Source organism: Mixophyes fleayi, chromosome 7 (assembly GCF_038048845.1).
Source record: "Mixophyes fleayi isolate aMixFle1 chromosome 7, aMixFle1.hap1, whole genome shotgun sequence".
NCBI lineage: Eukaryota > Metazoa > Chordata > Amphibia > Anura > Limnodynastidae > Mixophyes > Mixophyes fleayi.
The window spans coordinates 17,204,169-17,492,526 of record NC_134408.1 but is presented as its reverse complement, the minus strand read 5'-3'; the positions used below and the strand labels follow the sequence as shown (position 1 = coordinate 17,492,526).

Sequence of the window (288,358 nt, the reverse complement as noted above, 5' to 3'; positions counted from 1 at the left end):
GGACATAGTGGACTGTAAAACTAGTTAGTACATGTCATTTTCAGTACAGTCAAAAGATCTGTCATCCGGAAACCCATTATCCAGGAAGTTTCGAAAACCAAGAAAGGGAAAAAGTAAATTAATGCTGCTGCTGTGTTACTGTCAGGATCACTAAATCCTTCAGCGTCAGTCACTGTGAAGAGCGCTGCTAAATAGATTAAGGAGGACTGGAGTAGCAAAGCAGATAATTCCTAAATTTTAATTAGTATTATTTTAGCCGTGGTGTTCCAGATTCTGGAAGTGAATGAGGGGGCCCAAGCTTTCTGGACAAGAGAAGCGCTCTCAAGGCTGTATACAACAACCATCTTAAAGTTGCAGGGTTTGGGCTTTTCAAACAAAGTGCTACTTTTTGGGGATTGGTTTCATTTCAATAATATTTCACAAATATTTTGGATACATTTGGCAGGTAAAGTAAAGGTCGAGCGAGATACCTGGATTACAAGAGCTTTTGTCACCTACACGCAAAGCAAATTAAGAGAATGCAGCCTTTCCATTCACCAAGTCTTATGATTAATTACGCATCGTAATTATCGGTCGTTCAAATGCCGCAGTGAGATCTCTGGCTACCGGTGAACCTTCAGGCTGCATTTACTTGTATATGGAATCATCCAACAAAAACGACTGGTTCCCTGTGAGCAAGTGACTGGTGCCTCTTTAAAACCAGGAGAGATGCTCAGAATAGATCATTGACATAGAAAAGAAAAATCATCCTCTTGTTGTAGGCCTCACAGACAACCCTACTCCCTACTCTGAATTTAACCCACTGGCATATTATCACTTCCAGCGGCAAACAAACCCCAGGACAAGACTTCTCTCCACAATAACCTTCCCCCCACCCACGCTCATCGTTGTCATCCGATTTACCCGTCTTACTTAAGGATCCTATATTTTTACGTCACACTTTCTATTGCACAGAAAAACAATTATATGGAACCAGGTGTATTAGCAGTAGGAAACATATAAGAAGATAAACAATCCAATTTAAAGATTTTCTGTAAAAAAGAAAACAAAAAAACAAAACAAAAACAGGACAGTCCATCATTTGGCAGACGGGACTGTCAACCTTTTATAGGAGGTGGCTTAAAACATCAGGCATTAATTCAGTCCTCTTGGACCTTTCCAGCAGCAAAGGAGTTAAACATTAAAAGGCACTTAACCCATTGCGGCTGAACAAACCGCCCAGCGTGGAGCCAAGAGCCAACATTCCCTAAGTGAGTCACTTGGCAGGGAACCATCAAAGCATCCAGATTACTGGTTACATCACTAGAGTGGATTACGTTAGGTCACAAGCCTGGGCCCACACAGGAACCCAGAGAAGTTTGAGAAGACCGTCAACGCGCAACTGTACGGCCCACTCGTCTCCTCTCCTGCGTAGGTTCCAGAGATTTCAGTGAGCACAGTTGCAAAACGGAGTCTCCTACACAAACTTCTCAACTCCAAAAAAGGTCAAAGAAAAGCAGAGAGACGCTTCTCTAGACTTCTGAGCATATTGGATCTATTCCGTTGCTTTTAAATATGGTAAGGGCTTATAGACTGGCTGCGGCATCCGTGTGAATTGACAGCGGGTTGTTCCAACACTGTGCAGAATTTCTTGGCCCTTCATAAAGGATAATAATGCACAGGATTAATTGTGCTGCTCTGTATAGTATTTCATGTTTTGGCAGGGCTCTGCGGGAGCTCAATGACACGTTATGTGTACCGTGGCCTCTTCCATTGTGCCGATTACATATTGGCCTTCTAAATCCTGCAGCAAACACAGCAAGATGGTCTCATATACAATGTGTATTAACAGGACCAGATTTATAGAACGGGAGTTTTCGTCCCGTTTCATTCCAAACCCCCTCAAACATTCCTCAAAAATAAATCTTATGTCCACTTTTACAATTTATGCTCTAAATCTACAATACAAAAAAAGCTGCTAGTTACGCCCGAAAAAATACACTTGACAACAGTTTTATGTAAAAACTGGGAACCGAGAGGAAGAATTATACAGGCCAAAGCCTAAACATTCTTCTCCATTTATTCTCCCCCTATGGAATTACCAGCCCTCAGTCCCCAACCAATATAGTATCCAGCTTCGCCTCCTCCTCCATGCTGAGACATGTAGTTCTACAACAGCTGGAAAGCCACCATATTCCAAACAGTATCAAAGTCACTTCAAAACATAAACATGAACGCTATGCATCCTCCCACATAGCATAAAGAGGCAGCAACAACACAGGCGTTCCCAAAATAATTGTGGAGATCAAAGACTGGTAACGAGATTCCGCAGGAAAAAGGAAAGAAAAACAAAGCGGATCGTGTAAGAAGATTCCATTGAAATTAAGGTCTAGATCCTGGTTGTTGACCCTAACGAAGTCTTAAAGACACATTTGATTATTATTTTTTTTTAAACTCAAGGTTTGTGTTAAAATTAACGAGAATATATTTTATTTTTTAAAATTAATGTACCGATAGGTCTTAAATCAAAAGTGAGGTTTACAGTACAAACATTTTGGACAGCATATTAGTGGCACAGTGTGGTGACTTACAGCAAAGTACTATTACTGGTAAAGGAAGTATTTTAATAAAAAATGATTTTCAAAGTCAGAAACTGCCTTCACCGATGTCAAAATTTGTTGGCGAATGGACAGGCTGCATTTTAATGTTAAACTCTCAAAATGGCTGCCTCCACTGTATTCAGGCAATGGGTAGACATTATCGAGGGACATTCAACAATTAATTCTGCCAGGACGGTTTGCCATAACATCATGTCATTTATTAAATCTATAAAACATTGCCATTGTTAAAAAAGATATTATAAAAGGATTGGAGACCAACAAAAACAGCTTTCCACACACGACGTAAAGGGGGTCGAACGCTCTTCTTGTGCTTATTACAGATCCCCAAGGCAGTTCAGGTGCGAGAATTCAGGATGAAACTTGTGGGGGCACATTACGCCTCAGGAAAGAGCTGTCAGTCAGGGCAGGAGGTGCAAAGTGTGATAGAGACACGTCTCAATTACATTTACCTCACACTAATCGATGATGGGATAAAAAAAATAAAAAAATTATTTTCTGGGGAAAGCATAACTCAAGAACTCTAGGGGGTATATTTACTAAACTGCGGGTTTGAAAAAGTGGAGATGTTGTCTATAGCAACCAATCAGATTCCATCTGTCATTTTGTAGAATGCACTAAATCAGTCCTGTCCAACCTGCGGCCCTCCAGGTGTTGTGAAACTACAAGTCCCAGCATGCCCTTAGAGCTATCAACTGGTTGTCTACCGGGAAAGCATGCTGGGGCTTGTAGTTTCACAAGACCTGGAGGGCCGCAAGTTGGACACTAAATAAATGACAGACAGAATCTGATTGGTTGCTATAGGCAACATCTCCATTTTTTCAAACCAGAGTTTAGTAAATATACCCCCTAGGGGTGTAATGCTATAAGAACTGATTACTAACCCATATATAAATCAAAACTGTCATTGTTAATTATTTCCTGACTTTTTTTTGTTTTTTTAAATCATATGCCATCAACTTTAAAAAAAAACTACAGAATACTTTTGCGCTAAACAGGCTTCTTAGATGCTTTGTATACTAAACTACGGAAAATGCAACTTTGCATGTGAAACTTTATAATACTGGCCTTGTAAGGCATTTTTCCCCTGCAGTCAAGCTGTCTACCGGCAATGAACTCGCGTGTGTTGAATAATTCCTGTCTTGCTACATATATTTATTTGGTTTTTTTTTAAAGAAATGCTTGATTAAGAATATACAGTATGAAGCAAAACATAATTGTAGTCGAAGCACGCTCCATTTGACCGTGCCGTCACCCTCTCCCTAAAGCCGGTGGCCTTTACGCAAATGAGGCAACGGCGACAGGTTTAGCAGCCATTGTAGCAGCTAGAGGAGAAAGATGGCGACCCGTCACCGTAGTTCTGGGCAAATTAATAATTCTGGTCAAGAGCAAAGTCAACCCTGTTTCAAAGATTACTCTTGCTTTTAATAATGTAAGAATTAAACAAAATTGTGTTTTTGTTTGTTAAACTGCTACATGTGGATCTAACAAATGCTGCCCATTTTTAGAGATATTGTTAAGTCAACACTGTTATAAAGAAATATGGCAGCCTCCAGTGAGATACTAATGTATTTCCTGTGTAAACAAAGCTAATCTGACAATCAAGGAATGCTGGCACGTTACGATTCACAATATATCAAGGACACTATACACTTCATGAGAGTCAGGCCTATAATTCAGCATCAAATATACCAGCAGAGGCCATGTAAATTATTGGCTGGAACGGATGAGGCATCTCTAATGAATTGGGGGCATTCGCTGCTGGCTGGGAAGGGGAGCTTGGTGCAGCCGTCTTTATTCCCTTCATACAGGGAGCGAGCAGTGGAAATGTTGAGGAATCTTCCCATTACACTTCCAGTCTCCACGGCAGCTCCGAGGCTCCGGAATTCTGCTTCAAGTACAGCACATTCAGGAAATATGCAATTTCCACTGCTAAGTGCTATCCATAAACCGTGAGAGAGCTGCTGTCCAAACCGAACGCTGGCCGATTAACCCCTCCACCGCTGCAGGCGGGAGGGCAACAGCGTCCACGGACGAGGGGCAAAACAAAACAGGCCTATAACACAGGCCCACTTGCGTTTACAACCTTCTTGAGCGCAGGGCCCAGCAACCAAAATAGTAAGTGTGTGCCAAATCTATACCAATAATGTTGGGAAAAATAATTTAATAGCACAATGAGAATATTAAATAAAAAGAAAACACATTCTATCAGAATATATAGTATCCTTTGAAAGGGAATTGTAAGTATTGAGTATCCCATCTGCCAGAAGAGCCATGTATTAGGGTAAACAAACAATGTTATGAGAGGAATAGAAATAAACAAAATACCTATTATGTTACAAGTTATATGTAAATCTATATATGAAAACGATGAGGTTTCCTCGGCGGGGCTGTTATAGGAGCGCTCATTCACTATAAAGCATGCAAGATCATGAATATTTAATACAATTAAGCACACAGTTGCAGATGGAGAAAGGAGCTGAGGGGATGGATTTGACCTGAATGCCACAGATGGTATTACAGGGCACCTGTAACCCTGGGTACAGGTGGGTGCTCGTGTCTATAAGTGCAGCCAGCGAAGTTAATAAAGACAATGTTACCCTATACCTACACCCAAGTGGACTCAGTAAGGGCTGGGAGATCCAACGTCACCCCCATAACTAAACTCTAGTGCAGCCAGTAAGGGTTAGAAGAGGACTTGTCATCTCCATACCCAATCCAGACTGCAGCCCATAGTGATAAGGGGGACATGTCACCCCCAAATCTTAAACCCTGTGCAGTATGGGGTAGAAGAGGTCAGGTCTTCCCCCATGTAGAGGAGGGGGTATGACCCCCATATAGCAGCACATAGTGATGGGTATAGGAGGGGATATGACCCCCATATAGCAGCAGATAGTGATGGGTACAGGAGGGGGGAATGACCCCCATATAGCAGCAGATAGTGATGGGTACAGGAGGGGGGTATAACCCCCATATAGCAGCAGATAGTGATGGGGTATGACCCCCATATAGCAGCACATAGTGGGAGGTAGAGGAGGGGTATGACCCCCATATACCAGCACATATTGAGGGGTAGAGGAGGGGGGTATGACCCCCATATAGCAGCAGATAGTGATGGGTACAGGAGGGGGGTATAATCCCCATATAGCAGCAGATAGTGATGGGGTATGACCCCCATATAGCAGCACATAGTGGGAGGTAGAGGAGGGGTATGACCCCCATATACCAGCACATATTGAGGGGTAGAGGAGGGGATATGACCCCCATATAGCACATATTGAGGGGTAGAGGAGGGGGTATGACCCCCATATAGCAGCAGATAGTGATGGGTACAGGAGGGGGGTATGACCCCCATATAGCAGCAGATAGTGATGGGTACAGGAGGGGGGTATAACCCCCATATAGCAGCAGATAGTGATGGGGTATGACCCCCATATAGCAGCACATAGTGGGAGGTAGAGGAGGGGTATGACCCCCATATACCAGCACATATTGAGGGGTAGAGGAGGGGGGTATGACCCCCATATAGCAGCAGATAGTGATGGGTACAGGAGGGGGGTATAATCCCCATATAGCAGCAGATAGTGATGGGGTATGACCCCCATATAGCAGCACATAGTGGGAGGTAGAGGAGGGGTATGACCCCCATATACCAGCACATATTGAGGGGTAGAGGAGGGGATATGACCCCCATATAGCACATATTGAGGGGTAGAGGAGGGGGTATGACCCCCATATACCAGCAGGTAGTGAGGGGTAGAGGAGGGGGTATGATCCCCATATAACAGCACATAGTGAGGGGTAGAGGAGGAGTATGACCCCCATATAGTACCAGGGGGTAGAGGAGGGGTTATGACCCCCATATAGTACCAGGGGGTAGAGGAGGGGGTATGACCCCCATATAGTACCAGGGGGTAGAGGAGGGGGTATGACCCCCATATACCAGCAGTAGTGAGGAGTAGAGGAGGGCCCCCATATAGCAGCACATAGTAACCAGTGTAACGGACCATCTCACCCCCTCCATAGACAGGACATGCGCACTGCGGCCACTAGGGGGCGCCCTGGAGCTGGGGGGCGCTGGGAGCTCTCTCACCTGGTTGAGGTCCTCGTCGGACAGCAGATGGGACTCCCGGGGCTTGAAGCAGTTCTGACATTTGCTCTTGTTGAAGATATTGGCCTGGAACTTCTTACACGGGTTCTCCTTCCCCGACATGATGGGGGCGGGGTGAGGCGGCGCAGTGCGGCGGGTCAGACTAGGGGTCCTCCCCCATGGCTCGGGGCCACACTCACATCCCGGAGCGGAGCCGCTGTGGTGATCCCGGTCAGCTCCCCGCTCTGTCTCCGCCGCTCACTGAGACATTGGAACGAGCCGGGCGAGAGGCTCCGGGCGGGGCCAACGGGAAAGTGACGGGCGGCCGGCTCAGCCAATCACAGCGCAGCGCTCCCTCCCCCATCCGCTGCTCCCGCAGGATAACAAAAGAAAGCCGAGCTCTGGCGGCCAGCAGGGTAGGCTGTGACTGGGGGCGGCGTCACAGCGCAGGTTAGGTGGACGCGCAGCATTCCCCAGGGATCCTGTGACAGCTGCTGGGGAGGGGTCTGTGTACAGTGCACCAATGTGTGTGTGTGTACTGTACTGTGCTATACTGTACTGTACTGCAATGTGTGTGTGTACTGTACTGTGCTGTACTGCAATGTGTGTGTGTGTACTATACTGTAATATGTATACTGTACTTTACTGCTGGGGAGGGGTCTGTGTACAGTGCACCAGTGTGTACTGTGCTGTACTGTGTATACTGTACTGTAATATGTATACTGTACTTTACTGCTGGGGAGGGGTCTGTGTACAGTGCACCAATGTGTGTGTACTGTACTATACTATACTGTACTGCAATGTGTGTGTACTGTACTGCAATGTGTGTGTACTGTACTATACTGTACTGCAATGTGTGTGTACTGTACTGTACTGTACTGCAATGTGTGTGTACTGTACTGCAATGTGTGTGTACTGTACTATACTGTACTGCAATGTGTGTACTGTACTGCAATGTGTGTGTGTGTGTACTGTACTGCAGTGTGTGTACTGTACTGTGTGTGTACTGTACTGCAATGTGTGTGTGTGTGCTGTACTGCAATGTGTGTGTGTAGTGTACTGTGCTGTGCTGTACTGCAATGTGTGTGTGTATACTGTACTGTAATATGTATACTGTACTTTACTGCTGGGGAGGGGTCTGTGTACAGTGCACCAGTGTGTACTGTGCTGTACTGTGTATACTGTACTGTAATATGTATACTGTACTGTACTGCTGGAGAGGGATCTGTGTACAGTGCACCAATGTGTGTGTGTACTGTACTGTACTGTGTGTGTACTGTACTGTAATATGTATACTGTACTCTACTGCTGGGGAGGGGTCTGTGTACAGTGCACCAGTGTGTACTGTACTGTGTATACTGTACTGTAATATGTATACTGTACTGCTGGGGAGGGGTCTGTGTACAGTGCACCAATGTGTGTGTGTACTGTACTGTACTGCAATGTGTATGTGTGTACTGTATTGTACTGCAATGTGTGTACTGTACTGTAATATGTATACTGTACTCTACTGCTGGGGAGGGGTCTGTGTACAGTGCACCAATGTATGTGTGTGTGTACTGTATGTATACTACTATACTGCAATGTATATACTACTGTACTGCTGGGGAGGGGTCTGTGTACAGTGCACCAATGTGTGTGTGTGTGTACTGTATGTATACTACTATACTGCAATGTATATACTACTGTACTGCTGGGGAGGGGTCTGTGTACAGTGCACCAATGTGTGTGTGTGTACTGTGCTGTACTGTAATATGTATACTGTACTCTACTGCTGGGGAAGGGGTCTGTGTACAGTGCACCAGTGTGTGTGTGTGTACTGTACTATACTGTACTGCAATGTGTGTACTGTACTATACTGTACTGCAATGTGTGTGTGTGTGTGTGTGTGTGTGTGTGTGTACTGTGCTGTACTGTAATATGTATACTGTACTCTACTGCTGGGGAGGGGTCTGTGTACAGTGCACCAGTGAGTGTGTGTGTGTGTGTATACTGTACTGCAATGTGTGTGTGTATACTGTACTGTAATATGTATACTGTACTCTACTGCTGGGGAGGGTTCTGTGTACAGTGCACCAGTGTGTGTGTGTGTGTGTACTGTACTGCTGGGGAGGGGTCTGTGTACAGTGCACCAGTGTGTGTACTGTACTGCACTGCTGGGGAGGGGTCTGTGTACAGTGCACCAATGTGTGTGTGTGTGTGTGTGTGTACTGTACTGCACTGCAGTGTGTGTGTGTGTATACTGTACTGCAATGTGTGTGTGTATACTGCAATGTGTGTGTACTGTACTGAAATGTGTCTATACTGTACTGTAATATGTATACTGTACTCTACTGCTGGGGACGGGTCTGTGTACAGCGTGCACCAATGTCTGTGTGTACTGTACTGCAGTGTGTGTGTACTGTAATACGTATACTGTACTCTACTGCAGTATGTATACTGTACTGCTGGGGAGGGGTCTGTGTACAGTGTACCAATGTGTGTGTGTGTGTGTGTGTGTGTGTGTGTGTACTGCACTGTACTGTGTATACTGCAATGTGTATACACTACTGCAATGTGTATACTGCGCTACCCTGTAATGAGTACACTGCACTGCAATGTGTATACACTACTGCACTGCAATGTGTAGACACTACTGCACTGCAATGTGTATGCTGTACTGCACTGTAATGTGTATACACTACTGTACTGCAATGTATCTATACTATTGCACTGATATGTGTATACTACTGTACTGCACTACAATATGTATACAGTACTGCAATGTATATACACTACTGTACTGCACTAAAATGTGCATACTATTGTACTACACTGCAATATGTATACTACTGTACTTCAATGTGTATATATACTACTGTACTACACTGCAATGTGTATACAGTACTGTACTACACTGCAATGTGTATACAGTACTGTACTACACTGCAGTTTGTATACAGTACTGTATTTCACTGCAATGTATATATACTACTGTACTGCACTACAATATGTATACTGCAATGTATATACACTACTGTACTGCACTACAATGTATATACACTACTGTACTGCACTAAAATGTGCATACTATTGTATTACACTGCAATATGTATACTGCACTGCAATGTATATATACTACTTTACTACACTGCAATGTGTATACAGTGCTGTACTACACTGCAATGTGTATACAGTACTGCAATGTATATATATTACTGTGCTACGCTGCAATTTGTATACAGTACTACACTGCAATGTATATATACTACTGTACTGCACTACAATATGTATACAGTACTGCACTGCAATGTATATACACTACTGTACTGCACTACAATGTATATACACTACTGTACTGCAGTAAAATGTGCATACTATTGTACTACACTGCAATATGTATACTGCACTGCAATGTACATATACTGCTGTACTTCAATGTATATGTACTACACTGCAATGTGTATACAGTACTGTTCTACACTGCAATGTGTATACAGTACTGTGCTACACTGCAATGTATATATACTACTGTGCTACACTGCAATTTGTATACAGTACTGTGCTACACTGCAATGTGCATACAGTACTGTATTGTACTGCGATGTGTATACACTACTGCACTGCAATGTATATACATTACTGCACTTCAATGTATATACATTGCTGCACTGCAATGTATACACACTGCTGCATTGTAATGTTTATATACTACTGTACGGCACTTCAATGTATGTGTGTATATATATATACTGCACTGCATTGTATGTATACTACAATGTATATACTACTGCACTGCACTGCCATGTATAAACACTACTGTACTGCACTTAAATGTATATGTAATACTGCACTGCAATGTGTATATACTAATGTACTGCATTTTGTGTGTGTGTGTGTGTGTGTGTGTGTGTGTGTGTATATATATATATATATATATATATATATATATATATATATATATACTACTCTACTGTACTGCAATTTGTATACTACTGTACTGCAATGTATATATACCACTCTACTGCACTGCAATGCAATGTGTATATACTACTGCACTGCAATGTGTATACGACTGTACTCAATCTATATATACCACTCTACTGCACTGCAATGTGTATATACTAATGTACTGCAATGTGTGTACTACTGTACTGCACTGCTATATATATATATATATATATATATATATATATATATATATATATATATATATAATACTGCACTGCAATGTGTGTGTGTGTGTATGTGTATATATATATATATATATATATATATATATATATATATACATACACACACACACACTACTGAACTGCACTGCAATATATATAATACGGCACTGCAATGTGTATACTACAGCACTGCAATTCATATATACTACTGCACTGCAATGTGTGTGTGTGTGTGTATATATATATATATATATATATATATATATATATATATATATATATATATATATATTTATTACTGCACTTCAATATATACGCATTACGGCACTGCAATGTGTATAGTACTGCACCGCAATGTATATACACTACTGCACTGTATAGTTGATACTATGTACTATGCTGTAATACGTGTGAAGGCGTCTTTACTTTCCTCACGTTAAGTACCCCATAAACTGCAGCCAACTGCTGTGACCACTCTTGGAGATTTATGCTAAGCAGTGCTCACACAGCTTAGGGGTGTGTAACCACATGGAGCCCTGGGTCCAGGTGTGACATATTGTACATGTATAACATCTGTACTTCTGGATGATCACTAGCACATCTAACTATTGTTTATCGGTCCTTGTGGCTGGAACACTTAGAAATAACTTATTGTATACATTTATTTTACTTAGTGGCGCAGTGGGCCCAGCTATATCATTGCAAATGCATTCATTTCTGTATTGGAAATGTATTGACTTCTGAGGACATATGTCGTGTTGGAGGAAATTTGTTTTTGAACCTTCTGAAGAACTGAAATCCCATCCTAATGTGCTCGTGGGTGACAAGCACATCGTTTTAGCCTGAATACACAGCAGGGGGTTATCACTTTTTTATCCTGTGTATCCTGTCCTGTTAAAAAGATAGGTGAACTACATGAATAATGCAACAGCAAGTAATTTGGGAAATCACAGATTGATGTAACTTTTGTTAACTTGAAATTGCGTTAAATCTAATCTAGAGAATATATTAAATCCTGATGCTTAACATCGGATATAATATCTCAGACTTTGTGGTGCCAGCTAGGATCAGGGGGCTGGGTTACCCCCTGCTAATGTGTGAGTAAGAATAAGTAAGTATCTCAGACTTTGTGGTGCCAGCTAGGATCAGGGGGCTGGGTTACCCCCTGCTAATGTGTGAGTAAAAATCAGTAAATAAAGAGCTTTATTTTGTATTTTAACTGTATTATGCCATCTGTACTTCTGAATCTAGTACCTCCAACTAGTGTGTAAGGTCCTTTATAAGGACCCCTTGAGCAATAGACATCACTGCTTAAACCATTCCCCGGCTGCCCTGCTTTGAACCCAGCATCTCTGTGTTTAAACACTTACAGAGAAAAAATAATCTCGCGCTCGGTATATCCAGTACTATATATGGTACCAGCTGCTTGGCAATAAGCCAGCGCTCGGGCTTAATGCCAAGCAGCTGGTACCATATATAATATTGGATATACCGAGTGCGGGCTTGTTTTTTCTCTGGTTTTGTTTTAAAATATTGCCTTATTGTCATTGCAGCTGTCCATCAAGCCTATTTAAGGCACATTTGGGTGTGGCTCACAAGCCAGCCCTTGCTAGATGTTAAACCCCTATACCTGGGAGGTAAGTGCTTTTTATTTTTAACTGCATTTTAATGTTGTTTAAAGCATATAGGTCACTGTAGGACCTGCATATAATGAGGTGCCCTTGGCGCTGGGATGCAGGCTTAAATGTTTTGATCAGAATATGAACTAATTCCTCATGTTTTCCTTTTGCTAGATACACACAGATATGCAGTTTATAGGATAAGGAACTGTCTTTTTGTTTTGTTTAAGCACTTAACCTGCGGGGTCCTCTTTAAATGAACATTAATAGTAGTCGTGATAACGTCAAAGTGTAGTGCCGGAGAGCTCTTCATTCGAAAAAATTTGCGGTCAGCATGTTGGTGCATCGGACATGTGCAGCGTCGGTTTTCAGGTAAGTCTATTTAGATTTAAATAGTTTTTTCCTAAATTCGTTTTTTATTGGTAGGTGTCCTCACTGTCGGAATTGTGGTTTTAACGATTACCACCAGAAAGATTCTCATTTCAGTTTCCAAGGGGAAAACAACAGATATTTGTATTTAACTTAATTTGATTTAATTTAACTTCATATTTGTATTTTACAGATGCGTTTGTATGTAATTATATTTTATATAGAAAATGCAAGATTTGTATTTATTAATATCTGCCGATGCACTATTCTATCTTGTGTGTATGACCCTTCATTAAATTTTTATATTGTATACATATAGGGTAATGAATCCAGGGCCATAAATAGGGTTTTGCAAGAGGGGGCGCCCGTTTGGGGCACAATGCTGAAGGGGGGCGCAGTTTATGAATATTTTAGGTTCATTTGGTTGAAAATGAGGGCTAGGGGGCAGCAGTTTTTTTTTCTCGTCCCAGATGCTACATTTTTAATGGCTCTGAATGCAACTTTATTATAAGCACGATCAAGTGACTTCTCTACGCTATCGCAGGAGGTACGGATACACACTTATTGCACCTTATAAAAGACTGGCGCAAATGGTACTGTTTTTGGGCTGAAAGAATATTGAGATGTATCCAACCCAACATATGCACATAAATACGCTTCTTTATTTAACGTGCGTCTTTTCCCTACGTATAGATGAGCCCATAAGGATATATGGATTACAAGGTTATATGATGAGACAATGAGGTCATATGTTGGTTCAATGTTCCTGTTTAGTGGTATGATGTGGCTGTATATTCTGGTTTATGGCTAGTATACTTGCCTACTTCATACCTCCCAACATGTCTGTCCCTGGCTGTCGGACAGAGGGTGGGGCCACGATGCAAGGGGGCGTGGCCATGTCAGAATGGGGGCGAGTTCCCACATTCTCACAGTTGGTAGGTATGTTACTTTTAGATTCTCCTCTCCGGAGGGGAGGTCAGGTGGCAAGAGCGAGAGGGGTGGGTGGCCCTCCCCCTGCTCTGCCATGTCGCCATGTGGGGCATAGTGTCACGGTTCACAGGGGCTGGATCCTATGGTTTGCCTAGATTTGCACTACTCAAGCAAGCGCGGAGTCTAACAATGAGACGTGTTCACCAGGGACCAGCCGCAAGGCGGTTTGGCCTTTGCTGCGTCTATCTCGCAGGTTGCGGCCCTCACTGAGAGTACCAGGCGAAACCCCTTAGAGGAACTTAGATGGTCAGCGATGGCAGCCAACACGTGGAGAAGTGTAGAAGGCAGGTGCCGCTGGGATAGCGGAGAGAGAACGGAGTGTCAGTTCTGCAGACCACAAGTTACCACTGGGATGGCGGAAGGAACACTAGGAAGTGTTAGTTCTGAAGTCAGCAGGTTACCACTAGAACGGAGGTGAAGTACAGAGGTTGAGTGTCAGCTCTGCGGACGACAGGTTACAACTGGGATGGCGGAAGGAACAATAGGAAGTGTTAGTTCTGAAGTCAGCAGGTTACCACTGGAACGGAGGTGAAGTACAGAGGTTGAGTGTCAGCTCTGCGGACGACAGGTTACCACTGGGATGGCGGCAGGAACACTAGGAAGTGTTAGTTCTGAAGTCAGCAGGTTACCACTAGAACGGAGGTGAAGTACAGAGGTTGAGTGTCAGCTCTGCGGACAGCAGGTTACCACTGGGATGGCGGCAGGAACACTAGGAAGTGTCAGTTCTGAAGTCAGCAGGTTCCACTGGAACGGAGGTGAAGTACAGAGGTTGAGTGTCAGCTCTGCGGACAGCAGGTTACCACTGGGATGGCGGCAGGAACAATAGGAAGTGTCAGTTCTGAAGTCAGCAGGTTACCACTGGAACGGAGGTGAAGTACAGAGGCTGAGTGTCAGCTCTGCGGACGACGGGTTACAACTGGGATGGCGGCAGGAACAATAGGAAGTGTTAGTTCTGAAGTCAGCATGTTACCAGTGGGACGGAGGTGAAGTACAGAGGCTGAGTGTCAGCTCTGCGGACGACAGGTTACAACTGGGATGGTGGCAGGAACAATAGGAAGTGTTAGTTCTGAAGTCAGCAGGTTACCACTGGAACGGAGGTGAAGTACAGAGGTTGAGTGTCAGCTCTGCGGACGACAGGTTACAACTGGGATGGCAGCAGGAACAATAGGAAGTGTCAGTTCTGAAGTCAGCAGGTTCCACCAGAGTGTAGGTGAAGCACAGGAATAGAGTGTTAGCTCTGTGGTCAACAAGTACAGGGAGCCAAAATTAGCACCAAGAAGATAACTAAAAGAACAGGCATCAAACATCCAGGGGGAGGTGTCTTTTAAACTTTGGAGCTAAAATTATCAACCAATAGGAGAGGAGCAGAGAAAATGAATAGGACGGGTCTGTGCAGACCCGAAACGAAGATGGCGGGGGTCAGGACGGAGCAGATGGACCAGAGAGACAGACAAGAGTGCCGGGGATCGGGTATGCAGCCTGATCGCCCGGCGTGTGACACAGAGTACAGGAGGGGATGGGGCTTAATGACGTGAAATTCGGGTGCCTCCCGGACATATTAGGCAAGTATGGCTGAACATATTGTCCCATTTGCATATGAGTATATGTTAAATTTCCACATCTGTATTTGAGTTGCATGAATCTTCATATATGTGCAATCTTAAACCTAGTGTATAGGTGCATACAGGCCAAACTGCAAAACCTCCATCCGGTTTAAGCAGGTGCACAATTTATGTCTCTTAGTTAATGTACTTCAAATTTTCGCGATGTGTGTAGCTCAAAATAAGATGTGTCTCAAAGGGACGTGCTTAATTTAGGTCTGCATGCCCTCGCTTGCACGCAGCGCGTGGGGCCATAAGTGCAAGTTACGCGCAACTCCGAAAGTTGTGCGCACGCTCAGTGCACCAATTCTGCATCAGAATTTAGAATGTTTACATTGCGCAAATGCTCCTACGTACAACTCTGAATCAGTCTTTTCAGCTTTGTACCAGGCAGCAGCTCTATGACCTATTACATAGTCTTTGTTGCATGAAATAACGGAATGTGCTCAGAAACACTGTGTCTTTTAGAACGTTGAGTCATCTCACCAGTGAAAGAAATGTGTTTATATTTCTAGCTGTGAAATATTGTTCTCTCGGCAGCCGGTTAATGTTGCTCGTCTATTATGTGGATATCTGGTACATACGCAACTAGTTGTGATTCACACGGTCACATGGCCCAGACACCAGAAACATAATAAACAAGTTATATGTCTTCTGAGTGAGATGACGGAAATGGGTAATGGAGCGCTACAGAGGGTCGACCGGCTTCGGATCATTTGTGTTGGGATCCGTATGGCCTCATCATGCCACAGGAATCTCCATAACTGGTTACAAAGTGGTGCCTGGATTATCTCTCAGGCTTAACACACACTTGTATTCTTAGCAGCAGACCAGCTAAGTGTAAACAGGTTCATCTTAGCTCTTACCAGACATGACCATTCAGCAACAAGAGCTACAGAAGATTGCCCAGTATCTTGTACAATACTGCATATACTACATGTAGTATATGGAGAGCCCAAGGATGACCCATGAAGATGTGACTATGAATATGGCACTTATCGGCATTTACGTTCCTTAATGAATCTGGCCCTGTATGCAGTGTACGCATTGAAGTTATTAATTACATTACTTGAAAATAAATATAATAGATGAAATAAAAAAATCTTAAATATATGGAAAAAAAATATAGCTACTTTTGTTTTAGTTGGTATGTTATGATATTGTTGTTTGAATTTACGATGATATAAAAGTTTATTAGAGACAATCCACATATGCATGCGCTGAATTTATTGTAAATACAAATGTAGTAAACATAGTGCAATTCCTCCAAAATACTACTTACGCCTGTATGTGTGTCTACGTTTATGGAAAGTATACACTGTTTCTACAGAACGTATTTCCATCCCTAGTCACATCGTAATGTCTTTTAAGAAACGTTTGGATTGGAATACGAGGCGGAACTACATAAAAGCTGCGTACAGTTTTTAGAACGTGTACACGCACATTTTGCGTTCCGACTTGACTCAGGCCCATTGTGTTTATCTGAAATCTCCAAACAGGAAGTGGACTAGGGTCAAACACAAATACAGCACTCACCAACACACAGTTTAGTTTCTGCTTTTCAAAGCCCTTTTAAATCTATTCCAGTCTTTAAGAACCCACCAATTAGTAAAGCATGGCATTGCAACATTACTAGCAGAGATGCACTGAATTTAGCATGTACGTTGGCATTTTGGATCGTACAGATATGACACTTCTTACTGATATGTCATACAGGAATATAATAAACAAAATAGTAGAGACAAGAATAAAGGTAAGCATAATAACACGTACATGGATGGTTATGAGCTAGCAATTACAGGTAGCACAGATGTCCGGTACATAAACTATACTTGCCTACTTTGGGCAAGTTCTTTCCGTGAGGGGGGGTGGCAGGAGGGGCCGCGGCCAAACGCGGCATTTTGGCTCCGCCCTCCGTAGCAAAAATGCAGTTTTGTTGCGGCACTAGCAGGATGCGGGAGATTTGCCAGCTCTCCCGGGAGTCGGTGAGACTGACCCGAATTTCAGGAGTCTCCCGGACATTCCGGGAGAGTTGGCAAGTATAACATAAACCCGTCATTAATGCCCCTTCAGTTTAATTGTATTGTGCAATTTACGGTTTATATTTATTTTGCATTTGACAGAAATCTGTGTAATGGCATTCACTATTGAGCTGAGTCCTAAAATGTGAATTTGTTGCATGACAACATTATGGGGATGATGAGGCACAATCGTTGTCAAAAAGCAAAACAGTGTTTGGCCTTAGTAAAAAGAAGGCGTGGCCAAGGTAATTATGGATGTGCCCAATTTTGTCCTGATTATTTTTTTATTTTTTTTTACACACGTAAAAAAAAAATAATGATTTTAAAATGGGACATCCAATTGTATCTTTTCCTATAAAATTCAGGAAAATGTCTTTGGGGAATGAAGCAATGGTTGGTAATCAACCCCCAGAGTGATGTATGATTAATCATCACCATCAGTTATTTATATAGCGCCACTATTTCCGCAGCGCTGTACAGAGAACTCACATCAGTCCCTGCCCCATTGGGGCTTACAGTCTAAATTACCTAACACACCCACACACAGACAGACAGAGAGAGAGAGAGTAGGGTCAATTTTGATAGCAGCCAATTAACCTACTAGTATGTTTTTGGAGTGTGGGAGGAAACCGGAGCACCCGGAGGAAACCCACGCAAACACGGGGAGAACATACTAACTCCACACAGATAAGGCTGTACCGTGGTGCCGTGCCCAGGAGACCCAATATAAATGTATGGCGTGTCCCATCGTCAGCAGATTCCGATTAGCTTTATAAAAACAAGGACAACGTCTGCAGAAATATTTATTGTTTTATTAAATGTTATTTATTCTTCATAGACTTTCCTGTAGCTGTATTTCTGGGCAGAGCGTGTCAGTTTGTCTTGCTATACCTGGCATGGTGCTATTACACCTAAGGTATAATTATAACTATGTGTCAGGTACCAAGATAACACCCACAGAGACAGTAATTGTTCTACCCGGGGTGATGTGTAGGCTGGGAACAAGGATTAGTTGTTGACAATGAAATACTATATTCTTGTTGCGTGTTTTTTCTGTGCTCGTTTACAAATAGGGACTGTAAACAGTTAAAGGATATGTCTATTTGTATTTTAAATAAATAAATGTTATAGACTCATCTTGTCTGATTTCTAGATATACAAACCCCTGCCTATCATTAATCGTCTGTTAGATACACTCTTAAATAGGGTCTATCTAGCACAGTGTTGGCTAACATGTGACACTCCAGATGTTGTGAAACTACAAGTCCCAGCATACACTTCCAGCAATAAGCTGCTATATATTGGTAAAGCATGCTGGGACTTGTAGTTTCACAACACCTGGAGTGTCACAGGTTAGCCAACACTGATCTAGCATATACTTGGAACCAAAGAAATTCTGCAGCCTGCAGCCTGCTCTGTCTTTGGGGCGGACACTCTCTACCGACTTGCCTGCTACTGCCTCCCCATTGTCTTACCGACATCAGTCCGAAACGTACAGAACGAATAGCTTGCCAACTTGCATGTGACCTCCTCACCAGACACCTTCATTAGTATAGTTCTAAACAGCAAAAATTGGTGCTCAGTATACCCGTAACTTCTATATAGGGTTAGCTGCATCTGCCGCTACAGCTTTCTGACTCGTCAAAACCGTAACCATCATCATTTATTTATATAGCGCCACTGATTCCGCAGCGCTTTACAGACAACTCAATCACATTAGTCCCTGCCCCATTGGAGCTTACAGTCTATATTTCCTAACATACACACAGACTAGGGTCAATTTTTGATAGCAGCTAGTTAACCTACCAGTATGTTTTTGGAGTGTGGGAAGAAACCGGAGCACCTGGAGGAAACCCACGCAAACACGGGGAGAACATACAAACTCCACACAGATAAGGCCATGGTCGGGAATCAAACTCATGACCCCAGTGCTGTGAGGCAGAGGTGCTAACCACTGAGCCACCGTGCTACCCCACCTCACCAAGTACGTGGTGAACCTCTACATAGCAGGCGAGGACATTCCGTTTAGTAGATAAAATACACTGTGCCATCCAGATGTGATATTTATAACTATTGTACCCACAAAACATAAAGTGCTGATATTAAAATCCCTGAATACTCCATAGGTTCACGCCTAGGGTCCAGTGAGTACAGATTACTGTTTTTATGTGTGTTTTGTTTTGTTTTTTTACAAAAAATTGTGTGGGGGTCCAAACTAGTATCTTGCCTTGGGCCACATCGCATCTTCATTAGGGTCTGCTAAGGCGCAATATACTTCTTTGTATACATGTATGCTAAAAGGAGCGTTCCAAAAGTAGATGGACCATGGATTTCACTTTTCCATTATATTTCTATTGAGCATTGTCATGTTGTTTGATCCTTCAGTATTTCCATTAACATTGAATTTCCCATGAATGGAGAGCCAGAACGTGTCCCTGATCTTTAAGGTTGACTAATGCAACTCCTGTTCTCAATACCTAGTCTGGGCAATCTCTTACGGCCATGGACTGTCTTAGGATCATGAAAGTCGGGACTCAGGATTCTCCTGCCCAACTCTTTCCTTGGTGCAGTTTTTATTTCAGTCTCTTGCCAATGCCCTAGGATCTTTCAAGCCCTGAACCTCATAAGTTACAGGGTTTTATCCTGCTCTCCACTAAAACAACATTAATCGGTTTCCCCAGATATGGTGATACCAGTCCTTGAAACTCTCTGCCCCCAAATAAGTATTCTCTAAAAAAAAAGAAGGTTACTTAAGTTAAACTTAATAAACGTGTTCATAAAGACTCTTAAATGGAGAGAAATTGGCAAAATACACATAAAGCTGACATGCAACATAAAGATCAAAAATATTTTGGCCAAATCAACCCTTTCTCTGAAGTATAAACTCTTACACTTGAGCTCCAAAATTCTGCTCCCATTGTCCTTGGCATAATCACCATTGCCACATATGATTCCTAACACTCTGATATTTGATTTGACAAAACCGTTATCCTTATCTCTTATCTAGAATCCCTTGTCTTGTAATTTATCTTGATTTCATCTTGATTTATTATGATGATCTGATGTTTACCTGAGACCTCAATGCTTCTGAGTACACAGTTACAGAAACTGAATTCGTCCCATTAGACACTCCAGCTGAAACATCATCCGTGTGGACAACCACCCTCTGGGTTTTCTTGGAGCTGAGATATACCCCTGCCAATGGTCCACCTTTAAGCCTCCTTATCAGGGGATTGAAGGCAAACACATATAGCATAGGTCTCAAGGGGCAACCTTGATCATCCATTGGTACAACCGGCAATCTTCCCACATCCAATCATTGATCAGAAGGAAACTCTTTGTCCGGCTATACAAAAGTTTAAACCAATAAAGAATTTTCCCCAACATCTACCAAGGACAGAACTGAACTCTATAATAACATTTGACTGGTCAGCAGTCTGGTCATGCCGGTTTTATCTTAGACAAACTTTCTATAGCCATCCTGACTTCATCTATAGTTATTCAACCATCCCAACCATCAAGAGAAAAGTTCCAGATTACTTTTGCCAGGGTTTTTCCAGGAAATGTGACCACCTTAGCTGAGTTCATTTAAGAATCTTTTAAAAGATCAGCGTAAAATCTCTTAACATTTGGGATGCCTGCTTACAAGCACCCTAGAGTCATTCTGCAAGCCACTTAACGACTTACAGGCTACTGACGTCTTATAGTTTTAGAAGCAATCCGAGAGTGGTAGGTCATCTAATCCCTCTCCAGATCCATGGAGGTCTACCTATCACAATGCCATCCACTCTAAAGAGCCTGTGCTCATCATCTGTCCACCTTGAGTATTAGCTAAACACAGCTCTCTCTCCCCAACATGACTTGACCACTAACATGGTCCTAACGGGTGGCTGGCAACTTCTATTTTTTTTCTTCTGTTTCTAAATGTTCGTTCCACATGAAACACAAAATTCTGTTATGTTTACGAGATTTTGCAGCGCTTAGTGAAAATCTGCTATAACCGTATCGGTTCGGGGGGACATATGTGGCCAGCTGGCGTTGTATGTCTTCTGTGAGAATTGTTCGCTTCAGCACAATATCCAGTTCAAGAGACTGGCAGAAAGCCTGGTGTGAACTTATCCTTAATGTACAGCTTGAAGCAGCACCTGTTATCTGTGGTTATGTGATGCCCCCCCTTCACCCTATGCCACCCATGGAGCCACCCATTAAATTATTATCTTATATTGTGGGAGGCAAACCTGATATCCATTCCAAATCTCAAGATTGAGGGATTGGGAATTCCTACATTGCTTTTACCATCACAACATGCTGTTTTATTATCAGCTGCTTTGCTCTGTTGAAAAATGTTAATAGTACATGGGAAAAACACTTTAAAAGGTCTAAATGTCTCTTCTCATAAAACTAAATGGCACAAAGAAAACATTTAATATTTGAAGTTGTGTGTTTTGTTTTTTTTGTGCTCACTAATTAGCAGTAGCCGTTTCCATGTAAAGTTCGGATGTGCTTAATGTTATAGCAACCAATCAGATATTTGCTTTCAGCGTCTAATTTGCATCGATGTGCTGATTGGTTACTTTGGGTTACTGTACATTTGTGCTCCAGTTATATGTAAGGTGTAGATAGAAAAGGGTCAATGTTCTGTAGAACTGTTGTCTACTTACCTACAAAACCACATCTTGGTCATCAAATAAAGAAACTGTGAGGTGGGAAAAAGGAGCTATTGGCCATTCTGCTCAGGAAGAGTGGAGACATCTCCTGGACGAAGCCGGCCACCCCATCTTAGTCTATACCATGGTCGCCATCAGTGGGGTACGGGAGGTATAGCTATATGTGGCCGGTAATGATGAGTGGAATGTGGGTAGGTCTGGTTGGCATGTTGCGAGGTCTGATGGGCATGGGAGGAGCATGTAGGGAGGTCTGATTGGCATGTAAGGAGGCCTGATGGGTATGTGTGGAGGCTTGATAGGTATGTGTGGAGCCTTGATGGACATGTCAGGAGGTCTAAAGGACGTGTCAGGAGGTCTGATGGGCATGTAAGGTTCATGTGGGTTCTGATCACTTGTGATCTGAGCCTATCTGGGTGAATTTTGTTGCAAGTCTGAGGGCATGTGGTGGAATTTTGGAGCACATGCGACTCTAGAAGTATATCAGGTTACCCATCACTGGTCTATACTGATCGTAAAAAACCTAGAGTACTTATTATTAGCCAAAAGTCTCTGAATCAGCTTGTTGTTTTCAGCTCCATATCACATAAAGGCTTGGTATCCAGAACATTAAATCAGATGCTCACTCTAGGATCTTCCCACTTATCACAAAACTGGATCCCCTTCCTAGTACTTTTCTATGGGAATGGAATTTCCAGGCAACCCACGCTGACCTCACGGAAGCACTTCCCATAAGTTCTAAGGAGTTTCAGGATTCCACTCCACTAATAAGACAAGAATTGCAGAATTCTAATGATCCCAAACTATCCAGCCACAATGGGGTCTAAAAAAACTATAGACCTTGAAGGCCCGGACTAATTATGGAGTTCAAAATGTTTGCCAATTCTTGTATGATTTGTGTCCATGCCAAGACTAGGTATACTAGATCCTCCTGACTATGATGGCTTCAAATCTCTTCCATCCAGTGTGCACGCCATGTCATCCAATCAGAAGTGACTCAGAGAATACAAAGTGTCTCCTTTGATTGGCCTGCATGATGTAGTAGACTGTCCAACCACACATCATGTCTGTAATAGCAAACAATAAATTCCTGCGCTACTTCCGCCCGAGAACGCTACTTCCGGTTCTCAGGTGGAAGTTTGAGATCATGCGCCTGAACATCACATCTCTATTGCTAGGCAACGGAGACGCCATCGGCGCTTCCTGACGTCGGTCAGCTGTTCTGACCGCCGATCTCACGTCCACCAATGACAGGCCACTGCCATGTATTTAAACCTGACAATTTATGTTATATTATTTTGTAATATGTGTCATATAAACTGTCAACTACATATTAGACCTCAATGAAAATTGCATTTATGTGAGAGACTTAATTATGAACATGCTCGTCAGGTCTATCGAACAGTTATGGGCCATTCCATCAAGAATGATCCAATCAGAGGAAATAAGGACATATAAATAGGAGACTCCATCCTCATTAACATTCTCCTTGAGAAAGTCTCCAATTGGAGACAAAATGCGTTGGGTCACACCTCTGGAACTGACTTCATAAGAATAGGAAGCGGCCAATGGCACGTGCGTTCCAGGGTGGCACTCATGCCACAATATTGCAGTTAAGCTGTCAGAATTCATCTGGGTACCCGGCAACTATCCGGATCATTCCATACAGCAAGTATTGACTCTCTACAAGACCTAGATGGTCATACATCTATGCTTAACATCATTGCAGTCTATGTATTTGGACTTTTACTACAGCGGTTTATTCTGATTCATTATCATCATTAGGATAGTGACCACACAGGAGATTATTTCACCCTATCACCAAGGTTTTATTTTTCGCTTTTTGATAGGTACCTGGATTTTCTTCTCAATGTTTTTACTTTGTATGCTGCATCGGTTGATATTTTCATTAAGTTTGAGTTTTCCATTCATTGGATTGGTATATGTATTTGGACCACTGAGTTCCAGTTTTAATTTTCAATTGCGTTTTTATATCTTTTTGCATTTTTATGGTGATTTTATGTTGTGGCTTTTCCATTAAATTATTTATCACTTTTATCCACTGTTGTTTCCTGCGCATATATTTTCGGCTATCACATTGCTTCATTTACTAGGATGTAACACTATATATTCAAGTTTGACCATCCTGTCAATAGTGTTATTTTTACACGGTATTATCTGGTATGAGTGCAGGAATTTATTGTTTGCTAGTACATGTTTATGTCAGGGGGGGGGGGGGTCCCTTTAATAATTACCATGCAGCTCTATCAGATTGGGTGATCTTTAGAATTTAGAGCACAGTGTTTTTTTATCGTTGAACTTCATGTCTGGGACAAACTGGCTGCTCGGTGGCACAATGCTGGTAGAAATAAAGAAAATTAATATTGAACTAGCAGGCCCCTGATTGGTGGATCACGTGATTGAAGCATTGGGGGGGGGGGGTTATTGGGCAATCAAAACCCCTCTTAAGTGTGTGACAGTCAGGGCCGCCGAGAGGGGGGGGGGGGGCGCAGGTACTAATAACCCGGGCCCGGGTATGTCAGGGGGCCCGGGCCCTAGCTCCGCCAATTTTTTTTCAAAAAAACAACATTTCTTTCTTTTTTCTTTTGCGGGGGGGGGGGGGGGGGGGAGCAGGCTAGTTAAAATAAAAAAAGAAACCATACTCACGTGATCGCGGCGCTGGCCTTCCTCCTCTCTGCTCCTCTGTGCTCCATTGCTCCAGACTGACTGAATGCCGGGTGTGACATCATCATGTCACACCCAGCATTCAGTCAGTCTGGAGCAATGGAGCACAGAGCAGCAGAGAAGACCAAGGAAGAAGAGAGAACAAAAGGTAAGTGAAGGGAGGAAAACGGGGGGGGGGGGTGGACAGAGGGGTTAAAAATGAGGGGGGCTCAGAGGGGTTAAAAAACGAGGGGGGCTCAGAGGGGTTAAAAAAACGAGGGGGGCTCTGATGGGTTAAAAAACGAGGGGGGCTCAGATGGGTTAAAAAACAAGGGGGGCACAGAGGGGTTAAAAAACAAGGGGGGCACAGAGGGGTTAAAAATGAGGGGGGCTCAGAGGGGTTAAAAAAACGAGGGGGGCTCTGATGGGTTAAAAAACGAGGGGGGCTCAGATGGGTTAAAAAACAAGGGGGGCACAGAGGGGTTAAAAAACGAGGGGGGCTCAGAGGGGTTAAAAAAACGAGGGGGGCTCAGATGGGTTAAAAAACAAGGGGGGCACAGAGGGGTTAAAAAACAAGGGGGGCACAGAGGGGTTAAAAAACGAGGGTGGCTCAGATGGTTTAAAAAACGAGGGGGGGCTCAGATGGGTTAAAGAACGAGGGGGGCACGGAGGGGTTAAAAAATGGGTGCTCAGATTGGTTAAAAAACGAGGAGGGCACAGAGGGGTTAAAAAACAAGGGTGGCTCAGATGGCTTAAAAAATGAGGGGCTCAGAGGGGTTAAAAAACGAGGGGGGGCTAAGATGGGTTAAAAAACGGGGGCACAGGGGTAAAAAACTAGGGGGGGGCTCAGAGGGGTTAAAAACGAGGGACAAGCAGCATGGCACGGGGTTTAAGAAAAGAGGGACAAGCAGCATGGCACAGGGGGGTTAAAGAAAAGAGGGACAAGCAGCATGGCACAGGGGGATAAAGAAAAGAGGGACAAAGACAGCATGGCACAGGAGGATGAAGAAAGGGGCAAAGGCAGCATGGAGGGCGCAGTGTGATCATAAGGGGGCATAGCGTGGTGATGATAAAGGGGCACAGTAATGTGTGTGTGATGGCACGGAGCTTTTGGCAATGTAGTGTGTGTGAGGTAGATGGTGGCTAATTAATGGCTGCTATTTTGTTTGCGGGGTAATGGGAATACTATTTTAATGTTGGGGCTGGAGGAAGGCCTAATTATTAATCATGGATGCTATTGATTTAACGGTGGGGCTGACTGTAATTTTCTAAATGTAGCCATTTTTTCCCCAAATAGGTTCTCCAACATTCCAGGATCCAGACAAGCCGCAACTAAAGAAACCTGCAGCCACATGTGGTAAAAGTGAGAAGAACAGGTAGGACAGAGCAGCATAGTGTGTGAAATGTTGTGATTCTAGTAGGGACAATGCCAGTGTTTGGTGAGCCCAGTGGGTGCAGGCCAAGACTAAACTCTTTCTGTACACACTGCATTCTTCCTATACTACACAAGGGTGCTAGATGTCCTGAAAGTCAGGAGTGCTTGGACAAATGTCACGCTCCGCGGAATTCAGGACCTAGTGATTTTGTGGTGCTAGCTATGCCCCAATGGCGCATTGCCACGCCCCCAATTGTGTGACCACACCCCTGAAAATTCTTGCCCCGCCGTAAGGCGGCGCAATTTTTTTTTGCTTACTCAACTATAAGGGGGGCCCCATCAATTTGTTGTACCGGGGCCCTGAATTCCTCTTGGCAGCCCTGGTGACAGTACGTTACCCATGACCTTACAGTCCTATCGTCTATGATGTGTTACTGATGTTACATTACTATCCAATCATCTGCTACCTGCACTTGGCTTTGTGCTTACTGCGACATAAGACTCACGAGGAAGCGGGATAAAGAGGGGTAATTATTCTGATAAGGAGGGCTGCATGTGACCCCCCTGTTGGACACATTTGGACCTCAGGACATTTGACTTGTTGGATTAAAGAATAAAGAGGAAATAGGGGGTTATGAATGATAACATCTTTTACAGTGAATGGGCACTTTCACTTCCCACTACAAAATAAGCCGTTCTCACACTGCAGTACAGGGGATAGATACGGAGATTGGACGTCTCGTGGTTGGGCTGCTGAGTCAGCATTTTCCAGCAGAGTTCCTGAAGAGCACTATTTCATTTGCATGTCACAATGCTTATAGTGAGCACCTTTTTTTTTTTTTTTTAACATTTCTTGGTTCTCATTCAGAAATATGTCATGTTCGGACGTAGGACCATTTGCGCTGCGTGACTCTGCACTGCCCATTCCCAGTAACGGACTTAACGCCAATGACTACAGTTGCAGCTAATTCATATCCGCATGCACCTAACGTTACCCATTCCGACTTGATACTCGGAAGGGGGAGACTACCGTAGGCCTTACTTAATGAAAAATAAATAATGAAAATAAAGTAAAATTTGGAATATATGTGATTATTTATTATATTGTTAACAGTTGTTATTTTAATTTATGATCAAATAAAAGTTTTGTGCTGATTATTGTACAGACGCACGTGCGTATACTTCAGTCTGTTATGTGTGTCTACGTATGGCCTTTTCTAATCAAAGCGTACCTTAAGATACTCACTAGGAATGAGGCTGCACTTTGAAGAATACATTCCAGAAAATACAATGGATAATATGAAAGTGAATCCTACTAAACTCATACGGAGAAAGCAGAACATCATTAATATGTTATATTTTTGCATTAAATGTCCCTCTGCCTTGGCATGGTCTGATATAGCATGGATTTACTGATGGTGACTGCTGTTAAACAAACATGCGATATCTTGACTAACAGAGATATTACATCAGGGTGGAGACGGAGTAGAAACAGATTATCTAGATTATTGAGAGAACTTTGACACTTCTCAAGGAATGACGAAGTTTGGCACAGATCTCGTCAATCGCAACCAGCTGGCCCTGATTTCCAAAGACAGTGCCAAGTTTTTAAAAATGTGTCCCTTTAAATGTCCCTATATTGAGTAACTACACGATAAAATTATTTTTTGGCAAATTAGATGCAATTGTTACCATTTATTTATTATTCTCTTGGGTATTATCAGTTAATATTTATTGAGGCGAACTATTGAAAATGTTACAATGAAAAAACAATATTGATGACATGATGGTGATTGTAGTTCTCCAAGATCCGTGCACGATGTGATCATAGACGCACAGGTTCAGCGGCAAAGTGTCCCTGGAAACCATTTTAAAATGCCAGCCTTTACGGTTCATGTTTGGTAGCTTTGTCGAAGGCAGTTATTCAGGAAAAAGAGGGACAAATAAGTCCCACCCCCTCTACAAACCACTCCCCAACTCACCCAAGCCCCGCCCAATATGGGCATTTAAGCCCACACCCACTTTCTGGCAGTGGAGTGTGTTTGCCATTAATAGCAGGGGCAAACGCAGGATTTGTAGAGGGGGGTTTCCACATCACGCCGCCAGTGGGCGTGACCAGCATGCATGGGGGCATGACTATAATTTTAGACAGTGCTTGGCTGCTCTCCAACTCTTCCCATCCCCATAATATACATGGGCAATGCTGCGTGCACTACTGTTTGGTGCACGCAGCTCTCCCTTTTCAAGCAGAGCTGTGTAAATCGGGAGCAGGGTCCAGCCACCTCAATTATACAGTGCCCCAGGCTTGGAGGGGGGTTTCCAGGCACTAGGAACCCCCTCCCCCCTCGCTTTGCCTATGAAAAGAACTACAAACGCTGCAGGGAAATGTGCTATGGAAATCCACTTCTCTGCCAGAAGCCTAGGCTTTAATTGGGGCCCATTCAGCGGAAAAGCACATCCACAATCACACTCACCACTTGTAATAAAACAGTGCAAAGGTTCCAAAATATGCTATTGTTTTATTTTGAATTTTAACAAATAAAAATGTAGCACTAACATATTAGTAAAGATACCTGCACATAACAAGTCCATGCTATGGACCAGTAATCGGAGATGAGCAACAGGAAGGAGAGTCTGTGTTCCTCCATGCCTTCTATAATGCTGTCCAGGTCTCTGGGTAATGTCAAATGTGTTACAAACCTCGTAGGTTTATCAAACCTTCTAAAAAGCAAATGTGGAGGTGTTGCCTATAGCAACCAATCAGATTCTAGCTATCGTTTAAGTCATACATTGAAGAAAATGATAACTAGAATCTGATTGGTTGCTATGGGCAACACCTCCACTCTTCCTTTTTTGAAGGATTGATAAATCTGGTACTTTCTCAATGTCAAAATCTACAACTTTAATAGGACTTGGCAAATTTGATTAGTTAACAGGAGCATTCTTATAACGACTATAACATTTATTTTAAAATATAATTTATTATGAAATGTGTACAATACATTAACATAAAAAAATATCACGTACTTTAGTTATATTCATTTTAAATTATTTTAATCATTTATAGCTTTTTCTTAATATACAACAAAAGTTTATTTAAAAACATATATTCCACTTTCTTTACAAAATCCAAACAATTTTATTAAACTAACAGTCATGGGCATGCTTATAACGAAGGTATAATTAATTTTTAAACACTGTAACGCTGTCCATGAAAAGCCATGCCCTCACTTTAACCATCCAGAATTCTCAGTGAGACACCTGGGGTCTAGGGAACAAGGAAATAAAATTATTCCTAGTGAAACAGTCTCATGGACAAAGTTTGGAAACTGATTTTATTATATTTTATTATTTACCACACATCAGCTACAGATTTCCAAATTGTATGAATGTTTGGTGCTAATTTGTACACTATAAACACTGGTGTCAAGAAATTAGAGAATAGCGGGGCATTCATGGGGAACTTTACAAATGCAGAAAAATGTAGAAGACTTTTGTTTACGCTTTGTGACATCACCGGCTCATTGCTGACGTAATGCATTTGTTTCTACAGAATCTCACCATACCTCAGAAGAGGCTGTTTCAGACATTGTCCACTATTTACAATGATCTACCTAAGTGCATTTCATAGTGGAAGTTACAAACTTGTTGAGGTTCGAAATGAGTTCACCAAGTTCAACCGTTCACCCTCATAAACTATAGTTCAATTTACCTTGAGCGGGGAGAATGTCCTCCTTGGGCTCATAACGGCCTTTGGAGAATTCCATGAATCAATGTACTATATTGTGTTATTAATGCCAGTTGCCTAGTATATTAGGTTCATGTTCTATGCTTATTTTAATTATTCTACAGTGTAAGTATGCAACTATCTTAAGGACAGTGTCCTAAAGGGATCTCACATCGGAGAGTGTTGTCATGTGAGATGCTGTTAAACCACTGGCCCTACCCTTGTGTATAGATCAACCAATCCACACAGGGCATTCCTGCAAACCAAGTTCACCAAGCTGTCAGTCATTCTCTGTCTGCCCAGTTAGAGAAGCTCCTCCCTCCTAACATGGCAACCAGTTGCAAGAGAGCAGGATGGACATATATAATAAATCAATAAAGGGATATACCATAATTAAGGGGTAATTCAAATGTGTTAGTAAGCAGAAATGTGAGATGACATATTTACTAATACAGATGTGTTATTCTCCTCACGAACGAAAAATCTGCTAGAGTGATATGGCTTCTTGGGTACAGCGCATGCGGCCAGTGATGGTGAGTGAGGGTCTCGGGAGGGGGGCCCCTTCACCTCTGAGCCACATAAATTATGTCCAACAGAGTACATGGCCTCAAATGACATAGGTTTATAGTGGATAGATATGTTAATCCTGTGTGATCTCTGTATTGGCTAACAATAGATTACAGATCAGGGTGGAGATTTAGGATGAGATAATATAGATAACATACATTTAACTTTGACACTTGTTTTGGACATGCAATAAAAGGCTAGGTCAGGTGTACCAGCTATATTCTCTGTAATATAGTGAGGAGCTATGAAAGAGTTAGACTCACCAACCTATAGATTTTTATTTAACTCTGAAACAATATTCAACCTATTAATTCGACGGGGTGCTCGTGAAATCATCGAGGCCTGTGCATTAATAGGCTAAATAGTGGTCCAGGTTGCAATATGGCTGTCTTACCTGTCTCACCTGAGAACAGGTACACTTTAAGAGTCCCCAGTTAAGCACTAATACAGTTGTATCATTGATCGGAAGGTGGGGTAACTTCTGGAACAGCTACTGTGCGTTAATCCTTAACAGAGTTTGTTTAATCTGTGAGAGATTTGTTGTCCCGGAGTCATTTTTACTGTTGCTCAAACACTAAGCTGGTCAACATAGCAACTCAATTAACAGATGTTTCTCCGCATAATAATCATGTTTCGGAATCTTCGTGTTAACATAGAACAGTCCCCTTCTGGCAGAGTCAGTTCTTAGAATATCAGTTTAAGGTGCACCTGTTGTCTACGTTCTGGGCTGAACCCTTATAGGTGATAACAATACAGCCATATCAATTCACTAGGAAACAGGAGTACAGTTGAAATGGGTAACGCCTATGAATGTTGGGTATATATGGTCACCCTACGTGGAGAAAGACTCCCGAGAGTCATGGTCAGCAGGTCCTGTCGCTTTCAGGAAGAATAGATATGGTATTTAGGGAGAAAGGATAGATTTTAGGAGGTTGGAAAGAATAATCGGGGGTCAGAATTGTTTCATGGTTCTACAGAGGACCTTTGCTCCACAACAGTCAGTCTTCTCCACAACTACCTATCTGTAGAAGTAAAGTCTTGCTCCTAAGACACCTTCAGCTACAGTACTAGGAGCACTTATCTTGCTTAAATTTACACTTCATTAATAAACATGCATAAATTCGATGTATAAATCATTACTGTAGCATCAATAGTCCTTGAACCTGGAGGTTGATCTGAGTGGCACCCAATCCTTTTTTTATTATTATTATTATTATTATTATTAATATTTTAAGGTATTTGAACAAGATGGGAGGAGGGCAACGATGATAATTTTTCCTACACCTTTGCGTCCTCCAAAATGTCACAATTTAGATTGTAAGCTCCAACGGAGCAGGGATTAATGTGACCGGCTATATATTCTCTGCAAAGCGTTGTGTAATATGATTGACGCTATATAAATAAACGATAATAAGTAGTAAATAACATGGTATAGGTAATCCTAGGTGTAATTTGCTAAATAATTTTGCTCATATCTCTATTGTGAAGAAGAAATAAGAGAACCCTCTTTTCTTGATTTTCGTGGCTTAAAGATGGAACTGTCATTCGAGGTGCTGTCTCCTTGGTACATCTGTACTATCATCTTCTTGGTACTACTGTACTATAATTTGTTTGTTATCTGTCACTTCCTCTATTTTTCCCTCCTTTCATCTAGGGTTACAATTAGAGATGGGCGGGTCCGGTTCTCCGAGAACCGAACCCACCCGAACTTTGGGTATCCGAGTACCGAGCTGAGCAGCTCGGTACTCTCCCGCCCATTCCGAATCCAAATCGAGGCCGAACGTCATTGTGACGTCGTCGGATCTCGGGACTCGGTTCTCGCGATACTTCAACTTTATAAATACACGCCTCCACAGCAATCCATCGCCATTTGACAGAGGGAGAGAGCAGGGTGTAGTCATAGGCTAATTAGAGCAGGGACAGAGAATACCATATTGTTCTTGCAATTGCTCTAACCAAAATCGCTAGTGCAGAGAGGAGGATAGAGGTTTATTATTTTTTCTTCATATTTGGCACTCCCCAGCGCTTTTGGGGTGTCCCCCATAATTGTGCATTAATATTTCTGGCTGTCAAAAGTCATATCTGTCAGCAGTATCTACTAAATAATTTGTAGCACACCTCAGTGTTTTTGGGGTGTCCTCCCTAATTGTGCATTAATATTTCTGGCTGTCAAAAGTCATATCTGTCAGCAGTATCTACTCAATAATTTTTAGCACTCCTCAGTGTTTTTGGGGTGTCCTCCCTAATTGTGCATTAATATTTCTGGCTGTCAAAAGTCATATCTGTCAGCAGTATCTACTCAATAATTTTTAGCACTCCTCAGTGTTTTTGGGGTGTCCTCCCTAATTGTGCATTAATATTTCTGGCTGTCAAAAGTCATATCTGTCAGCAGTATCTACTCAATAATTTGTAGCACACCTCAGTGTTTTTGGGGTGTCCTCCCTAATTGTGCATTAATATTTCTGGCTGTCAAAAGTCATATCTGTCAGCAGTATCTACTCAATAATTTTTAGCACTCCTCAGTGTTTTTGGGGTGTCCTCCCTAATTGTGCATTAATATTTCTGGCTGTCAAAAGTCATATCTGTCAGCAGTATCTACTCAATAATTTTTAGCACTCCTCAGTGTTTTTGGGGTGTCCTCCCTAATTGTGCATTAATATTTCTGGCTGTCAAAAGTCATATCTGTCAGCAGTATCTACTCAATAATTTTTAGCACTCCTCAGTGTTTTTGGGGTGTCCTCCCTAATTGTGCATTAATATTTCTGGCTGTCAAAAGTCATATCTGTCAGCAGTATCTACTCAATAATTTTTAGCACTCCTCAGTGTTTTTGGGGTGTCCTCCCTAATTGTGCATTAATATTTCTGGCTGTCAAAAGTCATATCTGTCAGCAGTATCTACTCAATAATTTTTAGCACTCCTCAGTGTTTTTGGGGTGTCCTCCCTAATTGTGCATTAATATTTCTGGCTGTCAAAAGTCATATCTGTCAGCAGTATCTACTCAATAATTTTTAGCACTCCTCAGTGTTTTTGGGGTGTCCTCCCTAATTGTGCATTAATATTTCTGGCTGTCAAAAGTCATATCTGTCAGCAGTATCTACTCAATAATTTTTAGCACTCCTCAGTGTTTTTGGGGTGTCCTCCCTAATTGTGCATTAATATTTCTGGCTGTCAAAAGTCATATCTGTCAGCAGTATCTACTCAATAATTTGTAGCACACCTCAGTGTTTTTGGGGTGTCCTCCCTAATTGTGCATTAATATTTCTGGCTGTCAAAAGTCATATCTGTCAGCAGTATCTACTCAATAATTTTTAGCACTCCTCAGTGTTTTTGGGGTGTCCTCCCTAATTGTGCATTAATATTTCTGGCTGTCAAAAGTCATATCTGTCAGCAGTATCTACTCAATAATTTTTAGCACTCCTCAGTGGTTTGCGCTCAGAATGGATTCAAAGCAGTCCACATATGATCTAAATGAGCAACCAGGTTCTGTCACCAGTCCTGATGTTAGTGTTCCCAGTACGTCATCTGGCCAAGGCGATGTCAAACAACAGAGTGTTTTCAAATTAGTGCAAAAAACAAAAACCAAAAAAAAATTTACTGTATTGAAGCGAAAAAGAAGTGTAACTGAGCAAAAGTTAAGTGACGATAAAAAAAAAATTGCAAGCATGCCATTCTACACACGCAGTGGCAAAGAGAGAATGAGGCCTTCACCTTTGGCTATTAGTGGCAGATCCCAAAAAGTTACCCAGGCTACAATTGGTGCACAACTACTGTTACGCGTCAAAGCTGAGCTGCAAGATACCAGTGAGGCATTACAGGAGAATATTTGCTCTGATTCACAAATGACAACAATCCCTGTGGAGAGTCCATCCAACAGTGGGATGTCTAATCGTGAGCATTCTGCTGATGTGTGCCTTAATAGCCCGAGTGTAGCCGGTGATACCCAAATTGAGGATGCCACTTTGGAATTAGAAGAGGATGAGGGGGAGATTTGTGTAGGCGACGAGGGCGCTAATGAGGATGTTGATGAGGATGAGGTTGTTTGTGTAAGTCCTGCACCAGTGGCAGCAGTTCTGGCACGTGACAAGAAAAAGGCCATTGTCATGCCTGGGCATAAAACAAAAAAATCCACTTCTTATGTGTGGAATTATTTCTACCCAAATCCAGACAACAATTGTATAGCCATTTGTAGTGTATGTGAAGCCACAGTCAGTCGAGGGAGGGACCTTAACCATCTTGGAACCTCGTCTATGTTACGCCATCTAACGAGAGTTCATGGCAAAGTGTTGGGAAAAGCTGAAAGTTCTTCCCAAAAGAATACAAGCACTCCCTCATCAGCTAAGACCCTCCGCTCACCGACATACCGACGGCTACAAAATACACCCACCACACCATCCTCATCAATATCCTCAGTAGCGCTCGGAGTTAGCCCGGCATCCCACTTAAGGCTGGATGACTCCGGCACTATTATTGATTCCTCTGAAGAAAGCGTTAGTCCTGCTGCTGCTGTTGCTGCTGCTGGGGGTGAATCGTCATCCCAGAGGCAGGTGAATAAAATGAGCAGTCCTACATTTCAGCAATTAACTGTGAAACAATCATTTGCGAGGGGAAGCAAATATGACAGCAGTCACCCAGTCGCCAAGCGAATCACAGACGCCATGGCTGCAATGTTAGTGTTAGATCTGCGTCCAATCTCCACAATAAACGCAGCTGGTTTTTCACAGTTAATTGAGGTTTTGTGTCCGCGTTACAGAATTCCATCGCGACACCATTTCTCCCGTAAAGCTATTCCACAACTATACCAAAAAGTGTGTAAAAATGTAGAGATTGCGCTGAAAAATGCCATTCTGCCCACTGTTCACTTAACCACAGATATGTGGACAAGTGGAAGTGGCCAAACCAAAGACTATATGACTGTGACAGCCCACTGGGTTGGTCATTCACCTTCACCAGCAGGAACAGCAGCAGCATGTACACCACTACGTAACATTTGTCACAGGCAGGCCACTCTTTGTATCACCGGCTTCACTAACAGGCATACGGCTGACAATTTGTTACGCAAACTGAGAGATGTGATTGATGCATGGCTTATACCACTCGGACTCTCCCCAGGGTATGTCATTTCAGATAACGCCAACAATATAGTGCGAGCATTACAGCTGGGTGATTTCCAACATATTCCCTGTTTTGCTCACACCATCAACTTGGTGGTGCAGAGCTTCCTACGAAATAACCGTGAGGTGCAGGAGATGCTTTCGGTGGCCCGTAAAATTTCAGGCCATTTCAGGCATTCAGCCACAGCATGTAGGAGATTACAGCAGCTCCAAGAGCAGTTTAACTTGCCCTGCCACCAACTTAAGCAAGAGGTGGTAACTCGGTGGAATTCCACCCTGTACATGCTTCAGAGGATGGAGGAACAGCGCAAAGCCATCCAAGCATATTGCACAAGTCATGACATTGGGAAAGGAGGGGGGATGTATTTCACTCTTGCACAGTGGGGAATCCTTTCAGTGCTGTGCAAGGTGCTGAAACCATTTGAAGTTGTGACATGTGAGGTCAGTGCAGACTCTGCTAGTTTGAGCCAAGTCATTCCTTTAATTAGACTATTGGAAAAGCAGCTTGAGAAAATGAAGGAGGAGCTGAAAGCAAGCAATTCAGCAAAGTATGTTGGCCTTGTCGATCAAGTACTTAATTCGCTTCACAATGATCCTCGAGTTATTAAGATCTTGAACTCGGATCAGTACGTTTTGGCCACTGTGCTTGATCCAAGGTTTAAAACCTACATTGAGTCTTTACTTGTAAATGAGCGAGATGTGAACTTTTGCAAGGAGCTATTGCTCAGCAAGTTGGCCGCTGAACTGGGCCTCGGCTTGACGACGTGTCCTCCTTCACTTTCTCAAGCTGTTGCTCGTAAAAAATTAAATTTCCAAAAAAGAAGCAGGGAAGACACAGGGGGCAGACGAGAACAATTTAACATCTGGGCTGGTTTGAAGGATTTTTCAAAAAAATGTGTCACTTTGCCCATAAGTCCATCCAATATGAGTATAAACATGCAAAGGATGGTGGAGGATTACTTTCAAGAGGTAGTTGATATGGAAATGTCAGACAGTCCCTTTCCTTACTGGGAAGAAAAGCAGGCCATTTGGAAACCCATGTACAAACTTGCTTTGCAATACCTAAGCTGCCCACCCTCCAGTGTGTACTCTGAACGAGTGTTCAGCACAGCAGGGAACTTAGTCAGTGATCGCCGTAGAAGGTTACTTCCCAAAAATGTGGAGAAAATGATGTTTATAAAAATGAACTACATCTTCCACGAGGAAGGCCTTCACCATCCAAGACATCCAAGCACTGACTGTTCTCTAATGGCGGATTCAAGCGGCGATGAATTGATAGTCTGTGATGATGACGTACACACTGATGAGGGTGAGGATGAAGCTGAAGATGATGCCGATAACATCTTTTTAAAACTTTCTATGTAAGTGTAGGGTGCAATCTACCCCCAAAGAGGAAAGGGACTTGTGGCATTTCCATATCACATACCATCTTGAAAGGCTGCTGTTAGGGCAATTTATCCTTAAGGGTAGGGTGTTATAGACAGAGTGACCCTAAACTGGCTTTGTCCATTTTTCATAATATTGTACAGTCTATAATGGCTGAATTTTTTAGTATTTTATACAAGTGGAGGGGGGCCTAGAGAGACAGAAACCAAACTGGCTTTCTCCATGTCAATTAATATTGTACAGTCTATAATGGCTGAATTTTTTGGTATTTTATACAAGTGGAGGGGGGCCTAGAGAGACAGAGTGACCCCAAACTGTCTTTCTCCATGTCAATTAATATTGTACAGTCTATAATGGCTGAATTTTTTAGTATTTTATACAAGTGGAGGGGGGCCTAGAGAGACAGAAACCAAACTGGCTTTCTCCATGTCAATTAATATTGTACAGTCTATAATGGCTGAATTTTTTGGTATTTTATACAAGTGGAGGGGGGCCTAGAGAGACAGAGTGACCCCAAACTGTCTTTCTCCATGTCAATTAATATTGTACAGTCTATAATGGCTGAATTTTTTAGTATTTTATACAAGTGGAGGGGGGCCTAGAGAGACAGAAACCAAACTGGCTTTCTCCATGTCAATTAATATTGTACAGTCTATAATGGCTGAATTTTTTGGTATTTTATACAAGTGGAGGGGGGCCTAGAGAGACAGAGTGACCCCAAACTGTCTTTCTCCATGTCAATTAATATTGTACAGTCTATAATGGCTGAATTTTTTAGTATTTTATACAAGTGGAGGGGGGCCTAGAGAGACAGAAACCAAACTGGCTTTCTCCATGTCAATTAATATTGTACAGTCTATAATGGCTGAATTTTTTGGTATTTTATACAAGTGGAGGGGGGCCTAGAGAGACAGAGTGACCCCAAACTGTCTTTCTCCATGTCAATTAATATTGTACAGTCTATAATGGCTGAATTTTTTAGTATTTTATACAAGTGGAGGGGGGCCTAGAGAGACAGAAACCAAACTGGCTTTCTCCATGTCAATTAATATTGTACAGTCTATAATGGCTGAATTTTTTGCTATTTTATACAAGTGGAGGGGGGCCTTGAGAGACAGAAACCAAACTGGCTTTTTCCATTTCTTTACATATTTAACTATAAGTGTAGGGTGTAATATACATTCAAAGACGATGGCTGCATTGCCAATATGCATAGATGGAGAGGAAGACAATCTGTTTTGTGTGTAGAATAGGCCTACCAACGAAGAATTAAACTGTTTTTTTGGATGATTTATTACCTCAACAATTAGATTACTTGTCTCTAAAACAGTTGGAGCACTAAATTGGGTTAATTTAGGCCCAAAAACATGGATTTTCCCAAAAAATAGCAAAACAAAACCAAACAAAACCAAAACCAAAACCAAAACACGCAATGGCGGTTTTGCAAAACCAAAACCAAAACACGACGGTAATCCAGATCCAAAACCGAATCCAAAACCAAAACACGGGGGTCAGTGACCATCTCTAGTTACAATAGATACAGACTGCTTCCCAGAGGGTCAGCTCAGAGTGGGCATCTGCCACTGGCCCCTTCATAGAGACACTTTATCTCCTTAATGTCTTCCTTGGCTCTCATCTATAGACAGTAAATTAGTATGTTGGTTGTGAAATACAAGCCCCAGCATGCTTTGCCAGTAGATAACTAGCTGATAGCTGGCAAAGCATGCTGGGGCTTGTAGGTTCACAACACCTGGAGTGTCACAGTTTAGCCATCACTGGTGTAGACTCACAGCTAGATATTAAGAGTCTTCTTTAGAGAACTGAGTGACCAATTGACTGTCAGAATGCATCATTGTATAACAGAAAGGGAGGGTGATTTTAATTCTGTTTTACACAAAAACACTTGACAGGTCTAGACCATACTTGCCAACTTTTCTTTGTTGGTTTCAGGGAGATCCCGGGGAGGTGGGGGTGTGGGGGCGGGGCTTGAAGAATTGCATCATTTGGCTAAGACGATGCAATATTTGTGTCATTAAGCCCCACCCCCGCCACTTATCTATTGCGGGGGAGAGAACCGGGAGGTTGCCCTGTTCTCCCGGGAGCAATGCGGGAGTCTCCCGGACATTCCGGGAGAGTAGGCAACTATGCGTTAAAGAAAAGTAGCTTTATGAATCTCTAGCGACTGAAGTGTCTTTTACATTACTGTCTCCATTACTGAAGTCATGTTGTCTTACCTGTCAGTCTTTGATTACATCTTGGTCTCCATGAAAATGGCCACCTCCATAGGCATCAATACATGGACAGAGGACACAATTTCTGAACTGTGTCATCATGCCACAGATGGCGAAGCCAACCACGTCTTGTACTGGCTCAGCATTATGGAGAATGCCAGACTCTTCTAGGAGTGAGGGAGATCACCCCTATTTCAGGGAGTCTCCCTGACATTCAGGGAGAGTTGGCAAGTATGGTCTAGAGTGACCTCCTCAACACTCAGTCCATACTGATATTAGTAAACATCTTTAGCGTTTCATGCATATTTTCAGTTTATGGGACATCCGGCACATGAAATATCCAAGGGACAAACAGTATGAGTCTGATTTATTAATGAGAGCAAAGCAAAAAGAGGAGTAACTTTCATATCCTAGACAAAACCATGTTACAATGCAAGGGCTGCAAATTAGTTTATTATTTTGCACATAAGGAAAATACTGACTATTTTTTCATGTAGCACATAAATAACTGATAGCTTTATTTGTACACTGAATTGTAATCTGATCTAGGACATGCCCTACCCCAACTATAAACCTGTCCCCACGTTTTAAATGTACCTCCCCCTCCAATGTAACATGGTTTTGCCAAGGTGCAAAGTTACTCATTTTTTGCTTGTTTGACTTCAGTGGGAGATCAACAAAACCCTGTTGCTTTGTAATATGGTTGAGGAAGCCCTGATCTTTAATAAAAATTAAGCGATAAGGATACGTTGTTGGCCGGTAAATTGATGTATTGGTTAGTTTACACCCCTTTAGAGATAAGATCAGGTTTTTTTGATACGTAATCATGTTGCAATTGTAACGCCCAACTGTGGTGTAAGACTGGAGGTGATGGCAAAAAAGGTTGTTCAAAGATTTTCTAATTCATATACAGAGCTAATTTTCACAGGCTAAGAAATGTCCGAACTGACATAAACCTTGGGGTGATGGACTGTAACATAGTGATTTATACCTCTCAGGTCTCTTGGAATTCCAAGAGAATGTTGGAGCAAGAATGAGAGATGTGAGAGTTCCAAGCAGGGAAGATATGGAGATTGAGATCATATACCAAGTGAGTTGAGAATAATGAGAGGAGAGAAAGTTCTGGGAGACCACGGAAGAGTGAGCAAGGAGAAACTGAGCGTCATGGGTGGAACCTATCTCAAACTGAATATGGAGGACTTGAATACCATTGTCAATGGGATCGCCCTATACAGTATACATACTAGAATGATGAGTTTGGGTTATGGTAACCCAAACAGCCACAAAGAAGAAGGAAACAAGAGAAGCAGGGAGTAGCTATCATTTAACCTACCTGATATTCCTTACACCTGTGTCTTCTTTATCATACCTACAGAACATGTGTGGGTACTCTTGTTTGCCTATATTAGCCCATATACCCTGGGGTAAGAAAGACTGCGCTACAGTTAGGTGGCTGACCTTGACTCCTCTCTCTCTTTTGCCCAAGCCTGTTGCTTCCAACTATGCAACATTGCCCGCATCCGGCCCTTCCTTCCTCAAGATGCCACCAAAACTATCATCCACGCACTCATCATCTCCCGCCTCGATTATTGAAACCTCCTCCCCACTGGCCTCCCCCACTCCCGTCTCTCCCCCTCCGCTCTATACTCAATGCGGCTGCAAGACTCATCTTCCTTTCTCGCCGCTCCTCTGCCTCCCCTCTGTGCCTTGCCTTACACTGGCTCCCCTTCCCCTACAGAATCCTTTTGAAACTACTGACCACCACTTACAAGGCTCTCTCCCAGTCTACTGCCGGCTATATCTCTAACCTCCTCACCATTCACACTCCTGCCCGCTCCTTGTGCCGGGCCAATGACCGTCGCCTCTCCTCCACTCTGATCACCTCTTCCCACTTCAGAATCCAAGACTTCTCCCGAGCTGCCTCCCTTCACTGGAACAACCTCCCTCACTCCATCCGTCTCTCTCCTAGTCTGTGCTCCTTCAAACGGGCACTTAAAACTCACCTGTTCCTCAAAGCCTACCAACCTTCCACCTAACCCCTCATCTCCTCCGCTCGTTCTCCCTTCTCTCCTCCCGGCCCCCCCTGTTCTCTCCCCACTTACTTCAACTGGCTTCCTTTGTGCCTGAGTTTTGATTACCCTCTCTTAGGATGTAAGCTCGTATGAGCAGGGCCCTCTTCCCTCCTATGAGCAGGGCCCTTTTCCCTACTGTCTTCATACCTGTTCTTCTGCTCCGTCTTTACTGTATTAGCCTGCCTGGAGTTTCTGAAGTATTTATATTTTTTGTTTATTGTTCAGTAATGTTTCACCCTTTATAGTCTACTGTTTGTGCTGTGTACACGCTGCGGAACTCTTGTGGCCTAAAAAAATAATAATAATAATAATAATCACCAGTTAGGTGTCATGAAGGACAAGCTACCACCTCACATCCATGCAACCAGGGGTTATCAAATCTTACCAGAGTTTGACAAATTCTGCACCAAGTTATATAATGGCACTGCTGTGGACAGGAGAATGGTTACATGTTCAAAGATTTTCAAATTCATATACAGAGCTAATTTACAGAGGCTAAGAAATGTGTGAACTGCTATAAACCTTGAGGGGATGGACTATATCTTAGTGATTTATGCTGACAACACGTTGTTCACCTTATCTAACTCTTTGATCTCTCTCTGCCCAATCTTTATGCTCTTATTAGGAATTTTGTAGCCTCTCAGGTTTCAAGGTCAACAATTTTCAATTCCTCAGCTATGTAATACCTGGGGATACAAACGAACCCTGACAGAAGAGCATCTTCGGTCTCCATCCCTTGGTAGATTCTTACAGATTGCTGATGTTGGAGAAATGTACATCTTATATTAATTTGCCTCCTTCAAAGGGGTTCAGACATATTCAGGTATCAAACTTCATAGGTAGCAACTTAAGGAGCCAATTTTGAGCTTTATGAATCATTTATAAGAATGATTCAGCAGGACCAGTTCTGATATCGACCATCTATTTGATTCTTTGGCACAGGAGATTACTCTTAGGTGACCCTAGAGTTAAGAAATGGGGGAGTCCTTGGAGGATGAACAATGGCATCTGATCTGTCAAAACTTGGCTAAGTGATCTTTAAATTCTATTATCAGAGAGAAGTTCTCCATGAGTGGCACTTGACTCAAACAAGACTGAAGAACGTTCTTCACCTTTCTGTTCAATGCTGGTGTAGGCGCTCAGAAGTATGAAGGGTATGGAAAATGTGTTTTAGAATTATGACTCAGATTTTGGGTGGTTCATATTCTGGTGAATATCTGGGGTAGCTTTATCTTGCAAATGTATTGGAGGGGCAAACAAACACCAGAATAAATGGATTAGGATTATCTGTGTGGCCACGTGATGTGTTTTGGTAGCCGCATGGACAAACATGTTGTGATATGGTGGATCTTCCTGAATTAAACAATTTTTAGTGCTTGAGGGTGGGGGGGGGGTATTCAATTGTTAGCGAGATTTTTTTTTTGAGCGTGTTAAGTCATTTTAACTCTGTTTTTAATAATTTTCGAGCGGGTTAACTTTACCCGCGATTCAATTCCATTTATATCGCTACGTTTTTTTTCATGAAACGGTCCTCTCGCGCTCCAGTAGAAGGTCTATTGAAAGTATAGGGTGTGTGAGAGGCAGCCGCGTTAAAAGCTATTCAATTGTTTTGTAATGCGGCGCATTAAACAGGCAAATATGCTGTTTTATCTCGCACCTCCTTGGGGTGTGTTAAAAATAAAAAACCTCTGAAAAGTATTTGAAATCATGTAAAAATGTTGAAAAAAGTTAAACTTATGTTTACCACTAATGCCTAACTTGTGTAAGTTGATTTTCTTGTGAAAAAATATTGAAATAAAAAAGCATAAAAAATAAAATCACTAATTAATTATATTTATATATGTTTTTGGTACAAATATATATGTAGTAATGTGTTTTGACATGGTATAGATGATTTTATGGTAAAAAATAGTTCAGTAAAAAAATATGCTAAAAGAAAGTACTGTAATGTAGATATTATAAATGTGTATCAATGTGTAATGCAATGTAATGTATGGAAATATATGCAAAACCTTTTTTTTGTGTTATATATGACAGCGTTAAAACTCCACTCCCCTAAAATCTCGCAAACACAATGTTTAACGCGCTGGGGCAGAGTTCCTTCTTTTTCAATTGAATTGCACGAGTTTTCCCGCTGCGCTAACCAGGGGCGGACCCAGACATTTGCCCTACCCGGGGCGATTTTAGGGGGGGCGATTTAGGCCCCGCCCCCTTTCTGTGTTCTAAGGCTGCCGGCGGCTGCACAGTATGTGCAGGTCCGTTCAGCAGTGAAAGTGTGCTGTTCCGCTGCTCTGATTGTGTTTAAAACACAATCAGAGCAGCCGGGCAGCACACTGTCACTGCTGAACGGACCTGCACAGTGTGCATTTGTCGGCAGCAAGCCCCTGGTAGGGAGGGCGATCGCGCTCCCCCCCCCTGGATCCGCCACTGGCGCTAACTCAAAGCGGTCGCAGATTCCGTAGCGCTTTATAATTGGTATCCTAGGTATCTAGTTGTATCCTGCTTTAATGTTATGATGCAAATACTTGAGAAATGTTAACCTTATGTATAACTCTCTATATTAGGTTTACTATCTGTTTGGAGAAGTACAGTGCGTTTGTAGTCAGCGCGGCACACTGGTATTCGTATCGCAATTGGACAATGAAAACTGTAGAGTGAAAAAAAGAAACAGATAATGGAATGAGATTTTGTTCCTATGAGATGCTGGAATTCTTTGCAGTGTTGTATACGGTTCTTTAGGGCACTGTATCCATGGTTACCGGCTGTCAGTGATTGCTGCACAGTTCAATCAATGTCAGCTGTTACAGCATTGATGTTTCCACCCGGGGATGATGAATGGACAGCATTGCTTACAAGTGAAAGAATCTAACTTCCTGACTATCTAATGTCAGAAAATCCTGTGGGTTGCTTTACTTCACTTGCCCTCCAAGGCTTATATCACAGCCCACCTCCACAATTTTAAAAGGACCAGACCAATCAAACCTAGTTGTCACCCACCCCTCTTTATTTGGCCACGTTAGTCTAGGATTAATGTGGCGTTAGTACTATTAACTTTAATATGGTAATTTTAACCCAGATTTTTACTCGTGACCACAAAAGGCGCAAGCAAAAATCAGCGTTAAAATTACCGTACTATCGGTAATACTGCGCACTTTTACCTTAGAATAATGCGGTCAAAGTGAATTGGCTTCATAGGGTGACAGTGCCAAAAGCAGGATTTTTAGAGGGGGGGTTTCGAAATGCGTGATTGTGAAGGGGTGTGACCAACCATAGAGAGGACGTGACCATCCAATGAAAGGGGTGGTCTGTCACTTTTGTAATACCGCGTGCACCACTGTTTATAGCGTGTGGTTCGGCCCTTGTGCCACTTTGTGGTTCACCTCTCACTAGAACCGCGGGCTGTGCTCAGGTAGTGGCAGGGTCCTTGGCACCTGGAGAATGGGGTTCATCTATGAGTACCCGGCTGGGTTCAAATTAATCATCAAAGTTAGGGTCCACAGCTCGGCGGCCAGCTGGCTTAAGGTTGGCGGCCTTTCCATTAATCAGTCCAACATCCTGAAATTGAGGACAGCAAATCCGGTCCTCTTGGTACAAAAATGGAGTCTCCTTATGTTTTTCGTCAAAGCCTCGATTACCGTTTTGCATATATTGTAAAGACAAAAATATTCATTCACTTCATGAGTCCTTCATGACTGGAGACCCTTCAGGGAGGCCTTTGCGTTAGTTCATATTAACAGTTATTTTCCCGTTCAGATGTCAATCACATCCCACAAAATCTCAGAGTCAGCAAGTGTGTGGTGACGCAAATGCGGAATGATACCCTTTGCCCCGCCCTTTTAATGACGCAAATGACATCATCAAGCCCCGCCCACTCCACTTAAAAAGAAGGTATGAAAAGTAGTAAGTGTGATTTAAACGAGTTTCAAGGGGTACAACACAAATTTAGGGTATGGTTCCCTGGTCGCAGTAGGTTGCAGAGCATTTTTACACCAGTTAAAGGTAGGGTGTGAGGCAGTGAAGGGCAATAAGACTTGGTTTTTCTGTTTCCTCATAGGTGTAAGAACCAGGACTCGGCCTGTGCTTTTAATGTGACTTTTGTACTTTACAGTTAGACTTTATACAGGGAAATAGATCTCTAGGTGGTTTCCAACTTATGTAATACAAACAAGGTTAATATTCCATATTGTCTCCTAGGTATCACAGCAGAATATATGAATGGGGTCGGTAAACCAGTAAGATACCAATTCAGATTTTACTTGTAATGCCCGTATTAATAGTGAGACTCCCCAAACCTCTGCAGGGTACTGGCCACCCAGAATAGGGACTTCGTATAGCTGGATGTGGGATTCTCAGCCCTTAACTGCTGAGCATAAAGATTTTACAATTAAGCGTAAAAGTTCATCCGAGATAAACAGCTGCTTACAATCTTAAGGCGTGAAATTGTCTGTCTGTACGATAATGCCTGGCTGCTCTGCCTATGGAGGAATGTGGGGAGCTTGCATGTTAGGGGTTGAACACAAGGGGGTATATTTACTAAACTGCGGCTTTGAAAAAGTGGAGATGTTGCCTATAGCAACCAATCAGATTCTAGCTGTCAATTATTTAGTGCATTGTACAAAATTACAGCTAGAATCTGATTGGTTGCTATAGGCAACATCTCCACTTTTGCAAACCCACAGTTCAGTAAATATACCCCAAGGGGTAAGTTTTTCCTCTGGCATGCGGTTGCAGGGGCTCTGGGGCTGTCTACTTTGCACCTCGGACCCTGCGACTGTCCTTCTCGCACTCCACTGTTGTGTGGCAGTCCTTCCACCCCAACTGCTGCCTCGCTATACTACTTTCACCCCACTCAGGTCCTGATTATCCAATAGGCTGCAGCCTAGGGCTCAAGGCTTTTGGGAAAGTGGGCAGCAAGCTCTCTGGGGGTACAAAATTATGACAGGTAGAGGTATAAACTGAAATTCAATCTAAAATATAAGGGAAAATAGTTTCTCTCCAAAGTAAAATGAAAACTTGAAAGTAAAGTGTAGTAAGGTTTTTAATCTTGACATATTCCCATGGTAAAGGCTGAAGACAATAGGTCATCCTCGCACTGGCGCTTAAGGAGAAGCGAGTAGGAGAGACAAGCAAAGCCGTAACAGCCCACCTTCATGGTTACCCTCAGTAGCGGTCGTTCCTGCCCCCGTTCCGCTACACGGTTCTGATTTTAATGAAAACAAAACAAGTGACAAAGATTGCTGTGACCCATTTAAAAAGCCAAGTGGAGCAGAGTTTTGCAAAAACGGTAAATATTGGTGGTTGGGTGCAGGGAGGAGAAGATGGGTTTTAAATAAAAGATGAGCTTGTTTTTACTTTTTAGCTTGTCGGAAGACGAGGAGGTGCAGCAAGCGTATTAGCCTAGGGCGGCCTGAACCTGAAATCAGGCCTTTACCCCACTGCTGTCTGTCCTTCTTGCACCCCACTGCTGTAGCTTTGGCTCTGCGGTTCTCCTCCTTGTACCCTACAGTCAGCCTGTCAAAGGTGGCCATTAATCCTACACAAGAAATTGTAGGACCCCCTGGATCGGTAGGAAAAACTGACCCCATGTAAGAAATATTCGGTGCTATTGTTATTCTTATTAAACTCCATCCAGAATAGGTTTTTTGTTTTAGGTGGTATCATGCTTGAATTTTTAGCTGCAATTACTTGGGCTGAACCATTTAACTACATTTAAAAACATTTCTTTAATTAATTAATACAGCCCAAGTTATTGCATTTGGATGGCATGTGGGAAAAGCAGAAACAGAGAATTATCACACCAAGAAAAGGATCCAGATTGGCAGATACAAAGTATATTTTAATTTTAAACTACAAATAACTTTTGCAATTCTTTTAAATCTTTTGGCGCCATCTGCTGCGCTAGATATGGATTGCAGGTAGTATGAATAACATTGGTCAACGAATGCTTGCGCAGTGTCAAGGATTCATAGGAGCACTTAAAAAGACATGTCTATGTTCGATAAATATTTGTGGGCATGTCGCTCTCATTTTCTCAAATAGAGCTGCCTAATAATTTACACCCTGTGCTGGTTACAGCTAACTTTCAGTAGCTGTAACGGCTCCCAGTCTGTGACAAGTTATGATATAATATCTACAGTTATAAGAGGGTTACTAGTTAGTTCTTTGTCATGTAGCACACAAATGCTTGATAACTTTATTTTTACACTGAAATTTAAAGTTGATCTAGGACCGAACTTTAAATCTGTCCCTACATTTTAAATTTACCCCCCACCCCTCCAGTGCAACATAGTTTTGCCAAGGTGCAAAGTTACTTCTTTTTTTATTTTTCTTTGCTCTCCTTAATGACTCAGGTCCCATATATCTATTCCTATAATCATCTGCCACTACCAAGTTGTACTCTGACCCCCAAGATGAGTGTACCCATGTAGACCAGGGGAAAGTGCCAAATTACTGTTCTTTGTGGTACTCTACTACGGCTCTTATCTCCAGCAATAAATTCCTACTTTATGGCGATTCCCGACCATGGCCTTATCTGTGTGGAGTTTGTATGTTCTCCCCGTGTTTGCGTGGGTTTCCTCCGGATGCTCTGCTTTCCTCCCACATTCCAAAAACATATTAGTAGGTTAACTGCCTGCTATCAAATTGACCCTAGTCTCTTCTTCTCTCTCTGTGTCTCTGTCTGTGTGTGTGTGTGGGTGTGTTAGGGAATTTAGACTGTAAACTCCAATGGGGCAGGGACTGATGTGAGTGAGTTCTCTGTACAGCGCTGCGGAATTAGTGGCGCTATATAAATAGCTGCTGATGATGATCTTAAAAGTTCTACAATCCTTCACTGGGTCAGAAGTATCAATACTCGGCGTTAAGATCATACTTGCCAACATTTCATTTTTTTTTCCCGGGAGCTGCTAGTAGGAGGTAAGCGTGCGGGTGGCGGGGGCCCGAAAATCGCGTCATTTTAGCCCCGCCCCGTTACGTAATGACGCAAATCGCGTCATTTTACAGTGGGGGCGGGGCCAAATGCCGCAATTCCCGGTGAATCGCGGCGTTTGAACCGTATTCTGCCCACTTCTGGGCAGATCAGGGAGATTGCCACACTCTCTCCTTGAGTCCGGGAGACTCACGCAAAATGCGGGAGTCTCCCGGACGTTACAGGAGAGTTGGCAAGTATGGTTAAGATGTCTCCAGGAGATACTGACAGCTATGATTTGAATAACAAATTAAAGTCGCTATAGGACAGCGCAAGCCCTGGGGGATCCCACACTCGGAAGTGGCGCCTCCCGACTTTCGGCCGAAGCAGATAACGTTCAAGGTAAAGTGTTGCTTACAGCAAATGAGAAATGATAATTACTTTCTGGATGATCCCAAACTCAGTGACCGTCGTTTATGATGAGCAGCCCAAAACGCTTTCAATTCACTTCACCATCTTTGCTCGGTAATCCTTTGAGTTTTGGTGAAATCCTGAGTGCACTTGTGCAGACTTAGTAACTGTCAGAAAAGACCATTCATAATAATATTTTTTTAATGAAATAAAGCAATAGAAAAAATGTTAAATCTCAGCGTTAAGCAATTGTTTATTGCCTCAGCAAGCTTAGTGCGCCTTTTTTTGAAACCGTGAAGAGCCTAAAGTCCGGCAAATAGAAGAGGAAAAATGCTCCTCCACTGTTTTCTCCTAATTAACCTACCTCCAGCTGTTTAGCACCACTCTCTATGGGTCAGCAAACTGAATCTATTCATCAAGCGATGAGAAGTGTTACTTACCTTTACCAATAGAGCGCAGTGCCGCTGGAAAGGATCTTCTTCTCATGCTCCCGGCTCCTCCCCTCCTTAGGCCAGAGAAGACTTTACAGCGCATGTGCGGCAAAACGCTGGCGCATGCACAGTAAGTCTACTGAGCCAGATCTATGAAGCCCTGTCCCTGAGGGATTTTGCAGAGGATTGCCAGTCGGGTAAATATTCTTTAATATGGGCGGTACAACTTTCTGAATTGCCCACCAATGTTAAAGGGAACCCTCAGTCTTGGATGGCGTTAATGTATATATGAGCTCAGATACTTAGGTCTGGTTATGCACTGCTTGTATTGTTGCATAACTCCCAATTGTCTCGAACTTTTTGTTTGTAACGCGGGTGTGAAAAAAATTTTTTGTGTGCAAATATGGTTGCAAAATTGCAGTCCTATGCATTTATTTTAAGTTGCACATATCTCAATATACCTTCAACACAAGATACAGCAGTATTTCTACGTCAGCCGTAGAGATGTGTCTGATGTATGCTAACGCACAAATCCAACCGTCTTCTTATCTCAGATGTGCTGCTGGTGCTGCATGACCTCCCTGCATTTTACAGAGGAGATCACATGATGCAAAGTCACGTGATGTAGAGAAAGTCACGTGATGTAGAGAAAGTCACGTGATGTAGAGAAAGTCACGTGATGCAGTGAAAGTCACGTGATGCAGAATTCAGCTACTTTGGGCAAAGAATAAGATCAAGTTCAGTCTAAAGCTTTGCTTTATGACCGTCCGAGCTTCATCCAGGGCCCCAGCTCTTATGCAATGGGTCCCATTAATAAAAGTACCACTGATAAGTGTAATTTTTTAATATCATCACCATCATCATCATTTTTAATATCTGGGGGGCGAGGCAATGGCTGCATTAATTTTCAAAAAAATAGAGACTGTAAAAAATGATTTAATCAATAAATTATTTTTTTTAGTTCTTTCTTTCCGTTAACAAAATCTTGAGATGTCGATAACAGAACAGATATCGAGGCGGTACTTGATAAATAAGCTTCCACATAATTGATGCCAGCGGGGTTTTCAACAATGAAATGTTATTGACGACTGTATCTCCTTAACAAAAGCCACTCACGTTCACTGGCAAAGTGCTTTTTGCATTAGACTGTTTAACTCCTCTATGCCTCATTGGACCATAAATGTGAAAAGTCACCCAACAAAAGCATTAGAACCGGGAATAATCCAACAACATATATTCCGTCACCTAGTTTCTGAATAACAGCTCAACAGTTATCATCCACCTTGAAGGCTAGTGTACTACATCACTCATTTTTGGATTTGGGTAACGTCCTAGATACGTTATTTGTACATTATTGGAATCCACGGATCAGTACCCAATACCAGAAAACCATTCATGGACAATTCTCTGCTGTTTGGGGCTGACCTGCGGTTTGTACTGCTATTTGTCTGAAAAGCACAGGCCTGCAGGCAGCGAGATCAATGATCCCAACGCCTGCACCATTTTCAGAGCAGTCTGAATCACATTGCTTTCCTTTTGGAGTGCTGTGGGACAGAAAATATTAACAAAAAATAGTAACACCCCCCCCCTTCCCTACATTTGCTGAATGGAGTATGGGCATACTTGTCTACTCTCCCGGAATTTCCAGGAGGCTCCCGAATTTTAGGGAGTAGGCAAACCTCCCGGTTCCTATAAAATGCCAGAATTCACGGCATTGAGTAGCACGGGGCGGAGCTTAACCATGTCATGTGGGGCAATATTGATGCAACAACGTCACCACGCCCCCTCCTACCCTTTGTCACATGACCTGTACTCCGGGATCCCCCGGATAACAGATTTAAAAAGTAGGCATGTATGAGTAGAGGGGTGGGATTGAGGTTTGTCCAAAGTTGGACAAACTTTAATTTAGGTGTTTCTGTAGAGGTGTGCCCAGCCGCCGAGGTGCCCATCAAGAGGGTGAAGCTGGCATTAAATAAAGAAGACTACACACCATCCCTGCGTTCCAGTGCTGGTAAGTGTTCATTTTCTTCCGCAGATCCCGACAGCAGAGGGCGAGTGAGCAACTCAGGACTCATCTTCCCCTGCTGGACAATCGGCGGCCGGATAGATGAGCCACTCCTGGCTCACCTCCGGCCGTTTGAACTATTTTCACTGCGGAAAGCCATTTTCGGTTCAGTTCGTCGGCAGAGGAGAAGGAAGAGGACGTCCAGACTTCAGTGGCGGATCCAGGGGGGGCTTTTGGAGTGATCGCCCTCCCCTACCAGGGGTTTGCTGCCGGCGGCGGCACACTATGTGCAGGTCCGTTCGGCAGAGGCAGGTTGGGAGAGTGTGCTGCCTGGCCGCTCTGATTGTGTCTTAAAAACAATCAGAGCGGCCGTGCAGCACACACTGTCTCTGCTGAACGGACCTGCACATAGCGTGCAGCCGTAGGCAGCCTTAGCTGTAAAAAAGGGGTCGGGGACTAAATCGCCCTAGTAAAATTATTTTCTAGATCTGCCCCTGCGTCCAGTGAAGAATAAGCAGAAGAAGGCGGTGGAAGTGACAGGGAGCCCTGATAGGGGCTAGGAGCTACCCTGCCACAAGAAGACATCGGAGAAGACAGCGCGGCAAGAGGAAAAGCCGGCGCGGAAGTCAGAAGACGCCGAGATCAAGAAGAAGAACAGATCATCGGCGGGGAGCCCTTGTAGGGGCTAGAAGCGCCCTTGCTCAGTAGACAGCAGATAGCTGCGCGCCGAAGAGGAGAAGAGGCGCCGCCAGCTGGAGGGTCTGGAGACGAAGACGTCGGGGCAAGTTGAGAATCCTGAGAAGAGCAGGTGAGTATAAAAGAATAAACTATTTGTATTACACTTGCAGTCCATTAGGCTGAGAAGTTGTCAACGTGACAGACGGGTTTGACCCTTATAAAACCCGACCTGCATGTTTGATGATTCTCACATTACCTGTTGGTCGCCCTTGAACTTTTTTTTTCGTCTCTAATACTCAGAGTAACTTTTTCTACACTTCAATGTGCCCTATTGTTTGACCCACAGCAGCTGTGAGGAGTCTTGTTTTCTGCCTCCTTTGACTACTGTTCTCTGTCAAGTCTAATAACTATTAGATGAAAGAATGTATCATCAGTGTTGTTAATAAGATTTTACATTCAACCCCATGTGGTCGTCTGATGTCTGTTATTAGAAATCTCGTTTATAATGATCAGATTGCTTTTATTCCCCGGAAAATTGTCTGCAAAGAAATGTCCGACAGGCGTTGACAGCTGTACATTAGTTTTAAGGAGGATGTGGTAGGGAAGCCATGGGGAAAAATAAGATCTCTGCTTTGTCATTTACACTGACCCATGAAGGTTTGTGATTCTAACACATGGAATGTTATTGGGATTGAAACGCTGAATAAACACCATTGCGGACTTCAGTTATGAAAAACCTTCAGTGTGTTAACGTATTATTCAATGAAATGAACGGCATATGAGCAAGGTCCGGGAATTTAAATGAGAAGATTTTTAATTTAACACTTTAAAACGTCTAAATCTGTGTGTAAGAAAGGATCCTTAGTTCCACTCAATGCAATATATTTTAATATGAGATAGGGTAGTTCCACATATATGACCTTTATTGTCTGATGTGCAAGAATCCAACAGCAACAGGTGCAAAGTCATCAGGAACCAGATTTCATACAGCTTCAACTTCAACAATTTCCTCCTAATAAATCATGTTTGCTGGGTGATCGGGCCTTATAAAGGACATAACCCCACCCAGTTATGTGAGGAAGGGGTGGAGCTATCAGAGTCATGAGGATTTTTCTCCACCTTTGGAACTGGGGCTCGGCCATTTTGTGCTTTGCAAATGAGGCCCACTGTGTATTTTACAATGAATGCCTTATACACGGGTGAAAGGTCTTTTTTAATAAATAAGGAACGTATTCTTTGCCCCCGACCTCTGTGGCACCCCCTAATGAGCTCTTACTTGCAGCGCAGAGCGTTCTCTCATCCCGCGCCTCTTCAGTAATTGTATCATCTGTGTATCTAACTTGAGGCTGCCTGTCGGGTACGTGCCTACTGAAACCAGCGAGCACCAGGTGCAGCGAGTTTAGGAGGCAGGTAAGTTTTCCTCTCTGGTGACAGCGAATCGATAACGATTTATAGCCACCAATCATTGGCCTGGGACAGTGAGCCAATCAGGGCTCACCTCCAGGCCATTTGAATTTTTATTGCCAATCAGTGCTCGCCGCGTCACCGCTTGGCAGCCATAGCGATGGCTATTATATAGCAGTCCTGTGCGGCGTGAAGTCAATGCAATGCCGGACTCTCTGGAGGAACGGCGCCGTGATCAAGAAAGAAGACATCGGCGTAAATAGAAGAAAGGAAGATCCGCTCCCAAATTTGCTGGTGGACACCAGAGCCTCCGCCCCATCCGTCCCAGGTCCCTGACTGTCCCCTCAGCTCATACCAATCTTGCGTTACTACAGTTCCTGGAGTCTCCTCTGGGTCCTAGTGCCTGGGCTCACATTCAGTCACCTGGAGGTGTGTTTAACAACATCAGAGGGGGTGTTACACATATTATTAAGCAGGTATTTTACAATGAGAAATACGTGGGGGGGGGGGGGGAAATAATCCACATATTTAATCCATCCTAGTGGGCTCCAATCAGAGAGTGGTCAAGGGCATTTACTTATCAGACCCGATGATAACATGTAGATGAAAGCACTAATATATGCCTTTTAAATCAGATTCCTCAGGTCATTTGTGTTGCATGAGTATTGATTCAACCAGCCCATTCCTTTTAAAGCTATATTCATTCTTATAGATATCTCCGAAAAGGGTATATATACCTTCAAATGACTTTGAATTAGCTTTTGCATGTTCTTCTGCAACTTTTACTAATTACTTTGTTGTACCTTTTTAACGTCCTTCTGTGCTTTTCAGCCACGTGTTTATATAATCAGGATGTTTCTTGCCATTACCCCGAGGGTCTGGCACAAAGGAGCCATTGGACATGCAATGTGATGGTGTGAATGGCAAATATTTTCTGTACAGCGCAGCGGAATTGGTGGCGCTATATAAATAAATGATGATGATGAAGAGCACAGAAGAGCTTTGTTGTATCTCAGAGCAATGAAAACAAACAATGCTGCCTGATTATAATCAATGCACTTAGTAAAGGTTCTAGGAAGTCACGTAGAAGCCAATAAGTTCAAGTCATCTGAAAGTGTACAATCCTTTTAAAATGGAATATTATTATTATTATTATTTTCTTTGACTTATAAGGCGCCACAAAGGGTCCGCAGCGCCGTACATTACATATACAGAAAACAGAACCAAGACACAACATGATACAAAAATATATACAAACACAGGTGACAGGGTAAAGCAAATCAGATTATTTCTGGGACAGATAGTGAAAGGGATGGTAGAAATCAGCAAGAAGAAGGCCGAAGCTTAATAAAACAGGGAAAACAGGGCTAGCGAAGCAGGCCAAGAGGTACAGAGGGTGAAGGAACAGTAGAAGGAGCACACAAGGAAAGAGGGCCCCTCATATGAGAGCTTACATCCTAAAGGGAAGGGGGAATATTGATTTTATAAAAAAAAAAAGTTTGATTCAAACAATAAATTAAGAACAGAAAAATTGCAATTTTTTTTGTTTATTATGTTTGGTACTCATCCATCCCCATTAGTCATCCTCTAATTCAGAAGAATGCTTTAAAAAGATGAGCTTTGCTGTATATATTTAAAAACAGTGATGAAATAGATCTCCATTGTGAGTTTCTATGTTCTGCCACATGGTGGCGCTGTAACATTATTTTCAGTCAAGCTGTATCATAACATGAATCCACTGACTGTAATGACTCCTATCTTTAATTGTTTAGCTCAGCAAGGTTCAGATTAGAATTTATTAAAAAGCACCTATATTTCAGTAGGCTTTTCTACGGTAAATGGATATGGATTGTTCTTCTTAGCAGCCTATTCAAGTTCTTTTAATTTAACAATCAAAGCAATTGCTTTCAATACCCTCTGTCTTGTTTCCATATTCATTCCACAGACTGCCTGGCCAGCGAAATAAACATTGTGGTCAATACTATAGTGTTATTTATAGTCTGTCTAAATGCCTGACTTCTACAAACTACATACAGACCAATAATACGTCTCTGGTGACACTTTCTCAAAACGTAAACGTCATTTGTTTATAGATATCCTATTAGGTTTTTGTCTACCGGTTACAAAGTAAATTTCCCTAAAGATTTTACAATCTTGTTTTCATAGCTGCAGAATAATTAAGAAAATACTAGATTTCTGGAAGGCTGTAGATTAGATGTTATCAGGGCCATCTCAACAACATTATGGGCCCCCAGGCAAAGCAGTGCACCGGGGCCCCTAGATATAGATATAGATGTATACAGATACAGATATAGATATATATATATATATATATATATATATATATATATATAGATAGAGATAGATAGATGTACTTGCTCAGTCACCCTTGTAGGTTTTTTTTTGCAAGTTTTTTTCTTTCGCAGGATTATTTATTCTCATTAAGAGCCGTGCCTATGGGGCCCCCTTGCCCGTGGGGCCCCTGGGCAGCTGCCCATCGTGCCCAATGGAAAAGATGGCCCTGGATGTTATACCTTCCAATTTCACCCACTTCACCCCTTAACAATAACCCTCCAGATTCACTCACAAGTACAATATGTGTTAGGAACCCCCACAGCCAGCAACACAAAACCCGGAGTCTGCTCAGAAGTCTGGTTTTCGCTGGAGCCCCTAGTGGTGGGGACAGACTTGGCCGCAGACAGCTGAGGGTCGTGAATTGTGCGCAGACTGGGGAGAACCCAGCGATAGAAGGTGGGAGCAATAGCAGAGTGAGGTCAGGCAAGGGTCAAGGCCGGCAGCAAACAGAATATCCAGTACACGAACCGGGGTCAGGGGTCACAGGGTAGGAGTCCAGGCAAGAAGGTCAAAAGGGTACAGGCAATCAATCGTAGTCAGTAACAAGGCAAAGGTCAGCAACAGTAGTCAGAATCCAAAAAGTAGTCAGAGAGCAGAGGAACACTGCAGGCTAGTATGCACAAGCAGGAACTATAACCGGCAGGGGAGGATTGCCCCTCCCTGCCTTAAATACTAGCACTGGCCAATGGGAGGAAGGCAGCCCCGGGGAGCATAATTAGCCAGCTGGCTTCTTTACTATTTGCGCATGCGCCCAGCTGTCCTGAATGCCGGAGCGCAGCGCAGCACACTGAATGCGTTGCCTTGGCAACGGCCGGGACAACCCGGAAGTGACGTCCCGGTCGTCATGACGATGACCGGGACGTGAGGGCAGAGAGTCGCGGCGGTGCCAGGAGCCGCCGCGGCTCATGACAATATGCTGATCTGATCTGTGTACATTGTAGCTGAAGGGAGGATCCAGTGATGTGCAGATATCAGACATACCAAGGGTGCAATATTCTTGTGGTATTAGTCAGCAACATGTAATACGCCAATGGTAATGCCCAGTGAGATGTAATATACCAGTGGTAATGCCCAGCGAGATGTAATATGTCAGTGGTATTGCCCAGTGAGATGTAATATACCAATGGTATTACCCAGTGAGATGTAATATACCAGTGGTATTAGCCAGTGAGATGTAATATACCAGTGGTATTGCCCAGTGAGATGTAATATACCAGTGGTAATGCCCAGCGAGATGTAATATGTTAGTGGTATTGACCAGTGAGATGTAATATACCAGTGGTATTACCCAGTGAGATGTAATATACCAGTGGTATTGCCCAGTGAGATGTAATATACCAGTGGTATTACCCAGTGAGATGTAATATACCAGTGGTAATGCCCAGTGAGATGTAATATACCAGTGATATTACCCAGTGAGATGTAATATACCAGTGGTATTGCCCAGTGAGATGTAATATACCAGTGGTAATGCCCAGTGAGATGTAATATGCCAGTGGTATTACCCAGTGAGATGTAATATACCAGTGGTAATGCCCAGTGAGATGTAATATACCAGTGGTATTACCCAGTGAGATGTAATATACCAGTGGTATTACCCAGTGAGATGTAATATGCCAGTGGTATTGCCCAGTGAGATGTAATATACCAGTGGTAATGCCCAGTGAGATGTAATATGCCAGTGGTATTACCCAGTGAGATGTAATATACCAGTGGTAATGCCCAGTGAGATGTAATATACCAGTGGTATTACCCAGTGAGATGTAATATACCAGCGGTAATGCCCAGCGAGATGTAATATGTCAGTGGTATTGCCCAGTGAGATGTAATATACCAATGGTATTGCCCAGTGAGATGTAATATGCCAGTGGTATTGCCCAGTGAGATGTAATATGCCAGTGGTATTGCCCAGTGAGATGTAATATGCCAGTGGTATTGCCCAGCGAGTTGTAATATGCCAGTGGTATTACCCAGTGAAATGTAATATGCCAGTGGTATTGCCAAGTGAGATAAACAAGGGGGTGGGTTGCGCTATCTTGATATGTGTAAAGCAGCCAAAGATTAGAACCTGCAAATGGACAGGAGGGAATCCCTACCCTCCCAAAAAAGGGTTATTACGTGGTATATCGGGTTCTGGGCGCTAGAAGTAAACTTGTGTGGCGAAAAGAAGAGTTATTGTTATTTATTAGACATTATAAAAAGTGATTGCTCCGGCCGGAGCCAATGTTGTTGCAGCAAAGACAATATGATACCAGTACAGAGATCAAAGAGGTACATACATGTATGGATAAATGGTGAAATGAAATCAGTCCATGCACATAAATGTCCGCTCGGTTTGTGAACCAGTGTTGCAGATTCTCCAATTTATCAGTAAACAGATGTCCTTTCAGCCCTGTTAGAGGTGATATTGAGTCAATTGTCCCAAAAAGGTACTCACATTAATGGAGTGCACTGAGCGGACCTGGAGGTCATATCCATGAAGGTTTGAATGAAAAGGTAAAAAGAAAAAAAGAAAAAAGAGGAAAAAAGAAAAATGTCCCAAAAACAATATATATGTGTAAATCCAGGGTAACTTACTTGATGTCGCTCGGTGGAAGGTGAACGCTGAGCGGGGGTCCCTCCTATGGACTTGAAGTGTCTCCTGTCTAGAGTATGTACAGCAGTACAAAGTGCAGACACAAGCCCTGTGTTTGTCCGGAGGTAGCGTATACCCGCTGGATGTGTCCCTCGTAGACAGCTGTTCTGCGGGTTGGGGTTGATGTTACTTGGTAGTCGATGTGCGCTGAGCGGGGGTCCCTCCTGCAGACTGATAGCGTCTCCTGCCTTAAGTTTGTATGATGATGCAGGGCACAAGCACACAGCCTGTGTGTAACGGAGGTGGCGTGTAAACGCTCTATATATCCCTCGCGAGCAGCAATTCGGCAAAGTGAAATAAGCAGTCCAGGGTGCTGGAATGTGAAGATTGAAAAGGTAGGCACTTAACAGTGCTATGTGGTTCCGTGTGAGTGTAAATACCAACGCGTTTCGCTCGTAGCCAGAAAGGCAGTGAGCTTCCTCAGGGTTTGCCTTTCTGGCTACGAGCGAAACGCGTTGGTATTTACACTCACACGGAACCACATAGCACTGTTAAGTGCCTACCTTTTCAATCTTCACATTCCAGCACCCTGGACTGCTTATTTCACTTTGCCGAATTGCTGCTCGCGAGGGATATATAGAGCGTTTACACGCCACCTCCGTTACACACAGGCTGTGTGCTTGTGCCCTGCATCATCATACAAACTTAAGGCAGGAGACGCTATCAGTCTGCAGGAGGGACCCCCGCTCAGCGCACATCGACTACCAAGTAACATCAACCCCAACCCGCAGAACAGCTGTCTACGAGGGACACATCCAGCGGGTATACGCTACCTCCGGACAAACACAGGGCTTGTGTCTGCACTTTGTACTGCTGTACATACTCTAGACAGGAGACACTTCAAGTCCATAGGAGGGACCCCCGCTCAGCGTTCACCTTCCACCGAGCGACATCAAGTAAGTTACCCTGGATTTACACATATATATTGTTTTTGGGACATTTTTCTTTTTTCCTCTTTTTTCTTTTTTTCTTTTTTCCTTTTCATTCAAACCTTCATGGATATGACCTCCAGGTCCGCTCAGTGCACTCCATTAATGTGAGTACCTTTTTGGGACAATTGACTCAATATCACCTCTAACAGGGCTGAAAGGACATCTGTTTACTGATAAATTGGAGAATCTGCAACACTGGTTCACAAACCGAGCGGACATTTATGTGCATGGACTGATTTCATTTCACCATTTATCCATACATGTATGTACCTCTTTGATCTCTGTACTGGTATCATATTGTCTTTGCTGCAACAACATTGGCTCCGGCCGGAGCAATCACTTTTTATAATGTCTAATAAATAACAATAACTCTTCTTTTCGCCACACAAGTTTACTTCTAGCGCCCAGAACCTGATATACCACGTATTGCCAAGTGAGATGTGATAATGCCAAGCAAGATATATTATGCTAATGATAGTTCCAAGGTAGATATGTAATATCTATATATAGTAATATGACGGTTTTGTTCAATATTACACCTGTTTTTCCAGTAAGACATGCCGCTCACAGCACCCTCGCTTTTCCTTTTTTAAACCGTACAAAAAAGAAATATTCTGCTTAATTAAAATGAATATGCTGGGTAATACAAATTATTGCTATCCTGGAACTTGATATAAGACCTCTGCCCATTGAATCATCAACACTGTGCTGCAATTTGACCTTTCTTAGCAACATCTGTGACCATGGAAGCAATTACTGCAGTGCATGATTTGTTTCCAGAGTTACAGATGTTGCTGATGAAAACAATCCCTAATAACTTATCCTTCAAATGGCAGCATCAGTGTGTTTCTAAATTTTTAACAGGCAATTTCAGGCAGGAGTCTCATTTCAAGAATTAGGAGTTATTCCATTACATTGTAATAGCCAGATAAATGCTCTATTAAGGCAAACTCATTTTTACTGGTTATTTACATGAATTCAAGTGCTATCCCAGCATTTAATTCCTGGTCCTTTAGATTATTTTTCCATCACTGAACCAGTTATATTGCTAAAGAGAGCAGTTGCTATTGCCAGATGATTAGGGAATGTTTAAGGCTGTGAATTGTGTTGGTCCAGTCAATTAGATAAATTTCCCTCTGCTGTCAGAGCAGAAAAGTCACGCAGGGGATTTGTCGTTCACAAAAATATTCATATTATATGGTTATATATTCTATATATATTATAATCGGATTAGGGGAACAGGTGCCATTTCCTCGGGGTAGATGGTAGTGTACACAAGTCCAAGGTTTTGGTACAACTGGCCTCAACCAGTTTTATTAAACTGAAAAAATAAAGAAAACTTTAATATAAATACCTTGCGTGTCCATCACTAACTAAATATATGTTGTTCCTGACTATCAAACTAAACAGAACATAAGAAGTTCCAGCACATATAGTTTTACACACAACATGATATCAGGCTTTCTCTTTACCCAGGCAGAAGAGAGACTGAGACTGATCTGACATCTTTAAACACACCTCACAGGTGCAACTATTAATCAGTCGGCCACCAGACTGGCAGAAAAGGAGATGCAGACTGGGCCATGTAAATGGAGCCCACCCTTCTCTTTCCAGTTCCACCCCAGGGACCTTTACCAGCTTTTCCCTAAAACAAAAACAATCTCCCCATGGTTTTTAGAAAATGCATGTCAGAAACTATTCCAGTGATTGAGATATATATATATATATATATATATACATATATATACTCTGATATGTATATGTACACTCTGAAATATATATATATATGCACAGTTAAAGGATAACTAAGTTGCAGGTCTGAAGACTGAACTATAGAAAAAGAATGACCTATAGAAAAAAATGGACCATAGGACAAATAACAAAAATGAACTACAGAAAAAAAGCATACTTCCCTTAGTGGCACCATTCAATGGCTCTGTCCTTGACACTAATTTTTCTTACAGTCCCCTTCTGGATACCTTATTCCTCTTAACACTTGGACTGCATAAAGCAGGCCAAACAATTGTCGAAAGAGGCCCAGGAGATAGCTTAACCAGTAGCATGGAGTGTGTCTATTACAGCAGTTGGGGACATTGGGAGATTCATCAATTCCACATCCCAGGCAACTGTTTTGTTTTCTGTAATAACTACTTCACCTCCACCCAAACCAATATTTTTGGTTTTGGGTTAGGACCTTCTTTAAGGAGTTCCTGAAATCGTGGCCTGTTGGAGGCATTGGAGGAGAGAGATGAGTGTGTTGGGCTCGACCATAAGGATAGTGTGACAACAGCAGAGTTGTGCTGAATTTTGTTGTACAATCGAAATCCACCATGGTCTCATCAAGCTGTTAAACGGAATCACTTCTATAAAATCTAAGCTTTGTTTGTGAATGGGAATTCTAAGTGAAAATCAAATTGAAAAAATGTTGTGTTTCTATAATATAAAATTCTATATAAGAAATCCCATAGACGGTAGCTAACGGCCAGTAGTTGCTTTCTCTGTATTCTGCAAATCAATCTGGTCAATGAACATTGTTTTTGTTACTTCGTTCAAATGTATCAAGATCAGGTATAAGTACAACATTATAACTGTATCATGTTTCCTACAAATTGTTGCCTACTTAGAAAATTGTTGTAAGACTTAGGGTTAATTTTTATTGGGGCAGCACAGTGGCTAAGTGGTTAGCACTTCTGCCTCACAGCGCTGGGGTCTTGAGTTCAATTCCTGACCATGGCCTTATCTGTGTGGAGTTTGTATGTTCTCCCCGTGTTTGCGTGGGTTTCCTCCGGGTGCTCCGGTTTCCTCCCACACTCTAAAAATATACTAGTAGGTTAATTGGCTGCTGTTAAAATTAACCCTAGTCTCTCTCTGTCTGTCTCTGTCTGTGTGTGTATGTTAGGGAATTTAGACTGTGATTTCCAATGGGACAGGGACTGATGTGAGTGAGTTCTCTGTACAGCGCTGCGGAATTAGTGGTGCTATATAAATAAACGGTGATGATGATGATAATTGCAGCTTTCATTAGGTGCTTGTGCTTCGAACACAAATTTTTTTAATGAGTTGGGAGGTACTGTGATTTACTTTTTTTTAATAAAATGTATATTTTATCACTTTTTAGAATATGAATGAACCTTTTTTATGTGTGTATGTATCTGGGCGGCATATAAAGTGGGCAAAATCCAAAAATATACCAATAATTGATACCAGTCTAACGAGTAAAGGAAGTGGCACTGTGCGGTGGTACACAGTTAAACAACACAATAAGAGATTATATAGAGAATTGCATCCACCATATAGAACAAGAGAAATGGTTGCCAAACATACAGAAAAAGTACAGAGAATTGCAGATGGAGCAAGAGGAGTGGAACTGTGTAAATCAGTGATATGCAACAAGGCAGACCTAGGATCGCATGTGGACCTCTGATCTTCACCTGTGGCCCCCAGGTCATTCTTGATTCATATTCAGATGTGTTAGTAAGCTGGGTACACACTCCAGTGTTTTCAGCAGATTAACGGGCCAATGAAACAAAAAATGACTGTCCGATATCGCATTAATGTGTAGGCTGCAACGATGAACGATTATCGTTCCAAAGCTCATCGTATCGTTCCATTTGATTCTTAAACTGATCTAAAAATCTTGTTCAACAATGGAACGATGTCGTTCCAATTCTGCAGAGTGTACGCACTCAGGATCGGCTGTGTCCATAGATCTCTATGGAGTGTGCAGAGTCACCATCTGGTCATCCGATGGTTAGGACAGATGAAGAGCACAGATCTGAAGGTAAATCTTGTAAAACGTGTTTAGTGTGTCAACAGAAATCAGCATGCTGATCGGGACTTGTTTATTTTTTAATCGTTGGTGAAATCTTTAGGGATAGCGCATCGGGAGAAATTTTGTATGGTGTGTACCCAGCCTTATAGCTGTAACACTTACTGTATATATAATACCTGCTGATATGTTATTACAAATAGGTGTCTCTTTGTTCAATTAATGTATTTTAACTAACTATTAATATTTTTTTAATTAATAACTTATTACTGAGACTAGGGGTAATATCTGGCCCTTTTGAAGTTTTGGGTGGATGACTCCAACCAAAACTATGGGAGAGCAATAAAAGAAGGAAATCTCAGTTCGTCTTCCAATCAGGGGGGTCCCACAAATTCTCTAACTGTCAGACGAGAAGATTGTTTCGGCTACTGGGGACAGGTTTTTGCAAACAACTTACTGCATTGTCAATGTCATTCCCCAGCGAGCTTCCCAGGGGGGTCCTCAACAAAAAAATCACAGCCGCCGAGCAGGCATGAGGACTGTTATAGGCAATGCAGGACCAGGGCAATGTGTGCGCCCTGGGACCCCTAGGAGAACCCCCACAAGAGCTGCCACCCCCCACCTTGTATGGAGCAGGATGAGGCAGCATCTTTGCCTTTAATAACATTTCTGGTTCAAATAATGACAGCAAACCACAGAGAATGGGCAATAATAACAAACCGCCTATTGATACATATTACCCCATTACATCACTCATTTGGGGTGTTTGGCGCCTCCTAATGGTATCTCTGGCCCTACACGGGACTCAAGGGTCAAGGGAGCACAGGTAAATAATATTTCCTTCTTTGATTGATCTCACATAATTCCAGTTTTGGATGAAGGTATTCTTTAGTGCATACAAGCAAGAGGTTTGTTACTAAATAACAATCATTTGAATTGGATTCATAGGCATGATCACATGACACACCTTCTTGGTTAATGTCATCAGGGGCAAATCTGAAAATGTAGTTTTAAAAACTAAAAACTAAATAAATAATTGCTTTAAAGAGACCTTATGAACAAAGATCATAAGTTACCTTATTTGTAATTATAGTAATAACATCCATGGATATACATGTAAATTTCTCAGAAACTTATCACAATTGAAGATATTTGAGATAAGGTGATTGTTTAAAGAGGTATTTACCAAGATGGAGCAGACTTGCTACCACCTACACTAAACTACACTGTGCCGCACACAGTACAGGCATTCACACTAACACCCACTCTATGCAACCATCTACACAGTACTAACACTCACACTAAGCTTACACTACTGTTGTAAAGGTTCCTAACAATCTATGTTGCTAGTTCATCATTGGCAAACTGAGAGTTATTTATGGTCCAAAATGTACACTCCATATGTGGTAGTTTTCCATTTTGTCCATGTCACTATCTTGTGTCATGTGCATTTAAAGGTGTGCTCCCCTAGGTATTTTTAAGGGTGACGCCTTAATTCCACATTAGTCTGTGATCTTTTCAAAGAGTGTAACTTCTTAAATGTTACAATATGTTTATCAGAGACTAAGCTCGTTATACGTTACCCACTGCTTATCAGGTTACAGGCCTTTAGGTTACATTGCTTTTTAATAAACGTAACAGTTTTGCCCTTGGCACCTCCCCTTTGCAGTACCGCTGGACTGGAAAGCATCAACTATCTTTCCGGGAACATCCCACTTCTAACACCACGTGTAGTACGGCATTCCAAAAACAGCTCCTAATGCTTCTTACACAGTAATACTTGCACTTTATTTTACCTCAGTGACATTTACACTCAGTTTAATCACAATACATTTCACATTGGGGAACCTAGCTCCACACAAATACCTTTCTATACGTTAGAAGAGCCAAGCTGGGTACACACCAATGCAACCTTACTTCAGTTGCAATTTCTGTAACGATTTTACCAAAGACTAAAAGTACCGATGAGCATGAGGATTCATGCGTAAACACCTACACAGTTTACCGCCAGATCTTAGATCAGCATCTCTCATAACCATGTGCTGAAAAGATCATGACTCTGTATACACTCTACAGATATCTGCCTGTGGGGAGGAAGCCTCAAATGAGGGCATGGGACGGCATATAGAGATTTGGTGCATGGCTTGGTGGGAACACTATCAACCCCATGTACTGGGTGAGATCCCCGCTGTTAGTCTTATAAATGTCCATAATCAAATGTTCGGCCTCAGCCCTGTTTTCAAGCATTTCTGTATTTTTGCTATGGCCGCACACATTAGGTCGTTTTCTTTTTCCATCAGCCAGGATACCGCTCCGAGGACAGTGGTGTTTGACTGGGACAGTACACCTGTATAACCATAACACAGGTGTCCTAAGGCAAGCTCAGGGAGGACAGAAACCTTCCATGGCGCAGAAGGGCTGTATGCAACGAGTCATGACCTCTCTGTTGTCCGCCTCCCGTGGCCTTCTCTTTACCCACCTGCCAGGTTGTTGACCGTGTTGGCTAGGTGGCTTCTGGGTGGTTTCAGGCATCTCAACAATATCTTCCCCAACATCGGAACACCCCTCCTCACTGAACGCAGAGGGTTGTTTAATAAAAATATAAAGCAAAATAGTTTGTATGATAACTATAGATGCATGTATTGATTTACCATTACACCAATCTTTCTTTTTAGTTCCCATCAAAGGTTGAGGAATGGCAAGTTAAGAAGAATGTGAAAAAGCTGCGGTGGGGCCAACATAGGTGGGAAACATGTCAGAATTATTCCACCCTCTAAAACTGGTTCCTCTTTCTACAATGGGATTCTTCAGTATTTTCCTGATGGCCATAGTGAATGCAAAATATGAATTCATCTTTGTGGACATTGGAAAAAATGAAACAGAAGCCCTTCCATGACAAGTTTAGAGACTTTATTTGTCTACATGTACCCAAACAAAATTAGGAATTAATTTGTATTTGTGGCTAACGAAGTGTTTCCAATTTCATATTTTAAACCCTTTCCCCCAAAAAGAACTCACACCAGAAAGAAGTTTCTCTTCTCTCCCTATCTCTCTCGTTCTCTTCTCTCTCTCTCTTTTCTCTCTTCTCTCTCTCTTCTCTGTCTTCTCGCTTTCTCTTCTCTTCTCTCTCTCTTCTTGCTTTCTCTTCTGTCTGTCCCTTTCTCTTCTCTGCCTTTCTCTTTTCTCTCTTTTTCTCTTCTGTCTCTCTCTTCTGTTATTATCTCTCTTCTCTCTGTCTCTTCTCTCTCCTGTCTCTCTTTATCTCTCTTTTCTCTTTTGCTCTGTCTCTCTTCTCTCTCTTTTCTGTCTCTCTCTACTGTCTTTCTCTCTCTCTTCTCTCTCTCTCTTCTCTCTCTCTTTCTTTTTTCTCTCTCTCTCTCTCTCTTTCTTTGTATCTTTTCTCTGTTTCTTTCTTTCTTTATTTCTTTCTCTTTTCCCTCTTTTTCTCTTCTGTCTCTCTCTTCTCTCTGTCTCTTTCTCTTCTCTCTGTCTTTCTCTCTCTCTTCTCTCTGTCTCTCTCTTCCATCTTTATCTCTCTCTTTCTCTCCTTGTCTCTCTCTAAGAATGTGTACATGATGCATTTAATTTACCCATCAACTTGAACGTATTCCATTTCATTACTAGATATAACTAGTTTTACTTATGTCTTCTACTAAAATGTTTATATGTCATTTTTCGAAGTTTTATACTTTGAGTTCCAGAAATGAACATTTACTTTTCCGATCTATGTAAAACATCTCACTGGCTAATAAAACATTGTCATATGAATTACCCTATATTTGACAAAGAAAAAGTAATAAAACCAGAAAATTACAATTATGTAAAACAAAAAAAAAAAAAAGGTTAATATTTTGTTCCAACAAATGGGGAACAGATTCCATCGGAAAAGACAGAGTGACTTTCCCGAGAGCAAATTGGAATATGTCAAAAAACAACTTTCGTTATTTTTTTTTTTTTTCTCTCTGCAGGTTTCTCGTTTTGTAAACAGAAAATATGGAAACTAATTAGTGGAGTTAATTGCGGTTTAAATGGCAGCACAAACAGATGAGGTTTTAAGGTCACATTTGCCTAATGACTGTTTTTAACAATGCAGCTCCTGACATTTTTAGGTCTTAACATGAAATCCACAATTTCAGCTGTTCCTCCAACTTCTCCCTGGTGGATGTGACATCTTGCCCTCATTAGCGCTAATGACATGTGGAGCTCCGTCTTCTGGGCTGCCTTGTCCATCACCAGGTGACTGCAGGGTTCATACATTTTAATGCAAAGAGGCATTTCGCTGAAGGTACCAGACCTGGACAACGCCACAGAAATATATGATGAATGAAGGGTGATGAGCGCAGTTCTGACCTTACCCAGGCTGGGGCAACTGGTGGCTCTCCAGGTGCTGGAAATCCAGTACGCTCGGACTTTCGGCTTGATAGCCACAGGTTGCCTTCCTATACCCTACGCGGACATCTCTTGGTGTACAACTCAGGTCTAACTGTCCTCAAATACCAAGATGCTGAATGTATTGGTTTATTTATGATGGTAAATTATATGATATATACTTCATAGCAGAAATTTAGATTTATAAATAATTGAAAGGAGGAATAATGCTATTTTTTTTATTATCAGACTTCCCAAACGGTTCTGTGCCACTTTCGTTAGTTCTGTGATGTCCCGTGCCGCTATATAATGTTTTGTACCTTGTGTACTGTCCCGTGTCACTATGTACTGCACTGTGATATCTTTACTCCCTTTGTGAACTGTCTAGTGCCCCTATATATACCTATATATGTCATTTACTCCTCGTGGGAAGTCTCGTACCACAATATACCTTCCAACATTCCGGATTATTGGGACAAATTAGGCCTCACCTACCTATGCCTCGATCCGCCCTATGTAGCAACCATTTCTAGTTAGGCCACGCCCATTTTGGTCGCTAGAACTTGAGACTGTCTTGTGAAAATCAAAGCTGTTGGTTGGTATTTAATTTACCTTAACCAAATATGTACTGCTGTGTAACACCATTTACTTGTCTATGTAGTTCTCTGCTTTTCATATTATACTGTATATTTCTCATTGACGCTATTATTCTCTTGTGATGGTATATATTGTTCTTTTGTTTGGTGATGCCATTTGCTTCCCAATATTTTCCCTCTGCAAAAGTAATTGATTTTTTAGTTGTGAGCTTAGCTGAAGTTGTCTCCTATCTATAATTTTAACGTGACACTTTTTTTTTTTTTTTACCTTTATCAAAGTAAAAGAATGTTTAAACACACAAAGTGCCTCAAGGCATATATATATATATTATATATATTTAAGCCGCATATATTTGGCTTTACAGGGTTAGCAGTAAACACTAAAGTGACGTTACCCTATTTGTTTACACTATAATTATGTAACACGCCCTTAATGTACTCAGACTACGCCTGCGAGCACCTACCTGACCACTACTCCCCTCCCCCAAAGTAAGAAAATGCAAGTCAACATTATGCAAAAATCTATCGACTTATTTGTACGCATTCATTAAGCACATGCACAGTACGTAAATGAGTACCTTACGCAAAAAATATGGGGTACAGTCGACTCTAAATAGGCAGCTTGTAAATGAGTTCCGCTCACTGCTACAGGGATAAACATTGACAGACAAGTGGGCGGGGCTTGTATGCCGAGTACATATAGACAGACCAGTCTGGTCTTTCTCGGAACACACAAAAACAGTGCTAGTTTCACTTAAATACTGAACTCTATCATGATACATGAAAGCATAAGACTAAATCGTACAAACGGCTTTTTAAAGTAAAAAAAATGAAAGTTAAAAAGAACCCCAACAACAAATAAACATTTGTTAGACAGTAGGTTGAAGAAAATGACTTTTAGAGTAAACCCTTTGTGGGCATTTATAATTAATAGATTTAAGAATGTCATAGTAAACACCACCTGTCGTCTTAAGACCTATAATAGTGGGAGGTCTATGTAAGTCACTAATTCCATTGCTGATTTTGTAGGCATAATTTAACCTATAACATAAGCTGTAAAAATATAACGAGCTAAGGAACATAAAAGAAAAACAAAAATAATGATTGACTCTACTAGTAGAACAAGTGAAACCCACTTAATCACCCTTAATCTGTATCCACCATATTTCCCGATGTTAATGATGAATTGATCTACGAAGGAATTTACACGTCAAAGTTCTAAATGACCAGCAAAATTCATGTTCCTATGGTCCTTATGTTTCTGCAACAATCATTACTAATTAGCGATGCAATGCAGCGTGCTGGCCTTACTGAGACAAATAAAATAAGTGACAACGTCCAAAAATCAAAAGCAAATAATTGGATATTTTTATTTATCACTTAAAGAGGTCCTGCCTCCAAACTTGATAAACCACATTACATCTGCTCATGTTTCGGGGTGCCCCTTGCTGTCTTCAAGTGTTTGCACCAATTATTAATGTAATTCCGGCCACCTGCCCTTCACAGTCGCTGTAGTCCTACATATGCCCACTGAGCTAATTTAGGCCTCATATTGGGGCAGCACAGTGGCTCAGTGGTTAGCACTTCTGCCTCACAGCACTGGGGTCATGAGTTCAATTCCCGACCATGGCCTTATCTGTGCGGAGTTTCTATGTTCTCCCTGTGTTTGCGTGGGTTTGCTCCGAGTGCTCGGGTTTCCTCACACAATCCAAAAACATACTAGTAGGTTAATTGGCTGCAATCAAATTAATCCTAGTCTCTCTCTCTCTGTCTGTGTGTGTGTGTCTGTGTGTGTGTGTGTTAGGGAATTTAGACTGTAAGCTCCAATGGGGCAGGGACTGATGTGAGTGAGTTCTCTGTACAGCGTTACGGAATTAGTACTATATAAATAAATGATGATGATGATACCTACTTGCATTTGTTCTGCATAAAAATACACAAACTCCAGTAAAAACACCGTCTGTCATCACTTGTGGAGGTCATGGAAGTTCGCCTAGATTTTTCCACGGGATCACCTGCGGCAAGTTCAAGCAGTGTGTGGAAAAGGAACCGCAACACTCTGGAACACAAGAAAAAACGCAGGTGGGTATAGGGTAATCGAGAGCAATGGTTTCCATTTTCATACCTGTTGGCATGCTAGGTACCAGTGCTAGCACAACATTGATGGCAGCGGGTATGAGCTTTACTGCGCAAATAAAAACAAAATAAAAGTATATATTGTATTATATATATATATATATATATATATATATACAATATAGATATATATATGTCTGTCTTCATCTGTTTTGTCAATCCTTTCTTCCATGGTGAGCTTTTCGTGATGATAGATTCCATGGTCACTAAAATTGTGCACTTATTCAATAAATCCAACAAAAATCTTATCTGCAACAATTCCCTGCATCCTATATTCTAGTAATAGCAGTTGTAAACCAATGCATCGAGAATGCTGGAAAATGCCAGAAGTGAGCTTCATTTTTATCGGGCTACTAACATCTATGACAGACTGACTGCGGTGAAGAGAAGCCAGGAATCAGCTAATTACATAACTGCCACCACCAATGCTTCATATTAAAATAATAATTGTCTATGGCACCTACATTGCTTGCAAGAGATATAGGCGCAAGGTAGGACAAGAAGAGGTGGGCTTGATAATGTCATTCACATCATCAAGTGGGTGGAGCAATTGAGTCATCAAGCCCCACCCACTTAAGGTGGTCTGTGAGTAACAAGGAGATTTAATGTACCAATGACTGTTGTTAAATAATTTAACAAACACAATAAGCAAGATTTTTATTATATATACAGTATCAAGTTACTATGAATTGGTCTTTTGTTATACAGTATTTCGTGTAGTGAAATTGGACAACATTATGCCTGCTGAATATCATTGCAATAGGCAATTTATGCATGTCTGCATGTTAAACTTCATGAGATTGTTTGGAAAGAGCTATAACAGAATGTGATTCATTAATGTATGTATAATTATTACTAAAATATGAATTTCATATTGTGTATAAATTTGTTTTTTTTTTAATATTGAGAAATTAATTAGTTATATTAGCTTATAATATATTTATTTTATATAGTAAAATTCCTATTTTATGATTTTATTAGTGATTGAGTTTGTAATCCAGACACTCCCTTTATTAAACTTAATGTTGAATTACAGATTTAGATAATGACAGTTAACAATAATTTTTCTTGACAAGGGTTTTCATACTACATTATGCAAGATTGTTGTGGGTTTAGAGTGAGGATATATTAATATCTGACATCTAAATGCAATGTCAGTACCTGAGGTCTAATGTCTGATTGATTATGTATTGGTACTTTAATCCTTTATTAGCAAATAGCTTTTTGTGCCATCAATGAATTTTCAATAAAACTAAAATAAATGCATACTAAGTATCATAATTATATTATATATTATACTTACTGTATATTACTTTAAAATATGTAGTTTTTTAAAGTCCTTATTATACTTAAGCATGATCTGTTTATCACATATAGCATTTTATACTATTGGTATTTTTAATCTGCTATGTATGCAATGTTACAATTTATCAATATAATTAAATTTGACTTTCTGTACATTAGCTACGTTTCTATATAACAAGAAAACTAGCTGCCTTTATAGCTGGTCATTATATCTGGTGTATGTGTGTTTTATATTTGTTGAGAGAACACTTTTAAAAAAATTGATGCAACACAATGAGCTGGACATTTTCATTGAGTACATAATGATATTCAGATGTATAGTTGAGCACAACAGTTGGGTCTTAACTTTGTCAAAACACATGAAGTAAACTATCTGCAAAGGAGACGAGTGAAGTCATTGTTGGAAACTTGAATGATGAATATAGTGAGATCTTTTCTGAGGCACATCAACAACAACAGCAGAGTATAACAATCAATTAAATCAGCATGATGTCATCATACAAGTTAGTTGATGGAATACAGATAACAGCGTCCTACTAGCTTCTTATACTTTTTTTTTTCCAAATAGACTCGTTGTTGCATAATATAATTGGTTAAGCTATGTACGTCTTCTTAGCTTTATCCACCAATCTACAAATATATGTCTTCCTGGCCTTGTGCTTATCTTCACAGTTCAATGTACTATCTGTTTCCCTTGCATAACTATCTCAGATAATTTTTCAGGAGGTCTCCTACCACAAACTCCTAACACAAAATGGACTTCTATCCTCTATCAGTCGTTAAATTAGCAATGCAGTAACTGGCTTTAGAAGCATTACAGGAAAGGAAGGATTCTTCTGTACAAGTCATAGAGGGTAACCACATTCAACCCGTAAGGGTCAAGTCCTAGAGTTAGCCACACTCTAACCATAGAGGCTAAGCCCTAAAGTTAATCATCCACTACACATCGGGCTCAAACCCAGGAGGTAACTACACACTACCCATAGAGCAAAGCCCTATAAGTAACTATCCACTACCCACAGGGAACAAGCCCTAGAGACAATCATATAGTAGCCTAGAAGCCTGGTCCCATAGTTGACCATCCACTTTTTATAAAGGCTGAGCTCAATAGGTAACCATCCACTACCTGTAGGACTAAGCCTAAAAATAACCACTCACTGCCCATAGGGACCAGTCACTAACTGTAGGGTCCAAGCTATGGAGCCAACTATCCACTACCTATAGGGTACAAGCTCTAGAGATAATTACCCACTAGAGCAGTGACTGGCACTGTAAGTAGGAGGCAGGCAGGAGAGGAAGGATTCTTGTCTACAAGTCCAAGGGGTAACCATATACAATTAATTGGAAAGAGGCCCTAGAGTTTACCACACACTACTCATTGTGACCCAGCCCTAAAGGCAGCCATCCACGACCCATAGTGACCAAACATTAGAGATACCCATATACTACCCATAAAGGCCCAGCCCTAAAAAATTCCTTCTACTACCTGTAAGGACCAAGCTGTAGAGGCAAACTACTACTACTCATAAAGGCCCAGCCCTAAAGATGTTCATCCACTACCTAAACAGACCAAACCCTAGATCTGAACACCACCCATAGAAGCCCAGCCATAAAGATCTATCTCCACTACCTGTAAGGACCAAGCTGTAGAGGTAATCACATTCTACTCATAGCGGCTCAGTCCTAAGTATCTTCATCCGCTACCCATAGGGACCAAACTCTAGAGCTAGCCATACACTAGCTGTAAGGACCAAGCTACCCCACACTACCCCCGGAGATCAAGCCCTAAAGGTAGCCGCACAGTACCCATAGAGGTTAAGCCATAAACGTAACCATCCACTATCTGTAGGAGCCAAACACAGGTAACACACCTGTTACGCACAATATCCAGCTTTGACCTGAGGAAAATTCATGCTATTATCTAGATCACGTCTGCTGTTAGTGTAAATTCTAGACTACTATATTAATGGAGTTTTGCCCAAAGAGAAGTATTTGTAATGACAGTTAATGACCACTTTTTCTCAGTACACAACAAACAAGCCTTTAGTATTTATTCCCGGGATCAGTGAAAACATGAGTATACTGTTAGAATTTGAATGGCAACTGAAAGAAGTAAAACATCAGAAATTCACATGGTATAAAGGATGGAGTTCTTAGCCTGCATATAATTTCCAGGTGGCAGTTTAACCTCACTAATAAACTCACTAATAGACTTAAACAGTATATACTCCCATCCAGTATCTCTAGATACATCATATACATATTTTACCCAGGTTATATATGATATTTAAATTCTATCCTGCAGCCTGTCTGTTTTATGTGAACCAGCAGAAAGGGAAGATAAAAGACAACATGCAATACTTTAAATACAGAAGAAGTCCATGTTGCATCACGTGACCGTAATAAAGTGGTCGGCTTACGTATGATGCAGGACCTGCATTCTCATGTGGCACTCGATGATGTAATCATCGCTATCATTGTTGTATTGATCATAAATTTTACAAAGTGGTAGTGGACCTAACTAACTAATTGAGTTTTCCTCTAAATGATTTATTATTTTGAGGAGCTCCTTGGATTCTGTAACAGGGGCTGGTTTATTGTCATCCCTTGATGTTTGGAGTACTGTACTTCCAAGGTTAGATCAGAGTGAGATCAGAGTAGTCAATTTTGACTCCGTAGTGTGATCTTTGCATTTACATCAATTCTCTTTTACGCAGAGCTCTTGTGGACACGGCTTGAAGTCCATTCTCTAGCACATGGATTTTGAAGGCATTTACTTCCTTAGGTCTATACAATTTATCTATCTTCTTCCACTACTATCCAGCCTAGGTCAAGTCTTTGGGCATAGGGTGCTTTGTTGGGAACATTGCATTATTGGATACCTTATATACTCTCTAGATGTCTCTATCACGTAGACCCATGATCTTGCGGTATGTGGTGAGATATGTGCTTCATATGGGGATGTCAAGGAGCAGCCTGTGGTGTTAGAGTCTCATCCCTGTTATTTGGTCACTTGTTGCATTCCATAAGCATAGACAGGGGTATTTGTGTACTTCCTTCAATTGTGGATAAAATGTTTCCGTCAGTTGTTTGCCCCATTGTCTCTATTCATACCCCACATCTACGTAGTGTATAGGATGGTGTGTTCCCTTTTATGTAGAACACGTCGAAGAAAACAGAACGTGGAAGCGACCTGTTACATTGGTTGTCCAAATAGCATGCATTATCAGTTCTATACTAACCTGTTCCTTAGGATACACCTAGACAAGGCATACTTAACGTTGGAATTTTTGCTCAGGTCATCTCTACAAACTTCAGTCCACTTCCAGGTAACTGAAGATACCATATTCTTCCAAGATTTTTTTTCCGTTCTTACAAGGGTTTGGCACTAAGCTCAAAACATTTTTTTAAGAGGCTGATGTGTCTCGAAAAAAGGACACTGTTGGTTTTGGATTCTGTATCTTCATGCTTTGCATGCTCCTTAGAAATAACTGGAGACCTCTGTTCTGGGGAGGGAATTAGCCCATGTGTTGTAGTGCATGGTGAACTGACCACTATCGTGAAATTAAATACCTGTTCTGCATGGCTGCTGTGTCTTGTGTTCGCATCTGGATCCTTCACCCTCTTGACTTGACCTGGAGTCCACAAGGCTTTCTGCAGTCCTTATCACCAACTTCTTGGAATGCTTCTTCATAGACCTTTAACCTTGTGACACCAAATTTTTTTTTGCCTTCTCTGAGCAGAAATTCCAATTCTGATTCCTGTTTTGCTTTCTGTATGCTCAGGGTGCTTCTGTTGGTAATGCTTGATCTCTGCAAATCCTGCTCCCGTAGGTGCTTTGAATGCATTAGCTGATGAGAAACCAATAAGTGCAGATATGTTGGATATATAGCTTTCTTTCTTTCCTTCTTTCTTTTTTCTTACCTATGGAATGCTTTCTCCCTTGGAATACATCAAGTACCTTCCCCCCTCACCTGTAACTCCTAAAGACATCTCTTGAATGAAGCATTTTAAAAGTCAGGACCAATCATACAATATAACTACTGTGACCAAGCACAAGCATCTACTGCACTTACTTATCCACCTTCTGTCTCAGTATCTATCGCAAGACAATTCTTAAGAGGGTGAGGTTTCTTTTGATGAGGGCACTGTTGGTTTGGGTTCCACATCCTCAAGCTTTGCATACTCTCACCTGAGGCTACTGTTTTTTGGACATAAATTGGCTGATAGTTAAGATCCTTGAATGCAAAATTTGGACAGTTCATGGTCCTAGGTGTCTGGTTGAAACTAGCATTGCCCCCTTATCCTGCATAATACTTATGCCTACTTATCCTATATAGTAGGTTTGACAATATGGGATTCACATCAAGTGATGTGTATCTCACCTGGTCGGTGTAGATCTCTCTTTGCCAATTCCCTTTCCAGCAGAAGATCATTCAACCTTTGTGACTCACAGCTATATTTGTTGAAGTTCTTGGGAACGCTTTAAGAAGAGCAATTTTGATATCTTCTGTGCTCCCATAGATTTGTTGTAGCCTTTCCCATGTAACAATGAGAGATGCAGGAGAATTGTCTGTGTTGATTCACAGTGGCCTAGTGGTTAACACTTCTGTCTCACAGCACTGGACTCATGAGTTTGATTCCCGACCATGGCCTTATCTGTGTGGAGTTTGTATGTTCTCTCCGTGTTTGCGTGGGTTTCCTCCGGGTGCTCCGGTTTCCTCCCACACTCCAAAAACATACTGGTAGGTTAATTGGTTGCTATCAAAATTGACCCTAGTCTCTCCCTCTCTGTCTGTCTGTCTCCCTCTCTGTCTGTCTGTGTATGTCTATATTAGGGAAATTAGACTGTAAGCCCCAATGGGGCAGGGACTGATGTGCATGAGTTCTCTGTACAGCGCTGCGGAATTAGTGCCGCTGTATAAATAAATGATGATGATGACGATGATTACTCTGAGTCTTGACACATTTTGATTTGGTTCCCAACCACCTGAAACCACTTAGAATTAAAGTTTTCTGGCTCTCGGAGCTCTGACGATTTTTTTTTTGCTATCCTGGACCCAGACTGGTGAAGTGTGAATACCACATTACTATAGTAACTGAGCTTTGTCCGAAGAGAAGTATCTGTACTTACAGCTGATGGTTACTTTTAGAGATAGTTTACGCAACAAAGAAATGCACAACAATAAAGAATCCTATAGTATTTATTACAGGGAGCTGCCTTGAAAATATGTAGTTTTCTTACAAATAAATAAAAGATCATTCTCCTAGTAAAACAAACCTCCCAACATTTAAAATTAAGATATCGGGACAGTTAAAAGGCCCCACCCACCTAAGCCATCATTGAATAGGCAGGGGAGTGATGGCGCTCTTTTTTCTTTAAAATCTATTTGTTTTAGTGTTTCCTTAAATAATAAATGGTGGAGGAATCAGTCATGTATTGGTTTCATAGTGGTAAAGCCAGGGACTCCACACAGCGTTAAATTTAACAAGACGATCCTTTATAATGCTTATGATATAGTCACATCTGTAAGTCTGCCAGATTCCGTTGATCACCGTCTGTAAGGCCGGAGGGTCAGGCTGCTCCCAAAAAGCTGCAATCGCACTGATGAAGGCCGCATTAAGAATGTGGCCCACTAGCATCATCGTTTACTTATCGGCGTCTGCACTGGGACGTTGTAAGAGGTAATGGGACGAGAAGAGCGGGAACGTCAGGGGGAAATGATACGTATTAGATCATGAACACTTCACAAGAATCTCACTATCTTGGCACAGGACCAACAAATATGTGAAAAAGAACCGTTCTGACCACAAAGTCTCTAACAAGACTTTAAATAGATATCGCATGTACCATCTATAGAGTAATCTGTGAGCGTTTTCTACAGCGCACAGATGGAGCTCTTAGAAACATTCACTCTGATCTTGGCCCATTATTCTTTAGCAAGAGTCTCCCCTATGTCCTCTTCCCAATTAAGTTCTTATCGATCCCTATCAGGTTGATAATGAACTATAAAAAGCCAATAAAAAGTGAAGACTACTGGGAGGGGACCACAGAATAATTCAGGAGGGGTAAGTTGAGGGTGTTGTTTAAATTCCATCTCTTCTTTTCATGCATAACTTTTATTATCTCCACAATGGGAGCAGGGCCGGATTAAGGGAATGGGCTAAGGGGGCCTCCATTCCCCCGTGAGGGCCCCCCCCAGTGATCCGAGCTGCCTGCGCCCCCCCCCCCCCCCGGCACTTACCTCCTTCTCCGGCGCGCTGTGCTCTCTTTACTGAGGAGATCTCGTGAGAGTGAGACTCATGAGATCTCCTCAGTAAGGAGAATACAGCGCGCCAGGGAAGTACTGCAGGGAAAGTGCTCAGCAGCACTGATCGCGCCGGGGGCGCCCCCGCCCCCGACCGATCAATACTGCTGCTGAGCACTTTCAAGGGCCCCCTGGATGCCATAGGCCCCTGGGCTGTAGCCCAGTTAGCCCTATGGTTAATCCGGCCCTGAATGGGAGGTATGGAAAGTATGCATGTATGAATTTCCTGCTAGCTTGCTTACACACCTGACGCCCCTCCTCGCCCATTACCACAGCAAGTGTAAAACAAGGAAAAAGACAGGGCAGAAATCGCACTAATTACTGACAAAACCAAGTTTCATTATTAACAGTATATCTCCCCCCACGTTCCTCATAGAACGTGAAGATGTAAACACAATTAAAGAGATTTATCAAGACATTTTCTTTAATGAGCATCCCATGGTGATAGGGGATAAATATTGTGAACATTTTTAGCTGCCTCACCCTCCTCTTTATGTATAATTAATCGTTACCAGGAAGGCACAGCGGGCGCCCATGACATTTTCGCTGATGCGTTGAGTCTACAGTGAGATGTGCAATGAGGGAGATCCTGGGGCTCGTTAGCATGCTAATGAAATCTGTGTGCTGCAGTTATTATAAATCTAGACGAACACTCTGCAATCGTAGATCAGCATTTGTTGGGAACCTGGATTTTTGCTGACAAACTGCAAAATGGAAACAGTTAAAGGGTAACAGTAGATACAAATTAATAATTACTTAATCTAGGTTTCAGAGGGCCGCCCCCCCCCCCCCAAAAAAAACCCCTAAAAGTCTTTAGCTCACAGTACTTATTATTTTATCATGTAAACTCCCGAAAACCCAAATCAGAGGATAATTCCACCCAAAACTGAAAACATAAATGCAGTATCATCATCATCATCATCTATTTATTTAGCGCCACTAATTCCGCAGCGCTGTACAGAGAACTCATTCACATCAGTCCCTGCCCCATTGGAACTTACAATCTAAATCCCCTGACATACACACAAACAAGGAGAGACTAAGGGCAATTTAATAGCAGCCAATTAACCAACCAGAATGTTTTTGGAGTGTGGGAGGAAACCAGAGCACCGGGACGAAACCCACGCAAACACGGGGAGAACATAGAAACTCCACACAGATAAGGCCATGGTCGGGAATTGAATTGAACTCATGACCCCAGTGCTGTGAGGCATAAATGCTAACCACTGAGCCACCATGCTGCCCAATATGTAGACTCAGTATTTACTTAGCTAGGGTCCGGATTTCCACCCAATCTGGGTGACCCCCAGCTGTCTGCCTCAGTCCGGCTATATTCTCCTCACTGTCAAACCCAATCAGACATCTGGGGGATGTCTACCTGTAAGCAAAAGCCTGTGTCAGTGGGAGTCAAGAGATCATCCCCAGACCATGGCAGACATGGGAGACCATCGCCAATTGGTATGTTGGACCCCAGGTATTTAATATTTTGGATTAAAGCTTTACTTATGTAATACTAATTTTGTTTTGGGTGGAATTAGCCTTTAACAGGACAGGGGTGAATATGGTCCAATTATTCCTCTCCATTACTTGGGATCTACTTATTTTTCCATAATTTAATCTCCTGATGTTCCCATATTAACAGGTGGGAATAGGTCCCTATAACTCTTTCACCTAATTAAAGACCTTAACGTAAGTATGGGTTGGATTTTAGGGCGTAAGCTTCAGGTTACATAGATATCCTGGTTATTGGTTAATTTAGGAAGCCCTAACCGAACCCCCTACCTCCCTTCAAACAGGTGAATCATGGGGGTTCAGTGCCAGGCAGCTTGGAAGCACTCACCCTGCCAGTACTGTTGACATCTCTTTTCCCAGTATTAATATCTGGGAGAAGTGGACACACGGACAGCGCTGTGTTAGATCCTAGCCACGTGTATTAGCCGTGAACGGCACAGCGATGTTTGCATTTAAACAGCTCCTGTTTGGCAAGAAACTTCACCAGGACTGGTGGGGGTGAGTTCTCCCGAACTGCAGGGGTATCTGTCACGGTATACCCACAGTCCTAGCTGGGGCTGGAGGCCGCCATGCTGTAGGTGGAACCAATATTTATCAACCTATCAATTCATTAGGAACTAGCTGCTTGTCGCAACAATCATCATCATCATCACCATTTATTTATATAGCGCCACTGATTCAGCAGCGCTGAAAGACAGAGAACTCACTCACATCAATCCCTGCCCCATTGGAGCTTACAGTCTAAGTTCCCTAACAAACAGAATGACAGAGAGAGAGATGGACCAGATGCGAACACAAGACACAGCAGCCATGCAGAACAGGTATTTAATTTCACAACAGTGGTCAGCCCACCATGCACTACAACACACGTGCCAATTCCATCCCCAGAACAGAGGTCTCCGATTATTTCCAAAGAGCATGCAAGGCATGAAGATACAGAACCTAAAACCAACAGTGTCCTTTTTTTCGAGACACATCATCCTCTTTAAAAATGTGTTGAGTTTAGTGCCAAACCCTTGCAAGAGCGTAAAAAAAATCTTGAAGATATTTTCAGTTACCTGGAAGTGTACTGAAGTTTTTGGAGATGACCTGAGAGAACTCATTCACATCTGTCCCTGCCCCATTGGGACTTAGTCTAAATTCCCTAACACACACAGACAGACACACAGACTAGGGTCAATTTGTTAGCAGCCAATTAACCTACCAGTATGTTTTGAAATGTGGGAGAAAACCGGAGCACCCCGAGGAAACCCACGCAAACACGGGGAGAACATACAAACTCCACACAGATAAGGCCATGGTCGGGAATTGAACTCATGACCCCAGCGCTGTGAGGTAGAAGTGCTAACCACTGAGCCACCGTGCTGCCCAACAATTGGCGCATTGCACAAGAGGTCCGCTTTTTCTTGGCGCGACAGTAATGTGTTAATTTATTGCCTCTCGGTGGAAAAATAATGTAGCAATACACGTATTCCAGTTCAGTTTGACCTACTCTCCCCAATTATTTATCTGCATTAGTTACACACAGTGAATGCATGCTCTATTAACCTATCATGAATATGGAAAAAAAAACACATTAATTTGTTTTTTTGGAATCTGCTCGTTATGTTGCACTGTCAATTTCTGGGGAAAACATACAGCAGGTAGCAAGCAGAATACATTAGACATAAGCTGTATTCATGTATTCATTCCTCAAGGCAAGTAAGCGGGAAGGAATAATCCCGTGAGCTGAGCATTTTCTTACGGTACGTTTTTAATAACAATCCAGTCTTGAAGATTCCTAATTTATTTTTATTTAAAAAAAAATGAACAATTATTCTTAAAGGAAAACATTAGAAAAGTCAATGTAATATTAACCCATTGCACTCCAGGGAGATGGGGGCTCTGACTTGGAGATGTCCATTTTACCTGCAACCCTACAATATGTCTTTAACGCTTCTGTAGAGTTCTAGAGCCTCCTGGCCCTGAGAGCTTTCTTTCTGATGCCGGTAAACAGGAACAGTACATTGCTATTTGTTATATCTGGGGGGCTGAATTGATTTATGCTGCGTTTGCCAAGGTGGACAGTCTGCTTCTTTTGTTTTAGCTGTGCTTATGGGAATGATATTTGCTTTTCCCTGTATCCAAGATCATCTGCTTGGTTTCACAGCTGCTACTAACAGTTGTTGATTTAAATTTGTTTTTTAAGCATTGAAGCTGCTAGTCAGGCAACATCAGAAAAGTATATTAATCAGCCTGAGAATTTAACTACAAAGAAAAGAAAAGAAAAAGGAATATTAACTGGGCAAGGTACACCTCATATATGTGGTAAAAGTGCCAGCAACAAAGGATTATCTGAGAATTTATGGGGGTATATTTACTAAACTGCGGGTTTGAAAAGGTGGAGATGTTGCCTATAGCAACCAATCAGATTCTAGCTTTCATTTATTTAGTGCATTCTACAAAATGACAGCTAGAATCTGATTGGTTGCTATAGGCAACATCTCCACCTTTTCACTCCCGCAGTTTAGTAAATAGACCTCATGGTCTCATATCTACCCCATAGACATGAGACCACATAGACAAGGATATTATTTTCCTTCCAAACAGATCTGCTCTGACAATTACTTAAATATTTGCTAAAGGATAATTAAATACAAAAAATGTAATCCTTCATATAGGAACTGACAATGGAAAATGCTGAGTTCAATGTTCTCCCAAATTTCCACATTGCCAGTGCTAAAATGTAGAATGTTGGGGAGTTGATCTGGTTCAAAAAGCTCAAGCAGTAAAGCATATCAGCTGCTCTAACTGTAACATTTCTGACCATGTCCCTGTGGGGGAAAAGGCTAATCTGTGTGGTGTATTTTTGCCACTTATGAGATTGCTAGACCAATTTTAAGATTCTGTTTTCTGCACTGCCAACACTGTCCTGCGCTGCGGAATCTGTGACACCTTACAAATAAACTAACGATGATGATGATGATGAATATTTGTCAGAAATGTTTCCTTGGCAAGTTTTTTCAATAGCACCCACCATATGAAGACAATTTCCAGGGACACCTTGTTGCTAGGCTGGTAGATAAGAACATACCTGAAGTCTTAATATAGGTAAACACACATAGCAATATGAATGAACCACTGCACAAATTCACAATGTAATTTCAAGTGAAGGCTGGACCAATATTCATGGTAATGCAGCCGTGCCATTCACTAGGAACCAGTGACATCACTGAGACAGTATTGGAACTCTGTTAAGAACATCTATATAGAGTTACAGCCACAAACGGGCAATATTGAAGGGAAGTCTCTTCTAAAGAGGAACAGTAGGCAGATATACAAGAGAAGTGATACTAAGCAGTTAGTCTGTATTACAAAAAAGAACTATGGACATCGCAAAACATTCCAGGGGCAAAAATCTAAAACTTAGGTATAGCAGCAATGAAGCAGTTACGATAGGGGCAACTGCATATATTACTGTCCTTTAATTTCTCTTTTCTACCTAAATACAGTTGTGTTCACACCAGAGCATACCATCCAAGTGTCCCGATTTAGGCCGGACAGTCCCAATTTGAGGGGACGAAAATACAGGGCACTTCAAAAGCACTAGGCCAGCCCTCAGGGATGTAACCACACCCCCAGTTAAGTAGCCACGCCCCCATCGTGATGTGTCATACCGCCTATCACGATTAAAGAAGATGGAAGGTCGGGAGCTGTGTCAGAGTTTTAACTCAACTCCAGGTCCCAACACCACCCCACTCCATTTTTGGCTACACTATCAAAAGCAGTCTCCGAACGGCCAGAGTGACTTCCCATGGTTACACCTTTAAATTCCATGTTTTTATCCAGATAAATTCCCCAAAAACTGTAAAGTGTAAAAGGCCCATAAGAACCTGTAGTCGATAACAATCACTTTACTATAGACTATTCGCCCTATCGGAGACACTGTCCTGGATGAAGAATTTTATTAAATAGGACATCAAATAATTTATTATTATTGCAATTATAAATGATAATAAACTTGTAAGAAAAGACGATTTGGTATTAAATAGACCATTAACACTCTTGCCAATTGCAGTATCATGTGCCTCCCTCTATATCCCAAAACCTCCCACTCAGAACTTAGACACTCCCGAGTATTAGCAGTATTTATTTGAGCAGCAGTAGGCTGGACTCGGACCCATATGGTAATCATGTTCAATTGGCGTCACTTGAGTCGATGGGCTATGAAGGTTGGAGTAGAAATTGAATCACTCCACTCCTGAACAATTCTCATTTTGAAGTACCCCAAGTCATATTTGCTCCTTTCAGGTCCTGTTCTCCCTTAGACTGGCACCCTCCTCACACGTCTTAAGAGGTATGATACCCACTTGTCTCTCGTTCACTATTACACCAAGTATTGTACCTAGAAATCATGGAATTATTGGTGTTATGATCTATGTTTATTTTGACGTTATATTACAGCCCTGGTACACATCCCAATATTTTTTATCAGAACTGTGAAGCTTCCATATAATGCAATGACATGTACGAAATGTTTGTTTTGTTAATAAACCCAGCAATCTACCATTGCTGTCACACTGGCTATAAAACAACACTCCTTCCTTATTCCAGAGTGATGCAAGATAGAGACACCCTGCTGTCCTACACAGCTTTATAAAGGTGTCAGCTTTTAACAAAGTGATGGGACAGACAGCATGTTACACGTTAAACTAAGTTTAAACACATCAAGCACCTGTGGGCTGTAATATACAGACTTAGCGATATATTAATGCCCAATAGTAGCTCTCTATTTAAGTGGAACTAAACTTTCTAAACTCTAAAACCTGCCATTCTCTCCCAAGGTATACTCTGTATACTCAGAGAATAGGGAAAACATAATGGTAATTTAATTACGTTAATTCTGTTACATGTAAATGTTTGGGTGTATGCCTCACTGACTGTATAAGACGAAGCAATGGAGGCTCTAAAGGGGGGAGGTTTGATGGGGCTCAAAAGGGGGAAGCTCAGATGGCAAATGGAGTAGGAACTTTCCTACATATATACATTTGTATTGCATAGTTCAAAAATGAAATAAATGAAATGAAGTATAGAAAAAACATGTGCCAATACTAAACATATTTTTTAGTAATGTATTGCATGTTTGATTTTTTTTTTTTTTTTTTTACATATCCCAATATACAATAGTCCTCCAACACAAATTCAGCTCAGATGTGTAATTTCTGGAAACAATTGTCTAAATGGTTTTGTATTGTGCAGAAGCACTTCACCAGCCATCTGTTTCAAGTTAAGCTGTGCCCTGATAGCGAGCAGCAACTGAGAGCTGGCCGGTGGCTCCCAGCATTCCGAGCAGAGGGGAAGAATCCGTCCCAGAATCCTCTTTGGCGGAGTTTCCTACATAACTCACAAGACATGCTTGGCATATTCTCACGTATCTTGACTATTTTAATAAGTCCAGCAACAGATTTCCCTTTCTAAATAATGCTGCACTATATGCCAAGCATTAACAGCGCATACCTCAGCTGAGACCTTAAAGGGCAAGTACTACAACCACAGATATAACAATATATATATATATATATATATATATATATATATATATATATATATATATATAATTAATAGAAAATAAAAATAGAAACATAAAATTTGACTGCAGAAAATAGAATTCAGGTGTACCTTATCTGCACATACTTATACCTATCTCACTCTTCATACTAACAAAATATTCCTGTTTGTGGGACTAAAGTAAAAAAAAAAAGGGAGAAGGAGGCGATGTTATAAAGCAGATGTGCTCACGACCCACCAGTTTCCAACCATGGTCCAAAGACATACTGGTAGATATTTTGGCTTCTGACTGTTGTGTGTGTGTCTAGGTGGTAGGAAATTAGATTGTAAGCTCTACAGGTGCAGAGAGACGGATGTATCTGGATATCAGCACTGTGCAGTATGTTGATGCTATATAAACGATGCCTAATAGTCTTGGTTGGATAGAGGGCCACATGACTGGATTTGCCTTGTAAATCCCCCTCGGCCACATTAACTGTGCCGGCCCACCACATCCCATAGACCATGTGGAGGAAAACCTACGCAAACATGGGAAAAACATACAAACTGCACACAGATAAGACCATGGCCGGGAATTGAACTCATGACCCCAGCACTGTGAGGCAGAAGTGCTAACCACTTAGTCCCAGTGATCTGATGTGTCTATCGCTCCTGAAGTCCCAGGAAAACACATACCAAGGGGCCAATTAATTTTGGCCGTGTTACTCTACCGTTAATTTACCGTACCGTTAGTACTGTAATTTTAATGCTGATTTTTTCAGTAAAAATCCAGATTAAAATGACCGTATTAAAGGTAGTCGTATTAACACCGCTTTAATCCTAGACTAACGTGGCCAAATTGAATCTGCCCCCATAGGTATGAGGGATTTTCATATATCCGGAGTGAATGATGGGATATTCACTCACAACTCCTTCCCCCTTCTTACACTAGGGCATGTTGGATGTTGTATTTCAATAGGTTGTCAGGTCATGCATTAATACAGGCCATATAATAAATTATCTGATTTCCAGTCACTTACTGCATAGTAAATCTGCTTCTATGTGTCACAGAAGAATCTACCCATCTCTCGTTATCCTGAATGATCTTACAGTCCCCATAAGACCAGATAAAGTAACACAGGAAGTTTTAGAAGATAATAACATGTGTTGTGACCACACGGCTGTTTTTAGACTGGAATCTCTCTGGAAATTCAATCAGGACAGATACATGGAGGAAGGATCAACTTCCGTATTAGAAGGACTCAGGGTATTTACGTGCTCCCTGTAATAATTTTTTCAGGATTGGGAAGTGGCCATCAAAAGAATATACAACCGTTTATGGAACGAGGTCTCAGAATTCACAACGGGCTAAATCTGTAAACTATGGTAACAGAATAACGGTCCTCAACTAGCCTCGAGTAGGTCTTGTCACTAGATACTGATTATTGTTATATTATTACTATTATACTTTATTTATATAGCATTGGAATATTGAGCAATGCTTTACAATCAGGGGAAATTCAATCACATTAGTACCTGCTCCAGTGAAGCTTGCACTCTAATTTTCCTGCCTTGGCACATGAACACAAACACACCAGGACCAGTTTGGTCAGAAGCCGATGGACCTACCTGTGTGTCTTATGAACCCACGCATTTTCCAAAGGCTCACGATCTTTGCAGGGCAGTATACAAAATAAATGAGGTCCATCTGAAAAGAAGGAGTGACTTCGGTAAAAGTCCTAGCCCCTTAAGGCATCAATGCTAAGACATTGTCCCCTGAGAAATAAGAGGGATAGGAGAGGCTGCAGTGGTGGATTATAATCCTACTTGCCTATTTTATATAACTCCCCCTCCTGGGAGATCTGGATGGAAGGTATGAGAAGAAGAGGTGGGCACGGTTTAATGACATCAGTCGCCTTTTTAAGTGGTCCAGCAAGGGATGTGATATAATTGTGATACACTTGGGTGGACAGGGCTTAGTGATGCGATTTGCAGAGCGGGGGCATCTGGGAATTCACGGGGTGAGGGCGAGCGGTAGTTGCAGTAACACCTCTTCCGCTCATGTGCAACGGAGTGCCATATACCAAGGGCAGGCAAGCGCTGGAGAACTCAGCAGCGACCTTGATGGCTCGGGAGATCTCTCAATACCCTGATGTTACTTTATCCTGACAATGGCAAACATGGACAACTATTGACCACCCTGAGCTACAGTAAAACTCTTTTGCGCCACAATGCCCATCCCAGGGGCTGGCTGGCAAATTTTAGTCCAGTGTCACGGTTCAATGCAGGAATACAGCAAGGAGCCACGAATATGGTGAAAAACACTCAATGTTTATTTGCTGAAGAGTACAAACAGAAGGTAATTATGAGCTTGCAGTAAATACCAGGTACATGGCTGATGCAGGTAGGTAGGAGGTAATATGAGCTTGCAGTAAATACCAGGTACACGGCTAATGCAGGAACGCAGGGGGTATGTAGAGATCCCAAGCAGCAAGTAAACCAGAAGGAAGCAACAACAAAGTAACAACAATAACCAGCAATGAGTGCTGGGAGTGACAGGTATAAAAAGGGACACACACAGCTGCAAGGGAATAATTAATGACCAGGATAACCAGGCAAAGCAGCATGCAATGCAAGGCTTGCAGGCAGATCCTGACACCCAGGGAGCAAGACTCGACTCAGCAGCCAATTAGGAACATTTTAAAGGAAAATAAATGCAGGCAGCCCAGTGTCCCAACCAAGGTAGCCCACTATGGGACCTGCCCTGGGGGACGGTGCCCCCCTGCCCAATCACCCCCGGGCCCCTCCCCCTTTTAGCTAGGTGCCATGAATAGAAATACTGAGGGAAGTGACTGGGTATTTTCAGGAAATAATACTCACTTAACAGTAGAGATGGGCGGGTCCGGTTCCCCGAGAACCGAACCCAACCAAACTTTGCCTATCCGAGTACCGAGCTGAGTAGCTCGGTACTCTCCCGCCCGCTCCGAATCCAAATCGAGGCCGAACGTCATTGTGACGTCGTCGGGGCTCGGTTCTCGCGATACTTCAACATTATAAATACACACCTCCACAGCAATCCATCGCCATTTGACAGAGGGAGAGAGCAGGGTGTAGTCACAGGCTGATTAGAGCAGGGACAGAGAATCCAATATTCTTCTTGCAATTGCTCTAACAAAAATTGCTAGAGAAGAGAGGATTTTTTTTTTTTTTTTTTTTTTTTATATTTGGCACTCCCCAGTGCTTTTGGGGTGTCCCCCATAATTGTGCATAAATATTTCTGGCTGTCAAAAGTCATATCTGTTAGCAGTATCTACCAACTAATTTTTAGCACTCCTCAGTGCTTTTGGGGTGTCCCCCATAATTGTGCATAAATATTTCTGGCTGTCAAAAGTCATATCTGTCAGCAGTATCTACCAAATAATTTTTAGCACTCCTCAGTGCTTTTGTGGTGTCCCCCACAATTGTGTATAAATATTTCTGGCTGTCAAAAGTCATAATTGTCAGCAGTATCTTACCAAATAATTTTTACCACTACAAGTGCTTTGCACTCAGAATGGATTCAAAGCAGTCCACATATGATCAGAATGAGCAACCAGGTTCTGTCACCAGTCCTGATGTTAGTGTTCCCAGTACGTCATCTGGGCAAGTCGATGTCAAACTACACAGTGTTTCGAAATCAGTCCAAAAAACCAAAACCCCCCAAAAATTTACTGTGTTGAAGCGAAAAAGAAGTGTTACTGAGCAAAAGTTAAGTGCCGATAAAAAAAAAAATGCCAACATGCCATTCTACACACGCAGTGGCAAAGAGAGAATGAGGCCTTCACCTTTGGCTATTAGTGGCAGATCCAAAAATGTTACCGAGCCTACAAGTGGTGCACAACTACTGTTACGCGTCAAAGCCGAGCTGCAAGATAACAGTAAGGCATTAGAGGATAATGTTTGCTCTGAATCAGAAATGACACCAATCCCTGTGGAGAGTCCATCCAACAGTGGGATGTCTAATCGTGAGCATTCTGTTAGTGTACCCATAAAGAAGGGCCCTTTCAGCAGTTCTGCTGACGTGTGCCTGAGCAGCCCGAGTGTAGCCGGTGATACACCAAGTGAGGATGATGACACTTTGTCTTTAGAAGAGGATGTGGGGGAGATTTGGGTATCCGACGATGAGGATGCGGTTGATTGTGTAAGTCCTGCAGCAGTGTAGCACCAGTGGGAGCAGTTCTGGCACGTGAGGTTCTGGCACCAATATGCACTTTCCAAACACAAGCAGGGATGACGCAGGTGGCAGACCACAACAGTTTGACATCTGGGCTGGTTTGAAGGATTTGTCAAAAAAATGTGTGACCTTGACCATAACTCCAACCAATCCTACTATTAACATGCAAAGGATGGTGGAGGGCCTATCGGGGATTAAACTGTATTTTTCCTAATTTTCACTAATAATGTTTGGGTGTAATATACACCTAAAGACGAGTGCTCAATTGCTAAAAGTCATTGATGAAGAGAAAGACAAGCAGGTTTGTCTGTAGAATTTGCAGGCAAATTGTGCTGCGTTATATAGGTAACACCCAAAGAGAAGAGCTCCATTGCTAATTGTAATTGCTGAAATAGAAATAATAGGGCTGACAGTCTTGGTCTAAATCTGCAGTTACATTTTATTGTACCATAGCTCACTGCGAAACAGGAGAGGTGGCAGGGTTTAGTGATAATCTTCCTCAAACAATACTAATTCATCCCACCATCATATAAGTCTGTGTAGTATGATGTAATTGCTGATAATGGCCTTCCAAAGGGAATGACTAGTTGATTTTAGGGCAGAGCTGTCACGATTTTTGGGCAATTCTTTTACAGCACAGCAAATATCAAAATGTTGAGTGGACTCATCTGCATCACCACTGGGTGTCTTGGGAAAGCAATTTCTTTTACAACAAGCAGTTGCCAGAGAAACTGAAGGAGAAGACGTCCCAACAAGATGTTGATAAGTCTGGGATCCTTGCAAAGAAAATGAAGTATTTAATCTACAATCAAAATATAGTTAGCACATTTACTTTGTTTTATTGCACACTATAATTTTCTGTAGCACCTTTTCAAAATGTATTATTAAGGCAATCACTTGACTCAAGCTAACCGTGTCTGCAGTTTCTTCACAGGTAACTACTTCGCTGGACTAAAGTATATTCCCCTCAAATGCAAGTCTTCTTGCAGCTGCTGCATTCTCCTACATGCTGTTGCAGAAACCAGAAATTGACCCTAAATGTTTCTGGACACAAACAGCATCTCCTGCATGTCATTTTTAAAAAGTTCTGTAACACCAAGTTGATAGTGTGTGCAGTGCAAAACAGGAAATGATGGAATTCAACCCCGCTGTAATGCTTGACCAATATTGGGGTCGTAATCAGAAATGACATATCCTCAGGAGAGTCCAAGCAGGATTAGCCATCTTTCAATGACATCCCTTAGTTTTTGGAACAGTTTGTCAGCTGTATGCCTCTTACTGAAGCCGCTGATAAACAGAGTAGCCTACTTCTCAAAAATGTGACGTACCTGGGTACATGCTGCTGCTGTCCATGCTGGGGAAGGCGAATGACAAACCCAGTGGGCTTTCACAGTCATATAATCTTTAGTTTGCCCAGTTCCGCTTGTACACATATCTGTGGTTAAGCGTACAGTATGCCATTTTGTCGCCCAATAATTAAATTTTTAGGAACTTTCCGGTACAGGAAAGAATTAGCTTTTCTAGTAAAATGGTATAGTGATGACATTTGCTTACAGGGACAAAACACCTCAATTAAATGTCTTAAACCAACTGTATTAATAGTGGACATTGGACGCAGATCTAACACTAGCATAGTACCCAGGGCGTCTGTCATCCGCTTTGCGACTGGGTGACAGGTTTCATTCTTGCTTCCTCTTGCAGAGGATTGTTTAACTGCCAATTGTTGGTTCAGGGGATATTGATTATGAAGGTGTTGGGGGGGAAGATTGCAGGTGCTGGGATGTAGATGAGAGAAGGGAGGTAGATTATGCTGGACTGCTTGTTGTTATTTTTTTTAACCAAAGTTTCTGATTTTCCCAACAGTTTTACAAGAATTCGCTGAAAAATGACGAAACATGGATGAGGATCCCAGATGGTTAAGGTCCCTACCTCTACTGAGTGTGGCTTTAAAAAGGCTACAAATGGATAGACAACTCTTGCCAGGATTTGTGTAAAAATAATTCCACACTTAAGAGGTGGATTTTTGGTCTTATGCCCAGGCATGACAATGGCCTTTTTGTTATCACTGGCAAGAACTGCAGCAATTTTTCTTTTCAAGTGTATGAAAATCATATTGTGACATAGGATGTGTTCAAAATTGAATAAAAAAAAGACTGGAAATTAGTGTTACTGAGGTTTATAATAATGTAGCTACAAAATAATACCTAAATTATGTTATTTTAGCACCAATAAATGTAATTTTTTTAACAAATTGCAAAACAAAACCAAACAAAACCAAAACCAAAACCAAAACACGCAAGGGCGGTTTTGCAAAACCAAAACCAAAACCAAAACACGACGGTAATCCAGATCCAAAACCAAATCCAAATCCAAAACACGGGGCTCAGAGACCGTCTCTATTTAACAGTTAGATTTATAACAATATGCTGGACACTTTTTCTTTGTCGGTCTTAAAATAAAGTTTCATACAGCAGCCAATTTGCTGTTTCTAATGACATTATTTTAGGCAGCTTTCTAATTTACTATTAATGCTTGCTTTAAAGCTGTTGACCTTTTATTGCGACCCCCTTCTCTTTTCTCTGAAGCCCCCTTCTGTCAAGCTGACTTTGATTGACAGGTAGGCTCCGATCAATATTTACTATAAAGGCTGGCTTATCTGGTTAATGGAAGCCAATTAAGCGATATAGAAATGTTTTAAAACATAAGTAGATTAATAAGGCGGCTGTGGATAATTTTACTTAACAGTATTGTGAATTCCTAAACACTTCTTGTAGATTTTTGTAGGTGTGAGGGAGAATTTATATATATATTTTTTTTACTTCCTCGTTGAAAAAGAAAAAAAAGATTACTATAGAGAAATAATATATATATCTATCTATATATAAATGTATATATATATATATATATATATATATATATATATATATATAGATAGATAGATATAGATATATATATATATATATATATATATATATATATATAAATATATACACACATATATATATACAGCTATAGTCAAAATGTTTTTACATTACAAATACTTCATTCAAATTATAGTTGTTTTTTTTTTTTATGATTTTCATCTGTTATCGCCACCTGAGATGGTGATAATAGCACAGGTATTACAGTGGTACAGATCCTGCCGTGATATTAGTTACACGGGGGAGCCATTGCTGGTGAAAGCTGGCAAATCATACTTTGTATCCATAGGGGGAAACGATGAAATGTCCCCAACACTTGCAAAAAGACTCATTTCAGTGCTAATAGGGCTTTTGGACCGTTGCTATATCTGCGCCAATGTCATTATTCATAACCGATCCCAATGAAACACTCAGAAATGCTCTGGAAGTGCAATGGTTAACACTATAGTGAAGGTGTGATACCTGGGGGTGGGAAACCAAGTAAGAGGTCTCAGAATCTCTTTTGGAGATATGCAATGCATTCTGGGCCTGATGAATACTGTTAAATGCTTACTCCGCTCACTCCCTATCTACGGCGCTGCGGACCATTTCTGCCGCCTTATGAATAAAAGATAGCCTTGGCTGCCCATTGCAGAACAGTGGAATGTGACAGAACATTAAGGCTTTAGGCTAGCCAGCGCCATTACATGACTGCTGTACAAAGCTTTCAGAGAGCCACAGTAATCCTGCCCACAAAGTGTGTCTAAACAAATCAGAAAGAAAAACGTTTATATTTTGTTTAACAATGGTGACAGGACACAGTGGTTAGCATTGCTCCCTCACACCACTGGGTTCATGAGTTTCATTCCGACCAGGGTCCTGTCTGTGTGACGTTTGTATGTTCTCTCCATTTCTGCGTGGGTTTCCTCCAACACTCCAAAGACATACTGGTAAGTGGCTTCTGACAAAACTAACCCTAGTCTGTGGATGGGAATGTAGAATGCAAGCTCTACTGGGGTAGGGACCGATGTGACTGAGGAAATATTCTCTGCAAAGTGCTGTGTTATATGTAGGTGCTATATAAAACAGACTGTTTGTAATAAAATGAATTACCCTAGGGTTAAAAACACAACAAAATAAACTCTTTGGGGTATATTTACTAAACTGCGGGTTTGAAAAAGTGGAGATGTTGCCGATAGCAACCAATCAGATTCTAGCTGTCATTTTGTAGAATGCACTAAATAAATGAAAGCTAGAATCTGATTTGTTGCTATAGGCAACATCTCCACTTTTCAAACCAGCAGTTTAGTAAATATACCCCTTCATCTTTTTGAATGACTGGAATGCTTCCTAAATCTGTATCCTCCTTTTCATCTGTTTTTACCACTATTATTTATGTGTTTTTTTTTTGTATTATTATTATTTTTATTTTTATTATTTTTTAATTATTATTATATATTTCTTGTATTACATATTTTTATTTTACTTATTTGTTTTTCCTAAGCTTTTTGCATTTTAAGGCTTTTGCTTAGTTTGTCAGGAATATTGGTAGGACCATGAGATTTATAACAAGGGGGTATATTTACTAAACTGTGGGTTTGAAAAAGTGGAGATGTTGCCTATAGCAACCAATCAGATTCTAACTGTCATTTATTTAGTACATTCTACAAAATGACAGCTAGAATCTGGTTGTTATAGGCAACATTTCCACTTTTGCAAACCCGCAGTTTAGTAAATATACCCCAAGGATAAAGGATTCATCTCAGGAATCATCTCATCAAGTTGTATCAAGTCCCTTTAATATGGTAAATAGATATTAACAGAGAGCACTGTCGTAACGTCAAAAAACAATCACAGGATAACTGTCTGCGCTGACACGTAAAATAAATTCAATAAAAATTCTATCTCAGGATCATGTAAAAACATTAAATTTATTATAAAAATTCATATATCCAGAAATGATTAAACCAGCTGATGCTAAAAACAAAATTTGACTACAATAGATTGGTGTACACTTTACACAGCGGGAATAAACTGTAAACAATCATTAGATGTATTAAACCAGTAGGAACAGAGGTTATTTTACATGTAAGGGGTTTTTACTTTAGTCATATGAAGTCTTAATGAGAGCGATTGTAGAAGGCTATCGGTGGTTTGTATTGCAGGTGCAAACCTCAGCACTACATGTCTCACCACAGTATTCACCAGTCTCCTAAATATTAACTTGCCAGAGGTTGAATTTCAATTTGATTTTTATCTGAGAAAGTCCCTTTGAATAGCCCCAGCTGGTTAGGAAAGTGTAGTGAATATCAACGCGTTTCACTGCTCCCGTGCACTGTCTTCTGCATGAATAATCACTTTAATTGTGTCCAGCATTTAAAACTAGAATGGATCAACAGGAGTCATGTTTTAATTAGCTGACACTTTAGACCAGGCGGTAAATGTATCAAGCTGCGAGTTTCCTGGCGGGTTTGAAAAAGTGGTGATGTTGTTTATAGCAACCAATCAGATTCTAGTTATCATTTATTTAGAACATTCTACAAAATGACAGCTAGAATCTGATTGGTTGCTATAGGCAACATCTCCACTTTTCAAAACTCTCAGCTTGATACATTTACCCCCAGGTTTCTATATGATTCTGCCATAGTCTTACAGCACGATCAGTACAGAATTATACTGCACAGTGACGGCTTAGTTGACATAATAGCCTCTAGCCATAAAACAATATAACAAATGCAAACCATGAATTATTGTTCATTTGTAACTACATGAATTTCACATTCAAAAAGATACAGAAATTCATGATCTCATTTAGACAAAATGTATTTCATTCAAACAGAGTGGACATATTTAGTATCTAGAATCATAATAAACTACATTTCCAATAAATCACAAACAACTATTTATTTTTATCTGTAGCGAGTAACAATAAAATTCAGTCAAAATCTAGCTCTAAAGATCCATTGAGGCTGTCCGGATATACAGATTGTAATTGTTGAATCCAGTATGAGTCTATGAAACAAAGTCAGTCACATGTACCCCCTCCTCCTCTTGCTGTTGGTATGATAACCAATAATAAGGCAGTCATTGGCCACTGGCGTTTCTATACAGGTACCGGCAGTGTGGCACTGTTGAAATGAGTAGAGCCACGAAACAAGAGATCGCCAAAGGGTATTATAACAACCCTTCCAGATTACCTATCCTATTTCTAGGATTATTAATTCCTGGCTGCCCCAGGGGATGCTTGGACAAGGTGACTGTCTTCACCAGGGAGATTTGCCCCACCGCAGTTTTTTAGGTTGTGTAGATACAGAGAACCCTTGAATGGTTTTTGGGGCATAGGCAAACCGAGGGGGGGGGGCCTAGTGCCTGGAAACCCCCCTCCAAGCCTAGGGTACTGTATAATTGAGGTGGCCAGACCCTGCCCCCGCTTCACACGGCTCTGCTTGAAAAGGGAGAGCTGTGTGCACCTAACAGTAGTGCACGCAGCATTGCCCATGTATATTATAGGGATAGGAAGAGTTGGAGAGCAGCCAAGCACTAATATTATAGCCACGCCCCCATGCATGCTGGTCACGCCCACTGGTGGCATGGTGTGGAAACCCCCCTCTACAAATCCTGCGTTTGCCCCTGTGGGCGTCACAATTAGTTCATATTCAGGTACCTTTCTTTTGGACATGAAGACTGTCAGTCCCCATTTTGACAGGTCCATTAGAATAAACCTACAGTATCTGTAATTTACATTGTAATTTAAATGGTCAATGCAATGGAACTTCTGTTACCAGCTGATTGGGAAAACAGGGGATTTTGAAACTGAGAGGCAGCACGGTGGCTCAGTGGTTAGCACTTCTGCCTCACAGCGCTGGGGTCAATTCCCGACCATGGCCTTATCTGTGTGGAGTTTCTATGTTCTCCCCGTGTTTTCGTGGGTTTCCTCTGGGTGCTCCGGTTTCCTCCCACACTCCCAAAAAATATACTAGCAGGATAATTGGCTGCTATCAAACTGTCCCTAGTCTCTCTTAGTGTGTGTGTGTATGTTAGGGAATTTAGACTGTAAGCTCCTATGGGGCAGGGACTGATGTGAGTGAGTTCTCTGTACAGCGCTGCGGAATTAGTGGCGCTATATAAATAGATGATGATGAGCATAGCTTCATATAATTGATTATATATTTTTGACATTGTTATGAGCTGTAAACACGATAAGCTTATTTATATAAAATATTTTAGTTTCTATAACAAAACACCAAACTTCACGAAACGGTCTAAGAATACAGCATAAGGGGTATATTAAACCATTACATTTTTATGTTATTTTATGTTGTAATGATAGTTAGTGACCTTGTAAACAGCACATGATTTTACTAGCTCCATTACCCCATTGAAAACAGCCTCTAGGGTATCTTCTGCTAGAGTCCTGCCTGTCAATCAAGTTATCTGATAGGAGCAGAATTTTAATCAACAGCACTATTTTAGAAAACACAGAAAAAAGGGGAGAGAGACAAACCTGTGCAATGCCATAAAGGCAAACATTTAAAATGAACAATAACTATATATATATATATATATATATATATATATATATTGTGGCAGAGAGGCATATTTACCACAGTTCCCCTATAAGGGAGCTGATAAAAACATAGCTAGTAGCACAGGTGTTCCACATGGGTGTGATTGGTTATGCTTTGCTGTTATGTGTTTTTAGTTTGTAGTGCTTGGGTGGAGGATAAAAACACTCTCTGTATGTGTGGGGGGAACCACCGATGCCAGTAAGTGGCCGGCTTGCAGACAGGGAAGTAATGTATAGCCAGGTGTAGGTAGTGGGGATATATATATATATATATATATATATAGAGATATGTTCTTTAAAGTAAAAGAAAGCATAAAATAAAAGTGTAGTAAGGTTTTAATCTTGACGTATTTCCATTTTAGAGGCCGAAGACAACGAGTCATCCTTGCGTGGGCGCTAGAGGATAAGAGAGTAGGAGGGACAAGGATGGTGAAAGGCGCAGGCGTAACAGCTATCACCCTCGGTAGCGCTCTCTCAAGCCTCCGTTGTACTATAGAGCTCATATTTGACCTGAGTGACAAATATTGCTGTGATCCTTTTAGAAAAAGCCACTTGGAGCTGAGTTTTCAAAAACACGGGATTATAAACATAGGTGGTGGTTGTGGAGAAGCCGGATTTTAAATTAAGGACAAGTTTGTTTTTACGTAAGAGTCTGGGGTAACTCCTAAGTGTGTTTATGAACCAGTGACCAATTGGACCGTAACTTAGGTCAGGACCATCAAATGTGTGTTGAGGATAGTTGCACCTTCAGTAATTAGGTGCTTTTTTTGTGGCCATATAGAATGCAACAACAGAGAGGCCGCCTACACTATTGTGCCATCAGTTCGCAGACAGAGATACAGTTGGGAGGGGTAGCACACTTTACATTGCAGTTTAAAAAGAAAGTTGCGGAGTATTTGTGCGCTTCAGGTAAAGCACTCAGTATTCTCCCTGCATCCCGAAAAGAACAGAACTGCATTAGCGCTCATTGGGGCATATTTAACAAACAGTGATGGTGCACTATTGGGCACTTACCGTACAATCCATGGCGCTCTGTCTGTCCCACATATTTAAGAGAGGTGCATCGCAGCAGATATCGTGGATATCTGCTGCTTTGCATTTCTTTTCGTTTTTGGGAGCAGTCACCATTCTACAATATGGTGACTGCTCCCAGCCACAATCTAACAAGTTCCGGAATATTTTTTTCCCCCGGAAACTTGTCATGTTAATGGCTGACGTACATTATCATAAATGAAAAATGTCAGTGCTGTGAGCTCCGAAGGGCAGAGCTGGACAGCGCATGTGTGGAGGGATCACATGATCCCTCCCTGTCACTCACCGCTCGCTCTCTGCAACTATAGTTGCAGAGACAGAGCGGAGATGTTTGTGCGCATGTGCAGTTCTTCAAACTGCACATGCGCAATTGATGTATGAAGAGGAGCGAAGAACACCTGAAGAGATCCGGCGACAGCGCATTCCGAAGAGGTGGGGTAAGTATGATTTTTTTATTGCAGAAACAGCAGTTTATCGGAACTGCTGTTTCTGTGATCTGTTTTTCATAAATTTGAGAAATAGTTCAATCCTTATCCATGCGATAAGGATTGAAAACTATTTTTCACTTTATGAGAAGATTGATAAATGTGCCCCATTGTATCACAACATGGTTGGTCCAGGTGGAAACATGGACCCTCTAGCCAGATTTGCTTTAATCTCTCAATCAGGCCGTCTGTGTGTAAGAATAGTTTCAAAATCTGTTAGCTTCCTTGTTTTACGGTAAGTACAGTTCATTATAAAGGCTCGCTGCAAGATTACATTTTCACTCGCTGACCAGGAACTCTTAGATCCTAAACGCCGGCAAAATCTATTTCACTGCTTTTGGCTATTGCAGGAAACGTTAACACCGGAGAAATCAGAGATCTCCAGCACTTCCCACTGTCCCCATAGACCTCTCTCAGTACAGCAGCATTAGATAGCCCTGGTACGGTAAACCACAGCGGTGTTTCATTGTGCGGTTTGCAGCGATGCCTATGGCCACCACAGTGTATCATAAAATAGACCTCTTAAGACCAAACTCTGCATGCAACATTTTGCATACCAATTGTAAAACAAGGCGAATATTTTACAGAATACCTCAGCCGTCAGCCGAAATTTTACTGAGGTCAGCAGAGACGAACTGGGGTTGGATTTTGGTTGACAACAGAAATAATTACTCTGTCATTCATGATGAATATGTAACCTACACTATTGACCCAAAGCTAATTATTCCCACAAATATAATGTGATACCCGTAAGTGGGGATTCATGCACTGTACTTGCAAACATTATAGAGTAGAGCAAAATCCACCTCTCAGTACAATATCCCTATTTTTGATAGTCTGAGAAACCTATATTTGCCTTTTGTCTCCATTTCTTCCTATGAGTATTTCTGAGGTACACGATGATGTCATGCAAGTGGGTGTGGCCTGTTTCGTGAGATCAGACAGGCAGATCTCAATGAGTTACCATTGAATCCCATAATCCCTATTTTTAAAGATTTGACTTGGAAAATGTCGTCCCTGACAATTATCAACCAGCTGTATATTAACACTTCTCTTGTTTTGTTTTTTTGTACAAAATACCGGGGCCCTGTCTTGTTTGTGTAGTGGGAGGAGCCACCAAATGGGTGTGGTCATGCCCACTTTCACAACTATGGAAGGGGCTCAGCGAAGTTGGCACAAAATTTCTCTTTTGGCGGCACTGGTTATACCTTTGCAGGTCATCATCATCATCACCACCATTTATTTATATAGCGCCACTGATTCCACAGCGCTGTACAGAGAACTCATTCACATCAGTCCCTGCCCCATTGGAGCTTACAGTCTAAATTCCCTAACATACACACAGAGAGACAGACAGACAGACTAGCGTCTGTTTGATAGCAGCCAATTAACCTACTAGTATGTTTTTGGAGTATGGGAGGAAACCGGAGCACCCGGAGGAAACTCACACAAACACGGGGAGAACATACAAACTCCACACAGATAAGGCCATGGTTGGGAATTGAACTCATGACCCCAGCGCTGTGAGGCAGAAGTGCTAACCACTGAGCCACTGTGCTGCCCTAGGTCCCACAACATCTTCCACTGCTGCTTCCCTTGCGCCCCGCTGCACACTGCTTGCTGGAAAAAGATTTGGATGGCAGGAGTGAGGAGTGCCTGGCGATTCCTGATGCATTCTGCTTGTTGCTGTAGGCCCATTGTTTTTGTCGCTGAATGAGATGCTATCCAAGGGAGCGTGCAGAAATAAGTACAGCAACTGCGGATGCATGGAAGACGCCAGTCAGCAGCCAGACATGCTGAACACTGGACCCCCAGTGACTTCGCGACTGAGTTACACAGTCCTAATTTGAGGGGTCGATCCTGCCATCCCCATTGGGACAGCTTTGTCCCGCAGGCGGGAAAGTTGGGAGAGATTCAGTCCACTGCTGCTCTGCATGGCACGGCAATGAAGGGGTTTGGAAGGGAGGAGAGAACGGGGCAGCCTATCGCTTGCAAGCCTCCGGGGTGTGACCATGCCCCAACATGCCGTGGCCACGTCTCCATCCCACTGACGGAGAGAGAGAAACGGGAGGTTTGCGGTAGGTTGCTGCAAGATATGTAATAAAAACACACACATAACAATCTATTGTTCACTCATGTTGTTGTCAGATTATAATAAGAAAAAATGGGGCTAAGATTGCAGGAGACCTGGAGCTGCCCCATTCGTATTGTGATAACATCTGCCCGCAGAGCAGCCCGCACCACTATGATTGACTAAATCAGCCTCCCTGATGAACTCCCACAGTCAGATCTAACACGAAGGCCGGGACCTTGACAATTAAACATAATACCTGACATACCTCACACAAATAAAACAAGGCAAAACGTGGCTGGTCATTATTTATTTACAGTGTAAAATGTTGGTGCTACAGGTTGAAATCAGCAGTGGGCTTCTGAACGTAGATTTCCTGGTGGGCCCTTCATCCTGGAGGTGGTACTTAGATTTGTCACTTTTCATTCTGCCTATATGGAAAACATAGCCCAGTTCCTAATGAAATTCTGGCACCGCCAAGATGTATTTCTATTTAGGGTCGCTGCAGTTCATAGAAAATTAAAGAAAGCAGAAAAGAATAATGTACAGAGTGTAAATGCTGCGGATCTCCCATTAGCACAGAGGAGAGGATGAACACAAATGTACCGCTGGCATCAGACAAAGGCTGGGCATTAACTGGAGCGTTAAGTGATCCCCTAGAAATATACTTTGCAGGAGTCAGTAGGGACCCTACATTTACAGTCCTAATTTAGCATTCTCCAGTACAGCTAGCGCTCCTGAGGGGCTTATTTATTGGAAGCACCAACATTGTTCAACTTTTATCATTTTTTGCTTCACTTGTGTGGGCTGCTTAAAATTCTACCCCATCGAGGCCTTTCTGATGCTGCCAGCGATCTCCAGGCAATATCTGTCATTCCAGCATGACACATCTGAAGCTCTAATACTGATATGCACGTGGGATTGTGATATCTGTCTAGGTACGCTTAGGAAACAGATAGGCAACATGTAACTCCCCGGCTGTTGTGGAATTACATGGTATGGCATGCTGGGACTTTTAGTTCCACAGCAGTTGGAAAAATATGGGTTACCTAAACATGATCTAGGGTAGACCCATGCTTTTCTCTCATTTCTATTCACTTTCCAATGATGAAGCAGCCCACTTCGACCACTGAATAAATATATATATCTTTATCTGTGTGGAGTTTGTATGTTCTCCCCGCATTTGCGTGGGTTTCCTCCGGGTGCTCCGGTTTCCTCCCGCACTCCAAAAACATACTGGTTGGTTATTTGGCTGCTAACAAATTGACCCTAGTCTTTGTGTGTCTGTGTGTGTATGTAGGTAACTTAGAATGTAAGGGACTGATGTGAGTGAGTTCTCTGTACAGCGCTGCGGAATTAGTGGCGCTATATAAATAAATGGTGAGAATGATTTTATATATATATATATATATATATATATATACATACAGTATATATTCTATATTGTGCAGAGTAACCTATCGTCTTTTTCTGGCACCTCCAAATAGTTCTGTCATTTATAAACTGCTCACTGCTCCTTGCCATATTTTTATGATAATCTGTCCTGCAGTCCTGTGACAGGGATTAGGTGGGAGTAACAGTTCCCGTCAGCCGGCTATATATTGATTCATTCAAGCAGCCGCGGAAGAGAAGCTGAATGCAGATGCATGTTGTATAATTACAGTGCTGGGTAATGTTTTGAGATGGAACAGATCTCAGTGGGTTAGGTATGCTTTAGAACTCAGCTTGAAAAATGTTTGCTCTTGGGTCCAGTTACAGCCCTTGGATATTGAACCACTGAAAACATGTTAAATTAGGTTCTTTTTTTCTCCTTTCAGGTTACGGATTTATACTGTCTAGTACATGCCACTGCGCAACTTTTACTAACTGCATCGCTTTCCCTTTCTGTGTTTTTCCGCCATGGAAAAATAGGTATAAAATATTCTGCATAATTGCATTTACTAACATGGTAGCGGGAGCTTCCGTTTTTGTTGAGGTGAAAAATAAACATTGTTCATTGACTGCAATGGAACAATGCCCCTTATTGCCAGATTACTATGAACAAAAAATCAAGCAAAAACAAAATGTACATGACTGTAAACCTCACACTTGCCAACTTTCAAAGCTCTCCTCTAGAGAAAAAATTGTGTCATTAAGCTCCGCCTCCATCACCTCTGGGAGGATGCTTACTTTTACGGGAGTCTGGGTGGACTCCCCAAAATTTGGGTGCCTCCCAGTAAATCCAGGAGAGTAGGCAAGTATGGTATACCTTGTTGTGTTAAAATAAACACCATGGGGTATAATTAATAAACTGCGGGTTTGAAAAAGTTGACATGTTGTCTATAGCAACCAATTAGACAGCTAGAATCTAATTTTTTGCTATAGGCAACATCTCCACTTTTTCAAACCCGCAGCTTGATAAATTCACCCCATAGTGTTAAAACGCATTGTATGTACAGTACTCATTGAAATAATCTTTATGTAATTAATATAAAGAAAATATTATAGTTGAAAATGAATATTTATGTAAATGATTTGTCAGATGTTATTTTATTTCATCATCAAATAAAACTTTTATTCGTACTGATGTGACCTCATATTGTACATACGCACGTGCTTATACTGCAGTCTGTTCTGTGCTTATGTAAAGCAAGTGCTGTGTAGGCAGGGCCCAGATTGAAATGGAAACGTATCTTGAGATCCACTTGGATGTAAATACAGTCGAAACTACACACGAGTTCTGTGCTGTTTTTAAACATGCAACTTATGTGCAAAGTTGAGCTATGACATGAATCGGGCACTATACGATTTATGGAAGTCATAAAGTTAGTGGCTTGTTTGTATCCATGAATACCAGGAGCCTGATTCATTGAAGAAAGTAAAGCAAAAAAATGAGTAACTTTGAACCTTGGCAAAACCATGTTGAAATGCAAGGGGTGTAAATGAGTTTATTATTTTGCACATAAGGAAAATACTGGCTGTTTTTTCATGTAGCACACGAATACTTTTATTTTCTCACTGACATTAAGGGGTAAATGTATCATGCTGAGAGTTTTCTGGCGGGTTTGAAAAACCAATCAGATTCTAGCTATCATTTATTTAGTGCATTCTACAAAATGACAGCTTGAATCTGATTGGTTGCTATAGGCAACATCTCCACTTTTCAAACCCGCCGGAAAACTCTCAGCTTGATACATTTACCCCTAAAAGTTGATCTAGGACATGCCCTTCTCCAACTATAAATCTATCCTCACATTTTAAATTTACTCCCCCTCCAATGCAGCATAGTTTTGCCAAGGTTTAAAGTTACTCATTTATTTTGCTTTTCTTTCCTTAATGAATCAGGCCCCAGGTTGTCAGCTTTTCAACCTAAGATTTATTATTCTTATATTAAGTCATTTTGGTTAGTTGCATATCCTTTTATGTATTCCCTTAACTTTCATTGGTGTCTGCAATTTTTACTTGATCCAAAAAACATAACCAAGCAACGCAACGTAGAGAAGATGTAAGGAGAATGAATGTGTTTAAGTTACCTGCAGTGGTCAATACGCGATTAGCTAATCAGGTCGAAGGACCCGCAGGCTGTAGAATGTACGAGCCTTCCTAAAACCATTCTACAGCCAGCGGGTTCTTCCATTGCCCCCATAACAGCAGTAATGTAACTTTCACCCTTGTACATCTGTGTGCCGGTATGTTCATGTATCACAATTGTTTCTGTATTTCTGTATATTGTGGCGATTACCATGTCAGGGTAAGTGTTGTCGGAAATAACTACTTCACACTATCGTATTCTACCCGCACTACTACCTGCCATCTAAATTTCCTAATCTGCCGATTCCCTTAGCTGAGCCCGGGGGCGGTTTCTCACAAATCTATTTTGTTTGCAAGGTTAAAGTGGTGGGAATGGGGCTATGGGAGGGTCTGAGCAGGAAGTCTTCTGAAGGTGGAAAATACCATTAAAGGGAATGCCCATTGAGACAGGAGTGGATGTGGTAGATCTAGGAAGTAAAGGTAGTGGACATAGGAGAAGGTAGGGTAGGCATGCATAAAAAGGTGGATTTTGAGAGGTTTGAAGGATTGTAGATTGAAGGAGAGTCTGGTAGGGCGAGGAGAGTAGTTCCATAGGTGGAGAGCAGCACAGAAGAAGTCTGAAGACAAGAGTAGGAGGAAGTTATAAGAGAGGAACAGAGCTGAAGGTCAGAATGAGAGTGGAGTGGTCTAGCTGGGGTGTATCTTGTGATGAGGTCAGAGATGTATGGATGGGAAGCGTTAGCAATAGAGATGCTCACTGACCCCTGTGTTTTGGTTTTGGTTATGAATCTGGATTACCGTTGTGTTTTGGTTTTTTTTGGTCTAAAATAACAAAAACACAATTTTTTGGTCTAAGATAACCTAATTTAGTGCTCCACCAGTTTCTTGGATAAGTGAGGTAAATCTAAAGCTAATAAATTATGAAAAAACAGTTTAATCCCTGGTAGGCCATCCTTAATTCTAACACTTGCCTGCAAATTATACAGACAAACCTGGTTGTCTTCCCCCTCCATCTTTGATTATTGGCAATGTAGCCATCGTCTTTGGGTGTATATTACACCCTCCACTTGTAGTTAAATAGAAAAAAATCAGCCTGCATAGACTGAACAATATAAAAAATAAATGGACCAAGGTAGTTTGGTGGCTGTCTATGAACCCCCCCTCCACTTGTAGTTAAATAGAAAAAAAGCAGCCTGCATAGACTGTAGAATATGAATATAAAAGTAAATGGACCAAGGCAGTTTGGTATCTGTCTGCATCAGACCTCCTCTCCACTAGGAGTAAAACAGAAAACTATTCAGCCGTTATAGAGTCTAGAATATAAATAGAAATTGAGAAAGGCAATTTGGTATCTGTCTGCATCATAATCATCAACATCATCATTAGTGCCCTCGTTGCCTACACAAATCCCTCCTCATCCTCTTCTAATTCCAAAGTGGCATCTTCAATTGGTGTATCAGCGGCTACACTCGGGCTGTTAAGGCACACATCAGCAGAACTGCTGAAAGGACCCTTCTTTATGGGTACACTGTCACTAACAGAATGCTCACGATTAAACATACCACTGGTGGATGGACTCTCCACAGGGATTGGTGTCATTTCTGATTCAGAGCATACATTATCCTCTAATGCCTTACTGTTTTCTTGCAGCTCGGCTTTCACGCATAACAGTAGTTCTGCACCACTTTAAGACTCCAAATTACTTGGTCTTGCTTGGTCACGAGTGACCGTACAAGAAGAAGGCTCGGTAACATTTTTGGATCTGCAACTAATAGAGAAAGGCGAAGGCCTCATTCTTTCTTTGCCATTGCATGTGTAGAATGGCATGTTGGCAATATTTTTTTTATCGGCAGTTAACTTTTCCTCAGTTACACTTCTTTTTCGCTTCAACGCGGTAAATTTATTTTGGTGTGTGTTTTTTTCCCTGATTTAAAAAGACTATTTACTTTGACATCGCCTTTCCCAGATGACGTACTGGGAACACTATCATCAGGACTGGTGACAGAACTGGGTTGCTGATTCTGCTCATATGTGGACTGCTTTGAATCCATTTTAATGAGGCCAAAGCACCTGTAGTGCCAAAAATTGTATTAGATAGATACTGCTGACAAATATGACTTTTGACAGCCAGAAAAATTAGTGTTTCCCACTGGGGAATATGGGAGACCCCAAAAGCACATGTACTGCTAAATATTGTTTTAGATACTGCTGACAAATATTACTTTTGACAGCCAGAAAAATTACTGCAAAAGAATGAGGAATAAGGGACACGCCAAAAGCACTTGGAGTGCAAAATATTTTTTTACCTACTGCTGACAAATATGACTTTTGACAGCCAGAAAAATTACTGCAAAAGAATGGGGAATAAGGAACACCCCAAAAGCACTTGGAGTGCCAAAAATTGAAAAAAAAAACCTCCTCTATCCTCCTCTTACTGCTGTAACAATTGGTATTAATATTAGCATTGTATAGAATAGAAACAATAATGTGTCCAATTATGGCCCTGCGCTGATATAGCCTGTGACCTAACCCTGCTCTCTCCCTTTGTCAAATGGCGATGGATTGCTGTGGAAGCTGGTATTTATGCTTTTCAAATCTCGCGAGAACCGAGCTCAAAAATACGAATACGTCACAATGACGTTTTCCATCGATTTCGATTCCAAATGGGTGTGAGAGTACCAAGCCTGCTCGACTCGGTACTCGGATAGACGAAATTCGGATGGATTCGGATCTCGGGGAACCGATCCCGCCCATCTCTAGTTAGCAACGGATTAAATCAAGATAGGTTAAGCTGGATACACACTACAGGGTTTCAGCTGATTATCGGGACAATCACATGATAAACGAGCTTTCAGCCTGATATCGCAATAGTGTGTACGCTCCAACAATGAACAATTATCGTTGCAAAGAACATCGTATCATTTGATTTTATAAACGGACTAAAAATCTCGCTCAACGATGGAACGATGTCCTTCCAATCCTGCAGTGTGTATGCGCTCAGGACCGGCAGTGTCCATAGATCTCTATGGACTGTGCAGAATCACCCTCTGTTCAGCCGATGGTGTAAGTATTCTTACCTGTCCACGATCCAGCGCTGTCAGCTGCAGTTCCATGTTTACGGTGAGGAGTGTCACATGACTCATCGTCGGAGATCATCACGTGATCTCACGACAGGGAATTTGAAATAAAAGGAGTATCTGACGTTTTACCTGTGTCAGATCAACAGGTTAGCCTCCTTCTGACTCAGTGTTAGTTTGTTCCTGTGAACCTGCTGCTGCTTGTCCTGTGTACCAGACCCAGCTTCCTTGCTTGTTGTTTCCTTGGATTCTCCTGTGTGCTGTCTGCCATCTGACCAGGGTACCGAACCGGCTTGTATCCCGATTCCTCCTGTGGGACTAATCCCCGGCGGGGTGCCAGCCGCATCCAGTATCTCTGCACAGCACCCCTCAAGGTACCATCTGATTTATATATTGTGTTGCCATTTTCACCTATCCCTCTCACGTCTAGGGGCCAACTCAAGGGCCGCGACCTGCAGACCCTTTGCAGCCAAACTCATCCCATCTTGCGGTGGTTCTTGGTGAAGACCAGGGGGCTGTTAGACTCCGCGCCTTGCTAGGCCTGTGTAAATCTAGACTGAGTGTACCCCTGAGCGTAACTGATGGTTATGAAGGATGAAGAGCACAGATTTGAAGGTAAAATTTATAAAATGTGTACACATGAATCAGCATGCTGATCGGGACTTTCAGTCTTTAGTAAAATCACATTGGGAGAAATTTTCTGTAGTGTGTACCCAGCCTTAGGATCTACTGTTGACAGTAGTACTTCAAAGTGTTTTGCTTCCTATCCTGCTGCCTCTCTGTGCTACATGAACTACTAGTGACACCAAACCCTTCTTGCTGTTTGCACCAGATAACCTATTTTGGAACCTACCTCCATTCTTCTATTCTGTATTCATAGTATGTGACCGAACATCAAAAATATTATAAAAAAAACTAAATATTCAAGGATCTAAGCAAATCTAAGTAAACCACCCTAGAATATGCCTATAAGCAATTATCAGACTGTCTCAAACGTATGAGACGGAAACACATCTTTCTTCAATGAAGTCCACTCTTCCAAAACTTCTTACCGGAAGTTTTATTTTAAATCCATTTGACAGGCATTTTATGAGATGTGTAATGTGGTACAATGTGTTTTGTTTCATGATCTATGCGTTCAACATCTATTAGCAAACGAAAGCACTAGCACCCTGCACACCTTTTGTCAGCGGCCAAAATGCTGATTCAATTCTTTACAAAAAAAACCCAAAAAAGCTGATTAAACACAGGAAGTACATCGCAGTGGGTCTAAGCTGTAAATCCCATTAAGTCAACAGCTCAGCAATCAGACTGGGTTTATAAGCAGTAGCCAGGATGTCTGGTGAACTTCTGCAAAAAAAAGTAATATTTACTTCTTAGATTTTGTAACTGCTGTTTGATAACATTGATGACTGCAAGATGTGAAACGTGGAAGGTAATTCACAATATGAAGCAATGACAAGAGCAGATAAAACGGCAGCTTGGATCATTTGCACTGTAAATTCCTGTGGCACTGAGTCACACTGGTAATTCGTTCAACCTCTGCCACCAATCCCAGGTATATTGTGTCCTGCCTACGTGGGGGACAAGCCCAATGTACTGGGGGTATGGTAGCTGCACTTAAACATATGGTTAGTTTGGTGTTTTTCCTGTGGCCATAGAAGGGCCAATCAAAAAGGCCAGCTCAGCTTTCAATGTGGATTAGGAACCTTTTTAGCAGTCAAACTGAAAATTTAGTTTTGGGTTGAGTTCCAAAAGTTATACAGGATCACAAAATATTACATCAATGAGGGTCGGAGTTCCACCCGATCTGGTAGTTCCCCCAGGGTCTGCCACAATCCGGTAATGCAATGCTTGTTCTTTTTTTTATCAAACAGGCATTGTGTAATCAACGGACTACACAAAGGAGCAAAAAGAGCATATTTGGAGAGTATCATATATTGGGGACTGGATGGGTGGAACGCTATGCACCACATTAATGTGCTTTAATGTGGTGTGATCTATGATGTGAATTAAGAGTAGGGATTTCCATGGGCAATCGCTTACATGTAACCGAACCCTAACTACTTTTATATGCACCCAGAGTTTTGTGTTTAATAATGTAATCATCTGTAGGGTATATTTAATATAAGACTTGTCATTTCACTATTGCACACCTGTCCACGCAGATAGGGGTCCTCCTGAACCAGAATCACCAAGCTCCCCCCATCAGTCGGTATAAGCCCCAGCCATTAAATGTTACACCTCTAATTTGGAATGTTTTTCATTTTCTTGAAGGATAATTCCACATTTCAGCAGGAGGCTTCCACTAAATAGTCTAGACGTAAAATATAAAATTTGCTAATACAACATGGAACCCATAAACTTTAGATTAAAACATCCAACACTGTCTGGCTTGCTGCAGAGTATAATTGTTTGATTTCCCTGGATATGCAGCCTTAGAACCGTCTGGCCCACCCTTTCCCCCATCAAAGTCCATTTTGTGTTACCTTCTCTGCAGGTGTTAACTTTCATGAAGCAAACACTAGCAGATGAAGCCATGCTGCAGGCAGCTATGTGATGATGTTACTGGAGAGAGAGGTAGATACATCATAGAAGTCAACCTGGAATCATGCTAATTGGGGAGATAACACATGTGACCAAAAACTCATGGGCTTGCTTTGTCTTACATAGGTGTGTCTTTACACAGTTAATGAAATTTATGAAAATTAAAAATTATTATTTCAGAGATCCATATTCAAATAAAATGCGGTCCCAACTGATCAGTCGTCAATACAGAGTTTAATCTAGGGACCAATACCATACTGGTATCAATCTATATACCTATATACAGAGCAGAGAGCATTCTAGTGACTCACATACAATACAGGCAGCATTCTAATGAGTGGTATACAATACAGATAACATTCTAGTTACTCACATAATATATAGAAATAATTACATAAATAGGTGTGGAATGCAGTAAACATTCTAAAGATTAAGTGCTGGTGACATAAAATACTTATGTTCCACAGCTCCCATCTCATTGGTGAATGGTTCGGAGTTAGCTCCCATCACATTGGTGAGTTATACACCACATATACAGTGGCGGGAGAAGTCTTGTCGATTTCAGGCCCAATCAAAGCAAGAGTGGTTGTGAGAAATGTGACTCTCTGTTAAACCTATGTCATGAAATCCTGGAGCAAAAAATTGGTAGAATGGGAGTCAAATTAACAGTAATTATGCGCACTATTACCGCAAGATCGGTAATAGTGCGCAGATCGCGATACTTTTGACAGTAATGCAGCCCATTGAATTCCCCCCTAAAAGTCTGTAAGGGCAAAAATTGCCAAAATTAATGCAATACTCAAAAGAAGATATGAGTTTCTGAAGCATATTTGTTTATGCAGAAATGAAACAGTGTCACATTACTCAATTCCCTAGATAGCGTTTTGCAAACTTTCTCCGCTCAACACGGTTTGGATAATTAAAATATAAAATTTACAGAAGAAAAAAATAAATAAAAACCTCTGTATTAGTTTATGTCAAATAAGTGTAATAGTTACATCCCCAATACAACACAATGGGCCTGAGTCATTAAGGGGAGCAAAGCAAAAAAAAAAGGAGTAAATTTGCACCTTGACAAAACCATGTCACATTGGAGGGGGAGGTAAATTTAAAATGTGGGGACAGATTTATAGTTGGGGTAGGACATGTCCTAGATCATAATTTCAGTGTAAAAATAAATCTATCGCATATTTGTGTGCTACATGAAAAAACAGCCAGTATTTAACTTATGTGCAAAATAATAAACTAATTTGCACCCCTTGCATTGTGTAACAAGGTTTGTCTAGGGGCAAACTTACTCCTTTTTTTTTTTTTTTTTTTTTGCTTTTTGTTAATGACTCAGGCCCAATAGCTTTATGAGAACTAGATGTTTTTGCATAGAGCTTTTCCGAAACTACTCGGATATTCGTTGTCAGGTGAAATGGTCTCTTTAAGAAAAAAAGAAAAAAAAGTTAGATAAAAAGAGCAAATTTATATATTCATTCACAAAGGGGCTTTGTATAACTGTTTCCACGGCAATTATAAAGTGTATTGCCTGAGGGGTTTTGTTGCCATGGTTACAATCTGATTCTACGGGCCGTCATCTGGTTCCTCCCGTAGCCAATCCGGATGTAGAACCATTTCTGCAATATGTAGTAGAGGATCGCATCTTCAGCCTCATCGTAGAACCCACATAAGAAAGAGAATAGGTCTGAAGAGTGTAGTGGAACTGCTCAGAACAGCTGACAATGGCTGTGCCCAAACATGGCGGACTGCGAAAAACGAAGCTGGAAGCTAACGCAGCAGAAGCAGGTGAGGGATGTAATCCTAACCACGGCGTATCGCCATTTATTGTGCATTAATAAATGTATTTTCCCCTTTGTATATTATTTTTTTTTTGTTCCTCCCGCGCTGGCTTCCTCGCCATTGCCTTTCAAAACAAAAGCACCGTGATAGATGACAGCGTAGATTTCGCAAAAGAGCGTTCATCTCGGATCAGACAAAAAAAACAAACCATTTCTTTGTAGGCCCTTCAGATCGAATTTTTCAAAACAGCATTAGCAAAGCTATCCAGCTGGGCTGTTATATAGTTTGATATTTTCTTCCATTCTTTCTGAATCCAACCCCCCAACACCCCCCCCCCCTCCCCCTTTTTTTTTTTTCCTTTGGGTTTTTGGAATACTGCGACAATACAACAGAAAGTCAATGTGTATTTAAAGGAGGCCATTGGACCCGCCATGGTATTTCAAATCTCATTATTTGGAACATCTGAAGAGAGATATTTACAAAGGGCCTCTATGATATTTAAATAAAAATCTGTCTCAGATGAAAGAGAGGAGAAATAGCTGTTGTTTGTTTCTTTCTCTTTCTTTTTTTGTACCGTGGTTTTACTCGTTAGGGAGAAAATAGAGTGTCAGAAACACTGAGGCAGCAGATCTGCAGGAAGCTGCAGAGGTTCTTCTGTTGTCCTTCATATAATATGGAGTTCCTGCTGCGTGACCCAATTCTCCAGAAAATGTTATTCAAGAAGAAAGACCGGGATTGCGTCACCGTCCGTACAGACCGTAAAAAAGAAAGATTCGAAACCAAAATAACTTATTTTCCTTTTCTGAAGTTAGAGAAAAGACTTTTTCATCAGCGATTTAATAAAAAAAAAACACGTCAGTTTGGGGGAAGGGACGTGCCGTTGTTTCTCCCCACGACAACGAGACAGAGGCCTCTCCGAGCTTACTTTCCCCATCACAAGCCGTAGAGATTACGCTTAGATCTAAGTTCTTGTTTGAATTTTCTGAGCTATAGAAAAAGTTTTCATGTCTCGTTCTCTCTTTTCCTTTTTATTTCTTGTCTACGTATTTCTTTCCTTTGTGAACCGTTTTTTCGACTATTCTCAAGCTTTGGGGCCTTGGGGTGTTTTTTTTTTTTACATATAATTTTAGTTTTCAAAAAGCCGCAGACAACAGAGAAATCCTACTAGCAACAGTAAAATACACTCTCAAAAGATAGAAAAATCAATCCCGTTGTAGCATTTCAATAGGCTGGGCTACACCGATTGTCACATCCTTCAGTAAACCCAAAGAGACAAATCTTTTAATCCACTGTGGCTAATCCAGTCTACTTTTGTTCAACTTCATATATTCAACGTCAATAAAGCAGCTTCGGCTGGACTGTGGCATACATAATGAATTTATAACCTTAGAGATGGCGATTAATAGACATTTCAAGGTAGACTTTGATGGACGGAAGCGCTACCAGTTGCATTGCCAGCCAGCCACTCTTTATTTTTTGGAACTAGGTGCATACCAATTCGGTTGAGTGTATCATATAATGGATTGCAATGAGAAGTGTGTACAAGATAAACACTAAGGGGTAGACTTATCAAACTATCGAAAAAGGAAGAGTAGTAGTGTTGCCCATAGCAACCAATCAGATTCTAGCTATCACTTATCTATGACATTCTAGAACATGATAGCTATAATGTGATTGGTTGCTATGGGCAACACCTCCACTTTTCCTTTTTATAACGTTTGATAAATCCACCCCTAATTCTTTACTCTGTGTGTTACTAAGGAGTAATAAGTACATTCTGTACATACCTAGTTAGGCATTTTCTGGCAATGACTACAAATGACAAAATTCCTGCAGAGCTGAGCAATGGAGAGCATTAATCAACCTTTTCCCTACAGGCGCCATGTAAGCCTTACTAGTGTAAGCATCTTCCCATGTTTTGGTATAAATAGAAATTATGTACTATAAAGAAAATATTTTTCTTTCAAGCAAGATCCAATTTTAAGTGATATAAAGAACAACTAGCGCCCCAATATTTATGTCAGATACAAAGAAAACGGAATTGTTTTCTTGTATGTGACTTTTTGGCAATAAAAGTATTTTGGGTTTAAGTCGCCCCAAAATAAAATCATTCAGTAAAGCAAACATGCAGAGCTACAAGTAATCTTTCTCACTGTTTTTGCTGTATTCATATTTACTGACCTATAAATTTGTACCGTCCAGTCCAAATCCCCATAGTTCCTGTTTGCAGATAACACGGAAATACTTTTGTATTACAGATTTGCGGATTATTCATTCAGTTAGCCCTCTAGAGATGTGCAGTGGGCATAGCTGCAAAACTGGATGTGTTGCGCTCTATTTATTAATACAGTAATTCACTCCAGCCAATCATCAACCAGATTTGGTCAATCAAGTGCAAGTCACAAAATGAAAGCAAAAGTCTGGTTGGTTGTTGTGAATTATTTTCCCTTTGCTAGTAAACAACCTCCACTGTGAACATCACTCTGAACCATTTACAGTCATTAACGGAACGTAAGTCCAACAAATATTGTCCGATAGGTTCTTTGTTCCCGCCCTGTCCTTTCTCATTTTCTTACTGATAGCTTTCATCGTTTGTTTTAATTCGATTGGTAATTACAATAACCCATCATAGACTGTTTATTTCCTCGTGGTGCTTGGAAAACTTATACAAGCACCTGGGTTGTGTCTGGGAGATGGGAACATCTGATTGGATGGCTGCAGCATCTCTCAAAGCAGCTCCAATCAGGGACTGTTATCCTGCCAAAACAGCCCGTCCCTTTTGAAAATTGAGACTGTAGAAGTACATTAAGGTAAATAGCTGAGGGTGGCGACTCCATTTCCAAGTAGAAGAAATAAATGGTTTATACTGCTATATAGTATTATACAGCTGTCATTCCATCCAAACTCCATCAACTGCTTTAACATTCTGCAATGAATTCCCCCCCTTGTCTAAATTGTGGGGTTCCCTCCCATGGGAAGTAGAAAAACAGAATTGTATGGTGAGAGCAAGGCCGTTTCCATGACAACTTTGGAACTTTGCAACGACTTGTTATTTTAAAATGGGATTTGTAAGTCAAGTCAGACTATACCTGATATAGGTCTAGCAAATAGTAAGGCAGGCACTATAATAGTGATTTTTTTTTACATTTTATTATATGTAATTGTTTATGTCGTTATAAAATATTTTTAAGTCTTGTTAAAGCATATTTTATGTAATGGAAATAACAAATGGATTGAACTTTATCCAGTATAGCTGGAATATGTAAACGAGGGGCCTTTTTTTAAATTATTGTATTTATTTATTAAATTGTACAGCTCTGTAGGTTTACCTACATGATATCATTTTGATTATTATATCATTTTTATCATATATATTTGATTTTCCTATTATCATTAGAGATGGACAAATCTTCCAAGGATAGGTTTGCTGAATGTTTTTGTCTTACTAATCAACATAAGTTTTTCTGGTTGTTGCATATTGTGATGGCTACAAAATTTAGAGACATGACCTTTTCAAACCAGTGTGATATAGATTCCCGGGAAGTTCATCCACTGTCTCTCAGCATATGTTTGGTGATGGAAGAGGGTTTTAATCCAGGCATTATGAATTCAAGAACTCCTATAGAGGAGAAAACGGATAAAGGAAATTTAGGATAAGTACCCTATACAGGAGTTGTATTAGTAGATGATTATGTGCGAACGAGACCATATGGAGCAAATCTTCCCAGGCATCTTGTTGCGTTTAGACAAAAGCCAAAATCTGTTGAAGGATCTGTTTAACTCTTTCAGTTTGCCCGCTAGACTAGAGGTGGTAAGCAAAAAGAAGTCTAGTTTCATACCTAGTACTTTTACAAAAGGCTCTGCAAAACCCAGAAACAAACTGTACTCTTTGATTTAAGACAATATAAAGCAGCAGCTCGTGAAATTGAAAGATATCTTTGATGAAGTCTTGACAGGAAAGGAAAGGTCTTCACAGGAATAAATTGAGACATGTTAGAGGAACATTCTCTTAGCATTAAAATTAAATCATTAGAAGGTGGTAGATGAGTAGCAAAGTCCATAAAGATGTGAGACCAGGGCTGGAAGAAGCTGAGACACAATCAATCATATCCATCTTGAAAACAAGGTCACTGACTTGTTCTGACGATCAAGTCCATGGTTTTCAGAATACCAGGAGTGACTGTAAACACCCAGCATAGGTGTTTGTGGCATCGGCTGATATCTACAAAGGTTTTCCCAGGAGGAATCTTGGAGGTGTAGGTAGAGAACGCAGCCTGGATGGGAGAAAGACCTATAACACGCAAGGGGTTTTGAAAAACCACTTGGTCCAACAGCGTCAAAAGAGAAAGATCATCAGCTTCCACAATTTTGGATCTTGGTCAACAAGTAAGAATAAAATCAGGAGAAAATAATGCTCATCAAGCTTGACAAGGATCTCAGTGAGACTGAAGGTAATAGAGGTCTTTATAATCCTTATAGGTTGTTATTGGATGGGTGCCCTTTCTCAGTACTACCCAATTTCACAGCTAGCTGTTTCAGTAAACATGGAATAATTATTATCAGCAGAAGATCATTTTTTAACAAAGAACCTACACAGGTGATACTTGACCAATTTGTTTTGCAGGGTCAAAACCACACCCACTGCAGTTGGTGAAGCATAAGATACCAAAAGAAAAATTGGCATGTGTTCACTCTAGAAAAAGCCAGAAACTGAAATGTGGACACTGCTTAGGGTGATCATATTGTAATGCGATTCTAATGTGTACAGTAATATTAGCAACGATGGAGGAATAATGGTTAGTAACCTATCGGTATTAGTTTGGGAATCCTAGAGGGAGCTGCACAACTTTCAGGCCGGTGCGTTTATGGCCAGTTTGGAACAGCAAACATGGCATATAAGCCGTGTTCAAGAAGGCCTTGAAGAACTGATTTAATGTTGGAGATATATGTAGTCAGAGGTACATCAGAAAGTAGTCTAGATAAAAGACAACAAACTGGTACAAAAAACTAAATTGATGAAAATGTCTTACTGAAATGCTGAAGGACTGATGGAGCATTACATAATCTGAGTAGCATAACAAGACATTCACAGTGACCGCTGTGAGTTTGGAAAGTCATCTTCTATTTGTCTTCCTCCTTAATTCGGACATCTGCATCATTTTAATAGTGTTTTGAAAGGATGGTAGCAAAAATGATTTAAAAAAATCAAGGGGAAAGGGTATCAGTGTTATGCAACCCTTTGTAATCAATGCAACGTAGAGAATTACAGATGGCTTGGTTTCTGATACAGACATCTAGGAGTAGTGAACCCTAGATCTGGGGCTTGCAAAAAACGTCTGAGAATGTGCAGGATTCAGGGAAAAGGAACTGAAGGTCAGAGATAGCCAAAGGGAAAACAGGCATGACTCCATAAAGGACCAAAATACAAGGATCCCAAGTAGAGAATTTAGCTCCAACTCCTAAAGATGACAAGGTGATGTTGTTGGAACGGGAGAAGAATTGGATCCAGGAATATTAGAACAATATTAAACAAAATTTTGTTACTGGTGTAAGACACCTAACTTGATTGAAATAGTCATTAGTCAAATTGAGCTTCCTGGAATTGGGCTTTTATCAACACCAGAGATTTAGGATGGGTATACACTGCAAAAATTTTTGACCAATGTGTTATCGACACCGATTGTACTAACGACTGGAAAAAAAAAGTCCAGATCAGCATGCTGATTCATGCGTACATACTATACATGTTTTAAAAGACTTAGGGGTATATTTACTAAACTGCGTGTTTGAAAAAGTGGAGATGTTGCCTATAGCAACCAATCAGATTCTAGCTGTCATTTTGTAGAATGCACTAAATAAATAAAAGCTAGAATCCATTCGTTGCTATAGGCAACATCTCCACTTTTTGAAACCCGAAGTTTATTAAATATACCCCTTAGGCTTGGTACACACTACAGGTTTTTCAGCCAATCATCGGGCCAAACACCAGAAAATCGACCGTTTGGCCAGATATCACAGTAGTGTGTACACTTACACGATGACTGATAGCCGCTCCAAAGCGCCGATTGCCGGTTCATTTGGTTGGTCGGTAAAACGAATAATCTGTTCCAATCACCTTCTGATCCTGCAGTGTGTATGCACTCACGTTCGTGATCTCCATAGAGTTTACAGAGTCATAATCTTTTCAGCCGGCAAAGAACATCAGCTGCTGTGAAAAAATGTAGAGTGCGGTAGGTGGAATAATTTATCCATTCGCTCTGAGACTGAATATTTAATTTCAGAGTTACAAAAGTTAATGAAATTTATAATGACATTGTGGAAAAGTCAAAGTTTATTTCAGCAGTGAATTAATGAATGAATATTTTTCTACCATTCTCTAAACGACTATAGGACCAGATGAAGAGCACAGATCTGAAGGTAAATCGTGTCAGTGTGTATGCATGAATCGCCAGACAGAGTGGACCTTCAGTCGTAGGTATAATCGTTGTAGACAACAGATTGGTTGGAAAATTCTGTGTGTACCTGGCCTTACCGTCAGATCTGTGCACTTCATCTGTCATAACTGTCGGCTGTAAAGATCAGGACTCTGTAAACTCTATGGAGATCCTGACCGTGAGTGCGTACACACTGCAGGATTGGAAGGACATCGTTCCATAGCCGGACGAGATTTTATGTTCTGCTGAACAATCTAATGAAACAATGATCGGTACTTTGAAATGACTTCCATTCATCGTGGTAGTATACACACTAATGCGATCGAGACGAACGGTAGTTTATCGGGTGATTGACCCGATAATTGGGTGAAAACCCTGTAGCGTGTACCCAATGTTATATTTTGGCATTTCCCAGTACTTGCTGCCTAAGAGGGCTGGGGTGATGAGCTTGATTCTGATCAGGGGTAAATGTATTAATCTGCGATTCTAGCACATCTACGATAATGTGTTTCAAAGCAAAACTTGCCTAGAATCGCAGATTAATACATTTACCCCCAGATCGCTATCTGTATGAAGTTTGTTTTTCTTCCTGTATTTATTTACCTGGGTTTCATCCTCCAGTCCAAAAAACATACTGGTAGGTTAATTGGCTTCTGACAAAGGGGACCTTCCTGTGTGAGTGATAGGGATTTTAAATTGTAAGCTCCACTGCGGCAAGGACCAATGTGAATGACTCTATATCCCTATACAGCAGTGCATTATATGATTGGCGCTATGTGAAAGAACGATCATAAGAATAAATATTAATAATAACTACTACTCACCACCTGGACATTCCAAGAGCAGCTTCTAAGGACATTGTGTGAGGCCAAGCCATTATTAAAGGAGGAGGTATCCTACAAGGCTACATGTATGCACACGCAAACAATTGAAGCAATAGTTTTCCATCATTTACAGTGTGTCATTAGCTCCAAGCGGATTATAGGTGCACTTTTACCTCCAGTGTCCTTCATATGTATGTATTAAAGGAGGCCAAGAATGAAGTCTGAACAGAAGTGTTTGATTGCCTTCAGCAACGCGTCCATTTATCTAGTCTTGGAAGCAGTGATTAGCAATACCGCTTTCCTCATCGTATCATCCAGTAGAAGGAGAGATGCTCTCTGGCTATGGCTTTTTTTTACTATGATAATATTAGTAATAAAGTAATAATACTATTAATAGAATAATCATCATGGAAAACACTGTAAAAATGTAATAATGATTACTGAGAAAAATAAATGGATATACCAGGGCTGAAGCAGGAATGATACGCCAGCTGTGTGTGAGAATACCAAGGGAAGTGATCCTAATTGACATAGACTGTAGAGCGAGGTGTGAGTGCCATAATAGGACCCTCGTGGCAACACCGTGCTGCCACCTCCAGGTAATGATACATCATTAGCATGTCATGAATTGTGCATTTTTCTAGCGGCGCTGTAAGAAAAACACAGATGATGTTCCTGTATTAATATTCATACCCAGGGCATACAGAGAGGGGTTCACCAAGTGTTGTTTTCTTTTTCCTGGTTCTATGACAACATGGCTCCTCTAATCACTTAGAAAACCTTGGTATTTGTAACAACCACACTTCAGGCAACTTAATGGTCTTCAGCCAAATAGATGTACTATAAAAAAATTATATATAAATTATATACGCCCCACCATCCCCTACCCACCCACATCGTGCAATTGCAAATGGATCATACATACGCTTGAGAAAGCCGTATTATTGGCGGGCAGGCGCAAAGAACACATGATAATTATGACGGCTCTGGCAATGGCGCACCGCTTGCTATTGGCTGTTTGTAATCGCACCGCTGATGCCGATTGGTGCTTTCTTAGTCGTTTGGGCATATGTCATGCTTTTGTGTGCGTCTTTATGCAAAACTTTATTTTGTACACGCGATGGGTATTAGAGAGGTTTCTTTAGGTTTTATTGATGCCTAATAGTGAATATGTTTGTTGAAAATAAAAACAAATGGACGTAAAATGGACCAAAGTGTCTGTGACGTGTCCCTGGCGTAAAGCGGGCGTCTGTGCTACTGGTGCCAACTTCATTGCTCTTAAGATACGCATGACTCTGCATCAGGAGCAGTGTGTGATGCACAGGACACTAGGCTGGCATAGCAGGTACAGGGCTGGAATAATGTATAGTGTCACTGCTGATAATATATGTGTGGGCACTGGTGGGTATATAATGTGTAGGGGGAACTGCTGTTATAATGCGTGACAACATTTTTGAGGAGCAACGCAGAAACGAAAGCATCCAGTGCGTGGTGTAGATTAGGTCCTGTAAAAGCAGCCATTTATTTTGTGGACCAACGTTGGTGAGAAGGTAGCCTATCAATTCCCAGAACAGTCACGTCCCTGGGACACATTATGGTTGCATTCTCACGATTATATTTCCAACAAAAATGGCAGCCTCCACTGTGCGCAGGAATGTGCCTCTCATGAGGTAATCTGAGGCGGCTTTGTCAGACTTGTGAGCAGCAAAATTAGGGGAATTTATTTAGAAAGTTCCAATTTCCTTGATTCAAAAATCTAATTTTGCGTTTAGAGCTAATAATGCTTAGAAATTGCAATATTTGCCATTTTGCATGCATACAACTCATATACAAAGGTTTATTGTGTAAGGGATTACAAGGGTATAATTTCAGTTACTCCCTCAGGCAGTACAATGGCATGACACACCTCTGACTGTGTAAGTAATAATAATTTAGCATGCATGAGAACTGGGGTACAGCTTGCTAGTCAAGCAAAAACTAAACATAATCTATAAATTTAAATGCAATAATTCCCCCGAAAGCTGTAGAATATTTTCCTGGATTTGCCAAGAAATACAAAATTTTTTTTTTGCAGTAATCTTGTTTTCTTCCGAATAAGTGACCTATAAACACATTGTAAGGAATATTATAGTACAAAATCATTTTAATGCTTTAATACATATTAATAATCATTAATATTTGTGTAACTGAGATGGGAAAAAGTTTTTTGCCGTTCTATTAATTTCACTTATAAATTGTTTGATTATCTTTGCAGTTTTCGGGTAATTATTCCTCACCTCCGACCTCACTTTGCAAACAATGTGTACAACGGAGAAAGAAAGAAGGGAAGAAGAGAAAACTAAAAAATGAACGGAAAAAATTCAGAAGGAAATGTCCGCAAGGCTCAAAGCGCGTTTCACCACGTCACACAGTGACAAATGGGAATTACAAATAGCGGCTGAAACACTTTCCATGGGATTTATATAACAATGGAGGGGGGCAACATCAGCCTTCAGGTAAAATGCATTTTATCTTTGTCCCATTGAGAGGCATGTTGGCGTTTCTTACATGACAGGTTGGTCCTCTCTATAAATCACTACTGCAAATGAAACCGAAAGAGAAAAGTGACCTCACGCATTTCTGTGCTCAAATGAATTTGAGCAAATGGTTAAGTTCTATTTTAAACAATGCATTCGTTTTAATTGTTTAATTGTGTCTGAGTTGTTGAAACAATGAATTTGGGGCCCGCAACTTAAAATTGTTTATGTTGTTCCAATTTATGTGTTCTCACTTAGCATATATCCCCTAAGTTTGGAAGAAGGGAGAATCAAAAATAAAGAGGTTGTAGACCCTTCAAAGTTAGTGGCTTTAGTTGTAGGGCTCTGGGGAAAGTTTATTGGGCACTCTGGATTTACCAGAGGCCCTGCCACGAGTTTTGGCCTTCAAGTTTGCGGTCCTCTTTAGGATTAGACTGTATGCTCCAATGGGGCAGGGACTGATGTGAATGAGTTCTATGTACAGCGCTGTGGAATCAGTGGCGCTATATAAATAAATGATGATGATGATGATGAGGCTGACAAGAGATATGGTCAGCTGAATGTCCAAGGGTTAGGGGCAGATGGCAAAGGACAAAGGGCTATATTTACTAAACTGCGAGTTTGAAAAAGTGGAAATGTTGATTATAGCAACCAATCAGATTCTAGTTATAATTTATTTAGCACAATCTACAAAATGACAGCTAGAATCTGATTGGTTGCTATAGGCAACATCTAAACTTTTTCAAACCCACAGTTTAGTAAATATATCCCAAAGTCTTAAATAGTCAGACAAGATCACAGCAAGTGGAAAACAAACAAGATAAGAAAGAATAGCAAAGGCCAAAATGAAGGAAGCCCGACAGAATAATGTTTAGCTTTTTAGCGTAGCAAACACACCTGATGTGCTGGCAAATATTAGGCACACATATAAAGAGTTAAAGATTCATGGCCATTGGCGTGTAACAGGAGTGAATAAATTGCATCTAGATGGGAGTGCCTATAGAGGAACATGGTCTTGACCATACATAAAGAAAGGAGGAGGGAAACAACAACTAAGAGGATGGTAGCAAAGTTGGTATGTAGAAAAAATATTTTTACCATAGAGAATTATGGGCCTGATTCATGCTTGGATGTTCATCCATTTGCATAGCGTATCTCACGTGAAATAGCTCTGCGTATGCTCAGAAACAGACTTTAGGCCAATGAATACAAATGCATGCAATTCATGTTAGTACGTAAATGACACTTACGACAGCCTACGACTAGGGTTCAAAACGGGGGAGGGAAGAGTTGGCCTAACATAGGCAATGTACAGTAAGCATGTGCTGGGTGCACTCTGATGCAGCTAATTCACATCCTGGGTTTATCATAAGTACACTTAGTTTCAGCTGTATCACTTGCACCAGCTACAGGTGTAAGTGCCAACTGACAGTGATGACCGTCATGGCATAGTATTTGTTTTAAAAACTACACATATGCGTGCCACTATCTATCACAGAACATATATATGCAAGTAAAATAGACTATAAAAACGCATTACATGTGCAAATAGCATTGAAAACATTTTGATTTATGCATTGAATGTATACATAAATAAAACATTATTTTTCAAAATCCATATTCATATTAATGATTATACTGTTTATAGTTGTTCAATTATTTCATAATAGAATATTTTTTGTATAAATTCTGTGACTTTATATTGCACATACGCTTGTGTGTATAATGAACTCTGCTCTGTCTACATAAAGCAACTACCGTTTAGTACACAAGATTCAAATCAAAACACATTTTGAGATCTGCTTCAGTTTTAATATAGATGAAGCTACGCTCAAGTTCTGTGCTCTTCTTTAAAACGCAACTTGAGAGCAAGTAGCGTCCGATCATGAATCAGGCCCAATGAGAGTACTTCATGTTTCTGGATGTGCAAATTAATTTGACACCCAAAATCCATCAAATTACAAACACAAATAAAATATTAGGATCATCTCTTGACCTAAGTATTGTTGGCCTACAGAACTGAGCTGGAGTACCTAAGTGCAAATAGACCATTGACTACTGAAGTTTTTGTTAGGTCGCAGAGTTCCAAAGACTTGGGGCGAACACATGAAGCCTCCAGTAAACGGCCTTTGCCAAGGACTTTTAAAGTAATTTTTTCAATTTTGCTGCTCCATGGTTTAGAGAGGTTGTAGGGAGCTCACATTATACTTAATTTATAGTAGCGGAAGTTACCCTGTTATGGCCAAGTATAAAATTGTTTTTCAAAACGCTTGTCCCTTCATGCATTACACTGCATAGTAATATAACGAATAACTAGCACACAATTGTCGGACATATTATATAATCTACAGCCAAATTTATCAGTTTACTATACCCAGCCTTATAACAACCTGTACCCAAACACAACATACCAGCCTGTGCCTTCACACTATACACCAAACTTTGTCCCCATACACCATACCAGCCTGTGCCCCCAACACGTTATACCATCTGTGATACTGACACCCGGCAGATAACAGACACAGACAACATCTTACTTGGGAAAAAAACGGTGCTTTTCATTGTTCACGTCACAAATACCAAAGCAGACTATTATCAGGATAACACCAGGAGACCCTCTCTCTAGCTAGACACAGTTCATCTGCCTAGTCACCGGCCAACTTGCGGGCATCAGTCTCCCCGACTACAGGAACAGACACTGTTTTATCCTCCACCCAAGTACTAGAAACCAATGAAAGAAAATAACCAACCAATTACACCCCTGTTGTGCACCTGTGTGTTTGTGTGCTGGAGACCAAGAGGAAATTTAACCTTGTCTGCAGCCTGTACCTGCAGACTCCTTGGGTTGTTACCTATTCCTCTGTAGGAGAGGTTGGGCAAATAAGCCCATTTGTCACACATCATGCTTGGGGCTAAGATAAGGGGTTGGTAAAAGAGGCAGCTACTTTGGGATTATGAAAGCTCTTTTTTGGGGAGGGGGCAGTTTAAACCCTTAACTTACTTTTTACTGCCTAAGAGTAACAAAAAGAACTGTGCTTTCAATATGACATATTCACCCGACCACCATAAACAAGGTTTCCATATACAAGCTTGGCAATCAAGCATCGCTATCTCTTTGTGCCTGGAAGCCCCAGATGTTGAGAACCAATTCTTCCAGGTCTGAGTAGATACATTGCAGAAAGGGCTGTCATTGCATTATTATAGTGCAGGTGGGTGAGCAGAAGGCAGGCAGTGTGCGGGAGATAACGTGAGAATATGCTGCGATTAAATAAACTGTATAGCTAAATAGTTCTCATGATTCCTCTAAAGAAAAATCAATACAAGAAACTCATAACAATAATGACATGATTTGGTACACATTTAGGAAACCAGACATAGTTTTTTATAAATATTGTATTGTTATAGTACGTCTCATTTAAACTGATAGAATGTGGATGATAACTGAATTGTATGTTGTAGTAAAATAGCTACAGAGGCTACATAAGGCTACAGGAAAATACAAATGCTACAAAATAAATATAATTGAAGTTGGATAAAATGATAAAGTGATCTTGTTGAATATATATATACATATATATATTTATACATATGTCCAGAGAATTGCACCCACATATAGTCATTTGAAATTACATTTAGCTTATAACAACCAGGCAGACTGTTAGCTTAATTGTCTATCAGGCACCAGACTGAAGCCTATTAGATGATACACAGATTAGTTTAGTATTGTGCAGTGTATTTTTTGTTCTGAGCAGTTGCATTTATTGCGCTCTTACCATGTTTTAATTATCTACCAATTAAATTTTTTCCCACTGCTAAAATGCATATATTGTAGAAGAAAGGATCACATTTCATCACGTTCTATTCTCCCTGTACTCTGAGACTACAGGAAAATAGAACACTCCATATGTAAATGAGGCGAATCGTCTTGTCCACCCACATCGCTCAATTCTCATTTCCAGACGTTGCCTTCGCTCACAAGTCATGGGAACTGTCACGTTAATAGGCAGATGTGCCGGGAGTGGCTCTAGAATTCTACACAGAACACACAATGCTTTGTGATTCTGGTATTTAATCTAATGTATCTCAGCAACCAGCAATGACTAGAGCATTTTTGTCTACACCACGTATATAATATCAGTGATATCTAATACCCATATCCAATGTCCCAAGATTTCCATTGTATTGAAATACATGTCAAACACTTGCCTTGAGCTGTGCATGACCTACCCACGAAAACCTTAGTTTAGTTGCCCACAAGCAGATGCACGTGCAGCCTGTTTGCGCTCTAAAAAAATCTGTGTCACCTCAAATGACGGACATGTCTTTATGTTTTAAAGAAACACTAAACCTCAAAATTGGAATTTTCCGATATAAACCATGGAGGTAAAGTACATTGTTCAGTGATATTAAACTATAGCTCTGTTAAAAAAATATAATATTACCTGCTTCTTCCATTATAGACGACTGAAGCTCCTCTGGAATCTTTTGAACAGTCTCATGATACAGGTTAAAAAGCTGAGACTGCAGTCATTTGAGTTGCTGTGACATCACTGTCCCTGCCCTTTGTATGAATCCACCAATCCACACAGTGTATTTCTGAAAAACAAGTTCGTCAGGCTGCCAGTCACTCTGTCTCTGCTAGCAAATGAACCTCCCTCCTATTGGGCAACATAGATACTGCTGAAAACACAGTGCACGGTTTTCAAAATAACTTGTTGCTCAGGCAGTGTGATGCGCAGTGTAATTTGTTAAACTAGCGCCTGCTGGCGTGACTTAGAGAGAGAAGACACAGAAATGGAGCATCAAGGCTGAGCTATAACAGTTGAGATAGTTCCATATCTATAAATAGAGCAGATGCCCTCGATGACACAAAGTATATATGTTATGCCTTGCCAGAAGCTAAGAGAACTTAAATCCATTCCTAATTTGCAAAGGATCCCCACAGAGTCCTGAACCAGGCATGCTGGGAAAGTGTCATACAGGTCACTATTTAAAGCATCTGAAAATACCACAGTACTACAAGGATATTGAAGCCTTGGCATAGCATTGTCCCTAACCGATAGAAGCTGCGTCTAAAGGGCCGCGGGGCTCTTGTTATGCCTGTGGAGTCAAAGAATTGAGTAATGATTGAGGTGTGAAAAGATACCTTGATTTATTTTCCCCTTGATGTGTGCACATAGCAGACTCGCATCTTCCTGTAGTGACATTATGCATCTATTTCTGTCTCTTTCCTATAGGCTGTAAGTCTCCGCAGGGAAACGCCAGGGCTTCAGATGAAAGACAAATGTGTGTGATACCATGTTATACGTTCATTAATAACAAGAAAATCATCATTTGATACAATACTGCAACTAGCTTGAGATGTGTTTTACAGACTGGCGCATCGGATATACAATATAAGCTATTTACATGTTTACGCTAGTCAGGAAACTCAGAGCTATCTGCAAAGGTCAATCTAAACGGCGCTCATTACATAAAGGATAAAATAATAATAATAATAAATATTATATTTACAGTTATTACTGCACTTCGCTATGTGAGTGAATACAATAAATGGATAGGTAAGGATACATAGTAAACATTTCTAGATGTTTGTGTACGATGAGTTATAGTTATGAGTTAAAGATGGGATAACTAGCAAACATTTCTAGAAGTACTTTGGGGCTGATGCAGAATCAGCCGCAATTGGGACCCTGAAACACAGACACATTTTGCAACACTGAAAAAATATAATCAGGTCACAGTGGCTCAGTGGTTAGCCTGGGGTCATAAGTTCAATTCCCGACCGTTGGTCTTATCTGTGTGGAGTTTGTGTGTTCTCCTTGTGTTTGTGTGGGTTTCCTCCGGATGCTCTGGTTTCCTCCCACATTCCAAAAACATACTAGTAGGTTAATTAGCTGCTGATAAAGTAACACTAATCTGTGTGTGTGTGTGTCCCCTCCTGTGGGGGAGAGACTGATGTGAATGACAAATATTCTCTGTACAGCACTGCAGAATTGGTGGCGCTATATAAATTAAAGGTGATGATGTTGAAGTGGCAGAATCACTTACATTTATGCTTTGTGCAATGAATAATGTAAAGAGTACTTAGGCTGCTAGGTACACACTGAAGAATTTTCCGACCGACCTGTTATCTCAAACGATTGTACCTATGACTCAAGGTGCGATCAGTCTGACGACTCATCCATACACACTGACACGTTTTACCTTCAGATCTGTGCTCTTCATCTGGTCCTCTAGTCTTCAGAGAATGACAGCACAATATTCATTCATTCTTGTCACACTGATTCAAACCCCCTTGTTATAGATATCCACATGTCCTAACGAATTTCGTTGGCTTCTGCGACTCTAAAACTGAACATTCTGTCTCAGAACGAACAAATGAATTATTCCTTCTAGATCACTCTCTACATTTATTCACCGGGACATTCATCGCTAGCATCGACTGAAAAGACCACGACTCTGTAAACTCTATGGAGATCGTGAGCATGAGTGCATACACACTACATGATCAGTCAGTGATTGGTCAAAAGATATTAAACAGTACGACCAACCAAATGAAACGATGATCGGCACTTTGGGACGACTTTAGACCATCATGTCACTATACACACTAACCTGACTTCCGACCAAACGGTCGTATGTCGACTGATTTGCCCTATTATTGGACATAAATGCTCCACTATGTACCCTGCCTTAGTAAACATTTACAGACGTAAGGGGTATTTTGTATACAATAGATAAGGGATACTTTGTAAACATTTATAGATGTAAGTGGATACTTTGTGTGCAATGATGAATTCAAAGGGTACTTCTAGATGTAACACGATTACCTGGAAAGGTAAAGGTTGAGAAACCCTGTTCTAAGTGCATATACTGTAAGTCGGTAGAACCTTGAACATAACAATCAGGAACTATAGCCATTGCCTGCAGAGTGTTGTAGATTCTGAGCCCCCTGTGACTGGTGATTTTATTACAGGGTAAGGAGTACTGGGTGTAAGAGGTCAGTTCTCCTTGGCAGCAGTGTCACTGCACCACCCCATGAAAAGGTGCGCTGATTATCTGGAGGCTCCAGGGAGAGAACCCTCTATGGGATGGTGACCGTCATGAGAAGCTCCAATTTAATATTAAAGGCTCTCTACACTTTAACATTTATATTAAACATCCTCTGCCTCCCCTCTCTGCCTTGTCTTACACTGGCTCCCGTTCCCCTACCGAATCCTTTTCAAACTCCTCACCACCACTTACAAGGCTCTCTCCCAGTCTACTGCCCCTTATATCTCTAACCTCCTCTCCATTCACACTCCTGCCCGCTCCCTGCGCACGGCCAACGACCGCCGCCTCTCCTCCACTCTTATCACCTCTTCCCACTCCAGAATCCAAGACTTTTCCCATGCAGCCCCCCTTCTCTGGAACGACCTCCCTCGTTCCATCCGTCTCTCTCCTACTCTGTGCTCCTTCAAACGTGCACTCAAAACTCACCTCTTCCTCAAAGCCTACCAACCATCTACTTAACCCCCATCTCCTTCCTTTAGCTCGTCCTCCCTTCTCTCCTCTTGCCTCAACTGGCTCCTCTTGTGCCTGGTCTGTTTACCCTCCCTTAGGATGTAAGCTCGTATGAGCAGGGCCCCCTCCCCTCCTGTCTCCACACCTGTTCTTCCGCTCCGTCTTTACTGCATATGACTGGCCGGAGTTTCTGAAGTATTGGTACTTTTTGTTCATTGTTCTGTATGGTTTCACCCTGTATAGTCTACTGTTAGTACTGTGTGCGGCGCTGCGGATACCTTGTGGCGCCTAACAAATAAATGATAATAATAATAATAATAATTGTATGCTTAACAGATGGTATTGTATGCAAAGCTGTTTTTCGTGCACCCCTCAGAACGTGCTGCACAACCACGGTCACTTCCTGTAGCTCCGATTTGCCTCCCATAGATGGCACTGATTCCGCTTCAGGTTAGGGGCTGTGAACTTGTGTTGCCGCCACTCTGGGAATCCATTGTACAGTGACACACAGTTAGCTTGACAACAAGGACTGCTGTTGTACCCCGCCAAGGTTATCTAAAGGCAGTGTGGGATTTCCTCAGTGCCTCGTTACAGGCAAACACAGGAACTGTGGCCCTCAGGGGCGGAATCCTATAGCAAAGTTATCGAGGAAGGTATGGCAATGCCTCTCCAACTTCCTGCATTGCCAAGCCATCTTCCCTTTTGGCCTGTGGCTGCTACACCTCCTGTATTGGTGGTAGTTCTGCCACTGGTGTCACTTTGTGTAATGTATCCCATGTTAGCCGCCTGTCCATGCCAGGCTCGGCCACGCCAAGAGTGCAGTAATATCTCTACCAGAAAGCAGCACCCTGGGGAAGGAGCTGTGTGGAGAGGACCTGCTGATTTTCCTGAACCAGGGTCCTTGCTTAGTAACCTTTACCTTCGGACCTCCAACTCCTCCAGCCATAACTGTCGAGTATCGCCTTGCTCTTAGGGTATTATTGCTTGCCTAATTAGCTTAACTCATTAAACACATTTCTTAAATTTAATGTGTCTATTTAATTTTTGCAGAAAACCTGATAATTAAAATAAGTGTTCCCGCGAGAGTTATGTGCTGTGAGACAGAAATGTCAAATTATTCAACTGCGGATGAAATCATCTGCTGGTTGCCGAGACCTCTCGATCCGATTAAACGCCAAACAAACGATACATCTTGGTCAGTAAGCTGACTATGCCGACGCAACCAGCCCATTTCCAGCTGCAGTGCCAATATGGGCTACAGATTCCATACAAGAGGTGAACACAGGGACTATAAACTTTGGTCCATGAAAAGGGCTCCGCACTGAGAGTAATGGAAATAAGTCAATTTTTGTTATACATCTATAACATCGTCTCTGTTTTTACATCACTTAGAATCTAGAACCACTATTTAGCCAGTCACTTTCCCACTACTTTTCACATCCCCCTTCCATCCTCTGTACTGTCAGGTCTAATCAGATGAATAGCTGCGAGGGCGGCTGCTGGGATTTCATGTATTAATATTTGAAGCGTGCCGGGTGATCCCGTTTGACCGTTCTTCTTTCATTGTGCCTTTGTGCGAACGTCTTTGTATTTTACGCCGATGTGTTCAGACTTCTGAGACACAGGCTTCAAACAGGAGTGAGCTAATAATTGTTTAACAATAGCAATATTTTTTTCCTAACCTGGGTTGACTTAGCTAGTCCTATCGGATTAAACACTGTCGATGGGTTCTTTCATGATCAGGGTTGGTTTGAGGATCCTGTTTCACTTCTTGTCTCTTTGTCAATTTGAGGCTGATGGGTCGCATCGATGACACAGGGCACATTAAAAACATGTAGCTTATCCATCCAGACAGGGCGTAATTTGCAGATGTATAATTTATCAAAGGTGCTTCTGGGTGCAAGGATATACAGTATTTGCATGTAGAGTATAGGTACTTAATCGATATATTGCATTGTTGAGCTGCAGCTGTTAAAATCTTGAAGGGGAGATGTTTCTCACTCTGGTTTCTTATGTTTGGGAAACGCTGCACTGTGATATGATCTTTTATTAGTTTTGTCTCTTTGTTTTTAATAATCACCTGATCTGGGATTGGCATTTATTAGCCTTCGAGCAGAAGGTTCATATACAATTCATATCCAGGGGACTATTTATGAGTAACATGTGGTGACAATCAATATGCATCACCGCAAATCGCAGGGAGGCATAGTGAAACTCTGCTGTTATGTAGCATACTAGGGCTGCTTTGGGAGCCCCGGCTTTGACCCCTACCTCTTAGAAGACTTTTCTTCTGTTCACTGACAGCCTAACGCTGATGGAGAAAGAGCTATGTACATAGATCTGGGCAGCACGGTGGCTCAGTGGTTAGCACTTCTGCCTCACAGCACTGGGGTCATGAGTTCGATTCCCGACCATGGCCTTATCTGTGTGGAGTTTGTATGTTCTCCCCATGTTTGCATGGGTTTTCTCCGGGTGTTTCCTCTTAAACTCCAAAAACATGCTGATAGGTTAATTGGCTGCTATTAAATTGCCCTTAGTCTCTCTCGATCTGTGTGTTGGGGAATTTAGATTGTAAGCTCCAATGGGGCAGGGACTGATGTGAATGAGTTCTCTGAACAGGGCTGCGGAATTAGTGGAGCTATATAAATAAATAGATGATGATAGAGCTTGATCCAGAGAGGTCGGAGAGGCTGGATCCCATTAAAAAGACAGGTAATGCCATCCTTATGATGAATTATGGGGACAACAGTATGTGCTGGTAATTAGATTAATGCCAGAGAAATCTATGATATCTCCAGTCACTATCACTCCCTGTGGATACTTGAATCTCTCTGGTGGACTTTTGACCTTCCTGGAAGAACATTTCTGGTACAGCAGTAAATTCTACTGTGGGAGCTTATTATGGAATCAGTAATTGTATCATAGGTCCTGTTTCTCAAATATATAACAGATCGAGGGAGAGGACATTTACAATGCATGATTTTTTTTTTTTTTGCCTAAGGTAAAGCACACCTAAAATGTGAAGCACAGCAATACCCTCACCGAAATCATGTTCTAATCAAATACAGCTGCCATGTCTCCCTGAGGTTTTGCAACAATGGAGATAGAGAGGGCTAAGATGTAATTATTGTAGGGCATCTTTGATGTTACCCCAAGCAGGAACCCCCTCGATCATATTGAATAATACCAAATAATTACTTTGGTGTACTTTGTAAAGAATGCAAAATGGTGAATGAAGCCACTGGGCGGAAGAAACTAGAGAAAATGTAAATACTGAGAAATGGAACATAGGTTATAATAACCTGGCTATTAAAGAAATAAATTCCTACAGGCAGGTCTGATTTAGTTTATTAAACAGTCCACCAATAGTCCCTGATTCCATAGATAGTAATAGCTTTCTAAGATTTGTTCCAGACATGTCTGGAATACTGACTAACTGTATAATTAACGTGTACACACAGTGGAGGTAGACAATTTGTGGGCTGGACCAATATTCATGAAAATGCAGCCAATCATTTCAATAGGAACCAGTGACATCACTAAAATATGACTGTGACAGGATTGACCGCCTATGCCACTCTGTCTGTTGCTGCTGGGAACCGGCTGGGCTTACTTTGCCACCGTTCCCTTTTGTTATCCCAAATGTGCCCTTTTGCAGCAGTAGGGGCTTACAAAGGCTGCCACCACTCCTTACCGGCATCCAGAACCGGGTTTCTTCTGGGTAACTGACGCTGCGAGTGTACCTTGTTGCTAGTGTACCTGGACTGCTACTCCTGACCTCTTACTATAGATCAGGGATGCTGTGGATGGATCCCCCCCCTGGCCTATCACACTGACCAGGGCTGCAGGCAGAGCGGTGGTACCGGAAAAGCTGGGTCCAACCTCAGAAACAGCCAGAGAACGGATCAGATTTAGGGTCTAATCTGCAGGTCACAGGAATACAGCAATATTGAAGATGTTTTCAAGCAGGTCTTTGAAGAAAGTGGTGTTTATTTGCTCTCACACTGGTTTAAGGTCACAGTGATCAGGTCAGATGAAACAAGAAGAACATTTCAGTGTACAAGACAGTGTTTCTTATACTGATTTGGACACAAGCTATTTATAAAATTAGGATGCAATGTGTTTACATAAACATGGATTTACATGCATTGCAAAGCCAACAATATTTACACTTATATATGAAATTCTAGAGATGCTATGACCTGCATCTGGTTTTCAGATGCAGAGATTCTAGGAGTCAGTCTTAATTAAAAATTCCTCCCTTCAATGTTAGACCTTCATGCATCAAAAGATCTAATTAGCATGGGGCCCCTCTTCAGACAGTCCTGAATACATATTCCCAAAGAAAGGTACAAACCCCAAACAAGCCACTTCCCCACATCAAAATACACAAAAGACTTCCATTCACAAAGGCTTATTGTATCAGATATATACTTTAAGAAATAATGCATCTCCTCTAGCAAGGTTAAACAAGAAACTAATTTCTTCCCCTGGTCTCAGAAATTAAAGATTTTCCTTACCAAAATATACACAATATAAAAAATAAGTGCATGTGCAATTATATAAATAAGCACCCTGCTCTATTTCCTTTAAATAAATTTATACCAGAAGTTATTTATCAGTGATCCAGTCACAATAATGCACAAATGTTTTAACCCACAATTTGGCTGCTTCTCCTCTGCTGTGTATGTAGGTGACAGGTACAATTTAAGATTGATGAGAGGGATTTATAATACAATTTGATTCTGGTATGACCCTGTCCAGGATCTTGCCTTGTGGAGGATGTAGTGTCCAATTAATGCCTTCATTGCAGTATCTATGATGGATACACCATGGATATTGTATGGAAATGTTGATATCTTGGGGCTATATGCAATGCAAAAATGGGCGAAAATTGCTACTGCTACTGAAAGCAATCTACTATATATGAATTTTGCATCAGGGGATGACGTATATAAAAATATAGGAAACAGTGTATAATATTACACTTAGTTCTAATTTGACTTCAATCTGACTGCAACAAAAAAAGCATGCACCAAAATTTGGTGTCACGATCGAAAGGGTTAATCAAAAACAACCACCTGGGAATAAATGCATTAACTTCTGATGTTTCAACTCGTCGCTATTCGGCGACTTTGCAGTGAAAATTTAAAGCCACTGCCACTTTAAAGCTTCACTGCAAACTTGCTGAATAGCGGCGAGTTGAAAAATCGTAAGTTAATACATTTACCCCATGGTCTGTATATTACAATATCAGATATATTACAATAGTTTATTGTAAAATAAAAAGGAATAAAACAACAGAAATGATAACTTACAAATGATCAGTTTCTGCCTACTGGGAGAGGCATGAAATAAAGCAGCTCTTGTCAATATCAAATTGACTCCCAAAAAAGGAACCCACAGCCCCTTTCCACTGTAATGTCAGGACTAGTAAGTCTGCATAAATACAAATTAGTTGTTTATGAACTCGTTGCAAACGCCTTTCAAGTCAGGTTTTCTTTACACTGGCCTAGCGTCTCACCAGAATGTCCTACAAGGATGATTTTACCTCCATACAACAATTTCCCCTTCGTTTGCATACCAAACATGACTCCTGTAAGTATGATATTTGAGAAAATATGATATTAAATTTTCCTGTGTCCTTATTTCCCTTCGTTTACACTTATTCGAGCTGCTTTGTCCCCTCGCCGCCCCCGTTGAGGTGTCTGGAGATCACAGAACTTATTGTTGTAACCATAAAGAGAGATTTCTAAGAACTCAGCTTTTATGACCCGTGCTATAAAGTGACACTGGGAACTCCTCTGTAGCTACGTGTCTGGGCTTTCTTATCCATAAACACCTCATGCAGAGAACAGAGGAGTTCACAAACAATCAAAGGGATATATTAATTTAGATTCAAGTTTTAACCCGTAGCTGGACACAGAGTTCCTCTGAGCCACATCTATGTGAATTAATTCACAAACACATATTTGCAGTTTTATAAGACTAGTAATTAGCTTGCAGATGACAACTGGTAGAACAAGTTTGACATGGTGTACAGCTCCTAAAATATTATTTAAGACTCAAGTTAATCAAGTGATTCAACTGTTGTAACATCCTGGGGACACCAAACGTAGAAAAAGGGAGGTGAGCGGAAGATCATTACATACACAGTCATTCATGACAGTGTTTACAAAATCAAGGTTTTAAAACTGACTGTTGTGCTAATGAAACTGGTTATGTCAATGGATGATAAACCACATCCACCTTTGTTATAAATACTCTAAGATCCTTCTTGCACAATAATACAACCATGATCAAGAATATTTGCCAATATTTTCTCAGTGTTTGTTTTTCTTTGGTAACAAACGATAATATATTTCCTTTCAGGAGACAGGGACTGATTATTCAATAGGCTGACTAGGCTCAAGCCTATGGTGCAAGGCATTTGAAGGGAGGCGCAACATTTTTAGGGGTGCAAATTGTGATAGGGATAGGTAATTAGAGAATAGTTGTTCAGCCAAAGTAAAAAGAAAACATGAAAGAAATTGTAGTAAGGTTTTAATCTCGATGTATTCCCATGGTAAAGGCTGAAGACAATGAGTCATCCTTGGGCAGGCGTTGGGGATAAGCGAATAGGAGAGACAAGGATGGCGACAGGCGTAGGTGGTGTGACAGCCCCCTCTCCACCTTCACCGTCAGTAATCACACCTCCGTTCTGCTATTCAGTTCTGATTTTAATGAAAGCTAAATGAGTGACACTGATCGCAGATTCCCTTTTACAATTTTTAAAAAGCCAAGCGGAACTGAGTTCAAAAACACAAGAGCATAAACCTTGGGGAGGGGGGGTGAAGGAAGACATATCTTAAATTAAGGACAAATTGAGGGTCGGCTATGGGCGTATTAGCTTAGGATAGCCTGAACCCTTAATCAGGCCCTGCCAGTGGAAGTCCATCTGGGCTTTTATTTTACTGCCATAAAGACCTCATTTTCCATCATGTCTTTTCCTTTGCTATCGTTTATTTTCTGATCATTCTAATGTTTAGGCTTTTGCTCTAACCGAATAGTAAATTCCCTTGATTTGCCGAAGTACGAACACAAAACAACCTAGCAATTAAGCATACATTGATATTCCACAATAAATGTTATTTTCCAGAAGCAGCCGGGAACTGACTAGTTCTCCTGTTTGTCAGTACTTAGCGGAACCCAGGTTCCTATTTTATGTGCAATGGTACATTAAATAAAGTAACCAACCTCACAAGATTTCTGGACTGTTGGGTTTTTTTCATTTTATTTTTCTTTCCTAAAACAGCCTGATTATTACGGTTGGAAGCATTTACTGCAAAATACAAAGTGCAGTTTGCCAGCAGAGATAAACAGCTCTAAAACTGCTTATTTTTTAAAGGAAACTGTCAGATTAAATCAAATAAAACATGGTGTTCTATAGGCAAGATTCAGGCAGCAGAGTATTTGGGGAAGAAATATATAAGAATTCATTAATAGAAAACCAAAAGGTGTTGCTGTCTTGGTCTAAATTGATGACTTGTACCTTGCTTGCCGATAAAATAATAATAAAAGTGGTATTATGTACAGTATAGTGAATAATACACTAATCTCAATATTTATGTTAGTTGTCTAAGGGAATTAGAGGAGTAGGTAGCAGGTAATACCTTATACTTTATCCTTTACCACAGCATTACAGGGGCAAACGCAGGATTTGTAGAGGGGGGTTTCCACACCACGCCGCCAGTGGGCGTGACCAGCATGCATGGGGGCATAGCTATAATTTTAGACAGTGCTTGGCTGCTCTCCAACTCTTCCTATCCCCATAATATACATGGCCAATGCTGCGTGCACTACTGTTAGGTACACGCAGCTCTCGCTTTTCAAGCAGAGCTGCGTGAAGCGGGAGCAGGGTCCAGCCACCTCTATTATACAGTGCCCTAGGCTTGGAGGGGGTTTCCAGGCACTAGGAACCCCCCCCCCCCCCCCACCTCGTTTTGCCTATGCATTAGAAGCATGTTCTCAACCCCTCCCTGCAGGTTAATTTACTATAGTTCCTGAGTGCTCCCATAGACCTGCACTACATTGCATCCAGCGTTAACGTTAGTAAATACTGCAGGCAATGTTGATATTGACATAAAGTGGGGGCGAATCAATGCAAATACTCCTCAGAAAGTGTGTGAGCACAGGTCCATTAGCTTACATTATTTATTGTCCTATAAGCATTAATGTGCGTCTACCAGGCTTTAAGAACTATAGATGGGCGGGCTCGGTTCCCCGAGAACAGAACCCACCCGAACTTTGGGTATCCGAGTACCGAGCCGAGCTTTCTTGGTACTCTCCCGCCCGCTCGGAATCCAAATTGAGGCCGAACGTCATTGTGACGTCGTTGGATCTCGGGGCTCGGTTCTCGCGATACTTGAAGATTATAAATACACGCCTCCACAGCAATCCATCGCCATTTCACAGAGTGAGAGAGCAGGGTGTAGTCACAGGTTGATTAGAGCAGGGACAGAGAATACAATATTCTGATTCCAATTGTGCTAACAAAAATCGCTAGAGAAGAGAGGATAGAGGAGTTTTTTTTTTTTTTCAATATTTGGCACTCAAAGTGCTTTTTCGGTGTCCCCCATTATTTTGCCTAAATATTTCTGGCTGTCAAAATTACTATCTGTCAGCAGTATCTACCAAATAATTTTTAGCACTCCCCAGTGCTTTTGGGGTGTCCCCCATAATTGTGCATAAATATTTCTGGCTGTCAAAAGTCACTACAAGTGCTTTGGGCTCAGAATGGATTCAAAGCAGTCCACATATGAGCAGAATGAGAAACCAGGTTCTGTCACCAGTCCTGATGGTAGTGTTCCCAGTACGTCATCTGGGCAAGGTGATGTCAAACTACACAGTGTTTCGAAATCAGTCCAAAAAACACACACCAAATTTTTTTTTACTGTGTTGAAGCGAAAAAGGAGTGTAACTGAGGAAAAGTTAAGTGCCGATAAAAAAAAAAATTGCCAACATGCCATTCTACACACGCAGTGGCAAAGAGAGAATGAGGCCTTCACCTTTCTCTATTAGTGGCAGATCCAAAAAAGTTACAGAGCCTACAATTGGTGCACAACTACTGTTATGCGTCAAAGCCGAGCTGCAAGATAACATTAAGGCATTAGAGGATAATGTTTGCTCTGATTCACAAATGACACCAATCCCTGTGGAGAGTCCATCCACCAGTGGTATGTCTAATCGTGAGCATTCTGATAATGTACCCATAAAGAAGGGCCCTTTCAGCAGTTCTGCTGATGTGTGCCTGAACAGCCCGAGTGTAGTCGGTGATACACCAATTGAGGCTGCCACTTTTGAATTAGAAGAGGATGAGGGGGAGATTTGTGTAGACGACGAGGGCGCTAATGATGATGTTGATGATTATGATGCAGACAGATACCAAATTACCTTTCTCAATTTCTACTTATATTCTAGACTCTATAACGGCTGAATAGTTTAATATTTTACTCCTAGTGGAGAGGGGGTCTGATGTAGACAGATACCAAACTACCGTGGTCCATTTATTTTTACTTTCTAATTCCACAGTCTATGCAGGCTGTTTTTTTTCTATTCAACTACAAGTGGAGGGTGGGGGGTGGGGCATAGATAGCCACCAAACTACTGTGGTCCATTTATTTTTACTTTCTAATTACACAGTCTATGCAGGCTGCTTTTTTTCTATTCAACTACAAGTGGAGGGTGTAATATACACCCAAAGACGATGGCTGCATTGCCAATAGGCAAAGATGAAGAGAAAGACAACCAGGTTTGTGTGGAGAATTAAGGACGGCCTACCAGGGATTAAACTGTTTTCTTCCTAATTTATGAGCTTTAGAATTACATTACTTATCCAAGAAACAGGTGAAGCACTAAATTAGGTTATTTTATGCACAAAAACATTGATTTTTTTAACAAAATTGCAAAACAAAACCAAACAAAACCAAAACCAAAACACGCAAGGGCGGTTTTGCAAAACCAAAAACAAAACCAAAACACAAAGGTAATCCAGATCCAAAACACGGGGGTTAGTGACCATCTCTATTAAGAACACACGTTGTATATATAAAATTGTGGTTAAATAAACCTCATTTAAACGCTAACAGCTTCTGTGTAGCATAGTTGTTAACTGCTTTACAAAGCGCAGCAGCATTGTTTAAATAAAGTAAAAATCATCATTTTAGCTGCTTTTTAAGTTCTATTGTAGTAAATAGGGAAGGAAGGGGAACTAATTCTACTATCTCTTCAGCTCAAATCCCCTTCTCACAAGTACATAGGTTAGAAAGAGATCAATTTGCTTGTTTTTCCACCAAAAGGCAGTAGAAATATATGAAATTGATCATTTGTATATTATAGTAATAATTGGGGGATGTGTGTTTGTTTGTAATAATCTCAAAATAGTGAAGTTGCAAGGTTATTCCAATTAACCTACTTGTTCCTATTTGGAATAGTTTTCCGTGTGATCTTTAATTTGTGGATGTGACCTACAGGGCACATAGCTTTCTAAGAGCAGCTGTTGAGTGAAATTCACAAGGCAAGACGCGCTCCTTCGTAAACTACCTGTAATAGGATCAGCTGCGCCCCGGTCCCCCCCCTTTCTCCTTGGCACTTGATCTCACATGGTTGTTTGGCAACGGGATATACTGGAGAATGCCATTCACAATCGTTGTCCCCTACGTGACACCATCCTTCACAAGGGCTATTAAAAGTACAATTATATATCTGAGAGTTTATTATCATGGAAAAAAATGTCTGCTTATGTTTAACCAATGTGACTAAAAGAAAGGTAGGCAGCCTGTAATGCAACAGCTGTGGGGGAACTACAAGTCACAGCATGCCCTACCAGCCTCAAGACAGCTAATGACGATACTGTCACCACTTAATTGGCTTCTATTAAATCCTGGGAGAGTAGGCAAATATGAATTAGACTGGAAGCTGCCATGTGTCAGGGACATTTTCTCTGTACAGCGCTGCATAATATGATTGGTGCTACATAAATAATGAACAGTAATAAATGGATTATCAAAAATGATATGCAAACTAAAACTCCATTTGAGTAAATAGACATTTAGGGCCTGAGTCATTAAGGGACGTATACTGAGCGCATTGTGCGTTTTTTTTAATCTGCATGTAACTCGGCTCTGCGTACCCCCGAAGTCAACAAGGAGCGGATCTCTGGATACGTGTGGTGATGACTACGGTGTAGGTTACTCTGCTGTACTACACCAGACACTGCAGGGCACGTACAATACCTATGTGGGATATAACATCTCAAAAGAACGTATAGAAAGAAAAAAATAAATATATATATGCCAATTTTATAGTCAGTAATGATTATACATGGAATTTTTTTTAAAAAATGTTGTTCTTTTTCTTGAAAATCATTTATTAGGTTGCACTTAATGTCTACTGTACATAACAGACATGTTCACAGTTGCTCCTGACTGCAAACACATGTTATAGCATGCATACGTGACCGACTTAAATAGGACTTGGACTAGACCTCTAGCTGGAGCAAGAGATACGGCAGAAAACCAGCGTATTGCTGTGTGCGCCCGAGTCTGGCTTGGACGTGGGAACGCCCTTAAGGTACATTACATATGTGCATCCGTCCATTCCCTACCCTGTTCTCTCCCCGATAGACCATAGTGAGTGTCGTTTGCGCTCGAAGCTGACTGTAGCTGTGTGTCGTCCGGTTCTGAGCACCCGCAGGACTGATTTTGCGGACGATAAACTCAAAATCGGCAGATACGTTGCTTAATAACTCGGGCCCTTTGCATTTTCTCTTTGCCTGTAGCATTGCCTTTGGGGCCCATAGGGGCATGGAGAGCCCCTTGTGTTTTGGTACTGTGGCTGCGTAGTCAATCCCTAATCACACCGATATCTCTCTCCATCCCATATAACTCAGTGCATCCACGTTCTCAATATACACTTTAGGCAGCACATATCTGGTGTGCAGTCTGTGTTCTAGCGGACAGACTAATATTCTGGATGAGCTCATAGAGTTAAGGAAAATATACTTAAAATAAAAATAAAATAAAAAAAAAGAGCTCAAGATGTTTTCACTGTTACTGCACAAACTTCCTGTGCAAAGTTATATTTATTTTTAGTAAAGAGCAGGTCTGTGTGTTTAAGCTTACAGGGATTTCTCTATGTGGGATGGTGCACAGCTCAGCTGCCTATTTATCAGCCAGATCCATGTACAGCAGAGGTGGAAACCCATGTATTTGTTCAATCTGGTTTTATCGAGTGCCCACAAAATCCCCGGAATGAGTCAAATCAGTTGATATTCACTAAAGAAACAAATCAAACTTATAAATATTCCATTTTGCTCTGTTTATTTCAGTAAGCGTAGATATATTATGTAGGGATAGCGCCAAATTCAGGATTTGGTGAAATACTAGTGGGATTAATTTGCAGACCTGCTTAAAGGGAAAAGTGGAGGTGTTGCCCATAGCAACCAATCAGATTCTAGCTGTCATTGATCTAGTACGTTCTAGAACATGATAGCTAGAATCTGATTGGCTGCTATGAGCAACACCCCGTTTCCTTTTTAGAAGGTTTAATAAAACTACCCCTAAGAATTTTTAGCAAAAATTGGGTTTACCAGAATCTAAATCCTGATTTTCCTGGGCATTTCGTGCAAACAATACTGAGTTATCACTTTGAACAGCAAAAATTAAAAAATTCCACTTAATTTTCTATGCAAAATTGTGTTCGGATCCGGTCAGGTGACTCCCAATCTTGTTGGTTATTTGGTTCACTTGCTGGCCCACCACCCGTGTGTTTTAGGACCATTGCAAAGTAATTTCATACATTTAGAAGCCTATGACATTCTTTAACAATACAAAATATATAAAGTTCTTTTTAAATGACGACATATCATCCAAATTGTATTTTTATCTCATTGTCTCCTGTGACACCTAAATTCTTGAGCTCTACATCCGATATTGTGACACACCGTGTCTCAATATACTGGTTGGGCAACATCGGGTTAGGTATCAGGGCGTATGTTGATTTGGCATCCAACTGAACGCTAACACGTGAATTCCATGCGTCCCCAATATTATATATCAAATATCTCACGTATGAGAACAGGACATTCGTTTATCTTATCATGTAAGCAGTAAAAATGCACCCATTCACCAGCATATCCCTACCTCTATATATATATGGGGTAGATTAGTGCAATTATATAGAAATAAAATAGGTATTTGAACAAATGGGGGAATGGAGAGGGTAAATGTTTTCATTTTAACATCACTCCAGTCCACCTCTTCTCACCCCAGACTACAGTGGCCAATGCCGTAAATCTGTTGCACAAACAACAATCTGTTCACAAACCTAGGGGATCATAATACAATCATCATACCGATACAGAATCGAATCATAAATGACACATACGTCTATACATTATACTGTCAAACATAAATCTTTGCATCACGAAACATATGTTGGTATTATATTATGCAAAATAATGAGTGCAGGTAACTCTGCTACCTTTGCCAAAATCCGTGGTTTTGCCCCTCTCACTCGTCCTCTGAGCCCACCTTGTCAAGGACTCACTCATCCTACAGAAAATTCCTATAAGAGTTCCTAGTAGTTACATAAAAGTATCTTATCAGACTGTTGAGATAAGGGTTTAACCATAGCGTGTCATTAAGCAAGTTCTGAAGGCCACTGCAGGAAGATTTCTCTACGCCTGGGGTTGCTGATTATAGACTACGGTAGTTTGCAGTAAACCACAAAACAAGGACTAGAATCTGGTGGCAGGAAAGAACCAACAATTCCACCTAACAAGTTGGTGCATTCGGGCCATGAGTTTGATCCCGACTACAGCCCTATTGTGTGGAGTTTCCTCCCATACTCCAAAAACATGCTGGTAGGTTAACTGGCTGCTGACAAGATGGACCCTAGTTTATGTGTGTGTGTTAGTGTTTAGCTGCTATGGGACAGGGACTGATGTGAGTGACTACATATCCTCTGTACAGCGCTGTCTAATATGTTTAGCGATATATAAATAAACAATAATAAAGTGTGTCCACTTGATCCACAAATCTTCTTAATCTTAGAAATTCTACAATAATGCATCACTGAACGCTATTAACAGACTTGACCCTTCTCTTCTCTCCCCTGTTCACCATACATTCCTGGTATGTTTGTTGGTACAGCACATGCACCATCTTAGTAGCCTTTCTCTGAGACATACAGAACTGTACACAGTACTCAAGGTGACCTATGAAGTGCCAATATGACCTCCCTCTTCCTGCTATTAATACCTCTTTCTGTACCACCAAGTCTTCAACTGGCCTTTCCCACAGCCTGACTGCACTGCCCGCTGACCTTCATATCATCGTAATCGAGAACTCCATGGTCCATTTCTCTGTTGTTGTTGACATGACATCCCCATTCATTCTGTAACCTGCTTTCAGATGTTTGTATTCCACATACATTATTTTTTTTTTTTAAAAAAAAAAAAGGATTATACTTATTGTAATTCTCCCCTTAAAGCAGTTGTATTTTTCTTGCTTAACCACCCAAAAAATACACTTAGTGGACACTTTATTAGGTACGCCTTTCTAGTACTGGGTAGGACCCCCCCCTTGCTCCCAGAACAGTCTGAATTCTTTGTGTATGGATTCCGCAAGGTGCTGGAAGTATTCCTGAGAGATTTGGGTCCATGGTGACATGATAGCATCATGCAGCTGCCGATTTGCCGGCTGCACAGTCATGCTGGGAATTTCATCTATCCCAACACACCCCAAAGGTGCTGCACTGCACTGAGATCTGGTGACTGCAGAGGCCACTGCAGTACACTGAAATCATTGGCATGTTTGTAGAATCAGCAGTTTGCTTTGTGACATGGCATTTTATCCTGCTGGAAGTAGCTATTAGAAGATGGGTAGACTGTGGCCATAAAGGGATGCACATGGTCAGCAACAACACTCAGGTAGGCCTCATGTCAAGATAACATTCCCCATAACAATACACCGTCAGCACTACCACCATCAACCACAATTGATCCATAGATTCATATCGTTTACACATATTCTGACCCTACCAACTGTATTTCGCAGCAGAAATCATGATTTGTCAGACCAGGCAATGTTCGACCAATCTTCACCTGCCCGGTTTTGGTGAGCCAGTGCCCACTATAGCCACAGTATTCTGTTCTTAGCTAACATCAGTGGAACTCGGTGTGGTCTTCTGCTGCTGTACCCCCCTAGATCTTCAAGGTTAGACGTGCTGTGCATTCAGAGATGCTTCTTTGTATACCACTGTTTTCAGCTTGAAACAGTCTGGCCATTCTCCTGTGACCTCTCTCATTAACTGCTGCTCAATGGATGGTTTTTGTTATACAAATTATGCTCTGTAAACTGTAGAGACTATTCTGCATGAAAATTCCAGGTTATCAGTAGTTTCTGAGAGACTCTAGCCACCCCGTTTGGCACAAACAATCATTCCACAGTCCAAGTCACTTAGATTACATTTCTTCCTCATTCTGGTGTTTGGTCTGAACAACAACTGAACCTCTTGACCATGTCTGCATGTTTTTTTGCTGCCACATGATTAGCTGATATTTGCATTGAGTGGTGGCAGTACAGTGACTTAGTAATTAGCACTTCTGCCTCACAACACTGGGGTCATGAGTTTGATTCCCGACCACGGCCTTATCTGTGTGGAATTTGTATGTTCTCCCTATGTTTACGTGGGTTTCCTCCAGGTGCTTCGGTTCCCTCCCACACTCTAAAAACATTAATTAGGTTAATTAGCTGCTATCAAAATTGACCCTAGTCTGTCTCTCTGTCTGTGTGTGTGTTAGGGAATTTAGACTGTAAGTTCCAATTGGGCAGGAACTGGAGTGAGTGAGTTCTCTGCGGAATTAGTGGCGCTATATAAATAAATGATGATGATTAACAAGTAGTTGTACAGATGTACCTAATAAAGTGGCCGCTGGGTGTATACATTAGACATAGAAGAGACATTAAGTAGTGTAAATCAATGCACTCCACTCAGTCTATCTATCAAAAGCTCCATCATGAGGTTCGCTGTATATTCAGCAAAAAATTCAAACACAGAATAATAGGAACTGGAAATTATTTCGGGAATGGTACTCATTGGTTTCAATACCCACTAGCATTTGCAGCTGCAGTTGGGAGCGTTTGTGTTTTGCGATGCAATATTAAAACAGACCTGGCAGCAATGACTAAACCTGCTCAAATTAATGCAATTTTATTCATACTTGCCAACTCTCCCGGAATGTCCGGGAGACTCCCGCATTTTGCGATAGTCTCCCGGGCGAGTGTGGCAATCTCCCGAATTCTGCCCACTTCACTAGGAAGTGCCCCACTTCCTAGTGAAGTGGGCAGAATTAGATCCCAAACGCCGCGATTCCCGGTGAATCTCGGCGTTTGGCGGGGCCAAAATGACGCGATTTTGGCCGTCCCGCCCCCCTCCACTGGCTGGCTCCCGGAAGGGAGCTGAAGAAAGTCGGCCGGTATGATTTTATTGCATTTTGATTCTGTATAGTGGGCAGTGGAAAAAGTGAAGTACGGAGGGGGCGGGACTTCCTGAATCGTGTCATGCAGACCCTTTGCCCTGCCCACTCTCCTAGGAAGTAGGCAGGATGCAACAGAATGGCCTGCTCTCCCGAGAATCTGGGAGACCTGCTCGGGGGACTCTCCCAGAAATTTTTGGACAGTGGGCAAGTCTGAAGTTATTCTAGATTTCAGAAGTCACCTTGGAGATCGGTGACTTGTATAATTAAACATTAGATTTATTTTTTCAAATTGTTATTGGGAAGAGTGGAATCAGAGATGTTACTTGCTGATCTAGGGTTCGATTTTTCATTTTATCAATACTAAGCAATTTTCACATTTTTCTTATCAATAAAACAATCATGATGATAACACTTCATGCCAAGATTCTCACTGGCAATTATCGCCTGCAAACACTGCGCCCACTACTTCTATAATGACATCCTGTGTTACATTGGAAAACACAAGATAAACAAATTGATTTTATTTCATTAAATGGAAATATGTTTACTCAGAAGCAGATATCGGAGAGATAATCTATTAAATAGAAAATGTGATAAATAAGTTTGCAAATCCTAGAATTGCAGTTATAATTACACTTACAAATCTTAAACCTCTTAGGACTGAAGGTATTTTAAACCTTTGACACCAGACCAAATTTCTACATCTTACTCTGTGCTGATGAAAAGGCTAATAACGTTTTAACTGCTTGGTGTATCAGTGTACATTTTATATTGTGTTTATTAGGACAAATTGGTACCTTTTTATATTTTTATTATATTGGTAAAAAGTGCAGGCAGCCTGTCATGGAGCCGACCCGGGAGGGGGGGGGGGGAGGGGGGGATAGGAAGTTCATCTTCCCCCCAGCCCACCCTGCCCCTGACCCCAAATGTCCCCATATGTTCCAACTACTTGTTTCATATTGAAGTTCTGAGAATATCATGTAGTCAAGAAACAAAGTTGTATATTTCAGCTTTCAATTATTATTTTTTTTAGATCATGACAAGTCTGAGGGCCCTGGACAGCTCACCATAAACACCCCCAAAACATCATTTAGAATAGTAGACATTCCTATGTATTTATGGATGATTTGAAAATTTGAAACTTCTGTTGTTTTCTCAATTTCATTTAAGTTTATTAAACCCACCTTGTTATGATTTTATTAAAGCAGTTAAGTTTTAGTTAAGTACCTTTTAAGCATGAATGTTATCATATGCTTAGCTATCCTCCTACATATCATGATCTCCTTTTCAAAAGCTCTCTGGTTGGCAAACAAAAATGGCTGACAGACACAGTCATCCTGCTACACAGCTCTCAGCAGGGCCACCATCAGGGGGGTACAGGCAGTACAACTGTAAGGGGCCCAACAGCAGAGTGGGACCCCACCAGCCCTTGCCCCAAACAAATTTATTAGGGGTGCAGGCCCCGAGTGAATTAAAGAAGATAGCGTGCGCCATTTCTAGGCAGAAGCTGCGTCTGAGATGTGAGAGGTGGTGTGGGGAAAGACCTCTGGTGTAATTAAGGATGCGGCAGCCGGCCCCCTTGTAGACACCATGTCTGTCTCCGATCCCAAGATGCCGGGGCCCCAAAGCTGTCGCTATTTGCTCCAGTCCCAGACCCCCAGGTCCTGGACAAAGATTAATTAATAACGTTACAGCGGTATCAATAGAGAGGAGCCGAAAGGAGACAGCAAGAAGACTCAGAGAGGTAAGTAAACTACTGCAGGTGTTACATGGAACCAGGGATGGGGGGTGACTGTAGAGAATGGGTAGAGAATAATTTAAAAATGAAGATGGGGTGAGAGAGGGAAGAAGGGGGGCCCTACCTGTTACGTTTATACTGGGCCCCGCAATTTCTGGTAGCAGCCCTGACTCTCAGCATGTCATGTGGTGGCAGACTGGGTTAAAGGAGGATGTCACGGAGCAGACAGAGCTTAGAGGGGCGTTCCAAAGACTCTCTGCTCACGACATCATGTGCCATGTGACTGTGGTTGCCATGGTATTCCATTATCGTAAATCATTAATAGCAGCCTAAAGAAAAAATGTATTTTGGTATTGTTGCTTTAAGTGGTGAAACACACCCAAAATGACTCCATCTAGAAGGCTAGATCCCCAAAGTTATTTTGACCCTGGCTGGTATTCACTGAAATAAAGCAAAGAAAATTTGAAGGTTCCAACGCAATACTCCAATAAAGAATAGTAGCCCAATAAGAAAGTGCCTTTGAACTAAAAATACAAAGCAATGTTGCAAGACACAACAGTATCCGAAATGTTACCAAACCCATTGTATCAGGCAAAAAGCAGATAGTGTCAAATATAGAGAAGGTGGTTATTCTCTTGTATGAGTTGCCACCTTGTCTAAAAGTCTGCATCATCTGCCTGATACACTGGGTATAGTATTATTTAGGATACAGCTGAGCCTTGGGACCTGGTATTTGTTCACAAGAAATGAAGCAGCAATTGGAGAAGCACACGCCGATTCAACCACTTCTCCTGTGTAAAAGGTACGGTATGCATGTGTACGACTCACTGGCTGATAATAGGGGCCGTTCTCTACTGCCTTATTCTCAGTCTAGTCATTTATAATGGATAAGTCACAGTGAAGTATTTGAGGTATAAGTTCTCGTTAGTACCAGAAAGATATTTTTTGTGGATTGTAACTCACAAGAGGACAAACGAGCTCAACTGCAGAACTGCCAATCTTGGATCACGGACCCAAATATCACTTTATTTATTTTTTTGCCTTTACCTCCAAGCCTGCAAATATATATATTTTTAGACACCCCCAAGGCATTTAATTAGGGGCATTTTTATATCTTCACCATATATGATGGTAATAAAAATAGAAAGTGAGAATGTTAAATGGAAACAAAATATTGATATGTGTTACTCCTTATTTATTTGTTGGGTTTAGGAAATGGTTATATAATTATATGGGCATGATCGAGGTGGGACAGACGATGAATTATTTAGAGGTTTAGTAGGCAGGAAAGCACACTGTAAGCACAGTTATGTGCTGAATACTTGCTATCGTTGTTACTGTGAGCTGACACATTCTCATCTTCCACATTTATGCTGATCATTCGCTCTGTCATTAATGATTGTCATGCAATTCTGCACATTAATCTTATGTACCAAATTCTTCATATTTTCAATTTGTCTGCAATGTATTTTTGACAGCTACACTTCATCTTTTCCTATTTGTTATCCGTTAATGATTACTGGCCTTCCAGTTTCCAGACCAACTTACAATCTATATTCCTTATCATACAGACACACATGCACAAATATAGGGTTAATTTCGTCACCAGCCAATGAACCTACCAGCATGTTTTTGGAGTGCGGGGGAAAACCCGGAGGAAAACCCACGCCAACACGGAGAGAACATACAAACGTCACACACAAATTGAATCCATAACCCCTGCGCTGTGAGATAGCAAGACTGACCACTGTGCAGCCTTTGTACCTGGTGATGACTATAGTGTTTAGAATTTGTAATTTATTTTATAATATAATTTTGTTTTGCCTGAGGTCTGATGTGACCTGATATTGCACACACGGATGTACGCTTCCTGCACTCTATTATGTCTGGTAACATACGGCAAGCAACGTTTAGGCAGAGTGTACTTACACCCACATTCAAAATGACTCTACGAGATCCACATGGATTTGAATAAAATCGGAAATACGCACATGTCGCGTTCCCTTTTTTTTTGTGTGCAAGTTGGGTTCCGATTTCAATCAGTCCCTCTAAGCACATAAAAAAAAAGAAAGAACACAATTGAGGGGAAATAAACCATTCTTGAAAATAAATACATAAAAACAACAAAGGATAGACTGTAATTTATTAGATGCTGAACTGTTTATTCCTCCATGATTTTCTTTCACAAAGCATGTATTTGCTTGTTGGAATTTAGCAGATGACTGTGCATCAGTCAGCAGCAGGCAAGACCATATGAAATAGAAAATGTATACTTGTATTTCTGATCTAGGAATTCCGCGATCACAAGTATTAGGGGCATGCAAACGTTTGTCATCAGCGGCCTCCACAGAGAATATGTCATGTATCATGTGCACGCAGTAAGCCTGTTTTATTGTGCTCCTAATGCCTTGGTATGCAGCGAGATGAGAGCAATCTGAGCACATCTCCAGATGTTCCGAATGAATTGCTCTATCATGTCAGATGGGAAGGATTTGTGTGCACCACCTGCTTTCCTATCAAAGCTGTAGTATGAAGGAGGATCAACAGCCAGAGCTAACGCCATGTGTGGCTTCTGTTTCTTTTTAGAAAAAAAAAAGAAAAACCTGTGCATCTAGAAACTGTAGAAAGAGGAGCTAGAATTGAAATCTTTAGGAGGGATGTATTGCACTAAAGCACGTGTGAGTGTTCAATAAATATCAAACTAGGGGTCTTTGTGTGCTGTCCTATCTGCCTGCAAAACTTCTTAATGCCCCCTGCAGCTTAGTTGCATGTACACCGAGAAAAGGTGACATAATACTGTACACTAGTACAGTGCTATAGCTCAGTCACATGGATACTGAGAAAAGGTGACATAATACTGTACACTAGTTCAGTGCTATAGCTCAGCCACATGGACACTGAGAAAAGGTGACATAATACTGTACACTAGTTCAGTGCTATAGCTCAGCCACATGGACACTGAGAAAAGGTGACATAATACTGTACACTAGTACAGAGCTATAGCTCAGTCACATGGACACTGAGAAAAGGTGACATAATACTGTACACTAGTACAGTGCTATAGCTCAGCCACATGGATACTGAGAAAAGGTGACATAATACTATACACTAGCACAGAGCTATAGCTCAGTCACATGGACACTGAGAAAAGGTGACATAATACTGTACACTAGTACAGTGCTATAGCTCAGCCACATGAGCACTGAGGAAAGGTGACATAATACTGTACACTAGTTCAGTGCTATAGCTCAGCCACATGGACACTGAGAAAAGGTGACATAATACTGTACACTAGTACAGAGCTATAGCTCAGTCACATGGACACTGAGAAAAGGTGACATAATACTGTACACTAGTTCAGTGCTATAGCTCAGCCACATGAGCACTGAGGAAAGGTGACATAATACTGTACACTAGTTCAGTGCTATAGCTCAGCCACATGGACACTGAGAAAAGGTGACATAATACTGTACACTAGTACAGTGCTATAGCTCAGTCACATCAACACTGAGAAAAGGTGACATAATACTGTACACTAGTTCAGTGCTATAGCTCAGCCACATGGACACTGAGAAAAGGTGACATAATACTGTACACTAGTTCAGTGCTATAGCTCAGCCACATGGACACTGAGAAAAGGTGACATAATACTGTACACTAGTTCAGTGCTATAGCTCAGCCACATGGGCACTGAGAAAAGGTGACATAATACTGTACACTAGTTCAGTGCTATAGCTCAGCCACATGGGCACTGAGGAAAGGTGACATAATACTGTACACTAGTACAGAGCTATAGTTCAGCCACATGGGCACTGAGAAAAGGTGACATAATACTATACACTAGCACAGAGCTATAGCTCAGCCACATGGACACTGAGAAAAGGTGGTGAACACTGTGAGTTTCTACCCCGCATATTATAAATAACACCCCACACTTATCAATAATACCCACCCTACAAATTATAACCCCTCCCACATAACATTAATTACTCCATGTCACTTATCTGTCCTCCAAAGCAGCAGGAGTCAGACTGACATAGACAGGGGAGGGGTGGAGCAGACACGCTGTAGGAGGAGAAGGATGGAGGACAGAGGGGAGTGGTGGGACTTTATAGGAAGGCAGCTCATTGTTGGTAGGTCCCTGGGGAGGAGTCAGCAACCAGGAAGTACAGCAATCACTCTTAAGGACAGGGCTGACCACGAAAATGCCGCACTGCAACCAGTACCCCCTAACGGCGGCCTTGTAGTGCGTCTAGTTTACCTGTGATGTGTTCTGATAACATGGGAGGAGGAAGCGAGTCTGTGCAGGAAACCTCTGCAAACATCTCTCATCCTGTAACGAAATTTTGGCTTCATCATGAACGCCCGCGGCAGCAGTGTACCAGTTACATAACGTCTCAGTTGTGAGGCAACATTTGATTGCATGGAAATTCGCTACGCAGTTGTGTACCCTCTGCTGCTTTTTTGAGCGCACCGGCTGTTCCACTGTTGGACTCCACTGAGGGCAAACTGCATCTTATTGTAATTTCCGACATTGGTACAGATCGCTTTTATTGAAAGATCGGGTACCAGAGCTCTTGTCACCAGCCTATAGTGATTGGAAAGTCTTGTTTCCACTAATCTCGTTTGTTTTTTAAAGATAACAATTTCAAATCAGTTGGCTAGCAGTGGATTCCAAACTTTTTCATTTCAAGGCACCCTTAGGGTCTCCAAAATTTTTTCAAGGCACCCCGAAGCCAAAATAATTACCAAATAGTTCCCCGCCTTGCTTACCACTGGCCCTGTCCCAGGCACCCCTGTGAGATCGCCGAGGCACCCCAGGGAGCCACGGCACACAGTTTGGGAACCACTGGGCTAGTGTAAATACTTTTCACAGAGGGGTTGATATATCATTGGGCGAAAACCCACATTGGCGGCAAACATAAGTATTTTCCCTGTCGATAGGGCCCTTTATCCCAATAAATAAAGGTTTACCTGCGGTGATAAATACTGATCTTACTGCCAGTAGCCTCTTCACCAAGTATTGCAGCAATACTCGTACTGCTTCATTACCTGTTCTTCTATCACTATATCAGGATGGAAATAACAGATGGAAATCATTCAAAGATGCTGCAAGAACCCATATATCACTGCAGCTCAAAGTGGCAGCAGCACATTCAGTTCTTTTCAGTTGAAAAGAATTCTATTCTTATCCAAAAACGGACAACACCTTTAAAATAACCAGACCCTACAACATGACCGCTTCCTCTTCCCAATTATTTTTTTCTGAGTAAACAGAGCTTATCTAACACAACAGGAAAAGCACGAAAGCGGAGTCCGCTAACAGCTATAACAAATGAAATATTTTGAAGGTTCTACTACTATAAATACACATGGAATTCTTCCCTGAAAACACTGCATTGAATGGCACTAACCAAGCTGTCCCATCTACCCGTAAATGGTTTTATACTGAGAAAAAGTACAACCTTTTGTAATCCTACAATAAACAACTCTTAGTAACGGTATGAATGCATTCGCCTCCAGGGTGGAAGTGATTTAAAGCAGCTTTTTATTTGAATGACTAAATTTCTTAAAACTGAAAAAGTTTTAGAGTATTCTGAAGAAATCTGTTTTTACCTGTAGGTACAGATATGAGCACAGCAACGAGACGTAAAAACAGCAACAAGAATTCAGATAAGAACGGCAATGGACCATAAACTCTTACTTCCAAATACATAAAGATTAGGTGGGCAGCATGGTGGCTAAGTGGTTAGCACTTCTGCTTCACAGCACTGGGGTCATGAGTTCAATTCCCGACCATGGCCTTATCTGTGAGGAGTTTGTATGTTCTCCCCGTCTTTGCGTGGGTTACATCCAGGTGCTCCGGTTTCCTCCCACACTCCAAAAACATACTGGTAGGTCAATTGGCTGTTATCAAAACTGACCCTAGTCTGTCTGTGTGTGTATGTTAGGGGATTTAGACTGTAAGCCCCAATGGGGCAGGGACCGATGTGAATGAGTTCTCTGTACAGTGCTGCGGAATCAGTGGCACTATATAAATAAATGATGATGATGATAATTAGGTGCATACACATATTAAATAATAATGCATCTTAAGCAAGAATCTCATCCTCAGTTCCCAGTTAAGCAAAGTTTAGTACAGAGGAATAAAATGTGGACACAAGTGAAAAAAAAAACAACCAACAACAATATATTCTGTAAAAACAATGTATGTTTTGCTGACTTACTCTTGCTGAATAATGTAATGGTTCTCTAGAGTTTATCTCCTATTAATTGCTCTAGGGGTCCCATTAATTTACCTTTTTTGGAGGGTAGTTCATTTTTTTCTCAGTAGACCAATTAATACGGCAGCATCTGCTAATATTAATAAATGTAAATATGATGAGAGAGAACGAGTTATGTCCATTTCATAACCCCAACAAGTCCCAATTTTTGGCAGCAAAAGGATGGAAGCCTACTGCTTACGAGGTGTGGTCTAAAATGAAAGCGGGGGTAGGTAGGTGGATATTGAAATAAAAATAGTCAATCACAATGCACCATTATCAGTTTCACGCACTGTCACAGCTCTGAATCATTTTGCTTTTATTATCAAAGAAAAATGAACCTAGGAAATGAGAATCAGCTGTCTGACGTGGGTAAACTGCTATGGTGTCATTAGCTAAGGTGCGAGAATATAATATTAAATTAACTGGGGTGGGATAACCTAACGCTCTTAACTGAGGAGGGGATGCATTTTGCATGATCATCCCATATACAATTCAATAAAGGTGTACATGCACAAACTTGCACGCGCTATCCACGCGGTTCACCTTCGGCCACATGATTTGGGCCTGTACCTGAACACATTGAACTTGTTGTTGTTGTGAAAGGGCTAGGCACAATCTTTCAAAGTTTTTGCATGTGCTTCTTAATTGTGCTGGTTATACTGACATCACCGAATCCAACCAGCTGCAACAGGGGCTGATCTTTCATCATTTATTCTGCATGGTAATGCTGCTGCATTATTCTCTATAACAGGATTGGTGAGTCAACAAGCATGTGTAAAAGGTGTGTGACTGGTGCGTACGCTTACATCCATCGAAATAGGCCATGGTTTGTTTTAGGAATCTGAAATCTGTGACCTGCAAGACTTTTCTGAGAAGTGTATGTAACAGAGCTGAAAGCTATCAAAGTGTGTGAATCTAAAGGGTTCCATATTTGTGTGCCTAAAGGGTTCAATATTTATGTGCCTAAATGGTCCCAGATTTGTGTGTCTAAAACGGGTTCCAGATTTGTGTGCCTAAAGGGTTCAATATTTATGTGTCTAAAGGGTTCCACATTTGTGTGACTAAAGGGTTCAATATTTATGTGTCTATTTATGTGTCTAAAGGGTTCCACATTTGTGTACCTAAAGGGTTCCACATTTGTGTACCTAAAGGGTTCCAACATTTATGTGCCTAAATGGTTTAAAGTTTGTGTGCCTAAAGGATTTCAGATCTGTGTGTCTAAATGGTTCCAAGTTGGTGTGCCTAAAGGATTCCAGATCTGTGTGCTTAAATGGTTCCAGATTTGGGTGCGTAAAGGTTCCAGATCTGTGTGCTTAAATAGTTCCAGGTTTGGGTGCCTAAAAGGTTCCAAGTTTGTGTGACTAACGGGTTCCAGGTTTGCTTCCTGTAAAGTGTATATACCATGGAACATACAAGTATGGTTTTTCAACTTTATATTTCTTTCTTAAGGAATGTTCCTTTTGTCTTTTTTAATATGGAAAAAAAAAAGAAAAAACAGAGAGAGGAAATATTCGTCCTTTTCACATAGACTAGGTGGATGACATATATAAAATATAAATATAATACTTACATGTTTTAGATGAATTGGATGGTTTCAGGGGATTCCACCAGAGCAGTCCACAACATGTAAAAGATAAAACACACAAATAATAGTGCAATACTGTTTATACAGAAAATATTTTAATTTAAGAAATAGGATAGTAAAAATAGGTGATCCAAATCAGTCACCAAAGTGTAAATCCCCTTTTGGAGGAGAACTTACAAAACATAAGATTTTGGTTATGGCTTCAGAAAATGAAAATTGGTGCGACACCTTCTATTGCGATATCTCCCCTATAGGTGTTGTGCTTACTGTATTAAACCTTCAGGTTGACGTATATATAGGTCTTTGCATCCCTGATAGAAGCAATGTCATACATGTGTACATATGTATATATATATATATATATATATATATATATATATATATATATAAAAATATATAATTTGATTCTCAAAATTGCTTAACTCAGATATGATCTGTCTGATGAAAGATAGGTGGAGATGTCGTTGAGACGTTTAATCACCACAAGTCCTGACAGATGTTAGACCCACCACAAAGGTGGATCAATTGAGCAATGTACTATCACTTCAAAGCAAGGTATACTTTCATCACCCTGTCGGTTACACTGGATCTTATTATTGCATTACTGCAATTAGGCTGATATGGTCTGTACACTTCAGAGAAAGTTCCCATGTCAGACTGCCCTGACCATACCCTCGCACTGAAAATCCTATAGCTGACTTTTCTGTTCCTGTTTGCTTTGCACTGTACTTGTGCATTCATCGGCACACATTCCAAGCTGTTTTATATCCTCATAAAAGATTTTGCATTATGATCTTTGTGCTTCACTTTTCTTTGATGTTAGCTCCGGGTATGATAAGAATATTTATTGTGTTGATACTGTGAGAGCAGTTTCTCAACCCTCTCCTTAAGTAACCCCAGCTGCCCCTGTCGTAAGAATATTCCTGGCTCCGTACGTGCCATTTATTGACAGTGACGGTAATGTTTTAAATTGTGCTTTGCTCTAATCTGAGTAGATACCATTATATGGAGGGATAGGCGTCCTTCCACATTACCTGCCATCACATTGCTGAGCTTCAGTGTGATGGCATAATATATTATTATAACATTTATCTATAAGGAGATCCAAAATACCGCAGCACCGTACAGTGGGGAACTACAGCATAGTACAAAGGCGTAGAGGACCAACAGAAACAAGCAAAATGCAAGACATTCAAGAAGAATAAATGCAAGAATAACAACAAATTAAGCATTATACTACACGTAAGACAAAATGAGAAAGGTATATAACAAACAAATTTGTATATGAAGACATATAAGAGCAGGGCCGCCGAGAGGGGGGGAGCGGGTACTAATTACCCGGACCCGGGCCCGCCCCGGGTCCTCACTCTGTACTCGCCACGATCATGTGTGTATACAAATACTCACATGATCGTGGCGCCGGCATCCTTCTCCCCTCCTCTGTTTGCAGTGAATGTCGGGCATCATTCAGTGAAGAAGACAGAAGACAGTCAGAAGAAAAGAAAGATGAAAGAAAGCAATACAGAGGTAAGTGAAAGAGGAGAAATGCAGAGAGGCACAGGGGGATGAAGGAAGGGGGATGAAGGAGGGGGGGGGAAATTCAGCATGGCACAGGGGGTTGAAGAAAGGGGCAAAAGCAGCATGGAGGGAGCAGTGCGATCATAAGGGGGCATAGCGTGGTGATGATGAAGGGGCACAGTAATGTGTGTGTGATGGCACAGGGAGCTTTTGGCAATGTAGTGTGTGTGAGGTAGATGGTGGCTAATTAATGGTTGCTATTTTGTTTGCGAGGCAATGGGAATACTATTATTTTAATGTTGGGGCTGGAGGAAGGCCTAATTATTAATCATGGGTGCTACTGATTTAACGGCGGGGCTGGTTGTAACTTTGTAAATGTAGCCATTTTTTTTTCCAAATAGGGTCCCTCAACATTCCAGGAGCCAGACAAGCCACAACTAAAGAAACCTGCAGCCACATGGGGTGAGTGAGAAGAACAGGTAGGATAGAGCAGGAGAGTGTGTGAAATGTTGTGATTCTAGTGGGACAATGTCAATATTTGGTGAGTGTTGTGCCCAATGTAAGGTGCAGGCCAAGACTGTGAACTCTGTGTGTACACACTGCATTCTTTGTGTACCACACTGTGGTGCTAGATGTGTTGAAAGTCAGGAGTGCTTGGACATATGGGATGCTCCGGTGAATTCAGGGGCTAGTGCTTTTCCCCACCAGGCATGCCCCAATGATGCATAGGCACGCCCCCAATTGCATGACCACAACCACCCTAATTTTGTGCCGCCGCAAATTTTTTTACCTTGCACACTTGGAAGGGGGGCCCCATGAATTTGTTGTACCGGGGCCCTGAATTCCTCTTGGCAGCCCTGTATAAGAGGCATGATATGGGGACACATAGGTGTACGAGATTGGATAGGACAAGAAGACAGGAGAAAAGTCCCCATGCACACGATAGCTTACAATCTAATGGGTTCAGAATACCGTGCAAATGGGGCCAGATGTGGGATCCCATTATTTAATGTGTAACATTACAGACCTGTTGACTGGAATCTTCATTACACTGTCATCCATGCATGGCTGCAAGCTGGAAAAAAAAAGATAGGTCTAGCAATGGTAATGAGAGGAGCATCTCCAAAATTCTCCAGGATGTTGTATAACCCCATGTCCATCACACAGGCCCAAAGTCCAGCAAACATAGCACCATCCACAGCATATACGGCCCAACTACCAGCAGATCTCTATGGGGACGGCAAAATTATTCAAGCGGCAAATAGCATAGCCTTTTGCCAATTATCCCGAAATGCTAATCCCATCTGTGGATATCGTTAAGCACCTTTTACCTTCATTGTTAGCCCCGCTGGAGTAGAGAATCATCAGTGAACGTGCAGGCTCTTCCCCAACAGGCTCCCCTCCTTCTTGTCCAAACCTTTTTTAATTGTCCAGGCATGAATATGTGGGTGGCGGGTGGTTATGCTTGATTACACTAACTCACCCTGTGCCGTGAAATAAAGAGATTATCACCAATATGTGATACCTGTCACATAGCTTCATTCTGTCACCAGACACATATTTCCATTAAAAAAAGATCTTGGGTGAGACAACAATATAGACCTTGAACTTAGAGGGGAATTCGTGGCCAGTCTATGACTGGGGAAGAGGGCTGCGCCATGTATCCAATAAAACAACCCATATAAATTCTTGACTTTTGCTACTCTCCCAATCATCCCTCAGCAAATTATTCTCTACAGCTAACTAATAATAATGCCCAGCTGTGCACAGTGCGCTGTTCAAATAACATGCAGAGTTTTCACCGTGCATGAGCAGTAAATAGCAGCTGGGAGAGCACAGAACAACTCGGGGAAGTTTTCGCCAGGACAGACACATATTGGTGGTGCTGATGTCTTGGCTAGATAAATTACTTTAAAAAAAAAAAATTCTTATCATTGCTATGCATGGTGATAAGAAATGATAATTATTGGCGATTAATGATAAAAAGAGCCCAATGGCCATCATATCATACAGCCCAATGTTAAAGCATAAAGCTGTCTGCCCAAAATTTAGAGCATATACAGCTCCACGTCCGGTGTATTATATAGTCACAATACATTCTATTATATATTACTAATATAATCCTTTATCTATATTACGTCCATTTGTCCTTAACCGTCAGTTACAGTTGTCCAAACTGATGTATATACTGTGTCCTTTTACTCTGCATTGATAAAATATGGGATGTTTCTTGATCCACGTGTCCACTTCTGCAAAATCTGTGTTCTGTGGTCTTCAAAATAGTGATAAATACTATCTTATCTCTAGAGATGTTCACTGACCCCTGTGTTTTGGTTTTGGCTATGGATCTGGATTAACTTTGTGTTTTGGTTTTGGCAAAACCGCCCTCACGTGTTTTGGTTTTTGGATCCCTATTTTTTTTTCTAAAGTCACATAATTTTGCTTTTTTTTTTCCTTCCTACATTATTATTAACCTCAATAACATTAATTTCCAGTCAATTTTTGTGACAAGACATGTGAGACCCACCATTATTATTTTTTATTGAGTTTTAATAAATTCATTTTTCCTCATTGGACGCACCCTGTACTTTTGTTTGTTTATTCAATTTTTGTGACAAGAACACTGCTACCCCTCCTGTTTCTGTATGAGCAATGGCACTGGAGAGTGACAAGAACACTGCTACCCCTCCTGTTTCTGTGTGAGCAATGTCACTGGAGAATGGAGAGTGACAAGAACACTGCTACCCCTGTTTCTGTGTGAGCAATGGCACTGAGTAATGTCACTGGAGAATGGAGAGTGGCAAGAACACTGCTACCCCTCCTGTTTCTGTGCGAGTAATGGCACTGAGCAATGTCACTGGAGAATGGAGAGTGACAAGAACACTGCTACTCCTCCTGTTTCTGTGTGAGCAATGTCACTGGAGTGTGGAGTTGGACAAGAACACTGCTACCCCTCCTGTTTCTGTCTGAGTAATGTCACTGGAGAATGGAGAGTGGCAAGAACACTTCTACCCCTCCTGTTTCTGTGCGAGCAATGGCACTGAGCAATGTCACTGGAGAATGGAGAGTGACAAGAACACTGCTACCCCTCCTGTTTCTGTCTGAGTAATGTCACTGGAGAATGGAGAGTGGCAAGAACACTTCTACCCCTCCTGTTTCTGTGCGAGCAATGGCACTGAGCAATGTCACTGGAGAATGGAGAGTGACAAGAACACTGCTACCCCTCCTGTTTCTGTGCGAGCAATGGCACTGAGCAATGTCACTGGAGAATTTAGAGTGACAAGAACACTGCTACCCCTCCGGTTTCTGTGTGAGCAATGGCACTGGAGAGTGACAAGAACACTTCTATCCCTGTTGCTGTGTGAGCAATGGCGCTGGATATCCTGGGGAGGGAGGTACTTATGGAATCCAAAACCTGCGAGATCCGACAATGCAACAATAACGTTTTGCCTCAATTGAGATGCGTGAAAGTACCGAGCGGGCTCACAAGCCTACTCGGATCCCCTAAGTTCGGGTGGGCTTGGTTTTCAGAAAATCGAACCTGAGCATCTCTACTTATCTCCCACTCCTAAGATTGCTTTACTACAGCATTATCCCCCACATCTCCAAGTTCATGACAAATATAGAACTGGACACAGTTCTAGAACCTATAGGTACTAGGGCTGCAATTGCTCAACACTGGAAAAATCCTTCTCCGCTACTTCTCTTTAAAATGATCTCCAAAGTTCAAAACAGTTATGAAAGGAGATGATTGGCTTTAAATACTCTGTTACTCTCCTATGTGGCTGAGTACATGTTACAGAATATTTATCCCGATCCGATATAGTTAACGATTTTACCAACGAGTGGAAAAAAAAAGTCCTGATCAGCATGCCAATTCATGTGTACACACTAAACATGTTTTACACGATTTACCTTCAGATCTGTACTCTTCATCTGTCATAACTATTGGCTGAAAAGATGGTGACTCTGCACACTCCATAGAGATCTATGGACACTGCCGGTTGTGAGTGCGTACACACTGCAGAATTGGAATGACAATGTTCTATCGTTGAATGTGTTCATACGTTCATTGTGGGAGTGTACACACTAATGCAATATCGTCCCGAAAGGCCGTTTATCGTGTGATTAGCCAAATATTCGGCTGAAAACCCTGTAGTATGTATCCAGCCTAAATGGTATAAGTGGTTTGTTTACTCATCTGAGCATCTCACCCAGGGGATGGCTGGGAAGGGAGGCATTTGTCCCCCAGGCTGGTCCCATAGTGGGCTACCTGCATTTTTTTCCCTTTAATGTGTTCCTTATAGGCTGCTGAGCAAAGTCTCCCCCTCCCCCAGGGCCAAAATTTGCCAACCAGTCCCTGATCTCACCTGGGGTTATATTTACTAAACTGCGGGATTGAAAAAGTGGAGATGTTGCCTATAGAAACCAAACAGATTCTAGCTGTCATTTTGTAGAATGTACTAAACAAATAATAACTAAAATCTCTACTTTTTCAAACCCGCAGTTTAGTAAATATACCACCTAGTCTTAATTCCTATTCTAACTGACACCTCTGTTCTTGCTGGAAAATATCAATACTTCTATTCTGTGAGGCATCTATATGAACATTCTATTGTTTGGTACTCTGCAATGCTGTGTAACCCTACCCCCCATTTTTTCTACTGTTGTTGTTGTTCTTCCCTACCCATTGTTTAAAAATTCTCAATAAAAAATAAAAATAAAATATCTGCATACATCAGTTACAGATCAGAGTCAACGTGCCCCCAGATCAGACTTAAGGGCTCGCAGTAGTCTGAATAGCATATTCACTAAAGGCAATTGCAAATATAATGAAGCGACTTGTGAATACAAGAAGATTTTACAGATAAAATCAGTTACAGCTGCAAATATGAGTCAATTTATTCCATTGTATAAACTTCCAGTGTGGAGCAACGAGGCTAAGATTTATAAACTGGAAGATTATTTCTATCGAGTATATTCGCTATTTCCTCTCATATTTTATGTTTGTGCAAATGTAAGAATGATTCAAATGTGTAATACACGTATGGAATTTTAAAGGGGCTTCACATGGCACATGGTGCCCCAGGGTGCTGACACAAAGCATCTCGGGGGTGTTTTTGCAGATCCATTTTAGCATGAGAAAGTCCCTCATTAATTATGTAGGTATGTGTTGAAATCTCTCACTAGGGTGCCAGACTGTTTTAGTATCTTTTCAAATGCTTAAATGACCCTAATAGCAAAGAGAGTATGGCCAGCAGAACATGGATAACTACTTCAGGGAAGGTACAAAGAAAAGATCAGACATATCCACACCAGCTTCTCTGTGGGAGTGTAGACTATGTACACTATATTCTGGGAGTAGGAGCTACCACCTCATTGGTTCACCAGCAATCTCATTTTATAATCATTAGGCTGAACACCTCATAAGGGGAAAAACTCATGTCTTATTTGGATATTTTAATCTCAAAAGACCTAACCAGCTTTACCCACCCAAATGACATATCTCTTAACACAGCTTGTCAGGAATGGTCTTTAGAACGCAACCCTGTCCACATTAGCTGAGGATTGCACATATAGGATTACCAGCCCTACGGCAGGTTCCCTTCCAATCAGATACACGTGATAGGAAGGCATGCCATATAGCATATACCATATATTAAGCATCATTTGCAAGAGGGATGCACTTTGCAAGGATTATAAGCTTAAAAACCCCAAATAGATGCAATATAAAAATAATAGAGGCACACACATTGAATGCAAAATAGTGTTGTTTGGTAACCAATCACAAGACTCATTAATTCTCAATAATTACATAAGACAATAAAAAGAGTCCATATATTATAATTAAAAATGCAAGCAAGGTAAAGTTGACACTAGTGGAAGAACTACAGGGGGAGTCAGCTTTACTGGGGGTCCCCTCACTGAGGTCCCTGCTCTGCTCTAAAAAGAGCAAAGTGGAGGCCTCTTCTGACATATGACTCCACACTGTGTCTGCCAGCGATCAGACTGCTGTACACTATGGTGATATTTTCATCCACTGTATCAGTCAGCGATCAGACCGCTGTACACTATGCTGATATTTTCATCCACTGTATCAGTCAGCGATCAGACTGCTGTACACTATGCTGATATTTTCATCCACTGTATCAGTCAGCGATCAGACTGCTGTACACTATGCTGATATTTTCATCCACTGTATGTGTCGGCGATCAGACTGCTGTACACTATGCTGATATTCTCATCCACTATATCAGTCAGCGATCAGACTGCTGTACACTGCTATGCTGATATTCTCATCCACTATATCAGTCAGGATCAGACTGCTGTACACTGCTATGCTGATATTCTCATCCACTGTATCTGCAGCAATCAGACTGCTGTACACTGCTATGCGGAAATTTTCATCCACTGTATCAGTCAGCGATCAGACTGCTGTACACTACTATGCTGATATTCTCATCCATTATATCAGTCAGGATCAGACTGCTGTACACTACTATGCTGATATTCTCATCCATTATATCAGTCAGGATCAGACTGCTGTACACTACTATGCTGATATTCTCATCCACTGTATCAGTCAGCGATCAGACTGCTGTACACTGCTATGCTTATATTCTCATCCACTGTATCATTCAGCGATCAGACCGCTGTACACTATGCTGATATTCTCATCCACTGTATCAGTCAGAGATCAGACTGCTGTACACTGCTATACTGATATTCTCATCCACTGTATCTGTCAGCAATCAGACTGCTGTACACTGCTATGCTGATATTCTCATCCACTGTATCAGTCAGCGATCATACTGCTGTACACTGCTATGCTGATATTCTCATCCACTGTATCTGTCAGCGATCAGACTGCTGTACACTACTATGCTGATATTCTCATCCACTGTATCAGTCAGGATCAGACTGCTGTACACTGCTATGCTGATATTCTCATCCACTGTATCAGTCAGGATCAGACTGCTGTACACTGCTATGCTGATATTCTCATCCACTGTATCTGTCAGCGATCAGACTGCTGTACACTGCTATGCTGATATTCTCATCCACTGTATCAGTCAGGATCAGACTGCTGTACACTACTATGCTGATATTCTCATCCACTGTATCAGTCAGGATTAGACTGCTGTACACTGCTATGCTGATATTCTCATCCACTGTATCAGTCAGGATCAGACTGCTGTACACTGCTATGCTGATATTCTCATCCACTGTATCTGTCAGCGATCAGACTGCTGTACACTGCTATGCTGATATTCTCATCCACTGTATCAGTCAGCGATCAGACCGCTGTACACTGCTATGCTGATATTCTCATCCACTGTATCAGTCAGGATCAGACTGCTGTACACTACTATGCTGATATTCTCATCCACTGTATCAGTCAGGATCAGACTGCTGTACACTGCTATGCTGATATTCTCATCCACTGTATCTGTCAGCGACAGACTGCTGTACACTGCTATGCTGATATTCTCATCCACTGTATCAGTCAGCGATCAGACCGCTGTACACTGCTATGCTGATATTCTCATCCACTGTATCAGTCAGCGATCAGACTGCTGTACACTGCTATGCTGATATTCTCATCCACTGTATCTGTCAGCGATCATACTGCTGTACACTGCTATGCTGATATTCTCATCCACTGTATCAGTCAGCGATCATACTGCTGTACACTGCTATGCTGATATTCTCATCCACTGTATCAGTCAGCGATCAGACCGCTGTACACTGCTATGCTGATATTCTCATCCACTGTATCAGTCAGCGATCAGACCGCTGTACACTGTTATGCGGAAATTCTCATCCTTTGTGTCTGTTTCTTAATTGCTCCTCGCTTGCATTCTATAATATAATATGGGCTCTCTTTTTATTGTCATACGGAACTAATGATTTTTGTCACTGGGTACACTACATCATGTTTGTGCGTAAGATTTTATGTGTGGCTGTGCCATTATTATTTTTGTCTTGCATCCTTTCTTATCAGAGACTGGACATACTCCATGGCTGAAAACAAGTTCCTAGTATTAGACACGGAAAGTTCAACTCCCTGAACTTCCCTACCTCAGTCACCCTAAGTGGATGCCAGTCAGGGGTGGGCTACATAGGGACGTGAGACAAAGGACATTTTATTTCTTGTACAGTACTACGAAACTGAAAAAATTGTTCAACATCAAGGGGCTGATGCAGAGTTGGCTGCAAATGCGCTACAAATCGCAGTGGCAAGTTGCGTTCTGCAAAAAAAAGCTGTAATATCTGTGCTGGTCTGCACCTGTAGCGTATGTGCCCGGTTTAGGCCATTCCTACTCTTACGCCCATGTTTAGAACCATTTGTTTTGATTGCAAAATACATATTTGCTACTAGGCATCAATAAAACTTCAAAAACCTCTCTAATAAAAGAGTAACAACTCTGTCTCATGTACGTAAAAAAACATTTTTTCCTTAAACACGTACACAAAAGCATAATATAAGCACATGCAATGGAGAAAGCACCTATTAGCATCAGTGAAGCATTCACAAACAGCCAGTCACAAGCAGTTCAGTATGGATAGTGATCACTTACTGTGTATGCCTGTGCTTGATCACCCTGAAATAATGCGGCTTGTACAGGGCTATAAGCATCTGTGTCCCGGTCTGAAAATACATTTGATATAAAAGAGACAGATTTGTTTTCTCACACATTTCCAAAATAAACTAAATCTCTTTAATCACCTGAAGTTAAAAAAAAATCCAAACAAACAGATTTTCATCTAAAACTACTTACAGGTTTATATTTCTAATTAAGAGTTCACAGCGATGTTTGGCTAGGACTGTAAAGGTTTTAAGACTTTATTTCCGCTGTCACTGCCGCCCTGCATTGTTGGGCCGATGCCCAGGTGATGTAACGCAAACACTCCTGCCAAGGCCAGAGCCTGTGGCATCTGTGTGGGAGCACTAGAAAACTCACGCACAAAAAAAGTCTATTTAATTTGGGAGTGTTTTTTAATCGTATCGTGGGCAGAGATGATATCTGCTCCTTTATTACTTTTTTTCAAAAGTACTTTAAGACTATATTTCATGTTCCCATTGCACTTGTCTATTGTAAATGTTAAGGAATGAATATATACAAATATGATTGCGATAAGACTTTACAGTGCAGTTACGGTTATACACTTTTCCCCATAAGTTCTTTATCTCCGTCCAGAGCACTCCTGTTAATCTTACTGATCTGCACTTGTGTTCTAACAATACAATAGCTTGTAGGTGTGGCCTAGTGACAAGGTATATGTGGGTGGGGGTCATGTCATAGGGAGCGTGGCCAGGTCCATGTGAAAATATGACAGAAAACAGGCAGAGACACAAACACCTACATCATGCTTGCCAACTCTCCCGGAATGTCCGGGAGACTCCCGAAATTCGGGTCGGTCTCACAGACTCCAGAGAGAGCAGGCAAGTCTCCCGCATCCCGCAACTGCCTAGCCAAAATGACGGTGATCGCGTCATTTTGGCCCGACCCCACGACAAAACAGCATTTTTGCTGCGGGGACGGGGCCAAAATTACGTGTTTGGCCGCACCCCGCGCCCTCCCGGACTACACTTGCCGAAAGTAGACAAGTATGACCTACATTTAAATATAGCATGTAGAGAGATAAGGTCAAATGATATTTGTTATATACACTGTGCTAGGAACAATTAAGCAAGCTTTTTTTGAGCAGGAAAAGCAGCAGGAGTGGATTGTTATAGGTAATATATATTACAATATGTTAATATTATTGTTGTAGTATACAATATAATAATGAGTTTGCATAATATGGGCAGGACAGTGACACAGTGGTTAGCACTTCTGCCTCACAGTGCTGGAGTCATGAGTTAAGATAACGACCATGGCCTTATCTGTGTAGTTTGTATGTTCTCCCTGTGTTTGCGTGGGTTTCCTCCAGGTGCTCCAATTTCCTCCCACATTCTAGTAGGTTAATTGGCTCCTGGTAAAGTGGACCCTAGTCTGTGTGAGGTAGGGAATTTAGAGGCAGGGACTAATGTGAAGGACTATATAACCTGTGTACAACACAATATGATAGTCGCTATATAAACATAATAATAGCTACTTACTATCCCTAATTTCCAGATTTAAAAAAAATTGCCACTGGAAATGTTCCTATTTTTCAACATTTACAAGCTGACAAAAACAATTCCTGTTTCTCTGCATGTTGAACTCAATTCATATTATTCTCCAGGCATACTCCCAGTTAATATTTATGGACAATAAGAGTTTCAACAATGTTATAATCAAATTCAGTAAACTCATCATAATTGGGATTGCAGTGCTCCAAGGCCAATGGTTACAGTACTACATATTACATGGCTAGGTTCACTGACTAGGCATCAAAGTGCCCCTTGAAACTATTAAAGAATCTTATAACAGGGGTGGTCTTTCGAGTAAAGTAAGGCTGTTTTGAGTCGTATCTTTTGCAGTTGCTAAAGGGTGGGAGCAAATACACACTGATAACGACAGTCACCAAAAGTAGCTTCTCACGTCTGATTGCGAATTCACCTCTGAAGCCGATAGGTGCTTTCTCCGTCATAGGAGGACTGAATATAATAATACATCTCCTCATTGTGAGGTGCAGTGTATGTGTTATAGTGCAGTATATAGGAGGACTGTATATAACACATCTCCTCAATGTGAGGTACAGTGTATGTGGTGTTATAGTGCACTATATAGGAGGACTGGATATAATAGCACATCTCCTCAGTGTGAGGTGCAGTATATGGTGTTATAGTGCAATATATAGGACTGTATATAATAACACATCTCAGTGTGAGGTGCAGTGTATGTGGTGTTATAGTGCAGTATATAGGAGGACTGGATATAATAACACATCTCCTCAATGTGAGGTGCAGTGTATGTGTTATAGTGCAGTATATAGGAGGACTGTATATAATAACACATCTCCTCAGTGTACGGTGCAGTGTCTGGTGTTATAGTGCAGTATATAGGAGGACTGTATATAATAACACATCTCCTCAATGTGAGGTGCAGTGTATGTGGTGTTCTAGTGCACTATATAGGAGCACTGTATATAATAACACATCTCCTCAGTGTGAGGTGCAGTGTATGTGGTTATAGTGCAGTATATAGGAGCACTGTATATAATAACACATCTCCTCAGTGTGAGGTGCAGTGTATGTGGTGTTCTAGTGCACTATATAGGAGCACTGTATATAATAACACATCTCCTCAGTGTGAGGTGCAGTGTATGTGGTTATAGTGCAGTATATAGGAGGACTGTATATAATAACACATCTCCGTGTGAGGTGCAGTGTATGTGGTTATAGTGCACTATATAGGAGCACTGTATATAATAACACATCTCCTCAGTGTGAGGTGCAGTGTATGTGGTTATAGTGCAGTATATAGGAGGACTGTATATAATAACACATCTCAGTGTGAGGTGCAGTGTATGTGGTGTTATAGTGCAGTATATAGGAGGACTGTATATAATAACACATCTCAGTGTGAGGTGCAGTGTATGTGGTTATAGTGCACTATATAGGAGCACTGTATATAATAACACATCTCCTCAGTGTGAGGTGCAGTGTATGTGGTGTTATAGTGCACTATATATAGGACTGTATATAATAACACTCCTCAGTGTGAGGTGCAGTGTATGTGGTGTTCTAGTGCACTATATAGGAGCACTGTATATAACACATCTCAGTGTGAGGTGCAGTGTATGTGGTGTTATAGTGCAGTATATAGGAGCACTGTATATAATAACACATCTCCTCAGTGTGAGGTGCAGTGTATGTGGTTATAGTGCAGTATATAGGAGGACTGTATATAATAACACATCTCCTCATTGTGAGGTGCAGTGTATGTGGTGTTATAGTGCACTATATATAGAACTGTATATAATAACACATCTCAGTGTGAGTAGCAGTGTATGTGATGTTATAGTGCACTATATAGGAGGACTTTATATAATAACACATCTCAGTGTGAGTAGCAGTGTATATGGTGTTATAGTGCAGTATATAACACATCTCCTCAGTGTGAGGTGCAGTGTATGTGGTGTTCTAGTGCACTATATATAGAACTGTATATAACAATACTCCTCAGTGTGAGGTGCAGTGTATGTGGTGTTATAGTGCACTATATATAGGACTGTATATAATAACACTCCTCAGTGTGAGGTGCAGTGTATGTGGTGTTATAGTGCACTATATATAGGACTGTATATAATAACACTCCTCAGTGTGAGGTGCAGTGTATGTGGTGTTCTAGTGCACTATATAGGAGCACTGTATATAATAACACTCCTCCTCAGTGTGAGGTGACACCAGCAGCAATGACTGAGATGTTTCCAGTCACGAAGCCTCAGCGGCTCGCGCGTGTGGCGGGAAGGGTCCTCGCGCTCGCCTCCCTCCACCGGTCCCCCACTCCCCCTCCGCGAGACGTCCGACGCGCTCGTCCCCGCGCCCCCTCCTCCGCCGCCGCAGCAGCAGCTCCCGGCGACGCACGTCGGGCACGCGCACGCCCAGGCAGCTCGCTCTCCCACACTCACCGAGAGCCTCTCACCGGGCATGGCTGTCACGCAGCGCTCGCTTTGTTATTGCCTCACTCTCCCGACGCAGCGGCCGCCGCTGGCAGCTTGATGGGGTGGCGGTGGAGCGGAGGAGGACGGCCCGGCGCGGTACCCCGGGAGAAGAGCCGGGGTGTTTCCTAGGTGAGTTGCCGGGAGCCGAGGGGGGTCATTCTGGGAGGAAACTTTCCAGATGGAGGCCTCGGAGTGTGGGGGGGCTGAGGTGGGACCTGCTGTATGTGGGGGTGCAGGCCGTACCCCCCATAGTGCCCACATTCCCTGCCAGGCCCCACTGTGCCCAGCAGTGATCTGTGCCCAGGCCTCAGCTGCCAAGGGTTACACCAGTTCTGTACTGTGGGGTTACTGGTGCCCCCCATTATCTGCCCCTGCACCCCCTTATCTGCCCCTGCACCCCCTTCTCCCATTGTCCTCATCCAGCATTACCTCAGCACTCTCACCTTATCTGGTCTGCAGAAGAAAAATAAAACCTGAGCATTTACAGGGCAGGTGAACCCCAATTGTATTCTTATTTATGATCAATTAAATACAAACCAGACCCCACTCATCATATTTAGTATTTGCATGCTGATTGCAGAATGCTGAGCTTATGTGACCATGTTGGTCAGGTTCATTTATACTGTTTGGATTGTCTGTTCTAACTTGGAATTATGTTGTTGTTTTGTGGCAAATTAGAGGAGGTGTGTGAATGTTTTCCTGCTTCAGGATTTTGCAGATAGTTTATAGTAGGATGCAAATTGATTAGTAAGGTCCTAGGATGCAAATTGATTAGTAAGATCCTAGGGTGCAAAACCAAAAATAACCCTGATCAGGTGCCAATCTAGTCAATAAACCAGATTAATGTTTAGACTGTGGATACCTATGCAAAAAAATAAATAATAAAAAATAAAATATATATATATATATATATATGTGTATATATATATATATATATATCAAAATCCACGATATTATATGACCAAATCAAGCTGCTGCAAAAACCAAGATGGTTTTTCTGCTTCAGGATTTTCCATATAGCTTATAGTAGGATGCAAATTAATTAGTAAGGTCCTAGGATGCAAATTGATTTGTAAGATCCTTTCTAATTACATTGTTACATTTCTTTACACCCTTGAATGAATTAGGCTTTCACACAAATTCATTTCTCTAGTAATGTGCTTTTGTTGGCTTTTTGAATAAATGTAATTTATTATCTGCAGCTATCTTATGTTTGTTTTTTTGCTTTTAGTAGTTATCATTTTATATATTCATGTTTTTTTTTTAAATGTAATTCATCTTTTTGTAAATATTGAGTTATAAAGCTTCAATACATTTCTGCATCATTTTATAATTGCAGAGTAAAGGTTGAGCGCTTTCTCTGCACAAGAATTTACAATCTAAATTAAAAATTATCATAGTCTATTTTTGGCTGTGAGGTTGCAACTCCCAGGACAGTTTCACAATGAAGATCGTTTTATAGAATTATAAACCTATTTGTTTAACAATTGTAAATATAGTTTACGTGAAGACGCTTGTGTCTGTGATGAAGTCTTAAGGAATAGTCAGAGCTTGGATTTATCATATTGCAAATTTCACTTCTGCATATGTGTGCCGTGTTATACTTAAGTACATGCTTGTACACACCGTAGTCTCTTATCTGTTAGGATTAAATTTGTGTTTTCAATGCGTACCATGTAAGGTAATAACTTAAATCCTTGCAAAAGATTTCAATGTCAAGTTTCCTGAGAAAGGTGTCAATGTAAATGGCAGATAATCAATTTGTGGGATAACAAAATCCAAATAAAAGCCAAAAAATTAGTATTTTGATAAACGATTTATAAAAGTCCATTGCATTTTAACAAGCTATTTATGTTGCTAAATGTCTGCTCAGTATTTTTCCTCTGAATGCTCCTGCTTTGCAGTTTGGATTTGTGTGTTTTTTGTTTGTTTGTTTCTTCACAACTTCTACATCCAATTTTTATCTTAAATGTATGAAAAGTTGCATGCCACTATTTCTTTGTAATTACTGAATTATATTATTTGTGCTCAGCAATTTACTGATTTATTTTGTTAATGTGGGTTTATAGTGTTCCCAGTAAGTAGGACATAGAGGATTTATTTTATTCTTAGGTTTTATGACTTAAGATATTTAATGTTATGAGAGGTTTATTACTCTTGTTATCTCTTTCATCTTTACACTGCAGTTCAGAGTCCTGATTGCTTTATTACTTTGAGATGATACCGATAGCCAAAGGCAGATGTTTAAAAACATTTAAACATGAAAATAAACAATTTTGCTATGCAAATGCATAATAAAAAGTATGACTGTAGTTCTCATGTAGACAATTCATAATTCCTCTCTCTATTTTTGCAATAACGTTTGATAATACTGTGTGGCTTATCAGATGCAAATCTGAGAATTGCCTGTTGGCAATGGCAGCAGGTACTAATAGTATTTGGATAATTTTCCTCTGAGCATTGAGTACGATCATTTTAGGTAACATTACATTAAATTACATGCAATGCCTGCAGATTATATCTTTATCAAAAATGTTTTGTTTTATGTTCTAACTAAAGGGACAGTGTGATTTAAAATAAATGATTTATAGTTAGCATTTAATTTTAATTTGGGCATATGTATCTATTTTCTGTAGATACATTTTTTATCTTGGGTGCTCCTACATAGAAGAGCTGCAATTGATAACATTCTTCATTCATTTTCAGTGTGTTGCCACCATGTAAATGCCACAAATAGTAGGTAGTTATATTATTAGTAATTAGCTGATCGTGTCTATGTAGCTCAGTCTGTCAGTCTTCTTAACTGAATAGAGCATAAGTAAGACCGGCGAGCACTAGTGTGAACCTACACATGCAGCAATTCCAGATCAATAACGCAGAGAGCAAATACTTGTGCGAATACATTTAAACAATAATTCTTGGTCTGCAATTTTTTACAGTCCATAATTAAATTTAAGGTTAAGTCCCTAACCCAAGACTACCCCCCCCTACCACTCTCCCCAACATAGTGGTTTCAGTGGTCGTCCTCTGCTTTAATTCATTGTAGAGAATTCCCTAACCAGGTGAATTTACCATGTCTCACAATAAGACTAAAATAACTTACAGGCAAGAAATGTAAGTTTGCCGACTTTGAATCTCTGAACCTTATAAATTGCAAACTCAAGAAATGGCTGCTTAGTGCATACGATGGCTCTCTCAGAGATGCTACTCAATATTTTCTTAAGGCTGCTTGGATTTCCACAAGACTGAACCTTAATCCCGGTAATTAAATCTTAACCAATAGTCAAGTCAAAAGTGATCTACTTGCTTCTACCCAATCTAGGGTAATCAAGTATCTTAATGTATTGCCATATCCGTTGTATTCTGTTTTCATGTTATGATCTTTGTGTGTTGGACTTTGTAGGCTTCCTCTAAGAACTTGCTCTCGTATAAACTTTCACAGTTTCTCCATCGTTCCCTCTGTTGAATTCTGCAGACTTCCACATCATGATTGAATCACTGAAAGGTGTGGGGTTTTGTGAAAATATTTAATACATTTTTTTTGCAAACCTGCTGTTGGTTATTATGACGCCTGTATGAGTATTATTATTGTGACGTTACTTTATTTCTTGGAAATATGGCCAATATATTTACTGTATATATTATATAATATGGCTTTCTAATCTTTTTGACATGAGCATTGACAATTATTTTGTCTGTTGATGTTAAATGTGAAGAGCAATCGGTATAGCTATTGTCAGTAAGGCTGGGTACACACTACAGAAATTTTCTCCCAATGCCATATCAGTAATGATTTTTTACCAACGGCAGGAATAAACAAAAGTCCCGATCAGCATGCCAGTTCATATGTATACACTATACATGTTTTTAAAAGATTTACCCTTCGATCTGGGCTCTTCATCTTTCATAACTGTCTGCGGAAAAGATCATGGCTCTGTAAACTCTATGGAAATCCTGATCGTGAGCAAAACATACTGCATAATTGGCACAACTTAGTTTCATCGTTGAATGAAATTTTTAGCCTGGTTTTCAAATCAAATGAAACAATATGATGTGCTTTGGAGCGATAATCGCTCATTGTTTCAGTGTACACACTAATGCAATATTGGGCTGAACATTTGAAACCTGTATTTACAGTGAGCAGAGGTGCACATTTTCTTGTTTTTAAGTTATGTAGTTTAATATAGAGAGTAAAAGCCTTTCCTACTGGCTCTAGATGTATGTTACACACAGTTTGGGTTGTACCTCTAGTAATATCACTAGTACTTAGTACACAGCATTCTTAAGAATATCGATTCAGCCCAATAAATGACAGCCTCCACCGTGTGCGCTAATAGGACCACTTTAATGTAAAATGTGTTTTGCCTACATGATTATTTCTGGTCCATAATGAAATCTGTTATTTTAAGTCTTGGCAACTTGTCTTAGTTGATAGACCGTCATTATGTAGCTTTTTCCATGTGTCATATTGACCCTCATTGTCCTTTTAAATGTTGTTAAGTGATGTAGAGCTGCGCCACATGAAAGAGACGTCCCGTAAGACATATGAATAAGTAGATGGCGGCACAAATCTTTTCTTGCACCAGCCTACATAACTACGCTAGTGATATGTACACTTCAACGTATGCTTATGTCATTAACTAGTTGGTAATAACAAAATACTACATGGCATCTCTATGAACATACACAGTTGTTTTAGAAACCATAAATGAGAAATGCCATTTACATTTTAAAGGATCTCCTTGCCTTGAGGAGGACTGTGGGTCTCCACTGTTACTGAGAAGAGGATTCAGGATGTCACTCTTTGTAGAGTTCTGCAATAGGCCATTATCTGTCACGTTAAATATATTTTATCCATCTGGAAAGTGCTGCACCCCGGCCTGTACTGACCTTTAGGTGCCAGGCTTTCAGCTTCTTCAATTTCAATATCTGCAGACTACCGTCCTGCTGTTGAAGAGGATTATAAATAATACAATAGCGTTCCCTTTTAAATATAGAGGATAATGTGGTGGGCTGCTCTGACCCTTTTGGATCCAGGCATCTGCCTACTTGGTCCCCTAGATAAGCTGAGCCGATCAAGATACATGAAGATATGTTTCATGACTTTTTAGTCAGGAAGTCTGTCGTCCTCTTACTGGTCCTGCACATGTTGATTGTCGGAAACTTGGTATGACGTAAAAAACTAATCTCCATGTATTATGGTTGCCCTGATGTCCATGCAAACTTGCATGGAAAAGCCAGAAACTGCGTCACCCTCGTATTCCTTGTGCTTTCATAATTTGGAGACTTCAGTGATATATACATACGCGTCATAGGTGTGTTTTTTTTTTTTAAAAGACTTTTTATGGATAACTATACATAATTTTTGGATTGACTTCCTTTTGACTTTTTTGACCTTTCTACTTGTTTACATATATAGTGTGTTACTCTGAATTACATATTGTAAATGTACAGTTTATCATTATAGTTGAAATGAGAATTTATGGGATAATGCACCTGCTGTGGTACATTATTTAGTATTATTATTTCTTTTAATATACAAGTTTTCCTAATGAACCATGATTTGATGACATCGGAACGCACTAATTATTAGCAATGTTATCAGAACTCACTGTTTTATGTAGCTATTGGTCAGAGTTTATACATGTTTTCATCACTTGTGTGTGATAGCAAGTATAATTCTCTAGAGATGGGCTGGATATATATTAGGAGCCGTATAGACAATGCGATTAAAAAACTGACTGCTGGCATATTTCTATTGATGTCAATGTAGGCACGTGTTCACTTGCTCCATTAGGATCATCCTGGTTATTTTGTTCACCACTGCAGTAACATTGTGTATACATAAAGCCAGCGCAACACAAGTATTTAAATAAGATTACACAATGCACATTTATAATTCATGTGATATCTAATTAACTTTTTTTCTCTTTTATTTCACAGGAGGCTAATGTTTATTGGGGACCTTTGTCTCAAGATGTACAGATTTTGAATACGTTCAATAGCTATTACTTCATAATAAAAAGCCGTCAAGATGAGTGTTCAAGGGAAAGGTTTCCCTTTGGATCTAGGGGGAAGCTTTACTGAGGATGCACCAAGGCCACCGGTCCCTGGGGAGGAAGGAGAATTGGTTACAGCAGATCCTAGACCATTTAACCACAGTTATTACACTGCAAAATGTGATGGGATCAAAAATGAGACTTCTACAGCAACTCCAAGGAGGTCGGACCTTGACTTGGGGTATGAACCTGAAGGAAGCGCTTCTCCAACACCACCATATTTAAAATGGGCTGAATCGTTGCATTCTTTGTTGGATGACCAGGATGGTATTAACTTGTTCAGAACTTTTTTGCGACAGGAAAATTGCGGAGATCTGCTTGACTTCTGGTTTGCGTGCAGTGGTTTTCGAAAGCTGGAGCCCAGTGACTCCAAAGTGGATAAAAGACTCAAACTGGCCAAAGCGATATACAAAAAATACATTCTTGACAATAATGGCATCGTTTCCCGGCAGATCAAACCAGCAACTAAAAGTTTTATTAAAGATTGTGTGTTGAGGCAGCAGATTGAGCCAGACATGTTTGACCAGGCCCAAACGGAAATTCAGTCGATGATGGAGGACAATACTTACCCTGTGTTCCTTAAATCTGATATCTATTTAGAATATACAACAATAGGCGGAGAAAGTCCTAAGATTTATAGTGACCATAGCTCGGGTTCTGGAACGGGGAAGGGTCCGTCTGGATATTTGCCTACCCTTAACGAAGACGAGGAATGGAAGTGCGACCAAGTGGTGGACGATGACTGTGAACGAGAATCTGTTTCCTCTAACAGACTTAACCAGAAACTCATTTTAGATGCTGTATCGCATTGTACAGCGCCCCCTAGACGACTAAGTGATGGAAGAGAATTCAGGTATGCACTTGTCCAAATTTGTATGTAACTGTCAGTAATCTGCATTGTATAGTCAGACGTTTGTGTGCTTCAGATCATTAAGAGGTAACTCGAATGGTATGGATCTATCCCCTGGATTCCATTCCTTTTGGCAGAAATACTCTTCCCTCACTATCTGTGTTCTTCAGACGGTGTGAAAGTGAGCGAGAGTAAGCCCAGACGTTGATTGGACACTACTTTCAGCTCAGTTTCAATATTTTCCATACTCTGTTGTCTGGAGGAACACAGTGACATTAGAGTGTGTAGGGGGGTGACTAACATGTTCTGTTAAATTAGAATAGTTGGACTGAAGAATGAACAAAAACATCTTTTAACTATTGAAAAGCTTGTATAGAGTCTAGGTTTGTCCGGTCATCCTGGAAATGTTACACAGTCGTCTGTGAGTTGTTGCTGGTAACTATGATCACAGTTTAGTTTTTCTTCATGTTTACAGAGGACTGTCTTACTGTCAGCCAGTCGGAAACTTCTACTGCTTAGACCTGATGGAGTGAGGATTATTCTGGAAAGTGAACTCCTCTTGCTCCATATAAAAATCAATATTTTATTGAACTGTATTTACAGATGGACTCCACCCAAAGCAGAACACATAGCTTTGGGTGGAAATGAGTGAGTTTAAAATAAAAATCTAAATTGTATTTTCTTACAACCAGAAGCGGAACTAGCGGGCTGTGTGCCCCGGTGTAGGGAAGCCGAAAGGAGGGAACTAGTTCCACGTGCAGCGGCCCCATTATCTCCATGGGCCCTGATCCTCCGCACCTGCTGTACCAATATTAGTTCAGACACTGACTCCAACCACTGTTCGTCGTGCCCACTTTGAAGTAACATTTGTCACTAGTTATCGCTTGGCCTGTCTCAAACAAGCAGATAAGGTGTTGATGTCTCTCCTGTAACCATGGTTTTGGGTGAACACATGTTAAAACAGAAGGGATTTATTGTTGCCAAGCTACTGGTAGGGGTCATTTTCATTTTATTATCACTATTAAAATAGTATCTGGTGATTTGTCTTTTCCCTTTACTTGCTAAAAATTATTGTCAGCCAAGTTTCGTAAGAAAATAGCTTAAAGGTTTTGTAGCATATGGCTACAGACATCGGTAGTTTTCGATTTACTAATAAGAAACCAATGTCAAACTGGTTTGCATTTAAGAGTTATCTCTGAAGCAGAGAACACCCACTCTGTGTGCATGGTGATAGCCAAGAGCAGGCTCTTCCCCCCGAAAAACTCTAAAAGTGGTCCCATTAACACCTGAAGAACAGCAGCCACCCCCAAAAATGTTGTGTTCTTTGCATCAATCACCAGCCCTCTTGGGGATTAATGGCTAATAGCTGTGGTACAGACTTTCAACAATTTGTTCATGCAAATTTGTTTGTGTTTCCACTGACAAATCAAGCCAGAGTGGGCACCTGGCCTAACACCTCAGATGTAGAGAGCACTGATTAAAGCATTCAGTCTGTGACGGGGACGGACGGACCTGAAAGTCTAACTTATAGTGCAGCAGGCTATGACTTCCTGAATTGATAGAGGATGATTTTGTCATGAGCAGTGTGATTGCCCAGGGTTTTTGTGTGTGTGGCTGGAGTTCCTCTATAGCTCCTCAGTTATTTTTTATTAACTAGGGATAATTAGAAGCTTGAAGCTGTCAATGTGTCCTACATTTTTGGAATTGCCTTTTATTATACCTTGTGACTCCCCCCCCATTTAAACTCATGAACATTGAACCTTTCCCAGGTGTAAAGTTACCATGTTCCCAAGCTGGTTACACTGGAGGCATTATGACCAATGCATGATATACAGGAAAATGTAATCTTTCCTCGCAGCATTTGCTGTTCAACTGTTAACCTGGATATTTTCATTATACATTTTGCTGTCATCTTGGTACCTTGTAACCATTTGTGTTTGTATTAACGGAGATGCCTCTGAGTGGTACATGTCTGACTACCCTATGTCAGATGCTAGCACCTGCATTTTATATTTGTTTCTACCTCTGCTGAGTAGTTTGATATTTGAATTGTTTCTGCACTTTGAATTCAGTGATTCCTTAACCATTGCTTTGCCAACAAGACTTGAACTATAGATCTACGTAGTTGAATTACACCGTGTTCTCGATCAGTTATTCTTAACTCCAGTCCTCACCCACCACCAACAGATCAGGTTTTAAGGATTTCTGTCTGTGGAGACAAGTGGGATAAGTCACCTGTGCATGATTAATGAAATCCTGAAAACATGAGCTGTTGGGGGGTGGGTGAGGACTGGAGTTAGGAAACACTGTGCTAGAGGTATATTCCTTTACTACAAGATTTCTCAAACATATTCTGAAAAGCATAACATTTTTGTGATAAAAGACACAAAATGAAGTGCGGACTTGTAACAAAATGTAGCAGGTGCACTGCCATCCGATCACCGCCTGTATTATTCCCTATCTGTAATGCACTTCTAATAAACTATTGCATACAGCCTACAGGGAGCATTGTATTACATGAGCCGTTTGTTTTAGTAAAATGGGCAGTTTACTCAAAATGACCACATTGCAACCTTTGTTGTTTTGTTTTGTTTTTCTTGTTTGTTTTTGTGTTTTTTGTTTTTTTTTTCCCCCTAAAAATTTTGCATAGGAATACAATTGTTCAGGGGTTATTATACTGCAACTTTCAAAATCAAATGTATTGCTCATTTAAAGTTGGCACATTTTGACACCACCATTTTTTATTTATCCATGTATATTACTCGGCTCGGTAATACACAGCCTTGGCTATATTATAATGTCAAATATTGGCTTTGCTTGCTGTGACCAGATGGGTTTACTTCACCACCGGGTCTGTAGGGGGAAGAGGAAAGGAGGAATGTTCTTCCTGCACAGTTTATGTGGGTTTCCTTCTCACCGGCAGTAACCGACTGTTACTGACCACTCACTACTGGTATCTCCTTGCCACCAAACACTAGCCGACTGCGAATACCAACTGCGTTGTAGTTGTAGGAGTATTCGGCTGCTACCACTGGGCTTCTTTGCGCCGCCCAGATCCGCTTACTGCTGGTATAGCTGCTTCAATGTCCCTTTGAAGTGGGTTGGCTGGTACCTCCTGACCGCTTACTATGGATCAGGACCGCTAGGTAGCGGGCAGAGCGTTGACACAGAGACGCTGGATACAACACAGGACAGCCGTGGAATGGATTAGAGTGTAAGCTCTTATCTGTAGGTCACAGGATACAGTAGGTAATAATCACAGACAAAATGTTCAAGCAGTGATGTTTTATTGCTCAAGAGTCCCAACAAGGACTTTTACACACCAGTTTGATGTACTAGTGATCTTTCCAAAAGTTACAGATGGAATGATACATTACATGGACAAACAGTGCTCTTTTTATACAGATTATGACACATGTTGACAGGGGCTAGCCCAGCCCATTAATTCTAACTGGCACCAAACATCTTAGATATTACATCAGATAATTTAACATTTGGATGTGATATTTTTCTAGACTTGGAGTTAACGCAATATTAAGCTTAAACAAAATTTACACCGATTTCCTATATTATTTATGTAGTTCGTCTATCTTTTTAACAAGACAGGATGATCGGTAACAACTTCCTGCTGGGCATTTAGGCTAAAGCAAGTGTTTGTCAGTTCTGAGATGAAAAGACTTGGCATTTCTTGCTTTCAGCAAAACAGATTTCCTCTAACCTGGCATAATACATTAGAAATAAATACATTTCCTATACAGAAATACAACACAATATAAAAAAAATCAGTACATTTTCAATGATCTACAGCGGTGCACTGTACCCCTAAAAATAAATATCTGCAATAAGTTATTGTAATGTGAACCAGCCACACTTGCTCTTTAAGCAACATATAAAGATGTTGATGAAAAACACAGGGCAAAAAGATTAAGCAGCGTTACATGATATGTGCAAACCAGTAACTACATCTGAAGATGGAAAACCCCTTTTTAAACTGGAGCTAAATTATGATGTCTTAGAGGGTGAGCATTTTAGCCTTTGGTTGTCAGAACAATTATTTACTCAGGAAATCATGTATTAGTTTTATGTTTGTACTTGCTGGATGCTGCCAGGTTTCTGGTAAGACTGTCCCAAGTAACCGATTTAGCTTGAGAATAGCAGATGTCCTATAATGTAGTTTTGTATGTAAAATAGACGGAGCAGAATATTTTAAAAATCATGGTGTTTTTTTCAAATAATTCATTCTAGCAGCTGCCAGTCTGCAGAAGCTGAGGTAGAACAGTAAGTCAGTATATTTTACCCATTTATTGGTTTCTAGGGCACAAATAGATGTATTATACAATAGGTTTACATGCAAATATTTCCTTTGTCCGAAGAGGTAAGTCAGTGATCACCTTGAAATGTGAGTGATGTCATCCATTGGGTTGTTTGGCTACCAAATGACCATAATGTAGGTTTCTGAAAAACAAACTACTTATGCAAATGAATATAATTGTTTCCACATCTGTGGCTTGAAGTGATTTGATTATATACGTTCACCAGGCAGCAAATGTATGTAAAACACACAGAAATGCACTTAAATGTCGGAAATATGTAATTTCTCATTGATTAGCTAGAAAAGAAATGATTAATGGTGGAAGAAATGTAATTTGCCGTAATTACAGCAGGTACCAGAACGTTTTGGTTGTTGGTGGCCTTGTTGGTCATACATAAATACTTCTATCCTGCAGTATGTTACATGGTTTTCAATCAGTGGACACTATATGATAGGAGTTATGGCCCACTTCAGGGTGGTCATTCATTTTTTATATTTCAATATATGGATATAGCTAATATACAAGAAAAATGGAGTGGATATAAATGCCTAAAACCTGCTTTATATCATTCTTCCCAAATGTATGGGCGAATCATTGTTATATGAGTGGCACAAACTTATCAGATGCCTTTCCGCACTCTTTGAAAGCCAGTTTGAATTAACTATTTTTGACATAATGCATTCTAGCAGGGATGCCAGAAGCCTTGCTTTGATTTATTTATTTTTTTTAAATTCTAATTAAACAGATGGGTTACAATTCGAACACATACATGAGAACATTTGTCTGTTCTAACTGCATTTTTGCAAATATATTGATTTTGTTCACACTTTGAGGCTAATGCATGCTTGCCATGTGTTTTCTCCCAGCTATACTGATCTTTTTCATTTACATGCCGGGTGCATTTTTTTTTGCAGCATTTAAATCTGTAATGTGATTGCAAATCCATGCCTACCTACATTTCCAGTTCAGTTTGCAAACATTCACAGCGTTCCTGATAATGTGAAGGCCAAAAATGTTGTACGTAGTTCAGACAAAACAATTGCAGTAATAGTTGCCTGGTATGTTGATGTCAACAGAACTTGTGAAATCTGCATAAGATTTTTCAGCTACAGAAAGCTAGGTTAAAACCAAATAGTTATATTTAGTGGGAATTCACAAGCAAATGCCTGGGTATACATTGTCTGCTTAATTCCTCTCTGTACTTGCGCCTTTTCAAGATCATCTGCTCACAAGCTTGTCAGTTAAAAATGGTTATATATCTACTATATAAATAGTACTAGTATGTGCTGCCTATAATGGTCATTGCTAGGGGTGAAGGGTGTGTAAAACAATACAAATAAAGACATAGTCACAACTTTGCAATGATACACCCAACATCTTAGATTTAACGCTGTCCTCCATTGTTTACTGTTCATCCATACAAATATTTCTGCTCACCAAAAATAATGTCCACTCAAATGTCTCAAGACATTAGGTGGCACAATAGCCCCAGTCTTGCGTTGCTGTGATGCCCACTCTTACCACTGCCCACCATGAGGCAAACGTGAATGGGCTATGAACCACACAGGGATGTGTGGTTTTCATCAATTGAATGGAGTACTGCTCAAAGCATTAATCAAGCACAAGCTTCTGAGCGACACAACAAACTACACATCAACAGCTTCTCTATACGGCATGAATTTCTGCCATCTATTCACCAATCTCTTCTTTCTGCTTCGCTTCTATAATCTTCACTATTGGCCTTTTAACTAATGTAATAAATATATATATATATATATATATATATATATATATATATCTACTATATAAATGCCTAGTGGCGTGTGTGTGAAAAAAAAAAACCAAGCTGCAGCGCCACTTGCTGGGCAGAGTTATACATTGACCTATATATTTCTTGAAGGAGATGTGACAGTTGGGAGTGGTTGGTGGTTGCCGGGGGTGACAGTGGTTAGTTTTTAACACCTTAAGTAGCTTGATGAAGGATGTGGCGATGAAGATGAAGGATGAGTGATGGAGAAAAATGATGAGGTGGTGACATGTGGACAAAACCACGTTAAAAAAGGGCGCTTGCGTCGGGAAGTAACGCTCTTCCCCTGAGGAGGCTTGGGCTAGGCCTAAATGCATGACAAGAACCTTTTTAACACCTTAAGGGGGGTATTCAATTGTTAGCGAGATCCCCGGAAAACGAGTGCTCTAAAAATATTAGCGTTAATACGGTAATTACCCGCTGAATTTCATCTCGCAGCTCCCTGAGCTGCGAGATGAAATTCAGTGAGTAAACTACCGTATTAACGGTAATATTTTCAGAGCACTCGTTTTCCGGGGATCTCGCTAGGCCCAAATGCATGACAAGAACCTTTTTAACACCTTAAGTAGCTTGATTTGACTAGAATGCATGAGTATCATGCACGGGTTAACTTGTGTGTATGCATATATATATATATATATATATATATAAACTTGTGTGTGTGTGTATATATGTGTGTGTATATATATATATATATATATATATATATATATGTATATATATATATATATATATATATATATATATATATATATATATATACACACACATATATACACACAAGATATATAATATATATATATATATATATATATATATATATAGACACACACACACACACACACACACGTTTATATATATATATATATATATATATATATATATATGCATACACACAAGTTAACCCGTGCATGATACTCATGCATTCTAGTCAAATCAAGCTACTTAAGGTGTTAAAAAGGTTCTTGTCATGCATTTGGGCCTAGCGAGATCCCCGGAAAACGAGTGCTCTAAAAATATTACCGTTAATACGGTAGTTTACTCACTGAATTTCATCTCGCAGCTCCCTGAGCTGCGAGATGAAATTCAGCGGGTAATTACCGTATTAACGCTAATATTTTTAGAGCACTCGTTTTCCGGGGATCTCGCTAACAATTGAATACCCCCCTTAAGGTGTTAAAAAGGTTCTTGTCATGCATTTAGGCCTAGCCCAGGCCTCCTCAGGGGAAGAGCGTTACTTCCCGACGCAAGCGCCCTTTTTTAATGTGGTTTTGTCCACATGTCACCACCTCATTATTTTTCTCCATCACCTCATCCTTCATCTTCATCGCCACATCCTTCATCAAGCTACTTAAGGTGTTAAAAACTTCCCACTGTCACCCCCGGCATCCACCAACCACTCCCAACTGTCACTTCTCCTTCAAGAAATATATAGGTCAGTGTATAACTCTGCCCAGCAGGTGGCGCTGCAGCTTGGTTTTTTTTGTTCCACACACGCCACTAGGCATTTATATAGTAGATATATATATATATTTATTACATTAGGTAAAAGGCCAATAGTGAAGATTATAGGAGCGAAGCAGAAAGAAGAGATTGGTGAAGAGATGGCAGAAATTCATGCCGTATAGAGAAGCTGTTGATGTGTAGTTTGTTGTGTCGCTCAGAAGCTTGTGCTTGATTAATGCTTTGAGCAGTACTCCAGTCAATTGATGAAAACCACACATCCCTGTGTGGTTCATAGCCCATTGACGTTTGCCTCATGGTGGGCAGTGGTAAGAGTGGGCATCACAGCAACGCAAGACTGGGGCTATTGTGCCACCTAATGTCTTGAGACATTTGAGTGGACATTATTTTTGGTGAACAGAAATATTTGGATGGATGAACAGTAAACAATGGAGGACAGCGTTAAATCTAAGATGTTGGGTGTATCATTGCAAAGTTGTGACTATGTCTTTATTTGTATTGTTTGTATGGTTTTACACACCCTTCACCCCTAGCAATGACCATTATAGGCAGCACATACTAGTACTATTTAACAATGACCGGTGTAGAATGATTCACGTGTGCAGCATCCTAAGCACCAGGACAGGCGGACACTTGCATTGCTGTCACTGTTCTGCTAAATATTCACGGCCCAGTTATTGCAGAAAGGTCCACGGGTCGTATCTTGAGCCCTATCAGCAGGTTCAGCGATCGGAAGCAAGGTTGTGTACAGGGATTATGGCCTCTTCCGCGTAGCTTTGTCAGTATATTCGATGGAAGCAGTAATGTAATATTTCTGTCAGTACTGAAGCCGTGAAGTCAAGGTGAAATTTGGGTAAACCTTTAAATACATGCAGTGCTCCTTTTCCTGCTGCCCTTTACAGAACGAAGTCCACACGGCTACTTTAAGAATATGAACTGCATTATGTATATCATAGTTCTCTCATGAGACTACCAGATTTGGTATATTACATTTAAATGTATTTTTTTCCCCCCAATCAGTAATTGCAAATCCTCATATTTTAATTTGAAACTGTTTTTATTCTAAACAAAGCTAGAGGTTGCCCAAGAAACCATTGCCAACATAGTAAAACCAATTATGTAAATAATAATGTGGGTTGAATAAAATCATTGCCACATCGCTTGTCTCATCAGTCTAATTTTGAGTTGTTACTATCTGCAATTACTGCTGCTATTCTTTTTTCATTTCATCACCTTCATGAATTTATGACAGCTGAAGTTCTGCCCGGATGGAGACAAGTCTTCCAACATCCAGTCCAGTGTGCGCTGTCTATTTTGTAATAAAGTTAAATGCAGAGTTATTTTATCCCTAACATTGCTTCTTTAGAATGTGGATCTAGGTGATTTGTAGCAGCATAAATAAATTGATTGGTTGTCAACAAAATTCTTATTGTCTGTTAATAAATAATTTACATTTTGCTTATTCCATACATGTAAGCGGAGATGCACTTAGGTTCTCAACAACAGCTGATATTATCTGGGCATATGATAAGGAATGTCTGGCAGAAATGAACTGTCAGATTCACATGCAGCGATTGCTTTACAATCTCCAGGGACTTCACAAGATATCCTCATCAAGTACTGGGGTCCTTTCACTTCCAGGTACTTGAAAATCCTGAATGATTACTGTTTCTTGAGCTTCCTTGTTGTTGGGTTTTTGTTTTTCTTTAGTAAACGTTCAAATGAGATCATTGCTGCACCCCATCCATTTTTACTACAGAGTTTGAGTTTCACCATTTTAATCTTTTCATTATATTCTACTGCAATCACAGGAAGTATATCTTATGTATGCACAATGGACACTTTATTAGGTACACCTTTCTAGTACTGAGTAGGATCCCCCCTTTGCTCCCAGAGCAGCCTGAATTCTTCATGGCATGGATTCAGCAAGGTGCTGGAACCATTCCTTACAGATTCTGCTTGATGTTGACATGATAGCAGATTTGCTGGCTGCACAGTCATGCTGTGAATCTCCCGTTCTACCACATCCCAGCGGTGCACTGTTGGAGATCTTATGACTGTGGAGGCCATTGGAGTACACTGAAATCATTGTCATGGCCTTGGAACCAGCTTGGGATGATATGTGTTTAGTGACATGTTGCATTATTCTGCTGGAAGTAGCCATTAGAAGATGGGTAGACTGCGGGCATAAAGGGATGCACATGATCAGCAAAAATATTACGTTAGGTGGTGGCATTTATACAATACTCATTTGGTATATAGGTGCATAATGTGTGCCATGAAACCATTCCCCACACCATTCCAACACTACCACCAGCTGGCACTGTTGACACAAGGCATGATGGATTCATGTTTACACCAAATCCTGACCCTACCATCTACACGTCATAGCAGAAATCAAGATTTGTCCGTCCAAGCGATGTTTTCCCAATCTTCAACTGTCCAATTTTGGTGAGCCAGTGCCCAATGTATCCTCAGTTTCTTCCTCCTTCGCTGACAGGAGTGAATCCTGGTTCGGTCATCTGCTGCTGTAGTTGGTTCTCTTCAAGGTTGTACGTGCTGTGCATTCAGAGATGGTCCTCTGCATACCACTGTTATTTGAGTTACTGTCTCTTTGATATTCTCCTCTGACCTCACTCATTAACAAGGCGTTTTCACTCCCCAAAACTGCTGCTCACTGGGAAAAAGAAATTTGTGCACCATTCTATAAACTCGTTAAAGATTGTTGTTTGAAAATTCCCCAGATTTCAATCTGATCGAGGATCTGTGGGATGTGCTGGAGAAACAAGTCCGAGTCATGGAGGCCTCACCTCGCAATTTACATGATCTGCCTCCAACGTGTTGGTCCCAGATACCACAGGACACCTTCAGAGGTCTCGTGAGGCCACAGCTGTTTTGGTGGCACGTGGAGGTGGGGGCTTACACAATATTAGGCAGGTGGTTTTACTGTTGCGGCTGATCGGTGTATATCCATTATGATCTCCCATGCTGCTTTCATTATACATGTATTGTGAGTTCGCAGAAGACTCCCAGTCTTCTATATGACTTAACAAGTCCTTCCTTCTCCCTGTCCATCTTTCTGTAAGAACTGTAATACAGTGTTTGATTCATTTTCCCTTGAACAGATTGCATAACACGTCCATATTCTGACTCTAAAAGAGGCTTGTTTAAAGCATACCTGCCGGGCAATCCATTACTATGGGTTTGCATTTTCGGCTGTTGCCAATGGCATCCCAGAAGTATAATGCTCTGTCAAGACCTTAGTCAACTAATCCTGATCTTCAGGTGTATGGAGGGCAGCAGCTGTTGGTCGGGTAGGATTGTAGCCGGCTCTCATGTGCAGTTAATACTATGTTGCTTCTTATCAGTAACTTCAAGTGTGCTCATGGAACTCTGATACTCCCAAGTGTTGTAACAGCTGAGAGAGACTGCTTCCCCAGCTGCCAGTGTTTGCACAGTCCAGATCAGAAGCCTCTCTAGACAAACTATTCCTAAAATGTGTATTGATTAGAATCCATCAACGGTGTGTGCAAAATTGCAAGTACAGTTACTGTTCTTTCAATTCAAGGTCACTAACCTGAAGAACATGCGTGTAGTGTTTGCATCCTGTAATCCATTTTACTAGATCCTAGTTCATTTTTGGCCGGTCAATATTTTGATTTGAAGTGCGCATGAATATCCAACGTCTTTACAAGATTCTTACACAGCGTGTCGGCGTTCAGTCTTATCTGATGATATCCTCCTCTGTCTTGGCTACAGTCAGCTAATTTATTACAGTACAGTTACTTGGTGACAGAGCAAAAAGCTACAGGGATACCTGCAATGCTCCGTAGATAACGAAGGCCTACTAAGAGCTATTTACAAAGGGTAATTTCACTGTAATAAAACTGCGGTTTGACAAACACTACTAAACAATCTGGCCAGTGTGGTTCTAGATAGGGGTCATTTAAAAAAGTGTTTTAGTACATTTTCAGCATGGTTGTCTACATTACGTAAAATTACTTCCTTTCCAGAATACTAAGACACAAGAATTCTAGATAATAGTGCCTATACCTGTATATAGATCTTTACAGTCTAAGGGCTAGATTTACTAAGCTGCGGGTTTGAAAAAGTGGGGATGTTGCCTATAGCAACCAATCAGATTCTAGCTTTCATTTATTTAGTACCTTCTACAAAATGAAAGCTAGAATCTGATTGGTAGCTATAGGCAACATCCCCACTTTTTCAAACCCGCAGCTTAGTAAATCTAGCCCTAAGCGTTGTTCTACTTAAGGCAGTGGAACGTGGTGGCAGAATGGTGTTAGCTGATCTCTATGCTGTGCTATTTTCTTTAAGGTTTTCTTGAGTTGCATCCTGCTTGGAGAATCTACTTGTGTGGTTGTGCTTTAAAGGGGTAATTCATATAATAACTGCCGACCTCTTCAGGGTTTTTCTTTGGTGTGGAAAATCCTTTTGCAATGTTGGGGAAACGTTATATGGATCAACTGGTGAGTTGTTCTTATTCCTACTGCATTGGAAATAGTTGACCCTGGAAACATAAGCCAACATTTAAGAGGCAGAGTGTAAAGTGAAGGAGAAATGTAGGTCACTCCCTTATCTAAAATAACCGTGGAGGTGTAAGTGTGTTGGAGCAGCATAGTTTCATACTGGTGGCGTCACTCTATACCGGCTGTTTGTTACATTATTCTGTTTGGCAGTGGAAAGGATTGTATAAGCAGGAGTGCATTATGTGTTATGAAGATGTACAACACTGTGCTATAATGTCCTTATAAGCGGAGTAGTGATCCCTTGTCTGCACAATAATTATCTGGAAACTTGTAATCCACAAATTCCTGGAAAAGAAAGGGAATGTAAAGGACTGTGGTATGTTGATTTTTGTCATATACGCAAACATGGTCATGGAGTCCTCCTTCCTCAATGAGTAGCGGAATGCCAGGGGTAGTGTATGTAAAAACGGGTACAGGGGTCTTTTAAAGTTGTAGGTCTTTGGAAATTTTAGGCATGACATGATAAATCCCATTATCGGAATATCCCGGATAATAGATCCCATTGTGATACGTGTTTTACTTCTAATTTAGGGAACCACACATGTAGTGACCACAGTGTACATTCGCAGGGAGGAGAGATTAGACTGTGCACTGTCTCGTGGTTCATCCAGCACAATCCACAATTACATCATTGGTGGGAGGGTACTCGTCTTTTAGATTTCCAGATGATTATAATGAGGACTAAAGTGAGACTTTACTTTGGCCTTTGAGGGCCTCCCGCTTCACAGCACTGGTCTGGACTAATGTTCTGGATCAGTATGCTTTAAGGGTGTGATTGCCATACTGCTAGACAACTGATTTGCTGCGGTATATTATCCTTGTCTGCTAATGTTTGCTTTTAAAAGCCACTGACCACAGCAGTTACGATCTGTATGACCTCATCACACATCAAAGGGCAGAGAACATATATGCAGGCTTTATGTACGTGTAGATGAATGTGAAAACCTATGTATTCATTGCCATGGCAATGCTATTTTGCTGATGCAGACTGCAGTACAGTCTTCCCTCTTCACTTACAAGACACGACTTCAAAGTGTTCAGCCGTGATTCAAACTTTCCAACATTTTTTATGTGCAAAGAAAACTTTTGATGCTGTTGATACTCTGGAAATACTGCGCTCGTTTAAACAAATACTGGTAATCAGCTGACCTTTTAATTTTCGTGGAAAAATGATTCCTCCAGAAATGACAGCTTGCTACTTTTCCATCTGACATGAAGTAACGGAATGCGGTTTTGCTATTTACTATATTTATCCTTATATATATTAGCGATGTGCTGTGTGGTTACTGGAGCGATGTGCTTTGATTTTGCACAGTGCTCTTTTCATTCCACTCACAAGCTTCCAAGTTGATATGTTTACATTTAGCTTGGTATATAGTAGTAGTGCCTAGCGTTCTCATTAGAGCCCATGGTTAAAGGAAAAAGGGAGCTGCCAACAATTGATTTTCCTTTTTAAGTTGGTTCGCTATAGGTACTCATTAAGCATGTTTGTTGTTTGCCAATGCTGTGTGTCTTAATACTGAAAACACAGAGTAGTGTCTGCTTGCAGGAAGATAAGATTAGGGGGTTGGATGCTTATAATTCCCACGTGAGGTGTAGGCACAGAAGTACATACTTTCTCACTGGCAAATAAATAAATGTGCACTATTTTTTTTTTAGCATAATGTGCTAATTACTGGACTTATTTTTTATCATGATGTTACAAGAGGTACCAGGCAAAGTCTTTTAGCCATATAGTGTGATTTATTTTGAATTGTACAGAAATCTTTCAGTGGAATACGGGTCATTCCACATCAAATCAACACCGTTTTGAAAACATTCTATCTTCATCACCATTTATTTATATAGCAACACTGATTCCGCCGCGCTGTACAGAGAACTCACTCACATCAGTCCCTGCCCCATTGGAGCTTGCAGTCTAAATTCCCTAACATACACACAGACAGACAGAGAGAGACTAGGGTTAATTTTGATAGCAGCCAATTAACCTACTAGTATGTTTTTGGAGTGTGGGAGGAAACCGGAGCACCCGGAGGAAACCCACACAATCACGGTGAGAACATACAAACTCCACACAGATAAGGCCATGGTCGGGAATTGAACTCATGTTACCAGCGCTGTGAGGCAGAAGTGCTAACCACTGAGCCACCGTGCTGTCCTAATGTACCGTATGTTCTCTAATTTCAGTTAAATTTGTTATAAGGCTGCCATGGGTGTAAAGAAAACCCCCAAATCTTAGGCTATGTGCACTGGTTTTGAAGCTATATGCCTTTAAAGTTGCACTTTTTTTTAACAAAAAACTTGCTTTTGAACTAGATTTGGGCAAGGTCTCATTTTAAATATTTTTATTGGCTTTCATATGATATAACGGCATCATGTTTCAGTAAAAATTAAAGATGTAACATTTTCAAAATTTAGATTTTCTCAAATAGCCATAGATAGAAAAACATCTAAAAAATTGTTCATACTGTTAATAAAGCCCCAAAGTTGTATTATGGGATCATCTGCTACAAGAGCTTTCAGTTTTGAGTAGTTCATGAAAAATGTATTTATTGAGGCACTACAAATCTGAGAGAATCAACAAAACAATATTTTTGTTATAGATCACATGAAAGCCCATAAAAAGAGGTTGAAAATGAGCCCTTGCCCAACTCTCTAGCTCAATCAGGAGAGCTACAAATTTAAAAAAAAGTTACGTTGTTTGTTATAACTTCAAAACTTGTGCATATATCATCCTAAGATTTGGGCATTTATTTTACAAAATTTCATTACAATCTGAAACGGTCCATTTGAAACCCTGTGTTAATTTGATGTGGAATGACCCAGACATGCAATCGGGAATAAGTTCTGTGTGTGTCTCCTAACGATTCTATGTAATGCTTGTGGGGGATATTTGAAACAATTTGTGATTAGATTGTATCAGGTTGTAGTGTGTTTGGGCAGCTAAAACCTTCTTACAGGACTCGTTTTTGTGCCTGCTCCTAATCTCCTTAGTTCTTCCCAAAACAAATTGTGATCATTTTCATACAGTACAATCGTTCAGGGGTTGTGATGTATTGAACGCTGTATACACAAATTTGTGTTGTTCATAAGACATGAATCTCAACATGAGCGTGAAGGGGGAACTCCGCTGAAGCGCGCGCTCTGGTGAGACATGTCAGCCTTGTTTACCGTTTTTCCTATGTTCCACAACAGCATATTGACGCACACATTTGTGCAGTGATATATTCCCACTATAACGCCTTTTATTGTGGAAGTACAAAATGCTTTACGCAACACAAGCTGAAATTGGACCCCTGTCTCCCCCTGTAAAGATGTGGCTGTGGTAACCTCCCACCTGGTGTGCTCTGGTTTCATTACATGCAATGAGGCACACAGCCCGCTACCTCTGTACCTACTCTGTGTAAATGTATCTGCTGAGTGGGCTGGGGGAGAGCAGCTTGTGTAAACCGTTTATAGTCATACTGGATCCATTTGTAAATTCCTGCCCTCCAGCTGAGCTGACAGGAAAGAAAAGCATGGCCAGAAAAGAGGCCTTTTCCATCATCTTTTACACAAAGCACAGTCAAATAACCGCACAGTCGGGGAAAGTGAATTATCATTAAGAATAATTATCTCGGTACCAGACTGCTGTGTGACAGCCCCGAGCAACATGACATGGCTGGGAAGTTATTTAAGTTTTATTTACACAAAGGCAACATTTGCGCACATCGTTTCCCAATCTCTCATTCATTTCCACCATCTCTGTATTAATCAGAGCACATCAGCTCAAGTTACCGTATACCCGAGTGAGATACATTTGCTGAAAGGCTGTATTTTTCTAGCCTGTATTTAAGGCCTCAGTGATTGCTTCTTCTAATGTATCTATCCCTAGTATGGTGTTTGTGTTGCTGAGATTCCATCACATCATTGGTGTCTACTGTTCTAAGCCAGATTAAATTCACTTTCTTATCCTATATATGTGCAGTCTATCTTTGAGGAGTACACTTTTATTTGTGTGGGTGCTGTATTTGTAGATATATTTATGATCCATTCAGAATAGTGACACTTAAAGATAAATACTTGATTAGTATTATCAAGTAACAGGAACATTTTGCCTTTGTCTTTCCAAGATATCAACAGGAAACATTTGCTGTTTTTAAAATTGCTGTCTTTTAGTATGTGCTCTTTAAACTGCGCTCATCTACAAACAGTGGAAGGAACCATTTTGCAGGTTGAGCCAATATGCCGTCTCCCGATTCGCTAGTTCCGATTTATGTTATTGAGACAAAATACAGTCGCCTACCAGAAATGACTTGGTTCTTTACTTGTACTGTGTGTATTTACAGTCTGTAAATACACACAGTACAAGAACGCTCCATGTATGTGCTGTCTGTCACATCTCCACCCCTTGATAGTTGGATAGGACCAGATACATATGACCACTTGCCAGTAGCCAAATAGTCCTCTGCCATAAAATAATCCAAATGGCTGTGAAAGTGGAGAAGACATGTAACGTAGGAAAATTATTCAGCGTCTCTATCACCTAGCCAACTTGTTAGTTTCTAATGTGTTTTGCCAGAAGGGAACGACCAGGCCTTGAGACATGCCCAATTCCCTGGATTTGTGCACTATTATAAAATTTTGTTGGCTATATACTTTAGTCATTCCTATTTCTGAATAGAACTATTGCTTAGTCTGCAACTGTACTGTAAGCGTTTGTTTTCCTGCTTGCTCTCACATTTACATGTGTGTGTATAAAGCATTTTAGTCCATACCTTAAAGCTGTGTTACCACCTACATAATGGGTTTTGCAAACATGCCCTGTATGGAGACCCTGGGGACTACGCTTCCATTCCTCTTAAAAGATCGGCCGAATCTCGGGAGTGGAAGGACCAATCGCAAGCTGCCATCTATTGGTTGAAAACAAAATGACAGCAGTGCACCCACCCCATAGTCATTTTGAAACTGGCATGCTGCTCCTAATAGAGAGCCCCAGTCTCTTATAAAATAATCACAAAAACTATAGCGCACAGCAAATTCAGGAAATTGCATATTGAATGAGTGACTACTAGAAACGTGATGCCAACAAATGTAAATGGTACACTGAATATACTAGTAAATAATATGCAAACAATGTCACAAATGTAATCCTGAGTGTATAATAATAGTCTTGCTGTCCTGAAGTGTTGTGGTCAATTGACCATAATCGTGTAGTGAGGGGAAAAAGTCCAACTTCATTCTTGTCATATGTTAATCCAATAGTGGTTCATACAGGTGTCAGACCGTCCCAGGGTGGAGATAACGTTTCGGAATAAAGCATCCAAGTGCACATAAAAATGACGGGAAGAGTTGAATCAATATCTCGTATAAAACACACCAAACAGAAAAATCGGTCACTTACGTGTAAAAGGGGGACGTCGCATCCTCTGTTCATGGTCGTGTGGTCCGTGTCTGGTGTCTGCATTCGTACAGCCCGAATAAAGCCGACAGCACGTGTCAGGAAGTATGTGTGCACTAACCAGTGTCTTCAATAGGACTAATGGGCAAATTAGCCAGATAGATGTAAAAGGCGATTGTGGTTTGTGATTGGTCCTCATGCTCACACCCAGCCAGTGTGAAAAAATGTTAGTGTGAGCTCTCAAATCACCATCCCTTCTTGTTCCCTCTTGCTGCGCTCTGGGAAAATCAATTTATTAGAAATGAAAACAAGTGTTTGCATATTATCAACTGGACTATAGTTCAGAAGCAGTGAGAATCTTTTTTTATTATTATTTTAATTTAATTTCTGGTGCTTCTTTTTAAAACAAAATTGTATAGATAATTATTTGTAATTTGATTTAGGCCCATCTCTTGCAGGTAAGACTTCCTTTTTGTCAAACCCATGCTTGCTGGTGTATGCAACACTACCGCTTCTCATTTAAACTACAGTGTGCACCAGTTGCCATAGTAACCAGAGATCCAAGTAATGGGCGATCACAGATTTTCCCTGCTCTAATACTGCCTGATATGGGGAGGGTCATATTAATGGAGCACGTTAGAATTCCATGTGTGCGTCTGCTCAAATCGTTATACGTTATATATGTATAAAACTGGAACTCAACGGTATTTCCTGCCTGATAGACGCACAGGAAGTACAAATATACAAATGTCTTTATGCCTTTTACCTGCACCAGAGATTTTGTTTTTCAGCGGAAAAAATGTTGTCTTTTGTCTGTTCTTAGATATTATTGCATTTAGTCTATTTTCTTTGAGCACTGGTGCTTGGACGTCTTTCATCTCCAGCCCAATGATAGTGGTGTTTATTACAGATGCTGTTCTGTACAGGGTGCAGATTTCATACAACCACTAAATGTTGTGGGGACAGTTTGTGGTGCTGTTTACAAAGCAGCTACTTTTAGTAAGCACCGCTAGACAGAAAATGCTATGCTTCACACAGATGTTTATTTTGTTTTTAGTGGTTTCCACAAGCTGGGAACCTCTGCGTTCATCAATAAAATCCAAAATATTTGTGTTGCTCTATGATCAAAGGCCTTTTGTTATAGGGAGGTTTCTATTGGTGATGTATAATAAGGACTGGAAATTTCCACTAGGTTGGGATAAGTATGAGAAGAAAATACAATGTTGCTGGAATATCCTGCACAGCTATGTGTTTGAAGGTTAAATTTAATGTAATCCATTCCCTTTCGGTAGTGGCGTACAGGCGCTTGGTGTGCACATAAGCATGGAGCATGGGTTTTGTACGTCCAGCAGTGTATGTATATGTTGTATGTATATGTATACGCTAGTGTGATAAGAATCAGAGAGTCCTTTCATTACTACATACCTTTTTATATAGGGCCATTACATTGGCTTTTAACATGCAGGTGTACAAAGTGCCTGTGTGACACTACTTTGTCTAATTTACATTTTCTCTGTACAACACTAATGTGCCGTTTTATGTCTGACCCTAATAGGCCGGGAACGTGGAGAGAGCCGGTTAACCCTTACTATGTCAACACTGGGTATGCTGGGGCACCTGCCACCAGTGCCAACGACAGCGAGCAGCAGAGTATGTCGAGTGATGCAGATACAATGTCACTAACGGACAGCAGTGTGTAAGTACAACAAGTCCCAGCAAGGATAAAATCCTTCTGTGTATTCATATAACATCCATGACCCCCCCACACTTTGCTGACCCTTCTCTATTCCGCTTCCACCGTGTGGTGTACGGACACAATGGAGCTATAGTCGGCCTTAGTGCGAGTAATCCTTCAGTAGACAGATCAGAGAGTGGTTACACACAGAATACATAGGCCCCCCAGACAGCAGTCTTTGTTTGCCACATGACTGCTAGGAATAGGTGAGCTCGTTATCAGGGATTACCGTACAGACTATTAAAGGGGTCCTCCTGTCACATCTACCTTTTACCATGAGGCTGAAATGAGAAATAAAAGCGTTTGAGGACAACGATATCGCAGAATACATTAGGGTTTACATACATGATCATACTACATCTCTGGGAGGAAAATGCTTGTTTTGGGTGCTGTTCCTGGTTCTCATTGATGCTAAACCTTGACAAATAGAACATTTTTGCTGAATAAAAGAGTTATGATGTAGATAGAGGTGAACACACTCATCTTGTGTCCTGTGTTTAATCTGTTATCCAGAGATGGAGTTCCACCTTACAGACTACGGAAGCACCATCGCAGGGAAATGCAAGAAAGTGCCAAAGCCAATGGACGTGTGCCACTACCTCACATTCCAGTAAGTATTAGTGACGTGGGGTCTTTGTCTGCTCTCTTTGTAACACTGGTAGTCTGCACCCCATGCTGCACAGTGTAAAGCCTGGGCATAACTTTCTGTAGTCCTAGCAGATACACCACAGTGGGTGAGGAGGAACACCGACAAATCGCCCTTCATCTTTTATATGGTTTTCCTATTTCTGTAGCAAAGTACAGTAACGGCTATGATGGTACAGGTCAGCATTCCAAATATATTTAATAAATAAAAATGATGGTCACTGGTAGTTATAACTTTGATAAGTTAGACTCCTATTTATATCAGCGATTTGAAATCCTCCATTTCTGGATCTGTGCTTTGTGTGGGAATTGCTTCCCAAAATACTGCAACCACTAATTTAGCCACACCCTGGGATTTACCCTGCTAGTGTCATAACCAACACCCCATTCCCGGGATATCCAGTACTATCATTTACAGCCAGGTTGGTGCTTTTTGTGCTTCGTTAGTGTAATTTATGTATTATCCACTATTTCAGCCTCTGACATCCGAGCTCAGAACCCTTCACCACAACAAACCTGTTCTCAGCCTGTTCACACACATCATCCTGCCGACACATTCACTAGTACTGGGAGATCCTGCCACAGGGCCGCAGTAAGGGGCAAATCCAGAGAGCAAATGTGCACCTGAACAAACCAGGTTGCGATGCAAGGGGTGCAAATGCAATTTTGTACTTGCCGGGAAAATACTGTCTGCTTTTGCATGTAGCGCAGAAATGTGGTGTTGTACAATGCAGGTGTTTCCACTACTGGCTATGGTGTGCTCTTTCCCTAGACAGCATCTGCCAACATTTTATTAACCCATTAAACCTGCCGTGTTATTTGCCCAGAACGGGCATTATTCCTGTGCGGACATTCACTGCCGTAATTTACACAGCAGTGCAGTACTTCCCAATCTGCAGAAGAGAGGAACTGCTAAGACAAAGAACACCCAGTTTATCAATAAACATGTACTAATTCTTTACAGATCAGCATCTGAAACAAGCAGGTGTTATAAACAAGTGCCTGCCCGTAGTGTCTCCCAAATTTTATTCAGACCAGAGACCTTATAATTAATTATTTTTTTAAAAAACAAAACAAAGACAGAGAAAACTGCACATAAACGGGAGAAAGAGGGAACGCACATTGTAGGACTTATTTGTACAGGCATTTAAATTTAGTAAAAATAATAAATTAGAGACTACTGGGTGAATTGAGTTGCGTTGCAGAGGCGCTCCGCAGCAATGTAACATTGCAGACTTGCCTTGCACCCCATAGAGGTGGACAAGAAAATCTTTGATGTTAAGGTACCGTACGACCCGAAAATTACCCCCCCCCCCCCCCCCCCATCCTGACATATTTAAAAACACAACCAAGAAAAGATCTGTCACAACAAAATAAGAAAAAAACATACAACATTCACTTAGATAACAAATAAAGATATTGACCTTTAACATGGAAATGCTACAGTGTGCTGATCAGAAGGCTGCAAAGTAACAGGTGCTAAAACATTCATTGTCTGTAGTCTAACAATAAACACCCAAGTCTCTGGGTTGCAACCAGGGTGTGAAGGACCTAATGAGCATTTCATTGACATGCGCATATGGTGTACAAAGCTGCATATTCATTAAGGGAGAGCGAATATGATCACAGATGGCTACAGTGATACATCATACATCCAAGGGCAGGAATGTCCTTATATCTGCTTAGTAAAGTTGTACTGGCACCCTTTAATACATTGGTATTCTCTAACCTCCTCTCCATTCACACTCCCGCCCGCTCCCTGCGCTCGGCCAATGATCGCTGCCTCTCCTCCACTCCGATCACCTCTTCCCACTCTAGAGCTGCCCCCCTTCACTGGAACGACCTCCCTCGCGCCATCCGTCTCTCACCCAATCTGTGCTCCTTCAAGTGGGCACTTCAAACTCACCTGTTCCTTATGGCCTACCAACCATCCACTTAACCTCTCATCTCTTCTGTTTCTCCCCTGGCCCCCTTTTTACTCTCCCCTTTGCTTCACTGGCTCCCTTTTGTGCCTGATTTTGTTTACCCTCACTTATGATGTAAGCTCGTATGAGCAGGGCCCCTCTCCCCTCCTGTCTCCATACCTGTTCTTCCGCTCCGTCTTTACTGTATTTGCCTGCCTGGAGTCTCTGAAGTTCTGGTACTTTGTGTTTATTGTTCTGTACTGTTTTACCCTGTATAGTACTGTTTGTGCTGTGTACAGCGCTGCGGAAACCTTGTGGCGCCTAACAAATAAACGATAATAATAATTGGTGATATTAACCTTTTGGATTGTTAGCACACTGGCACAGGAAGTCCCATCGTACATTATATACCTTATTTTGTACTGTATTTAATTGAGGAAGAAATCATCTCCCCGTCTTCTCTGATTTTAGTCTTTTAATTGAATATTGTTGCTCATATTCAAACTCAATGATTGTAACATTCGCCCATAGGTATTTAAAGCCCCCGTTTCATATCATTATATGCCTTTCTGCTTCTAACAACATCAGGTTGTGTAAATATTTGGTTGGCTGTACATATTACATCCAGGCCATTCTTGTTTCCAGCGTGATCCGTCCTGTTTCAAGTCAGCCATGCCGTTATGAAAGGGGGCTTTTGTTTCCCAGACTCCATTCCTTGGCTTCCAACTATCATGTGTTTACCCTGGAGATTTGATTAATCCATCTCTGTGTTTCTTGTTTGCCCTCTTTAAGGGTTACTGTAGATTATTATTATTATTATTGGGTCCTACGTCATCTTTATTTTCATTTTCATTTTTTTTTTGTGCATGTCTGGTTTTCTATATATAGTGTGTACACTAGAACAATTACAATTATACATAGGTTCTTATGAAAAATCATTTATTTTGCGATAAACACATTATTTTATTAGTCTGCTTGTTGTTTCATTATATTGCATTGAAGACCTTCAGTAATGTCAGGGCTGTTAATTGCCGAGATTGTGTAACAGAAGCTTTCTTTGTGTATAAATGTTTATTTTTGTAAATCCTTTTAAAACAGGCTTTTGGCTCCATTTATCTTGCATCTTGCCCCCTGTATTGTGCATTGTTAAAGGACGCACAAATTAAAGATCTGTAAAGATAGATAGATCGATAGATATTCTTTTATTCTTTGTCATTAAAGGCTTTTTCTTCTGCCATGTTTGGTCGGCCTGGCCATAGAGAGTTCCCTGCCTACTTCCAGGACCTCTCGGTGCCGTCATTGCATCTTACCAATGTGATCAGATTCAAGAGTGGCGCTAAATTTTGTTCATGTAGAGGGAGGTGGAGGTTTAGGTGCAAAAATATCAGGATCTTTAGGGTGAGTGCTCTTTACTCACCAGTAGAGTGTATATAAAGAGTACTTATAGGTATAGGATAAGGTGGTATAATTGGAAAATAGACAGGCTATATTGCCAATTTAACCCTTAAGAGAGGTAAAAGTCATTTTATTCATTTAAGACCCACGCCACTGCTGAGTGTGGACACGTTCTTGGGTGACAATCACCCCCCAACCAATATTGCAACTCCCTTCATGCAGACTGACAGCGCTGAAGTTTTGAAGTAAACTGGACCTCTCAAAAGGTTGTCAACCCTGCTAATTGGCTGCCATTGCTTGTCCAGTCAGTTTACACAACCCTGTCTGTTTATTTTATATAAAGTATATGCAATGTATACCTCTTTTTTCTTATTGCAAAACATAATTTAATAACATTGTTCTGTACAAGGTTACCAGAAAGTGTTAATATATTTCAGGTATTGTTTCTGTTCCATTTGATACATTGTCTCTGATAACTCACGTCCGCATACTCCTTTATGGTCTCCCCAGCGTACATATCACATACCAAAGGATATTCACGTTGATCCTGAAAAATTTGCTGCTGAGCTAATAAGTCGCTTGGAGGGAGTTCTGAGAGACCGGGAAGCAGAACAGAAGTTGGAGGAGCGACTGAAACGCGTGAGAGCTGTGAGTATGGGTCAGCCGCTGGGATGCGTGGTGTCCGTCTGGCCGTAGCGTTGCTGGTGGCCACCACCCTGGCATTAGATAGGCCGTTATGGTACCGAGACATTTATGTAACTCTCTGATATTATGTCAGTGTGTTAACAGTGTTGTTTTTATCATGTCCGTTATAGAATTTGAATGCGTTTCACACTTTGTTAATAAATAGCCCTCTCCATCATGATTATTGTGAGGGTTCAGAAGAAAGTCTTTTGCTCAACTCTAAATGGTTTAAAGTTCAATTATGCAAAACTCTTATTTGTAAATGGACTGGATGTTTTTGGGAACAATAGGCTTCTTTTAAGCCATGCGCTCTTATTAGCACTGGTCAGTTCAATGTGTGTGTTTTTGTTAACGCTTTCATAAACGGGGGGATTTTAAACCTTTGTGACCAGACCTCATTTCACAGTTTTCCCACAAGTTTTAGACAGAGAATAATTAACTACTTTGCGTATCATATTGAATTTCGTCTTCTTCTTTTACCATTCGAGACATAGCACATTATTTTGGTAACAAATTCATTTTTTAGCACTTTATATAAAAGGAAAAACATAAAAATAATAATCCATAGTTAATATTCCAAAGTGGATTCATTCACAAAAATGTATTTGCTAGTTCACCTGACTATAGCAATACCAAATATATGTACTTTAGTTAAGATATGATCCAGTTACAGCTTTGGAACAAAGGTCGATCTTTATTCCACGTCTACCCTTTTTTCTTGTATTTCTTTAACTCAATCAGTCAATCTCGGTTTTCCACGTTTGCGAGCATTGGTAGATTCAGTGTAACCTGGATCTAGCAGCATCCAGCCGCGGTCAGTTCCAGGTTATACTGGAATGTAGAAGCCTGAGCACTGACTGTTGTGAACAGTGATTTTATGACAAGGAATTAAATATATCTGTTACTGGCTACATCAATGAATCCCTGGGCTGACTAGCCCCTGTAAGCCTAGCATGGAGCTCCATTACCAACATAGCAAACCAAGTAAATTAAAGGACCACTAAAGCCCAATATTTAAAAAAATAATCATATATAAACTGTTCATTTATTGTTTACCTGACATATGACCTCAGTTCTTCTAAAAAGTACAGTATCTCCTCCCTATTCTATAAGACTGGTGAAGGTCACTTCTTTAAAACTGAGAACAAAAAGCTAAGACTGCAGTCATTCGAGATGCTGTGACATCACGATCACTGTCCCCGCCCCCGTGTGTGAATCTAGCAATCCGCATAGTGCAATTGTGTTCAGGATCTCTGCATGCTTCGTTATAGCATCATCTCCCTCCTAACACGACGCCCTGCTGCAGAGGAGTAGAAGACAGCATGTTGGACATATTAACAGCTCAGTTATTTCATTTCTGTTATTTAGCTCAGTATACAGTGTTTATCTTATATTATTGTTAAATAGTGGCTTTACTTGCTCTCTGACATCTGCTGTGAGTGAAACCTGACCATCACCACGATCTGCTGGCTGTGATCAGAAACCGCTTAAAGACTTCTGTGTCCTGGTTGTCCATGGTGGTCATGGACAGTCATAGACCAAGTTCTCCACAGGTTGGATAGTAAGCCCTGTGCTGCATGTTGGCCGATTGACAGCCCACCCTCCGCTTGTAATACAGCTGGGACTGTCAATTAGACAAATGTGGACATAGCTGAACTAAACTGGACTGTGGAGACTGTAGTCTACAGTTCTCCTGGGAAACAATTGGGACAACGAGGGAAAGCAGCGGATGATAGAAGCTGTAACTGCGAGGTCATTTATAGTACTTAGGGATCCTTGCGTTCGACTCTTTTATCAAAACAATAAAAACCTTAGCCTTTAACACTAGGTAATCTGTTCTGTGTGCTACAAACATTACAGCTATATTCATAAGAAGACAGACTGTATTTCTCTCTCAGCTGCATCGGTTGTCCTTTAACATTGAGGATGTAGCTCATATATTATTTAATTGCCACACATCCTCTCAATCACATATATATCCCGGTGGTTTGATCGATAGTAGAGCTGCGATGGTTGGTGGATGTACCAGAGATGCAACATTTTGGGATCTCTAATCTACAATAGACTGCATACATTTTCTTCTTTTATTAATTTTCTCGGTGTTCATTTTGTCTCTCTCTGCTTGTTTAAAAATTAAAAACTTTTGACCAGGTCATGCAGAAACATTATATTCTAGGGTGAGATTGTAGATTTGTTCTACAACTCTGCCACCTAGTGGTACAGTTCTATATTTCAATGGGATCCATTTATAAGGCAGCAATAGAGTATCTGCATGAGCTATTCTCTTTATATAATTTGCATTTGTCCAATTTGACATTCTGATCTTGGTGTTTTTATTTTGTGTCCCAAAGGAAGAAGAAGGAGATGATGCTGATGTTTCATCCGCTCCTTCGATGGTTAGCCACAAGTTGCCTTCAAGCCAGCCTGTGCATCATTTCGGTTCTCGGTATTCTGAGATGGGCTGTGTTGGGATGCAGATCAAAGACGCCCATGAAGAAAATCCAGAATCCATTCTTGATGAACATGTGCAACGCGTCATGAAAACGCCAGGTTGCCAGTCTCCGGGCCCCGGCCGCCATTCCCCAAAGCCGCGCTCGCCAGATGGCGGCCACTTGAGCAAAGGCCTGCCTGTATCTGTGGGAACAATGCAATCTGGGCACGGCAAGCATTCGGCCAAGTCTGGCTCGAAATTAGAAGCGTCCAACCTGTATCACAAACACATCTATCACCATGTTCACCACCACAGTGGGGTGAAACCTAAAGAACAGATTGAGGCTGAGGCCACACAAAGAGTGCAAAGCAACTTTTCTTGGAATGTAGACCCTCATAACTATGCAACCAAATCCCGAAATTATGCAGAGAGTATGGGGATGGCCCCCAGTCCTATGGATTCTTTGGGCTACAGGTAAGCATGGGGCGCAAGATTACAGAATGTTTGGGGATTAAGGTGCTTTCCCTGTCGCCTTAAGTGATTTCTGGTTTTGGTCATGTTTTTAGATAGTTGTGTTTTTGAGGCTTGCGCGTAAAATGAATGCTATGACTGGTAAGACATTTATAGAGTACATGTTACCTATAAGCAGTGTCTTCGATTTTGTCTACTGCTCATCAATTCATTGGGAGCTAGATACTGTGATGAAAAAGGCACCTTACTTCCCCCACTGTGTGTAAGCGATGGGTTTACTTCATATAAACTGAACCTGATTCACATTTCAGAACGGTTATTGACTGCTGCCAATTTCTGAGCAGCCTCTGCAGTACTTTTCTATGAACGCCGTTATATAGGCCACAGAAACCATTGTTCAACAGGCGCTGACAGGGTGTGGAATCATATTGGAATATAGTTTGTACACGCTCCTTCTTACCCACACTGGTATAAAGGAAAAAGCACATAGAGCACATTTATACACATATTTACTTACTAGCAGAGAGTGCAAAATTAGCCCACAATGTGAGCCGGCTGTTGGACATTAAACCTGTATTAGTACAGTACTCGGAATGGGTCAAACACGTTTGCCATTGTAATCTACAATCTATTTTTAATGTTTGGGACACAGTGAGGCAATGACTTTCCCAAAGTCACAATGGAATACCCACCGGGCTTTCCAGAAAGTGACCATGCATTTAGCCGTTAGACGACTCCTTCCTTAGGTGTTCAGCATTTAGTAGTAAGCCTTCACACGTCTTTAACATACTCTCTCTCTTCCAGTGGGAAAGTAAGTATGCTCGCCAAAAGGAATGCAAAGAAAGTGGACTCGGGGAAGATTGAAAGTGCCAACTACGAAATGCCTGTTGTGCCAGAGGATGCAGAAAGGCACCAGAAAATCATGCAGTGGATACTGGAGGGGGAGAAAGAGATTAGCAGACACAAGAAAACCGTCCATAGGTGAGTCTATATATGTACTCCAGCATTGCCTGCATGGTTCATCATCTGGATGTCCTCCCGGCCTGAGGGATGCAAAGAAAACTTGTTGTCCTATCAGAAGTTTATGTTCTGTGCATTCACATTTTGTGGACAGAACGTGGTTCCCAGATGTATCATCCGCTTGTAGAGGGAACAGCATACCGGTTATGTCCAATTCAAAAAATCCTGTATTCCATTAGTTACATTTGTCTTTTAGTTTTACTAAAGTGCGCATAAGTATAATGTCTGATAACTCAACTGCTAAATAAAGTACAGTCATCTGAGACGTCTTAGAGAACAGCAAGTTCCCTGCCGAGCAAAGGCCGCTTGCGGCCCACAGAACACAAGTTGGACATGCCTGGGTCCTCTATGATCTGCACAATGTGCCCTGTTACTAATGCCAGTGGCTTCACATTCTAGCCTATCTATGCTGTAGAAGTGGTTTGTTGTTGTTGGCCTTTGCTTATAATACAATTTACGTCTGCAGCTCATCAGGTGCCAAGAAGCAGCCTGCTCATGACGTGCCTAGACCACTTTCCATTGAACGGCCCGGCGCAGTCCACCCGTGGGTCAGCGCTCAGCTACGCAATGTGGTGCAGCCCTCTCACCCCTTTGTCCAAGACCCCACCATGCCGCCCAATCCTGCCCCCAATCCGCTGACACAGTTGGAAGAAGCACGCCGACGGCTGGAGGAGGAGGAGAAAAAAGCTGGGAAAACGCAAGTAAAACAAAGGTATCCAACGCTTCAGCATGGTCATCGTTTTATCCCCTTACGCTGCAACATACCTGCCTGTGCTGCAATCTCCAGGTACCGGATTAACCTTGTTTACAAGGTCTCCATGCCCCGCTATTGCACACCTTTAATTAAATGGTGTTAGCACCCCTTTATTTTTCAGTGCAAGTATATTTGGTCGGTCTTTGCAGAGATTTCTGCCAATTCAAGTGTGAAATAGTGCTGGCAAGGACAATTTAAACCAGCAGCCATACAATAAATATATAAAAATATTTGCGGTTTATGTTTACACAACATTAAAAATATCCTTTGTGCTATAAAGGGCTCTTTTGTCAGCCACCACCATTATGAAAATATTAAATTTCACTTCAAACTGTTGTAAATGGATCAAAACATACAGTAAATCTGTCTTCTGTGCTCATGAAGAATGATAATTATGTCCATCATGGCTGGTACGGTCTACCAATATGTCAGCGTACACCAGCTAGAAGCTCAGATTTCCTCTATTACTTATTGTCTCCTATTCTTTCTAATAATTTGCAGGTTAGTACAGGATGAGGCAAAATAATGTAAAGTTCAGGAGCCTGTCAGTCACCTCTATTGACATCAGCCATTTTTTGTGGTGTTATATTGGCTGCTGTGAGTTGGTCAGACTTTGGATTGTAGATTCTTAAAGGTCTGCAGAACCTACTGGGTGCTCCAGTTCCATCCTGGTGTGATTTAGAAAGCAGAAGTAGAATTATATAAGATTTATTTTTGTATTTTGTCCTCTTAAAAAGGCATGCTGTGTTGTCCTTGCGGTAGAGAGCACATTCAGAGGTGAACATACAGAAGCATTATAGGGATCAGTGTTTCCGAGAACCTGGTGAAAGTGCCTGGGCTGTGAGGACTGCAGCGCAGCTAGTGCTGGGAATTTAATGGGCCCCAAAAAGCACAGAAAAAAAAATAAATATCAGATTACATTGAGTTTGCTTTAATAAGAGTACATCAAGAATTTGATAAAAATCAGCCGTGCCATAAGACTCCGTGGCATGTTTTCAGGCTGTCGGTGGGTTTGTAGTGTTGTGTGAAAATGCTTTATAGGGAGTTTTATTGCGTTAAATCTAGTGGAATTTTAAAGACTGCTGAAAAATTGTTAAAGCGGCAATTCCCCCACACCGCCCCCACCCTAACAAGGAGCCACCACATGACCTGAGCTGGCACCGTATCCTGAAATCCATCCAGACTGCTACAATTAGTATTCCTGTGATTATTGGTGGGAATGTGTAGTAATTATTTTGCATGTGACCGCCTGTATCACGGCTGTCGTGTTATTTAGTGAAATAGTGAGTTTTCACTGGGTGCCACTGTGCATGGATGTAGAACATTGTCTAATCTGTAAGGTTGTTCTCTAGGTATGTTCAAGAGGTTATCCAGCGGGGGCGCACTTCTGTCAGGCCAGCTTATATCCCACCGCTGAATGTGGTGCCAGCTGTCTCCGACATGGACCTCTCAGAGTCACAGTATGTGTCACTCTTCTTATCATGTGTCAATTTCTCTGTACTTGTTCAATCCTCTCCAACCACCCCCACCTGTAGTCGCCCCCACCTGTAGTCGCCCCTCCCTAACCCTGTGCGTCTCCCTTTCCGGTCAGCTGTTACCAAATCTCCGTTCGTTTCCCACCACATCCAATGCTGCTGCGCTGTACATTTATCCACCTATGATATAGGAGTACCACTGTGAGCAAATAGTGGAATATTCTTCCTTCCCAGTAGATAGAGAACAGATGGCAAGGTTTGGAAAGCTTCCTATTAGCACTTTTTTTTTTAATTCGGTTCCAGAGATCCTACTGCTTAGGTAATAAGCTTAGCAGAAAAGGACTTCATGATGTTAGCACTTTACGATACAAGCACAATGTAGTCTATGTAAAGTAAAATATAGAATGACCATATATTGGGAACGGCACAGAATGGGTTGTTTTTGGGCAACAATATAATGGCGTGGTTTGTGACACATTTAATGCTGCTTTCAGTCATATATAACCTAAGCCTGCATGTATTGCTGAGCTTATTTACCAGCAGTACTGTTTATATATGGCTGTCTGCCCAGCGTGTGTGCTGACCGTTTAGTGTTTTTCTATCTTGTATAATGTAGTAGGTAATGTAATGCTGAGATGTGATTGATTTGCTTTTCTCCTTGATAACATAAATGTACAGATTCATACACAGGGGCATTGCAGACTAACATTTGTCCAAGAGTTTTTGGTAAGGCTGTATCTGTGGAAATAATTTCAACTTGTTTAGAACACTCTAGGGAAGACTGAACATGGTTTTGTATACGGAAACTTTTTTTCTTTTTTGGGGATTTTGTTTTGTCCTTAAGGTGTGTGTACAATATGTGCAGTGTAAGAACTAGGTGAGCTACTCGTGTCATACACAAATATTTTCTTATAGTTTAAAAACAATCTTTTTGTTGGAAGGTATCTGTGTACATCAGACTTCCTGCTTGTAAGGTTCTCTGTGGCTCATGGGGGGGCTGAAATACCAGGTGGTGTAGCCCTTCTTAAATCTGTAGCGCTGTGGATAGCCCAGAATAGATTATGTTGCACAACTTCTTCCTCACCTCCCCGGTTTATTTTTGTCAGGTTAAAGTCCCAGAAGAAAGGAGGAAGCGGCCCTGGACAGCCCTGTGATAACATTGTCGTGGCTTACTATTTCTGTGGAGAGCCTATTCCCTACAGGACCATGGTGAAAGGTCGTGTCGTGACCCTGGGACAGTTTAAGGAGCTGCTGACAAAGAAAGGAAATTACAGGTAGAGTCACACAAACGCTCACAGTCTACTTAGGTATCCTGTGCTTGCAGTCGTGTCACTGAACCTATCCTGTTTCCATCCCCCAGGTATTACTTCAAGAAAGTAAGCGATGAATTTGATTGCGGCGTGGTGTTTGAGGAAGTGCGAGACGATGACTCTATTCTACCCATTTATGAAGAAAAAATTATTGGGAAAGTGGAAAAGATTGACTAGGTCACCTGAAAAGAGAAGCTGGAGCGCTTGATGGATAGAAGGAAGACTTGAAAACCTTGCATATGAATGCTGGAATTGGGTGAAGACACAAGTGTCCCCCTCTGTCTTACTGAAGGGGGGGGGAGTACCCGGATCCTGGGAGACTGATTACTGTACAGGGGTCTCCCACCAGACTGCAGGCTGAGACCCTGCCAGGGACAGAGAGTAGTTCATGTAATGTAGCCGTGTACAGTTCAGCTAGAGATTGTAATAGAACCTTGTTTATGAAAGCTGCATATTTTTGATACCTTGAAATAAACAGGAAGAGAATTCCCAAATGTCACAGTGCTCTTATGTAAATCTACACACTACGGTGCTGAGGTCACCTCATCTTGTAAAGTCCATGGTAACCTAAAGAGTAAACTTTCTGCCAACATCTCTTTTCTTTCCAGTGTTTCACTCTCCACACGTGTGTGTGATTAGTTCTGTCCAATATGCACGCTGGGCCTAGACCTCATTATCGATGCATTATCTATGGGTACCTGGCTATTTTAAAGACCTTTCCAACATTTTTTATTTTTAAAATAGAGCTGCTCCATGTGGGTCCTTTTTTCTGCAACTAGAAATATAATTTATTATTTAACCCCTTTTGTATTCCAGAATAGTTTTGTTTTTTTGTTTTTTTTTATATTGTTATTATTATTTTGGTTGATATATTAAAGTGATCTGCTTCTGTCAAAAGCCTCTTCCACCAACATATCTTGCTCTAAAAATCTAAATGTTTGGCACATGGGAGAGAAGGGTCCAGTAGAGAATACAATGTATACTGTTTAATGTCAAGGTGGCACTTGGGTATTTAATAAAGGATTCAGAATAGACCTGTTCACTGTCACCACATTTCCTGTATGACCATGGATATCAAATTGTCGGCAGTAACTACATTTGTGTGGTCTTGAAGGCTTTATGTACTTGAATGAAGATGAACTATGACATACAGTTTCTCCTACATTCATTACGTATCTATTACGAGTTGATTTGAGGCATGGTAAACTTGCAATTTAAAAATGTGAAGTTCTTTGGTCAGCTGCTCTGTGGTTAGTGAGATATAAAAGGAAAACAAGATTGTACCTTGCCCCAATGTTTGTAGGAACTCCTACCTTGCTTCTCTCTTTCAATTCTGCAGTTCCTTGTTGGTGTTGCAATGTCAGACGCCTCTTTTTGTGGCTTCCCTTGGTTACTGGGGAATCGGTCACCCGTTAGAAGTCATAACCCACCCGGTGCATCGTCAGCTGCAAGTTTCTCCAAGTTCAAAAGCCTAACCAAAGACGGCCGCACAAACAGTGGCTGCATCTTAGAATTAACGCTAACTTTATTGCAATTAACTTTCATGAAAGCAGACGTCTCCTTTATCCCACTATCTCTACTTCATCTTGGCCCAGTTTTGTTTAATAGAATTGGTTCTCCATTTAATTTTGCTGCTCCCATTGAAAGGTGTTAAAGTCATTCAGCTTTCCTGTTACAGAGGAAATACGTCTGGAACAATGGTCTGTGGTCGATGTCTCATTATGTTTTGTATCCCGGAGCTTTTAGAAAGCTGTGTTTAGTGCATCTGCTCTATCTGGGCAACATTATTTATTGAACTGTTTAGTTTAACTATTATTCTGTGTGGGTCACGTTTGAGTCCAGTAGAATGAGCAGGAGCCCTTTTTGTGTTTGGCCTGTATGTTTTTTCAATAGCAATCTTGGTGTTATTAAAACGCTGTATTTAATAATATAAAATATTTAACATACACTAGTTTTCCCTCTAGTGTAATATAACAGTGTTGCATTTTGTGAATGTAAACTGCATATCTGTTAGTCCTTCCTTAGACTTGCAGATTTTACAAATGAGATGCTTTTCACATTCATGTTCTGTAATAGAATGTATATTCGTGGCTATGCACCGGGCCATGTTCTCAAAGGCTGAGTGATGAGAAACTGTTACTCTGTAACGTCTTTTTATTAATTATTGTTTTTGTATTTACCCTAATTTCTATCCCCTGGATGTATATTAAGTTGTGTGTCCTCTATATTCTCAGAAGACTGCCTTCACAAGAAAGAGTTATTGCCAATTTCTGTTACATAATGAAAACCTGTTAAACAATGCTTGCATAGCATCAAAATTAATCAAATTATATTTGTGGTTTGTTTTTTTTGTTTGTTTTTTGCAAGTTATTGAACGCAGCCTATTTGTATCCGTTGTCGCCAGATGTAGACTATTTTTGAGGAAGGTTTGTGTAAAATTTTTCTTCATTTGAAACACAATTGTGAATCAAAATTATTTTGTGTATATTAAGTTTTCTAATATATAAAATAATATATATATTGCATGTTTGTGTAATTTGCCACTGCGCTATCCCAGGGTTTCTTTTTTGGGGGGAGGGGGTGATGTGGGGGTTAGTAAGGGATTCCAGTAAGTGCAGATATGCTTTTTTTTTTTACTTTTCCAAGGTAGCTTTCAAGCATTGGGATTGAAATGTAATAAATACACAATTTGGGATATTCGAGTAAACACGTTAATTTCTAATACAAATTGAACTTGATTCTCGCTGTAGTTGTTTTATACTGAAATTATATTTCTTTATAAATATACTATATTTTGTTAAACTCTTTATGCTTGAAAAAAAGAAAAAAAAATTGTACGCCCAATGCCAATGTTTTGTCATTGTTAATTTTTATACATTGGTCAAGCAAACAATATGGCAGCTCCCAGTGTCTTTAAATGCAAATGTGGAATGACTAGAATCTTCTTTTCTTTCTTGTTTCTTTTACAGAATGATTTATCCAACTAGTTTATATTAAATCCTGTACAGAAAACTAAATAGATTAAAAGTGGGGTGGGTATTTCAGTATTTAAATTGTCATCAGTCCAATGAGGAATGGACGGCAGCTTTGCGGGTGTACACTTGACAGAAATGTGCATTTTGGGTTTTATTTTGGTAAAGAGGATTTACCTCCTCAACGGTTCCTTTTTCTTTGTACAATCCCCGGTTTTGTCTCCCCTTTGCTAGTTTACATTTTGACGTATCGAGAAGTGTTTATAGTTGTTGCCTCTATCTGCTGTATCATATGGGAAATTAAATCTCAACCACCGATGTTGATGTATAAATTACTGGTAATATGTATTTGTATGCTTTCAGGTGCCTCTTGTTTTGTACGTATATCCCCCCCAAACCTCCGCAGGCTGCTGTTCACAAATACTTATGCAAATTAGTATGGGCTTGTAAAAAACACTTTTTTTATGTGAAATTTGCCTTTTGTCTTTAGTGTACATAAATATATTTTTAATGGGGGCAGATAACGCAGTTTTGCTGTAAGCCCAAATTTTATGTATGTTTCTGCCTTCTCCAATGTACCCAGTTTATGATAGATTACGTGACCCTAATGCAGTGGATGTATTCCTACTCTGTTACAGATTAATTGGCTATAAAATTATATTTTATTAGCATTTGTTTTATTAGAAAGTACTGTACTTGATACATGCCCAATTTTGTATTTTTGAGTTTTGTCCCCTATAATTTAGGGTTTTGGTTTTTTTTCCAATGATATATCTGGGCTGTTTTGAAGCTAGGATCACTTATTTAGATATAGCATTCAGATACAACGTATATGATTCAGTGTTTTAATGTCTATCTCTTAACATACCTCTTTACTTTGTTGTAGTCCGTAAATTATAGTCCAGTAATCAGATTTAAAGCCAAAGTGTGTCATTATAGTCTCACAGAAATATTAATACAATTTGATTGGTACTGGTCTTATGTCTGTGGGGGTGAAAATCCACTCAACACTTGTAGAAGAGTGTTCATGTTCCTGGTCTATTTACATATAGATGTCTGTCACAGAGTGCCTTTAAATGTAGTTCAATTCAATTTCAACATATTTTGCTTTATATCCAGGAGATGTGTAAGATTTTTTTTAAATCCTGTTTTTCACTTTTTCTAAAGAGGTTTTTCTTCTTTGTAAATATGTACATTTTCTGAACACAACTATCATTGATCAATACCCCACAGATACTTTCTTGTACATTTTATAAAGGTACTTGGAGATTAATAAAAGTATAAACTGAGATATTCCCACCTGTTGTCAATTTATTTTTTCATTTGGAAGATTGCTATTGAATTGCATCATTAAATACTCTTTCACCAAGAGAATTACTTTAGGAAATATGATGGCTGTCTTGGCTGACTGAATAGGTTCCCTGAACATTTAGGTAGAATTGTCAACCTTTGTAATAACTTGTCGGTAGTTAAAATAACCCTACAATCCCGTTTCCAGAACAGCATCGGACATCAGACTGGAAGAATGTTTCCATGGAATCAGATATTCGAAAGCCATAATGTATTTCTCCTGATAACCTACTTTTAAGGTCTATTTTTATTTTTGGTTGACTCACCTATTGTATGTATCCGATGAGTGTGGTTCTATTCATCCAAAACCGCCCCCCACCTATCCATGGGTTCCGACCCCAGTGCATTCCATTCACAATGAATGTAGCCCAAACAAAGTCTATGGTTTCATTATTTAAATGCAAAACAAGAGTACCAAAATGTGCAAAACGCCGTCCCAGTATCTCCGCCGCCTGCCCCCATGTGGACTTTACACCGGGAATGAAATGCAGCAATAGTGAATTATAGTTGACACTAATTTCCTTTCCTCTAAATACTCTGTAGCAGCTATTACAATGGGTAAATTCACTTCTAGTTTGGGTAGAAACAAATATACAGTATATAAGGCTGTTCCTCCTCTTCTACATTTTTGATTGACTTGCCAAGCCTTCTCAGAAAAACAAACATATCCACCATGGATGGTAATACTGCCATGTAGTATTTTGAGGAAACCGAATTCACATTGACTATAATTTTGCTACTTTTCCCTTTTCAGTCCTACATGGCAGACATTACAATGGGATGTACTCAAGCAATATAATAGGGAGGGCTACAATGAACAGATCAGTCACGTGTGCTGCATAAGGAATTTATTCAGGGGCTGTGTGGAGAAAAGTCTCCCAAACAGAGTTAATAGAAGATAAGACATACAGATGATAATGACTAGTGAAAGCATGGATAGATGTCTATCCAGCTGCTTTAGAAAGCTCTGTTGCTGAAGCCTGAGCGTTGCTACTGCTTATGGTGAGTGTGCCCTCAGACTCCCCAGTACCTTATGCACATTGCTCTTGTACGCCTGTATAATTACTTCCTTGATCCATCTGGTATGATTTGTCTGGAAGAGGCACACTCTTTTCAAGGTTCTGTGCTTCTAAATCCTTCTGTCCTGGACAAATATATGGAAAAACACCTAACCTAGAAAGTAAATCTAATGAGTAAAGTTTTCCTGATCATAGCTAGGTTGTGTGCTGTGAATATTACTTTTGCCAGAATTGTTGGATTGGCTCTTAATTTCACTTAATCTGCAATGATATTCAGAAAGGGTTCTTTGTGCTCCAACCCTGTGGGCAGAAGTAACCACTTTTTGTGTCCTCCATCTTTGAGAAGCTTCTTTGTAGTGCAGTTCAAAAGGGTCAGAAATCAAAGGGTCGAGCACTAAATTAGCACCAAAGGACCCAATAGATTGATGGATTCTCTTCACGGCTTGATAGAAACCAATAATCCTCATCTTTTGAAGCTAATATAGTATCTAAACACTATGTGCTGATAATGGTACCCTGGGTGTAAATAAGACATTTACTGAAATCATCCTGAAAGAGGTCAAGGATACGTGGAGTACTTGCTGTAAACTGATTGCATCTAGACTTTGACCATTTGATAAACATCCTTCAACTCCTATAATCGATTATCAAAGCGCTCTACATTCTCACTTGTAAAAGTGTGTTGATCAGTGACTCCAAGACTCCCTTCTGTCTGAGCAGCTCCCGCTCACTCCTCCATGGCATTACATCTAGTCACTGTAGATTTAGGTGAGGGCCTTGATGCAGGTGGTTTGTATGAAGAGGAAGAAGCAAATTGCTTGGTTGTTCCTGGGGCATCTTCCTGGCAACCAGAAACCAGACAACGTGACCAGGACAGAAGGATTGCTATAAATTCTGCTCTCTCTCGCTCGTTCCTTTTCCTTTTTTTTTTAGAATGTGAGTAAGGAGTGGAAACGGAGGGAAGACGATACCCCGGGTGAAACGTCCATGAAACTGTCTGAGCAACCTACATTCCTTGGACCTTGTCTTGAGAGAAGAACTTGCTCACCTTGGGCAGTATGTTTGTTGCCATAATATCCACTCAAGGAAGCCAAAATTTGTATATTATTAGCTGGACTATTCATGATACAGATATCCCACTTTCCTGGATTAACTTATTTCTGGCTGTACATGCAATGCTGTACTTTAGATTTCTTCCTGCCCAAGACATGATTTCTGCTGCTTCCGCTATTGTAGTTCTGCTTCTGGTACCTCCATGGCAATTTATGAAGACCACAACTGTCCATCTTGAGTATTATCTACTCTGGTTAAAGACTTTGCATTTGCCACCTTTCAGGGGATGATCCCCATGGTGGAGGAAAGCATTCCCAACAATTATAGTTCCTACTGCATTGTTTGGTGATACGGCTATAATTGATGTTCTAGGAATTGGATCTTGATACACCTTTCTGCCAACAGAGATACCTTATTTATATGGTGTTTATCAAGGACCCAGAAACTTTTTTTTTTTCATGGGATTAGATGGCTTTTAATCCTGTTAACAACCCAGCCATGATGTTGCAGTAGGGCTACCTCTTGAGTTGATAATGTGCTCCAAACTCCCCACCACAAGAATGTTGTCTAATTAGTTGCTTAATTCCATAACCAGAGGAACTATCAATTTGGTAAAAGTTTTCAGGGATGTTGCCTGGCCGATCGGCGGGCAGGTGAACAGAAAGTGCTGACACACGATCCAGAACTGTAGGAAAAACCTGTGATCTGCGACAGGGATATGTAAATAGGCATCCTGGGGGTCTATGTATGTCAGAAAATCCCCTTTGCTGTTGTCCGTGAGGATAGAATTCACAGATTCTATGCGAAAGTGTCTGGTACAGAGATACCTGTTGAGTCTTTTCAAAACCAGAACAGTGCAAAAGGCTCCTGGCAATTTCCTGACGCGGCAAAGTCTGAAATAAAACCCTTGTCCCTCTTGACCGCAGGTATAAGATAAATTGCCTGTCTGTTTTTAGACTCTGCAGAATGTTGTGCAAAGTTTCCAACTGTGGTGGGGTTGATGGGAGTCTTGGATTGGAGAAACTATTTTCCACTGGAATAGTGATGGAACTCCAAACTTGTCCAAAACCCTTTGATCGGGAATAGTGATCCCATCTTTACACATATTGTGTGATACTGCACCCTACCGGTGTTATTGGTGACTGACCAGGCAATAATCATTGTTGAGTCTTCTGATTAGTCTTCCCTCTATATCAGAATGCTCGGAAGGACTTTGAGTGTAGAAGGAATATCCTGCCTGGTGCACTGTCTCTCTGGCCTATAACTTCTCACTTCTTTGAAGTGTTAGCAAGACGCGGAAGAGTGGAAGTATTTTGACCTTTTGATCCTGTGGAAAGTGGTTAGATTTACCTACCCCCAGACGACTTCTGCATTATGGTGTCTAATTTGTCTCTGAAGAGCAAGGACTCTTCAAACGGCATATTGTATTGACTAGACCAGTGTTGAAAGTGAAACTACAAGTCCCAGCATACCCTTCCAGCAATAAGCTGCTATATATTGGCAAAGCATGCTGGGACTTGTAGTTTCAAAAAAACACCTGGAGAGCCACAGGTTGGCCAGGCCTTGGCTAGACAATTCATTGACTGAGCCTCTGCTGCCCAAGGATGCCACCAGAGGCCTCTCCTAGCCCCCCCCCCCCCCCACTGCTGATGCCACCAAAATAAAATCCCAACCCACCTCCATTTTGGCGCCGTATGACAAGGCGCCCTGATGCGCAGACCTCCAAAGTCTAATTGCATCCGTTTTGGCACGCTTGGTAGAACCTGTGAGAGAACGCCGAAGTGTGATTGCCTACACTTGTGGTGTTTATAACCTCTGTGTGTACGTAGCCTTGATTGAGGTCTCTTTAAATAGATACAATATGGTGTTTTAAACAGTAAACTGCGATTTTTTTATTTTTTTTTCAATAAACTGAAATTTACATGATTCATTACTGTAAAAACCCTTTATTGTCTTTAAGTTTATACAAATTGGTAAACACCACTTTAATTTCAATACTGGGAAACTTTTTCATAGGATGGCGCCACAATGCCCACCACTAATATTGTATATTTCGGACGTGTATCGCATGTCTACAGTTCATCTTTTGGCTTTTCTGGTATTGCATCTTCCACTTTAATGTCGTTGGCATCCGGTTTCAAATTCTCTATTATCTGGAGAAAAAAAAAAATTGCTTATCATGTAATTTTCTAACATGAATAAAAATAGATATATACATTGAATATAAGGGACATGAATATATGTACAAATATCCTTTAAAATAGAACAAATTCTAGAGCAGTGATGTCACTTACGTCTCACTGTGAGCGTGATAAATGCAAACATTTAGGCACCCCCTAGTCAAATTTCATGTTTCACTGAATGTCTTATGTGAAAAGTAGGTAACACAAAATCTGCAGGGTACAAACTTCAACGAGTACAATTTAACAGATTGCAAAGGTCTGGACATTGATTCATTATTTTTTTTAAGGCCTTAAAACTTGGTTGATTTGTTAGGTCTTAAATGACTCCAAGAGAAGGCAATGGCAACGTTCAAAAACTGCTCTGATCCTTCTAACCTCTCCGGATGTTGCTCCCACTTTCGACACCCATGACCTCCACTAAGCAACTGATTGAGGATTTGCAAATTAAGAGAGTTGATGGTTACAAAGCAGAGAAGGCGATTAAAAAAAAAAAAATATATATATATATATATATATATATGATACCTACACGTTTCCGGCTGTCAGAAAAACATCATTAACAAATGAACGTTAAGGGAACTGTTGAAGTCAAGACAAAATTCTGTAATGTAACTGAGCAGAACCCACATGTCAGACCCAAATTCATTTTTGGACACAGCGACAGAAGATACATTTGAAGAAGAGAGCACCTTGCAAACCGTTAACCATGGAGGTAGCTCTATTATGGTGGGGGGGGGGATTGGTGGTGTGGGGTAGCCAGGTACCAGGAAATATCCAGGTTAAAGGATTCCACTGCGTATCCCCAAATCCTAGAAGCTGATGTCCCAGACTGGGTGAAGAAATTGAGCTGAAAAGAGGTTCGATGCTTCAACAAAACATTTGGACCTTTAAAATCTGTGGGATTATTTCAAGCATTAAAGAGCTGAGCATATTCCGGAGCTAGAAGAATTCTGTACGGAGTACTGACTGATAGGGTTGCCCAAATGTTCGCACCTGCCACTATATAATAAAACCATTTTTGTTTTCCGGCACTATATTCAATTTAAGTGACCCATGAACAGAAGTACCAACCTTTTCCTCTTCGTCCACGGGTAACACTCCCCCGCTATCAATAAATTGAGAAAACAACTCCACGGTCCTTCTCTTATTGTACTCGATCATCTATATACAAGATAAAACACGTTAGTAGCTGTTAATTAAAATGCATTTTAATTACCCGAAGGGGGTAGATGTTTAATTACTGTTGCATTAGTATTAATGGCAATATGCATTTCAATTATAGGCAGATCGCATTGTTGTGCTGCATATCATTTAATAAAAAATGTACTCCATGGCACTGCCTTGCTGATGTTCAACCATCTTCATGATAACCTGGCCACTAGGGGGTATTAATGTTGGATAAAGAATTCTTGGTATAACGTTACGTTATAGTTTATGAAGTAGGGCGAAAGTAACAGCAGGTACTTATGAATAAATAATGTATAACAAAAATAAAATAGAGTCTAGAGCAGCGTGCTGGAATTAGTAGTGCCACACAAGCTAGCGAGAGCCAGGTTTCTTATCTTTGGTTTATAACTTATTCAATTAATGTCGGCATCACCTTGCGATCTGGTCCGGCAGGAAAAAACCTCAGGTTCGGGTAACCTCTCACTCGCAGCCCGTCAATTTCATTGGCGGTGCCGTCTATCTTGGCGATAATCACGTTTTCGTGATCTTTATATTTTTCGGCCAGCTCTTCCCAGATAGGTTCCAGCTCTTTACAATGAGTGCACCAGGGGGCATCTGCAACGGGGCAACACTTGGTGGGTCAGAAGAGCAGAAACACGTACAGTGCACATTCCGTGCAATAAAGGAGAATCTAGGACACCCCGCCATCATACCCACTTATATTCAGCATACTCAGAGCAATGGCACTATGATAATTAAAGGCCGTCGGGTATGAAACAGGCAAAAGCATTGTCATTATACCATCAAGCTTTATGTATAAAAGTTGTTTCTATTGCAGTCAGCTTAAACCATTATACTGTTAAGATTCTAATTCCTTGATTGGCTATAGGTTCGTTCAAGCTCAGCTTCCTTTAAAGTTGCAAACACACAGACCTTAATGAGAAAGCAAGTGTATAGAATAGGCTCTTACACCCCAGTCATCTGTATCTAAACAGAGAAGATAATCAGGACTGAACATCATGCTCTAAAACATATTCTAGCAAAATATGTACATGTAGTTTTTTTTTAGTTGCTTTGGGTTATATTAATAGTAGACTTTCATATGTATCTCTGCAATTTCTTTGTTTTTCAATTAAATTTCAATCCCAGCCCGGGCACTCTGCCACTAGTGGTCTACCCCCGATGGCACAGCATTATAGAGAATGAGGGGGGCCTTGGTCCATTATGATGACCACATAGTTGCTCCAATATAACGACACTGATCTTTTTCCCCTTTTGACCAGCGAGGGACAGGTGACATTTCCTATGTACTTACAAAACTCTACAAACACGTGCTTGGTTTCGTCGTACGCAACATCATCAAAATTCTTGCCCACAAGAACCTTCACCGGCTTCTTATCCCAGTCTTCAGGAATTTCTTCACTTAGCAGATTTTGCTAGATTTAAAATGAGTTAACGCAAATCAACTGAAATATATATGTATATGTAAAAATTCTTGAACATCATTATATATGACATAAACAGGAAGCAGCCTAAAAACACACAAGGTTTGGTGACCTCTGACATGATACGTGAATAAATTTCGATGTAGGTGAAAGTTTCTGCCTTTCTTTTCCTTGGTTATCACGGAATACAGGAATGAATGTAGGAACTTGCTGCTGACTTCAAACCCTCAGTCTATGGAACAAATTTTCCAGTCTTTTTTTTTTTTTTAAATATTTTCTCTGAGCAACCATTGTGTTGTCATGGAGAAGTTATAATCTCTGTATAAAGTGTTTGTGTGTACCAACAGTAAAGCTCACACCGCCATAAGTTATCATGGCGAATCACATCTAATATATAGCTATATATAAACAAGGATAGGTGTGCAGTGGCCGTCTGGCAAATTTTAGCCAGGGAATGGGGGGCAAGACGTGACCCAGCAGCCTATTATGAATATTTTAGACCCCCAAAAAATGCAGGTAGCTCAGTGATCCAGCCCAAGGTATCCAACTATGGTACCGGCCCAAGGGGGTAAATGCCAAAGTGTTGTTCGTTGTCCATACACGATGTATACAGTTACCTTCGTAAATAGCCATACCTTTATTTTCCCATCAAGAACCCCCTGGCAAAATTCTTTGACCGCCTCTGTGGTTATTTTATCTGCATTAAAAACGAACTTCTTCACCGAGTCGATGTTAATGAGGCGGATGGTTGGAACATCTGCATTGGTGATTCCAAAGTATTCTAGAACTCCGGAATGGGGGCCATCGGAATTGATTGACACAAAGAGGATCTGAGCAAGAAGAAGTGTTAGAGAAGTGTTAGTGAAAACAAGACTATAGCCGTATTTCATAACATGGGCTCTCGTCAGTTAATGAATAGGAATAGTTGAAAGTAACGACTTGTCCAATTAGAACTTGAATACCTGTTCACAGTAAAATGTTCCTTACAAAAAATCAAGCTGTTAGATATGTTACAGTGTTAACAGTTCCCAAGTTGCAATGAAGACAGATGGGAAAAATGTTGGTTTCATACATGCGTACAGAACGTACATTGCTGTGCATCCCAAACATGTGGTGAGCACACATCCCTTTTAAAATAGAAAGCTTGGACAACCAGTTTTCATGGGCCCTAAAATCCACTCAATACTCTCTTTTTTGGCCCCAAATAAGGTAAAACTGTTATTGGAACCTATTTGCCCTATCGGATCATAGGAGTTTAAATTAAGGAAAAAAAAAAGTTGTTACATAACATTTTCAAAATTAGTTTCGCAATAAATAATCAGGGCTTTCTCCAAATGACATCACTGACTGTCCGACAGAATGCCAGAAGGGTCTTGTCACTGAATGTCATTGTTCCACTTATAGTGGGTGACAATTGTGTGTAGGATAGTATGATACATGACTGATTAACCTTAACTCAACACCAAGGGACAGCGAAAATAATTGCTATGAAATAGATCTGTATATTCTCCAAATTCCTAAACAGAACACTTTTTCTCCTGTGATCTGGGAAACGATGATTTGTGCTTAAACTGCTGGAAACAATTTGCTATCTTGCAGCAATAGCAATTCTGCTACAATTCCGTAGAATTAAAACGATGAGTTACGCTGAATGCAGGCACGGGTCACTTTACAGTCTGACAACCCAGAATTGCAATAGTAAAACATTTTTAGTCCCCAAATGACTTTTTCATTTCCAACGTACGATACGGTTAGCGTGCTTTACATAAAACTGTTGTAAGCCTGCAGACTAATACTTGTATCTTTGTGAAAATAACGCTCACTAACTCACTTTTCCTTTAAAGTCTGGGGCTGCTTTGCGGAAGTTTTCGATTAGTTCAAGTTGATGCTCTTCGGTCTTGTTGATGAACAGCAGCAAGTGGTTTGGAATCTTAGCTGCAAAGATTTTTTCTGATGTCTGTTGAATACACAAGAACACACATATTAGAATATTTTATACAGTAACTCTTCCCCGAAGAGGCGTGAAAAAAGTTAAGTAGAATTTTGTGCCCTAAACACATTTTTTTTTAAATACTGTGTACTAACGAGTTACCTTCAAACTCATTTTATATCACTTTAAAAACAGCTATAAATGTTTTTAAAGTGTCTAGTTACAAATTATGCTTATATCAAATATATTAACGTCTGTTAACTCTTTTCTTCAATAAAACAAACATAGCTTTATACAGCGATATGTTTGTGAGCACTGTACACTTCCAAGAATTATATGCAATTTTCTTTAATGTGGAAGCTTTAACAATGCAGTCTAAGACTATATCACATTTAAATCTCTTTTTTGTGTGATGTCACTGGTCCTTTATGCTTTCTGGGTGTTTGTGGAGATTTTTAATTTAGGGGCTATATTTACTAAACATTCTAAAAAGTGGAGATGTTGCCCATAACAACCAATCGGTTTCTAGCTGTCATTTTCTAGAATGTACTAGATAAATGACAGCTCGAATCTGATTGGTTACTATGGGCAACGCCTCCACTTTTCCTTTTTTTTTTTTTATGTATGGTTTATTAAATCTACCCCATAGTGTTAAACCCTAGTTCATAGGATTTACAAACATATGTGGAGAAAAATATGAAATATCAATAAGGTGCATTTCTCTTAAATACACAGCAAACAACACTACACTGAATGCATGTACCTGCTCATTGTACTCGGTCACCAGCTCCATGCTGTTCACCATGAGGAATCGATGGAGCTCGTCTTTGTCTAATCCCAGATCCTCGTCGGAGCTATACTCATATTTTTCAGCAGTCTAATGGTCAGAAGGGTTAAAAAGTCATAATAGGCAAAACCAGATAAATAAGAAGAAAAGAAAGTCAGCCTTAGATATTACAGAGATAAAGTAAAGATCATAATATACAATATAATACACAGCTCTGATCCTATTAGCAAAATAACACACACACACGTATATAATATATATATATATATATACATACACACACACACACACACACACACACACACAGTGGTGGATATATTCGGGGTATGTCATACCACCACTTCTCCTCCTACTGCCTTAATTGTAACACTATCACATTTCATTGGCAGCACGGTGGCTAAGTGGTTATCACTTCTGCCTCGCAGCACTGGGGTCATGAGTTCAATTCCCGATCATGGCCTTATCTGTGTGGAGTTTGTATGTTATCCCTGTGTTTGCGTGGGTTTCCTCCGGGTGCTCCGGTTTCCTCCCACACTCCAAAAACATACTGGTAGGTTAATTGGCTGCTAACAAAATTGCCCTTAGTCTCTGTCTCTGTCTGATAGTGTGTATATTAGGGAATTTAGACTGTAAGCTCCAATGGGGCAGGGACTGATGTGAATGAGTTATCTGTACAGCGCTGCGGAATTAGTGGCGCTTTATAAATAACTGATGATGACGATTTCATTCACTTACATTTTCCATACTGACACTTCAAGCACTGTGTACATAAAGACCCAGGTCAGCAAATTCTAGACCCCCCCCCCCCCCTCCTTCCTTGACACAATGCTGTGATGGACGGTGAAACCAATAGGAAGCCACAAACTCTCTGCTATTATTCCCCCCAGTCACCTGTCCCTGTTTTGCAGCCAATTAGTGGGCAAATTAGTTTGTAGGGGAACCAGGGCTAGCGTCCTATAACAGCACTGCCAGGCCCTGGTACCTGCCCACGCCCCCTTGGTGCCCCTGGTCACAGCCCCCTACACACTGTCTAGTAACGTATGCCAGGTATCACGGAGAGAGGTGTTAGTACACTACTGGCAGACACGTGATGGAACCAGGGCTCGTACACTCTTGAAAAAGATGACTTTGTCTTTTGTGACTCCATGTTTCTGAAATATTTCTTCTTTATGAGCAATGGCGAAGCTGAAGTCTTCCGAGTTTGAGGCTGCTTCCTGAAATATGTTTAAATCAGCGTCTGCAGAGTCCTGGTGGGGAAAGAAATAATTATATATTATAGTTAAAGAAAACCTGGTGTCCTCCCCACCATTCAACAAGAACACAAGGCGGCTATGCCGAAATATATACAATATCAATATATAGGGAGCGCAACCTGTCCATTCATTGGGAACCATTGATGTCACTGCCCCCTAGTGGATTTATAGGCTGCATTCATTCACATAATTATTGGCTCCGCCCACAAAATGGCTGCCTGGTGTATGTAAATGACAGGTGCACTTTAAATAAGCCAACAGTCAGTGTAAACAAAATAAATGTAGCATTTGGCTGTATTATTTTTGGTTAACTTGAGTGGTTGTACGCTTAAAACAATTGTGTTAGTATGTATTTATTTTTTTGCATGTGTCTGTGGACAAGTAGTTTATTGGCCATGCCCAGTCCAGCAGCCTATCTATGGGTATAAAAAGACCATGATATAGGGCTGGTAGTGCTCAACATTCTCCTAAGTCATAGGCAAAGTTTGGAAAACAGTTTGGATGTACAAAATGCAATATCAGGTTTACATTGCAGTTTCTAGGACAGAGGACACAGGAAATAAGTAACACGCAATGGCTTTTAGTAATATAACGAGTACATTTTGTGAACAAAGAACGCATATAGGTGGTTTGATTATTTACATGTACTCGATGCCATACTTGCCAACTCTCCTGTAATTTCCGGGAGGCTTCCGGATTTCGGGGAGGACTCCTGGACGAGTGGGCAACCCTCCCGGATTTTAAAAATTTAGAAATTCACGGCAAAAGTCTAAATTCGCGGCATTGAATAGCGGAGAGGGGCTTAATAATGCGATTAAGCCCCTCTCCGCTATTCAATGCCGCGAATTTATACTTTTCTTAGTGGGGCGTGACTATGGTGACGCAAATACATCACCCCACCCCCCCCTCCTACCCCTGTCACGTGAGTTACAAAGTTGGCAACTGTGCTCAATGTGCCTATTTAACAAATAAACCTTCTAGGTCTTTGTAGTGGCATACCTCCCAACATTTAGAATCTCGAAAGTGGGACAAAATAAGCCCCACCCACACACGGGCACATTTGGGTAACACTCCACTGTTAAGCCTCGCCCTTTTGTGGACGGCAGAATCGGGAGAATCCTATATTGATGTTTGTAGCAGACACCGTTACTGTACGGATTTGTAAATACAGCTCTTTATAATACCATTAGCTAATAGCTACAGGAAAGCTGTAAGAATTGGGTTAGTGTGCCTTTAAATGCTGTCCCCCTGCGTGATAAACAGTCTCCGTCCCTCTCTGATGTTACCTTGAAGAACCCAATCACGGAATTCTCATGGGATTTGATAAACTCCTCCGCCTCTGCTACAGTATTAATGACCGAGGCTGCGGGAACCATCCTTCTCAGCATCCACTTCACCAAGCCCTCGGCGTCCCTCCTGCCTAAAACATTTTCAAAACAGAAATTAAATATTCTATAAATGCGTTTAAAAAAATTATTAAATAGTTGTTACATTCATCTGTGCAATCTTTTTTTTTTACTCATATTTTATTGACAATTAACATTTTCCAAATAAATTTATCAGGTTGTAGACTGCATTTTAGGAAAAAAAATATTCCATTTTTTTCAGTAAAGTAGCTTATATATCCTCAAACTACTACATTAGGGATTCCCAAGCATTTTAACGGGGTACGTTAATGATCAGTGACATTTTCTACATGTAATAATTGCCTGCATGGTTTATTTTTGCATCATTTTCATGTTGCTTTCCATTAAGTTTCCAATAGTGTAATATTGTCTGAATTTGTGACACCTCTCTCTCTGTTTATTAATGTGTGAGGTTGTTCAGTAGGTAAATAGGATTCTAATGAAACAGTGCCCTCTGGTGGCCAGTATATAGAATGCAATATAATTCAATGCAACATGATGCAACATAATAGAATGCAATATTCTTTGCCAAAGTATTTCCAGAACAATTAAGTTATTATCACTAATGTACATATATAATATACAGCGATGGGGAAAGTATATTATTCCAGAAAATACATAGGCGCTCCTTTATAAATACTGAAATAATTATATCACTAAAAACTATCTACTGTATGTTTTCTCCATGTAGAATGACTGTTGGTTTAATTATACTCTTGGTTACCAGCATTATATTGTTACCTCCATAATCGATGTGGCCGGTTCGGTTTCCATCCTTGAAGAATTTCAGTGTGGGGTAACCGTTGACACCAATTTCATCTGCGAGATCTTTTTCGACGGTGGCATCCACTTTGGCGAGCCTTGCCTCCGTCGTCTGGTTCTTGAGGACTTCCGCTGCAATGCTATATTTTGGAGCCAGCTCCTGACAGTGGCCGCACCACGGAGCATCTTAAATTAAATAAAATAAATAAGCAAAACAATGAGACTGTGATGACAAGTTTTGGTGATTTAAAGGCGCTGGATTTTGGTGCTATGCGACCTGCAGACATATTTGATCTCTGCAATTATTCATTTTACTTGGTCCTTCTTTTGCCAAGAAGCCCTCCAAACTCGGTGAGATAGGACAGTGGAGAGAGGTCAACTTTGCAAAAACAGAATTATCTCCTGATCACCCAATCTTATATTTTATTTTTGATATACAATTTATTTTTTATAATAATTTACTTTTTACCCTCTATTACAAAAGTAACATCAGCAATTATGTATTTACTTTTATATTGCGCCTACACAGCACTTTATAGAGTACGTCTTTACAATCTAAAATTCTTTACTACAACAGACTACGGTTCCTTTTGTCAGAACCCAAACTTGTATCCTTCATAGGAGAAGACGAGTGTTACCCATACAAAATCAACACCAGAATCACTAAAAAGTGAATACATTTTCAAAGGGGCATCTCCCAACAAGGGAAGGGGGGGGAAGGGGGGGGGGGGGTAACAGTTAAAATACAATAGATCTTCCTTTAACCTTCTTGTCCAGAAAAGTGTTAGTTATTACCCAGAACCCTTTGTACCTGTTGCTCATGTCAACTTGTGGGTAAGTAAAAGTGTTTCTAAATTGGCTTGAATTCTTGGGGTTTTGTTTTTGCAAAGACAAGAAAATACACACATTACACAGTCTATACTGTCTGTATGATCTCATTAAATGACCCCTACTTATGTGGCATTGCTGTTTTTCCTTTATGGAATTTAGAAGAAGATCATCACATGAACTTTCAACATAATCATAGGAAATAAACACCAACTACATAAAATGTACGCGTTTAGTTACTAATTTCATCAATTCAAGCTTTCGTAACGCAAAGGTATATTTTTCCAGCGTGATTTACGATCGTGAAGTGGAACAGAGCAATATGTTTGTAAAGTTGTATGACGTAATTAAAGATACATTAATAAGATTATATCTGGACTGCGGAAGAGACACAAAATAATAGAATACAACAACTAACGTGTAATCTTATTGCTCGTACCCATTAGCAAGAGACCTTTTATGTTCTGGTCAGTGATTTGTATTGCCATCATTTACTTTCCATATCAGTCTTAAATGTCTACTCAAATACCAGCAAATTACATTCCTCAGTGGACGATGCAAATATTCTGTTCACTGTTCTGCCTTTTTGTAGTTGAAAAACAATGTTTTAAATAACCAGCACCTCTAAATGGGGTTCAGGGTTCTGCAACATTAAAACTACAATTAAATATGGAGAGGAAAAAACCACAGTAGTTGTTACTGCCTGTTCAGCTGCTTCACATAGCGGAATGTGGTGGTTGGGGAGAGAACCAACATTATTTATACCTATAATTCGAAAACTAATTTGCTGGAAATTAATTAAAAAAATATTTTAAGGGATGATGGTCACTCCCCAAATGTTTCCTGAAGGCTCCATAGACTATGGCAGATGGCATCGTATTTTTTAATAGCATTCAGCCTTCAAACATGTCGCCAACAAAAAAGCCGATGGTCAGAGCAGCTTTTTAAAAAGTACCCACCCCCCCCCCCCAAAAAAAAGAAATTCATTTACTAGATTACAACTTCTATTAAATACATTACTTTCTGTTTTTCTTTTTTCTGTGTTTCAGCCATGTATACATATCAGACAGAGTTGTTTATCCCTGTTGCTGGGATACGATGCCAAGCCGCTCTCCCGACCCAATAGAAAGATCATTGCAGAACTATGTCCTATCCCCCCCCCCCCCCCCCCCATAACCAGAATAAACAACTGTCCCTGATGACATAAGTACATGGCTAAAAAACATCAAAGGAAGCCATTAAGTTAAAGCATCTGATGTAGTAAAAGTTGCAGTAGGGCACTTAGAAGCAAATAAACTATTGTCATCAGGAGGCGGCCAACCCATTTACAAGCCAGACTGAAGGCATAGATCAGGATGCTGCGTACGTGCTTGGATCTGTTACTTTGCAGGTAGTACCAGACGTGCCTGGATTTTAAATAGGTGTCTGAGCTGTAAAAGACTGAATATACCCCAGCAAGTAATCAATAGATAACTGGCCTATTTCTCTCTAATATTATTGTAGCAGTTTCTGAACGTTACGGCTCAGATGAGATTTTAAACAATTACAAATGTTTGCACTGAACTGTCCAGCTGGCTCAGTTCCTCTGTTACAGGGCGTTACATGGGCATAAACCATTTCTACTTTATCAGTAAGCCCAATATTACTTGTGGGAAATGCACAGATGGGAGGCCAAGGTCGAATCTGTATTTGACCTTTGCAGACAGCACCTGTTTTCTTCCCACTGAATTCATAAAATATTCTTCTTTTTTTTTATTTTTAACATAAGTAACTTTGTCTCATTCTCTTTTTTATTTGTTTATTTTCTCCTTTTATTTTGCAATATTAAAGCCAAAACTGATCAAGCATCCTCCTAGATATAAACTGTAATCTTCCCTAAGAAATCACTTATAAAGTATTCACATAACTAATTTATTGATTGGTTTTAGCATTATCTAGAAACCATGTACATTGCATTGAGCCTCTTCACTGAATTAAAATACCCAAATATTAACAATGTAATTACTTTAATTATATATATTTTGTTTACATTTTATACATGAGTGACACCATTCATTTATTCCAGAATTCCACTTCTGTCTCTTGGAGTTTAGATATTTGTGTTATTAATCGAGTGGTGGGATCAGCCAGGTGGGTGTTCTATTGTACCGCCCCGGTTTTATAACCTGGAACTGTTTGTGGAACCAATCTCTCATATTGTTTACATTTGTTTGATGTGCGTTTTATAATTGCTAAGCTGTTCATTGGATTTTTAAATCTGCGTTCCCTAAATCACAATTAATAGACATTATGGTAAGTTCTATAACGTTCCCATTTTAATTTTTGTCTTTAAATTTGAGCAGCAAACAGAACGATGTATGAGTTCAAATTTGAAAATAATTATTAATAATAATTCTATACAGTGTGCATCCATTTAAGCTCGAATACGGTCAGGCCAGTATTCCATATTTGGCTCACTTTTTTAGTCTATTTAAAATGTGAGACTTTATCGCAAATTTTCAAACTTTAGAATCAGTTCAAAAACCACTTTCTGAAACAAATAAGGAGCATCTGTGAGAGAGTGGGTACAGTGCGTTAAGGCAAGTATGTAGGGGTACAGATCACCGGTCAGTCACCGATGAATGCTCCCATCTCCTAATGTGATTCATGCTTTCCTGCAAATCTTATGTGTGGCCCCCTCCTAGGGCCAAGGACCACTCTTTTAATGTTTCATTTTTCTTTGCCCACTCACATGTTGCATAACTTGGTAACCAGCAAGAGGATAATAAATACTAGCCACTTAGAGGGAACATTGTATTTATTAATACCACTTACATCTACATCAGGCCTGTGGCTCTCCAGGTCTTGTGAAACTACAAGTCACAGCTTGCCTGCCAGCAGATAGCTGGCAGGGAATGCTGGGACTTGTAGTTTCACAACCAGAGCCACAGATTGGCCAGGACTGAGTTACACAATCAGTGGGACATGTGAATATAGATTATTTTGTGAAATGTGTGACCCTTCCCTGTAGTTTTATATAGGTATTAATGTCTTGTGGGAGCTGCAAGGTTTAAAATAGTTTCTATTTAAAAAAACAAAACATTCTAAATTTTAGCAAAAATATTGACTCTTACAAATATTACTCTTACACAGTTACATGACCAGTAAATCTAACCACACATTGCTTTCTATAACAGTCTGACTTGCAACAACTGTAATGTAAATGTTTCTTGACTGTATGAGGACTAAAGTTATTTTAGATAAAGTTGCAAATGTGGGGGTTGATTTTTTTCCTATGCATACTAGTCAGATGTCCTGAGTTTAACTGTATTAAAGCACACGGCAGACAGCCTCCCTGAGAGTGAAATGATGGATAACATAAAAACAATCACAATACCATGTCAAATCTCTCAAGTTCTGTCAAAGCATGGGATAATTTCACACTCACGCAGCAGTCTACAGGGGCACTGCACAGAACATGGCAGCATATGGTATTACAGTGTATTATACCATAATACAACATTTCAGATGATCACAGATTGCACTGATAGGCAATCAGCTCAGATTAAAGTACTAATGCATTACCCGAGCAATGATTAATTGCATCAAAGTAGTAACCGTAGGGTTAATTCTCCTCACTAAGTCCTAAAGCATTCTTAGGCCAACTGCTGGGGGAACTACAAGTACCAGCATGCTAGTTTTCCATATTGCTTTTAACTATATGTTACAAATAAAGATATTGCTTAATCGATTATAGTGAATTTTGAACCAGCATCTTAATTAAGCTCCCTGTTTAGGACCCCACATCTTTACTGACCTAACACCCGGTAATTCTAACAATAGGCTCTGGATATGAGCATGTAATAAATATTTACCAAGAAACACCACTAACAATGTAAATGCACTTATATAAATAATCTCCCTGAAAGGTAGGTTCAAGGACAATCTTTCTTTTTATACTGCTAGATGAGACTGCCGAGTCTGCCCTCTAAAGAGACACTGGCATTGTGCAGGAGATGCCAGTCCTATCAACGGAAGCCGAAAGCAATCACGTTTAAATGTCATACTCACAAAATTCCACCAACAGATACTTATAGGTACGAAGAGCGTTTTCAAAATTGTTTTTGCTCAGGACCAGCACGTGTTCTTCCTCCAGGATGTCCTCTGTGTTCTCCTGGCTGGAGTTCTCAGAAGACTCTGCTGAGGCAGCGTTTGGTGGGTCTTCAGCCAACACATGGTAGACTGAGAGAAGGCTGAGCAGGAGAAAGTGGGACCACTTCATGATGATGATCGGTCTGCCAAGCCAGCAGAGGACTGAGAGAAGGGAGGTAAACAGAGGGGGGACAGATAAACCCTCAGGACTAGTGACGATGACATACACAGGACTCGTGGAGCAATTCTACTGGGCTACGGAACAGAGTATACTTAGTTTAAATATTTACCTCGTCCTATCATACCCTTCGGCTGGCTGCTGCCAGATCTTGAAGGGCGAAGTGGACTAATGTTTAGATATTTGCATGCACTAGAAGCATACAGCAATCTTTCTTTTTTTTCTCTTTCAAATATATGTACTGAGAAAAGGACTTTTGCGGATTTTGATTTTATTTTGTTTTCTACCGACAAGGGTGTCATTGTTTTATTAGACTGATATGTTCAGCAGTGTATATATTGCATATTACTCTACATATTCTATATTGTGGGCATTTGCTGGTAGGCAGAACAAGTCTAGAAACAGATTGCCAAAGAAATATGGATTTTCCAAAAACTCCACCTTACTTACATGGGTGTAGTACGAGTCATCGGTGCTGTACACACAGACACTGTTTACTGCTACATAATTATTCCGATTAATGAGCAGAGCGACATAGAAAAAATAACTACTTACAGTAAAAAGACACAGAGGAAATCCGATGACAGGACATCGCGAAACTTCCGAATGACGTCAGTTGTGTGCACAACTTTTTTTTTTTTTTTTTAAAGTGGCAACGCACGGACTATGGTAATATTAATTTTACCTAACCCCTAACCCAAAGGTAATACTTACCTGGGTCCGTGCGTTGCCACTTTAAAATCCAACATTTCCAAGTCGCGCACGCAACGGACGTCATTTGGAAGTGTCGCGATGTCCTCTCATCGGATTTCCTCTGTGTCTTTTTACTGTAAGTAGTTATTTTTTCTAAATCGCTCTGCTCATTAATCGGAATAATTATGTAGGAGTAAACAGTGTCTGTGTGTACAGCACCGATAACTCGATTACCACCTTACTTACATGCCGTTAATGGGCTTTATGCTGACACAAAATACAGTAGCCCCTGTGAGGCAGGGTTCCCTACCCGTAAAAAAAAGCCTCATTTAAATATCTAGCCAGTAATTCCAGTGCCTTTATTTGGGATCCAGATTTGCCCCACCTGTGGATCTGGTAGGCTTGTGGGAAAAGGGCACCAGAGTCGGTCATCGCACAAGTGTGTACAGAGAAGTATTTAGGTGCATTTGCAAAAGGCTTGAGCCATCGATTTCTCCATATATCATGCATGCCAACTTTTAAAACCGGGGCAGGTCATGTGACAGGGGGATAGGAGGGCGCGGGGTGGCATTGTCACCATAGCCCCGCCCCCACTATAAAATGCCGAAATTCACGGCATTGAATGGCGGGAGCGGGGCTTAATGACATGATTAAGCCCCACCCCCGCCATTCAATGCCGTGAATTTCGGCGAATCCGGGAGGTTTGCCTACTCCTCGGGGAGGACTCCCCGAAATTCGGGAGCCTTCCGGTAAATCGGGGAGACTAAGCAAGTTTGAAAATCAAAATGTGCTATGTTCACCTTTTCCAGCAAATAAGAGAAAGATCATGTTGGACCCATTTTTAGTAACGGTTAAATTTCGCGCATCATTTAAAGAACTTAACACAATTCCTATTTCACCCAAAAATTCTTTATATACCACATTTTTTGTGTAAATCTTCTCAGTCTTTTACCAAGTTCCTCTGTACCATGCCACCAATAATTTTTAATTTTCACGTCGGCAGATCACCGTACTCTGGATATTGCCACATAAAGCTGACCGTGACTAAAATCAGGATCAGGTAAATATATCCCAACTTTTCTAATGTTTGTCCTTGCAACAAAAGCAGACCTTACTGCACTCAATTTGACTTTACCCTTGTGGAAGCATAGGTTGAATAGTTTTCCAGATGACTGCTCAGCCGCGGAAAGCTTAGCACGGCAAAATTCACAAATACTGTTCATGGGACCACAGTTATGAGCATTAATATTTGTTTTGTCCAAGTTACCCTCATCAAGAATGACGTTGCATCTTGTTCGCTGACTTTGTAGGCGTCGACGTGACGTTTGCGGTCTCTTTGGTCATCATAGTTTGTCGTTGGGCTCTATCCCGCTCCGCCCTTCGTCTTTTTGCTGCTTCTTGCTGTGCAGTTACTCCCACAGCAGACATTTGTCTTTTAGGTGACTTCGCAGTTACACCTTGTGGCTTAAATTAATCATTACAGTCATGGCCAAAAGTTTTGAGAATGACACAAATATTATTTTTCACAAAGTCTGCTGCCTCAGTTTTTATGATGGCAAAATGCATATACTGCAGAATGTCATGAAGAGTGATCAGATGAATTGCAATTCATTTCAAAGTCCCTCTTTGCCATGACAATGAACTTTACCCCAAAAACAACATTTCCACTGCATTTCAGCCCTGCCACAAAAGGACCAGCTGACATCAGGTCAGTGATTCTCTCGTTTACACAGGCGAGAGTGTTGACGAGGACAAGGCTGGAGATCACTCTGTCATGCTGATTGAGTTAGAATAACAGACTGGAAGCTTTAAAAGTAGGGTGGTGCTTGAAATCATTGTTCTTCCTCTGTTAACCATGGTTATCTGCAAGGAAACATGTGCAGTCATCATTGCTTTGCACAAAAAGGGATTCTGAGGCAAAGATATTGCTGCTAGTAAGATTGCACTTAAATCAACCATTTATCAGATCATCAAGAACTTAAAGGAGAGAGGTTCAATAGTTGTGAAGAAAGATTTAGGGCACCCAAGAACATCCAGCAAGCGTCAGGACCGTCTCCTAAAGTTGATTCAGCTGCAGGATCGGGCACCACCAGTGCAGAGCTTGCTCAGGAATGGCAGCAGGCAGGTGTGAGTGCATCTGCACGCACAGTGAGGCGAGGACTGTTGGAGGATGGCCTGGATTACGGCAATTAAAATGGTCTTAGGAGTGTCACATTCACTTAGACAACAGGCCCAAGAAGTACACAAACAAAGGCTCCATTTGCAGCACAATAGATTTTGTCTATTTGCCAAATTGCAATAAGACATTAAACCAGAGATAGAGAGTTTGCCCTAGAGGGACATTATGCAGGAAATAAAGCAAATATCTTGCAGAGAACAAACACAAAAATGACAACTTTGATAAAGTCTCCATCCCTGGGCTAAGGGCAGTTTCATGCAGGACATAAATCTTTTAACCATCTAAATGGACCCCTGTGTATGGGTATGAAGATTTCCATGCCCACTGTCCAGCATTTCTATTACACTCTATACAGACATAGGACACTGCACCTCCAACATGACCTGACCTGGACATGATCATAATACAATTCTATTACACTATATACAGACATAGGACACTACACCTCCAACATGACCTGGCCACTGGACATGATCATAATACAATTCTATTACACTCTATACAGACATAGGACACTACACCCCCAACATGTCCTGACCACTGTACATGATCATAATACAATTCTATTACACTCTATACAGACATAGGACACTACACCCCCAACATGTCCTGACCACTGTACATGATCATAATACAATTCTATTACACTATATACAGACATAGGACACTACACCCCCAACATGACCTGACCACTGGACATAATCATAATACAATTCTATTACACTGTATACAGACATAGGACACTACACCCCCAACATGACCTGACCACTGGACATGATCATAATACAATTCTATTACACTGTATACAGACATAGGACACTAAACCTCCAACATGACCTGACCACTGGACATGATCATAATACAATTCTATTACACTCTATACAGACATATGACACTACACCTCCCAACATGACCTGACCACTGGGCATGATCATAATACAATTCTATTACACTCTATACAGACATATGACACTACACCTCCAACATGACCTGACCACTGGACATGATCATAATACAATTCTATTACACTATATACAGACATAGGACACTACACCTCCAACATGACCTGACCACTGGACATGATCATAATACAATTCTATTACACTATATACAGACATAGGACACTACACCCCCAACATGACCTGACCCCTGGACATGATCATGGCAGATATTTGCTTTATTCCCTGCATACGAACCCTCTAGGGTACACTCTGTATCCCTTGTTTAATGTCTTGTAATTTGGCAAACAGACAAAAACTAATGTGCTGCAAATGGAGCCTTTTTTTTTGTGCACTTCTCAGCTGCTCGTCTAAGTGATTGGGACACTTCCAAGACCATTTTTACCATAAACCCACAATGTTTCCGTTAGATGCCACCGGACACTTTTCAGACACCTTTTTGCATCTTCGCCCAAAAAAAAAAGGTTTATTGCAGTTGAGCTTTTGTGTTGTTAACAACATGATACAGAGGCACAGAGAGAGAGATGGCCAATCAGTGGGTCAGTGCAGGACCCCGGCTTGGCTTTGGAGAAGTGGTGATTTGTAATGACCTACGTGGTCTTAGTTGTTGGTCAATCTAGTCAGAACTGGTAATCTCTCATCTCATCCTTCACACACTGGCCATTATCATTGCACACAGTACAGATAGGGAGTGAATAGACAATATATACGTGACTGTTCTGGGATAGATATAAACAATGTTTGGGTTTTTTTTTGTTTCTTTTAAATAGAAGAAATGGAAAAATGAATTGCTGCACTGCCTCCAACTAAATCACTACATTTATTTATTTTTTCAAATTCTTGAACTATAAATACAAGTTTCAAAGGAAGACGATCAAGGTACATTGTTAGACTCACAGGTGTGTGTATTTTTCAGTGAAGTTTAAGTATTGGCGGCTTTGAAGTTGGAGTTATAACCAGACCATAATTGATTGGTACATTTCAGAGAGGTATAACAACCTGTAGACAGAGCTTTGTAGTGATAACAGGGCTACACCAACCTGTGTACAATCAGAGCATTAGAACATTCACAGGACTAGACCAACCTGTAGCCAATCAGAGCACTCACAGAACCAGACCAAACTGTAGTCAATGAGACATTGCAGCCCTGTGAATGTTCTAATGATGTGATTGGTTACAGATTGGGCTATCCCTGTGGGTGTTCAATGTTCTGAGTGGATCTTATTGACTTATAAGATCAGGAAAGTAGCCAACAAACCCATAGCCTCAAACAGTTCAAATCCCAGGATGGTATATGAGAGAACAGTTGCTGTTTGAAGGAAGGATTGCTGGCTTAACCATTAACGAGGCTGCCGAAAACTGTTCCTATAATGCTACCAAAGCCAGCCACACCAGCTAGACCAACCTTTTGCTAATCTGAACATTGAAGCGCTCAATGCTAAACCAATCTGTTTCTAATCCCATCATAAGAACATGTTCATGGCTAGTTCAACCTGTAGCCAATCGGATCATTCAAAGGTTAGAACAAAGTGTAGACAATCATATCATTCAAACGTTGGTCTAACCTTTGAATGATATGATTGTCTACACTTTGGTCTAACGTGTACACAATCAGATCTTTCGCATCTGTGCATGGACAATATCTTTGCACACGTCAGCAAACGACCAGCTAGTTGCCAGGTTATCGGTAGCCTTCCACTTTTATAGGGAGAACTGGGGGCATGTTGCATTTATGTGTGCACAAATATTTATAAATAAAAACATAGAAAGCATAAAAGTGAATTGGTAGTACAAACCCAAGATCTCACCTTCACGGATAACTGAAGACATAAATGAGGCTAAATGGAGCAATATTTTAGGTCAGTGCTTCCTAAACCCAGTCAGGTACCCCTACCAGTGCAGGCTTTCCAGGTCACAAGTGATATAACTAGCACCACCTGTGGATCTGTTACAACGTGTCAGTCAGTAATTATTACACCTGTGCTCCAGCAAGGAGATATGGAAAACCTGCACTGTTAGGGGGTCCTGAGAACTAGGTTTGGGAAACACTGGTTTAGCAGAAAATTAAAAAAGTTGTGTTTAATGAAGGTTTCTCAAAAGTCACATGTGTGCATCCATGCTGCATATACACATAGTGAATGACCTAATTTTGTTTATTTATTTTTTTTAATGACGATACAAAAGGGAATTTATATTCAATTAAATCCTGGGGGATTGGTGGTAGCAGAACTGTAGTGCATCTAGAACAACAAAAACAACATTCCACAAAACTGTGAAGTAACATTAAAAATTCACCTTTTTCATACGTTTGATTTTGACTGCATGGAGCCTAGTGAATTTCTAGGCTGATTATTGCTTCAGCCTACGAAATAAGTACCCCCACCATGTGCCAGGTACATTTTATGGTCATGCACTTTGTCTAAATACATCAATTTAGACATAGTTGGGGACCACAAAACTTGGAAGACATCATATGTCTCAAATGGAATCCTGGATAATATGCTGTGAATTCTGCATAAAAGTCACCCTTGGATTAATTTGGGCCGCAAGTACAGTAAAGCAGAATTAGATCAACTAGTTATATCAGAACAATTTAATTACATATGTTTTCGTTTTCATCAGGAGTCTAAAATGATAGAAAAGTAAGCATTAAAAATTGGGAGAACGTTGTCCATAAAAAATATTTTGAAATCAGAAGATTAAAGACCTTTATGGTTCATGCATTGGGAACAATCCCCCCCTTTACCTGAATGGTATGGTCCATCCCACTTTCAACAGAAGAATAATATAATTTTTTGGGGGTGAGGTGAACCCTTGGAGGAGGCGCTCACTGGACTGGGGGGCTTATTGGTTTTACAGCTTCAGCAGGGGATTTCTATAGAGATTATGACTTTCCTGCCTTCAGCTCGACTTATCGCCCAATGTCACCAGAGTTAAATTTACCATATATACGTTCTACCACGTAGGGATGTCTGTTGTTTAGTAAACTGCCCATAACATAAGTGGAAAAGAAATGTACCCAATTAACCCAACATTTCTTCAGATAGGAACTGACCTATTAAATGTAAGTTTAATTCAAAATATATTTAACTGTATGGTCCTATAAAACAAACAAACAAGAGAACATAAATGTTGGAATCAAGGCACAGAAAGAAACAACTTATCAATAAAAGTAAACAACATAGACGTGCAGGATTTCATGGAAGTAAGGTCCCATTCTTTCATTGTTTTACACAATACGCTGCATATTTAACAGAAAAATCAATGCTTTTTATCTCCAGCTACTTACATCAGATCAATAATTCTGAAACTACAAACCATTAAGCCCTTTTCTCTACCAAATAATTAATGACAAACCTTTGAACCATTAAAATGTTTCAAAGTGTAAGTACTCAGACTTCTTAAGCTTCAACATAAAGCAAAACTTGTGTATTAGCAAAACGTAAAACAACTAAAGTGTTGATACTTAACTAAATCTAGTGTAGTTTCTGTCCCATCTTTACTGACCAGTGCCATCTTCAAAGAGCGGTTTAGGAGGGTGAAGCTTCTCTATCCTGCATCACTCCAGGAAGGTACAGGAGCAAGAGCTAGAGGTGGACAGTGCTGCAGTCAACAGAATTATCTTCATGCCTTATCCACACACATGACATTCCCAAAAGTGTGTGGACACCCCTCCTAATTATCAATTTTAACCATTTCAGCCACACCCATTGCTAACAGGTGCATAAAATCGAGCATACAGCCATACAATCGCCATAGTCAAACATTAGCAATAGAATGGATCGTACTGAACAGCTCAGAGACCTTCAACGCAGCAATGTCATAGAATGCCACCTTTCCAACAAATCACTTCAATAAATTTCTGCCTTGCAGAAGTTGTCACAGATGACTAAGTGACGTTATTGTGAAGTGGATATGCATAGGAGCAACAATTGCGAAGCATTAGTCAACATATGCTCACAGGAAAGGACCGCAGAGGGCTGAAGCACATAAAAATGATCTGTCCTGGGTTGTAGCACAAACTGCCTCTGGAGGCAACACCAGCACAAGAACTGTTATTATTCTTTAAAATTTATAAGGCGCCACAAAGGGTCCGCAGCGTCGTACACGACATATACAGAAAACAGTGACCCATGACACAACATGATACAAAAAGAACAAAAAATGAAGAACAAAAATATACACACACAGGTAACATGGTTAATGCAAGACAAATTATTTCTGGGACAAGGAGTGAAAGTGGTGCTAGAAATCAGTGAGAAGTAGGCCGAAACTTAAGAAAACAGGGCTAGGGAAGCAGGCTAAGAGGTACAGGGGGTGATGGAATAGTAAAAGGAGCACACAAGGAAAGAGGGCCCTGCTCCTGAGAGCTTACATCCTAAAGCAGGGGTAGGCAACCTGCGGCTCTCCAGGTGTTGTGAAACTACAAGTCCCAGCATGCTTTGCCAGTAGATAACCAGCAGATAGGTGGCAAGGCATGCTGGGATTTGTAGTTTTGCAACACCTGGAGAGCCACAGGTTCCCTACCCCTGTCCTAAAGGAAAGGAGGAGACACAAATAGGGTGGAACTAACTGAGGGAGATAGCCGGGACAAGGGAGTTAGGACTGATAGACTTGAATAAAGAAATGAGTCTTAAGGACAGTCTTGAAGACTTTGAGAGTAGATTCTAACCTGATGGAACGTGGAAGATCGTTCCACAGCTGGGGAGCAGCCCGGGCAAAGTCCTGGAGACGGGAGTGAGAAGAGGCGATCAGTGTAGTGAGGCGGTGGTCACAGGCAGAGCGGAGGGGCCGGCTAGGAGTGTAGGTAGAGATGAGATTGGAGATGTAGGGAGGGGGAGGATTGATTAAGGGCTTTAAAGGGGAGGGTGAGGAGTTTAAATTTAATTCTGTAGGCCATGGGAAGCCAATGTAGTGACTGTTGGAGGGAGACAGCAGAGATCGAGCGGTTCATTGGAAGCTTCATGGATTGGGTTTCTATGACCAAGCAGCCACACACAAGCCTCAGATAACCAAGTACAATGCCAAACATGGACTGGAGTGGTGTAAAGCACAGTCTATGTACTCTGGAGCATTGGAAACCCGCTCTCTGGAGTGGTGTGAAGCACAGTCTATGTACTCTGGAGCATCGGAAACCCGCTCTCTGGAGTGGCTTCAACATCTGGCAGTCTTACGGACAAATCAGATTGGCGAATGCCAGAAGGCTTCCTGCCAACTGTAAAGTTTGGTGGGGGAGGATTAATGGTCTGGGGGCTGTTTTTCATGCTTTGGTTCAAGTAAAGGAAATGCTACTGCATACAATGACATTCTAGAGAATTGTGTACTTTTAACTTTTTGACAATTTGGGGAAGACCCTTTCCAGTTACAACATGACAATACGCCCATGCACAAAGTGAGGTTCATCAAAAATTTTTTTTTAAAAAAAAGGTTTCCCGTGCTTGGTGTGGAAGTACTTGATTGGCCCTGACCTCAACCCCATCAAACACCTTTGGGAGGAATTGGAAATCTCAACTGTGAGCGAGGCCTTATCACCCAACATCATTGTCTGACCTCACTAGTGCTCTTGTAGCTGAATGGATGTGGAACCCCTACAGCCATGGTCCAAAATCTGAAGAGTGAAGACTGTTATATTGTCAAACGAGGAAGCAATTCAATATTGATGCCTATGTATTGGAAGGAGATGCTCAACAAACACATATGGAGGCGATGTTCAGGTGTCCATTTACTTTTGGCCATACAGTGTAGGAAAAATTTGGTGTTTACATATAGCTGTCCATTAAGCCAATAGGGCTGCCTTTTCAATGACAGATCAACCAGAACTCATTTGACACTTTGCAGTGATTGATTTCGTCAACACAACTTGTGTGTGTGGGGGAAATTGGCAGCAGGTAAAACCACTAGGTCGACTTATCTGACCGGTTGCTGCTCAGGCAGAGTTTCCAGATCCCATGGGCACAGACCAATGGCCACACATCTCCCGACTAGGTTTACGGAGTGCCGAGAAAAGGATTTGGAGTGCATCACTGAAGCATGCACTTGTATTGGGGCCATAAACATGAGGGCTTTTAACTCATGCGTGTCCAAAATTAGGTTATAGGTTTTTCACCGACGGCAGTAACCACCTGCAGGTTATTTAAACAGGATATCCAAGCAGAAAAGCGACACAACAAAACAATCTATACAATAATGATTTAAGGGCATTTTCTTTTTTATTACTGAAAGTGTTATAAGTGTCTTTTCACTGTAACTTGTCCTTTTTTTTTCTCAATGTGGTTATTTTCTTCCCTCCCAACACAAACAACAAAACCCCCATCATACGGCTGGTAACCAATGATTAAATGGCTGCTAATATGGGTCAAAAAGCTCAAATAGCATAACATGTCAAGTCCCTTATTCTCCTGTGTGTGTCTAGTGACATCGACCATTTCTTTGTGATTTGACTCCACCAACTTGTACAATGTCTGTCCATTAGCTAGCATCTGCGACAGATCACTCCGATCTAGGAAACCTTATGAAGTTCTATGACCTGGTTGTCTTCTACGCGGACATTCCAGAGAAGTACTGTACACAAATGATTATGAGCATCCAAATACATTTTTGGGAGGGGGGCTTGTATGAATGCCTTATTAATAGGAGATCAGTAGAGACCTCAATGGAAATGAGCCATAATGTTTTTGTTTCAACTAAGGCATGAAGCTCACCCAGAATTCCTCAGGAATAGTGAGATTTCCTGTGAATAGCTCCCCCCCCTTCTTCACTGCTAGTATAAGCAGAGAAAATATTAAAGGAGAACTCTAGTCTACCTAAACAATTTCCTCAATCCCTCTTTCCTCAACCAGATCTACAACTCTGGACTCTCTCTCTAGCACCTTACAGTTTGCGTCAAATTTGTTCTCAGCCCTTGCAACCCAACTTTGTGTACTCTCCGAGGATCTGAGTCTACGGAATCGTCAAAGTGAGCCAAGGCGTTGGATCACTGCTGCCTGTGGAACAAGACCCTATAGGGTAAAGCAGGTGGTTGAAAGGAAGAGACCCCTACCATATTGTTGGTGGTTGTGTGGGGTAATATGTTTGAGAGAGACTGGAATTCTCCTTTGAAAAGAAAAACATTTATTTATTCTTACAGGGGGTCGATGATCATTAACAACTAAGTCAACCACACATTTTGTAAGCTTTTAAGAGTATGCAAGGCATGTATTCCAGGGGCAGAAAGTGCCAAAGACACCAAGGTGTTAAAAAATACAAAAACATATTATAGTAACACAATTACTGTAACATAAAAAAAAAAATTTGATAATCACCTAGCTTTATCGACAAACCCACTCTTAACATTGTCCCTCCCAAAATTGTTAGATTTATCTTTTTATTAAATACTGTCTTTACATGTTTGCAGAGTTATTCATTTATTTTTTTTATTTTTTTTTAGAAACTACAAGTAACTATTAGAAAACAGATGTAGAAACCATAATACATCTTGTACAATTTGAAATATGTGGTATTATTTGCCCCTAATTATGATGGGAGTCGTAGAGGGTTCAATCTAGTCCTTCCATTCCTTTTTTATATTCATGTTCCATTCCCAGAACAAGTGGTCGGTTTTGTCATCGTCTGTGAACCAGGACTTAACGTGGTACGTCCCGCGGACAAGCATTCCTTTAGGAGCCTCTTCTAAAGGCGTTAGAAATTCGTACACGTCAACCCGGGGCCCGTAGCTGCCGACCATGTGCGTTTCCTTATCAACTGTCGAACAGAACAGAACACGTTTCGTTAATTACACTAAAACATTAGTATATGTTTATACATGTCTTGATTCTATGATTATCCCATACTGGTAAAACGCTATTACAGAACGAGATTGAGCAGGTATTACTATTATTTAATCCATCGTGAGCAATATGGCTTTGGATACTATAGTTATATACAGATGGAGTAGAGTTTGTTGCCGCGGATGGTGCACCACGGCAAAGGGTGACCTGTAATATCTGTGCTACTTTCAGGACGTTGATTGCAAATGCCAACAAAACATTCAGTCCGATAGCAAGGTCTTCTCTGCAATAAAGAGTACTCCATCTGCATAACAGACATCAATATGCAATATGATGTACCCATTTACCCTTGTGTATCAAACCATTGTCCCATAGATTGTAAGCTTGCGAGCAGGGCCCTCTTAACTCTACGTATGTATGTATGTATGTATGTATGTATGTATGTATGTATGTATGAATGAATGACCCGGTATTGTTTTATTACGGTTTGCTCCCAATTGTAAAGCGCTACGGAATCTGCTGCCACCATCTCTAACAACATTCTTGACTGCTACAAACAAACAACACTTACAGTGATCATACATTGGCCACTGGTATTTATTTAAATAGATTACCTTAGCGTCAAAACTTCAACATTTTGTAGCAGCGATTTAAATCAATGCTGCATAAGTCATTTCATGTGCCCTGGCTATAAAAAGGTACGAATAATAATAATGGGCAGCAAAGCATTTCCTCAAGTGTATTAAACGGAAAACGAGCGCGGGTTAAAACGCCTATTAAACCAACGGTCAGATAGTCACAGAGGCACACATGGCTTCTATACGCAAGACCGTTTCAACAGCCGCTTGCTCAGTTCACAGTCTGTGGGACTAAGAACACAAACAGTGGTCGTCATAGTGATTAATTGATCATGATAACGACAAGCGCGCAAGTTGCTCTCACTATTTGACGGACAACAATAATATATATATAATAATATATAATGTGACTGTATCTTAAAGAGGAAAACAGAAAAATCACAGAATACGATCACAAGTGAAACTTTTTTTTTCTTGTAATGAAATACAATAGGTTCATTTATGTTTATATTTTACACACAAATTTTAAAATTAGGCCACAAAAGATCAATAAAAAAAACATAAAATTGCTAATTTATCAAGCCCTTATTATAACACGAGAGGGAAGCATAGAAATTCTGGCACAATTGATATCACAACTGCAGTCTGCACACTGAACAGAATACCTTTGATTCCTTTCCTGAAGGTGTGCTGCACGTATTTCAACCCAGAAACTATATCCCTGTTTACCTAGAAGCAAAAAGCAAAGAGAAAAATTAGCTGAATGCGATTTAAGATTGTGGACATGGAAAGGGGAAAAAAACAAAAACAAAAAAGAAAAAAACCCAACCCCCCCCCCCCCCCAAGAAATGGAGAACTTATTATGCTAAATTCGTCCACATGTGTTATCACAGAGACGGCCATACTGCGCCCAATATGGAGATATTAGCAGGATACGTAGGCATTACAGACTGGGATTTCTAATAATGTTCAGATCGAAATCTAGATGACCAATATGTGGATAAATGCCATTTACGAAAAGCTGGATTAGCTGATTGAGATCAGAAGATCAGATTGCACAGATCTAGTTGGTTTTGAATTGTACCAAACAGGGATCCGTGGATGTGGTCATACGATGAAATGCTCATCGTATCTTCTAGTTCATCCAATCAAAAGCAATACATTATTCCCATATCTCTAGCAATATATAAGAATAAGTATTCTTAACCAATACATTTCCTTAGCAAGTTGTTGAGGCAGACTTTGCCTGAACCCCCCCCCCCCCCCTCCCCCCAAAAAGAACAAAAAACAAACCCTACACATTTAGGAAATAATACGGTCTGAAGAGAAAAGCGGATATCTATTTTCCTTATAAAGCACACAAAACCGCTTCCACAACTTTTTAAGGAATAGATTGGACAAATAGAACTTTATTACTAGAACATAGTATAGGTACTGGACCTCACAGGTGAACCAGAAATATCAGCACTTTGCCGCGGGGAGGGGACCAGAGGAGCCACGGCGCGGGGAGGGGACAGAGGAGCCACGGCGCGGGGAGGGGACAGAGGAGCCACGGCGCGGGGAGGGGACCAGGGGAGCCACGGCGCGGGGAGGGGACCAGGGGAGCCACGGCGCGGGGAGGGGACCAGGGGAGCCACGGCGCGGGGAGGGGACCAGAGGAGCCACGACCCGGGGAGGGGGCAGAGGAGCCACGACCCGGGGAGGGGGCAGAGGAGCCACGACGTGGTGCGTGGAGGCAAATTGCTTTTGTTAGTGGACACATCTGGCCAGAACACCACTTCTGTAATTTATCACAAAATGGAAGCAAAAGTTAAATAACTACTGTGGAACACACATAGCTCAAGTGTCTATTGGAATATGTAAAGCACATTTTCAAATATTTTAACTTACCGCAAAAGTAATTTTAACCTTGTAGCACACACCCTCCTTCAATACGAAGGTCTGTTCCTTTAGGGACGCTACATTACCTGCAAATGAAAAGTATATTGTTAATGCACAACCTGCAGTTACATATTATATACACAATACACACACCATTCCTCTGTGCCAGAGATCAGTGTTCAGAAAACAATAGTATGGATGATCACTGGTTAATATCACGACCGAAAAGGTTTGGTCTCAAATACAGACTATTCACATAAACGTAATATATGAACGGATAAGTATAATGCATCATAAGAATGGTTATTCTTCAGTATAGTTCACCCCCCCCCCCATACACAATTGATATCTATCCCTCCCTCTTCCCACAATATATTGGTTTTCAGTCTGTAATTATGTAATCAAACCACTAGAGGACACTAGAGCACTGGATCATGAGCTGTGCTTTCTGGTCTTCTGTATTCTGACCAAAGTGATGCTTTAATGTTTATTTCCTATTACATCAGCTCTTCAATCCCAGGTTTTGCCGACTGATGGATGCATTTCAAAATGGGTGGCACTGCTCTGTGTGCTAATCAGAAACAGACCCGTAATAGCGGTAGTTCTTGGCTTTTTGTGCTATGTGTTGACAGTTAAAGGAGTTAGACTGAACAGCCCCCTCAGTACCCTGCCACTGAGAACATTGGAAGAGCTCAAATACAAGTAGCTCTGTGCGGACCGGTCTTCTGAATCCTGAGCGGTTCCCGTATTTGGGGGCCCAAGAGGAAAAAGTAAATGGGAATTCTCCTATTAGAAGACTATAGCATTGCTGCTAAAAATCTGGTTTAATTTTTTTTAAACAAAAGGCCGTCAGGGAGACAATTTATTGATTAAAGACAGATATCCTCACTCTTCAGTTTACCCACATATTACAACAATTCAGCATACAGCCTACTTGTGCACAAGCTAGCAAGGCCAGCTGAGAGTCCCACAACTGCCGGAGCTGTAGCTTGCCAAAATACTAGTTTTAATAATGTAATTGCAAAAGTTAGTTTAACCATTAATAATACCAAATTTCATAAGATTCGAAATATAAAAATCAAACCACTTGGCCCCAAGCTCAATTCAACGAAGTGACAAAATATAAAGAATTTATTTATCGGTGTACTGATTTTCTTTAGTTGAAACCGTGTAGGCAAGGAAGGAGGAGCCCAGAGTGAATGATGACATCACTGGGGGGGGGTGTGGCTGTAGCGCTGAACTTCTGTGATGTCATTGGGAGAGTGTAACTGTGCGAGGAGCAGTTTCCATCGCATAAAGTCGACATCAGTAAAGGAGCGGTGACTGATAATCAGAATATTGCACGTTATGTTCCTATAAATGTGTTCCAGATAGCAGATTAGATATTTACAGGCTACTTTTCCATTAGATTCCAGCGAGACGCAAAGTTGCTCCGGTCCTGTAATGAAGTAATGTTGTTGGAAATCTTGTTTTAAATTTTAATTTAACAAAAAATAGATCCATTTCTTCCTTACAAATTTCTGCAGATTCTTCTGGGCAAATATTCTCTCACAATAAACAAGAGGACTAAAATATAAACACAGCACTTGTGGGCTTTACCAATACACAATCAGAGGGGGGGAATAGAGGCAGCAGAAGAGGTAAATGTGGAGTTATCCAAGGTGATCGATAATAAAGCAAGCCCATATGTCAACCAGTCCACCACAGGATCTAACACAAGGGGCTAGATTTACTAAGCTGCGGGTTTGAAAAAGTGGGGATGTTGCCTATAGCAACCAATCAGCTTCTAGCTTTCATTTATTTAGTGCCTTCTACAAAATGACAGCTAGAATCTGATTGGTTGCTATAGGCAACATCCCCACTTTTTCAAACCCGCAGCTTAGTAAATCTAGCCCAAGGTATCAATTGTCTAAGACAAAATCATCTGTCTTCCTTAAAAACGCTTTGGAGAACAAATGCCTTTGAACTATTAAACATTTGCATTTAATCCAGACTCAGCTTTTCAGAGTAATATGTGGTAAATGCAGCTCCTGGTGAGATAACGGTACATGTTAAGGAACGGTTAATGTACACCTCCTAATAAATGGCAAACTTCTCCAGGGAGAGTAAATTAATATGAAGGACGAGCCGTTATGGTTGTATATGGTACATTTACACTAAACCGTTTATATGCAGATATCAATTCCCCAATTTCTGCTTCCTACAGCTCTTATCAGATAAAATTAAATCTGTCAGAAATACATAACTGCATGAACTGATTTAATAGTCTTAAATGAATGTGGCACGCATCATAATTGGCACGTCATTTTAGCAGAAAATAATTACAAGACGTTGATGTACGTTGTCTTTTTCACTAGCTTCCAAATGGAAGACTCCATTTTGGTATATGGACACATTCTCGGTTACAGGACTTTTTCGGGCTGCACCCACTTTGTGGAATTCCTTCCCTCGCACAGTAAGAGTTTCCTCTAGTCTTCAAACCTTCAAGCGTTCACTGAAATCCCACCTCTTCAGACGAGTTTATAATATTCCTCAACCACCCTCTTAATCTCCCTAGATTACCATATTATCACCCTTTACACAGCAAACACAAGACAACAACCCTCTGACCCCCACCCCCTGATCAACATTGCTGTGTGACTGATCACATGGCTCACTAGGCACTATATAACTCTGCATTCTGGCTGGACCAATATGCAATGTGTGGTACTTGACCTCTTGTATCAGACTCCTATTGTCCCTATAGATTGTAAGCTTGCTTTCCTTCTTACCCATCTTTCTGTATTACACAGTATTGTTTTATTACTGTGTTTGTTCAAAAAAGCGCTACAGAATATACAGGCAGCCATATAAATAAATGATTATGATCTAATGTGAAGCCACAGATGGATGAGTACCCCAGACGTCTCATGTATGTAATGATTTCAGGTTGCAACATCACGGCGCAGAGTTTTACGAAAATCTCCGCTTGTTTTCCCATGCGTCCCATAAAAATACGAAAAGAAAATGAGCAGGGATTTCTATATTAGCAGGCAACATGCGGAGCTGGACAGCAAGGCCATGCCAGCACCTCTCGGCTAATTGAATCTGCCCCATAGAGAGTTGGAAAGGGGTGGCAGATGTAAGTTTGCTCATAGCTGTTACAGAGGGAAAACAAAAAAAAAAAAAGTCTCAAAAACGGTCTAGAACGTTATTACAAATAAGCAAAAAATTCATTTCAGCAAAAAGGACCTGTATGAACCCCTCAGAATGTACCACAATACCCTAAAGTGTGTGCACAGCCACACAACGTGCAAGACTCCTACAGGACTTCCCCTGAATTGAATCCCCCCTCCTCCCCTCCATAAGGTCTATTTGGTAAATACAAGAGCCAGAATAACTTAATTTGTTAGATACACTATCCAGGAGTGTATCCACATCACATGTATCTAACGACTCTACTCTTTAGTGGAAGTGTGGTTTGTATGAAGTCCTCTACATAGAACATAGTCACGGTGGCTTGTAATCTACCACAAATCAGCAGATTTGAAACCACCAGCAAACACCCACACTTTTTTATTTACAAAGTTGACCCTCTGTCTAAAAATCCTGACAGTCAAAAAAGATTCTCCGTTACAGGAATTCCGCACTTTCTAAAAAAAATAAATAAACTAAAACGAGTGGTCTTTTGGAAAGCGCAAGAAACAAAAAAGAAATAGGAAAACATTAGCTTTGAATTATCAGCAATTGTACCTGTTAAATCCATAGTGATGGGCCCTGGAGCTTCATCGCACATTAAAGCCATCTGAGTTACCTGCACATTGGGGACCGTAGGATCTGGAAAAACAAAATATGATGCGAAATACATTAATATATAAGTCACAGTTGTACAAGAGATACAGAGAAATCATATATTAGCAATGGAATCATTATAACTGTAAAGCCATTAGCCTACATATTAACCATCAGGGGCTGGGCAGCATGTGCCCTCCGGCTCGGTCCTATACTGGGCTCTCTCAGAGTCACTGGGCTACCAGCATTTATTTTCCTTTAAAATGTTCCATATAGGCTGATGAGCAGAGTCTCCCCCCTCCCGGGCTTAAATTGGTTTAAACCCTGAAAATAAAGCCTGCATCTATGGGCTAAAGTTTGAGCCACAAATGACTACTATGCAAAAAAAAAATACATAAAAAAAACCAAAATAACCCCCCACAACTTAAAGGGGCTCTAACCTTTTCTTTGCATTGTGTGCTAGCAAAACAAAGACTCACTGAATCTCCCCCTAAAGTTGTATGGATACAGGCGATTCCTCTGCTACTTATACTGTTCCGTCACATTCTTACATGCATCCTCCCCTTGCACGCTTTCTTCTGTGTGTATATAACTACAATAATGAGGGCACAGCCGGGTGGCAAGTGGTGGGTAGGACATAATTTAGTGCCAAGAATTAAGTTATCGGGTGTGGCCAAGGACTGAAAATATGACAGAAAGCAGTAGAGCCAGATACTAAGTTAAGCAGATGCCTCCTCATGTTCTAGACCCGTGAAGAGCAGCATGTAGCCCTAGGTGTCAAAGCCACAGAGACGGATGTGGGTTTGGAACCACAATCTTCCTGCACCATAACACAGGAACCTCACAGCACTACTCTGTGCTGCAGGGGACCCTGCTCCTTCCACTATATAACTGTCTGTGGCTTCCTGGTGCCTCCATTCCCCTCCTCACATCATGTCACTGCCCCTGTCACATGCAGCCCTGTCCTCACTAACACATCACTCATCTCCTGATATACTCTGTGCTGCCAGGGACCCATTTTTGAAACCTGTGCCACAGACTCCTGTAGAAAAGGAGGTGTTGCCTACAACAACCAAACAGATTTAAAGGGGTATCTTACATAGGAACAGAGAAATTATTTCATTTTTGTCCAAAAAGTGACAAACTCACATTTAATATCAATATTTATTTTGTAATATAGTAAGACAATCTTGGGGAAATTAAAACTGCACTGGTTGGCTATGAATGGAGGCTGACCTATAGATGTGAATTATATGTGGCAACCGGATTATAACACTTGTAATTAAAAATCTGGGACATTTTTTTAAAATAATATAGTATAGTATAATTAGTCCAATAGGGGGAGCACCCACCCTGTTTTCCCTAGACACCAGGAAAAGTCAGAATTCAGAGCTGCTTGACTCATGATAGAATACATATTAATAGAGGGAGAACTCCCTGTAAACAGCTGTAGATCAGCAACTTTTACAACTGATCAGGCAGAAAAATCTTATCTCATAAACCCAGCTTCCTACAGGGTTTCCATCCTATAGTCTGTGTATTAGAGATGGCTATGTTAAAAAATAAAAAAAGAAAAATAAAAAAAAATTAAATGGCAGCAAATTAAAAATGAACATACTATTAATACATGCTATGGTCTCAAAGTCTCCCACACACAGTCCTTAGTATTCAGAACTTGCTTTGCCCAAGGACGCCAGTGATCAAACACATTAAATTCTGCTTTATCACCAAATTGGAAGCATGAAAACGTATCCCACAATTTGAACGTAGTCCTAATACTGGACACTCTTATGGGTATCCCCAGATCCAGTACCCTCCATGGACACCCTCTCTGCAATCAAAGAACCATATGCTCAGGGATTCTATTCAGAGTTTTCCCTCCTTCTAATTAGAATGCTCATAAAAACATACAACATTACCAGAGTTCTCGCACACACAGTTCATTTGTGGGCAGTGAAGATGTGAGATCATTTATATGCATCTTTATTGCAGAGAGTAAATTACACTTCAGAAGATGATCCAATGGAGTGGGGAGAGGGTTAATAAAACTGTGTGAATAGCCATCAGTTAGCTAAAGAGCAAGTAAATCCTCTATTTGAAATTAATATATATAAAAAGGCTGCGTATGACTGAGCTGAATAATAAACATGAAATTACTATATACAAGCTCCCTCCTGCTTCATCAGTCTGTTAATTATCCATTTCACATGTGCGAACCATTGAAACTGGTTTGCTACTTCTGCATGTATCTTGCTACTCCAAAACGCGTTAGGGTAAAGTATAAGCATTAATGGATATTTTATTGTAATTAAGTTTTAACCGGTTTGCTTGCCTTTGTGTTTTGAATCGGATACCAAGAGGCTTTTGACGCTTTCACGGTCGACCACTTCGAAGACGGTTTGTTTTCTCCTGACGCGTTTGTCAGATAAGGCTCTGGACATCCGTTTTGTGATTATAGTTACAATTAACCTTTTCTAAGCTGCAGGATAAGTGCGCCCTCTGTTTCATTCTATATGTGGAGCTGATCCCTGCGCGCCAGCCACCAGGCCGGGCCTCTGCCCTGCGTGCCAGCCTGTGTTTTCAGTTCACTGGCGCGCATAGAGTGCCATCTAATAGTGGGAGGGCACACTAGAACCAATGGGCTTCTATTTATGCTACTGCAAACCATATACTCCCTATAAAGGGCTTTTTTGTAATCCATCCCAAAGAATGAGTTTAGTATGTTCACACTGTTTAATGCTGGTGTGTAATCGGCACTCTCAGATTTACAGGACGACGGTGTACAGCTATATAGGTCTTTGAACACAAACCCCAGCATAATTTCAGGTTAATAAAAGCTTTGTATATGCTGCATCAGGAGATTTCTTTAGGGAAGGGCAGCTAGAGACCGCTTTATAATCAGCCGAAGAGAGAGCTCATCTATTATTTATTAAAGGCGCGCAAAAGGGAAGTGCCATCGGGGAGTATAAGAGAAATTAGGGACGACTTTGATAAGACAAAAAAAAACGACTGCGGTGCAAACGCTCCGATAACACAGCTGTCAATCATCCCTGCAGCTGAAACCAATAGGAACGGACGTATTGCCTGTGAAAGAAGTCTACAAAATACATTACATAGAGGTCATTGGAAGATTTAACACGCACATGCAGGGACCAAGACCTGGGGAAAGTCACAATGCAGGAAAAATGGATGAAAGAAGGATGGAAGAAATCATATCAATTACCATCAACAACATCTCAAAAGTATATACAGAACGAACAGTGGACGAGTTCAAAAGAAAAACAGCTTGAAATTCAAGACAAAAGCCTTTTCTACCAAGCCCATAAACTAGAGCTGCATAGACAATTGTTTCGCGTTTCTTAGAAGCTGAATCTACATGCCCTCCATTACGGACTACAGGGATGACCAATGTCTACATTATGTTATTTAACAGTTTTAAAACTTATAGGTCCGTTGGTCATTCCTGGTCTTAAATTCAACAGTAAATGCTGAGTATTACTGCTAACTAGGAGGCTGCAAGCCCGTCACACAAACCCAGGCTCCTACAAAAGTAATGCCAGGTAGAGAAGCTCCACCTTAAAGCAGCTTTAAATCCCACGTTAGGCGAGGTAGCAAGTATGAACACTTCATTTATCTCAGATAGAACATTTAACCTTGTAATACACAGCCTTAACTGGTTACACAAGGGCATTCTCAGTTTCAGTGGATCACCCAAGTGTAAGGTTAGGTCTTCCATGTGTCTGCTTTCCCAGGATAGTCCCCTTTCTTCCCCCATCTAAAACGATATCTACTATAAGTGCTTTTTTTTTTTTTTAACGGAAGACCATGAAAACATCACGCGCCATTTTCCACCACTTGATTCGACATTTGTTTTGTAGAACTCCAACGTGCACAAAGAGTTGGATTAAAACACAGAGCAGCGATCTCTCTATGGTTAGGTGTTAAGGCACAACGGAGAAAGGCATCTACGAGCCCTCGATTTGCTGCTTAAAATTCACCACTGGTAAAGCTAATGTAACCTATTGCTAAGCAAAATCAAGCAACACATTTTTCTTTTTTAGTTCAATAAAATATTTACATCAATTCTATTCCCATATTGTTACAGACCATTCCCATAATAAGCCTATATGCTAGTCTCAAAAGCTTGATTCTTGATAAAAAATAAATAAATGATATTATATTTATTTTCAGTATCTCAGGCCATGAACTGATCGCAGCTCACATAACTGACACACAAGCTCTATACGGATATTACTGGCAGCCAACGTTAACGTGTAATTCAATCAGGAAGCAGATTTCTTAATGGTTTTCTGCAAGCTCCAGAAGGATCACAATTTAATTTATTAGACATGGGCTTGGCTCCATCACTCACAATTCACAATAGATATCCGGGTTATTGGCATTTAAAGAACCGAGATGCTTTGGGGGCTAAAGAAAAAGGACATTTCCATTTACCCGTGTACAAGTTTCAGGTCTAAAATGTTAAACACACCAATTACAGACATACTGACATATACCTGAATGCCAGACAAGCTAAATTTATCAAATAAAACATTTTGTGGTTGACTCAACGTGCCAGACACTGTATTGAAAAGGAATAAAATAAACTAGGACAATGGTGGACGATGATATTAAAACTATTGTGTGGCCGCTTTGAAATTGGGTCTTAGCGCTTAAGATACCCGGACGCAATTGTAATTTTAATATATTTTTATGGTAATATAACACTAGCAATTAGAAAGGCTACAGATACATTATCTACAACCATGACTTTGGGTGTTTTGAGAGTTGACGAGCGACGTGTACCATGGATCCCATATAAACCTGGAACTTATTCAGTTCGTTCACCAAAGAAAATCGAATCACTTCCCTTCTATCCCCTTCACCCATCATACGTTAATCTGAAATCTACCATGGAGGGGAAGAGACGGTTTCCATGTTTAGAGAAGAACACACCTTGAACACAGATATGGACATTCATGCGTACATTCGGTATAAAACATCAAGGCCGATCTGAATGGAGTTCACCGTGATGGGGTTAAGAACAGGCGTACATCACTTACGCACCTCGGATGCGATGGTGTCTTTCGTTACACCAAACGGATTAGAACAAGATTTATTGTAGGGCGTTATATATACACTGCTGATTTTCATGCATTTAGATTAAACCCCCTGAGGAAGTAGTCCATGCGAAACGCGTAGGGTCCACAATCGGGACGTCTCGCTATTTGACGATTGGACCTAGTGATTTTGTGACACCTCTTTCTGGCCAGAAAGGTCCCATCTCTATGGACTTCATACAGATAAGCCTTGATGTTTTATACTGAATGTATTGCATGATGTACTAATGATTTTATGTGTTTATTGAATCTTTTTCATATTAAAACCTGATGTTTTAATACTAAGCTTTCCTGCAAGCTTCATCATGTGCCCGTTGTGGTACACACATATACTCATCTCTTATGAATCTCTCCACATTCCATAATATACTACATTATGAGTGTGGCTGGGTCATGCAGAAATAACTTATTGTAGATATTTATTTCAATTAGGGGTGGAGTGCACCCCTGTATATCATTGCAAATGTACCAATTTTTTTTTTTAAATATTGTGATGCATCATAAATTAACACGTTTCTGCTACAACAATGCAATAGAAATTGGTTGGAGGAAATCTGTTTTGTAACTTCTAAAGGGAGCCTCATGCTAATTAGACCTTTTCCCACTGTGAGTGACTGACACTTTTTGGCCTGAATACACAGTTTGATTACCTTTTCATCATGAGTGTTAGAACCGGTCTGAACAAAGTAAACAGCAAGTGATTCGGGAAATCACAGATTGATGTAAATTTTGTTAAAGCATAAAATTGTCTCAAGTCTAGGGGATATTATATCTTGATGTTAAATATCCGACCTAATATCTCAGACAATGTGGTGCCACTAGCAGCAATGTAAGATGGTGTTAACCCCTCCAGGCTGATTTATGTGCAGGCAGGAAGAAGAAGCCTGGATTGGTTAAAGGGGCAGGAAGCTGGATTACCTCCTGCCAGGGTGTGTAAAACTGTATATAAAGAGCTCTTTTTTACCTTGTAGCATCATTCCGTCTCTAACCTCTGGATGATCACCAGTGCCACTAACGGGTGTGCACAAAATCCTTGTCGGGACGTAAGCAATAAAACATCACTGTTTGAAGATTCAGCTTGAGGCTATTACCTGCTGTATCCTGTGACCTACAGATAAGAGCCTACACTCTAATCCGTTCCTCGGCTGTCCTGTGATGAAACCAGCTTCTCTGTCAACGCTCTGCCCGCAACCCAGCAGTCCTGATCCATAGTAAGCAGTCAGGAGGTACCAGCCAGCCCACAACAAAGAGGCGCTGCAGTAGCTTTAGCAGCTACCCCAGAAGAAAGCACTTCTAAGGACCACAAAGGAGCCCAGTGGTGGCATTGGAATTCTCCTACAAATACTAAGCAGTTGGCATTCACAGTCAGCGTGTGTTTGGTGGGAAGGCGATACCAGTAGGAGTGGGCAGTAACCGGGTGGTGGAGTAAGCTCCTCTGGTCACAATGATATATTTTATCTTTCTTTGAGCTGAACAGTACTCTGATCGATTTGAAGACTAAGTCTTATATGGATTTATGAAGAGGACACCTGAACTTTTAATTTTCAGATAAGCCAGACTTTTGATTTGTTTTTGGTACGCGGATATCAAGTGGATTTACTTCGTTACCTAAATTATTTGTGCTACTACGCTTTGCTTGGCGCTTCTTCTTTTACGATTTCTTCTAGACACCTACTTGGAACAGGTGTTTAAGAAAGGAGCACCCCAACAGTATGTTTTTGAGTTATGTCCCATCACGAATATTGCAGGCTAACCACTTTAGCACCACAAATTTAATATCAACTCTATTCCAACGTAATTAACAGTCTGTGACGATATATCTAGATCTTGTCGGGACTTGTTGTGTGAAAGGTTCAATAACAGGACCAAACATTTAACTTGTAGCGGTCAGGCCATGCCCCCTGTAAGTTTTGCTTTGTGGTTGATTAAAATGCCCCGGTCTTGTGAATATTGGTTCAGAACACATGCTATCAATTCACTGGAATCTACCATTATGCCTGAGAAACTAGGAACTGTTCAACATTCCGTTGCTATTCGTATAATAAATTCTGATCTTCTAAGCTTTATCGCTTTTCAACAAGTGTTGTAAAATGCAAATACACTATTACCGCATTCACTGAACAAAGTATGATGGGGATTTATAGTGCTCCAAGGTCCTGCAAGAGTATTGTGCATTACTCGCTTGGATGCGCAGCTCAGCAGCAAAGGGACCTTGTCAAATATATTTTATAATGTTGGCAACTATGCGACGGAAATGTAAATATAAACGTAAACCAGATCTCAGTGGGAATAAAGAATTGGTTTGAACATGGTACAGACTGTTCCATCTCTGCGTAGGTCAGTAACGGTGCTTATTTTCTGATGTCTGATAATAAACACAGATACATCTGCTATAAAGATGTAATGGTGCGACTACAGAGCAAGAAGAGGAACAAAATGGGAAGGGGAATTAAAATAAATAAAATAAAAAAAAGGGAGGTAGAGAATGCGCCAGAGAGAGGAGGGGGTAGTGGAAAATAGTGTGTAGTTGACTTACATTTTTGTTTTAATTTATTTTTTATTTTTTTTCAATAATCCACTCTGATTTTGAAGAAAAAAAAAAGGAACAAGTTATAAATAATCGTTCACACTGCGCAGTCCTAGTTAATTCAGCAAAGACCGCAAAAGGAGATATACTTTATACTGCTAGTTTTCCAGCTCTAAATCAAGAATAAGACAGGTTTCTCCGGAGATAAACGGCCGCTGTCATCACCTAATACTCCTGCGTGCAGCGCTCAGAATAAGGCCGTTTTACAAGCCTGGTCGCTGCAGAGACTCTGAAAGGTATTTCACAATGAACTTTGCTCTTGAATCCATTTAAACCCTTCATTCCTCTTTTCTATTAAAAACTCTCCCCAGATTTCTCTGTAAGGATCTGCAGATAAGTACCCTGCTTAGCTAGTGTGATAAATCACCTGCAAAAGGCACATCTGTGTAGCCTCGCACCACCTCAAAGAGTGCCCTAAACCCTAGTTACCGTTCACCCACCGGCACGGCGCACAGATGGCTGATCGCACATGATGGGGACTAGATTGTCGGGAATTAAAACAATAGGCCCAAGATAAAATATTATATATACACTTCCAAGCCCAGTTCTGAATTAGTGGTACAAAGTATGATCAGGGAGATATATGATCTGCTCAGACTCCGTCCAAAAAAAAAATATGATCAATGCCGAAATGAATTGTTAGATGACGGAATCAAAGACTCTCGTAGTTAAAGTGAAGACTTAAAGTCACACTATTTCTAATAAAATAAAATATATTAAAAATATATATAATTATAACGAGGGGTGTTGTCTAAAGTATCTGTAAGGGTTACACTGTGGTACAATATGATCTTGTTACAAAGCAGAATATCGGTTTACTCATGTTTTACGGAATATAAAATGGTCAATGGTGTCAAGTTTAACACCCCGTTATGTTTTATGTTAGAACACATTTTGCCTGATTCAGAAAAAGGTTTAACATGAAATAAAAAATTCTACACTAAAATTATGTTACTGTCACATTCAGGTCACAGAGAAAATCTCTCGCTGTGTAAAGCAAAATACCTTGCAATACATTAGTTATAATATAATGCACAAGTGATTATAGTTGAGATGCCGGCTAAAGCTTCAAACTTGTGCGCGTATTTGTGTGGTAGAGAATTTAGACTGTAAGCTCCAATGGGACAGGAACGAACGCGATGGGTTAAACATTTGCCAAGGAATAAAAATTTGATCGGCCCCAGAGGTGGTGAAACTATATATAACTATGCTACGATCATCTGTGTTTATTAATAAGAAATTTATTATTACACAAATATGCAAGAATATTCTTACGTGGAAACAAGGGAAGCCATTTATAACATAACTATGTCAAGCCTTTGACAAGTGGGTTTGACTGAATTAATGCCACAATATATTCACTTTAATAGAATACATACCACATTTGTTCTTCGACTAAATCAGTACTCCATATAAATAAGCAGGAAATAAGTGTTTTTATTTTCTACGCAAAGAACACTTTCATATTTCTCCACATCTAGGGAATAACCTCATTTAAATTCAATGGTGTTACTGGTGTAACAGTTTACCTAACTTTTGGGTTACAACCCTTGGCCGATATGCTGGAGAGCCCATAGGTGATATCTATGTCCCAGGAGTGGCCAGTTTAGTGGCATCGTTAAATACAGACTGTACACGAGATATCGCTGTGTCACTTACCCACGGTGGTCGGTAAGTTTCCCAGCAAGGTCTGCTTGTACTTGATCAAGCTTTCATCGTCTTGGTCAAGTTCCTGGATCTCCTGTAAAGACTTCTTCTCGGGAGCTTTGTAATTCAGGTCAAGCTCATCTTCTCCGTCATCTTCAATGGGTTTAATTCCATCTTTGTCAGCCATTATGTCTGGAAGTACAAGGAGATTAGTTAGAAAGATGGTCTACTGTGCTACTTCCGACCCGTAGGCGGTCAATCAAGCCAAGATTTGTAGGCAACGCCAGTAGATCGCTATAGTACATCACACTTAGGTGCAAAGTTCGTACTGGACCACAGCCATCAATAAGAAATTTGATTAAACCTTAAATGCAAAATATTACTTTACCTTATTCAGTAATCCACCTGATAAGTGCATTTATACCTCACTGAAAATTCAGGTTTGGTTTGAGTTGTCCTTTAAATTACAGCTTTACTCAAACCATAAAATGTTAAAATTGATCCGATCACCAAATTCATTGACGGTTATACTTTGTTAACCTTTACGTTAAAAGCTGCATGGGAACACAAACCTAAAATCTAATGTTATTTATTCTGAATTATTGATCAATGTGGGTGCTCAGGTGTCCTTGCCGCTAATATAGATGGTGGCAACAAGAAAAGAACACAGAACTTGTCTCCCAGAAATCAAGCTCCAAAATATCCATTTTAAACCACTGAAATTCTAATGGCTTTCAAAAACTTTTTGCTTCAAGGCAAATGCCTGGACTGTCCTACCCTTATACCAGCTGTGAACATAAGTGGGAATTGTGAGACGCTTCGGAGAAGAATTTAATGGCTAGTGATGCGGAGCACGAACATCGCGCCACGCACATTGCCGCCAATTCCGGTAGAAATCTCCAATTAATTTCCCTTGAAGCTCTATAGGGTGTGAGGAAAAATGAGGGGAGATTATTGTTAAAGTGTCTTACGGACGTTCTGGAGAAACTTTGCGGCTAATTGAATACCCGCCCCCCACCCCCCCTCAGAGCAACATTATTATTTCAGACCATAAAGAATAAAATAATGCTCTAACACTGTCCTTTTATAAATCTCACTCTGAAATTGTTGGAATGAAGTGGTTACCAACAATAGAATTTAAGGATCACTATTTAGTTATTTATTTTTAAATCCAAGTTTGGTGCAACATGACTACCTTCCTTCTAGGTATTAAGCTAAACGGACATTTCTAGTTGGCTACCTGCCGGCTTCTGGTACCATCCCAAGTCATCAAAACCTTTTCACATCAAATTTGATCCGTGTCCATAGATTATATTAACGCTAAATATGAAGCATGTTTTCTGCACATAAATTAAGAACAAACATTTAATGCCTCCGGTATGAGAAATAAAAGAAAATAAATCACAATTATCACACCCCGTGGAATAAATCACTTCTGTGCACTGGGGGTTTCTTGGAGAAACATTCTTTAATTGCAGATTAAATCTATTGACAAGTAGGATTATTTTTTTTTCTTTCCCTTTCTTAAACCTAAAGTGATCTGATCGGAGGCAGAGAGTAGAGGAAAACTAATTAGTAAATAATAGAATTCACTCGGCCACTCAAAGTTAAACTGTGCATTAGGTGACACATGACAAATGATAACTTAGATGGCTGCTTAGCAACAGCGGAATATTAGGATAATGTTATACATTCGTTATACAGCAAAACCTATAGAATCCTTTCAAGGTTAAGATTCCAAACATCTTAGTGAAGTACAGAGTACAGCTGGCAGAACGTTACTATCAGAAACTCCAAATACGGAATCCAATCCTTTGAGAAATTGACACTGAAGAAGCTGGAAGGAAATGGACACTACCATCATGAAGAAAATGGTTTTCTGTAATCAATGTTACAAAAATAAAACAACAATCACCCTCCATTTGAGTGATCTGGCGTCTATTGTGTCTGTACAAAAGCCTTGCACAGCAGTCAGTCTCAACGGGTAATCTCTCCAGCTCTATTCTCTCAGGTCTGTCTCAGACTCTCTAAAACTGGGTACACACTACAGGATTTTCAGCAGATTATGGTGCCAATCACACAATAATAAATCACCCTATTAATACTAGAATTGGGGGGACGTGCCATGGCGCTTACGAGTCATGAAAAACAAATATGCATCTGAACTGGCATTTAAGTAAGTCCTCATCTAACTGAAGTAGTAGGATACATGTATATTTAATTTTGTGAATTCAATCCTATTATAATATTAGAGAATTAGACATATACCATAGGACAAGCACTGCAGCTCAGATATTGACCTGCCTCTCTTTGTTATTCTATGTTTTCTCGATATCAGTCAGCAAAAAGATAACTTGCCCAGGACTTTCTACCCTGCATAATCAGAATTATTTGCTCTTCCATTGCTTCCAGGCTTGGCGGCTTTATTAAAAATGTATTATCTCCACTAAATGGCAATCTTCTAAGTCTTTAACCTCTTTCACGCCAAGAGAAGATCAGATACCTATTGCAGAACGTATTGAATGACTGTGCTGAAACGGATTAATGTAGCCGTCAAAGAACAGTTTCCTGGGAAGTCATTCTGCAATCACCATAATATTACAATGGGAGGCACGGTGGCTCAGTGGTTAGCACTTCTGCCTCTCAGCGCTGGGGTCATGAGTTCGATTCCAGACCATGGCCTTAACTGTTTAGAGTTTCTATGTTCTTCCCGTGTTTGTGTGGGTTTCCTCCAGGTGCTCTGGTTTCCTCCCACACTCCAAAAACATACTAGTAGGTTAATTGGCTGCTATCAAATTAACCTGTGTGTGTGTGTTATGGAATTTAGACTGTAAGCTCCAATGGGGCAGGGACTGATGTGAGTGAGTTCTCTGAACAGCGCTGCGGAATCAGTGGTGCTATATAAATAGCTGATGATGATGATGGATAAGAAACAGGATACCACCTCCAAGCAACTGGAAGGTAAATCTTCATAAAGGAACAGAAGATCTGACTAACTGGCTTCCATCTGCATCTTTCAGCAAAGCTTTTATATCATCTGCCCTAAACAAAGGAATTAATTTTTGTTGCCCTTGAGTATGACACAAAACTGCTTTGCGGATACGGTTCTATCCAAAAAATAAAAAGAAGCAAAGCAGAAGTCATTAAAACACAGCAGTATGTGAACAATGCAAACCAAAGTGGGCCGGATCAAAACGTTTGCCAAAATGCAATACTCTATTACCTCACCGCCACACAACTAAATAACACGTACAATGACTGTATTACTGCACACAGCGAACATGTCAGATTTGTGTCACTATTATAAGGCAATCGTATATATCTCCGACAGTCCTCTAAACTACCAAGCTGAAAATATATTCAGTCGCTCTGCAGAAAATCCAGAGATAAGCAGGTTATCCCGGCAGCCCGCCGCACAGCGCCTCACAGGAAGCTGTATCATATCAAAGACAGACAAGCTGAATAAATACATGAGGATGAGATTACATCTAGGTACAACGCTCAACTTGTACACAGGGATAAAAGAGAAGAGTAATATATTAGCTGTGTTATGGACGAGGGACCTAATCATAAAAGCAAAATATCTTTCAGAGCCAAAATGATTGCACACAAATACACCCTCCGCAAGAAAAGAAACACTCCTGCTTATAATATCGGTATGCTAAGGTAGAGGAGACACTTGACATCTCTAGCGGAGCAATATTCAAAGTACTAATCATCAGATGAAGAAACGTTTCATTATAAATATTCATACACAGCCTGTCTACAGCAAATAAAAGGCAAAAAACAAAAAGTTAACTAAAAAGAGGAAAGACACAAAACAAAAAAAATAAAAAAATAAAAATTTGTTTAATAGATTAGCAATAATTTTGGAGATACTTTGGAGCCAAATATAAAAAGGAAGGTAACTGTGGATACCTGGGGTCAGGCAGGACAAGTACATCTTTTTATTGGGGTGTGAACGCCTAATGTATTTGTCTTACCCCAGTGTTGTCTGTGTGTTACCACCATCCACTCCCAACCGTCACCCCCCGGCAACCACCATCCCCTCCCAACCGTCACCCCCCGGCAACCACCATCCACTCCCAACCGTCACCCCCCGGCAACCACCATCCCCTCCCAACCGTCACCCCCCCGCAACCACCATCCACTCCCAACCGTCACCCCCCCAGCAACCACCATCCACTCCCAACCGTCACCCCCCCGCAACCACCATCCACTCCCAACCGTCACCCCCCCGCAACCACCATCCACTCCCAACCGTCACCGCCCGGCAACCACCATCCACTCCCAACCGTCACCCCCCGGCAACCACCATCCACTCCCAACCGTCACCCCCCGGCAACCACCATCCACTCCCAACCGTCACCCCCCGGCAACCACCATCCACTCCCAACCGTCACCCCCCGGCAACCACCATCCACTCCCAACCGTCACCCCCCGGCAACCACCATCCACTCCCAACCGTCACCCCCCGGCAACCACCATCCACTCCCAACCGTCACCCCCGGCAACCACCATCCACTCCCAACCGTCACCCCCCGGCAACCACCATCCACTCCCAACCGTCACCCCCCGGCAACCACCATCCACTCCCAACAGTCACCCCCCATCCACTCCCAACCGTCACCCCCGGCAACCACCATCCACTCCCAACCGTCACCCCCGGCAACCACCAACCACTCCCAACTGTCACTTCTCCCTCCAGGAATCTTTTTTTTTTTTTTTTTTTTTTTTTTAAATCTTTATAAACACCTATAACAATTAACAAATGTGACCACATCTAACCAGGCAGGTACATGAACACAGCCATGAGTACACACATATATTTACACATAGATACACCTCAGGGTACTCAGATCTTGGGGTATCACACATATAAGTAGTTTAATTGGCTTATATGTACCCTGCTACTAATAAAACATACAACATAGTACATCTAGTTATTGAATATAATACATCTGTATAGCGCCGGACAGAGTTGTGTCGTATCTAAGGGCAGCTGAGACTAACAACTCTGCTCTCTGGAGCAATTTTATCCCATGCAGAGGGCACTACAGAACTCTGTCATACCCCTGGACAATTAAAATATATATGTCTGCTTTATTGTGTAAACACATGGCTGAAAAGCACAGATGGAAGGCAGAAAGACAATAGTACAAGTTGCAAGAGGGTATGTACAAGCGGAAAAAATTAAAAATGTATCAAACTGGAAACCACAAATGAAAATTTCAGCGAACAGGTACACTTTGTATATGGGGATTCCCGCTGCGATGACACAAGTGCCCTATGTATAGGAAGGCTGCACTCCAATGAACGTATATTCAGACCACAATGGCCGCCCCCACGGCAGGTAAGGGCCAAGTATGCTAGAAATGTTTTAACTTAATCCTGCGATTTGAAAACTGGGTCAAGTCATTAAGTTTAGTCAGGTTCCTCAACTTGTGTGTCCGAAATGTTAATAGGAAACGTAGCGCTATAGAACTAAATAAGAAAGATAACTCCCGGATTGATGACGGTAAAAGAGAAGAGTTACCACAATAGAGGCACACAATATAAAGGACAGAATCACAGTACACAGTACACAGCAAACCACAGTGTTCTAAAACCAGCTTAGGCAACCTGTAGCTCAACAACTCATCGGGGAACTACAAGTCCCAGCATACTCTACCAGCTAGAGGCAGAGGCTGGAAGAGAATTGAAGTTCCACAACTTGCCTGCTCCTATTATAACAAGGACATTTTTCCTATTTCTCGATGTTATGTGCAGGAAAGCAATTATCAAAATACGGTCTTTTTTTATGGCCATCACAAAATGTAGATAGCCAGCATGCACTTTCTATATAAACAAAGTTCTGTACGTGACTTCAGGTTTTTTGTTTTCTTTTCAATGGTGTTCGTGTGTTTTAATGATCAAGTTGCCATTGGTAAAATTTTGAACATAAAAAGGTAAAATATACAAAAAATTCTATTCTTGGATGCTTTAAAAAGTAAAAAAAAAAAAAAAAAAGATAAAATTGTTTAACAATTATTTGGCAATAGGGCGCATGGTTTCAGTATGGGTTATATTTAATTATATTTAACTTTACCTCAAGCAAAAAGAAGGAAGAAAACAACAACAAAAAAACCAAAACAAAACATGGAAACTCACTGCAGCGCTGCACAAAAACACCTCACGCATCAGCGGCGTAGCCAGTTTCTGCTGATTTAATTGGCTGAACCAATACTCATGAGAATGTAGCCTGCAAAATGGCTGCCTCCATGATCACAGTTCATCGTGAATTCATAGAGTGCATTCTGGGATACTTACTCAGGACACAAAATAGCTGCTCCCAATGATGGGTAAAATATAAAACATGGCACAGAGTCACAGAGGGCAAACTGGGCAACTACCTGGTGCCCTCAATTTTTTATTTTATTTACACCCCTCCCCCCGCCAAAAAAAGTGTACCAGCAATTTAGATGAAATTGGTCATTGCATGCCCCCACCATAACCTCCGAGACACAGACAAATGCACCGACTGGCACTTAGTAGAAGGAAAGTGTTGGTTATTGCCTGGTAGGTCTGAGAGGACAGCCTGCAAGGCAAGCAGCCCTGCATAACAGACCGGGGGCCACCAGGCACGGCTCTGCAAAGCAGACAAGGCACCATACATATGTCACCTTTGTATTCTTAATAGCAAATATGGCTCTAATTTGCATATTTGGCACTAACATGGTAGAGTACCAGATATTGTTTAGTTCTGTATTATTTTGCACGGCTTATGGCTGCTTCTGAGTAACTTCTGCAGGTGGTCCTAGATTATTTGCAGTGACCTGCTTACACCGTAAGCTCCTCTGTAGCCTGCCCTGCTAGCCATTTACTGAACATGTAAAGGGATCTGCAGTCTGCTCTGCTTGAGGGAACAGACAGCAGGGCAGGCTCCATGAAGCACTGAGGGACACTTGCACGCAGGATCTGCAGCTGCAGCAGCTGGTGATCACTTCTCAATGCAGCAATTCACCTCCTATCCTACTGCAGCGGAGAATCTCTATATGAAAAGGGGTCTGTGCAATGGCTGGCAATTGGACTATACAACACGGATGTCAACGAGGCATGTGTATCTGCACTTAAATGCAGGAAATAGGGGGCCCCCACTATGATTTCTGCTTCCGGTCCCATCTTCTATAAACCTAGGGAAAACGTTGAGATACAAGGGGTGCGGAAGTGTAATTAAGCAAACCAACCCTATTTTTTTTAAACATAAAATAATTTGCCTTTCATAGGTATGCTTGACAGAAGATACACAAAACAATTCCTTTAAATGAATAATACATGTCCTACAGTATTTAAATAATAATTCTCCATATACTTTGCCATACCTCCCAATAGCACCATTTCTGTCAGCACAGTCTCAATTTTCAGACCCCCAAAATTTAAGAGGCCCAATAGGATTCATCAAGTGGAGGCGTGGTTGGGGGGCGTGGTTGGGAAAGGCTTGAACATTTCAGTGACAAGTTATTTAAATTTTGTCCCAATTTTATTTTTTTTCTACATGCAATATACATTAAGCATTTGTCCCTCTTTCTCTGACAGACTTACAGGTATCAGAGATTAAAAAACGCTGTTACAGGTCGTCCGTATGCTGTTACGTACGAACAGCCAGATGGACCTCACAATAAGAGGCTATACTAAGCAAGCATTTATATACCTATTGTATAATTACACAACCTGACAACAACAACAATATTGCACATAACAGGTTATAAAAGTTCATCAAAAACTATATAACACTAATATATATATATACATACATATACACACACACACACACACACACACACACACACACACACATATATATATACATACATACATACAAATAACCAAATACAAGTAAAAACAAACAAAAAAAAACACATTGTACACAGCCAATTTCCACCCAAAAAGAAAGTTAGACTCTCCTCTGCATCCCCCCCTGCAAATGAAACAAATTATGAAATTAAGACAAATCTTATAAAATATTTGTACTCCTGCTTTTTAGCCCCCTAAAAACCCCATTGTACACAATCCATTGCCAAGATAGCTTTTACAATACAATACTTACACTATGACAATAGGCACTTGTTAGATTACAATGCAATAGGCACGCTCTGATTACAAAAGCAAACGGCAATAAAACCACACAACGAAAATCAACCAGTCCTGCTACAATAAAACACAATTACAAAAAAATAAATAAAAAAAAATAAATATATAGCAAACACCAACATTGCAAGATTTAAGACCAAGAGAGAACTTTCCCATTAAAAGAACATTTTCCTCATCATAGAACCCAACCCAACCTCTCCTCCCGTGCGATATAGCCCGAGGGACCGATAGGATGAGCTCACCTCTGTAACAAACTGTCAGCCACATAAGTTCCAGCAGCTGGCCACCAAATTCACAGACGTCGAAGCCCAGCATGTCTGACTTGCTCCCAAACATAGTCCAATTGCACACAAAAATCCCAAAAAAATAAATAAAATAAAAAAAAATAAAAAAATCTATTACACACACACAAAACCCAACTGCTAAATGAATGTTAAGATCTTCCCCTGAAGGTGAATGTGAGAGGTTTAATATTCTGTTCCTCAAACAGCCATCAGAAGAAGATAAAGTGCAAAGATTCCCTTCACAAATCTTCCTTCTGAAGAGGAATACCTGAGCAGAGAAGGAGAAGACGTAATGGGAAAAAATTGGATTCTTGGCTGTAGACGGTATTGATTTGCTGGTTGCGATTCTCCCCCCTCCCTCCTCATACACACACACACACATATATACACCCCTCTCCCCTCCCTTCTGCATGCACCGAACAGCTCTACCAAGCTCTTTCAATCCCTGCAACTGCAATGATCTCATCCTTGTCTTTGCAGAGGAGAGCGCGCACACACCAGAATACAAACGCCGGGGTGCCTGCTGCAGAGGGAGCCTGGGGAAGAGTCACTTCTGGGTACCGGAGGGAACTAGTCTCCTGTCTGTCTGCTCTGTACCAGCTGTGATGTCAGAGCGCTCTGCTAATTGACAACTACCAGCTTTAATTAAAAATCTACTGCAAGACAAAAGAAAAAACAAAATAAGTATAAAATAATACAGAGCATCTGTTATTATTTACAGCATGTGAAAATACCCCAACAGATAACCAGGCAGCCAAGACAAAGGGCACACACATGGCAAATTGGAGCCTTTTGTTATAAAGATATGGGGCGGAGAATTACTTAGGGCTGTAATCATTCTTTATATTTTTTTTTGTCAAAAGTCTAATTGACCATCTAATTGGCTGGTTAGACAGTTTGATTAAAGGTCTTGTGTTTTTCCGCACCCGTTCCATTTCCACACGTCTGACTTGCGATTTCCTCCTCAATACGGGTGATATAGAACAGGAAAGGGCTATTATTAAAAAAAAGGCGGCAACTACAGTGAAGTAATCTATTAATCAATTAACCAGCCAAGCCTTAAAATGAAACGTATACCCAAGGTTACCACTGCGTAAGGTGTAGAGACTTGGCAACTGCTCGACAGACAATCCCTTGCATAGTACAATTGCAGGCAAGCGATTGTCTTAAAATCTCTCACGGATTCTTTTGCTCCCGTCGCCTCCAGGCTATGTCAGGTCCTGCTGGGCCAGTAGGTTTAATGGGAGAAGATTAGTGTTAGACTTAAGCTGGGTACACACTACACGGTTTTCGTCCAATAATCGGCTCAATCAGCCGACATACGGCCGCTCGTTCAAAAGACGGGTCAGTGTGTGCAGTGACACGATGGTCGAAAGTCTTCCCAAATGGACGATTATCGCCTCATTTGGTTGGTCGTACCATTTAATGTTTTCGTTCCAATTTCATTTCCGTTGTGTAGTGTGTATAAACCTCCCACCGATCCACAACAGTGAGTACGAAATTACAGTCATTGCTCACGACAACATGGCTGTAAAAAGTCGCTAAAGGTATGTCCGCTCTTCCCTTTATCATCCTAACAAAGGATGCAGTCCATGGACCGAGCGATCGGAACATCGATCGCATGTAAAATCGCTCTGCATAAAAAATTGGTGGAAAATTCTGTAGTGTGTATCTAGCTTAAGTCTTCTGAAGGCAACTACTGGAGGTGAGGGTAGATTGTGGAGCCAACAAGAGAGGTAAATGTGGGGTCACAAGGGCATATTAATATCTCAGGTTTCTGCACTCCCTGTTCTGTGCCGTGGCCATGTTGGGAGGTTGTAGATTTATGGCTGGAGAAGTGCACTGTAAGCTCAATTTAGCTTTTGTGTCCGTGACTCAGTCCTGTCCTGTCCAGGCATCACCCCCCTCCCCCCCCCCCAATTACTTCATATCCTGCCCCCAAAGAGGTCACACAATTCTTTCCTCTCTGGGCTAATCCCATAAGATCCTGCATTGTGGTGAAATGATCATAAATCAATAAAATTGACAAATGACTTCTGTAAGGAAATAAAGTGATGATGGGGAAGAGATGTGAAACAATGGCAACTGTACTGAATAGAGAATTCAGCAAACAGGCTCCCTAGCACCATCTTAGGAACTAGATAAATTATTATAACAAGTATGGCTGTATACACTCCTCATGGACAAACAGAAATAAAGTTTTAAACATTTTTAGCAAGAACATTTAAAAATAAATAAATAAAATCGTAACATATAAATCAAGAATCTTTTACAGCAGAATTAGGCGACGGCTGTTTAGAATTTCAGCTTCACAGACAACAGAAGCTGGGCACCCACCAAAAATTCCCAGCACCATATAACAGTGGTACTCTCAGGGGTCCGTGTAAAATGTTGCCTTCAAAGAAGTTACCTTGCAGCAAAATTTCGACTGGGTAAATTTATCAATGTACATGTTAAGAGAACACTACTCAAGTGTTATTCAAATCAATGTTTTACCATTTGGGGGAGGGGGGTGCACAGAGACCTCTCTCTCCTAATATAGTCTCAATAAGGATTGTAAATAGAGATTGCCCAAAATACTGCCATCTGTTGGAAATACAGTACTTTATGAAGCTCATTGATACATCCACTTGTCCCCAGCAAGTTTAGTTGACCCATAGATTTCACTGCCATTCAATAACTAGAACAGGCTTGTCGGTACCTAGCAAACTGTCCAACTACACATTACTTTGCTGAAACAAAGCTGATATATTCGCGGATGAAAGGTTAACCTCTGCTGCTCCAGGTAAAATACCTCTGTAGTTTTTGCAGTCACGAGGCAACAGAAACATTATATAAAAATAATGTGTAATCAGCGCAATATCTACTAGGGAATATGGATCTTCTTAACACAAAGTTTTAGGAGAAATCCTCTAAGGCAACATATTTTATTAGACGGCAACAGCCACAAAGCATTATTGGAAATTCCCTCAGCAATATTTTTACTACCTAGAAGATCAGCGCACATTTCTTAGGGTAAAAGCAGGTTTACAAGGTCACTGAATGATATAAAAATAAAAAGCTATGTATTTGCAGTGGTAAACACAATATTGTATTATTTGGCCAGGTTGTGTATATATTTAAATGCTATTGATCATAATAAAAGCAAAAAATAATGGAGACTGGCAGCCCGTCCTTTATGCAGCCTCAGGCGAGGTGCTCACCTTGCCTTACCAGAGGAACGCCCCATGCATGTGGCTTCTGGTGGCCAAATTCTAGCTGGACTCATGGGTGTGACAGGATCTTAAGCCCTGGGAGAAAATGGAACACTGGAGAATTACTTGTACCATCTTGGAAGCATATCAGGGGCACACAAAACTTTGGGAACCACTGACTTAGGGAGTAAAAACATGAGAGGGGAGGTCTCCTATCCGTTTGGCCCCAAAAATGATGATAAATACATTTAAGGTTGGCTGTAAATTTAGTATACATTTTTGTCAGAGAAGGGAAGTGGATCACAGAGAGGAAGAGAAACAATGAAGCAAAGCAGAAGGCTTCCTGGGGGTAAATGTATCAAGCTGAGAGTTTTTCGGCGGATTTGAAAAAAAAAACCAATCAATCATTTATTTAGTACATTCTACAAAATGACAGCTAGAATCTGATTGGTTGCTATAAGCAACATCTCCACTTTTCAAACCCGCCGGGAAAACTCTCAGCTTGATACATTTACTTGGACTTAAACTAGAATCTACGTAGAAAAACAGCCAATTATAAAAAGAATAATCAGATTTTAGCAGCCTTCGATTATAAATCGATCATTTAACACCAGATTGGTTCTTGTCATTATAAAATACCAGAGGGTAAATTTACTCTACCTTCTAATAATGAAAAGTGGAGTTGTCCAATAGCAACCAATCAGATTCCAGTTATCATTTTCTAGAATGTACTAGATAGAGGATAGCTAGAATCTGATTGGTTGCTATGGGAAAATATTCTGCAACAGGGACCGCCCATCGAAGCAAAATCTTGTTTGTAGTAACCCCCCAGACGCCACCATTTTGGCCCATAGCTCTTTATGCTTGCACTTCAAACAGATGCGTTCATTTCAATAGCAGAAGCGCCAACCCACATCTTACATTCTTGTTTGTAGATAATGTGCATATAAAGTGAAAGTGATTTGCTGCTGTGCAGATCAGCTCATCTCCCCATCCAGCAAGCTGGCAGTCAATAATTAGATCATATTTTACTTTCAGTTGTTGTACGAAAGTAAGAAATTGGTTTGGCACGAAGTCTATATACGGCAGGAGAAATGTTCTAGGTCAATAATATTCCAGAGTGTCTCTCTCTCTCTAGCCTCGTACACCTGGAAGCATTGATAAAGATCTTTGGCCTGGAGAAAAAATCACTCCATCCTTAAAGAGAGGCTTGTATCTGGAAACATGTCAAATATTGCAAAACGTGTTTCTGTAGGAATTCTCCTGCTGAGTAAATACAAAGAGTGGGAGAAAAAGAAGAAGAGATTGACGAGTGTAGCAGTTTTAGAAGCCTGAGGGAGGCGCCGTTATACCTGTAGACTTTATTCTGCAAGCATCCTTGGAGTGCCGTTGGCGGATGTATGGAGCCTATACGCAGGGATGTGTGATCTCACTCCATCCAGAATTCTGGCTTCCACACTAGTGTTATTTAATCATGGTCGTTATCACACTACCCACATTCTCAACTAAACAGCACCAGGGGCAAACACAGGATTTGTAGAGGGGGGTTTGCATGGGGGCGTGGATATAATGTTAGACAGTACTTGGCTGCTCTCCAACTCTTCCTATCCCTATAATACACATGGGCAATGCTGCGTGCACTACTGTTAGGTGCACACAGCTCTCCCTTTTCAAGTAGAGCTGTGTGAAGCGGGGGCAGGGTCCAGCCACCTCAATTATACAGTGCTTCAGGCTTGGAGGGGGTTTCCAGGTACTAGGGAACCCCTCTCGGTTTGCCTATGAGCACCCCTAATTAAAATCGTCCGCACTCGTTATTTGGCCTCATTAATCGCACTACTTTCCACAGCGCAGAGTTTCCAACATCTGAATATATCTTCCTGCAGCGACTGCATCAATGCATAGAATATCAATATCATATCACGGTAATGGAATCTCATCAGGATGTAGGGTTTTGCATTTTAACTACTGTTTAATGAATATTAATCGACAAAGACAAGGGAATAAGAACGAATGGTAAACAATGCATATAATATGCAGAAAAACAGCTACATTTTACTAGGCAATAAGAAAAAACAGGAATAGTAACAGGGACAAACCAGGGTAAGTTAGAAGTGGTCACAATGCATTGTGCACTTTACCAGAGCCTGACCTGTACACTGACGGAACAGCTACAGAAACGCCCAATGAAAATCTTTTGCTTTGCTTATGATAACTTATTTCCAGAATGCTTTCAGACTTGCTCACTGGGATGACCTTTGCTCAATGATCCCTACCACCACCAACTTGTTTTACTGGCTGTAAATGCACATGTAAAGAAAATATTATACAAGTTAAGACAACGGGGAAAAACTGTAGACTTCCCTACACCACTACCACCTACATGTTACTAACCCCCTGTCCTTCACTAGCCGGAGCCCTGGATGCTTGCTCCATGCAGCTTGTTGGCTCGGGGCTCCTCAACTCGATTCCATTCACCACTTTAAAAATGGCTTGTGGTGTGAGAGAGCGGAGGACCAATCAGAAGCCACAAAAACCTGACTGCAACCTCTGATTGGTCCTCTCTTACCACGCGCAGTTTTACGTCTAGGGCTCTGGGGAAAAACAGCAGAGCCATAGGTGGGGCTCCCGGCTAAGGAAGGGGGGATGTTAAAATGTAGATGGCTATGCAGACTCCGTTTCATAATCTTTTTACATAAAAGGTAAAAGAAAAATCAACGTGTATGCAAATTCCCACCTCTCTGCCAAGCTCTCCGCAGACAAACCTCGTCTGGGCGATGCAAATAAACTGACCAACCACTGCAGAGTGTCTGGCTCCATTCAAAGTGAAGACAACGTCAGCCACATGCACCAAGAGGCAGGTCAGAGAGCAGCGCAGTGTGGTGACCGGCACAGCCATGGGGGATCCTGGCGGATCCGGTGAACGACACCTGCACGGAGTGTATACTTTTGCATTCTTTTAATCTCATTTCTCCCGCTTACCTTTAAGGTTTTAAAACCACCACATCTGCTTTTACATAGGTCCACTTTAAAAACAGAAATAAAAAGTGAATTACAATAAAAAGGAATCATTAAAACTTTAAAAAACAAACTACTAAACTTATGCTGCAGTGAAAGACAGACACTTTAATGACCTAAATACAAACATCATGACGGCAATGCCATCTCCAGTAGCCGCGATTACACAATTCAATGGAGCCTACCGTTAAACGTAAAACTGGCTCCTAGATTGCGCAAAATACCTAACCAAACAAATACACCGGAATCAGTAAATATTGTCATAATTCTATAACATAATAAAAAATTATTATTAATATATTATTACTAGACACAACACAATACACAAATACACGAGATAAAACGCATTGGATCACTAACAGCGAAATGGGGCTTGTGCGCATCAGCACATTGCAGAGTTTCTCAAAGCTTCCTCTAGCCAAAAATGTAATACTTCTGGTTGTGCGGTAAATCTAGTCCCACAACTCTCTCAGGGAGTGGATCAAAGTAGACTTCAGATTACGGCCAGATTTGTGGAAAGGACAAGAGGACGCTTCTTCTAACTTTGCAACTTTTTGAACAACTCTGCACAATTCTATGCGTAGGTCAGGGTGCAACTGAAAACGTTTATTCAATTTTACTTTCATTTAGGCTTCTGTGCGGTGTAGCAACTTTATTGTCGTACTACGGAGATTTACACATGGGCCCTGGGAGAAAAAGTAGTTTCTATAGATTCTATTGGCAATAGTTTGCAAGAAAACCTGAAACTCTAGCTGACTCGCTAACCATTTCCAGTCTCATTACAAACTATAATAAATGTTTCGATTGAAGCCTAACAGCAGCTTCCTTGGAATGGAGCGAGTGCATTATTCCTTTGTTACCTAACACACTTGAAGGACAAATAGAACTTAAATCAGAATTTCAAAAAGTACGTCTAATAGACCCTTTCCCTCAATTCATTCTCCGACTGATTCAGACTATACTCCGCACAGTGCTAAAACTGCGGAACAGAGACTTTATCCCAACTTGATATCCAGGAGGGTTATGGGAATTATGGGTGTTCTATATGAAAGGTATAGCTGTCTATTACAGCCAGAATTGGCAGATTACTTATCAGCATGGTTTCAGGATAGAGAAGATTTTGGCGGGTCAAGTATTGAAGATTCCGAGGAACCTTCAAGGATTTTTCTACGGTGCAATTTAATAATTAATTAGTAACGGTGCAAAGTAATTTCAAGTTACACCAACCTTCTTATTTTAAACACTGCACCTAGCAACGGAAAACTTTCCACCCAGCAAATGAATCCTTCGTTCACTCTGTGTGATGGCAGGAGATGTAATAAAACATCGGCTTTCATACTAGGATTTACAAAATTTATACATTTTAGTCATCTGTGAGCACAATGAGATTAAGAAAGAAAACATTTAGAGATTTCTAAACACAGGGATCAGATATTTAAGAGAAATATTCTTCCTACTTTAAGAAATAAAGCCCCCATTGGATATGAATATACACCTTTTATCCAGAATGTTTGATTTCTGGAAAAGGGATTTTCCATAATTTGGTGCACCATGCCATAAATCTACTAACACACATGTGCAATTTACTCAGTCTTTCACCCAAACTTCCCTTTGGGCTCACTTCCTCCTTTTTAGGACCTCTTCTGGGATTTGGAGTGTCTCTATCTTGAGTCACAAAGGGCTGATACACAAAGGCAGACTCTGAATGATTACTTTGCATATCAGAGAGTACCAAAAGTGATTTCGCAATGGTCATTTCCGGAAGAGTGAGGTGGAAACAAGTATAACTGACATGACATGATCTCTCGTTTCAAATTTTTGCTCTATATCAAAACTACTTTTAAACGCTGCCATACAGCTGTAGGATGTGTTTGTGATAGAGGCCGGAAGGAATTATTCAACAACGGCAAAAGAAAAATCAAGAGACGGCAGGACCGTGTAATTTACTTTCAAACCTGTTTTTACATACCAACATCCCCAATTTCAAATTTTCAGGCCTCTAAATTGTAAACCCCTTCCCTGTATAGTCTTGGGGACTATTGGCAGGTTTCATATATCCCTTTGTACACATCAGACATCGAGAGGACAGTGTTTTATTAAATGGATCATACAGTTATGAGATGTCAACGGTTTGTTAAAACAGTATTAACACCTTTCTAAAAATTCTATACATACAATGTTAGGAGACAACAACTGGCTAGGTGTATTGCTGTGGCAGTTGTAGGGGAGTACACCGATCATCAATTTATATAGCGCCACTAATTCTGCAGCGCTGTACAGAGAACTCACTCACATCAGTCCCTGCCCCATTGGAGCTTACAGTCTAAATCCCCTAACATACACACACACAGACACACACAGACAGAGAGACCAGGGTCAATTTAATAGCAGCCAATTAACCTAATAGTATGTATTTGGAGTGTGGGAGGAAACTGGAGCACGCGGAGGAAACCCATGCAAACACAGGGAGAACATACAAACTCCGCACAGATAAGGAGCTGATCGGAAATCGAACAGCTGGCCCCAGTGCTGTGAGGCAGAAGTGCTAACCACTGAGCCACCGTGCCGTCCCAAAACAATTATACAGTACATCGCTTAGCTGCAATCACTGGAATGTAATGAAGTCACATCGGAAGTCATTTTTCTTTCATGCAAAAGTCAACAGAAGTAATTGCCTAATTCTTGGATAAACAAAGTAATGTTTCCTTGTTTCTTTGTCTCTTTTTAACGCTGCTGCAATAAATTGCCATGATCCACGATGGCTCCACTCTATACGATTTATTTTCTTAAAACATGAATCTCTCCGGTGTCCGGACTCCTCTACAGTGCCAAGGAGCAGATGCTGCTGTGATCTGCCAACAGAGCGCATTAGTACCGAGCAGGGCAGCAGCTGCCCCGGGGTACGATGGGGGATCCAACGTCTGATACTATCCCCCTTTGTAAACATTTCTACACAGGACGTCGCTCTATCTTGCTGGCGTCCTCCTGTGCTTTCAGCAGCGTATTTGTATCATAAGGCACAGGTTTATAGGATTTTATAAGTCCCTGATGAATAGCAGAAAAGGACATGAAACAAAGATAAAAGTATTTAGCAAAAGTAGCCGGAGGGTATATACAAGTTACAGTAATCTGAAGGTGGACTCCCTGCTGATCCTTATAGAACTTGCTCTGGCAGTCTTCAATTTATATATTCAAAAATAAAATAAAAATAATAATATATTTTTTTTTTATTTAACACGGCTTCATATTAATATGTGTATGCCCGTTACATAGTGATCATTCCCAAAGCACAATAAGTGTGAAAAGTTACAATAGGTCCCGTTATAGATAATACAGAATGTCCCTCTTAGGATGTATCTAACAATTCCACGGACAACACGACTCACAAAGGGCTGTCATTGTTTGGTTTGGATTTTTTTTTTTTTGGGGGGGGGGGAGAAGGGGGATTAGCTGGACAGTCACCTGATTTTGGACTATTATTACAGTCTATGACAGTGCCAGAGATAACAAGGCATACAATTAGCAGAGTACTAGCTGGCTTATGTGAAGGACGGCTACTTGACAGTGCGCCAAAAATTATAGTGTACGGCCGGACAGGGAGCAACAACAATAAGCAGTCATCACGGGAGCGTTGTGGTGTCCCCTTCAGTTTACAGAGGGGGATACAGAGAGTTGCAGATGTTTCCATGTATAATTCAATTATATTATGACTATATAAGATAAGCTAAGGAAGGGGGTCGGGTAGCAGTTAAAAAGTTCCACCTCAAGAACATTATGTTCTGTTCCGGAATCTAATACATTAGGAAGATACGACATGTTGATCTCATCGGGGAAGAATCCAATAGAAAAAAACAAAAAAACCCAACAACAAACAAAAACAAAACAAAGCAAAAAAAAACACATACAACAGGATGCATTAGATATTTATACTCCCAAGTATAAACTCCAGCTATAAACTCCACACGTTCAGCAGCACCCTCATTAAATTAGAGAATGAATATATATATATATATATATATATATATATATATATATATATATATATATATATATATATATATATATATATATATATACATACATATAATAAAATATAACTGTTCGGTTGACTTCGCTTCTCATGTTTTACGCTGGTCGTAGACTTTGTTTCTCTCTCTTTATTTGTGTTATGTGTATTCACTATGACAATCGTTCTCTGTTTGTTATCATGACTTTGCAAAAATTAAACTTTAAAAAAAAAAATATATATATTATATATTACACATATACACACACACACACACACACACACACACACACACACAATCTTTAGCAGTATAGAACTGTGCTCATAACATTTTGCACCAATTGCTTTGATTTTTTGTTGCATTAAACATAGAGAGCCGGCAGGTCAGTGCTTCCACGCTACAGACTTCACATATGTACAGCATATATAAAATACACAAACTCCCACACAAATAGCTATCATGCAATGAGTAGAGATAGCCTACAAGCCAAAGACCAACCCAAGTCTATAACTTCTTTGAGAAACAACATCGCCATAATATGGGCAGAGAATGCAGCCTATCAGGTCGCTAGGATTACACCATGTGCCTAAGTGAGGTCACCGACTTCTAGTGAACAGCTTGGGTGCAATCTCAAAATGGCTGCCTCCACTGTGCACACACACTACTTTAAGAACATAGAGGGCTCTGCTAGGGAGAGATCAGTTACTTATCTTCTTGCCCTCCAAAATGTCAACACGCAGAGGAAATTAGGGTATAGGTCTACATATTAAAGGGAATATACAATTAGTATTAAAACAGTATAACCTACAATAAATAGCACATACCGTACAACTGAAATGAAAAGCAAAATATACACAGTCATCTAGACTTTAGTCTGGAATTTATTTTTACATAAACAAAGGTGAAGATAAAATAAAAAAAAATGTATATACATACAATTTACGGTATATTTGCAAAAAAGCTCAGTCTAACTAACTTTTTTTTTTTAATAAAAATTTTGACAACTAGGAGCAGTGCTCTAACTGATAATATTTCCACAGGCAACGAATCTAAATGCATGCACACTCAATATACATTAATATGCAAGGGTGGTGTCTGTCACATGCTTAAGCTCCAACATGATCAGATGTTTAAAAATCAGACCCTTTATTTTAGGTCTTACAAAAGAACGTTATAAAAGAAGTGTGTATGTATGTGATATATATATATATATATATATATATATATATATATATATATATATATATATATATATATATATATATATATATATATATATATATCCATCCCTCTCTCCAGTTTCACTCGTACCTGTTCCAACATGAGTGTGAGAAGAGACATTCTTTACATAACCAAAAAAGGTCAATTGACAAGAGAGAGAGGGGGGGGGGGGGGTCACTTTAAACAACAAAACTCGTGTAACAATGTAAATCTCATAACCACATTACTTTTGATGACACTGTGATTTAACAAATAATAAAAACATATAATGGTATTATTGGTGGGAATTTATCCTATACGTTATGGGTGGAGATTGTAAATCACGGTTGCTGAACAGAGGAATGAATACCAGCTCTCCTCATGGCTTTAAGGAAGTTATTAATCTAGTTCCCCCTTTTAAATAGATATTTTATAAAAAGTTTTATTATTTATAGCAGAATAAATGCTTTCCATATATTATTAAACTGTCCTTGATAAAGTTTGTTATAACTGTACTGGCAAACATGGGTTGCAGAGATACTACAATATTTGTGTGCAACACGGCCCAAGTTGCAAATATATTTTGATTTTTTTCTTCTATTATTTTTAGAATGGATTTATTTTGTATAAGGTTTCTTTTTTATACTTGTGATAGCATCTCCAGGTCTACCAGTGATTTACAGCAGCAAGCCCACATTGTTTTTCTTCTTCTTTAAGTAGTAAGTTAAGTGCCTGTTAAGCATGAGAGCAATTCTCCTGCAAATCATCTCTCCTTTCAAAATCTCTCTGGAGGGAAAACAGCTACACACAGCTCTCAGCATGTCATGTGATGGCAAATAGGGGAGGCGGTGGATGTCAAAGTGCAAATAGAGCTCAGAGAGGCATTCCAAAGCCCCTCTGCTCACTACTGTAACTGACGCTGCCTAAACAAGTATACAATCTAAGAGGCGTGGGGTACACTTTATACACAAAAATGTGTGAATAATTATACTTTTATAACATACTGAACCAGATATGTAACACACTTGAGAAAATATTAACTCAGAGCAGTGTCAAACAAGGCCAAGTAAAGTTTACAGTAGGAGTGCCATTCTAGGGGAATACAAAAAAAATATTTTCAGAGAGGATTAAAGGCAGTTCAAGAATAAATAAAGAATGAATTGAAAAACTTTTCTATAAACATATTTGGAATGCTCGGACACAGGCTTTTGTTTAGTGCCTGGGGTAGGGTCAGGGTTGGGGCTAGTTTAGCATTTCCAAACCTTAGAAGAAAACGTTAAACTCCTGTAACAATTTGGTAAATACACTCTCTAGTACGGTGCATATTATCTCCTGCCATCTTCGGTGGGCCAGCTGTACGGCTTAAAGTATCTATGGCCAACTTAAGCTGGGTACACACTACAGAAATTTCGACCAACTTTTTATGCCGAGCAATTTTACATGCGATCGATGGTCCGATCGCTCGGTCCATGGACTGCATACACACCAGCCTTGTTTAGGACGATAAAGGGAAGAGCGGACCTCCCGTTAGCGACTTTTTACAGCCATGCTGTCGTGAGCAATGACTAATTTCATACTCACTGTTGTGGATTGGTCGGCAGTTTATACACACTACACAGCGGAAACGAGATTGGAACGAAAATATTAAACGGTACGACCAACCAAATGAGGCGACAATCGTCCATTTGGGCAGACTTTCGACCATCGTGTCACTGCACACACTGACCCGACTTTTGAACGAGCGGTCGTATGTCGGCTGATTATTGGTTGAAAACTGTGTAGTGTGTACCCAGCTTAACTCTCCCGAGTCACAAATGCAACGTCATCTGATCTGAACGGAGTGGTGCGATTTTGCATTTGAGCACTGTTTATTTTGCTGCACAGAACACCCGATGCCCAGACACATGAGCCGACAGAGCGTAGCTGCAGAACTCGGACGTGCGCAGTCAGCTTAAAAAGGTGCGGATACGTGTTCCAGCCAATCAGACTGTTGTTGAAATATATGACAAAAAAATAAAAAAAATAAATCAGGATTAGGCTGTTCGAAACGTAAGTTGAGCGGAGGTCTTCCACCTTAAGTTACTGTTGTATTAAGACCACCTTGGGCCCTGTCTTATAACCACATACCACCACAGCCTAGTACAAACACTTTTTGCTGTTCCATCTGTCTCGCAACCCACTGCCTGGATCACAGCCACCCTGCTCTGACATATTGACGATTTTCTCTGCAAGCCCACAAAAAAAATTAGGTAAGCATTGCGACTTTTGCAATCAGTTTGTCATTTTTCTAGGATGTCGCCCTATAAATCAGTCTCTCAGCATAAACACAGTATCATTTCAGCGCTTGTTCATAAGGAGAGGGTCACTGTATCTGAGTCAGAGCCCTCCCTCCCTCTAAGAACGAGCATGTTGATGTTCAAAACCCCTCTGCTTCCTACATCATGTCATGCGACTGTGGTTGCCATGGTAGTCACATAACACATAGCAAACTATAAATCATTCATAGCAGGAGAATAGTTAAGGAAAATAGAGTAACTAAGTATCTTCTTACAGTAAACATGGGCTTGCAGCTTTAAATGCTATTTCCAGGAACCCATGGTAGCTTTTGGCACTTAATACTGCGATTTGTTATCCCCAAATGGCATACACATATGTATAAATACACATGTTTTTTGCCCAGACAGTAATAGAACATTAAGCAGTGTCATGTTTTTTTTGATAACCGTTTCAAGATTATTAATTTTTTTATTGTGTATACATTGAGAAATGTAAGATATCACGTGCAAGACAGAATGGCCACAAAGGAGTAGGCTAAATGAGGATAACATGACCTAATCCAAACAGAATGGAACAGATTATTTAGAAAATAAATAAAAGTACAACACACACATAATGAAAAGGTCGAGGGAGACTGGAAAACTATACTATAAAACAATGGTTAGAATCTGAGTGGTTGCTATGGACAACACAATCGTTTCAGCATATTTACCTGTAGAACGAGCTTCAAAGCTGTCCTCTCGCTTCATCTGAATATGAGACCAGGAGTATCAGACATTACTGGTTATACAGCTCTCCAAACAGTCATAACACATCCATGGTACAAACCAGATCACATCACAAAAAAATAGGGTGCGAGGACAGACAAAAAAAAAAGTATGTATAGTGAGCTATATGATCCAGTCACACAGCTATGTTGGCCCAAGAGTTGTTGTCTTGTGTGAACTGTATAAAGGGTGTTAATAGGGTCAATGAGGAATATTATAAGCTTGTCTGAAGAGGTGGGTTTTCAGAGAACGCTTGAAGGTTTGAAGACTAGAGGAAAGTCTTACTGTGCGAGGGAGGGAATTCCACAAAGTGGGTGCAACCCGAAAAAAGTCCTGTACCTGAGAATAGGAGCATGTGTGGATGAGGTGTCTAGTTGGGCGATATTTTGAGACAAGTGAGGAGATGTATGTTGGTGCAATTTTGCTGCTAGTCTTGTAGGTTAGTAGAAGTATTTTATATTGGATTTGGTAAAAAAACATGTAACTAATCTGGAGACAGAGTAACTCAGCAGAGGAAGAACGATTTGCAAGTAAAATAAATCTAGTGTTCTCCCCAGTTCTCTGCCAGCCAGGTGAGAGCAGTTATAATACTTTGCAATAATATTGTAAAATTTTGAAGGCTATTGCCCACATCTGCCAAGACTGGTGATCAGTGGTCTAACACACACTGCTGGCTGTAGTGCTCACATAGTGCCTGTTCTAATAGGAGAAAGAATGGTTTATTCTATTATAATAGGACTCTGTTGGGATCCAAGAACCGGGTGGCAAGCACCGGAGTAATAGGTGCGGGGGAGAACACTGAATTTAGGCTCTGCGTGGAAAATATACTGTAGAAGTGAGAGTCTGATTGGGGGAAGACCAGCAAGGATAATATTGCAATAGTCAATGTGGGAGATGATGAGTGCATGGATTATACTTTTTGCAGTGTCTTGTGCAAGATATGTGCATATTCTGTAAATGTTTTTTAGATGTATATAACATGATTTAGATATAGAGCCGATGTGGGGGAAAAAAAAAAAAAAGAATAGTTCTGAGTCAACCATCACATCTAGGCAGAGAACTTGCAGGGTGGGATTTATGGTCATGTTTTCAACAGAAATAGAAATGCCAGGTAGAAAGCTTCTGTTGGTGGGTGGGAATATTATTAACTCTGTTTTTGGACGTTTGAGTTGGCGAGAGGACATCCAAGATGAAATGAAAGAAGGATGGTCAGTCACGCGGGATAGCACAGATTGTGAGAGATCCTGGTATACGTTTGTTATCTAGGCCTCTTACGTTAACACAAATCACGGTCCACTGCTTGAAGATGAGGGGTTTACTAATATCCTGCTCCTTTTCCGTGGTATAATCAGGAAGGGGGGGGGGGGGCTGCTTCCTCCCCCTAACCCCAGCATGGTCTCGATTAAGTAGATTAGGAGCTGTGGACTATACACCTTGCGCTTGTGTAGAGTCATACACGGTTTGGTTGCAAGCTCAACTACGGACATTTCTACATGGATCTATAGGGTTAATGGCAACTTATTCACGCACCAATGCTGCGAGACAGACATTAACGTGTACAGTAGATATTTCTCTTCTTTGTAATACAAAGCTAACGGGGAGTGTCTTGTTGTTTAATTTCTTTGCACGAGTTACTTCCTTATAACTAAAAGTGGACCTGTCGCTATGAACTATGGCATAGTTACCTCGGAATAGTTAGTTACCTCTTAAATGTAATATAACTTTTACCAAAGTCATTGGAAGGGACAAGACGGATCATGCAGGCATTCAAGCAGTTTAAAGAAAAGGTAAAAACTCTACCCAAATGCATCCGAAAAATGAGCTTATCCCTATATAAGCTCTTAAGCACGCTAACTGTTGTGGAACTGACAGAGGCTGGGACTTATAGTTCCACGACAGCCAGAGAGTGGCTATCACTGCAAGAGACCCTATGGAGGATCTCGGACTGCAATAGACATTTCCCTCCTGCCTGCGTCTGCTCCCTGAGGTTACAGGGTAGTGATTTGCTCATATATTATCCTCTGACTTTTATCATTTGTTTGATGCTGAAATGCATTTCCCAGTCTTAACCTGCCTATAATTGTGGCAACATATCTTATCCGGCTTGTTAAACACACCTGAGAGAATGGGCCACAGTGAAGTATGCCAGTCGGCTAGCTGTACGATATAGCAGAACACCAGCATTGTACAGCAACGGGTCTCTAGAAACTGGAAAAACGGGTTTCTGAGAAAGTCAACGTTTACAGACTTGAAAAGAATGAAACGTCTGAAATTCTACTTCGGACCGTCACCTTAGGAACTTTACCCTACTGCATTACCTCCTGCTTTTACTACCCCGCTGGCACCATGCCCACCCTCCCAGCTGGCACCATGCCGTCACTTGGTTTGTTGGGTTACTAGCCTGTGTGGAAAATAAAATTGGTCCAAATTAATTACCTACAGACTGATCTGTGTAAGAGGTGAGATACTGGATATGACAGAGAAGAGGCTGTGCTGTGCCTCTAATGCCAATCAGTAAAGAGTTGGTCAATGACACAGGTACACACACCATGTGTGAGTCTGTGTGTTCACACACACACACTTCGTCCAATACTAATCACACTCTCTTACTATGAAAACACTGAACAAGAGGGATGTGTGGACTGTTTCATATCATCATCACCAGCTATTTATATAGCGCCACTAATTCCGCAGCGCTGTACAGAGAACTCACTCACATCAGTCCCTGCCCCATTGGGGCTTACAGTCTAAATTCCCTAACACACACACACACACACAGACTAGGGTCAATTTGATAGCAGCCAATTAACCTACTAGTATGTTTTTATGGAGTGTGGGAGGAAACCGGAGCACCCGGAGAAAACCCACACAAACACCGGGAGAACATACAAAACCCACACAGATAAGGCCATGTTCGGGAATCCAACTCATGACCCCAGTGCTGTGAAGCAGAAGTGCTAACCACTAAGCACTTTATATGAACACGGTGTTCATATAAAGTGCATCGGACACCACAAAATTCCAGCAGCAGCGTGACCGGAGTCTAACATAACTACTGTGCACTATTGTCAACGGATTGGCGTCCCACCGCAAACCGCCTAACACAAGGACACATGGGAGGAGTTAGGTGAGCTAGAACACTTCTTGCTGCGGTAATGCTATGATTGGCTACAGGTTGTTCTAACCCCGCCCACAGAATCTCTCTCTATCCATGTTTAACCAGTTTTGAAAGTTAACTACAATAGGTGCTCTGACCCAAGCCAAATTCACCTGCAAACCTAAGTGCCCCGGTGTTCTGAAATGACCGCTTGGCACATTCCTAGCTATGTATATTCCGACCCCTGCCAAGTTGAGCTCCAGAGGGCAATCTCCAAATTCCATACAACATTAACAATAAAGTCAACAGAAAACACACTTGGGTATATTTACTAAACTGCGGGCTTGAAAAAGTGGAGATGTTGCCTATAGCAACCAATCAGATTCTAGTTGTCATTCTGTAGAATGCACTAAATAAATGACAGCTAGAATCTGATTGGTTGCTATAGGCAACATCTCCACTTTTTCAAACACACAGTTTAGTAAATCTAGCCCACTATGCTCTTGGACAGTATCGTGGGGAGAAGAGACAAACTCTGCTGTGACTGGTAAGTGAAAGGACCACACACAGCCATAGTGTACACTAACGGAGCCGGCCAGCGTCAGGCTCTTCATTATCGCAGCGCATGGTCACATTATGCACACAGAGATTTTTAATCCCAAACTAACATAAAACAATTCAGAGCTATTTTCCATATTAAACAGAAGCTGAGGTTACTCCAGGTCAGGCCGTTTCCAACAAAAGAACAGCCTGGATAAAGGTAGGGAAAAGCCTGGCGCAACCTATTATAATACACGTTTTAAGAATAAACAGAGACTAGACGCAGCGGAGGTCGCCATACTCTTGGCAGAATCAATAGTCATGCAGTAAAGTCACTTACATCGTTGAGGCACGAGGCCAAAAAGTGAGGTTATTGCATCATAACGAATGGAAATTTGGGCAGCACAGTGGCTCAGTGGTTAGCACTTCTGCCTTACAGCACTGGGGTCATGAGTTCAATTCCCGACCATGGCCTTATTTGTGAGGAGTTTGTGGGTTTCCCCCCACACTCCAAAAAACATACTGGTAGGTTAATTGACTGCTATCAAAATTGCCCCTAGTGTGTGTGTGTGTGTGTGTGTGTTAAGGAATTTAGACTGTAAGCTCCAATGGGGGCAGGTAATGAGGTGAGTGATTTCTCTGTACAGCGCTGCGGAATTAGTGGCGCTATATAAATACATGGTGATGATAAATGGATAAACTGCGTTCTCATGAAACATTACATCGCCCCACTAGGCTGTGCATCTGGCTGGGTAGCAGATCGGTGGTCTAACCTGGGACCCTCCACATTGTCTTCGGAAATTACAGACACCAAAGGTTTATTATTCTCCGTAAAAAGTGCTCATTGAAACATTGCAATTTGCTAAAAATACAAGTGGCTAAATAATATGTAATAGCAGCAGTGACAAGTTATCCTTTAACTGTATTTTGTCATGGTCAGCAATCAACAGACAAGCATACACATGGTTAATAGACAAATTTGTTTAATTTTGCTTCCTGATTATCATAGTTCCCGTTAACACTTTATTTTTTATACACTGTTCCTGTGAAGTAGTTCTATGAATAGAGGTACAGAGAGTGTAGATCTACAGATAGAAACGTATAAACGAGTCACCACATTTTCATAGCGAAGATTTTTTGGCTGTGCCAAGTAAATGGCAGACCATTGAGTGAATTCATGACCAATCAGAGACCGACGCAGACCAGTTCCAAGGCCTGATCCCACCATGTGGCAAGTCTGTCTCTATAACACGTCACATGCTAAGCGGGAATCTCCATCCCACACCGCTGAGCTTCAATAAGATCACACAAATGGCTTAACCCAATGTTCGTGCTCCAAAAATGACCTTATTACCTATCCGTCCCCAGGGAGTTGCTCTGAACCTCTTACCAACATTTTTTTTTTTTTTTTCAGACACCGGATAGGAATTTAAAATGCATAAATCACATTTTAAATGTGTTCAATAACATGTAGAAACACAGTATATATAGGCATATCAGTGGAAACGTATAAATTAATCTGGGATTTGTGGTACAAGCAACATCAATTTAGGGATCATCAAACTGTGCACCCATTGTCAAACAGTACAGGGGGTTATGTCCTATTCAGGCAGGGTAGAGATCCTGAAATTCTATCATTCTGGACCTAGTGCAGTGTTGGCCAACATGTGACACTCCAGATGTTTGTGAAACTACAAGTCCCAGCATGCTTTGCCAATATATAGCAGCTAATTGCTGGAAGGGTATGCTGGGACTTGTAGTTTCACAACACCTGGCATGTCACAGGTTAGCCAACACTGACCTAGTGCAATGTGCTACTGTAAGTGTGTAGTGACCATTGTCTCCCCCATCCTGTTACCCATCGCTCCAGAGGCAATGCTGCCATTGTTTACTTATCCAGATGTCTAGTCTATGCAATAATATTAATCTGACAAGTATATAAAAAAAGGGGTTACATTTGTGGGGGGTTTTAGCAAGCGAATCTGTCTAAACATTCAAAATAACCAAAAAAGTATATACCAGCTCCCTCCCCAAATACACACTGCTGGCGACAGCTTACTTGAAACAAGATAACTTTGTTTTGCAAACTTTTCCCACCACTAAAGTAGACATTTCCAGTATCCTACAGAACGATGCAGATGACTTGCAACATTAATCCAACCTTTATAGTTACCAGATTCCCCTGCAAGGCAGCTTGCACAATTTTAAATATGAATTATAAGCCATTATATAGGGCTAGCCAGAAACCTTAAAAAAAAGGGGGCTTCTGACCCAAAGTGAAACATTTCCTTGTTTAAACCAACTTTAGTTAAGCAATAATGACAATAAAAACACATTGTTGATTATTTTGCTATAAACATGAGATTTCCCCTAGGTTGTTGCTAAATATATTAACTCTTCACAGGCATCTGTCAATCATACATTATATTCCAGCCATGTTTGCTTGTACATTTCAGTCTATAGGGGGGGGGGGGTGTAGATTTTAATTTATACTATACAGACTTCATCATCAACAGAGGTAACAACAACCCCACAATGGTCAGTCAGCACTTAAATGATCTATTTAACAGTTAATTCCAGGAAGTCAGCACTGCAGGGGGGGAAGTAGGTCACAATTTCCATGAACAAAAAAAAACCCCAAAACCATATTAAGTACCTTGTTAAGCAGTTTACTTGTTACAATAAATCCCTCTAGTCACTAATTCAAGATCTTTAATGCTAAAAGCCCCCCTTATGTAACTCATAGGGAGAGAGCTACACTCACCCAGCAAATATTTGACTGACATGTAACAACGTGCAGAGCTGCAGCTCTCCCCCCAACCACACCTTGCACCCCTGGCTGCACACACAGACAGATCTATCCGGGGCAATGCTCAGCCAGCACTATGGGGGTGGGGAGAGGGGGGTAAACAGGGGCAGTTGTGTCTGCTTCTTACCTCTATTAGTTCTCTGCGTCTAGTCCCGGACTGTGCTCCGACTGCAGCTGCACAAAGTGGAAGTATTGAAGTTTTAGGCGCAAGTCTGAGTCTGACACAGTGTAGCCAATCAGCGCCGCAGCCCTGGGTGTGGGCTGCTAGTGTTACAACCAGGAACTTGGGTGACAGGAAGTGAGTGTGAGCCTGTAACAAAACTTGCATTCACCCAGCCATTAATTGGGGGTTTTGTGTTTTTTTTTTGCTACCTCATCACTGAGCATGCCCTGTATGACACATGCTGGTTACTTTATTTTTCCCTTGCTGCTAACAGAGTGCTAGCTGCATGCCTGGTGTTATGTCAATATTAGGGAAAACTAAAGGATTATTTATTTATTTATTTTAAAAAGTAGCATATTAAACAGTTCTAACAATAATGATTAGCTCTTCTACTCATCTGTGCGACAGGGTGTCTGCATAAAACATGGTGCTAATATCACAAAGGTGCTGTAACCCAGAGTAACCATTCACATATTTATTTATTTATTTTTATTATTCTGGTGGCTGAGCCCAGCTAATAATTGATGGTTGCTACTGGTTACAGCACCTTTGTTCAAATTGCACCATGTTGTTGCCACAAGAGCCCGCGGGCGCTCGCCATGATTTCTGTACAATGTAATAATCTAACATAACAACATTTTCTCACTGTAATTGCAGCTTAACCGTCGTTTCTGAAGTTTTCAATAGCTGAAATTGTCCCTCATAATATTCCTGTTTAGTGGCAGTAACCAGTCACATTGTACTATTTTCCTTTGGTATTTTCACACAATTGGAGATACTCCGGAATTCTACCCCTAAATGTATCAGAGACACTTTACAGTAATAGGGACATTATTACCTATGCGGATAATAATGTTTATGTGTGTGGTGTGTTTGTGTCTCCCCCCACACACTTTTATATATTATATTCTCCACCTAATGGGAGCTACAATATTTTTATTTATTTTAGTGATAAAAGTGTTCACATACAAATATATAAGCTAACGTTGGAGATAACCAGGGTAATCTGTTGGGGGCCACTAAGGTCGCCGAGTGGAAATTTAGGCCGCGGTGCAGGAAAGTTAGGCCGTTGTGGCAAGATCGGTGGTGTTGTTGCTGTACAATATGGTGATTTTTGTTCTTAATTGTTACAGGAGTGTTCTTTAGATACCGATAAGTTCTCTAACATATCCCCATAAGAGAGCTAATCTATCCTGGGGTTATCAGGGCACCAGGTCACCCGGAGACACCATGTAAAGTTAGGAGATCCATGGTTTAAGACTTTGTGGGTCTTACCCCTGGAAGAACCAGTGAGCTGTAGGACCACTCTTGGCTAAAATGACACTCATGGGTTAACAGAGGGCTGGAGCAGAGGCTTAACTAAGTTATCCTTTATTACCTAACAAATGGGTGTCCTTTGTTCTCCGTCAAATTCAACAACACTTCCTGGAGACACACACAGCGTGGTGCTTGCTAAAACCAGAGGATGTGGGAGAGGCTCAATGGCTTCCCTCCTGGATGAAAGTACCCATACTCGCGGGGAAGTGTTATTTGAAGCCAGCCCCACTGTGGGAACCAGACCAGGTTTAAAAGTGGAAGTGCAGCCATCCACTGGGTGTTTTGTTTTGCGACAGTTCCAACTATGGATTACTTTCAAGTCTCCGTGAACTTTGCTACTCTGTGTGCCTGTGAAAAGCAGGAGGATATTGGGCTTAGTCCCTGCCACACTGGCAGAGGACTGAGCGGTGTACCTCGGCGACCGGGACAACGCTCCAAGGGAAAAGGTGATTAGAGCCACTTTTAGGATAGGTTTAAGTAGTAGGCTCCTGTGTGGTGAACTCCCTGACTTTTGTTATCTGTTCATTGTATATTGTGTGATTTGTAAATGTATAGTTTTTTTTTTTATATATAAACAGCATACGGTAATCTGTGTGGAGTTTGTATGTTCTCCCTGTGTTTGCGTGGGTTTCCTCTGTGTTCTCCGGTTTCCTCCCACACTCCAAAAACATACTAGTAATTTAATTGACTGCTAACAAATTGACCCTAGTCTGTGTGTCTGTCTGTGTGTGTTAAGGAATTTAGACTGTAAGCCCCAATGGTCCAGGGACTGATGTGAGTGAGTTCTCTGTACAGCGCTGCGGAATCAGTGGTGCTATATAAATAAATGGTGATGATGATGACGATTTATGGATTGCTTTGGAAATAAAGGTGGACAGGAGTTATGGAGGAACTTATAGACAAGGCTCAGCATTTTCAATTTTATCCAAAATTTTATGGCGAAGGTGAGGAAGAACGGAAAGTGTAAATGAGCCTTGGAGCAGCATTTATGGTTGTTTGCAGCGCGTGTTGTTAAAATGAGGTAAAGGAGGGCAGAGAGGGCACTTTATAGGGGTGTTCCTTGCTGCGTGAAAGTGCAGACAGCAATTTAGCTCCACTAAAGCACTTTTTACTACAGCACAAAGTAGGCTGAGATGGGGCTTTCATCCGTTACTTCTAATAGACTACATAGATAAGTTTAATTTATTTTATTGTAAGAGGTTTCATTTATTATAAGAGGTGGTTCTGAAGTGTTGGAGCTTGGATTTTGATGGGACGTATATACTTTTTGCACAAGGCCAATCTTGTCTGCCCACAAACCCAGGACTCCTAATCTTTGGAGCAGGCGATGCTAATCACTATCCACCGTTTAGAAGTGGCAATTTAAAGCCAGTGACAAATTTCGTTGCAAATTTTGTCCAAATTATTGCAAATCGGCACAAATAAAAAGTCTATGGTTTCATATATCTCTAATGATTGT

The 288,358-nt window shown here is 40.9% G+C and overlaps 4 protein-coding genes and 1 long non-coding RNA gene across 14 annotated transcripts in view; 1 reads left to right on the top strand and 4 right to left on the bottom strand.

Moving 5' to 3' along the window:
* MPRIP (myosin phosphatase Rho interacting protein) overlaps positions 1-7,033 on the bottom strand; it is an 86,522-nt gene extending 79,489 nt beyond the window's left edge. For 3 of the 6 annotated variants that reach the window (XM_075179183.1, XM_075179182.1, XM_075179184.1), the window contains exon 1: positions 6,691-7,033. In XM_075179183.1, the coding sequence (XP_075035284.1) occupies positions 6,691-6,810 (120 nt within the window). In that variant the 5' untranslated portion in view covers positions 6,811-7,033. The remainder of the gene's footprint in view (positions 1-6,690) is intronic. The other 3 variants (XM_075179185.1, XM_075179186.1, XM_075179188.1) reach the window with 3 other exon arrangements.
* Positions 7,034-66,259: 59,226 nt separating this feature from the next.
* Positions 66,260-166,463, bottom strand: LOC142097393 (uncharacterized). 2 transcript variants are annotated; one of them, XR_012678179.1, is made up of 6 exons: positions 166,164-166,463; positions 164,196-164,266; positions 154,081-156,688; positions 125,625-125,745; positions 69,643-69,789; positions 66,260-66,324 (listed from the first exon to the last, which is right to left on the bottom strand). It is a non-coding gene; the product is annotated as an uncharacterized LOC142097393 (long non-coding RNA). The 2 variants fall into 2 exon arrangements; XR_012678178.1 differs by lacking the exon at positions 66,260-66,324 and having other exon boundaries at positions 69,521-69,789.
* Positions 110,603-210,717, top strand: AXIN1 (axin 1). 3 transcript variants are annotated; one of them, XM_075179180.1, is made up of 12 exons: positions 110,603-110,710; positions 120,217-120,457; positions 174,154-175,122; positions 194,186-194,326; positions 194,879-194,975; positions 198,820-198,957; positions 201,345-201,898; positions 202,700-202,876; positions 203,382-203,627; positions 205,022-205,129; positions 206,251-206,418; positions 206,505-210,717. In XM_075179180.1, exons 3-12 carry the CDS (start codon positions 174,245-174,247, stop codon positions 206,629-206,631), a joined length of 2,634 nt encoding a protein of 877 aa, XP_075035281.1. In that variant the 5' UTR covers positions 110,603-110,710; positions 120,217-120,457; positions 174,154-174,244; the 3' UTR covers positions 206,632-210,717. The 3 variants fall into 3 exon arrangements, with proteins under 3 accessions (XP_075035281.1, XP_075035280.1, XP_075035282.1); XM_075179179.1 differs by lacking the exons at positions 110,603-110,710; positions 120,217-120,457 and adding an exon at positions 168,122-168,339; XM_075179181.1 differs by lacking the exons at positions 110,603-110,710; positions 120,217-120,457; positions 205,022-205,129 and adding an exon at positions 168,123-168,339.
* Positions 210,718-214,778: 4,061 nt separating this feature from the next.
* PDIA2 (protein disulfide isomerase family A member 2) lies at positions 214,779-228,898 on the bottom strand. The gene is made up of 11 exons (XM_075181470.1): positions 228,660-228,898; positions 223,761-223,967; positions 222,900-223,033; positions 221,470-221,607; positions 220,337-220,450; positions 219,475-219,600; positions 218,279-218,473; positions 217,514-217,634; positions 216,632-216,813; positions 216,103-216,192; positions 214,779-215,001 (listed from the first exon to the last, which is right to left on the bottom strand). Exons 1-11 carry the CDS (start codon positions 228,868-228,870, stop codon positions 214,921-214,923), a joined length of 1,599 nt encoding a protein of 532 aa, XP_075037571.1. The 5' UTR covers positions 228,871-228,898; the 3' UTR covers positions 214,779-214,920.
* A 10,944-nt stretch (positions 228,899-239,842) lies between these two features.
* On the bottom strand, positions 239,843-285,717 carry ARHGDIG (Rho GDP dissociation inhibitor gamma). 2 transcript variants are annotated; one of them, XM_075179177.1, is made up of 6 exons: positions 285,547-285,717; positions 256,112-256,291; positions 246,707-246,790; positions 242,984-243,060; positions 241,759-241,822; positions 239,843-240,489 (listed from the first exon to the last, which is right to left on the bottom strand). In XM_075179177.1, the coding sequence occupies exons 2-6, from the start codon at positions 256,284-256,286 to the stop codon at positions 240,290-240,292; spliced, it is 600 nt and encodes a 199-aa protein (XP_075035278.1). In that variant the 5' UTR covers positions 256,287-256,291; positions 285,547-285,717; the 3' UTR covers positions 239,843-240,289. The 2 variants fall into 2 exon arrangements, with proteins under 2 accessions (XP_075035278.1, XP_075035277.1); XM_075179176.1 differs by lacking the exon at positions 285,547-285,717 and adding an exon at positions 264,472-264,775.
* Positions 285,718-288,358: the final 2,641 nt, after the last annotated feature.

What these genes read in the sequence shown, in the direction of transcription:
- AXIN1 (XM_075179180.1), top strand. Translation starts at nt 174,245, where the DNA reads ATGAGTGTTCAAGGGAAAGGTTTCCCTTTGGATCTAGGGGGAAGCTTT. An exon ending in TCACTAACGGACAGCAGTGT is followed by an intron (nt 194,327 to 194,878) that starts GTAAGTACAACA and finishes TCTGTTATCCAG; the next exon opens with AGATGGAGTTCCACCTTACA. An exon ending in ATGGACCTCTCAGAGTCACA is followed by an intron (nt 205,130 to 206,250) that starts GTATGTGTCACT and finishes TATTTTTGTCAG; the next exon opens with GTTAAAGTCCCAGAAGAAAG.
- PDIA2 (XM_075181470.1), bottom strand. Translation starts at nt 228,870, where the DNA reads ATGAAGTGGTCCCACTTTCTCCTGCTCAGCCTTCTCTCAGTCTACCAT. An exon ending in CGGCCACATCGATTATGGAG is followed by an intron (nt 223,034 to 223,760) that starts GTAACAATATAA and finishes AAAATGTTTTAG; the next exon opens with GCAGGAGGGACGCCGAGGGC. An exon ending in CTGCCGGACCAGATCGCAAG is followed by an intron (nt 216,193 to 216,631) that starts GTGATGCCGACA and finishes TCTTGTATATAG; the next exon opens with ATGATCGAGTACAATAAGAG.
- ARHGDIG (XM_075179176.1), bottom strand. Translation starts at nt 264,565, where the DNA reads ATGTTTGGGAGCAAGTCAGACATGCTGGGCTTCGACGTCTGTGAATTT. An exon ending in GCTGACAGTTTGTTACAGAG is followed by an intron (nt 256,292 to 264,471) that starts GTGAGCTCATCC and finishes TTGTACTTCCAG; the next exon opens with ACATAATGGCTGACAAAGAT. An exon ending in CATCACTATGGATTTAACAG is followed by an intron (nt 243,061 to 246,706) that starts GTACAATTGCTG and finishes TTTCATTTGCAG; the next exon opens with GTAATGTAGCGTCCCTAAAG.